We start from the raw sequence: 285768 nt of genomic DNA, 5'->3' as shown, positions 1-285768 counted from the left end.
GGGTCATTTTTATACCATAACTCCTGCCCTTCACATACTTAAGGGAGTAATGTTTAAAACATAATAAGAATAAAATAAAAACATGATAAGACAAGTCAAAAAGACCAATAAGATGAGTAGCCAGAGTAAAAATACGATAAAATATAATTTTAAAATGTTAAAAATCAAAGCCGATGTGAACCACTACACAATTGCTGGTAACTTTTATATCTAAATATATAACAGGTATGTTCACTGCCCAGGATTACTAAACTTCATTCATCTCTTATAAAACAGTTCAAATCTATATTGGCATTAAGTCCATTCGGTGCGAGACTCTGTAATTGGAATATCCACCGGGTTTCCAACTGGGACAGGGCTTTTATTGCACTGCCCCCTCTCAATGTGGACTTATCGTATCTATTCCATAGCATCTGATACCATTTGGATCTTTCCCATGGAATTTTGAGAAATGATCAGGGACACTGTGAGCTTTCTTATCAGGATGGCCTATATTGTATATGTGTTCTGAGCATCTTTTCTTTTACACGTCTACCCGTGCGGCCTACATATTGCAGGCCACACGGGCACTCCAACACATATACCACATTGGTTGAATTGCAGGTTATAAATTTGGTCAATAGAAAATCTTTTCCCAGTGCTGGTGGAGGTGAAGGTGGTCATCCTGCAACCTCCATATTCACAGATTTACATTTTCTTCAGTTTTTTGCAGGGAAAAAAACCTTTTAGGGGTGGGGAACATAGGTGGTCTTATTCTTTTTATACAGTTTTTAATTATCTTGTCTCCCAAATTTTGAGGTCTTCTATAAATTACCTTTGGTTTATCAGGTAATACAGGGCCTATAACGGGATCCTCCTTTAGGATGCCCCAATTGTCATTGAGCATCTTTTTCATCTTTTTATGATCCCGAGAATAAGTAGTGATAAAGGAGAACTCTGAGGTGGTAGTGGCAGATGACATAGCTACGGGGTTCTTTTTCTTTAATCTAACATCTCTGCCCTCTTTTAATACTTTTAACCTCTCACTATGAATCAAGTCTTTGCTGTAACCTTTCTCGATAAATCGATGTGCAAGGATCTCCGATTGCGTCCAATAGTCGGAATCTTTCGTACAATTCCTACGTACTCTGCAAAATTGGCCCCTAGGAATGTTCTGTAACCAGGGGCATGATGGCAGCTCGTTGAGTCAATATAGGAATTCCTATCACTGTCCTTGAAGTAACACTTTGTCTTCAACTGCCCATCTCAATGAAAATGTTCAGATCCAGAAAATTGACTTCCAATTTGCTATAACTGACCGAGAATTCTAGGTTCCAATTGTTGTCATTAATGGAGGTAATGAAAGAGGATAAAGAGGTCTCATCCCCTCGCACAAATAAAGAGGCAGTCATCTATGAAGCGTCTCCAAAATAAAAGGGGCCTTCTTTAAACGTTCCCAGACTGGTAAATTCCCAATCCGACATATACAGGTTTGCTACACTGGGTGCATGCTTGGCCCCATCGCTACCTCTTTTCTGTAGGTAGAAGGATCCCTCAAACCAGAAATAGTTGCAGGACATGGAGAAATCCAACAGTTTCTGAATAAATTCTGCCTGAATAGTGGGGATGTCCACTGCTTCTCTTAAATACCGGGCAATGCTCTCAGCTGCTCCTAAGATTGGGATACACGTATAAAGGGACTTGACATCTGCAGTACAAAGAAACATATTTGACCAATCTGACAAACGTGCATTGAGCTCCTGTAGATTCAATATGACATCTAATGTGTCTTTAATATAGGAAGGAGTGGCTTTCACCAAGGTTGCAGGAAAACTTCGATGTATTCCCCCACCCGATAGGTCACAGAATTAATTCCTGACACTATTGGTCTACCGGGTGGGCCACAGGATCCTTATGCACCTTTGGTAAGGCATAGATCACTGGTTTTCTAGGGTATTAATATTTAGATAGTCAAACTCCTGCTGATCCAATATTCCTATTCGCAAGCCCTCTTTCAGTAGAACTTCTAGATCCTGCCGAAATTGTTCCGTAGGGTCTCGTGGTAGTCTGAGGTAGGTGTCTGTATCCTCCAGCTGTTTCTTTATTTCCAATAGATACAAGTTCGTTCCACACTACAATCCCTCCCCCTTTATCTGCCGGTTTCACAGTCCAAGTTTCCTCCTTCTGCATATTTTTAAGAACTTTGTTCTGTGTAGCTGTGAAATTAGACCGGCAGGGGTGGTTGTTTGTGGGTTTCATTTCTTGTAATTTTTCACACATTGACTTCTTAAAGACATCAATAAATTTATTATTGGAAATGTTTGGATTATACACTGATGGCTTTTTTAGGTCTGTATGTCAGGAATTAATTCTGTGACCTATCGGGTGGGGGAATACATCGAAGTTTTCCTGCAACCTTTGGTGAAAGCCACTCCTTCCTATATTAAAGACACATTAGATGTCATATTGAATCTACAGGAGCTCAATGCACGTTTGTCAGATTGGTCAAATATGTTTCTTTGTACTGCAGATGTCAAGTCCCTTTATACGTGTATCCCAATCTTAGGAGCAGCTGAGAGCATTGCCCAGTATTTAAGAGAAGCAGTGGACATCCCCACTATTCAGGCAGAATTTATTCAGAAACTGTTGGATTTCTCCATGTCCTGCAACTATTTCTGGTTTGAGGGATCCTTCTACCTACAGAAAAGAGGTGTAGCGATGGGGGCCAAGCATGCACCCAGTGTAGCAAACCTGTATATGTCGGATTGGGAATTTACCAGTCTGGGAACGTTTAAAGAAGGCCCCCTTTTATTTTGGAGACGCTTCATAGATGACTGCCTCTTTATTTGGCGAGGGGATGAGACCTCTTTATCCTCTTTCATTACCTCCATTAATGACAACAATTGGAACCTAGAATTCTCGGTCAGTTATAGCAAATTGGAAGTCAATTTTCTGGATCTGAACATTTTCATTGAAGATGGGCAGTTGAAGACAAAGTGTTACTTCAAGGACAGTGATAGGAATTCCTATATTGACTCAACGAGCTGCCATCATGCCCCCTGGTTACAGAACATTCCTAGGGGCCAATTTTGCAGAGTACGTAGGAATTGTACGAAAGATTCCGACTATTGGACGCAATCGGAGATCCTTGCACATCGATTTATCGAGAAAGGTTACAGCAAAGACTTGATTCATAGTGAGAGGTTAAAAGTATTAAAAGAGGGCAGAGATGTTAGATTAAAGAAAAAGAACCCCGTAGCTATGTCATCTGCCACTACCACCTCAGAGTTCTCCTTTATCACTACTTATTCTCGGGATCATAAAAAGATGAAAAAGATGCTCAATGACAATTGGGGCATCCTAAAGGAGGATCCCGTTATAGGCCCTGTATTACCTGATAAACCAAAGGTAATTTATAGAAGACCTCAAAATTTGGGAGACAAGATAATTAAAAACTGTATAAAAAGAATAAGACCACCTATGTTCCCCACCCTAAAAGGTTTTTTTCCCTGCAAAAAACTGAAGAAATGTAAAATCTGTGAATATGGAGGTTGCAGGATGACCACCTTCACCTCCACCAGCACTGGGAAAAGATTTTCTATTGACCAATTTATAACCTGCAATTCAACCAATGTGGTATATGTGTTGGAGTGCCCGTGTGGCCTGCAATATGTAGGCCGCACGGGTAGACGTGTAAAGAAAAGATGCTCAGAACACATATACAATATAGGCCATCCTGATAAGAAAGCTCACAGTGTCCCTGATCATTTCTCAAAATTCCATGGGAAAGATCCAAATGGTATCAGATGCTATGGAATAGATACGATAAGTCCACATTGGAGAGGGGGCAGTGCAATAAAAGCCCTGTCCCAGTTGGAAACCCGGTGGATATTCCAATTACAGAGTCTCGCACCGAATGGACTTAATGCCAATATAGATTTGAACTGTTTTATAAGAGATGAATAAAGTTTAGTAATCCTGGGCAGTGAACATACCTGTTATATATTTAGATATAAAAGTTACCAGCAATTGTGTAGTGGTTCACATCGGCTTTGATTTTTAACATTTTAAAATTTATATTTTATCGTATTTTTACTCTGGCTACTCATCTTATTGGTCTTTTTGACTTGTCTTATCATGTTTTTATTTTATTCTTATTATGTTTTAAACATTACTCCCTTAAGTATGTGAAGGGAGGAGTTATGTATAAAAATGACCTCCTGTTCAGGTAGCCCCACCCCCTGACGAAGGCGAGAGCCGAAACTCGAGTCGGGTAGTGGAGGCTACGTTGCAATACTGCTAATAAATCAAGAAATTTTCCAGTAAGTGGCTCCCCCTGCGTGTGGCTGTTTCACCTCACAGTGTACACTATTTTCCGCTTCCTTCATTTCAGCACAAGCGTACATCAGAGGACGCTCGTAACCAGCGTGAGACGCGGAAGTGTTGAAACCGGAAGTTCGGGTGTCACATGATCGGGAGAGCCCTCCAGCGTTACCAGTGAGCGGAGCTTGTGCGGCGATCGATGCTGTCACTACTGTAACGCCGATTCTTGGATATCGGGATTACATCAAGCTATTTTATACTCCTGGAACAACTGGTGGACTGTTGAGGTGGGAAATCTTCAATACAGGTACTGTCTTAACTTCTGAATCACCGCGAGTGTAGATCATTTTTATCCAGCGCTGAGGTACTTTGTTTCTTTCTGACTTATTTTGGAGCTTTGGAACCAGCTCACCTTTCAGCAGCTTATCCTGTTGCGCCTGCTTATTGTTGTTTTCTGATTACTGTGTGGTTCTTGAAACAGGCAGCATGACGGAGATAGATATTTTTGAGTTTAGGAGATGTCATGTGCTAGATGTGGTAGACATTTTAGAAGAACCAAATATATAGCTAGCAATGATTTAGAGACCACCTTTACAAAGCTGGAAAAACTACTAGTTAAGGAAAATAGTATGAAATGGGATGTCTTGATGTTGGAACAGTATAAAGCAGAAAGGATTATCCCTCCAACCCTCAGGTGGAATTTACAACTCCATGAGGATATTAGAAAGGAGGGAGAGGATACCGAATGGCTCACCTTTCTAGAGACTTGTGCCCTAGGGGCCATGGAGATCATTCTAAGTAGGAGATCTGCTAAATTGAAAGATGTGAGCCATAATATTGACACTATCAAGGATCAATTGATACCTTTTAAATCCATGGATGAGTATACTGGCTTCTCTAAAAACTGCAAAGATGCAGTTATTCAAAATGAGGTTGTGGTAAAAAACATCAAACAGAAGAAGTATTTAAGAGATAGGTTTGATTGTCGGAATAAGAACATGTACAGATGGCAGAAGAAAAAACCACAACCAAAACCACAACCGATGCCACCTGTTAAACCAGCACCACAACCTTACAGACCTCCCAAACCATATCAAAGAACCCCTAGAGGAGGTCAGTTTAAGTCACAGAAATATTCCAAATCTGTACCAACCCACAATCGTTTTGAACCTCTGGAAGTGAGAACCCCAGTGGGTTTTCAGGAACCGAGGTCATACCGCCCACCATGGAGGACACCATATGGGGAACCCCACAAAATGAAACCCCAATACTGGCAGAAGGCACCGATTGGACACAACAACAAAATAAGAGCAAATGCCCAGTGGATGGACGAGGAACCGAGGGAGAGGGTCTGGGAAAAGAAAAGATACAGAGAACAAGAGGAAAGCGAGGAGGAAAGAGATCACACGCCAGGCACAAAGAGATTGAGAGAATAGGCATCCATGACCATCATGGTTTATTTGAAATAGGTAACACTTCTCTTTCAGAGACAAATAAACAGATATTGGATAAAGGACTGAAATTTATTCCCGATGTAGGGATTAATAAGTTCAATACGTATATAGATATTCACAAATTTGTGAGGAAGCTGAATATAAAGAAAAGCTTTATCCAGAATACGGCCCCGGCAAAGAATAAACCAGACACCCCCTTTTTGCATACAGACCTAAAAAAGCCATCAGTGTATAATCCAAACATTTCCAATAATAAATTTATTGATGTCTTTAAGAAGTCAATGTGTGAAAAATTACAAGAAATGAAACCCACAAACAACCACCCCTGCCGGTCTAATTTCACAGCTACACAGAACAAAGTTCTTAAAAATATGCAGAAGGAGGAAACTTGGACTGTGAAACCGGCAGATAAAGGGGGAGGGATTGTAGTGTGGGAAACGAACTTGTATCTATTGGAAATAAAGAAACAGCTGGAGGATACAGACACCTACCTCAGACTACCACGAGACGGAACAATTTCGGCAGGATCTAGAAGTTCTACTGAAAGAGGGCTTGCGAATAGGAATATTGGATCAGCAGGAGTTTGACTATCTAAATATTAAATACCCTAGAAAACCAGTGATCTATGCCTTACCAAAGGTGCATAAGGATCCTGTGGCCCCACCCGGTAGACCAATAGTGTCAGGAATTAATTCTGTGACCTATCGGGTGGGGGAATACATCGAAGTTTTCCTGCAACCTTTGGTGAAAGCCACTCCTTCCTATATTAAAGACACATTAGATGTCATATTGAATCTACAGGAGCTCAATGCACGTTTGTCAGATTGGTCAAATATGTTTCTTTGTACTGCAGATGTCAAGTCCCTTTATACGTGTATCCCAATCTTAGGAGCAGCTGAGAGCATTGCCCGGTATTTAAGAGAAGCAGTGGACATCCCCACTATTCAGGCAGAATTTATTCAGAAACTGTTGGATTTCTCCATGTCCTGCAACTATTTCTGGTTTGAGGGATCCTTCTACCTACAGAAAAGAGGTGTAGCGATGGGGGCCAAGCATGCACCCAGTGTAGCAAACCTGTATATGTCGGATTGGGAATTTACCAGTCTGGGAACGTTTAAAGAAGGCCCCCTTTTATTTTGGAGACGCTTCATAGATGACTGCCTCTTTATTTGGCGAGGGGATGAGACCTCTTTATCCTCTTTCATTACCTCCATTAATGACAACAATTGGAACCTAGAATTCTCGGTCAGTTATAGCAAATTGGAAGTCAATTTTCTGGATCTGAACATTTTCATTGAAGATGGGCAGTTGAAGACAAAGTGTTACTTCAAGGACAGTGATAGGAATTCCTATATTGACTCAACGAGCTGCCATCATGCCCCCTGGTTACAGAACATTCCTAGGGGCCAATTTTGCAGAGTACGTAGGAATTGTACGAAAGATTCCGACTATTGGACGCAATCGGAGATCCTTGCACATCGATTTATCGAGAAAGGTTACAGCAAAGACTTGATTCATAGTGAGAGGTTAAAAGTATTAAAAGAGGGCAGAGATGTTAGATTAAAGAAAAAGAACCCCGTAGCTATGTCATCTGCCACTACCACCTCAGAGTTCTCCTTTATCACTACTTATTCTCGGGATCATAAAAAGATGAAAAAGATGCTCAATGACAATTGGGGCATCCTAAAGGAGGATCCCGTTATAGGCCCTGTATTACCTGATAAACCAAAGGTAATTTATAGAAGACCTCAAAATTTGGGAGACAAGATAATTAAAAACTGTATAAAAAGAATAAGACCACCTATGTTCCCCACCCTAAAAGGTTTTTTTCCCTGCAAAAAACTGAAGAAATGTAAAATCTGTGAATATGGAGGTTGCAGGATGACCACCTTCACCTCCACCAGCACTGGGAAAAGATTTTCTATTGACCAATTTATAACCTGCAATTCAACCAATGTGGTATATGTGTTGGAGTGCCCGTGTGGCCTGCAATATGTAGGCCGCACGGGTAGACGTGTAAAGAAAAGATGCTCAGAACACATATACAATATAGGCCATCCTGATAAGAAAGCTCACAGTGTCCCTGATCATTTCTCAAAATTCCATGGGAAAGATCCAAATGGTATCAGATGCTATGGAATAGATACGATAAGTCCACATTGGAGAGGGGGCAGTGCAATAAAAGCCCTGTCCCAGTTGGAAACCCGGTGGATATTCCAATTACAGAGTCTCGCACCGAATGGACTTAATGCCAATATAGATTTGAACTGTTTTATAAGAGATGAATGAAGTTTAGTAATCCTGGGCAGTGAACATACCTGTTATATATTTAGATATAAAAGTTACCAGCAATTGTGTAGTGGTTCACATCGGCTTTGATTTTTAACATTTTAAAATTTATATTTTATCGTATTTTTACTCTGGATACTCATCTTATTGGTCTTTTTGACTTGTCTTATCATGTTTTTATTTTATTCTTATTATGTTTTAAACATTACTCCCTTAAGTATGTGAAGGGAGGAGTTATGTATAAAAATGACCTCCTGTTCAGGTAGCCCCACCCCCTGACGAAGGCGAGAGCCGAAACTCGAGTCGGGTAGTGGAGGCTACGTTGCAATACTGCTAATAAATCAAGAAATTTTCCAGTAAGTGGCTCCCCCTGCGTGTGGCTGTTTCACCTCACAGTGTACACTATTTTCCGCTTCCTTCATTTCAGCACAAGCGTACATCAGAGGACGCTCGTAACCAGCGTGAGACGCGGAAGTGTTGAAACCGGAAGTTCGGGTGTCACATGATCGGGAGAGCCCTCCAGCGTTACCAGTGAGCGGAGCTTGTGCGGCGATCGATGCTGTCACTACTGTAACGCCGATTCTTGGATATCGGGATTACATCAAGCTATTTTATACTCCTGGAACAACTGGTGGACTGTTGAGGTGGGAAATCTTCAATACAGGTACTGTCTTAACTCCTGAATCACCGCGAGTGTAGATCATTTTTATCCAGCGCTGAGGTACTTTGTTTCTTTCTGACTTATTTTGGAGCTTTGGAACCAGCTCACCTTTCAGCAGCTTATCCTGTTGCGCCTGCTTATTGTTGTTTTCTTGTAGTTTTCAATGCCCACCCAGCAGTATCTTGGCTAATCCCCCCCCCCCCTTAGTATAGGTAGCCTGCTGGTGTCGCCTCCTTTCCTCCTTTAATATAGGTAGCTAGATGCTATCCCCAGCCCTTCCCCTTTAGTATACAGTAGGTAGCCTGATGCCTATACCCTCCTTCCCCCTTTTAACATAGGCAGCCAGATGCCGTCTCTTCTTCCAGCCCCCACCCCCCAGTATAGGTAGCCAGGTGCTGTTCCCTCCTCTGCTTTTAGTATGGGTGGTTGTTCCCCCCTCCCCCCATCCCTAGGTGGCAGTTCCCCCAAACTCCATAAGTGGCTAGGTGAACACCCCCCCCACCCTCACCAGTATAAGTGGCGAGGTGGCTGTCCCCCCCCCCCTCCTTGTATAGGTAGTTAGGTGGCTGTTCACCACCCCTCCTCATGTATAGAAAGCAGTTCCCCCTTCCCCATAAGACCACATAAGCAGCTACAGAGTCACTTACCTCCCCCAGCTCCAGCACCGAAGTTTCACCCTCTCCCCCAGTCAGCCACTGTGCACCTCACATGTGATCTCTCTCACCTGTGATACACCGGTACTTTACCAGCAAGTCACATGATAGGAGTCGCAGGATGGAGAGAGAGGCGCAAAGCAGCTGGCTGAGGGGGAGGATGAAGCTTCGCCACTGGAGCCAGAAGAGGTGAATGGATTCTGCAGCAACCTTTCATTTTCATCCCTCTACAGTGCCCGCACCCAGTCCGTACTCACAATGTGCACAGGAAGTGGACCTCCAGGGTTTGTGAGCCCCTTCTCATCTGCTGCCCTAGGCACGGGCCTTGACACAAATCCGGGCCTGCATGTCTGCATAGGTTTCCTCTTGGCACTGCAGTTTCCCTCCACATCTCAAAAGCATACAGATAAGTTAAATGGTTTCTCCTAAATTGACCCTGGACTACGATGAACATATGACTATTAGAGGAACACTAGACTGTGACTATGGTAGGAATTACCTAGATTGTTAGCCCTCCTCGAGGGACAGTGAAGAGACGATATACTATAGCATTGTGGAAGATGTCAGTACTATATAAAAAATAATAGTAATATGTTTGTGCAAATCCTTCCAATACCTTGTAGTCTTGTTTTCAGGAAGAACACACATAATGAAAACAAGAACACGCTTGTCGAGATCACTAAAGATGTGCACTCTGAGGAATAAAAATGTCCTTTAGGCAAAATTACAAGAAATTTATTTTATTGTAGCCTTAGAGTCCTAGTTCAGCCTGCTATCTTTGTAAGTGCTTATGACAGAAAATTTGCATTAATTAGCAAGGCACTGTGTTTTATGCATTCGGTACTTTATACAATAAATATAACAAAAGTACCTTTAGTTTCATTTCCTGTTAATATGGAAAACCTGGTGATTCAATTTCTGCAACTGTCCAGACTCCCCTCCATTCCATCATCTAACCCTCCCCTGCTAGTGAGAGATTAACTCTTTTTGTCAGCACTGCAGCTGTGGCAAATTCTCATTAGGATAAGAATTGGATTTAGCTGAAGTGCTGTCTACAAACAGTTAATCTCTAAGCAGTATTAGAAGGAGGTGAGTGGGGTGACTGTGTGATCTTGCACTGCATGTGTCAATAAATGTCAGCTCTAAATCCCAGATTTGTAGCCAACTAATACATAGCAACGCACCAGGCTCCTCATACTACAGTGCACACTTTCAGTTGATTAGTCGTTGTAAGTCCAGCTTCATGCATACGTATGTTCTTGTCGCCCAGTCAGCTGGGTGCAGGGCAGGCCGGCTGATGGCTCAACCTGCTACCGCTTTAAATACTGGGTGGTGTTAAATACTATTCCCCCTCCGAGTCGTAGCAACTTGGAGGGAGAAGCCAGCTGCTGAATAGGGTAATGGTTAAGGGCTCTGCCTCTGACACAGGTGACCTGGGTTCGAATCTCGGCTCTGTCTGTTCAGTAAGCCAGCACCTATTCAGTAGGAGATCTTGGGCAAGACTCCCTAACACTGCTACTGCCTATAGAGCGCGTCCTAGTGGCACTTTGAGTCCGCCAGGAGAAAAGTGCAATAGAAATGTTCTGTGTCATTTGGGGTCCAGATCCCTGAACTACCCAAGCGAGGGGTGCGGCCTATAGCATTACTGCTATAGCCACGCCGTGCGCCCAGATGACCGGTCTCATTAATTCACCGCCTGTCAGCTGCTCTCCTGCACCAGCCGGTCTCTTGTTAATGCTTGGTACTGGTGCCAAACAGGCAGGCTCCACGTGGAGTCACATCTGAGCACGGCCACATGTTGCGGTCCTCTGCCGCCAGGTATCGCACCACGTGGTGTACTCAAATCGCACTGGTGGGCAGGACTGGACTGCTCAGCCAGCACACAGTTCAGCCTCGCGTCTGAAAGAGGCCTAAGTCAACCATAACCCCAACCACAGTAGATAATTCAAATACCAAGTAAATCTTGCCACAGATGGGGGACTGCAGAACTCAGCACCAATGAATGCGCAGTCCCCAGCTTACAAGAGGCCCTTACATCAGGTGAGACCTATCCTGCTACAGGCAAGCAGTCACCCATACAGACAGCGTTAGCGCTTCAAATTTGCCCAAAATGATCATCTTCCTCTATTTTCTGGGTTCAGAACCTACCAGTATTAAACAGTGCAGTTGAGCAACACTTGAATCAAACCAAGTGAGGATATCAGAGAGGACAAGACTCCTTTTCCTGACATCAGTAGCCATTTATAGTGGAAATAGTACAAAGAGATGTGGCAGACATTTTCACTTTTAGGCAACCATTTGATGGTTGATGACGTTACCTTACATTAGGCAGGCTCAAGCCTGGTTTGTAGAACTAAAAATAGGTATGTAAGTGTCAGTGCTTTCAGAGTACGATTCAACCATGATTATATGCAGATTCACAGAGGCAAAATGGAATAATTTACATTGCTCACCCAATGTCCTGATGTGATGCCTTATGGGTGTTCCATATCACACAGGGAAAATGATTATGTGCTATGAATTGCTTTCTATTTTAAGAAGGCCAAATTGTACTTAGCAAGGGTTGTTATATAACACACATTTCTTAATATGGAAGATTAATGTTAGTAATCCTTCTGCTCTCTAAAAAATATAATGATTTGTTCAAAATGTCATTTCCCCACAGCAACTGATCAGAATTAATATGTAATAGGCCTGAGACCTCATTGGGGTTATAGAATAAGCCTATTTATCTGCAATATCTGTGTTGCCATTTTTTTCTTCTCATTCTAACCTGAGAGGTCCGAATTTATTGCTTGTTAACCAGTTTATTTTCCAGCAAGGAGTGGTGGCACTAAAGATAAAGTGCAATTTACATTTCCGCCCACAACAGAGATAGCTAAAGCTAGCTGCTTCTGGTAGTAATAGTAAAAACAGATATAATATGAAGATCTGTGTAATGGAGTACTAGTAAGTAGCTTAATCAAAACAATACGTTTTCCAAATTATTTCTGGAAGTTTTCACAAACTAATGAGTGATAAAGTGACTGAGATAAATTTAAAGTTAACCTGAGACATTTCAAATAGAAGGATTTAAGGTACATACACATTATGTACCTTTATACTTACCTAGAGCCTCCTCCACCCCCCTCTGGTCTATTACCCTTTGCCAAGCTGCAGTGGAGTCTGTGATCCAGATGGTTTGCAGGCCACTGCGCAAGTGTGGGCCCGGCCGGATCGCACTGTCATAGCTGGAAGGGTTCTGCACAAGTGCAGTTACAGCTTTAACTGCGCTTGCATAAAATGTTCCTGGCCACAGGTGCTTGATCGGGAGGTGTGCATAGCCAGAACCATGCAGACACAGTAGTTCCTGACTGACTCAGTTGGGGACCTTACTGTGCTGGAAGTCGCACAATGGAGAGGGTCAGGAGAATGGTGATGGGGCAGACAGACTTAAGGGGGCTGGAAGAAGTCCCAGGTAAGTATAAATCACAAAGTTAGCACACCTCTCACATTTTTGTAAATGTTTTATTACATCTTTTCATGGGACAAAACAAAGCAATTTGTATGCGCACACCACACCTCAATACAGAAGGCTAAGTACAGTGTACAAAAGGGGAATGAGGATTAGAGAAGACATATAGCGGAAGATATCAGCGCTATATAAATACTAAATAATAATAATAATCTATCAACTGGTACCACCTCTAAATGTGGTGGTGACACCGGTCCGCAGTCATGCCAAGAAGAGGCAGGCATAGGAGAGGGCATACTATCAACACACAGCCATTAATATCAAAACTTCTGGCAACAAAAGTGAGTACACCGCTAAGTAAAGAATGTTAAAATTAAGCCTAAAATGTCAATATTTTGTGTGCTACCTGTAATGATCAGTGTTAGTAAGCAGAGAGAATCTGATTATTGGCGATCTGCAGTATCACCAATAATGCAGATGTCACTCAATTATTGATGATCTGCAGAATCACCAATAATGCAAGTGTAACTAACCTCTGAATACTGTAGCAGAAAGAATAACAATCAACATATACAATAAACAAGACTGTGGAAATATCCACCACACGGTGATTCCTCAGAAGTGTGGTTTCCTCTGAATGGGAACCCCGTATGTGAGATCCTCGGCCCAAGTGATGATTGGGATCTTAGCACCTGGCAGTAATCGTCTGCTAGGGCAGGCGTCTCGGAGAGGCAAGCCTCAGAGATATCCCACCAGTGGGAGACGTTCCACTGGGGAAAAGAGAAAGGTCAGACAGGCAGAGGTTCGGGACAACAGAGAGACGGCAGCAGTACAAGAACACGGAAGTCCGCCGGCTGAGCAGCGGGACCCGCTGCCATCCTGTCAGCCGCGGCGGCGCCCACCCTGCTCTGTGCCGGCGCCTCCGTGAGCTGATCGGAAACCGCCGGCTGGGATGCGGAGGCCGCCGCCACGCTGCCCTGCGCGGTGGCGGCTCCGCTATTGCTTACAGTACCCCCCTTTGGAGGAGTGGACTCCGGACACTTCCTACACGGTTTCTCAGGATGTAATTGATGAAATTTTTTTCTCAATCTCTCAGCATGCATGCGATCCTCTGGAACCCAGGACCTGTCCTCCACACCATACCCTTTCCAATGGACCAGATACTGCACTGAATTCTGCACCAGGCGAGAATCGTGGAATGATCTCCCACATCTCATGCTGGCTGGAAGATCAATAACATAAGAGACATCATTGATCCTCTTGACCACTGGATAAGGCCCTATGAACCTGGGACCCAATTTGGTGGACGGTTGTCTGAGTGCCAAATGTCTGGTTGACACCCACACCTTGTCTCCTGGAGTAAAGAGCCATTCGACAGAGCATCTTTTGTCGGCCTGTCTTTTTTGTCTCTGAAAGGCCACTCCCAAATTCTTCTTTACTTGTCCCCAAAGTTCCCTTAAAGTCCTTTGCCAATCCTCCAGGGCGGGGAAGGGAGAGGAACACACCGGAAATGGGGAAAACTTAGGGGATTTTCCTGACACAACCTGAAAAGGAGACAACCCCGTTGACGCACTTTTCAGGTTGTTGTGTGCAAACTCCGCGAAGGGTAAAAACCTAACCCAATCGGTTTGTGCATCCGCTACATAGCATCTCAGGAACTGCTCCAGAGCTTGATTAACCCTCTCGGTCTGCCCATTGGTTTGTGGGTGATACCCTGATGAAAAAGACAGGTTCATCCCCAACGTCTGGCAAAAGGCCCTCCAAAATTTCGATACAAATTGGACTCCTCTATCCGAAACCACATCGTCCGGGATACCATGTAACCGGAAGATATGTTGTATGAAGAGGTTGGACAGTTACTGGACTGAGGGAAATCCTTTAATCTGAGGCCAATGAAGGCCATCACACACACCTAGTGAGCAGATTCAGAGTGCGAGCGACCCCAGGGTGACCTGCGTTCTTATGGGTATGGAATAACTGCATGATTTGTAATCGGAAAGGAAGTGGCACGAAGAGGTGTCCACGGCAGCTAACACCACCTTGGAGGGTAGGATACCCTCTGGCAATGTCGACTGAGTTGTCTCAGGCTCAAAACATCTAGAAAGAGCATCTGCCTTGACGTTTTTAGAACCTGGAGTGTACGTGATCACGAATCTGAAGCGAGAAAAGAACAAGGACCAACGGGCCTGTCTGGGGGTAAGTCTCTTTGCCCCCTCAATGTACTCCAGGTTCTTATGGTCAGTATACACAACAATAGTATGCTCTGCCCCCTCCAGCCAATGACGCCACTCCTGAAAGGCCAACTTGATGGCAAGGAGCTCCCTGTTACCCACATCAGAGTTTCTTTCAGCAGGGGAAAATCTATGTAAGAAGTAGGCACAGGGATGGGTCTTGCCCTGTAAACCAGAACGTTGAGACAGGACAGCCCCGACTCCAACTTCTGAGGCATCCACCTCCACTATGAAGGGAAGGGTGACATCGACATGTCTTAATATAGGTGCAGAGAAAAACAATTTCTTTAGGATGTCGAAGGCTGACTGAGCCTCCGGTGACCAATGGTATGGGTCAGCCCCTTTTTTGGTAAGACCAGTCAGAGGTGCTACTACCGAAGAGAATCCCTTGATAAATCTCCGGTAGTAGTTAGCAAAACCAAGGAACCTTTGAAGTACCTTCAAACCTACTGGTTGTGGCCACTCTAAGACAGCCGTAACCTTTTCTGGATCCATAGAGAGACCCGAAGTAGAAATAATATACCCCAGAAAAGGAATCTGAGTGACCTCAAAGAGGCACTTCTCTAGTTTTGCATACAGGGAATTCTGTCTCAACTTCTTCAAGACATACTTAACATGTTTACGATGCTCTTCAAGGTTTGGAGAGAAGATAAGTATGTCGTCAAGGTATACCAAGACAAACCTCCCCAACACCTCCCTGAATACCTCGTTTATTAACTCTTGGAAGACGGCCGGGGCATTACATAACCCGAAGGGCATAACGAGGTACTCGTAATTCCCGTCGGGCGTATTGAAGGCCGTCTTCCACTCGTCGCCATCCCTGATGCGCACCAGGTTGTATTCCCCACGTAAGTCTAATTTTGAAAAAATACTGGCGTTGGTAATCTGGGCAAAGAGATTGTCAATTAAAGGCAACAGATAGCGATTCTTGATGGTGATCTTGTTTAGATCTCGGTAGTCAATGCAAGGCCTAAGACCACCATCTTTTTTTTGGATGAAGAAAAAACCTGCCCTGGCCGGTGACCGGGAAGGACGGATGAATCCTTTTGCCAGGTTGTCCTTAATGTATTCCCGCATTGCCAGCTTTTCTGGTCCTGACAAATTATAAAGATGACCTCTGGGGGGCATACAACCAGATCGTAAATCAATAGGGCAGTCAAAACTCCGATGTGGTGGGAGTTTATCGGCGGACCTGGGACAGAACACATCCGCAAACTCAGCGTATTGCACTGGTACCCCTTTAACCTCTATCTTGGCAGCACAACAGGCAATTTTCCCCAAACAATGATTGTGGCAGTAAGGTGACCAACTGAGTAGCTGACCTGATGCCCAGTCTATCTGTGGGGAATGGAGCTGTAACCAGGGCATACCGAGGATTACGGTGGAGGTTGCCATGTGCAAAACAAAAAACTGTAAACTCTCTTTGTGTAAAACCCCAATCGTGCATGATAAGATGGGTGTCTGAGAGAGAGGTTGTCTGCACTGTAAAGGAGAATCAACCACTGCGGTAACGACTACTTGTCTGTCTAAACGTTGTAAAGGAACACCCAGCCCCTTCACAAACTCGCAGTCTATAAAATTAGTCACAGACCCAGAATCTATGAAAGCCTCAGTGAAAACAGTCAAATTCCCCCAAGAAATGGAACACGGGAGAAGTAACCGATTATTCTGATTGAGAGGTAAGCTCTGTGCGTCTAGGGTATTACCTCTAACTACACCTAGACAGCAGCGTTTCCCGATTTCTTGGGGCAATTTTGAGCAATATGGTCTTCCTCTGCGCAATATAGACAAAGTCTTTCAGCCCTTCTGCGTTCTTTCTCGACCCGAGTCAACCGAGAATGTCCGATTTGCATCGGCTCATCAGTGGGAGGGGTTGGTGACGAAGATGCAAAAGAGAGAGTTCTTACTACATTCTTGCCCCTCGACTGACGCTGATAGAGTAACCTGCGGTCCGCCCGAATTGCCAAGGAAATGGCGTCATCGACGGACTTTGGTTCAGGGTGCCCTAACATTAGTTAAGAGACTGCGTCTGACAGAAAACAGTCTAATAAGGCGTAAGACCCCCACCTGGATGACACAGCCCACTTTCGGAACTCGGCCGCATAAACCTCAACCGTGTCTCGACCCTGCCTGAGAGTCTTGAGCTTCCTCTCGGCAGTGATCGAAGCATCTGGATCATCATAAATTATGGCCATTGCTTTAAAAAATTCCTCAACTGACGTCAGTGCCGTATCCTCGGGTGAAAGACCATATGCCCAGGTTTGTGAGTCCCCGGACAATAAGGTCTTAATAAAGGTTACCCTTTGCGGCTCAGAACCTGACTGAGTAGGCCGTAACTCAAAATAAGATAAAACCCGGTTGCGGACGTTCTGGAAGTCAGATCTTTGCCCTGAAAACTTTTCGGGCACTGGCATACGGAGATCTGTGACCGGAGGGGATTGCACTGTGGCCACAGTCGTCGGCAAGACCCGTACAGACCCAGCCAATTGGTTGATCTGAGTCTGTTGCAAATTAACCACCTCAATGAGGTTATTAAGTGAAGTGGTTAGAGTCTCGATCTGACTGCGTAGTGCTTCCATACTAGTGGTCTGCTGTTCTGTAATGATCGGTGTTAGTAAGCAGAGAGAATCTGATTATTGGCGATCTGCAGTATCACCAATAATGCAGATGTCACTCGATTATTGATGATCTGCAGAATCACCAATAATGCAAGTGTAACTAACCTCTGAATACTGTAGCAGAAAGAATAACAATCAACATATACAATAAACAAGACTGTGGAAATATCCACCACACGGTGATTCCTCAGAAGTGTGGTTACCTCTGAATGGGAACCCCGTGTGTGAGATCCTCGGCCCAAGTGATGATTGGGATCTAAGCACCTGGCAGTAATCGTCTGCTAGGGCAGGCGTCTCGGAGAGGCAAGCCTCAGAGATATCCCACCAGTGGGAGACGTTCCACTGGGGAAAAGAGAAAGGTCAGACAGGCAGAGGTTCGGCAACAGAGAGACGGCAGCAGTACAAGAACAGAAGGCTGATTCAGAGTCCGTTAAACAGGCAGGGTCGGCAACTAAGAATCAGATAGGCAAAGGTACAAAATCGAGAAGAGGAGAGAGTAGTCAGGGATAGCCAAAGTCAAGACACAGACAAATATGCAATACAATCCTAGACTGAGGTGTGATGTCTTTGATATCAACACCAGGGAACTGAGCTAAGGTCTGAGCGTTTACACCTAAGTATTCACGACAGCAGACAGTGAGCAAATGACATCTGTGGGATTAAATGCTGAAGCCCAGTTCCACCAGCCCGCCCAGGGGGCTGGAACTGAAGTCAGCATGTGATTGGCTGGCTAGGGTCAGCTGATCGCCGGATCAGCTGACCTTTCTCCTAAGGAAATAAAGATCCTGCCGCCTCGCACGCGTGCGCATGACCCTCTGCCTCTGGCTCACTGAGAGGCTGGGTCCTTGATACGCGCACGCCCGCACACGGAAGTCCGCCGGCTGAGCAGCGGGACCCGCTGCCATCCTGTCAGCCGCGGCGGCGCCCGCCCTGCTCTGTGCCGGCGGCTCCGTGAGCTGATCGGAAACCGCCGGCTGGAATGCGGAGGCCGCCGCCACGCTGCCCTGCGCGGTGGCGGCTCCGCTATTGCTTACAGTACCCCCCCCCCCTTTGAGGAGTGGACTCCGGACACTTCCTACACAGTTTCTCAGGATGTAATTGATGAAAATTTTTTCTCAATCTCTCAGCATGCATGCGATCCTCTGCGCGGCGGCGGCTCCGCTATTGCTTACACTACCATTATTTTTCAGCACTGCCTTCACTCTTGTGGGCATAGAGTTCACTGGAGCTTGATAGGTTACTATTGGAATCGTCTTCCACTCCTCCATGATGACATTATGTAGCTGGCGGATGTGAGAGACTTTGCAGTCCTCCACCTTCTGTTGTAGAATGCTCCACAGATGCTTAATAGGGGTTAGCTCTGGAGACATGCCTGGTCAGTCTGGCAGCAAGCCCCCATAGAGGCTCCACAGCTCCTACTCTGTTTGGGGAACATCCAGGGCACCCTACTCTGTCTGGGGAACATCCAGGGCACCCCAGAATAGATCCGTGGCACTTGCCACGGATCTTTGGGGCTAGCAACACCCCTGTCTCTGCATACCAAGGGAAAGATTGATCAGATAGGATAGATAGAGTGTCCCCCAGGTCCTCCAAGAAACAGAGAGAGAAATACTGTAACATTTTAAGCAGTTTGGGCCTCATGAGCTTAGAGATTTCTGGATCAAGGATAAAGTCACTAAAGACCATATATTATCTTCCAAAATTAGTTTGCAACCCTTTCATATGCAATCATGTGCCGATCGGCTCTAGACTTTCTGCTGCCTGAAGAAAACTTTGAAGGATGCGCAACCCCCACCCCAGGAAATGCTGACATACAGTATATGACATATCCTTTAGATTGTAAGCTCGCAAGGGCAGGACTCTCTCAACCTTTTGTGTTTTGGATTTTGTTGTACATTTATTCCTATTTATTCTGTCACTGTTATTAGCAATTCTGTACTTGGTACCAGTTCATTATTTTGTATATTGGTGTATACCATTGTATTATTTTGTACCAACTCTGTATTTTGTATATTGGTGTATACCATTGTATTATTTTGTACCAACTCTGTATTTTGTATATTGGTGTATACCATTGTATTATTTTGTACCAACTCTGTATTTTGTATATTGGTGTATACCATTGTATTATTTTGTACCAACTCTGTATTTTGTATATTGGTGTATACATTGTATTATTTTGTACCAACTCCGTATTTTGTATATTGGTGTATACCTTTGTATTATTTTGTACCAACTCTGTATTTTGTATATTGGTGTATACCTTTGTATTATTTTGTACCAACTCTGTATTTTGTATATTGGTGTATACCTTTGTATTATTTTGTACCCCATGTTTGTTTCTTACTTTGTACAGCGCCACGGAATATGTGTTGGTGCTTTATGAATCAAGTAAGGATACCTGGCCGCACTCCCCTTACCACAACTGAGGTGCATTCACGATCAAGCCACCAGAGTACTCGGTGGCAGTACATTCTCTGTATTCCACAAGGATCAGCACACTCAAAAGACATGGTGAAAAAATTATAGCTCTTTTAATGTAAAAGGTTCTGGGCCTTGTTTGACACGTCATTTTTATGGATTCTGCTTTTTCATTAAAAGAGCTATAATTTTTGCAACATATCTTTTGAGTGTGCTGATCCTTGTGGAATACAGAGATGGTGCTCTATAAATCATCTATATATCTATATTTATATATATATATCTATATACATATATCTAATGTATATATATATATATATGTGTGGCGTAGTGGTTAGCTCTCTCGCCTTGCAGCACTGGGTCCCTGGTTCGAGTCCCACCCAGGGCACTATCTGCAAAGAGTTTGTATGTTCTCTCCGTGTCTGCGTGGGTTTCCTCCAGGCACTCCGGTTTCCTCCCACATTCCAAAAACATACGGATAAGTTAATTGGCTCCCCCTAAAATTGGCCCTAGACTACAGTACTTACACTACATAATATAGACATATGGAAATGGCAATGGCAATGCCATATGGCAATGGTAGGGATTAGATTGTGAGCTCCTTTGAGGAACAGTTACTGAGAAGACAATATGTATATATACACTGTACAGCGCTGCGTAATATGTCGGCGCTATATAAATACTAAATAATAATAATAATATATATGTATATACAGTGGTATGAAAAACTATTTGCCCCTTCCTGATTTCTTATTCTTTTGCATGTTTGTCACACTTAAATGTTTCTGCTCATCAAAAACCGTTAACTATTAGTCAAAGATAACATAATTGAACACAAAATGCAGTTTTAAATGATGGTTTTTATTATTTAGTGAGAAAAAAACCTCAAAACCTACATGGCCCTGTGTGAAAAAGAAATTGCCCCCTGAACCTAATAACTGGTTGGGCCACCCTTAGCAGCAATAACTGCAATCAAGCGTTTGCGATAACTTGCAACGAGTCTTTTACAGCGCTCTGGAGGAATTTTGGCCCACTCATCTTTGCAAAATTGTTGTAATTTAGCTTTATTTGAGGGTTTTCTAGCATGAACCACCTTTTTAAGGTCATGCCACAACATCTCAATAGGATTCAGGTCAGGTCTTTGCCTAGGCCACTCCAAAGTCTTCATATTGTTTTTCTTCAGCCATTCAGAGGTGGATTTGCTGGTGTGTTTTGGGTCATTGTCCTGCTGCAGCACCCAACATCTCTTCAGCTTGAGTTGACGAACAGATGGCCGGACATTCTCCTTCAGGATTTTTTGGTAGACAGTAGAATTCATGGTTCCATCTATCATAGCAAGCCTTCCAGGTCCTGAAGCAGCAAAACAACCCCAGACCATCACACTACCACCACCATATTTTACTGTTGGTATGATGTTCTTTTGCTGAAATGCTGTGTTACTTCTACGCCAGATGTAACGGGACACACACCTTTCAAAAAGTTCAACTTTTGTCTTGTCGGTCCACAGGGTATTTTTCCCAAAAGTCTTGGCAATCATTGAGATGTTTTTTTAGCAAAATTGAGACAATCCTTAATGTTCTGTTTGCTTAAAAGTGGTGTGCACCTTGGATATCTGCCATGCAGGCCATTTTTGCCCAGTCTCTTTCTTATGGTGGAGTCGTGAACACTGACCTTAATTGAGGCAAGTGAGGCCTGCAGTTCTTTAGATGTTGTCCTGGGGTCTTTTGTGGCCTCTCGGATGAGTTTTCTCTGCGCTCTTGGGTAATTTTGGTCGGCCGGCAATCTCCTGGGAAGGTTCATCACTGTTCCATGTTTTTGCCATTTGTGGATAATGGCTCTCACTGTGGTTCACTGGAGTCCCAAAGCTTTAGAAATGGCTTTATAACCTTTACCAGACTGATAGATCCCAATTACAGTACTTTTGTTCTCATTTGTTCCTGAATTTCTTTGGATCTTGGCATGATGTCTAGCTTTTGAGGTGCTTTTGGTCTACTTCTCTGTGTCAGATAGCTCCTATTTAAGTGATTTCTTGATTGAAACAGGTGTGGCAGTAATCAGGCCTGGGGGTGACTACAGAAATTGAACTCAGGTGTGATAAACCACAGTTAATTTTTTTTTTTTAACAAGGGGGGGGGGGGCAATCACTTTTTCACACAGGGCCATGTAGATTTGGAGTTTTTTTTCTCACTAAATAATAAAAACCATCATTTAAAACTGCATTTTGTGTTCAATTATGTTATCTTTGACTAATAGTTAATGGTTTTTGATGAGCAGAAACATTTAAGTGTGACAAACATGTAAAAGAATAAGAAATCAGGAAGGGGGCAAATAGTTTTTCACACCACTGTATATATATATATATATATATATATATATATATATATATATATATATATTGTATACCCCCATCATATATACTGTACCTTATATCATATATATCCCCATATACACCCCATCAACAGAGAGAGATCACCATGGCCAATCAGAGGAGCTGCTTTGGCACATGACCAATCAGGCCAGTCACGGCTGCCCTCTGCTTCTTTTGCTAACTAGTGCCGATGGTCTTGCAGGTGGGACCATGGCATCGTCATTGAGCCAATCACTGCACTTGATCAGTAGCAGTGACCTATTAGATGTCACCGCTACTGATCGAGTGCAGTGATTGGCTAAATGACGGTGCTGTGGTCCCACCCGCAAAACCATTGGCACCAGTTAGCAAAAGAAGCAGCGGGTGATTGGTCACATGTCAAAGCTTCCCCTCTGACAGGTCATGGTGATTTCTCACCGATTATGGGGTTTTACTGTAGCATGCCCTGTGGTGTCATAGGGAAGGGTGGCAGTTGCCACTAATAAGGATGGGGATTTGGGGATGCGTGGATGAGTAGGGTAATGTGTGTGCCAGGAAGGCAGGCGGGAGAGCAGAGAGGAGGCAAGCATTAGGCAGCCCAAACTGTGCTGTCCAAATGCCCAGATCGTATCACCCTCACACAGGACTTCTCTTTCTGTTTGTTTGGGTTTTTTTAATTCATCTGTAACAGCTTGTATTTATTAACCTATTTTGGTTCCTGGACGTAGAAACTACGTCCAGGAACCATGCGCGCTACCGCGCGCTCCCACGGCCGATCGCGCGCGTGCACGCGCACTCCTGGCCGCGGATTCGGTAGCCACGGAATCAATGTATCGGGCTATGGTGCCCGATCACTGATTCCTCTCCCCCGCTGAAAAAGCGATGGAAGCTGTGCTTTTTCTGGCTGTTCCCTCCCCGATGCGTCACTCTAAGCGTGTGTTACGCTTAGAGTGACATCATGTAAACAAACTCATGGCCGCCATCTTGTGGCCAAAAAGTAATACTACAACTGAATGTAAAAAAAAAAAAAAATTAACACACATTTACATTATAAATGTATTGTTTACCTCCCACCCTCCCAAAACTACCCAAATAAAATGTTTACTATAAAAAAAAAAAACCATTACAATAAAAAAAAAAAATGTAAATATTTACCTAAGGCCCCGTTCACACTTGCGGTTTTGTCAAAACCGCACCGGATGTCCAGACCGCACCGGAGCCGGACCGGACCTGATCCGTACGGTTCCTATCCGGATCCGGTCCGGATCCGGTCCGTTTGCATCCGGTTTCCGTGCGGTGTGAACACGGTTGCAGTCCGGATCCGGTTTCTTAAGGAGATACCATCCTGTAAATACCTGGGGTCTGGGAGGTCAGCAGAAGGGTCTGGGGTCATTGTTGGAGACAGGTGGACGTGTGGAGACCATCCGTGGATACAGAGACTGCAGTTGGGACCATGGATCCAGGCATTTTTTACTCGTAAACCTGGGAATTCTCTCCTTCCTGTTGTTCGCCTCCTCGTTATCAGACATCAGACATGTTGCTGCCAAAACGAGCTCCAGCATGAAATCGCTGCTGCCCCACTCTTTGAACGCTTGGCCCATGTGGTCCCCATCCAAAATGCATAGGAAGTGGGGTAGAACGTCCGGTTTTTGTAGCCAGTGTGTTGTGCGCTCTCCGGCTCTCATTGCTTTGTATTGGCCGGATGGTGCAGTCCGGCTCCGCTCCGGATACGGCTGCCGGAGGAGCCGGACCAAAAAATAGCGCATGTTGGAACGGACGCCGGAGTCCGGATCCGGTCCGGTCCGGCTCCGGTCCGGCAGAACGGACGCATGTGAACGGACGCATAGGCTTTCATTGCTATTGCCGTGCGTCCGTTCCGTCCGTTCTGCAAGCGGTCCGGCTCCGGCACGGCGATTCCGGACGGCCACCGCTAATGTGAACCGGGCCTAAGGGTCTAAACTTTTTAAAAATCAATGTAAAGATGAAATATTTCTATATATTTTTTTTTTTAAACTTGTTAATAGTGATAGATGCAAAATGGAAAAAATGCACCTTTATTTCCAAATAGAATATTGTCGCCATACATTGTGATAGGGACATAATTTTAATGGTGTAATAACCGGGACATATGGGCAAATACAATACGTGAGTTTTAATTATGGAGGCATGTATTATTTTAAAACTATAATGGCTGAAAACTGAGAAATAATGAATTTTTCTATTTTTTTCTTATTCTTCCTGTTAAAATGCATTTACAGTAAAGTGGCTCTTAGCAAAATGTACCCCCCAAAGAAAGCCTAATTGGTGGCAGAAAAAACAAGATATAGATCAGTTCATTGTGATAAGTAGTGATAAAGTTATAGGCTAATGAATGGGAGGTGAACATTTCTCACGTGAAAACGACAGAACCTGAATGGGTTAAGGTTAGTTTTCAAGTAAAGGTAAGTGCTCCACAAACATTAGGTTGCAGTCAGGCCTGGGACCTACTTGTGATTGCAAAACACTTTGCTTGCGTTTTTAAGATCAATTTTGGCACCTAAAAGCAGAGCAATTTCAGGGAAAGTGATTCTGGGCCCTGCTTTCTTCTATGACATTGGTCTGAAAATGCTGCATGCAGCACTTCTGTGGGATCACTATTCCAGAGCATGGCTGAAAGCGCTCTAGTTAGTCCCAGCCTCATACTCTGCAGTTACAGTATTTTGGGCAGCAATATCACGTCTGACTCCACTGTTCTATTGGTGGTAAACCAAACAAAAACATTGCAAAAAGTTGTTTAATTGCGTCTACTTTGCATACATATGTGGCCCCTCCTCGACTGCACAGACTAATGGCAGGAGCTGGCTGGGTCAATTCCAGGAGGGGGCTGAGTGTGATCTATGATTACAACAAGTTTGAACAAGGAAGCGGCTGGTTCCATGAGCCTGTTATGATTTGCTAATGGCCATGAGCAAGAAGATAGCAGACACATTATCACAAGGTTTTCTGCTACACAGAGATTGATGCTCAGTGAATTTTACAGAGAAGACTTGCTGGGAAACCACAGAAAGTCATAGCTCTAATGCAGATAAAGAGTTTGTTATTATGTGAAAAGTTTCAGGAAGTAAAGAACAAAATAACCAGGAACAAAAACATACCAAATCGGCGTTAAGGGAATACACAGGATGAAGGGAGAACAGCCATATTGATCAAAACTACTGTATACTGTGCATAAAAATGAATTTTATGCCAGTCAATGTAACCTATAAAAGATCAAATTAATAAACCTATACTCACCCCTTTTTGTTCACTTCTGTCAGTGTTATTGCAGTTTTGTTAACTGCCGTGATTATGTCTCCCTCGGGTATAGCATGCAACTTCCTGAGAACATACTAAAGGAAGAGGAAAACCTAAGGTATATATAGCACATAACTGGTACTTGTAATTCTTATTGCAGAAACAGGAGGGAATAGCTACAGCTGCCAAGATGTTCTTGTGGTTTCACTAATGCAGGAAACTCCCAACCACCCCCAAGGAAGATCTGAGAAAATATGCATTTTTATTTTACAGGGTACATGTGGGATATTATTAGCATTATGTTTCACTTACTTTAACACTTTTTACTTCTTTTCATTTCTGAAAATGTATAGTATAGGAAATCAGGTGTAGGTGCCCTCAGTATAGGCAGCCAGCTATAGGCGCCCCCTTGGAAGCCGGCGCCCTGAGCGACCGCTCCAGTCGCTCAGGTCAAAGGCCGGCTATGGCTCTAAGCAAGAAAATAAAAACTTATGAGATGATCCACACTGTACAACCCCTTCTCACCCATTCGGGCTCGTATAGCCAGCATGGCTGAGTCAATCTGCATGGGGTTCCACCTTACTAACCATAACCACATGGTACACAATATGAAATGCATAGGTCCTGAGGGTTTATGTTGGAATCTGGGAGTCCTCTTTAATAAGGAGACACCCATATGTCTGCCCCTTCCAGGTAAATAGTTATGGAGGGTCAATATTGACCCTATATCTATTTAGTGTTAAGAATAGAATAATAAACTTTATTAGGGATTGAAAAAAAACTTCTATGTATTCTCCTAGCTAGCTGCTGTCCCCTGGATATCACCCAACGTCTGTCAACTACATGCCCGGCTTGCCTGGCATCAGCTGTCCTGTTACCACAACATTCTGATATTCAATAAGTGTTTCATTATTTCATGGTATGCTGTTTTTATCTGTTGATCTTATTTATCGCTTTTTCACATGTGTGTTTAAGTGACACTGCAGTGTGAGTCTAAGGGTGAGCTTGTACTATGGGGTTTATTCACTAAAATGCGGTAATCAGTAAAGTGTAATGCAATAAAACATTATCGCACATTACTATTGATAATCAATTATGCACTGTAGTATCTGAATACTATGCATAACAAGTTTACCGCTTATGCATTTCTTTTTACTTCATTGTGGTGAATATACCCTTATCTGCTTCACTGAGCACTTGGTGCACATAAAATTGATGGGCATAGTCACATCTCTTTGTTGTAATAACAGACCATGTTATCCAATGGCATTTCCTATAGTAGTCAACGTGCGGTAACAAGCATATTACATAGCAATTCTTTGTGTTATGAAAATAATTCTAGAACGTGCACAGTGTGTGTTATGTTGTAGTACAGGCATTACATAATGCGCATAGTGTGAACTTAGCCATAGATTAAAATGTACCGGTAAGTGCATGTTAACTTGTGTAAATGCAGGGTGTAGACTCCCATGTACTGAATCTTTTATTTCTTGGCATTTTATCAAGCTGATGGACCCTCATGCTTCCTACTTGTCACCCATTATTTGTACTGAATGCACTACTGACATCAAAAGCCACACAGAGCACAGCAGCTTATCATACATTTCCTGCTCGCTCTGCTTAAACTGGACTAGCCTTATTTCTTCAGGATTCAATCATTGCTAAAATAATGCTGAGCTTTAAAACCGGATTTACTTATTTAAAAAAGATTAAATGCCTGAGTATATGGACCTTTCCAAACAAAACAATGTTCCAACCATCCATGCACACTAACTCCAATGGTAGGGTGTGAACACATAAGCACTGACACAGCCCCTTTCCCTCTCTGTTTCAGAGTAAAAAAGTAGCTAAAGTCAGCCAAATGCTGCTATGAGACCTTACCGGATATGATTTGAATCATTGCACTTAATCTACAGCAATTCAGAAATATAATACAATAATTATGGCACCGCGTTGTAACCACAAAAATACACTGATTCAGCTGGATCTCTAAAGAACACGGACAAATGAGCACAATTGTTTTTGCCTTTACCCCACCTACCTGAAAGACACTTTATTGTGTTCTAGTATAGCTCTTATAATGCAAAATAAAAAAACTGCCACTATTGAATGATTTTATAAAAAGTATGGTGCAAGGAAAGATTTATAGGTCCTTAGGCAACAGCTGACCAAGACCCAGGACTTTGTGAACAAATAAGATATGAACTATCCAAGCAACATGAAGCAATGTTACACTGGCCTCTAACTGTATTTAGATGTTCTATCAGAAGTTCCTGATGAAGATCTAACCCTTGCTGGGTTTTTTTTCTGAATAAAGAGAGAGGTCTTTTCTACCATGTTTTTCATGCTCCTGTTTCTGTGAGCCTAAAAAAGTGGAAGCCTCTATGCACTTAGAGAAGCGAGCACAGAGGTGAGCTGTACAGACACCTGGATTTGGGGTGCACAAGGAAAGTTCTTGGGCTCCTGATAGGCTACATAAGGGAACCTCTGCAGCTCTTCATTCTTTTGCATGTGATGGAGTGATAGGTAGGGATGAGCCAGCCTGAATGTCAAGTTCAATCTCATGGCGAATCGGGCTGATTCCTCTTAACAAACTTTTCCGTGAAATTGCCATCTGATTTTGGACTCAATTTTACATGTTGCATTGAAGTCTATGGTGCCGGATTCTGTGGTTAATAGCTACAGTAATAGTTAATAATAATGATAATAATAATAGTTAATAAGTCCCCATATGTGTTACCATTACCAAATTTAGGGGTTTTAAAGAGAATCTGTATTGTTAAAATCGCTCAAAAGTAAACATACCAGTGCGTTAGGGGACATCTCCTATTACCCTCTGTCACAATTTCGCCGCTCCTCGCCGCAATAAAAGTGGTTAAAAACAGTTTAAAAAAGTTTGTTTGTAAACAAACAAAATGGCCACCAAAACAGGAAGTAGGTTGATGTACAGTATGTCCACACATAGAAAAATACATCCATGCACAAGCAGGCTGTATACAGCATTCCTTTTGAATCTCAAGAGATCATTTGTGTGTTTCTTTCCCCCATGCACTGAAGTTTCAGGCTGCTCTTTTCTTCCTGCAAACAGCTTTGCCCTTGTTTGTAATTCCTCAGTATGTGAAAGCCCAACCAGCTCAGAGGACGATTTATCCAGCTTGTAAAAGATAAGAGAGAAGAGAGAAGCTGCTCTAATCTAAATAACACACAGGCAGTGTGCATAGAGGGGCCTGGAGGGGGGAGTTCATAGCAGAACCACAACACTGAAGAACTTGGCAGCCTTCCAGACACTGGCCGACAAGTCTGACAGGGGAAAGATACATTGATTTAATACAGAGACAGTGATAGTATAAAGTGCTGCAGTAAGCCAGAACACATTAGAATAGCTTTTGGAACTTGTAGGATGATAAAAAACAGGATGCAATTTTTGTTACGGAGTCTCTTTAAGAGAATCCATTGATCAGTGTAATGACCAATAGGAAACCCCAGTGGCACATTCAATGAGAATACTCTAATTAGTTCAATAATGGACCAATGGGGAGCCCCAGTGGCAGATTAAAAAAAAAAAAGTTTTTTGCCAGGGCTTGCTATACTGTAGTGGGTGCCAGGAGGGAGCAAAGTGTTTGGCAGGTGCATGGGAGTGCAGCGGGGATCTTCAAACAAGGGCCAGAGAGGACATTGGTGTGGGACGTTACTCAGGATATTGGTAAGGGAACATTAGTTAAAGGTACAGTAAGCATTTATCATTAGTTTAGGATTTAAAAAAAATGCTTTTTTATTAGATTTAGCCCTTTTGGGAAATCGAAGAGCTACATCATACCCATTTCACCTGGGCAGGGGGCAGACATCTGGGGACCACCTTATCTTAAAGAAGGCTCCCAGATTCCATCATTAGCCACCCCCACGGGGCCTGAGGGTAGTTGCCCCACCTCCTCCTGGGCACCAGAGATGTAGACGAGCCCCTTGTCCTTAAAGTGGACCTGAACTCTTGCACAGGACAGAAAGAAAACATAAAGAAATGCACCCTGTATGTATTTAGAGAGTTTAGCCTGTCTAATTCTCCCTCATCTGTGTCTAATCACAAGTTGTAATTTTATCTCTCCCCATGTCACCTGACTGCCACGGCAGTTAAGCTCATTTGTACGCACAGGATGTTAACAATATGTCTGCTTCCATGAAAGCAAGAAGTAGAAACAGTGCAGATTTATTGTAGGATTTGTATCAGCTGTAACAAAGAAATGTTTTTCTTTATAGGTTGTTATGCTGATGCTTATCATTTAGAGCAGACATGAAGTTCTGAGTTCAGATCTGCTTTAATACCGACAAAGGCTTTGGAGGAGAGGGGTATTCTTCACTGGCCTTCCATTCCAGAGCCCCCATATCATGGACCATGTAGGCTGTTATAGCTCATTGTGCGAAGCCCCATACGGTCCGGGCATGTAGGCTGTTATAGCTCAGTGAGCGGAGCCCAATGTGGTCTGGGCATGTTGGCTGCTATAGCTCAGTGTGCGGAGCCCAATGTGGTCCAGGCATGTTGGCTGCTATAGCTCAGTGTGCGGAATATATGATATTTCATAATTAAACTTCCTGCTGCCATTATATGAATTTCCCTGATTTTCGTAATTGAGTGTTCCTATTGCTGGTATAAAGAATAGTGTGCCATTATTACTGTATGCTGTGATTGCCACAAAAGCCTCTAATAACAATAGGCTAGATTCATCAAATGCTGGTAATACTGCGGGGCACACAGTGCATGACAATATTACCGTTATTTCCGCATGCAGCACTGCGAGTTACGGCAGTAGCACAACTAGCGGTTCTAGAGTAGTGTGACCATGGCTATGGTAAAGCGCATTATTTACGAGCATTATTGTTAGTAACACGTGTTACCGTAGCTACTGATGTAACTTGTGGTCCTGTATGCGGAAGTGACGGTAATACCGCCGTATGCTATGGTGCACAGCATTACCAGCATTTGATGAATCTGGCCCATTGTGCTCTATGCGGCACCCTTTTTAACCGCTTGTGAATGCGCCCTTTTTTCCTTTCTCCATGGTGGCCTTGCTAATCACCTCAAAAGTCAGTTTTACTGACTTCAATGCAATTTTGCATGGTTCACCGAAGATTTGCTGAACCATGGTAAGTTTTCGGAAAGTATTTTGAATTTAGCCGTCATGTTTTCACTCATCACCAGTGACAGGTATTCTTTATCATTCAATTAGCATCACAATATCTTATTATTTTTACTTACAGTTGCATAGTATTTTTTTTCCATTTTCACCTTTTTGGGAGATATCAGCTGTCACATAACAGGCAAATCTCTGGTGTTGGCTGAACGCCGAGATGGCCTGGGTAGTGGGACCACAACTATTAAAATCTATGTCCTGAGAGATAAAGAACAACAAGCAGGACATTGATTTTCATTTGCAAAATCAGTGGTTAAATATTGTATAATCATATATTTATAGTGTATAATGGATCATTAATGCAGACTGAAGTAAATATTAATAAAAATATTTACCGGTATTTTTTTTTCTATTGAGCACTCGTTTGTCACAGTGAAGTTGTGCCCTCTAGTGTTGTGTTGAGTAAACTAAACTAGAACACAGGATATTGTCATAATAAATTGACCCTGACATGACAGAATTTAGGGATGCGATATTGATAGCTCAATTTTTTGGTTTGCTAGTAGCCCAGCCCTCATTCCTTGGGTTTACCATCTGCTGAGTCGCTGATCAGGAACAAGAATGAGCCCTCCACTGACAAAATGTATGTTTCTTCTGTGTTTCATGTTAGGCATTAACCCCTTGCCGACCACGTAACGCCGATTGGCATGAATGCGGCAGCAGCCCCAGGACCACTCCACGCCAATTGGAGTGAAGTCCTGGGGCAGGGTTTTGCTCCGCTCTGTCATCAGTCTCCAAGCAACGATCGCTGCTAGGAGACTGTTAGCCGGCGAAACCGCCATCTATATACATGGTACAGTGCTGCCGTATGACATGTCTGTACCCTCTGGAGGCAGAGAAGCGATCCTCTGTCATAGGCTGAAGCCTAATACAGCTGACCGCTGTAATTGGCTGGTGGGGGGAGGAAGGGAGAGATACAAAATAATAAAAAAAAAAAATAGGAAAACGTATTGTAAAAAATAAATAAATAAATATTTATAAAAAAATAAATAAACATCCTGGGAGCGATCACAGCCCACCAACAGAAAGCTGTAAACAAACAGAAGAAAGCAGGAAAGCTGGCACTGCTGCAAGTGTTCAATTTATTGTAGCGTGGATAAAGTGCAAATGAGCAACATCTTGCAAAAATGGACATAGATATAACACATACCCTTGTGGGAGGAGGCGTGGATGGTGGTGGGTGCTGGGCACAGGATGCCTGACGGCCGTTTCGCGCTAGATAGTGCTTCCAGGGAGGCTGCAACCAACAGAAAGCTGTGTTGGTGGGCAGAAAAGGGGGGGGAATCACTTGTGTGCCGAGTTGTGTGGCCCTGCAGCGAGCCCTTAAAGCTGCAGTGGTCTTAATTGTAAAAAATAGCCTGGTCTCTAGGCGGGTAAAGCCTGTGGTCCTTAAAGAGTCTCAGAAGTGAGTGTAACAGCATTTAATTATTGTAAAGCACTATAGATAGTGCTAAACCGCCACTTTCCCGTGGCAAAACAAGGGGTTTATACCCCCAAAATTCCCCCTGCAAAATCCACGACTTTCTTGGTCGTGGATTTTGCTGCTCATGGAGGCAGAGCTATGAGCTGCAGCTCTGCCTCCATGCGCATCAATCGCCGCTCCGATCTGCGCCTCTCCCCGCCCCTCTCTGTGAAGGCAGATTCAGAGGTGCGGGGGAGAGGCGGTGATCAGCGGGGATTGACGTGCTTAGAGGGAGAGCTACAGCCATTAGCTCTGCCTCAAGCAGGAAGCGCTCTCCAGACAAGGGAGAGGGGATTTGGGGGGTATAAACCCCTCATTTTGCCGCAGGGATGCGGCGGTTTAGCACTATGTAAGGTGCTTTACAATAATCAAATGCTGTTTCACTCGCTTCAGACTTTAATGTGTACTGTACAATATTTTTTAAAGCCTGTGTTTGTGCAACCCTTTTCTAACTGAATTTAATGGAAATGCAACAATTTAAAAAAAATATTCTACAAGCACCTCTGTCATCTGCTGGACTCCGAGTCCGGCAGGCTTCACTGAACTTCCTGTCCCGGCAGGAAGTTTAAACAGTAGAGCGCCCTCTACTGTTTAAACTTCTCTGGACGTGAAGTGAATCCAGCCGGTCCAGAGCCCAGCGGAGAAGACGACAGCGGAGACAAGGGGACTCGCGCCGGCCAGATCAGGTAATGTATGCAGGGGGGGCGGCGGCAGCTGCACAGATTGTGATCGGTTTCATGCTGAAATCGATTCACAATCTGTTTGCAGTAAAGGCAGTCATATGATCCCTCTCTGATCAGATTCGATCAGAGAGGGATCTATCTGTTGGTCGATCTTATGGCAAATCGACCAGTGTATGGCCACCTTAAAAAATTCCCCCAGGGCAGAAGATTTAGGACTAATAAGATTTAGGCAACTCCAGAAAAAGATTTGTGTTTCTTTGGAGGAGTATTGAGGATCACATTTATTAGACTCCTTGCTGCTAATAGTGTGGTTAACACTTAATATATTTCTACACTTAAAGAGAGTCTGAAGCGAGAATAAATCTCGCTTCAGACCTCAGAGTTAGCAGGGGCATGTGTGCCCCTGCTAAACCGCCGCTATCCCGCGGCTTAATGGGGGTCCCTGATCCCCCAAATCCCCTCCGTAATGCAGGGGAGCGCTTCCTGGTTGGGGCAGGGCCAACCGCCGCAGCCCTGCCCCACGTGCGTCTGTCAGCGCGTATCTCCGCCTCTCCCCCGCCCCTCTCAGTCTTCCTTCACTGAGAGGGGCGGGGGAGAGGCGGCGATGCGCCGCTGACAGACGCGACTGAAGGCAGGGCTGCAGCCGTTAGCCCTGCCTCCAGGAGCGACCAAGTCTGCGACCAAGTGTCGCAGTGGGGGGTTTGGGGGTCAAGGGACCCCCTTTTAGCGGCGCTATTGCGGCGGTTTAGCAGGGGCACACGTGCCCCTGCTAACTATAAGCTCTGAAGCGAGATTTATTCTCGCTTCAGAGTCTCTTTAATATATACTGTATATATAAAATTAATAAAAGTTTCCCTCTAAGGGTGGTTACTGTGAAAAATAATAGGCACACTATAACAGAGTTTATAAAAGGTTGGGCCCAAGGTTCTCCATAGGCGTACATGTAATAAAGACGCTTGGAAAAATGGGGGGCCAGATATTACCGCTCGTAGAATATTGGTAAAATTACTGATATTCTACTATTTAATTGTGATAGTAAAACATCAGTAATATATACCGATAATTTACTATGACCTAACCTAACCCTACTCTCACGCAGAACCGTTCCTCTGCTGATGACTAACCCTTAATCCTCCCTCTCCCTAACCTTTAACCCTCCCTCCACCAATGCCTAAGGCTGGGTCCACACTAGGCACGGTTACAGGACGGAGCCTGCGGTCCATGATCCTGGCGGTCCGTGATGTTGCTAAACGTGAACACAAACGGATCCGTGCTGCCCTTTTGCAGCAAATGTTTTTGACCCGTTTGCGTGTATTTTGTTTGTTTTTCCCTCCCCCCAAAAACTGATGGCTGTATCCAGGACCCAATAGGTGTCCCCCCAGGTAGCCTGAGTGGGTAGCAGCCAGGAAGCCCCCCGCCTCACCTGGGTGCCGCGTCCCTGATCCCCCCTCCAGTTATGTGCCGCAAAAGTGTAGCGAACGAGCGAGAGGGGAAGTTTACCTTACTACCTCTGCTCGCCGTGACTTCCTGCATTGCCACCCTCCTGTGGGCGGCATTGCAAAAAGTCACGGCGAGCAGAGGAAGTATAAGGTAATTGCTTCCCCACTCGCTCGTTCACCACACTTTTGCGGCACTTAGCTGGAGGGGGTGTGGGGACAGGAAGACCCAGATGAGGAAGGGGGGGCGTCCCCCCTCCCCGCCGCTGTGCCCGCAGCCCCCCGTCCTGGCTGCTACTTTCTCAGGATACCTGGGGGGACACCTATAGAGGGAAGGAGCAGGCAGTTGGCAGTGCGGATCTCCCTTCGTTTTGTGTGCAAAGTTCTCTGTGTAGAGGGAAATCCATTTTTGCATTGCCTGCCACTACCCCTCCATGCATCAGGGATCGATCCGGGTCCGTGAAGTCCAAACAAATCCAGAAGCTGCGTTCAGTTTTTCAAAACGGATCCCCCGGAATGCACACAGATCTGTTTTGAAAGTGAATGAAGACTGCTATTTTTAACATTAGTATCCATGTGTAAGGATCCCTCCTGTAGCGTATTCTGTCCGTTGCAGTGGAGCTGCAAACGGACAGTTCTGGCTTATCTGCTTGCATTTGGTTGTGCATTTGCAATGAGTCCCATTGTCATTTGCAATCGCTATGCAGTTCTGGGCAGCTCAGGATGCTGTCATCATTCCACCAATTGCTTGTTGCAGCTGAGCTGCGGCCAGATAGCCCTGGATTTCCTGCATGCATGTAGTTACATAATTCTGCATGTATTTCTTATGGGGGTCTTTTGTATTCACAGCCAGCTAGCAAATGGTAATCAAGCCAGTTCAGGATTGAGTGATTACCATTCAGCTGTGTGTAGATTTGCATACCTGCATCCATTGGCTGATGCCGGCATAAAAATCTGCCTCCCATTTCGTACCCCGCCCGTCATAGTGGTCAGTATTCTGATCTACTGGGCACCTTGTTACTCTGTATAGTTCTGTTATTGTAGTTCTATGCAACCTTATTACTTGTGCTTTAGCTAGTTCTTGATAAATATATATGCAGACTTGCTAATATATATTTATCCGTTAGTTGAGGCATTTGTTATTTTTCTTATTATTGTGTTTTGCCTAGTTCCATGCTTGATGGACGTTCGCTGCATCTGTGATGGGTCAGTGAAGTCCATTATCCAGATAGCTTGGATTTTGCCATCACCACGTTGGTGACTGGTAGTATTCCTGCTACTCTAGTTTCTGGGAACGTAACTATAGGCTGCAGTTGCTATTAGTTACGTTCTATCCTGTAGTCTTGCCTGGGTGGATGCTTGCTGGTGACTGTTGTTAGCCTGCTTGCTCTGCTTCTGTGGACGTGACTGTGAGCTGTGTGTGTCACATTGCACACTTGTTACATTGTGTTTACTTAAATGTATCTATCTAAACTTCGGCAGCATTTCTATCCATGGAACTTTAACGCTCTGTGTGTAACCCTTCCAATGCTGGTCTAGTAAAAAAAATGCTGGTTGCATATAATATGCTGTAAATAATGTTTTAGAGCAAAGTTGAAATGCAGGGTTATACTTTAACTTTCAGTATATAATGTGTAGGGCTGGATTTATATCTCAAGAACCTATAGGCACAGAAAACACGATGGCTTAATTTCCACCCCTCAGCAGAAGCCACACTCTAGGACTAGGTCATGCCTCCTGTATGCTGATAAATACAGGAAAATACTGTATACTGAAATAAATTAGCGTTTAAGAAGAAGAGTTTGCCATAAAAAAGGTATTGCATGGACCACTTATTACAAGATATAGCCACAGGATCATGTAATTCTGCTCATATCAGTTACTTGTAATGCTCTGAACTGGGAGTAGAGTGAACAGGCAAACAGCAGGAGGCAGTGGACACAGGGTGGGACTGGTCGCATTCAGCCATATTTTTAGCCCCAGCCTCCAGCCATCTAGTGCCTATTCTGAAGTTAGTAAATCCAGCCCGGGTTGTGTTTTCTTGACTTGCGAAAAATATTTAAACTGGCTTGGCCACGATGAGCGAAATTTGAGAGTGAGCAGCAAAAGGGTTAAAGGAAATGTTGAGTAAAGTCCCTAATTTTTCACGTATATTCTTTTCTTTGAAGGACGTGTATTTAAACATCCTTTGTGTGTTAATTTCCTGTCTTATTTCCTTTTGGTTTCTGTTTATCTGCAACCACATGAGTAGTACATTCCTTTCATTGAGCTTATGGGAATGGCTTCATGTTTGTGTCAGTCATTACACAGGTCTGGTGAACTTGGCCTGGGATGCTGGATATCACATTACATGCTGTCTTTTGCACCTATTCAGCATTTCACATAAGCACCATTTATGCTCATTGTTTGTGAGGAAAGCTTGTCATAGCCCAGTCATTAGGGTGGCTGTTCCATAGCAAGAGTTTGCTAAGCTGTTTACAATTCATGCACAGATAAGCCAAAACATGAAACTCTCTGCCTAATATTGTGTAAGTCCCCCTTATGTTAGCAAAACTCTTCTGACCCATCAAGATATGAGTTACACAAGGCCTCTGAAGGGCATACATGTAAAAAGGGTGCTGGAGATATCTGCTAGTACAATTTCCAATATTCTGATAGTATAACTGATATTTTACTATAACTTAATCTCACCCTCTCAGGTAACTCAAAGTCCTCTCTTGATGCCTAGCAATCTCACCCTCTCAGGTAACTCGAAGTCCTCTCTTGTGCCTAGCAATCTCACCCTCTCAGGTAACTCTAGCCCTCTCTTGATGCCTAGCTGAACACTAGTTTTGCCCCAGGCGCCGCCTAACCCTAAAACCCTTCCTGGAAGAACATAAATTTACCCCAACACACACACACACACACACACACACACACACACACACACACACACACACACACACACACCAGAGCTGGGACAAGGTTCTCCAGCACCCAAGGCTTAAACACCAAAGTGCACCCCTCCACCTCTCTGACTCCAGCCGTCCCACACTGATTGCTGTTAGACTAGTTATCCCCCAACATTTTGATCTCTAGTTATCTGGTTTGCAGCAACTGCCATGTATCCTCTTTTCTTATTTCTCTCTGCTTCAAACACAATAGGGGAATGATAGCTGAGTGAGTTGTGCGCCCCCTCCTGCACTGCGCCCTGAGGCTGGAGCCTCTCATGCCTCTGCCTCGGCCCAGTCCTGCCCACACCCCCACCCCACACACACACCTAACACTAAAGAACCCCCGGGCGACACCTAACCTTAAAGACCTCTGGTGCCCTTTTTACCTCTTCGTTTTACTGTGTCTTGTGATATATGGAATCAACATTGTCTGCAGATACTTTAAAAGACAACTGAAGTGAGAGGAATATGGAGGCCTGACATATTTATTTTCTTTTAAGCAATACAGGTTACCTGGCTATCCTGCTGATCCTTTTGAAATGTATTGTTTTAGAAATGTATCTTTTTTGTATTTACGTTATTTGCAGTGGAGGAAGAGAAGTTTTAAGGTTAGGCGTCAGGAAGGGGGGCAGTGGCGTAGCAATAAGGGGTGAATTAGAGGGGCCCACTAGGGGCCCTCCTTCATCCATCTTAACAGCTTTTCATTGGTGCTATGTTGGTAATGAATATCTCTATAAGTGTGTTGCACAGCGGTAATCCTTAACAAACCTTTTCCTTATTCTAAACACACCTCTCTGACACTGCAGCTGTCTTTGGTAGGTTTTGGGGCTCCATATCAATAGAGTGCTTGGGGCCCCATGTAAAACTCGCACCGGGCCCCAAGCTCCTTAGTTATGCCACTGGGTTAGGTATCAGGAAGGGGGGGTTTAAGGTTAGGCATCTGAGGGGGGAGGATCCTGTGTGAGAGTAGTGTTAGGTTTAGTTATAGTAAAATATCGGTAGCATTTACCAATGTTTTACTATCATCATTTCCACCATAAATATTTTTTCATTTTAATTTGGCACCCAATTCACAACAGCATTTATCGTTTAGACTTATATTGGCAGCTGCTGTTGTAATTATTATTATTTTGTACTTATATAGCGCCGACATCTTACATAGCGCTTTACAGAGTATGTATTGTCTTCAATGGCGTAGGGCCCGCGGTCGCAACGGTCGCCATGGCGATCGGGCCCGGCTCCTGAGGAGGCGGGGGAGGGGCCCGGGGGGCCCATGTCCGTTTGGAGGCACATGCGGCCGTGCACGCTATTGGGAGGGGGGAGCCGCGGGGAGGGCAGCCCGACCTCTCCCTCCCTTCCTCTCCCCGCCCCCCCCCCCCCCTCAGATGCAGAGTGAGCGCGCACGGAAGCGCTGTAGGCAGAACTCACCTCCCTGCGTTCCAATCGCCGCTGATCTCCTCTCTGCATAGAAGCTGATACACACACTGCTTCCGGCTAAACATGAAGCAGTGTGTGTATCAGCATCTATACAGAGCGGGAGGAGATCAGCGGCAATTGGAACGCAGGGAGGTGAGTTCTGCCTACAGCGCTTCCGTGCGCGCTCACTCTGCATCTGAGGGGGGGGGGCCGGGGAGAGGAAGGGAGGGAGAGGTCGGGCTGCCCTCCCCGCGGCTGCGGCTCCCCCCTCCATTATGGGGAGGGCAACTACCTACCGACCCTATCCTGGGGGGGCAACTACCTACCTAACCTATCCTGGGGGGCAGCTACCTACCTAACCTATCCGGGGGGGCAGCTACCTACCTAACCTATCCTGGGGGGGGGGGGCAGCTACCTAATCTAACCTATCCTGGGGGGGCAGCTACCTATCCTGGGGGGCAGCTACCTACTCTAACCTATCCTGGGGGGCAGCTACCTACTCTAACCTATCCTGGGGGGCAGCTACCTACCTAACCTATCCTGGGGGCGGCAGCTACCTACCTAATCTATCCTGGGGGGGCAAATACCTACCTAACCTATCCTGGGGGGGGGGGCAGATACCTAATCTAACCTATCCTGGGGGGCAGCTACCTAACCTATCCTGGGGGGCAGCTACCTACTCTAACCTATCCTGGGGGGCAGCTACCTACTCTATCCTGGGAGGCAGCTACCTAATTTACCCTGGGGGCAGCTACCTAATCTATCCTGGGGGGGCAGCTACCTAATCTATCCTGGGGGGGCAGCTACATAATCTATCCTGGGGGGCAGCTACCTAATCTATCCTGGGGGGCAGCTACCTAATCTATCCTGGGGGGCAGCTACCTAATCTATCCTGGGGGGCAGCTACCTAATCTAACCTATCCTGGGGGGAAGCTACCTAATCTATCCTGGGGGGCAGCTACCTAATTTAACCTATACTGGGGGGCACCTACCTAATCTAACCTATAATGAGGGGCACCTACCTAATCTAACCTATACTGGGGGGCACCTACCTAATCTAACCTATACTGGGGGGGGGGGGGCACCTACCTAATCTAACCTTATACTGGGGTGCACCTACCTAATCTAACCTATACTGGGGGGCACCTACCTAATCTATCCTGGGGCAGCTACCTAATCTATCCTGGGGGGCAGCTACCTAATCTAACCTATACTGGGGGGCATCTACCTAATCTAACCTGTAATGGGGGGCACCTACCTAATCTAACCTATACTGGGGGGCACCTACCTATCTAACCTATACTGGGGGGCAGCTACCTAATCTAACCTATACTGGGGGGCACCTACCTTATCTAACCTTATACTGGGGGGCACCTACCTCTTTTAACCTATACTGGGGGGCAGCTACCTAATCTAACCTATACTGGGGGGCACCTACCTATCTAACCTATACTGGGGGCACTTACTTATCTAACCTGTATTGGGGGCACCTAGCTAGCCTATACAGGTGGCAACTATACTGGCTACCTATATTGGAGGCACCTACCTCACTAACCTATACTGGGGGCACCTACCTATCTAACCTATGCTTGGGGCAACTATTCTGGCTACCTATATTAGAGGCACCCACCTAGCTAACCTGTACTGGGGGCACCTATCTATCTAACTTATACCGGCGGCACCTGCCTATCTCACCTATACTGGGCGCAACTATACTGGCTACCTATGCTGGAGGCACCTACTTGGCTAACCTATACCGGGGGCAACTATACTGGCTTACCTATGCCTGGCTACCTATACTGGGGGGACCTATAGCTGGCTATAGGGATTCGGATATGTGTGTGCGTCGGGTGTTGCCGGGGGAGGGGGGGCTGTTGTTGCCGGGGGGCCCACATCCAGATTCCGCATTGGGGCCCAGAGGTTTGTAGCTACGCCACTGATTGTCTTGTCACTTAACTGTCCTTCAGAGGGGCTCACAATCTAATCCCTACCATAGTCTTATGTCTATGTATGTATTGTGTAGTGTATGCATCTTAGTCTAAGGCCAATTTAGGGGGAGCCAATTAACTTATCTCTATGTTTTTTTGGACGTGGGAGGAAACCAGAGTGTCTGGAGGAAACCCGCATAGATACGGGGGGGGGGGTGTACAATCTCCTTGCAGATGTTGACCTGGCTGGGATTCTAACCGGGGACCAGTGTTGCAAGGTGAGAGCGCTAACCACTACGTCACCGTTTAATCAGATAATCAATATTATTTTAAAGTTGAGGATGATCATGAAGACATACCGAAACAAGTCTTTACAAACTATCAAAGTTTTTCTCACACTAATATTACATTGATGTTGATCTTGCTGAAATGCAACAATTAGATTTTCTGATAAGTTTTACATAATATCAGTTAGCTATACACTGATTACTTTTTACAGCATATTTGATTCATTTTGCCTGGCGATGATCAGAAATATCTCTCTTGTTAAGGTGCCAGTGAATAGATTTCTGGTACCAAAGAATAGATTTCTAGCTCAGAGTGAAAGTATGACCAAGAACAATTGCGGGTGGATCAGTGGCATCATAACTTGGTATTATATGAAACAGTATAAACAGTTGTTCAATTACTTTGTATTTATATACCTGCTGAAATCTGATCAAGATCCAATAGTGCAATGTGGTGCATACATTGTTACTTTTACAAAAATATTGATTTTGGATAGGGAAATAATAGATTATTTGTATAAATAATTGGTTATTTGTATAATGAAGTTGCTTTGACCTGTCTGTGACCCCTGTTATACATATAAAAGATATCAAAGTGAGGGAAGGTATTTGCAAACTTCCTTGTGACCAAAACAGTTACACCACAACTACCAATACAATTTTTAGAACCCATCTTTTGAAAACTTTTCCAGTACAGTGCCATGTTGTCTATACACTATGTTATCTGATTGCACAATGTACCGTCAATCTAAAGGGGCCCATACACTGGTCGATTTTAGCCATCTATCGACGGCCAATTTGACCATTTTGATAGAATCGGCTAGAAATCGATGCAGCACAAAGCATGATTGATCGGCAGATCGATCGATTTCCAGCTGATTTCGATCGATTTTCTCGATCGGTCTGGACGGAAAATCTGGGTCGATCGGCTACTTGCAGCCGATCGATGGCCCATAGGGTTGCATTGGATCAAATGGTGCAACACTACATTTCGATCAAATTTCAATAGATTTCATTCTATTGGAAATCTGTTCCTACTGTGTGGCACACGTCAGATACATTCCTGTCAGATTCGACCTGACAGGCATCTGACAGAAATCTATCTGATGTTCGAATCTGCTGCAAATCTATAAGTGTATGACCACCTTTACCCCATCATTATAGTATAACAGCCTACTTCAACATCCAATCTGTTGATCCGAATATATCATAAATCATTGTAAAATAGTACAGCCTTGTACATTCAGGTTTTATTGTGCATGACCACTGCAGTAGTAAACTGATTGAATATAATTATAACAGAATTCTCATTCATACTATAAAGATGGGATAATGTTGAGAAAGAGTATACAATCCAGATTGCATGGTTTACCAGATGCATCATTTATCGACAGTTGTATATATAATACAGTGTCAAGCGCATGTCCTGGTCCTTGATGAGTTCCAACTGAGGCAAGGCTCATATACTTAAAAAAATAAATAAATATATATATATATATATATATATATATATATTAATCAAGATGAGTGCCCACTAAACCAAAAACGGTGGTGAGTATGGTGATAGTGGCTTAGGGTGGAAAGTTTCATAAAGGGACATAAACTGTCCTATCAGATTGATTTTGCACAGATTACATTGATCTTATTGAATCAAAAGTTCCATGCAACGCAATTGAAATGAGTGTACATTAACATGATCACTTTGATTTACCAATACAATAATGCTCCAGATCAATGTTGCACATTAACGATCATTGCCGATCATTATGACAACACTGCAGAGCATGGGCGCTGCCTGTACAGACATGCTTCTTAGCCGGGAATTGTGTCTGTTCAATGGAGAGGGGTAGAAGAATGACAGGGCAGGATAAGTAAAAACACAAGGATTTTGCTGTTTTACACCAGTGTTTCTCAACATTTTATTGGTATGTACCCCTTTTAAAACCATATACTCACGAAGTACCCCCTAGCATAGTAAACATTATCACAAGTACCCCTTGACAAATATATATTTAATCGTAGTACATTATAATTGGTTTTAAACCATTTCCAAGCTTTTACTATTGCTTATAATTAGCGAAAATACTAACTTGGCTTTGTTTAAATAAGATTTATCATTTTCTAAAACTCTAAATTTGTTATTCTTGGTTAAATATATCAAGCCCGAGTACCCCCTGGAACCCTCAGAAGTACCCCCTGGGGTACGCGTACCACACGTTGAGAAACTATGTTTTACACTTGCTATCCAGGATAGGTGTACAGTTGTCTATTTAAGCCACTAGATGGCAGCACCTGACCACAATACTACTTTCAGGACAGGCTGGCTAGACAAATGTGTACTGTGTACACCTTCACTACACAACATTCTATGCCTCTCAACCTGTCTCACTCTCCATGTATTACCCCCTCCCACCATCATCTACATTCTTTGTCAGGCTATAGATCTCTGTCTCCAGTGTCTGTCTGCTCTACACTTTCCCACTGCCCACTTTAGCTAGTATTTTTAGCAGAGAGAGGGGAAAAAACCTCTGACATTTCCTCAGTTCTTTATAGAGTACATTAGACAATTCTTATCACCACCTGTGCCTCAGAGGAGCTCACAGTACTCCGTACTTCACTATAAGGTCAACTTTTGGAAGAGACCAGTTCCCTAAGTAGCATGTTACATACAAGCAATGACACCCGAGCGATAACAGCCTAAATTCACCTTGGGATGTCCTGGCATATTCCATTTAAATAGAAGCACCATATGCAATGTCAAGATATTGATTGTAGATTTGGAAGAACCTTGTTAAATGCAGCAGATATGTTGCAATTATAAATCATGCTGAATGAATCAATAATTTGTAGCTCCAACCTTGCTTGACCCTCAGACCTTCTTCTGTCCCCTCCAGAGATTAGGTGTTGACATATAAACGAGGTACAAGAAAGATTACGGTGTAGACTACTGAGACAAGATAATTAGACGTGATGTGTTATTACAGTCAGTTGTCTACAAAGAATGAATATAAGTGTAGACGTATGATGAAAACTAAGGAAAAAAATAAATATAGGAATTTAAGTAAAGCAACCTAAAGTTCACCTGTCAATAGTTGAAATCCAGCGGTCTTCCAGCAACTTATCTTGACTGCAAATCAGTTTTTCTGCATTCTTGAAGCCTGCCATGACTCTGCATAGACTATTTCAGGGGGTCAAAACTTTTTAGGACAAGGGGCATATTGTCATTCTTGAGAGTGCTAGGGAACCGAAATAGCAAAATTAAACAACGTTTTTTGCTGATTGCAACTAGGTACACTTTACCTGTGACATTTTGTCAAATAAAAAATTTCCACAGGAAATAACCCATATACTGCGTCCAGTTAGCTCAGTGGCAGCGGCTAATCAGTGGCTGTTACTGGTATGGTGGTGGCTGCTAATCAGTGGCTGCTACTGCTACAGTGGTGGCTAATAACCTACAGGCAAGCAAAGGGGGAGGCAGAGGGCGACACAAGGTGGCCCTTACATTGTGCATCACAACTACAAACTGTGGGCCACATAGCATTAAGAAATGTAGAGAGCTTTGGATGCCACCAGAAAAGGCTCGGCTGGCCGCATTTGGCCAGACTTTGGACATGCTTGCTCTATATGAAAAGTCAAAGTGTATTATAAAGAGTTGCTTTTTCTAGTGTGTACAGTGAACAAGACTGCAATAAAAGATTTGTTTGACATATCTTCAGGATGCATCCATACATCATGTGGCCCATTTATCAAGGCATGTGCAAGGAAAACTGAAGCAAAAGTGAAACAGCTATACAGCTGTCAGAATCCCTGTTTTATTCAACAACTGTCTTAATAAATCTGCCACTAGTTTCCTGAGCTAAAACTACAGAGTTTAAGTGTTCATACTACAGCAATTGTAATTTCATGGTTTTGATAGGTGCTAGAGGGTAAAAGAATCATTCCACCACACAAAAGTTGCATGTAAACTGATAGTGTTACGTCTTCAGAATAATAACTATTTTTATGCCCCACTCAAAACACATTTATGATGGTGTTTTTAGGCCTTTATTTGTTATATGTGTTTAAAATAAATTAAATGGTCCCTTCCTAGCAGATACTGGTGGCATTAGGCAACATTTCTGTAGATGAATATCTATGCCTGGCCTCTGTAGGAGCTCTGACAACTGTCCCTACTGGTGTTTCATTTTATTTTATTATGGAGAGAGTGAAAAGGTGAAAAGCCCATCTTAGAACAACAAAAAAGTTCATCTAAAAGGTAATTAGAAACAGAGTTGGAAAGTATAGTATGCAGATTTTAGCACTAGGAATGTCATTGATAACCTCACCCCCTCTCTTGCCATGAGTCATCCCTCTATCCCTCTGTCTTCTTCCCTGGTCACCTCTTCTCACTCCCTTTTACAAGACTTCTTCTCGATACTCTCCTCTCCTCTGGAACACTCTCCCTAAACACACTGTCCACTTACCCACACTTACTCTTTTTAGGCGCAATCTGAAAACGTACATCTTCAGGCAAGCATACTCTCCTACCTAGGACACTTTGCCCACTGACCACCATTTCTACCACCACATACGGTTTCCCTTTACCTACTGTCCTATACCTTAAACCTTTAGACTGTAAGGCCTTTTGGCCAGGGCTCTCTTCCCCTTTTGTCTCACCATGCTGTGTAATGTGTGTACATACCTCCCAATCTGTGTAAAAATATGTAGTTACTGTAATTTGTTCACTGCATCAGCTGTTATCCACTCTTGTCTTGTATTAACTGTTGATTTGTTTATATTGGGGCAGCACAGTGGCGTAGTGGTTAGCGCTCTCGCCTTGCAGCGCTGGGTCCCCGGTTCGAATCCCAGCCAGGGCACTACCTGCAAGGAGTTTGTATGTTCTCCCCGTGTCTGTGTGGGTTTCCTCCGGGTACTCCGGTTTCCTCCTACATCCCAAAAACATACAGATAAGTTAATTGGCTCACCCCTAAATTGGCCCTAGACTACAGTAATTACACTACATAATACATACATAGACATATGATAATAGTAGGGATTAGATTGTGAGCTTCTTTGAGGGACAGTTAGTGACAAGACAATATATATATATATACTGTACAGCGCTGCGTAATATGTCGGCGCTATATAAATACTAAATAATAATAATAATAATAAGATTGTATTATTATTTTACCCTGTATGTTGTTGTACAGTGCCATGGAAGATGCTGGCGCTATATAAATTAATAATAATAATAATAATAATATGTTTAACAATGAAATATCAGTGCTAGGTGGACAAAACCTTTACTACAGACTTGGATAGTTCATTTTGTAATACCATGAAATGGTGCAAAAAGGTGTTCCAGAGGAGGGGGGTCACTCATGAGAAGTCATGTATTTGTTAATGTAAGTAGGTAACCAGGGTGGAAAACAAAGTGTAGAGCTGAAATCACAGTTGGGACGATGACTGAAAATTAAGAAGAAACTGTATGGAGGGAACAGGTTATGAAGCACTCTGGAAGTGAGGGTTAAGAGTTTGTACTAAATTCCCTGGGTTATAGGCAGTGTTGTGCTAGTGGAAGAAAGGGTAAATTAGAAGAATATCTGGGTTTGGTAGAGAGAAGAGGGGCTAGCTAGTTAAGTTCAATGAAGGATCATCCACCAGGCAACCTAGGCAGATGCTAGGGGCCCAGTGGGTGTCAAGGGGCCCACTTGCCACCTTCTTCGACCTCTCTCTACTTCAGTTTTCCAAAAGGACCCCAAGGGGGATTCAAACCTATTACCTTGCCTAGGGCTCCATTATATTTGAATCTGTCTCTGGTTAAGTTATAAAAAGGATGTTTCAATAGTCAAGACAGTAGATGATAATGGTGCACACAAACATGTTTTTAGCACAATCCTGATAGATAAGCTATATATTTTCAATATGGAAGTGAAAGAGCTAGTTAATAAGCTAATGTGAGGCTTGAGAGAGAGCCATATTTTATTGAGTCATATATTATTGCCACGGAGGAGAATTGGTGGGGTTGAAGTTGTTAGTGTGTGGTATCGGTTGAAAAGGGCGCCTGAGATGCCTGTATGAAAAGGGCGCCGCCATAGACATCAATGTTATTTCTGGAAATATGGGCTAAGGTGTAGAAAAGGGCACCCGAGTTTTGATATAGGCTACAAGCGGGCTCCCCTTTGTAGCCCATATTTTTTCGGCTACAAGGTTTTCGGCTACAGTAGGGCGCCCCTTTGTAGCCCATATTTTTTTCAGCTACAAGGTTTTCGGCTACAGTAGGGTGCACCTTTGTAGCCCATATTATTGCCTTTTTTTTTTTTATATGGGCTACACCAGGCGCCTTTTTTGTAGCCGAAGTTGGTATATATGGGCTCCACCAGGCGCCTTTTTTTACAGGCGCCCTTTTCATATAAACCCTAGTGTGTTTTTATTAGTCTTCATTATTTTTAAGTTAATACTTTTAAAGGAGGCAATACACTATGTGACAGATGAAATAAGGAGGTTGTTAAGGATGACACCAGGGTGGGAGAGCCCAACATGCAAAGCAGGGTTTTGTAGTGAACAAGAATTATACCTATCATGTCAGCGTCAAAAAAACATACCGTATTTGTCGCCGTATAAGACGCAAAAATGGGGAGAAAAAGTCCCTGCGTCTTATACGGCAAAGGCAGGGAATCCCCGACTTAATAACGCCCGCCGATGCGAACCGCGACCCGCCGCCACGTCGGGGATTCCCTGCCTTTCTGTGCCTGCCTTCCCCTGCCTGCCCGAGTCTCCTGGCCCCCCATGGAGTGTTAATAGCGGCGGCAACTTACCTTTGGCAGGCTCCTGCGCTGATCCTATATCATCGCGCTGCCCCCCCCCCCGCTAGCCTCCTCTGCCTCCCCCCTGCTTATCTGGCCCCCCCGGGTGAAGGAATAAGTATCGGTAACTTACCTCCGCAGTGTGCCCGCGATGACTGCAGACGTCCGTCTTCCAGGCACTTCTCGCTCTAGTGACCGACTTGAACTGCGCGTCATCAGTTCAAGCCGGTCACTAGAGCGAGAAGTGCCTGGAAGACGGACGTCTGCAGTCATCGCGGGCGCACTGCGCAGGTAAGTTACCGATACTTATTCCTTCACCCGGGGGGGCCAGATAAGCAGGGGGGAGGCAGACGAGGCTAGTGGGGGGCAGCGCGATGATATAGGATCAGCGCAGGAGCCTGCCAAAGGTAAGTTGCCGCCGATATTAACACTCCATGGGGGGCCAGGAGACTCGGGCAGGAGGGAGGGAGGAAGGCAGGGGGGGGGCAAATGGGGGGCACAAGAGGACATATGGGGGGCACCGGAGCACACATGAGGGGGCACAGTAAGACACATAGGGGCACATAAGCACACACAGGATACATGGGGGGGCACAGGAGGACATATAGGGACACAGGAGGACACATGGTGGGGGCACAGGAGAACACATGAGAACACACAGCAGGACACATGGGGGGCACATGAGGACACATGGGGGGGCACATGAGGACACAGGAGGACACATGGGGGGCACAGAAGGACCCATGGGGGGCACATGAGGACACAGGAGAACTCATGAGGACACATGGGGGGCACAGAAGGACACATGGGGGCACATGAGGACACACAGGAGAACTCATGAGGACACAGGAGGACACATGGGGGGCACAGAAGGACACATGGGAGGCACAGAAGGGCACAGGGGGACACATGGGGGCACATGAGGACACACAGGACACATGGGGGGCACAGGAGCACACATGAGGACACACAGAAGGACATGTACAAGATGCTCCTGGAATATGGACGCACCAGGTTTAGTATTTTTTTTCCCCTGGTTTTTGCCCTCTAAACCTGGGTGCGTCTTAAATTCCGGAGCGTCTTATACGGCGCGAAATACGGTAATTCTTTAATGTTGATGCTTTTTTAATTATTATTATTATTACTGATTTATAAGTGTCAACAACCATTACAAATTAATTTAAAATCTCAGTTGCTTAAGAAAGTCTTGTTTGTGCATCACTCAAGAAACTCCGGATGTACGTTTCATGGCTCACTTCACTGCTTCCTTAGAGGCTCAACATCTCAAGGCTTTGATAATGTTTATTGAATTTTGCTTAATGCCTTTATTAAATAGAAAATCCAGTTGAATAAAAAACAAAAAAGCAAATATGCATAGTCTGTATTATTTAGGTTTGGTTTGGAGAAACTGGGGGAGCAGGAAGACATAACAAAATAACTCAACCTCAAAATAGTAGAGAGATCAAGAGTGAAGAGATAGATTTGGGCGTTGTCTGCACAAAATGACACGGTAAGCCCAAAAAATTAATTGACCAATGCTGTGAATTTAGCAATACAATACAATACAATAACATTTGTAAAGCGCTTTTCTCCCATAGGACTCAAAGCGCAAGATAAGAGGAGGGGACAAAAAAAAAGAACTTTGTGATGTCCAGCATGAGGTAGCTGGCAAAGCAGCAAGGAAGTTTAAAAGAAAACTCTGCTAGGAAGAAATCCAAAAGGATCTACTTTGTTAAAGTCTAAAAAGGGAAAGAAAAAACAAGTATGCAGATATGGCCTTTGCAGTCAAGACATTGTTGTTGAATGTGTCAGTATTGACCGTAGTGGATAGGCACCCAAGTCAGGGTAAACGTGTGCTAAGCTGATATGGTGCTGTAGTCCAGCAGCACCCAAAACATAGAAAGCAGAGATCAGCAGCACCAAATAGAAGTACTTAAAGCTCTTTATGACATAAAAGAGATAAAGCCTAGGGACATCGACACTGTTTCGGAGGTATACTCCTTCCTCCGGCCCTGTATATAATGCCTGTGGTGTTTGTTACTCTTTTGAGTGAGCCTACACAGCTTGAGGAAGGAGTATACCTCTGAAAAAGAATCTGTCTCCGAAACATCGTCAATGAGATCTGTGTCAATGGGATGGTGGGCTGTGGGACCAGATTGAAAGGGATCAAACAAACAGAAGAAAGTCAGGCAGACAGTTTTGAATGGACATGGCATTTAATTAATTTGGAAACCAAAGGGATAATAAAGTTATAAAGAGAGTGGGCACAATTAGCAACATAAACAGCAAAGGAAGAATGTGGAGAAGCATTGGAGTTAGCAACATAAAAGCACTGCCCCATGTTTTGTTGTCAATTATGAAAGTATGCCTGAATTTAATAGTGCCAAATCATACGGTTCATACACACTTACCAACAATCTGTCCAACTATCTTCCAAACTTGTCTGTTGGAAGATAAGTTAGATGTGTGTACAGCTGACAAACAACCAGATGACCAACTGATAACAGGTTGTTTGCTAGATCCAACCTGTGGATCAATCTGACCAACTATCAGGGAGGTTAGAATATGTGTACAAGTCTTTTGAACAACTTTATTGTTTGCTTTTGAATGCAGATATGTTGTGCAGTTTGTAATTTAGCTTGCACGCATAGTATTTAAGTGAGTTGGTTGTTTAGATGGTTGGTGTGTGTGTACGTACTTGTCAGGTAAACAACTTGTGTGTGGTTGGTCGTGTTGTGCGGTTGGTTGTGCATTAAGTTGGACATGTGTATGAGCCTATAGAGTAGCAAGGTATTGAGTATCGGATTGAGTTAGTCATTTCTGAGTAATTAACCTAATGAAAGTGAAATGATTGTGTGTCTTTGTGGCCATTTTATTTTTCTAGGCTCTTTTGAGCAAAGCTTGGTGCCAACGTCTCTCCAAATAGGCAAACAGCAGGGAGGAAGTGTATGGATACATTTTTGTATATAACTGCAATGTACATTTGCAGCCTGCTGTGAAAAAGCAGCCTGAGATCAGGTGCGACAAAAAGAGGCCAACAGTGCAGATAGGAAAGTATAATGTTCAGTTAGCAGGTGAAAGCACTGAAAGTGCATACGATCTGGCTATATTGTTACAGAATAAAGAAATTAACAAGTTATTAGAGTACATGTGTGTGTCTTAAAAAAATTACTGAGAAACCTTGGAAATAATGGAGGTGAAGAATCATCTTGTGAGACCTATAGATCTATAAGGCAATATCTGGAATAGTTATGTTTATTTATGTATAGCGTTTGTAGCTTTTCCATTTCATTCCTTGAAGTACACAATCATCTGTTTCCAGTAGAAGTCTCTGTCAGTGAGTCTATACAACTAGAGGCGTCACAAGAAAGGAAAGTATTTCAAAATTGCTTCTGCACCAATGGTGGTCTGACGTGCAGCGATCAACTCTGGAGTAACAAGTACTTGCAGAAAATGTCTCAAGATCCGCACCATCAATAGTCCATCTTTATTAATAATTTGTTGTTTGTTGTGTGGGTTTGTGATGATTTGACAAAGGACTGTGACGGTCCGAAACGCCTGTGCGTCATCTGTAACTGTAACCCATGCTGTTTTTACCACGATTTATATGATTTAAATTATTAATAAAGATGGACTATTGATGGTTCGGATCACAAGAAAGGAAAGTAGCAAACTTTCTGTTTTTCCATAAACTTTCATCAGTGATAATATATTAACGTAATACACTGTTTTAGTGGCCCCAAAACACCAAATAGAAGTTGATGATTGAAAAAGTATCAAAATTCATAGCAAGATCTTTAAAGCGGAACTGTAGATACATTTTAAAGACACTGTTTCACTTACCTGGGGCCTCTGCAAGCCCCCAGCAGCCGTCCTGTCCCGCGCTGGTCCTCCATGGTTCTGGCCACACGTATCCTGCGCGTTCCCTGCTATTGCAGAGGGGAACGCGAAGAAAGGATATGCTTGGCAAGGCTGCGCTGGCCTCGACTTACTAGTCAAGGTATGGAACAGAGCGGCGACGGGAGAAAGGAGACTTGTGGAGGACCGGCACAGGACAGGACGGCTGCTGGGGGCTTACAGAAGCCCCAGGTAAGTGAAACAGTGTCTTTAAAACGTATCTACAGTTCCGCTTTAAGCTCTGTGCTTCTAATAATACTCATATCATATGCATGTTTCATGCAGCCGTTTGAAGCAGAAGTAATGCAAGCTAAAAGCCTTTACAGGAAACAAAACATAAATGTGGAATTCCCCTATAAAAACAATATTTACCTTGTGCATAGACATTAGGTCCACAGTCATTCTTAAAATGTAAATATACCCAAGATTTAAGTATACTGGATGGTAGAGGTTATGTTATGTGAAGGGATTCCTAGTGTTAAAATATTTAATAAATCTAAAACGTAAAAATGAAGCAGCCCAGAACGTGCTACATCTTTAAAGGGGAGCTTCTATCCATCACAATGAAAGACTAGCTATAACACCCAATGTACCAACAATATAGTGATATAATCCTCCAGTGTATAATGGAGCTATAATGGAGCTACAGGGAGTCCCTTCCCCATCCGGTGTGTGGTGTTTCTCCACGGGAAAAAGGAAAGTCAACCAGTGTCACCAGTATAAACCAGCTCCCTTGGACTGTGCAGTAAGTGACACATGGAAATCCATCCGTGTGCCACATGACCAAGCCCCCTTACATAAACAGCGTAGATGTTTTACAAATACCATTGTGTGTTCCATGACTCCTTGCCAGGCTGAGATCAAGTTGGGGAGCTTGCAGAAGCAAAACCAATGCCTTAGCCTACACAGAAGAGGTGGAATTAGGTAGCCATGCCAACAACTTGGCACTCCTGGACATCGAGCTGGGAAAGGAAATTTAAGTAACATCGCAGTATGCAATCTCAGGCAAAATCGAGCAACCATTAAGGCACCTAGTAATGTCTTTTAAGTGGTTACGCCGTTTAGACTAGGTCTTCATCTGGGGACGCACAGGGCAAAATACAAATTAAAATGAATAAAAATTGAAAATTACATCTAGTTACATCTAGTAATGACATTTAACCTCCTATGATTATTTCAGGATTTTAGCGTCTGAAAGCGGAGCAATTTTTTAACAAGCTTTTAGACCCTAAAAATCACACCGCTAGAGAGATCTGCAGCAGTCCTGCACATTACACACCTCCCATGGATCCAGCTCAGGATTACCGCTCAGATTTCCGCCCTGACTCGGGATTACCACAAAGGGGGTTAAGTGACCACACCATTTAGACTAGAAAGGCATTCATGTTAGGGCCCGTTTACACAATACACTGAGCAGAACAGTGGACACCACTTTGCACCACATTTTACCCACCACTGCCTGTGCTTCCCTCTTCACTGGCATGGCAGGCTGGGCAATTGATATCTGCACAGAATATTATTGTAAAGACATCCAGAAATGGGGACATCCAGGGAATAAGGTAAATGTCCTTCTTGTCCACACCTGCTTCAGCATGTCATGCACCACATCCAATCTACACACTGAAAAAGCATTTTCTTTTGGTGTAGTTTTAATAAAATGTTAGAACTACATAACACAGCCATAAATCATTTGAAAGCTGGTTTCTACATAATGCATTAGGAAGGTGTGCTTGGATTGTAAGTGTGCAGAAATGCAATTATTGTGTGAAGTAGAATGACTAAACTACAAAATCTATACCATACACTGCGGACGGGGAACTGTAATAAGTTAAATGAATAACACTATGCACAGGCTGCAGGTGCCATAGTGAGGGGCTCATGTGTAACTGTTTTTTAATGAACGTGAATAGATGGGAGAAGCGTGGCCACAGACATTAGCTCTATACCCTGTGACAACTGCCAGACCAGCTGTGTTTACTGAAGAGAAAAATAAACTTCTGCTTCTGCCTAGGAACACACACATTAAGAATAGTGTTATGATTAAACATTCATAACACAGTGTGTATGAATCCTGCTATCTTTTCTTTGTGTGCGGATCAAGTAGGTAAAGGAGCAGTTTCAAGGCAATCTGAGCAGAGAAAAATATATTTATAAAATTGGGGATTGATTATGCTTTTTTTCTGAGTTAATTTTCTGGAGATATAGAATGTCCAAATGTAACAGTTAACTGGTATAAGCCCAACTGCAAATGTGGTACTAACCTAACCAAAGTCTGCAGCACTCCCTAATTGGTAATCGGAGCATGAAAGGGACTCAGTCAGCATTTCTGATATTTGATGATCATCATTAACAAGATACAGTATCTCACAAAAGTGAGTGCACCTCTCACATTTTTGTAAATATTTCATTATATGTTTTCATGGGGCAACACTGAAGACACTTTGATCCAATGTTAAGTAGTCAGTTGTATAACTGTAATTTGCTATCCTATCAAAATAAGTCAACACACAGCCATTAATATCTATACCGCTGTCAAAATAAGAACTGTTGCTTTACATAGATGGTCTAGGCTATAAGATTGGCAACACCCTGAAACTGAGCTGCAGCATGGTGGCCAAGTCCATACAGCAGCTTAACACCACAGGTTCCACTTACAACAGGCTTTGCCATGGTCGTCCACAGTAGTTGAGTGCACGTGATCAGTGTCATATCCAGAGGTGTATGAGTGTAGATGTATGAGCAAGGGTATAACTAGGACCTGGCGCATCCCTCTGCAAAACTGTGCCTGCCAGGCCACCTACCCCCTAAGATTAAAATTGTGGTCGCCCCCACCCCAGAGTGAGCAGAGGCGTTTGGGCTCAGCCTGGCAATACTCATACCATATGCTGCACTCTGCATCATATCGGTCTGCATGGCTGTTGTCTCAGAAGGAAGCATCTTTTGAACATATTGCACAAGACAACCATCAAACAGTGTGCTGAAGAAAAGCAGCCTAAGAAAACTGATTTCTGAAACCATGGCCTGTGATCTGAAGAGACCAAAATAAACTTATTTGGTTTAGAATGGTGTCAAACGTGTGTGGTGGCAACTAGGGGAGGAATACAAAGACAAGTCTCTATTGCCCACAGTCAAGCCTGGTGGTGGAAGTGTCATGGTTTGGGACTGCATGAGTGCTAGCGGCACTAGGGAGCTACAGTTCATTGAGGCAACTATGAATGAAAACATGTACTGTGCATACTGAGCAAGCATGTCTGCAGACCTAAACCCTATTGAGAATATTTGAGAGATTTTCATACGGGAAGTGGAGGAGCGCAAGGTCTCTAACATCCACCAGCTTTATGATGTCATGGAGAAGTGGAAGAGGATTCCAGTGGCAACCTCGGAAGCTCTGGGTAATTCCTTGCCCAAAAAAAGTTAAGGCAGTGCTGGAAAATAATGGTGGGCACACAAAATATTGACACTATGAGCACAAATTTGACAATCTTCACTTAGGGGTGTATTCACTTTTGTTGCCAGTGGTTTTAGACATTAGTGGCTGTATGTTAAGTTGTTTTGATGGGACAGCGAATGCATGTGGTTATACAAGTTGTACATTTACTTCTTCACACTGTATCAAAGTGTCATACCTTCCATATTGTCCCATGAAAGAATAAAATATTTACAAAAATGTGGAAGGTGCATTCACCTTTGAGAGATCCTATAGCCATCCATTCAGATTTTCCTGTAGCTTTGTGTGTAACTTACCTGTTAAGTGTTGATAATTCTGCATTATTTTGTATAATTTGTCAAGATGGCAGCATTACTTTCTATTTTATATTGTAGGCTATTAATTAATAAATTGATGAGTAAATAATAGTAATGTAATTGCGCTCTTGCATGCTATGCATGCTACTATTAAAATCTTGCACCTGATAAGGAAGAGCGACAGTGAGTTCGTAAGGTGACGGGGGGGGGGGGGGGCATACACCCCGAAGGCCCATATTGGTCTCATTGAGACCTCAGCATCTGGTGAGTGAGTCCATGAAGGGGGGAGAGGTGGATGCATAAACTGTTATGTCAAGAGCACAAATACATTACTATTATTTACACATCGCTGGCAATAACCCAGAGACTTAATTGCAGCACCTGACAAATCTAATTGCTGGACTTTTTGATTGTCAATTTAATCAGTTAAATTTATTGACAGTTGATTTATATGTGTAGAGCGAGCGCTTTTATTACTATTTTTTAATATATTTTTAATAAATTGATGAGAACTGAACCCAATACTGACCCATGTGGGGCACCATTGATAAGTGTTGCTCATTTTGAGTATTATGCATTCACCACCGCTCTTCATCTTCTGTCCTTTAGCTGAGTCTATATCATCTACACACATTCTCACCTAGTCGTTGCACTTTCAGTTGCTGTTGCAGAGAACATGACTACTGTAAATGTTCTTGCAAAATCAAAGAATATTATATTTATTGCTTTCACAGTTATCCTGATTTGCATGCATGTTGGTGACATACAGTCTATGTTTAGCAAACCTATATTAATTAACTTAAATTAGATGATCCTGTGCTATATAATTTTGTATAGTACTCTTTACAGTACAATATCTTCTGTTTGGACACATACTTACTGGTGTATATTATCCCAGTTAAAATAGTCTCTTCTTAAATAGTGGAAACACATCAACTGTTTTCAGTCATATGGAACTGATCCATTGGAAAGAAAGCCACAGAAAATAAGATAAAGGAGTCTGTCAATAACTGAGCTCAGCTCCTTTAACTACCTGGGATGGATGCTCCCTGGGCCAGTACCTTGTCTGTCATGATTCTATTTAGATGCCCCTCCACTCCTTCCTTTGATAAGCAATTAATACTGAATGTGGAAGACCGTGAACAACCCACAAATGTAATATGAGACAAACGTGTCTCTTTGTGTAGAAAGCTATCAAGCATGCATTAATATCTCTGCTTTAGTTTGGGCTTCTGCACTTTTAAAGGTCCCAGATTTTCATCTTTCCTTTTAGGAGTTTATATATTTGTAAGATTTTTTTTTATTTTTCTTAATATAAATTAGTGACTTTTTCCAGCTTCCAGTTTTGCCTGTCAAATTTCCTTTTCACATTCTATTCTTTATATTTCTGTGATGCGGTTCAGTCTTACAATGCTATCTGCCTTTTATCTGTAGAAGATTTTTTTATTCTTAGAATTTTTGTTCCCATATGGGATGTTTATGCTACAGTACTCATTAAGATGCTCAGGTGTAGCTTCAGGTCTAGTAGTACCTGAATAGCTCAATTTCGTTTACAGATGTTCTGCTTTGCTGAATCTCTGTTTTTACATCTTACTAACTAAATGTGTGCACAGTAATTACATACACAGTTAATATGCACTAAAGTATACACATAATTGCTATGTGCTTATTTTAATAAGGAGGAAATAAAAATAAAGAAGCGGACATTTTGCAATTGAGACCACCTGTACAGGAAACTGAGCCATTCTGGTACTAATGAATCCAAACCTACACGCACGCTTCAACACTAGACTTTGCCCTGTAGCTTGCTAACCTAGTCTACACGACTTAGTCAGTCCCTAAGTTGTTTACACTTGGCTTTTCTAACGCCCATAGTTTTAACCACTTGAGGACAGTGGGCTTTACCCCCCCTTAAGGACCAGACCCTTTTTTTCCATTCAGACCACTGCAGCTTTCACGGTTTATTGCTCGCTCATACAACCTACCACCTAAATGAATTTTGGCTCCTTTTCTTGTCACCAGAGATGTGGCGAACTGTTCGCCCCGCGAACATCTCTGGAGCTCTTACTACTTCCGGGTCGCACTGACCCAGAGTAGTACGCCTGCGCTGCCCGGCTGAGCGCGTCCTAGATCGCGCTCCTGTTCCCGGGCACTCTCTGCGCATGAGCGTGACGTCATTCATGACGTCACGCGCAGAAAGTGCCCGGCAACAGGAGCGCGATCTAGGACGCGCTCAGCCGGGCAGCGCAGGCGTACTACTCCGGGTCAGTGCGACCCGCAAGTAGTAAGAGCCCCAGGGATTTGGAGATGTTCGCCGGCGAACGGTTCGGGAACTGTTCGCCACATCTCTACTTGTCACTAATAAAGCTTTCTTTTGGTGCTATTTGATTGCTGCTGCGATTTTTACTTTTTATTATATTATCAAAAAAGACATGAATTTTGGCAAAAAAAATGATTTTTTTAACTTTTTGTGCTGACATTTTTCAAATAAAGTAAAATTTCTGTATACATGCAGCACAAACAATGTGGACAAACATGTTTTTGATAAAAAAAAAACCCATTCAGCCTATATTTATTGGTTTGGGTAAAAGTTATAGCGTTTACAAACTATGATGCAAAAAGTGAATTTTCCCATTTTAAAACATCTCTGACTTTTCTGACCCCCTGTCATGTTTCATGAGGGGCTAGAATTCCAGGATAGTATAAATACCCCCCAAATGACCCCATTTTGGAAAGAAGTCATCCCAAAGTATTCACTGAGAGGCATGGTGAGTTCATAGATTTTATTTTTTGTCACAAGTTAGTGGAATATGACACTTTGTGACAAAAAAAAAAGTTTCCATTTCTGCTAACTTGCGGCAAAAAAAATAATGAAATCTGCCACGGACTCACTATGCTCCTCTCTGAATACCTTGAAGTGTCTACTTTCCAAAATGGGGTAATTTGTGGGGTGTGTTTACTGTCCTTGCATTTTGGGGGGTGCCTAATTGTAAGCACCCCTGTAAAGCCTAAAGGTGCTCATTGGACTTTGGGCCCCTTAGCGCAGTTAGGCTGCAAAAAAAGTGCCACACATGTGGTATTGCCGTACTCAGGAGAAGTAGTATAATGTGTTTTGGGGTGTATTTTTGGGAGAAATATCTCTGTAAATGACAATTTTTGATTTTTTTTTTACACATAATTGTCCATTTACAGAGATATTTCTCCCACTCAGCATGGGTATGTGTAAAAATACACCCCAAAACACATTATACTACTTCTCCTGAGTACGGCGATACCACATGTGTGGCACTTTTTTGCACCCTAACTGCGCTAAGGGGCCCAAAGTCCAATGAGTACCTTTAGGATTTCACAGGTCATTTTTGTTTCAAGACTACTCCTCACGGTTTAGGGCCCCTAAAATGCCAAGGCAGTATAGGAACCCCACTAATGACCCCATTTTAGAAAGAAGACACCCCAAGGTATTCTGTTAGGAGTATGGTGAGTTCATAGAAGATTTTATTTTTTGTCACAAGTTAGCGGAAATTGATTTGTATTGTTTTTTTTTCACAAAGTGTCATTTTCCGCTAACTAGTGACAAAAAATAAGATCTTCTATGAACTCACCATACTCCTAACGGAATACCCTTGCGTGTCTTCTTTCTAGAATGGGGTCATTTGTGGGGTTCCTATACTGCCCTGGCATTTTAGGGGCCCTAAACCGTGAGGAGTAGTCTTGAAACCAAATGTCGCAAAATTGCCTGTGAAATCCTAAAGGTACTCATTGGACTTTGGGCCCCTTAGCGCACTTAGGGTGTAAAAAAGTGCCACTCATGTGGTACCGCCGTACTCAGGAGAAGTAGTATAATGTGTTTTGGGGTGTATTTTTACACATACCCATGCTGGGTGGGAGAAATATCTCCGTAAATGACAATTGTTTGATTTTTTTTACACACAATTGTCCATTTACAGAGAGATTTCTCCCACTCAGCATGGGTATGTGTAAAAATACACCCCAAAACACATTATACTACTTCTCCTGAGTACGGCGAAGTCCAATGAGTACCTTTAGGATTTCACAGGTCATTTTTGTTTCAAGACTACTCCTCACGGTTTAGGGCCCCTAAAATGCCAGGGCAGTATAGGAACCCCACAAGTGACCCCATTTTAGAATGAAGACACCCCAAGGTATTCCGTTAGGTGTATGGCTAGTTCATAGAAGATTTTATTTTTTGTCACAAGTTAGTGAAATATGACACTTTGTGAAAAAAAACAATAAAAATCAATTTCCGCTAACTTTTGACAAAAAATAAAATCTTCTATGAACTCGTCATACACCTAACAGAATACCTTGGGGTGTCTTTTTTTCTAAAATGGGGTCACTTGTGGGGTTCCTATACCGCCCTGGCATTTTACGGGCCCAAAACCGTGAGTAGTCTGGAAACCAAATGTCTCAAAATGACTGTTCAGGGGTATAAGCATCTGCAAATTTTGATGACAGGTGGTCTATGAGGGGGCGAATTTTGTGGAACCGGTCATAAGCAGGGTGGCCTTTTAGATGACAGGTTGGGCCTGATCTGATGGATAGGAGTGCTAGGGGGGTGACAGGAGGTGATTGATGGGTGTCTCAGGGGGTGGTTAGAGGGGAAAATAGATGCAATTAATGCACTGGGGAGGTGATCGGAAGGGGGTCTGAGGTGGATCTGAGGGTTTGGGCGAGTGATCAGGAGCCCACACGGGGCAAATTAGGGCCTGATCTGATGGGTAGGTGTGCTAGCGGGTGACAGGAGGTGATTGATGGGTGTCTCAAGGTGTGATTAGAGGGGGGAATAGATGCAAGCAATGCACTGGCGAGCTGGGGTTGGAGGGCGTTCTGAGGGTGTGGGCGGGTGATTGAGTGCCCTAGGGGCAGATAGGGGTTTAATCTGATGGGTAGCAGTGACAGGGAGTGATTGATGGGTAATTAGTGGGTGTTTAGGGTAGAGAACAGATGTAAACAATGCACTTGGGAGGTGATCTGACGTCGGATCTGCGGGCGATCTATTGGTGTGGGTGGGTGATCAGATTGCCCGCAAGGGGCAGGTTAGGGGCTGATTGATGGGTGGCAGTGACAGGGGGTGATTGATGGGTGGCAGTGACAGGCTGTGATTGACAGGTGATCAGTAGGTTATTACAGGGAAGACCAGATGTAAATATTGCACTGGCGAATTGATAAGGGGGGGGGGGGGTCTGAGGGCAATCTGAGTGTGTAGGCGGGTGATTGGGTGCCCGCAAGGGGCAGATTAGGGTCTGATCTGATGGGTAACAGTGACAGGTGGTGATAGGGGGTGATTGATGGGTGATTGATGGGTAATTAGTGGGTTTTTAGGGTAGAGAACAGATGTAAACACTGCACTTGGGAGGTGATCTGACGTCGGATCTGCGGGCGATCTATTGGTGTGGGTGGGTGATCAGATTGCCCGCAAGGGGCAGGTTAGGGGCTGATAGATGGGTTGCAGTGACAGGGGGTGATTGATGGGTGGCAGTGACAGGGGGTGATTGATGGGTGATTGACAGATGATTGACAGGTGATCAGTGGGTTATTACAGGGCAGAACAGATGTAAATATTGCACTGGCGAATTGATAAGGGGGGGGGGGGGTGTGAGGGCAATCTGAGCGTGTAGGCAGGTGATTGGGTGCCTGCAAGGGGCAGATTAGGGCCTGATCTGATGGGTAACAGTGACAGGTGGTGATAGGGGGTGATTGATGGGTAATTAGTGGGTGTTTAGGGTAGAGAAGAGATGTAAACACTGCACTTGGGAGGTGATCTGATGTCGGATCTGCAGGTGATCTATTGGTGTGGGTGGGTGATCAGATTGCCCGCAAGGGGCAGATTAGGGGCTGATTGATGGGTGGCAGTGACAGGGGGTGATTGATGGGTGATTGACAGGTGATCAGGGGGGATAGATGCATACAGTACACGGGGGGGGGGGTCTGGGGAGAATCTGAGTGGTGGGGGGGGGATCAGGAGTCCCCAGGGTGCAGTTAGGGACCTAATAAAAAAAGTAGCATTGACAGATAGTGACAGTGAGTGATTGATGGGTGATTAGGGGGGTGATTGGGTGCAAACAGGGATCTGGGGGGGTCTGAGGGGTGCTGTGGGCGATCAGGGGGCAGGGGGGGGGGGGAAATCAGTGTGCTTGGGTGCAGACTAGGGTGGCTGCAGCCTGCCCTGGTGGTCCCTCGGACACTGGGACCACCAGGGCAGGAGGCAGCCTGTATAATACACTTTGTAAACATTACAAAGTGTATTATACACTTTGTATGCGGCGATCCGGGTGCTAGTAACCCGCCGGCGCTTCCAAACGCCCAGCGGGTTACAGCGTGAGGGGGGGGCGGAGCCAGTCCCTGGCGGAGGATCGCGTCACGAATGACGCGATCTCTCTGCCCATGCCCGTACAAGGACCGCCGCCTCTCGTACATGCGGCGGTTCTTGCGGGATCCACTTTCCGGCCGCCCATGTGCAGTGGGCGGTCGTTAAGTGGTTAAGTTGTCCCTTTGCTCAAAATTCTGTTAAATGCCAGATCAAATGTTACCATATTGTGATGACCAAATCTAGCAGAGTGTTTCCCATGGCTGGCTAAAGAGCACACAAGCAGAGTTATTGTCACCTTCTGGGACTGAAACTTGATCCATTGGGTGACAGTTCGGGGCCAGGTGCTGTATAAATGCATCAATAGGCCAGAGGCTAGTGACATTTCCTGTTGCTATGAAGGGGGAAGAAGAGCTCAATGTGCTCATACAAGATGCACTGGGACAGTTGTACACATGCTAGATGAGAACTAGTCTACCTTGAGCAGCAGCCTTTAGTTCGTTTAGCTACCTCTTGATTCATGGAATTAATTTTCAGTGTTGATAAACATCTGACTTTTAATGGAATGAGTAGCTTCAATATCCAAATTAATGCCTGGAGATTTCTAATCCACCCTAAACTACTGTATGACCCCTGTAGTAGTTATGCTACTAGAGTCCAAACAACAGTATGTGACCAGAACATAAAAGCATATATTTAATTTAATATGAAATTTAAATCACCTCATCTAATCGTCAGAAATCATGCAATCATAATTTATTTCATTCTTTCTCAGTTCATAGACAAATTATTATAGGAGTAAAAATAAGTCTTTGCATCCCATTAAAGGTCTTTTAATAGATGTAATCATATTAAAAAAATAATATTTCATTTTAAGATAGCAAATGAAGCATGTTGCGAAAGTGACATCATACTGCATTTTACAACAAAGCAGACTAAGAATCAGTATAAACAATTATTTACATCACAATGTTAGAAGCGGCAATTTTGGAACAAAGTTCAGCAATAAATGTTGCTGAATGTGAATGTTTCTGCAATTAGTTATTATATCTGAGTCACTATATAACAACAAATTTGTAACAGTTTTGTATGATTAATTACTATTAAAACATTATATATGGATTAGAATATTTACAAGGCATAATGTTTATTAGACATCATACTGTACAGTCGTTTCTTACTAATGGGTGATCAGCAAGTGGTTTTACGTCTTGAAAAGTGCAGATTATAACAATTTCATCAACAAGCTCTGCAAGATGCATTTGCAAAATCTTCACTTTCCTTGGATCTTTGCATGGACTGCAGCCTTCCACATTCCAGACTATTTGCAAAAACAACCAATCAGAAACCTTCCAGCTTTAGTAAAGCAATGGTGAAGTGGTCCATTGAAGCTCTCTCTAGTAAGTTATACTGCGCAAAGAATTAACGGAAGGCAGACAAGACAGCCCCCTTCATCTCCTGGATAACCTTACAGCCTAACTAAACCCAAAACTGAAGATGTTAATTTCTGAAATTATTTATGTTTATTGTAAATTATAAGTATTACTTTTGGCACTGTATTGTAGGTGTTAGGTAGCTGTGCTTTTTAGACAGTTCCATGCCTCCTTCCTGTCTATAAAGTGGGTTCCATGCTTCCTGTGACTACAGATCATGCCTGGGTGTACAGTAAGCTGTGCCAGCATAGTGACCTACACAAGCTCCCACCCATCTCTTCAATTCCAAGCACAACCTGCTCATAAAACAGGTATTCTGTCCACCACATTGCTTATATACTGTAGTTATATACACTATCAATCTTATACCTGTTCAAATTTTCCTTGTTCAATTTTGGGTTTAGTAATGATCCAAATCAACTCAGTTCTTTCCACTCAAAAGAAGGTTTGTATATGATCCAGGAAAGGCCTGCGTTTTTTTTTTTTTTAATAATATAGTGCATTGATGGGAGATCTATTAACTGTTTCCACTACTGCTTAACTGAGATTGGTTTTTATTTTGACCTTTCAAATGATCTGATATTTGATGTTGGTTTTCCGTGTGATCTTCTGGTTTCATGTAGAGTCTCTCAGCAGTTGGCAAATGCTGCCTGAAAAACTCAACAATTAATCATTACAATTTAATCAGACAGCTTAACAAGGAGAAAACAGTTCCTTCATCACAACTTCTAACTGCATGGAAGAATAATAATACATGTTGGGTAGTTTGGAGTCCATTGTGCAGCTCTGAGTATTGCATGGGATGTACAGTGCAAAGTGTTCTATGGTTAATATCTCTTTTAGAGTCCAGTAACAGATCCATATTAGGTGGTAAGGCCGTCTTCCCTAGAAAATTTATATGCAGAAGATGCTTCATAAAGACTGTCTCCATCAGTGCTCAGGTCATCATCATCATCATCTAGATCATTCAACATCTTGCTTGGGGAATTTCTGCGTCTGCTATAAAAATACATACATATGCATTTTAAGTTGTATGAATACAAAAAGCAACACATAAAAACAAAGCAAATCTTATGGAGAAGTTTTGTATGCTATTTACTAGGTTCTTAAAAAAAGAAATCTCTGATCACAGGTTCTCAAATACATTCCATCAGAAACTGACTGTAAAGCTGGATTCAAGCTGTATGCATTGCATAATGCACACATTATACTCTGTATGCACTTCAAAGGATACTGTGCACGTTGTGACATACACTTTATTTCAAAGAATGTGCATGTTATCCAGAAACTTACTGCATCCAGGGAGTTAGAATAATGCGATCCAGCACAATGCAGAGATATGAACAGGCCTATAGCATTACATGGGAAGTGAGTTTGCAAGCATGATTATCCCGTAATGCAGCGGATATCGTCTGAATGCATCCTAAATGTTTGTTTTAACTGTTTTTATGTAACTCAGTTTGCATATAAAATGCACTTTTAAACAGACAATTTTGGGTGTTCTAAAACTCTTGATTGGTAGTGTATACATACTAAATAATTAAATTTGGAGAGTTACCTATATTTCCATTAATAAAGAGTGGAATGTTAATCCATTGGTTTCACCTGATTGCTGTATGGAGTTAGAAAGGACTTTTTTTTCCTGTTCAAGGCATATTGGACATTTTTCAATTACCTTTTACTTTCCCCTGGATGAATTAAGGATTGTGAGGGAGCAGGAGATTGCTTGTTTATTTATTTTTGCTAATTGGCCGTACTTGGACAAAGGTTTTACAGGGTCTAGAATGCAATATTTTCAGGTTGGCTGATGATGATCCTGGCCAAAATATTTCCACCAGAACTGAAATAGAAAACTATTCAGTATACTAAAATGAAGCAATTGTAATATATGGAAACAAACTAAAAAAGCATACCTATGAATTGAAATGTGAGAATTTTGGCTAAGCCCATGAGCTGGTTATAGGAGGACCATTGATTTGGTTTCATTAAGGTAAAGCTTGTCCATTAGCAGCAGTGACTTTGAGGAGTGGCCCTACTCTTTCATGAAACGTGACCACTGCATAGACTCTGCCTGGCCAGCAGAGAAGGCCTTGATTCTGCAAGTAGGTATTTCCGCTTTTCACACAAACATGCTATATTGTAATACAGCTAAGCATTTCAGTGCTGTCATCTTTAGGTAACTGAAGAAAAATCTTAAGAATTAGGTAGCAGTATTTTTAGCTACTATTATCCTGCTTGCTCTGTGATCTATAATTCACTAACAATACATTTACAGCAGACATCATAATAAAAAAACATAACTATTGTAGGTGTTTTATTAAGGCATGCAACATTAACCTATATGTATTACTGTCACACTGTGTAATTTAAAAGACAGTCAAAGACACACTAACCTGAGTTCCTTCTTTGTAGCATTTAGCTGCCCTTGTAGCTGCTCATTGAGGTCAAGTTGCTCCTCTAAATCTCTTTGAAGCTTCTTCTTGGCACTTTCCAACCTATCAATTTCTTCCTCGGCTTCTTGTATTTGTCTCTTCATTGATTTAAGTCGTAAACTTAGCTATAGATTGTAAGGGGGGGGGGAAAGCAAACATTTGTCAATGCACAAAACGGTTCTTCTTAGAAAACTTCACTACCTCAGTATGGTGTACAAATATATAGTCATGACCAAACCCTCAAAGTAATTAGAAAGATTCTGAGCAAGTCTGTACAATGCCTATTATTCTGAACACCTCATATTGGCATAATTATGCTTTCCTTGTCCACACATCACTTAATAGTAGCCAAACATATAATACAATACAATAACATTTCTATAGCGCTTTTCTCCCATAGGACTCAAAGCGCTTAGGCTCTCTCAGATTCAGTAATTGGTAGTAGGATGAAGTATATAAGGAGTCTGTTTCTGACTGGTTGGTTCTTGAGCAACAGCCATACATCCCCTTGCTTCAGTTTTAAATGTTAATATTTAACTACTGTATAAGTCAACGGTCTTTATGTCTCTAGGTAGAGAAGCCATTTTGCAGCCATACTGCATTGTGGGTAAAATAGGTTAGATTCTCTTGGAAGTTACAAATAGAGATTTCAACCAAGAATAAAATCATAATGTGATCTGTCTCTTAAATAAGGATAAGCGATCTTGTCCCCTGCTGATACTGATACACTGAAAAAGGCTGAAAAAAACCCCACAACATTCAGCTTCCTACAAACTTACAATATTTTAAAGCATGGCAATCCAACATCAACTTATGTTCGTTTGCTGCCTGCCGCTGACCTCGGCCTGAACCCTCCGTGCTCCTGCCTGTGTATTGCACTACCCGCTGCTGCTGACACTCCAGCCTTCCCGTGCATTAGGGGACTCTGTTCCTACCTTCAGGATGGTACATGAGAATCCATCCTCCACAACCAAGTCTCCACCCAAAGCACGTTTCATTACAAGATTCAGTGAGGCATACTGGAAGTATCAATAAATTAGGCTGAGCACTGAGCATTCCTATTGATCAGTAAAGCCATCCATCACATAAAATTGAGACTTAAGAGGTCAGAGTAAAAGAGGTTCAGATACTTGGGGACTACCTCCTGACAATCTTAGCAAAAAGCAGTAATTTGCATATTATTTTCCTGGCTATAAACCTGGAGCATGCCATTTTGTCATGCAGGTTACGCTGGAGGTAACTTCTGATTATATGCAGTACCATCATATTCTCTTTTATATTATTCTGGTCTTTGGGTTTCTTTAAGGCTAAAAAAACAGGAAGGGCAGTGAATGCTTTACAAAATGTCTAGGCCTTTAGCTTTGCCGATCATGTAAACACAGACAGAACCAAATCAAAACTAATATTTGGTTCTTATAAATAATAAGGAGGGGCAAGTGAAAACATTCCTTGGTCTGAACTTGAAGCAATCCTGATAAAAATGATTTATACTTATTTTGCAGTAATATGCTGTGTTCTTGTCACGATTGTGGAACTTTCCCCGTGATCAGCGCACAACGCGTGCGCTGACACGGCGGAGATCCTCCACAAGCGTATAATTTGCAGGAACCCAGCAAAAGGTGCTACGCACCTGTAGAGGGAAATTCCTGTCGGCAGATGGCGCTGGGAAGTGCAGAGGAACCAATCCTCGTGTACCTCCACAAGTGCCAGACAGGAATTGTACGAAGCGCAGAATGCAATCGCAAGAGAGGCGATAGTAAATGAGATTGAGCAAAAGGGATAGGTTGTATGTGTGTGCGCCAATCCAGTCGCCACTCCGCGACCGCGCACACACAACAGCAGATACGAAATAGGAACGCGATCGCGAGAGGTGCGATCGCGAGACGTGACACAAGGCAGAACAGAATAGAATACAAGGGTAGCAAAGGCACAGCAAATACAATAAGGAGATACGGAAAACAACAACCGCTAGCTAACCGCGAACACCGCACTCATTCGCAACAGTGCAAGCGGTTATGCGCGATCTCCACGTGATAAGCACAATAGAGACAAGCACGCCTAACTAACCATAAACAGACAAACATGAAACAGGGGACGCGAGCGCTTGCTTAACGGTTACCTCACCGAGCCTGTAGCAAGCGCAGTGGACAAGACAGACACACGAAAAACAAGAACTAGGCAGGAAGGATTCACCGCTCTTCCGCCAGAGCAAGTGTGATCCAAGCAGGAACATAGATCAGAAAGATCCACAACCGCTAACGCTAGCGGCTAGTGCGATCTCAGCAAGACAGAACGATTCGCTATCAACCGCCGTTGGTGACAGCGCAATCGCGACCGACAAGACAGAACAGAAGGATCCCCAGCGCTCGCACAAAGTAGCTAGCGCGATCCCAGGAAACAGAACAGAAGGATCCCCAGCGCTAGCACAAAGTAGCTAGCGCGATCCCAGGAAACAGAACAGAAGAGATAGCTGGTAGCAACCGCTGCACCAGCTATACTCCAAGAACATAGATCAGAACCATTTCCTGTCAACCACCATAGGGACAGGACAATGGCAAACAGGCAAGACAAGACAGAACAGGCAATACAGATAATACAACCTGACTGGGCTAGAAGGGGAGCCAAAAGCAACCCCCAGGAATTAACTATACTAGATAGCAATGGCTGACACTCCAGCAGTGTCCATCAGGAACTGAGCAAGGAAGGGAAATGACCAGCAAAGCCTTCTGGGAAACATAAAGCTCTTATAGTGCCAGTCATCAAAGAAGGCAGGTAGAGGATTTGCATAACGAATGTATGCAAATTCCCCAGCAAGAGAACAGAAACTTGCAATGAAAAGACAGGTCTCTGTTCCAGAGACCTGCAGCCCACAGACTAGAGGAATGGACAAACAGCTGTCTGCCTGTGCAGCCAGCTGAGCGGATCATCACAGTACCCCCCCTTCTAGGGATGGATTCCAGACATCCCTCAAGACTGGTAAAATCACAAAACTCTAACTGAAGACTCATGAAGGTCAGGACAGCCCGACAAGGCCCAATTCCAGAGTCAGTCCATCCGAAACCGACCTCATCGGAAGCAGAAGCCACCGAAACATGCCCATCAGCACTACAAGTCTCAGCGTAACACCCATCAGGACTGTGGACACCAGAGAAGAAGCCATCGACACCCTCCAGACAATACCCACCACCTTCCAAGGAGCGTCCAAGAATACCAAACCTGCCGCAATACCTGTTCGAAGTGTCCCTTACAACACCAAAGCCATTGCTGATCGTATTCAGGGCACCAAGCAAAACCTTTCCCGGAATCTCCCAGAACGCCTTGAAGCTCCGCAGAGATCCCAAGAAGCCAGAACGCTCACCAGGCTCACATGGAGAACCACCAAGAACCCCTATGGAACCTATGATCATTCCAGACTCAAAATTAGCAGGACACCCATCAAGATCAGGACTTTCAGGGACCACTTCTGGGCATGCAAGCAGGCAGGCTATATCAGAACATGTCTCCACTGAGGAAGCATCTGAGTACGCTGGTAACCGAGGCACACTTGGGCTTTCTGGGTCACAGAGCACATCGGGGTACACTAGTACAGGAGAAACCTCAGGACATGTCGGGGAACTGCCAACCTCAGAGTCCGACACGACAAGACCAAAACCAGTATCGGGCAGAAAATCATCACGAGTAAAGGTCACAGGTACTGGTCTTTCAAAAGAAGACTCAAATTCAGAATTTTCTGTAACTGTAATATCATCATTGACTACACATGAATGAAGCTCCACAAGAGCTGCAAAAGTAGTCAGCAAGGCAGCAATGCCTACTGAAGTGGGCAACACCTCAGAAGGACCTGGGGGGCAGGAGACATCTCCTTCAAGTTCTGCACCCTTTGGGAGGAACTCAGAGACCTTCAGATCATCAAACAAGACCTCAGGAACATCATTTTTCAAGTTGTCTAAGAAGGATTCTGTACTATCCATGTTACAGGGCAAAACTGGAACTTTACTTTGAGAACAGGGCAGATGTCCCAGGGAAGGTTCCACCATAAACTGAGACTGAATTTCATCATCATGAGTGGAACGTACAGGAATATTCACTGGACCACACACTGACTCCCTAACTTTAATCTCGCTGCACCCAGAACTCTGCGTAGTAATCAAACTAGCTTGCAACTCCAAAACTGCAGAAAGACAGGTAAAAATAGCAGCAATACCTAGACGAGCCTCTAGGGGCAGGGCAGGAGATATTGTACAAGGCAATATTGACTCATCCAGAGTACTGGGTGGAGAGTCAATACTTTCTTCAGAATCAGACTCACAAATGTCAATGCAAGTGGACATCATGCCTTCATTCATGGTACAGGGCAGGTTCAGAGAAAGCTTCTCTGGACAAGGCAAAGAAGCTTCAGCATCAGATTCGCAAAACCGAAGCGCTGTCTCACTCTTAGATTCAGCTAACAAGGTCGAATCCGAGGAGTCAGAACGCAAAATTTGCGGATCCACGATCGCTTTAGGTTGCGAAACTGACGCTTCCATATCGCAAACCTCCGCGATCTGCGGAGCAGACTGCAAGGCATCTAGGACAGAAACACTGGAGCAACTGTCATCAGGCAACAGGCCTGCACAGGTGCAAACAGAATAAGACATAGATTCATTTGCAAAAGAAGTGGCGACAACAACAGGAGAAACTTTATTAGACACATCAATAATTTTCTTAAAGTTGCATAACTTAGGAATTTTCCCCATGGCAGGCTCACAAACGGACGATCTTAGAGATCCTGAGGGAAAAAATCTGTCTTCCTTAGACACAGGACCACACAGACCTTTTGCAGCCATACGTGCGGTGGCGACATCAGACCGCACTGGTTCAACTTCCACACAAGCAACTGCTCTGAACGACTTGCACTCAGACTTCAAACACTCAGTTGCTTTGGGAAAGGGAATGCATTCAAAACTCACTTTCTTTAAATCCAGAGGATTGGAACAATCGTCCGCTGACAATGTGTTTTTAGCAGATTGAAGCGCATGTAGTTCATCCAAAATCATTCTCCACACGTCAAACAGCGGAGTCACAAAGTCAGAGATACATTCACCAGTCTTGATTAAAGTGCACGCAGACTCAATGCACGCATACAAAACTGCTTCGTTTTTAGAACGGTATGGATTGCAAAACGATCTCCAATCACATTCCAATTCATAGACCAGGAGCTCGATCTCCCATTTCTCAAACGGGGGCTCCCATGCACACTTAACAAAGGATGAACAATCATAGTGCGCACAGTCTACAGATGGAACTGGAGCAGGAACAGAACGGGAATCTTTTACCTCTTTATTGGGATCAATTAATTGGTGTGTGTGTAATTCATCCAAAATGATCTGCCACACATACATCACCAGATCCACAACACACTTGTCACATTCATCAGAATCAATCAAAAGGCACACAGAGTCAAGACAATCGTTCAGGACATCCGCGCTTTTTGCGATGTAAAAATCGCAAAAGGCTTTCCAATCCAAATCAAATTCCTCCACCAAGGCCCCGATTTCCCATGAGGCAAATGGCGGTTCAAACAACCCAGTATCTAAATAATCTCCATATGGGTGGGGATCAGGAACGAGTACAGATTTTTTGACTGCTTTAATATAGTGTGCGATCCTACCTATAGCAGGATCCACATAAGCTTTGGATTGGGGCAAAAAACCTGGAAACTGATCAGCAGATGCATTATAAACATCATTATCATCATGCATGGTTTTGCCCATTTCAGACTTGACAGAAATAACCTCTCTATCTGTGGTTGCCATGGGCAACGGATCTTTCCGCTGGGAAGCCTTCCTAGATCTTTTACGTTTAGACTTAGAGGCTTTGGATGGCTGCTTTATGGATGAAAGAGTAGATGGAACAGCTGATTGAGCTGCTGACAACAACTCATTAAGGGGGTATGGTAATTGAGGTAATCTCAGCCAATTGTGAATTAAAAAGGCCAAGAATTCCAGGGGTCTTTGACTCAGGGTGGTATGATCTAACACATCATAACCCCACATTGACATTTCGCCCCCCAACAGAATGTAGACCATTTGGGGGGCCCAGGTAGACACTGGGGTGCATTGGAATTCAGGGTTCGCTAACAGTTTCGTACACTCAGACAAAAATTCGTCTGCTGATTCAGGTTCAAGTTTTTTAAATCTCTTAAAGGTACAAGAGCCATATTCGACAAAATCGTACAAATCGGAAATTCCATCTACACTGGGGTTTTGGGTTAGGCTGGTCATTCTGTCACGATTGTGGAACTTTCCCCGTGATCAGCGCACAACGCGTGCGCTGACACGGCGGAGATCCTCCACAAGCGTATAATTTGCAGGAACCCAGCAAAAGGTGCTACGCACCTGTAGAGGGAAATTCCTGTCGGCAGATGGCGCTGGGGAGTGCAGAGGAACCAATCCTCGTGTACCTCCACAAGTGCCAGACAGGAATTGTACGAAGCGCAGAATGCAATCGCAAGAGAGGCGATAGTAAATGAGATTGAGCAAAAGGGATAGGTTGTATGTGTGTGCGCCAATCCAGTCGCCACTCCGCGACCGCGCACACACAACAGCAGATACGAAATAGGAACGCGATCGCGAGAGGTGCGATCGCGAGACGTGACACAAGGCAGAACAGAATAGAATACAAGGGTAGCAAAGGCACAGCAAATACAATAAGGAGATACGGAAAACAACAACCGCTAGCTAACCGCGAACACCGCACTCATTCGCAACAGTGCAAGCGGTTATGCGCGATCTCCACGTGATAAGCACAATAGAGACAAGCACGCCTAACTAACCATAAACAGACAAACATGAAACAGGGGACGCGAGCGCTTGCTTAACGGTTACCTCACCGAGCCTGTAGCAAGCGCAGCGGACAAGACAGACACACGAAAAACAAGAACTAGGCAGGAAGGATTCACCGCTCTTCCGCCAGAGCAAGTGTGATCCAAGCAGGAACATAGATCAGAAAGATCCACAACCGCTAACGCTAGCGGCTAGTGCGATCTCAGCAAGACAGAACGATTCGCTATCAACCGCCGTTGGTGACAGCGCAATCGCGACCGACAAGACAGAACAGAAGGATCCCCAGCGCTCGCACAAAGTAGCTAGCGCGATCCCAGGAAACAGAACAGAAGGATCCCCAGCGCTAGCACAAAGTAGCTAGCGCGATCCCAGGAAACAGAACAGAAGAGATAGCTGGTAGCAACCGCTGCACCAGCTATACTCCAAGAACATAGATCAGAACCATTTCCTGTCAACCACCATAGGGACAGGACAATGGCAAACAGGCAAGACAAGACAGAACAGGCAATACAGATAATACAACCTGACTGGGCTAGAAGGGGAGCCAAAAGCAACCCCCAGGAATTAACTATACTAGATAGCAATGGCTGACACTCCAGCAGTGTCCATCAGGAACTGAGCAAGGAAGGGAAATGACCAGCAAAGCCTTCTGGGAAACATAAAGCTCTTATAGTGCCAGTCATCAAAGAAGGCAGGTAGAGGATTTGCATAACGAATGTATGCAAATTCCCCAGCAAGAGAACAGAACAGAAACTTGCAATGAAAAGACAGGTCTCTGTTCCAGAGACCTGCAGCCCACAGACTAGAGGAATGGACAAACAGCTGTCTGCCTGTGCAGCCAGCTGAGCGGATCATCACAGTTCTAAGGCTACAAACTGGACTTTCTTACATTTTCTCTGTAAATATACAAATCAAAAGCAAAACAGCTGCCACGCAAGAAAGAAACTGTCATTAAGGTGCAGACATGGAGAGCATACAATCTGCATCTGATATCTTTATATATGACATACATTAATAAATTCATGTCTGATAGTAACACACTCTAGCATGTACTCTACCTGATCCTTCTGATCTGTTAAAGTGAGATGTTCGTCATCCACCTGCATCATTAACTCCTTCACCCTCCTCTCCAGCCTGCGGTTGTTGAGCTGGAGACTTGCCCGATCCCTACAGGAAAGGAAACACACATTGTTTGGAAATTGAAGCTGGAAACTGTGCCAGATGCTATTCAACCTTCACAGAGAATACTGATGAAATGTACGCAGCGTTTAATATTCTTTGGATCTACTGCTTGCAGTTTAGAAACATTTCCTTCCCTTTCTGAACTTTTAGATACGTTGTTTCTGAGGTTTATGCCTACATACATCAACTGAAAGAAAACACTAGCATTGTTTCTCTATAGTAATTCTACACAGCGAGTGCCCAGCAAGCCAGGACTAAGACAGTGAAGCAGAGCATCAACCCAGCCACAGTGAACTGCAGTGAATCATAAGCAAAGCATTGAGTGGAAAGCACAATAGGCATCTGAGTACAATATCAAAGCTGTTTGTGGTGTAAACCCGCACAAGTGGAATACTAATGGGGGTGATTAGGTTGCAGACACACTGTAATAAAAAAACTTCTAAGCAAATAAATGATTTCCTTTAAGCTCCAACAAACGTGTCTTGCTTTTCCCCGGATGGATGCCTTGAATTTTAATTTTCTTGCAAGGGTCATCCTCATCTAATTAGTAAAGTTCACTGTAATACTGATTTGTTGCTAATCCTTATTTTGTTTCTTTAAATATGCCAGTTAACGGGCCATTCAAACTGGCTGTAATGGTCAATAGTCACACAGCCAATTAAAGAGGAACTGTAGTGAAAATAGCGCAGTGAATAAAATTGATTGTTTTTTAAATATTATTTATAAAACATTTACTATGTGTTTGCCCATTGTAAAATATTTCCTAACCCCAATTTACATTCTGAAATGTATCCCCTCTTTAGTTCTGCCAGGTGATCTCTGCAGAATGTTTGTTTACTGAGAGTTCTATGCAAAGAGGGAAATACTGCTTTCTTGGCAGTTGGAAACAGCTGTAATTTCCTACAATAAAGGGGCATTCAAACTGGGTTGTAGAAATGGTCAACAGTCACACATAGCCAATTAAAGAGTAACTGTAGTGAAAATAACGCAGTGAATAAAAGTGATTATTTGTTTTTAAATATTAATGTATAAAACATTTACTCCGTGTTTGCCCATTGTAAAATCTTTCCTAACCTCAATGTACTTTCTGAAATGTATCACCTCTTTAGACCTGCCAGGTGATCTCTGCAGAATGTCTGTTTAGTTGTATGCACAGAGGAAAATACTGCTTTCTTGGCAGTTAGAAACAGCTGTCATTTCCTACAGTGCAATGAGGTTCACAGGCAAGAAACTATCACACTGTGGTAGAGGTTTCACAACAATATCGCCCACACAGCCATGTGTATGTTTGCATGTGCGTGCGTGCGTGCGTGTGTGCGTGCGTGCGTGTGTGTGTGTGTGTGTGCGTGTGAATGTGTGTATGTGCACTCGCCTGTGTATCTGTGTGCATGTGTATGTCTACAAACATACATACTCAGTATTTTCTGACTAAGCATTCCTATATTTTCCTGTATAATAATATTTCATGCCAATTAACAACTTGAATTGTGCATTTCTAAATTAGAAGTGTTACAATACATTTTACTGTGTAAATGTGGAACTACAAAAAGAAAAAAAAACGTTAAAAAATGTGTTTCAACTTCCTACTGGATGATCAAAGCTAAAACTATAAGCAGCAGGAGAAAGACATAGCCGCAATCACACAAGACATGAAGGGGTTAAGAAGCACACACCATGTAGAAGTCCAAACATAACAACAAGTTACATTACCTTTCTTCATTTTCCAGGCGCTCTTCCAGCTCCACTATTCTTCCTTCCATCTGAGCAACAAGCCCTTCTTTATTGGATCGATGTGAAGTTTCAAGATGAGCTATTCTGCTCTTCAGGTCTTTGTTCTGGAGGAAATCGGAAGAGTGCAGCAGGTCAAATAATATTCAAGTTCAAATGTTGCACAAGGCTCTAAAACAAAGCTGGACATTGGAACAATGACTGGGGAATCTTGTAAGAACAATGAGCGCTTTCTGCTCTGTCTACAGCTAAAATATCTTTTGAAATCACAGAGATGCAATTTACATCCCTGCCTGGAATGACTCACAGACACTATACAGTACACAAAGGTGCACATGATTAACTTACCCTGAAAAATAAACACATTTCTTGAAATAAAGCGGGCATATATAGTGATGGGCAAAGGTATTCCGCAGCGTACAGAAATGCCATTCTCATTCTGCATTTATAAACAAAGCTAACGTTACCTGTCTTTCCAGGGACATTTTATCACACTCCAGATCTTGCCTTGCAGCACGTTCTTGAAGCAGTTCTCCCCTCATTTGCTCAATCTGCAAAATGCAAGAGAAAGATCTTTGGGTTATTATTCATGTGTGTCTATTGTTTTGTGCTGTGCCGCCTCCATAAGTATGCAAACACACAAAAAGTACAGACAAATGGATCTCGCCACAGTATGTTTGTATGGCTGCTGGCAGCTGACCAAGCAATTGTTTAAGCTGAACATACCAGGTGAAAACTGTTTCTACATAACATTTGTAGTTGCATTTTTTGTTTCATTTTAGAATAGCTTCACTTCTTTACCGTGTACCAGAGACGAGATTTAAAAAAAAGTTTTATACATACCTGGGGCTTCCTCCAGCCGCCATGTGCACAGATCGCTCCCACGCCGCCATCCTCCACTGCCTGCAGCTCTGGTATCCTGTTAGTTCTGCCAGTCGCGGCTAGTCTGTGCAAGAGGAAGTGCGCTCTCTACGTATCTCTCCAGTAGCCGTGCGCATGAGGTTGGAGGAAGCACCAGATATGTATAAAACTTTGTTTTATTTGGTCTCTGGTTTGCTTTAAGCAACTTGTGATCACAACTGTTAGTTCAGCCTGATGCAAATTTTTTGGGGCCTAATTACTTTTCAAGGGAGCTGTGGCTGCAATTCACTTGAAGTTTGACTGCCTCATTTACATACATAAAGGACTGGTTTATTAGCCCTTGCAATGGAAAAAGTAGACAAAAAGGGAGCTCCAGTAAGTTCTTAGTAGGACTTGTACTAATGTACCCATATTTATCTCATCATGTCACTTCAGGTATGTTTTAAATGACTGCTGATTATTGAACTCAATGATCAGGTATAAAAATAGTATAGGCTCTTTTCTGTTTTTAAAATATATTTATATGTACTTATTATACTTAGTGCTAAAACACATTTTTACGGTTTTTCATTTTTGCAAGTTGCCGGTTTGACTAGTAACATTTTGGGCTTGATTCACTAAGCCAAATAGCATGCCTTATCAGAGTTAACACGGCGTATCAGAGTTACCATGCCTCATCAGTTACCATGCCTTATCAGAGTTAACACACCTTATCAGAGTAGCACAGTGAGCGCTATGAACTTATGCCTGTTAATTGGCAATGACGAGAGCTACACTCATCCTGCCCTGATCACCTGCGGGTCCTATCACTTTAAAGGACATTATCCCTGCACTTTGATTGTCCCAATAGGCTGCCTGTCAAGTTTCCTGTCAAGTGACAGGCAGCCTATTGGGCCAATCAAAGTGCAGGGATAATGTCCTTTAGGGCCCTTTTCCACCAGCGCTGGCTGAATCGCAAAAACGCAAACCGCTAGCGATTTTACAATCGCTATGGTTTGCTTTTTAACATAGGAATCGCGGTAGGTCATTTCCACTACCGTGATTCATTTTTGCCGGGAACGCGAACGCGCGGCGGAGCGATATTTGCCGCGATTTTGCTATGCAGTGCATAGCATAGCAAAATCGCGGCCGCGAACGTCGGGGAATCGCCGGTAATTGCGATTCAGCAATCGCTAGCGTTCAGCGTGAATGCTAGCGATTGCTAGTGGAAAAGGGCCCTTAAAGTGATTGGACCCGCAGGGGCTCAGGGCAGGACGAGTGGAGCTCTCGTCATTGCCAATTAGCAGGCATGTGTTTGTAGCGCTCGCTATGCTACTCTGATAAGGAGTATTAACTCTGATAAGGCATGCTAATTCTGATAAGGCGTATTAACTCTGATAAGGCATGCTATTTGTCTTAGTGAATCAAGCCCTTTATGAGTAGAATAGTATATAACTAGTGCTGTGGCAACTCTAGGTCTGTTGCATTATTATTATTTATATATACATATTACAAAAGTCCCCTGACTTGCAGATTACAAAGTAGGTCCTTCCCTTCACTACTGAGCTATCTTATTGTAACTACATTGCACACACAAGTAAAACAAGAACCTTTATTTACTTACAAAGCTTGTCTGTAAAACCAGTAGGAGGAGCTCTAAGCAAACATCATATATTTGTAATATTTAATATTTTCCTGATGTTGATTTTTTTGTAATAAGACTAATTAAGGAAAAATAAAAACAACTATAATATATCCCATTAACATTCAGCTCTAGAGTTCTGGGCTCAGCTCACACTTAAGACATGATCTCTGCAAGTTGTTATAATCTTCTTATTTTTACACAATATCTGCCCTGATGAGGTCAGTAATTTACAATCAACACAAGTCAGTCATTACTTTTTCACTATTGCTGGGGGAAAAGCTATCAAGGGACAGCATCCTGAACCAGGTTTCCGTTTGTGCACAAGGTCTGACACATTTGTTTCCTGCTGTCACTGCCTGCTGCTTATCACACAATCTACCTAATCTGCACTAGCATCCTAACCTCCTTATTTGCTCCATGGGGACTGTAATGTGCTTGTACCCAAATAGGACAGTGTTGTTCCTGCAGATCTAATAACTGTGCATGGTTTAATGGTTTATTGGCATCACATGCTTTCAGAAATGTATCTGAACTGTCATTCTGATCCTACCCATCCACTGTGTGTGGTAATATTATAGGAGGTTTGTGAATTCTCATTGCGACATACTGGGCAATATCCCAGGTGGGCCTGAATCCAACGTATGCCCTGTATTACTGACATCTCATGTTCTGATGTACTTCTCATAGAATTACATGGCTGCTGCTTACTGTGAAAAAGGATATCAAGCTGTTATTTACTAAATCTCTAGTTACTGACATATACATTTTCTTGGCATATTAATCACATCCCATGTGTGTCAGACCATCAAATACATTTACCATACTTCAATGATTTTGTATTGGAATTGTGCCCAAGGAGCTACTACGAATATTCTCTGTCGTCATTCTGACCAAATTTGAACTTTTGTTTGAAGCAGACTCCTGAAGCTACGATTGCAGCTTTAAGAATAGTGTTATGTGACCTGAAGGGGCAAAGCTGAAGGAAGTGAAGCAGCCTCAAGGTACGTGGTTGGCTTTGCATTATCATGCCAGACTGACTTCTGAGGCTGTAGCTGGCGTCTATGAAAGCCCACACTCTTGGAAATGGCTGAGGCAGGGACGACTGATCAGACACCTGAAGTCATTTATTTGACTTCAGCTTTTCAAGGGGCTTAAACACAAATAAAAAAAAGTATATATTTGTATCGGTCCTACTTACAATTTAGATAACAGTTCCTACCCCATTTAAAGGCAAAGAAACCCCAGTATTGAACAGCAGGGAGAACATGAATAGGAATGGCTTCTACTTTTTATGAATATTATGAAACTGCTTATATTATAAATATAAAAAATTACAACTGACACAAAGTGAAGATCCTTGTGCAAAAATGATGACAACTCTTTCCTTAAAGGACATCTGATGTAAGAGGGATATGGGGGCTGCTGTCTTTATTACCTTTTAAACAATACCAGTTGCCTGGCAGCCCTGCTGATCTCTTTGACTTCAGTAGTATCTGTATCACACACCTGAAAGAAGCATGCAGCTAATCTTGTCAGACTTCAGTCAGAGCACCTGATCTGCATGCTTGTTCAGGGTCTATGGATGAAAGTATTAGAGACACAGGATCAGGGGGACAGCCAGGCAACTGGTATTGTGTAAAAGGAAATAAATATGGCGGCCTGCATATTCCTCTCAGTTATGATGTCCTTTAAAAAAAGGAAGACGGAGACCTGTGCTGAGCCTATACATTAATTTCTCTCTTTACATTTTCACATGGGCGTGTAGTGGTCATAGTCATCGGTATTACTATAGTAAGACAAATTGTTATAATTGCTCTTCCAATGACAGGAAAGCAAGTCATTGCAACACAAGTGTCAGACTATTAGGTTTAGGCCTCTTTCACAGTGGGACGTTAAAGTCGCACGTTAGAAAATGTTCTAATAGAGTTGAAGAAAAAAGGTCAGCACCAGATGTGACAGCCGGCAGCTTTACACTTAATCCTCCCAACCTGGATGTGCTTCAGCAGTAGTTTCATCAAATTGGAAGTAGATTGAAGACGCAGCACCAACTCCATGCAGTTAGGTTTATTGGATTAAGACAAAGGGCATACAGGCATGGGGGGTACAGACATCGGCCTTACAGCCGTTTCGCGGGACTCCCGCTTCCTCAGAGACCAAAAGATGTCACAATGTCCTTACAGTTTAGACCACTTATATACAATAAGCATTTGGCACTTACCGCTCCCCACCATTGCTGAGGACACCCATCGGCCCGCTGAAGACGCGCATCCGTTCGTTTCCGGGAGTAGTCCCGCCCCTTCCGGGGTCACTAACCTCTTAGCCACTCAGCGCCAAGGACGCTCCACACCTCCAGGCTGCAGTTAGCGCATGACGTAACTACGTCCTTGGCGCTGAGTGGCTAAGAGGTTAGTGACCCTGGAAGGGGCAGGACTACTCCCGGAAACGAACGGATGCGCGTCTTCGGCGGGCCGATGGGCGTCCTCAGCAATGGTGGGGAGCGGTAAGTGCCAAATGCTTATTGTATATAAGTGGTCTAAACTGTAAGGACATTGTGACATCTTTTGGTCTCTGAGGAAGCGGGAGTCCCGCGAAACGGCTGTAAGGCCGATGTCTGTACCCCCCATGCCTGTATGCCCTTTGTCTTAACCCTCCTGGCGGTATAAAAAAATCTGCCAGGAGGGAGCGCAGCAGTTTTTAAAAAAAAATTTTTTTCCTATATCATGTAGCGAGCCCAGGGCTCGCTATATGATAGCCGCTGCTCAGCGGTATCCCCCCGCCCTCTTCGATCGCCTTCGGCGATCTCCGATCAGGAAATCCCGTTCAAAGAACGGGATTTCCTGTAGGACTTCCCCCGTCGCCATGGCGACGGGGCGGAATGACGTCACTGACGTCGGGACGTCATTGGGAGTCCCGGGCCACCCCTCGGCGCTGCCTGGCACTGATTGGCCAGGCAGTGCACGGGGTCTGGGGGGGGGGCGTGCGGCGCGACTGATAGCGGCGATCGTGAGCGGGGCGGCGGCGATCAGTGTGCTGGCGCAGCTAGCAAAGTGCTAGCTGCGTCCAGCAAAAAAAAAATTAAACAAATCGGCCCAGCAGGGCCTGAGCGGCACCCTCCGGCGGCTTTACCGCCAAGGAGGTTAATCCAATAAACCTAACTGCATGGAGTTGGTGCTGCGTCTTCAATCTACTTCCAATTTGAGAAAATGTTCTAACGTGGACTAACGTTAGAACATTTTCTAAGTCTGTGCAACATTCACAGTGCACACGTTGCGTTTGTGTGTAACGTGTAGCATTACTAGAAGGTGCTGCATGCTGTGCGTTAAACACGTTATTAACTGCGTTGGACTGTTTGCACACGCTCAGTAATGACCTGGAAGCATACTTTTCATTGCTTGTATGCCTACTGTATGCGAAGGTAGCAAGGCATAGCGTTGCGTTGTGACATTTGTGGAACGTTGCGTTTGTTAGTTTGCGTTGCGACTTTAACGTCACATCAAAACGCAACGTCCCACTGTGAAAGTAGCCTTACTCAGTAAATCAAATTATAGCATTATAACACAAATCATCTAATAACAGCTAATCTTTTACTGATCTGCTTTTTTTGTGGCTTATTGGGATTTTTATGTTTAAGTACACATTTTTCAAAAATAGATCTATGCAAGTCATCAGTAAGCCATAACAATATGAAACAAATGATTAAGGCTTGCAGCAAAAGTGATAAGCTAATTCAGTACTTCAGTAGTGTTTAACAATGAGGAAAATCGCTTTCTTTGCATTCATGTTTTCATGAATATGTGCCAAATTTCATTTGACAATTATGTTTGCAAACAATACTTGTTAGGGTTACGTGTATTGTTTTACATGCAATAAACCAAGTTTGAATATTGCAAAATTCCGAGTCTATTTGCAGGTTCCAACTGTGAGTGCGTTCTGCACTATTTTGTCCGTTCTATCACCTGTACTGTGTATTTTATTACACCAAGTGGGCAGCATTGAGGCTAGTGGACAATCTCTCACTTTCTCATTTGCTACATTTACGGCCTTGTGGACCAGCCCATAGTCCCTGGCTGCTCCACAGCGCTGCAACCAAACTGTACTTTGTTCTCTGTGAGATACTCTGCAATAACATAAATGCTCTCCCATTTCATGGAAAGCAGATGAAAAGTTTGAATTATTTATATTCAGAGATTTGTAATGCTTCTCCTTTATAAACAACAATACTATATTTTAATTTGACCCTAGAGCCTATAATTCACTTTCAAATCATTAAAAAAAATTAACATCATAACAACTAAGCTCTTCTGTGGTAGGAAAAATCACGTTGATGTACAGGCTTACAGTATGTAAACGGACTGCAGCATTTACAATATAACATAAATTGCATGTGAACTTGCATAAACAGACATGCAAGGCTGAATCTGTATAGTAAATGTTGGCAATTAACAGCACTTTCCTAATGCAACAGAAGAAAAAAGGCCCCACATTCCAGAGCAATGAGGTCACACCGGACTACAGAGAATCACATGGGCTCATTTCCACACAAAGTACATGGCCAGTCAAAACTTTTAAATTGCACTGTGCAAAACAGGCCTCAGGTGCTATACTTTAGCTACGTTCATATGACTTCTGCAGTAATAATATGACTGTGGGAACACGATCACCCATTTGCATTTAAAGTGGACCCAAATTACAAATACAAGATTTCAGAAATAAAATCTATTTTCTAAATTATAATAATAAATAGCAGCCTTTTTTCAGCTGCATGATGACAAATATAAAATATTTTACATTTATTGGAGGAACTCCTCCCTTCCTTTCATATTGCTGGAATTTTTACAGCAAACTGGTGGAGTAGATGGTGTCCAGCAATGGAAGAATTGCTAATGGCTGCCCCCAGTATAATCCTAGCTATGAAAATAGAAGGGTGAAAAGTATGCACTGAAATGATCATAGGTTTGAAGGAGTGTTTATTTATCTTTGTATGTGTCAGAGTGGTGCAACTAAATATTTTTATTTAAAAAAATGCTTGGTTTGGGTCCGCTTTAAGGTACAGATTAAAAAGTAAGCATTCAACAAAGTAAGTTAATTCAATTAGCTGATGCAGTGGTGTGACCATGGAAACCCATAGAAAAACGATTACATGATTATCAATCTCTACCTCCAAAATCAGTATACATATCATTTCTGCACCTTTTGTAAGGTGTAAGGCAATAGTGAGAATACAGGTATTGTGCCTTCTGTTGCTGCACTATAATCAGCATTGCAATACTATTACCATTGCTAAATTAAGCACAATTCCCCCAGCTATCCAACCAATTCCAATGCCTAAAGGCCCATACACACGTCGGATTTTAGCGAACGACCCGTCGTTTTAACGTTCCGTCGTTCGGACGTTTTCGCGTCAAATCCGACGTGTGTACAGACTATCGTTCGGGTGATAAGACTGGTTACCAGCGATCCGCCCGGCGGAGAATAACGCCTCCCTTAAGAATAACGCCTTCCTACTGCCCAAGCTTAACCTCCTCCCTTAACATTAACTCGTTCCTGATAACTAATCAGCCTCCCCTCTTTGTGTGAATTCCTTTCCCCATGATACCCCTTTATCATGCCTTAAGCCCCTTACACACGCTCAACAGCGGTCTTTTATGAAGCACAATTTTCAAATAACTTTTGTTGTAAAACAAGTTGAACAACCAAAAAAAGTTGCTTGCTATTGTTCACACAACTGATAAAACTGATAAGAAGTCAGCTGTTTGAACAATAGCAAAATACTTTTTTTCAGGTGTTTCAACTTGTTTCACAACAAAAGTTGTGAAAGCATAAAAGACCGCTGTTGAGTGCGTGTATGGTGCTTTAGTATAGTATTGCCAATGAAAAAGAGGACTGTAATCAATGGCTTTAGGATACAAAATACTTTACTAAAAATGCAGCATCTAGCGCCTGAGACATTTGTTGGTAAAGCATTCAGTACCCCCAAGTCATTGTGTGTCATTCATACATTTCTAATCTAAAAAGGAGGAGGTGCTGCAAGCCTAGGCAGTAAGAGCCATGTTTGTATGTGTAAAGTCCCCATGGAGTATGTGTTTTATGCTTAGTACAAACCATGCAATTTCCCATCAGATACACGGGACGAAACGATAATTTCCGATGTTTGATTTCTGATTGTTTTTCTATTTAATTTTCCGATCAATTTGATACAAAATAGGTTAAAAAAAACTGATCAGGAATCAAACCAGACCTGTCAGAAATTATGGATTTGACCAGGCATAATTCCAGTGCCCGCTCCTTGAATCCCCATATTCAGGGCCGGTTTGCAGATATTTTTCTTCTTTGGTGTTGTTACCAAAGACGTTGGATTGTTAGGGGTGGAGCTTTATACTTGGCAAATTGTTTTTTTTTTCCAGTTTAAACCTGAAAAATATTCATACTTCAAACATAGAGAAGTATCAGCATTCCTGAACATGCACTTCAAAGTGAACAGCTCAGAAACAAACTGATTGAAGGGATGTTGAAATATAAAGGTCACTGATTCTCTCCAATACGAAATCTAAATTTTGATTGGACAATGATTGGCCAAATGTACCACTTGTAAACCATGTAAACCAGGTAGAATGGGAGTTTTACCTACACAATCTTTTGGCTTTTCATAGTATTCAATAGCCCTCATACTAGATGGAGGTGGTAACATTGGCCAGCCATTGGCCTATCAAAATTGTATGTCGTACCGGGCTTAAAGTATCTGAAAGATGCAGCAGAATGCTTTCGCTAGATCTATAATACAGTAAATATGGATAACTACTAAACTACATAACTGACTAAAAGTTTTAAACTGTGCAAAATAAAAGAAATAAAGTAAAAAAAAAAACAAAAAAAACCTTCAAATTCAAGACTTTTCCATCCAACCACAGTTAAAACTGCTTAAAATGATTTTATTTTCTGTAGAGAAGGGAATTTTAACTCCTGAGCTAATTGGTGCTAGCTGAGTAGCAGGTTCCTCTGGCAGTGAATGCAATCGTTTATAATACATTATTTTCACCCTCAGAGGAACAACAAACATTGTAGATTTCAGCAGAAGTTAACACAGCTGGGTTTGGTGAGCACTGAAAACAAAGTATTTTCAATGAGCTATAATACCCCTGTGAGAGACGGCATGGATTTAATAAACAGAGGCCGTGTTTATGCTAGACATGGTATTAAGAACAGCTGGTTATCATCGTCTTGTTAATGAAAGCACACAATTTCATTTCTTCTCAATTATTGATATCGGGAAGCCTGGATCCATCCCTTCATGTCTTTTTTAAAGCAGTTTGTAATCTTACTTCTCATAAATAGAGTGTTTCATGTATGCCCACACTGGGGGAGGAGAGGGGTCCCGCTAATGAGGTACATATTCCATCTCTCCAGACAGTCGACTTAAAAAAACACTGCATGTTATACTGAGAGTCTGCTATTCCGGTCCCTGGAAAAGGCCCTTCAGTTTTGTGTTCTGATTTACTTGCTCTGCACACCTGGTGCACAGAGTGGAACAGGTGTTGGGAAACCAACCGGGAACACTGCTCAGATGAGGGGAAAAGTAAAAAAAAAAGACGACGATGAAGCAAAGCCACTGTAACTCTAGCCTGCCATATTTACACTGTCACCATAGAAACTCTCTGCTCTCCCACGGTTTCAGGAACGAAATCCACAGCCAGAAGGTTCTCCTTTATAGTTCTCTGCCTCCACATTACTAAACATTTTACAATTAACTTTTTCCTGTAAGTGGGATCCCAGCTGCCCAATTTTGCAACTTGTTTCATTCCCCTCAGATTTTTACTCTAAGTGATTCTTAGCTGTACGGCTTATTTTATTAAGTTACTAAATGTTTGTTTTGCTTTTTTTCCCTCTTGAGATCATGCAATGCTCTAACAAAACACCATTGCTTGATTGACATGCATTATAAGGTACACTATGGCACAGTGAACTACAAATGTTACTATCAGATTGAAGAGTCAAAAATGGGGACACAGAGAGCCCAAAATAGTGTACTATGTACTGGTGGTGAGGGGAAAATGTAGAGTAAGTAATACTCACAAACCAGGGTTACCCCTTAGGAAACCACTGTAAAGGGAGGTGGGGAGAACAAGCCTGTCCCCACTCAGGATTAAAAGTCGCTTTCTGTAGATAGGAAGAAATGTGAGAATTTATGTCCTTCCACCAAGGGTGGACTGGTACAGTCGCAAAGTGGACAGAGGCGCCAAAGGATAAAAAGATATAACATTTTTAAAACATGGAAGTGGAGGGAGTGGACTCTTACCCACTCCAAAGGACACGACAAAAGGAACGTGTTAAGAAATAACACTAAGTTTATTTTATACACTCCACAAATGTTTGCAACGCTTTTCACAGGCGTGACCCCGCTACATCAGGCAGTGAGACAGGAGTATACAGCTTAAGCCGTCCACGTCTAAACTGAGCGTCTCTGTCAAGATTATACAGTCTGCATAGTGAGGGTGTTGTAGTTAGGGATGATCAGTGAGATGCAAATAATTTCTCCTAGCATTCAAATTTCACGTAAATGATATGCAGCTTAGAATCCTACCAATCAGAATAACTTCCTGTCAATTTTTGACTGGTCCAAGTTCAAGCTGCATAACATTTACATAAAATTAGAATGCAAGGAGAAATTGTTTGCACCTCATTGATCATCCCTAGTTGTAGCAACACAGAAAGCACCAGTCATTTTATCTATGACATATCGGAAGTTAAAGTATAATCTAACTGACAAAAAATGCCCTGGTCTTCCTGGTCCCTCACCATCATCCCGCGCTGCTCGGTTTACCTGATGTCACCCTCTGTGCACTGCATGTGCGGCCCGGTGCCAAGCGCCTCCTCCAACACGCTTCACCGTTCATTGATCTAAGTCCCCATGTGAATGATTGCCGCCATCAATGAGATGGCGTCCTCATTCACAAAAGCCGATACTTACACGTCCACGCATTGCTTCCTGTTTGCGTAGTGATACTACAAATAAGGAAGTTATGTACGGACATCTTGTGGCCAAATAGTAAAATTACATCTACAAACTTCTTTTTAGACTAACAGACTTTTTTTTCTATTTAAAATTAACTCCTTACCTCTCACACAATAGTTACCCCAAAATTTTTTAGTAAAAATGATATATATATATATATATATATATATATATATATATATATATATATATATATATATATATATATATATATACATATATATATACACACATACATACACAGTTACCTAACTTTGTTAATATGTATGTCATTAGGGTATATTACTGTTACTTTTTAAATTATGGGCTTGTAATAACTGATGGACGCAAAAACTGAAAAAATGCACCTTTATTGCCAAATAAAACATTGCAATAGCTGGGACAAATGGGCAAATAAAATGTGTGGGTTTTAATTATGGTAGCATGTATTATTTTAAAATTATGATGGCCAAAAACTGAGAAATAATGAATTTTTTCAATTTTTTCTTATTTTTCCCATTAACCACCTTAGCGGTATGGACGAGCTCAGCTCGTCCATTACCACCAGAGGGTGCCGCTCAGGCCCTGCTGGGCCGATTTTGATGAAATAAAAAGCAGCACATGCAGCCGGCACTTTGCCAGCCACGTGTGCTGCCTGATCGCCGCCGCGAGCAGCGGCGAAAGAGGGTCCCCCCAGCCGCCCGAGCCCTGCGCAGCCGGAACAAATAGTTCCGGACAGCGCTAAGGGCTGGATCGGAGGCGGCTGACGTCAGGACGTCACTCCGCTCGTCGCCATGGCGACGAGGAAAGTCAAACAAGGAAGGCTGCTCATTGCAGCCTCCCTTGTTACTTCTGCTTGCCGGAGGCGATCGGAAGAACGCCTCCGGAGCGCCCTCTAGTGGGCTTTCATGCAGCCAACTTTCAGTTGGCTGCATGAAATAGTTTTTTTTTAATTAAAAGAAAACCGTCCCGCAGCCGCCCTGGCGATCTCAATAGAATGCCAGGGTGGTTAAAATGCAGTTAGAATAAAATAATTCTTAGCAAAAAGTATCCCCCAAAGAAAGCCTAATTACTTGTGAAAAAACAAGATATAGATTGTTTCGTTGTTTTAAGTAGTAATAAAGTTATGGAAGGAGCGCTGACAGGTGAAAATTGCTCTGTTTTTTTTAAGGGCAAAAACCCTTGGAGGTGAAGTGGTTAAGTGCCCCTTTAAATTTATATCTATAGAGGGCAGCATTAATATATCAGGAGTCGCTCAAGTTTATAAATAACGAATATAAGGTGAAATGTCTAATTGAGAAACTTAATTTAAATTACTAGAGTGACGATCATCACAATTTAAATTATAGTAATATCCATTTTTTAAAATAAATGGCCGTAGTAACCAGCAGCTGAATTTTATAAAATCCATTGAATACTAGAGGCTAAACTAGAAGCAGTGAATCCCTCCTAGGTATGATGTGATTCATGCAACAGCCCAGATCATCAGAACATCTATGGGAATCTGTTTGGTAAAGATGCAGACGTGTCACTTTAGCAGCGGGACAGGAGCCTGACCCAATTTATTTTGGATGTGCAGCAGGGGGCACTAGTCTAGACAATGGTGCATCAGTCTGGGTTAATTTAAATGCCACATTTTTCATGCAACAAATTAATATTTGAAGAACAACAAAACAGAAGCTGTGCCTGGCGCATTACCATTTCATTGTTACAATACAATCTAAATTTAAAACATTAGCTTTGTTTTCAATATAGCACCATAATTAATAATCATAGGATTAACAGTTCATGGAAGTTGTCATTACTGTAAATAGTGTGATCATGAAAAGTGTTAAGCAATGATTTCAAATCTTTTCTACTTCCGTCATGTAAATTTTTGTCTACTGCAGCATGGCTGTAGTTCTGACCATTTAGTCTCTATAAAAAGTGAGATTTAGGGTTTAGGGGGAAGAGAAAATAATAATATCTCCAATTTTGTTTTACAGCCTGAAATGAACAAACATACAAAAAAAATCTAAGGGCATACACTCAATTTAACTGTTAACACCCAATTAAAAACAGTCTCCAGTTTAAAAATAAATAAAAAGAATTACTGACATAGATTATTGACATCCACCCCCCCTCCCAAAAAAAAGCCCCAAAACAAAAACAACATACTGCATACCAGTTTGATTAGTGCTGCATATAGAAATCTATTGCACAGTTTGATAGTGCAACTGAAAGCAAGCAATCAACTAAGGGTGGCAAGGCACTGTCAAAAGATCTCAGGGAAAAGCCACAGACAGGCACAAGGCAGGAGATGAATACCCTTCACTCTAACCCCCCCCCCCCCCCCTCAACAAAATCTAAAGCTTTATCAATAAGTTGATAATTAGAAAGTGGAGACTGGGAATGAACCTACAGCCCCCATCTCGTTTGTTAACCGGGAACTACCTTGATGGACGAGTGAGGTGGAGACTGGTCAAACAGGCCTATGGCAACTTGAAGGCAATTACAGTAATTTATGGCAAAGGGTGGTCATTGTGTGCATGTGACAACAGTATCCCAAGTGCACCATAAATGTGGTGTGTATGGGACTCCTCAAGAAAGGCCACATGAAGTCTTGTTTAAGAATAAACCTACATTCCCTATTTCGTTCATTAACCAGGGACTTGTGTGCTTCTTTCTGTTGGTTGCTTTTGTTAGAAAGTTTTGAAGTGAAACAAGTATATTTAATAGCTATTGGTACATTATGGAAAAAGATGCCCTCAGAAAAAAGTCCTGCCAGGCCGCACTGTTATATTGACTGTTGACACAGTGCCTTTTAAAAAATCTAGGGACATTGTTTATGTCAAAAGTACAGAATTGCCTTCTTAAAACAGAAGGTTATTGCAGGTTAATACTTTCAACAAGTGCTGAAAAAAAATCAAAACTGTAATACCCTTGATGTGACCACCATGGGCAGAGCAATACAGACCATTGCTGGTGGTTCTCCTTGTCCATAACATAACTAAACACTTAAAAGCGTTTGTGTATTCAACACAGAATTTCTTTAGATTTCATTTGTCAGAATCTGTCTTGTGCATCCTATAAAATGACACCTATGCAACACAGTACACAGATAACCAAGGGAAGAATATATATCTTACAGAACCTTTATTTCATTCTTCCTGTATTATACCAGAAATAGTGATGGGCCGAACCTCTGATTTAAGGTTCACGAACCGGGTTCGCGAACTTCCGCGGAAGGTTCGGTTCGCGGAAAAGTTCGCAAACCGCAATAGACTTCAATGGGGAGGCGAACTTTGAAAAATAGAAAAAATTATGCTGGCCCCAAAAGTGATGGAAAAGATGTTTCAAGGGGTCTAACACCTGGAGGGGGGCATGGCGGAGTGGGATACACGCCAAAAGTCCCGGGGAAAAATCTGGATGTGAAGCAAAACAGCGTTTTAAGGGCAGAAATCACATTGAATGCTAAATTGCAGGCCTAACGTGCTTTCAAACATCTTGCATGTGTATACATCAATCAGGTAGTGTAATTAGAGTACTGCTTCACACTGACGCACCAAACTAACTGTGTAACGCACCGCAAGTTACCAGCTGTTTGTGTAGTGACGGCCATGCTGGACTACTGCGCAACATGGCGAGATTGCTCTTCCTCACTCAGTGATGTCAGGTAATGTGTGACTGCCTTCTCAACTTTCCATGGCATTGTTAAAAAGCTTACGTTTTGTTTTTAAATTACATTTTCTACTTGTAGCGGTACTTGTTCAGTACCGCTACAATGAGAATCCTATGGAGGCGGGCAAGTCTGGCATTGTGACCCCGGGTAATGGCCGGGGAATGAGGGATGGAATCCGGTGTGGAGCCTGAGCAACGGCTACCACTACACATCCAAGGAGGGCAGCAGTCAGGCATGCACGCCCGCCCCGAGGTAGTGACCAAAAATAACAATACAGGAGGACTATTGAGGGCTTGCTGTATTTGAAATGAATGTACTTTAAATCCTTTAACGAGAACCAGTTATGGCGGGCAAAGATGACACCACATTCCTTTCACGAGAATCATATGGAGGCGGGCAAATCTGCCATTTGTGACCCCGGGTAATGGCCAGGGAATGAGGGATGGAATCCGGTGTGGAGCCTGAGCAACGGCTACCACTACACAGGCAAGAAGGGCAGCAGGCAGGCAGGCACGCCCGCCCCAAGGTAGTGACCAAAAATAACAATACAGGAGGACTATCGAGGGCTTGCTGTATTTGAAATGAATGTACTTTAAATCCTTTAACGAGAACCAGTTATGGCGGGCAAAGATGACACCACATTCCTTTCACGAGAATCATATGGAGGCGGGCAAGTCTGACATTGTCACCACGGGTAATGGGCGGGGAATGAAGGTTGGATTCCAGCCCGAAGTGGGAGCCTGCTGAGACCCATGCTGTAGCTGCCCTGACCGTGCTTTGCAGACCAGGCATCTGTGATCAGATGGACCTTCGACCCAGCGGAAGACAAACCAAGTCGAAAGCATTTGCCAAGAATGTTTTACGGGAGGGCAGGTTTTTTGCCTTTTTTTTTCAATTGTTTGAAACTGTAGATGGTTGTATTTTTAAATTGTTTGAAAATGTAGATGGTTGTATTTTTAAATTGTTTTAAAATGTAGATGGTTGTATTTTTAAATTGTTTGAAAATGTAGATGGTTGTATTTTTAAATTGTTTAAAACTGTATCCATTCAAGTGCAAGTTATGCACTGACTGCCAAGTATAATGTGCAGTCACAGATGCAGTGAAAGGTATGCAGTGACTGCAAACAGCCGTTTGTGTAGTGACGGGCGTGCTGGACTGGTGCGCACCATGACGAGAGTGCAGGTGATGGTGGCTTTTCAGCCCATATGGTCGCCCGGCAGATGTAGCTGAGTGACAGAACAGTGACTGTCCAGCTGATCAAATTTGGTCTGACCACAATGAAACAACGACCTTATTATCTTTGGTGTGCCACCCCCACCCGAGACACTCATATAGCCGGCGGTCATTGCTTCATTGTGATACACAAGCCCCTTCGCCGCGGCAAGGTAATGATCACAAAGGGGGATGGGCACATGTACATGCCTTTTGTTTTTTTTGTTGCAGCCGCCTGCAGTTCAGCCAGAAAAATTAGGCAGGCATGTGCACGCCCCAGAAAATTAGTATAGCGGCCGCTGCTAGCAGCGGCCTTAAAAATTCTGGAATCCGCCTAGAGTCCTGGACCCTGGTGGTGGTGGCGGAGAAGGCAGTCAAGCGGCCTGCAGGCAGAGATGCTGTGTGTGGGGACTGACTTAGTCTTCGGTCGTGCAATAGCCCTCAGGGATCCATGCCTCGTTCATTTTGATAAAGGTCAGGTACTGAACACTGTCATGACTTAGGCGACTTCTCTTCTCAGTGACAATGCCTCCAGCTGCACTGAAGGTCCTTTCTGACAGGACGCTTGCGGCAGGGCAAGAGAGAAGTTGTATGGCAAATTGGGACAGCTCTGGCCACAGGCCAATCATGCGCAACCAGTAGAGCAAGGGTTCATCGTCGCTGCTCGCAGTCGCAGTGTGTACATCCACACTGAAGGCCAGGTAGTCGGCTACCTGCTGGTCCAGAGGTTGGTGGAGGGTGGATCCCGAAGGGCTACTGCGAGGCGTTGGACTAAAGAATGTCCGCATGTCCGACATCACCCTGAGATCGCTGGAGTGTCCTGTCCTTGCCTGCGTGGACTGGTGAGGAGGAGGAGGAATACTGCCAGTGGTACCTTTATTGCGTTGTACTGTCACATCACCCTTAAATGCATTGTAAAGCATCATTGACAGCTTGTTCTGCAAGTGCTGCATCCTTTCCGCCCTGTGTTGAGTTGCTAACAGGTCTGCCACTTTGTGCCTGTACCGAGGGTCAAGTAGCGTGGCCACCCAGTACAGGTCATTCGCCTTGAGTTTTTTGATACGGGGGTCCCTCAACAGGCTGGACAACATGAAAGAGGCCATCTGCACAAAGTCGGATCCAGACGTACTCTCCATCTCCTCTTGCTCTTCCACAGTGACGTCACGCAACTCCTCTTCCTCCCCCCAGCCACGAACAATACCACGGGAACGTGGAGCAGCAGAAGCCCCCTGTGACGGCTGCTGCGGTTGTTCTTCTGCCGCCTCTTCTTCCTCCACAGAAACACCTTCCTCATAATCATCCGAGTCTGACTCCTCTCCTTCTCCACACGACTCCTCTTCTTCCTCCTCCTCCCCCCTCTGTGGTGCCGCAGGTGTTGAGGAAACCTGTGGTTCGGCTGAAAATTGGTCCCACGACTCCTCCTGCCGTAGCTGTTCCTGTTCCCGCTCCTGCACAGCTTCATCCACCACTCTACGCACGGCACGCTCCAGGAAGTAAGCATAGGGGATCAAGTCGCTGATGGTGCCTTCAGCGCGACTCACCAGGTTGGTCACCTCCTCAAACGGCCGCATGGTCCTGCATGCATTTCGCATCAGTGTCCAGCTGTTGGGCCACAACATCCCCATCTTCCCAGATTGTGTCCTTCTACTGTAGTTGTACAGGTACTGGGTGACGGCTTTCTCCTGGTCTAGCAGGCGAGAGAACATGAGCAGGGTGGAATTCCAGCAAGTCGGGCTATCGCATATCAAGCGTCTCACCGGCAAGTTGTTTTTCCGCTGAATGTCCGCAAAGCGTGCCATGGCCTTATAAGACCGCCTGAAATGCCCACACAACTTCCTGGTCTGCTTCAGGACGTCCTCTAAACCTGGGTACTTTGAGTCAAATCTTTGCACGACCAGATTCAGCACATGTGCCATGCAGGGTACATGTGTCAGCTTTCCCAAATTCAAAGCGGAAAGGAGATTGCTGCCGTTGTCACACACCACGTTGCCGGGTCCAGCTGGTGCGGGGTCAGCCATTGCTCCACCTGTTTGTTAAGAGCAGCCAGGAGAGCTGCTCCAATGTGACTCTCCGCTTTGAGGCAAGACATGTCTAAAATTGCGTGACACCGTCATACCTGGCATGCAGCGTAAGCTCTGGGGAGATGGGGCTGTGTAGCTGGAGAGGAAGAGGAGATGGCAGCACCGCTAGAGTTCAACTGACACTCAGCTAAGGAGGAGGAGGTTGACAGCGAAGAGGCTGTAGCTGGAGGAGAAGGAGAGGAGGTGGCAGGAGGCCTGCCTGCAAGCCGTGGAGGTGTGACAAGTCGGTCTGCTGAACAGCCACGTACTCCCTGCTTGCTGCCATCGGTCATCAGGTTTACCCAATGGGCTGTGTACGTAATGTAGCGGCCCTGCCCGTGCTTGGCAGACCAGGCATCCGTGGTCAGGTGGACCCTTGACCCAACGCTCTTCGCAATAGATGACACCACTTGCCTCTGAACTGCACAGTACAGTTTGGGTATGGCCTTTCGTGAAAAATAAGTGCGGCCTGGTATCTTCCACTGCGGTGTCCCAATGGCCACAAATTTACGGAAAGCCTCTGACTCCACCAGCTTGTATGGTAATAGCTGGCGAGCTAATAGTTCCGCAACACCAGCTGTCAGACGCCGGGCAAAAGGGGGTCTGGCCGAAATTGGCTTCTTCCGCTCAAAGACTTCCTTCACGGACACCTGGCTACCGCTGTGGGCAGAGGAGCAGGAACCGCTCAAGGGCAGAGGCGGTGTGAAGGAGGGTGGCTGTGAAGGTTCAAGGGAGAAAGCGGATGAAGACGATGCACCTGAAGGAGGAAGAGGAGAAGGAGGATGGCTTGTCTTTTGAGGGGTGCTGCTTTTCCTCAGGTGTTCTTCCCATAGCTGTTTGTGCCTTCTCTCCAGGTGCCTTCGTAAGGCACTTGTCCCTACGTGAGAGTTGGCCTTTCCACGGCTCAATTTTTGCTGGCAGAGATAACAGATGGCTTTGCTCCGATCTGAGACACACACGTTAAAAAATTTTCAAACCGCTGAGCCCCCCTGGGGTGATGGCGCTACGGTGGCATCAGCAGCTGACGTTGAAGGGCATGTTCGCTGGCTGGCCATAGCTGGCGATACATGGCGCCAGACACTGCCTCCAGCTGTTTCTGAGGACGAGCTCCCTCTGCTTCTATCATGGAGTCGTCTCCTCCTACTCCTCTCTGGCTCCCTCTCTGAACTTATCCCCCTGGTCATCTCCTCTATTGGGAACATACGTGGCATCCGTATAATCGTCATCATAATCCTCCTGCCCAGCTTCGCTTTCCTTAGACAACTCCACAACTGCACCAACTTCAGGTGGTTCATCATGCCCCTCCTCACACATTACGTCCATACTATCGCCACCTAACTCAGACGTATGAGATGGTGTACCTGCGCCTTCTTCTTGTTGTTGCAGTAGTGGCTGTGAATCAGTGATTTAACCACCACCACCACCAAATAACTCCTGCGAAGTGTCAAATGCAGCGGATGTGGTGCTTGTACTAGCGCTGGTAGCACTGGCTGCGAGAGATGAGGTCTTCTGTGTTAAATACTCAAGCACGTCCTCACAATTTTGGGAAGTGATGGCACGAGCCTTCTTCTGAGCACTGTACTTTGGTCCAGGTCCGCACGAAATCACAGCAACACCACCTCGCACAGACCTGCCAGTGCCAGGTGGCCTTCCTCTGGGTCTTCCTCTACCTCTTCCTCTACCTGGTTTGTCCATTTTGTCCATCTCGGGGGGAAGCTAGGTATATGCAGTGAGGTGAGTTCACTCAACAGAAAAGGTAGATATGCAGTGAGGTAAGTTCACTCAACACAAAAGGTAGTTATGTGCAGCAAGGTGGGTTAACTCAACACAAACGTAGGTGTATGCAGTGATGAGGTGGGTTAACTAAACACAACAGGTACTAGTAGTAGGTAAATGCAGTACTGGGTAGGTAGTACAATGTGCAGCTCCCTGTCACACACACAGGTAGTCACTGAATGTGCTGCTGCTGCTGGGCTGCTGGCAGTGGGACACACACATTATGAATTAGCAATGCTGTCTAAGCAACACAAGTGTCTCACACACACAGGTAGTCACTGAATGTGCTGCTGCTGCTGGCAGTGGGACACACAGTATGAATTAGCAATGCTGTCTAAAAAACACAAGTGTCAGTTTCAAACACAGAAAAAAAAAATTTATCACATGAGCAGGATGAGCTCTAAAAAGAGCTTTTCTGGGGCGCTATTATAGCAATAAGATTCAGCTAAGCAAGCTAAGAAGGCAAGAGCCTGACTAATCTGTCCCTAGGAGAACAAGTCTGCAGCAGCTGTCCCTATTCTGTCTGTAGCAGGCACACGAGTGAGGCTAATGGCCGCCGGAGCCTGCCTTATATAAGGGGGGGTGGGGCTCCAGGGCTTAGTATAGCCGGATTGGCTACAATGCGCCTGCTGACTGTGATGCAGAGGATCAAAGTTGACCCTCATAGAGCATTATGGGGCGAATCGAACTTCCAGGAAAGTTCGCCGGCGAAGGCGAACCACCCGATGTTCGCCTGGAACCGTTCGCCGGCGAACCGTTCGGCCCATCTCTAATCAGAAAATGCAGGAAGAACCTTATAGGTCACGGTCACATGCTAAGGACGACTGAGGAACAAAATAGCTGTAAGAACATTTCTGGTATTTCAGTTTGTATGTGAATAAAAAGTAATAAAGACAAACATACCTGCTCCCTGCATCTGGTTATCCTTTCCAACAGTAGATCTGAATTGTTCTTTTCTTCATCGAGTTCCAATTCTAGCTGAGATATCTTGTCCTGAGGGAGAGTGGAAACAAAGCAGTTCTGTATGTGAGTATTAGCGCATGTATTCAAAGAAGAATTAACTGAATCGTTAACAAAATTTGTTGATAACGTGGTGAGTGATTTGATCATCTATATTGTCATTTGCTATGTCACATTATACAACTTCAGCCTTCAAAGTAAGGGAGGAGGGGGCTGCTTGACCTGCAGGTGAGGCCATGGGAACAATTGTGAGTTTGTGCCTTTATATTATTTTTAAGCCTGGAATAAAATGGTTGGATGAAAGATTGACAGAAACAACCAAAACCAGTTTCTTTTTTCTATGTTCTACATTTAATAGAGAGTAAGTAACTGCAGTCTATTAACTGTCAGGCATAATTAAGGACTTTGTATGCGTGTTAACAAGTAGCATTCAGACACATACTTTTCTATACATATAATTTGAAACCCAGTTCTTCTGTAAAGGATGTATGCTTTTATTGTATGGATATGTTTTGACAAAAACATGTCTAAAATTAATCAGACTGGGACTACAGATAAATGAAATGCTCATTTTCAAATTTAAAAGAAAATGTAGTTATAATTGTATGCAACTTGAAGTGTGGTCAATCAAACACAGTTGCTGCCAGTTTTGATTGCCCCGCTTTTAAATTGCAAACAAATGTGCAATTCACTTATCTCTACATGTGACTTGCCATATTTAGATTTACAGGTCTCTGCTTTGCTTTTTGCTTTTAAGGGAAAAAAATCTACATTAATGCTACAGTAGAAAATAGGAAAGCAGTGCATTAAAAACAGACAAAATGTCATAGTGGAAATCACTGCATGGACTCAGGAACACCTAAAGCACAGCTCCCCAACCTCTCAGGGCCCACCAACAGTACATGCTTTGCAGGAAACCACAAACATGCACAGGTGAGGTAATTAGTGTCTCAGCAGAGCTGATTAACTACCTGTGTGGATTGCCACAAAACATGCACTGTTGGTGGTACTTGAGGACAGGGTTGGGGAACAATGACCTAAAGTGTACCTATCACGAGGTACCGCTATCAGCCCCAATAAAGTTTGCAACTCAGCTCAGTTGAGAACTATTGTGCATGTGTGGCAGGCGCAGAATGTTTTTGAAGGTGTGTGCTGCTGGGGCCATGCAAGCGCAGTAGTCCACAACTACTGGGGCTGATAGCGACAGAACGGAAGGGACTGGACAGACACCAAGGAGGCTGAAGGACTACAGTGGGCTGGAAGAAGGCCTAGGTAAATATAAATCCTCTTGCTTCCTTTTATGGGCATAAGCACCCCTATTCCTGAATTCCCAAATGTGGGCAGATTGTTGTTTTACGAAGAGGTGACAAAGAATTATGTTGATGGCAAAATTCAAAATGAGCACACATTCAGAAACAAAAAGTATTTTCCTGACTCAATTGTTTTCAATAATGAAGCTGTAACTTAAAATATTATGGGAAATGATTATCTATATACACAGCAGAAAGCTGCTATTGCTCTTAAAACTACTGCTGCTGCCACCGACCCTACCCCTTTCCTTGCCCACACCACACACACACTGCTAATCCACTTGGGAGCCTGCTATTATACTTACAGCAGCTGCAAAGTTGTATACAGAACATCTGATAGGTACTCTGCAAGTCACATGGTCAGCCAGAAAGAGACAATTACTGTTCCAAGTCAGTTCTCTCCTCAGCACTTTGTAGTGTGAGCAGAGAATAGACTGCTGGCAACATTTCTAATGTACGGGTAGACTAGTGACAGTGATAATATGTACTCAATATCTATTGCAATCAGAGGTCTGTGCAAATGGAGAATACTTCTATCACCAAGCAGAGTAAATGGTTAGAAATCCTTATTGAACTTCACATCCAGGCCAGGACAATGATGTTAACCACTTCGTATTCAGTCGTTTTCACTTTATGCATCCGAGCAATGTTCACCTCCCATTCATAAGCCTATAACTTTATCATTACTTATCACAATGAACTGATCTATATCTTGTTTTTTCCGTCACCAATTAGGCTTTCTTTGGGGGTTACATTTTGCTAAGAGCCACTTTACTGTAAATGCATTTTAACAGGAAGAATAAGAAAAAAACTGAAAAAATTCAATTTCTCAGTTTTCGGCCATTTTAGTTTTAAAATAATACATGCCTCCATAATTAAAACCCACGTATTGTATTTGCCTATTTGTCCTGGTTATTACACCATTTAAATTATGTCCCTATCACAATGTATGGGGACAATATTTTATTTTGAAATAAAAGTGCATTTTTTCCGTTTTGCATCCATCACTATTTACAAGCTTATAATTTAAAGAGAACCCGAGGTGGGTTTGAAGAATATTATCTGCATACAGAGGCTGGATCTGCCTATACAGCCCAGCCTCTGTTGCTATCCCAAACCCCTCTAAGGTAAACAGCTTGTCAGAGCTGGCTGTGTTTATCTCTATAGTGTCAGTCTGCTGCTCTCCCCGCCTCCTGCAGAACTCCAGTCCCCACCTGCATCCCCTCCCTCCCTGCTGATTGGAGGGAAGGGATGGGGGCAGGGACCGGAGCTATGCAGGAGGCGGGGGAGCAGCTGAGACTGACACTACAGATGTAAACACAGCCTCACAGCACGGCTGTGATTTATGAGGGATTGCAGAGTGCAGGGGGACCTTAGTGGGGTTTGGGATAGCAACAGAGGCTGGGCTGTATAGGCAGATCCAGCCTCTGTATGCAGATAACATTCTTTAAACACACCTCAGGTTCTCTTTAAGAAAAAAATAGAAATATTTCATCTTTACTCTGATATTTAAAAAGTTTATACCCTTAGGTAAATATTTACATGTTTTTTTTTATTGTAATTTTTTTTTGTTTTTTTTAATTAAACATTTTATGTGGGTATTTTTTGGAGGGTGGGATGTAAATTGTCATTTTTACATTTAGGTGTAGTTTTACTTTTTGGCCACAAGATGGCAGCCATGAGTTTGTTTAGTGTACATCACTCTAGGCGTAACATGTACGCTTAGAGGGATGCTAGAGCTAGAAAAAGCGAAGCTTCCGAGAGAAGCTGTCGCTTTTTCTGCGGGGGAGAGGAATCAGTGATCGGGCAATATAGCCAGATTCACTGATTGTCTGGCTAACGAACCGCAGGCCGGGAGCAAGCGTGCATACGCGCGATCGGCCGCGGGGGCGCGCGGGAGCGCACATGGCCTCCTGAACGTAACTTTTACGTCCAGGAAGGTTAATTGGTTAATGAATTAATAACATGAGTAGGTTGAGAGAACAACTAGGTAGAGCCACTAGCAGGAACTAGCAAGTAGGTAGTGGTATAGGTAATTTTTTTTTAAATACAGGCTTGCACCCAGAACATGCTTCATGGTTGAAACCACGTCTTCAGGTGACGTGCTAAATCGAAAAAAAGCCTGCTTGGCACTGAATGAACTTTAGTGAGGCAAATGTCACACATAGCATCATCTTTTACACCTCACCTGAAAAAAGTGTTGTTGTTTTTTACCATATAATGCATTACTGCAGATTTAAGGCTTTATTGAGACTTTATCTACATCACTACCTACCTACTGGTTGTGGATTCTTACTGGTGCCTCTGTCCAGCAATTCTCTCAGGATATTACACCACTTCATCTGATTTAAACCAACCCCCCCTTTGAAAATATTATTTTAATAATCAGTGGAGTCCAACTAGATCATAAAAAAATAAAGGGAACCTGAAATGAGAAGTACGTGGATAGTGCCATGGCTATTTATAATTAAAAAGTCAGGGAATTAGTGTAAAAACAAAAAGCCAAAAATAGCAGCTTGAATTTTCATCTCACTTTAGGTTTGTTTTGAAATTTTTGCAGTCAGAGGAAACTTAGATATAATTATAAGCATTTGTTTTTGAATTTTCAGTACGGTAAAGTGGGTATGACCAAGCATATTACCTCCATTGACTTAACCTGTCTACCACGATCATCCTTCAAATGGTTTCTTGCATCAAGTTCATACTGTAGGTCCTTTATTGTTTGCTGCAAAAGGTGATTCTTGGTCAAGGAATCATCATGGGCTCGCTGGTGGTCTAGCAAATTTTCTTCCAAGTGTCGTATCTATTGTGTTAAAACAACACAGCTTACAAATTCAGCACTACAAGACAAACATGCCTCTAAATAATGATGTATGATGCACTGTAGAGTTAATATTTATATCTTCCATGAAAATGCTAATTACCTCATCTTGCAGCTTCTTGATTGTCTGGTTGTATCTTTCCAGGTCTATTGACTTATCCTTTAGCTGTCTTTGCATTTCAGCACTCTCTTTTCGATGTTTCTCTTTATAATCATCAAACTGCTTCTGAAGGTCCACAGTGGATGACCGGGAGAATTCAACATGTTCTGTAATCTAGTGAAAAACAGCATCTTTTAATAAGTGGTTCATGGTTAGTGATTATCACTGCAGTAATTAGTAATCTACTGTTGGTCTTAACTACTAAAAAGAATCCATAATACAGTAGTAATAATAATAATAATAATAGTTTGAAGGTGCTGTAGAAGGGGGCAAGCCTGACGGGCAGTGGGAGAGTGTTCCACAGGATGAGGGTGACTCTAGTGAAGTCCTGTAGTCACGCATGCGATTGCGATATGCGTGATGTTATTAGGAGGAGGTTTTTGGGAGGAGAGGAGTTGGTGGCCAGGTGTGTATCCGATGACCAGGTCATTCTACTGGCTAAGATGCCTACTGCCAGAAGTCTAGTGTGAGTATAATGGAGATAAAAAGCTAGAATTAATGTTTCTTTAGTCGCTACCATTCCCATGAGTGGTAGTGACTAAATTATGGTAGAGGTGCTATTAAAACCAGAGATGCTCATCGTATAGACAGAACTATTGTTTGTACTGTTTTATGTTTCTATGACCATTAGCTATTTCCCCCTGCATGCGGTGTTTGCTGCTAACTGTGACTGCAGTTCAGTGTTCAACTTATTCAAATCCAATAAATATTAATGGACAAAATACTTTCCTTTTCTGAATGCAGCCACCTATAATGTCTAAATGATTTAAGATATGCTTCCCTGAAGCCATGGCAACATTTTATATAGGGTGTATAAAACAATTCATAATAATTCCTAATGTCTGTGCTTTTGTATCATGTATCATACAAAATTGTTTGGATTCTTGTAGTTAATGTTTCATTTACACACAACTCTGGTTATCACTATCAGTCACCAACTGAATTTAATTGTGTCGGACAACAGCTGTCTGCCCTAATTCTACAACAAATTCATGCAAATGGTTGTTTTATCCCCAATGGTTAAGTTACACTTTAAAGGTCCCCTGTTTAGCTATGTCACCTATGTGCTATGCAGACTGCCACCTTACCTCCTCCTAAAAATGTAGGGTTATAGTTGTAATGTTGATCCCCCTCTATGTTACTGTTAGTGACTTGGAACAAGTTGACAGATTTTCCTGTAATGTTCATAGTTGTTCCAGTGTATTGACTAGATCAGAGGTGCTACTTTCAAAATTATCGAGCCTGAGAGATCTACCAACATATCTCCCCCCCCCCCCCAACGCAGCATAATTGGGCAGCTGCAGAATTCCACCCCCCTCCCCCCAATCCTGATTTCTAAAGCAAGTCACAAGCATCAAGTGTGGATAGGATTGAAACTGTACTTGTATGTCCAATACTACAAATCAAATCAAGTACAGACAAAGGTTCAATGCACATGCTAGCTGGTATGCTGCATTTGGATTCCTTTGAACTGTTTACAATAAGTTATCAGAGATCCTTATCAGATAGGATCCATTAGTATCTCATCACACATCAAAGCAGTCCTACAAACACATTTGTGCAAACATCTCAGCGTGCTGCTGGCTGGTAAACTAATTACAATGTGATCAGCCAGCAGCTGCAGACCCATGTCAACCAGGGTGAGACTTTGGTGTGTGGATTCTTTCACCCTTCTCTGCAGGCAGCTCTCGGCTTCTTCAAAGGACCTGCCTAGTCTCCCTTCATCCCCTACTGGAGCCCCGTGCACACGCCGTCTCCAGCATTCAATCTTCCCCGCTGGTCTCCAGTATTCAATCTTCCCCGCTGATTCCTCTCGCTGTGCATCCTGGAGGGGTGGGGCCTCAGGCTCTCACTGGCTGTTCCTCTCCCTTCTCCTCCTCTGGCTGTCACGTGCTGCTCTGCATAGCAGCACAATTAGATAGTAGCTGGCGCTGCACTGGCAGCGTCCGGCGCACTATTTTAAATACTTGGCCGCGATCTACCCAGCAGCCCTTCGTGATCTACCGGTAGATCGCGATCGACGCATTGGGCACCCCTGGACTAGATGATCAATAGTTAAATCCAAAAGCTATAACTGAACAGGTGGGTTTTGAGAGAATGTTTGAAGACTTCCAGGCTCGGAGCATGACTGACTGGCATTCCAAAGGAGAGGTGATGCTCGTAAGAAGTCCTGGATGCGGGAATGAGATTGTCTCTCGGGAGGAGTGAAGGTTTCGGGTGGGATGCTATCTGAAGATTAGTGAGGAAATGTAAGAAGGTTGCAACTTATGAAAAGCTTTGTATGATAGGATGAGGAGTTTAAACTGAATCCTTTGGGTAATATGTAGCCAATGGAGAGATTGGCAGAGAGGGGCTGCATCAGATGAGCTGGAGGAAAGGTGGATGAGGTGGGCAGCAGACTTTAGTAGGGGCTGGAGAGGTGCCAGTCTTGTTTTTGGTAGAACACAGAGTAGGGTGTTACAGTAGTCAAGATATGATTACAGCATGTACAAGCATTTTAATAGCCTCCTGTGAAAGGAAAGGCCTGACTCTGGAAATGTTTTTGAGATGTAAGTAGCAGGAGGTAGTTAATGTGTTAATATGTGGTCCAAATGAGAGAGCAGAGTCCAGAGTTACCCACAGACAGCAAGTTTTAGGAGTTGAGGTTATTGGAGTATTCTCTACATTTGTGGCCATTATGGGCGAGGAAGCAGCTAGAGAAGGTAGAAAAATCACAATCTCCATTTTGTTCATGTTAAGTTTAAGGAAACGAGATGACATGAATGTAGAGACAGCAGATAGACAGTCAGGGATCAAGTTGGAAGTTCTTCCACAGCTCTCTTATGACAAGTTCACATAAGAAAATGCTGGAGAGGAAGTTGCTTCTGCTCAATGTAGCCTTGACAGGAAAAAGGGAAGTACTACTTTTAGGGAAGAATGCTATGTGTCTGATTTACTAATGTTTCCCTGGCTTGAGAATATTATAGAACATATGTGATCCTAAACAACTGGATTAGATTTACTAAAAGCTTTCCTATTAGGAGACAAATGTTTGCATTTCTCGCCTGGGTAATAGCAAAGCATTGCAAAGTTTAATAGAAGGTTGCAGATTTAGCATTTTGGTCTACTGCATCTGGGTGCATAAATAATCATCAAGAGCCCTTTAAAAAATAAATAAAAATAGAACAACAGGTTGCCCAGCAAGCGCATGGTAAACCAGAACGTCTAGGTGTTATGCTGGGAACACACGTTTCGTTATTCCACTCGATAGATGCGTTCGATTGATAAATTCCGTCGTGTCCGATATTCCTCTCAATCGTTTTACCGCTTGATTTCTCATAGAAGTGAATGGAAAAAAGATTAAAAAAACGAGCGAAAGATAAGGGGATCGAGCGGAAAAAACGTATAATATGTATCCAGCATAAGGGGCTAATGGTGGCCATACATGGTACAATTTTTTTTCATCCAATCTTACCAATTTTATGTAGTATTAGGGAACTACCTAAATTATCTTTTCAGTATATTCTCTTAATTTACCCTTATACTACATAGAAATGGTAAGATTGTATAAAAAAATTGTACCATGTATGGCCACCATAAAAAGGACCAAAAAATTAAATAAATCAAAGACAGACTGGAGTTATATAAACTAAAATGTATACACTTTGGGTACCAGCATATGGTTGCAATCAAATGCTATTCCACTAATCTTTTTCCACTCCTTTCTATGCTCTGATATGATGATATGACCCAGGAAAGATTTCCACGCAACATTGTTTAATCATGGCCATGCCTGATGCAAAGGTTCTCCACTTTGTGATAAAGTGAACCAGAGACGAAGAACCCTCATGTATTTTACCTTATATATGAGTGGGAACATTAGAGAAAACACCTACCCTGCTGTCTGTTTCATTCTTCCCTGCTCAGCCTGCTTGTTATCAACCCTGATAAAATCCCCGACTGAGCATTCAGTCTTGAATTGCTCAGGAATCATTATAGCTCAGTTATTATAGCAGAGCCAGAAGGGGGCAGGCTTGGGCTTGAAAAGACATCAGAGAAGACAGACTCAGCTATAATGATTCCTGAGCAAAGCCAGACTGAATGCTCAGTAAGGGATTTTATCAGGACTGATAACAAGCAAGCTAAGCAGTGAAGAATGAAACAGAAAGCAGGGTAGGTGTTTTCTCTAATGTTCCCACTGATATATGGTAAAATACATTAGGGTGCTTCGTCTCTGGTTCACTTTAAGCTGCTGAAAAGATAAGTACTTGCAAACAGCAAAACCCTTTCTAATGGTGAACATTCAATTTCAAACACACATAAATAAAACAGTGTACTCCCATTCCTGTACATGCAGCCATTTTGACATTGTATTGAATTCTGGCGGCTTTAAACAATTCTAACCAGTTTTGACCTTGATACAAGTCAAACATATTCAGAAACTGGCAGAAATGTGTTGTCCCAATAACAATGAAAACAGCTCATGGCTGAATAGAAAATGTCAAAACAGGCAGCCTCCCAGCACAAGAAACCTAGAAGTAATGATTAACCGCCCCAGGCTGAATGTATTTGCATTATTCCTAGGCACATTTCAAAGCAAATTCCAGTTAAAGGTCTGCAGCTCCCCAGTCCAGTGACCACAGGCCAGTTCACTCTGGTATTACATTGAGTGAGTAAAATTGGAAAAGTGTGCAATAGGCCATATATAAAACACATAAAACCTATTTAACTAAATGAATCATGATGTATTACCAAATAAATGAATAAAGTGTTCATAATGCCCTTATCAGAGTATCATAAGTAACAGTAATGTCAAAAAATTCAGTAAGTATTTTTACTATGACTTGGGGCACACTTGGTAAAGACACATCTCCTAAATATCAAGATAAAATAAATACTAAAATCTCATTGGTTCTGCAGGGGCGTGTCTTAGGAATGTAAGTAGAGACTGCCCAAACAGAGCTGAGGTTACAGGGATATGAACAGGGCTTTGCACTACACCAGTTTATCAGCACTGGAAAGGATGTTGAAAAGAACACGGACATAACAATGGGAGACTAGAAAACCTGCAAATCTTCCAGAAAGGCTCTGGTGTTTTTTCAATAAAATGACCAATTTTTTAACTGAACTAGGCCTCATTTCCCGAGGTAAGTTCCTCTTACATTTTAAACTATTTTCAAATACGTTATATTTTTAGGGCACCTCCTTCGCTCCCAAACTGACATATAAAAAACAGAGATATCCAAAGACTGAGAAAATAGGTAAATCTACCATAGGTGGGGCAGGTTTTTTTAGACAGCATTGATCCTTCTGACTAAAATCTGTGTGAAATTTCTTCACTGCAAAATGTTTTACTTATATTCCAATACCAGTATTAAAATATAGAAAAGTACGCAATTACTTGTGTCATACACTGGTTTCCAGAGATCTGTTTAGGAGTTTGAGCTACACTTTTGTAGACATGGAATAAGGGATGAGTTAGAAATGGGATTGCGGCATCAAACAAGTTAACAGCTATTGCAGATAATAGCATTAACAGAACAAATACACAATCTGGACTTGCAGCCATGAGAAAGTCACGTACTTTGTAACCCCGTGTAATGTGAAACACGCACAGCAAATCATTCCGTTTCTCCTCAGTAGAGAAAGTGCTCAGAGTGGTGACATCCAGTTTGAAGGTTACAGCCGTGTGGCCATGTTATTACGCAGTTAATGTTTTATAGGGGAAGTTGTCTGTAACCGCAAACAAACTACTATTTAACTGACCACATTATCTAAATGCTGTCATTACCCATCTCATTGCATACACCTGATGTTTATTTGAGTGTATTATTCACCCCAGCCCTCCAGAACAACAGCACACTGTAATTAGTTTACAAGTGAGGTAGGACAAGCAGTACAAGAAGCTTCTTTATCTCCTAATTCGAATTCAAAGCAACATTTGCCACACACTGCAGAATAAAAAGCGTTCTGCTCAATTCATTCTCAGTAATTTGGGAACGTCCCAAATTGTTAATGAATAACCAAAAGAAAACTCATCTTCATGAACAGTTCAAAAATAGACCATGGAACCAGCTGCTCAGCCTAATCACAATTAACTTACAGAAAGACTCTTTGAAGCTCTGCTCATAATTGCAAACCTTGAACTACAACAGAAAAAGTATAAAACCAATAAAATGGGGAAGTCCTTACAATTTACTAGAATTCACAATGTTTGTTCTTAGTAAATATTTTAGCCTCAATGCAAACCTTCAGCTCTTTGGCTACTCAGTGCAGTTACCTAAAATCAAGTTCTAAGCCAGATGAAGAGTCCACCTGGTAGTAAGCAAGAGACTGATTTTAATATGGGATAAAGAAAGGTCGACAAATATGCACTGACATTCACAAAGGTTGGGAGACTTGTCTCAGATGGCAAGAAAGCGAAAACGGCAATCTGTGCCCGCACGGCACAGGGAAAATGTGGGTGCCGCCATAGGTGTCCATGGAAATACCAGCCATAGACAGAAATTTGTGCATGGGAGTGTAGCCGAACTCTGCAGGAAAGGTGATGAGCATATTGAAACCAGTAATTCACTGTTTGGCTAAAATACAACCGAACTCCTGTGTAAATAGCAGTGGTTGAGTTCTGCTACAATGAAGCCGCAGGAACAGCGGTGAGCTGAGAACAGTAGTTCACCGAAATTTAGCTGCACTGTAGTCGAACTCCAGAGCTAAATAGTGGCAAGTGCAGAGTGGTTAATTTTAGGAGTAGGTAGGAGATGGAGTGTTAGGAGTAGGTGGGGGTGGTTAGTGTTGTAGATAGGGAAGGGTTCTTGTTAGACATAGGTGGGGGGGTCTTGTTAGACACAGACAGAGGAGAATTCATGTGAGAGTTATGGAGCAGAGCGGCATCATAGAATATCAGTAAAATTAACGATATTCTACTATAGTGGATAGAAAGATATCAGTAAAATTACAGATATTCTACTACCACTATTTTGCACCCATTTTTCCTTGCGCCTTTTTTTGTATAGACGCAAGAAAGCCATCTACCACATATGCCACCCTTTTTCAGACAAGTAATATCGTATTGTGGTGGCAACTGCATTACTCTGTTCCTTGCTAAGAGGAATTGTTTATTCTGTCACACCAAAGCCAACTGCTTTCCCACCCATTAGGATGATTTGTCGAAAAGCAACATTTTGTACAAGAATACTTTTGCCAGAAGCAGTAGTGTGTTTCAGTTTTAAACTGTGCCAAAGTCACCTGTCACCTCCCAACATAGGGAACCCCGAAATCATAGGAGAACCTGCAGATAGAGTGAAGCATACAACTGGTTTCATAGTGGCAAACTCTTATAAAGCCTCAGAGTAATTTGCTAAAGAAGAATGTTGCCCAGTTTTTCAAACATCTCAATTAAATGCAATAAAATTGAAACAAAAAAAAAGAAAAACGTAGAAAGCTTCTGAACAGCTTTCCCTTTCAGCATCCATGGTCAGCAATTCCCCAACTGCTATGAAATGTACTGACATTTTTGAACGCTACAGATCTGCTTTATGAGATTAACCATTAACACGATAAAGATTCTCAAGCTGTCACGACCCTGCAGTTAATATTTTTATGCACATTCCAAAGTTTCCAAATGCATGTCATTTAAAACGTTTAAGAAACTAAATACAAATGACTTTTTCTGATGTAAACATCAGACACCAAAATTATGAAAGCCAAATCACTTGTGCTTAAAGAGGAACTTATAAATCAATACATTGCATAGTGAGAAGTTAAAAAAGTTAAAAGGGAGACTAAGCACTGAACAAGAATAACATTTATAATATGTACCCTTTAAAAAATGAAATGTTTTCCTTCACCTCGGCCACCTCGCTGCCCTGACGATATCCCCCTAATGTTAAATGCCCCCCTGATGCCCAGGTCAAGTGATACATTACCTGTCCGCTGCCTCCGCTGGTTTCGGGTGCACTCCGTTCTCCATACACGGGCGCCCCATGTGGTTACCTAGTAAGGGAATACATGCGGCCATGTTACTAGGCAACTATGTGGCGAGCGTGTATGGAGAACGGAGTGCGCCCGTAGGCAGCAGAGGACAAGCGGAGGTCGTGACAGGTAAGGTATCACTTGCACTGGGCACCGGCGGGACATTTAACAATAGGGGGATAGCGTCGGGACAGCGAGGTTGCCGGATGAGGCGTCACAAGGCTGATTCCTGATCAATTTAACCATGAAATTGATTGGGAATTGGCCTGCGGTATATGAACAGCCAACAGATCTCTCTATAATCAGAAATGGTTAGAGAGAGATTTGTCTCTTTGGTCAAATCTGCCCATCATCGCTAGATGCATGGCCACCTTAAGGCTTTTTCCTGATGATTCTTCTATGTAGATCATTTTTGTTCAAGTATCTCTGCACATGTAATATTGTGCACCTCCAATCCTACAGCCAGACCTTATAGCCTCAGCCTTTCTTGCCACTAACAATCCGTTTTCTCTGAATGTCTTCCTGGTCTTCTAGAAGTTACTTTTGGCTTCCACAGTTTCACTTAAAGTCATTGGGAACTGCTTTATAAAAAAAGAAACCAGATACTTACCTAAGGAGAGAGAAGGCTTTGGGTCCTAATGAGCTTTCCCTCTCCTCTCCCGGTGCCCTTGGTGGCTCCGCCGTTAAAATCCCCCACAGCGGGGAACTTCGGAAGTCTTCGGGAGCCAAGTCCTCCTGAAGACAGGCGGCTCCATACTGCGCATGCGTGATTGCGCGATAGAGGGCGCTCACGTTTGCACAGTATGGAGTCGCCCGTCTTCGAGAGACTTTCCTTGGTCACCTTCGCCATCGGAAGGAGCAGTATTTGACCAATTTAGTCAAATACTGCTCCAGGGGACATCGCTGCACCGAGGGCACCGGGAGAGGAGAGGGAAGGCTCATTAGGACCCAGGGCCTTCCCTCTCCTTAGGTACGTATCTGGCTGGTTTCTTTTTTTATAAAGCGGTTCCCAATGACTTTAACTATATATCTTAGAGCTTTATGTGCCAATGTATTCATCAAGCTTTATAGATCAGCAGTAAATAAACAGGTTCTCTGATTGCTACACACCAAGTTTAGCCGGTCTATCCAAATGTAAGGCTATGTTCACAGTGGTCCGTTGACCGAGTGTGAACTGCAATGAGTACTGGACATAGACTTTAATACAAAGCCTGCATGCAGCTAGCTAGAATAACGCGTTCCGTTACGGTGAAGTATGGGCAGTGAGTAGACCTGCAGAATTATTCTGCAATGCAACTGATGCACTGTGAATGGGGTCTAATGCATCTATGGGTGACTTATTTGATCATAACTCAGAGCAAAATACAGATTTACAAACATACATATATATAAATACCTCTTTCTGCAGTTTGTCTATGGTTTTGTCCAGCTGCCAGCGCTCACTTTCCATTTCATTCTTCAAGTTTTTCAGCTGTTCCTTTTGATTAGATTCCTCTTTTAATCTATCAGTCAGCAGCTGATGCTCGTGACTGATCCTGCTGAGAGTTCTCTGAAATATACAAACATATTAAGATCAGTTATTGTAGGAAAGCAAGAACAGTATATCATACTGCAGTCACAGCTGGTGAGGACGGAATCCACTGAACGTTTGTGTTACATAAGCAAGAGGTTAAGGCAATCTTAACGAACATTTGATATTCTGGACTTTGAGAACAAAATTGCCTCAAATATGCCCAGAAAAGACAGATCAGGAAATTGTAATGCTTCACTCTTGTTTTTGTTTAATAAAATCTGTAATTCCTACTTATGAAAGTCTTACAGAACTTTTGAACCTTATGAATTACCTGTAATAAGTAATACATCCAAAGTCCTGTGGGGGGTGGAGCGCGACGTGATGACGTAGGGGACGCGCGCTCACGCATCTCCCGGTCCATGTACCTCTCCTGAGATTGAGCACGCTGGAGGAGAGAGTCGGCTATAGGAGCACATAGACGGGGTATGACGGGCCGTACTAAACGGAAGGGAGCAGACGGTGGAATCCCAGAAAAACAAAAGACGCCACAGCGCTCCGTAAAGGACCTACTTTTAAGGTCAGGACCCGAGAGCACATCGGGAGACATGGCGGAGAAAGCCGCATGTGCGGCGGCAGAGAAGGCTGCACATACAGCACACGCACACGCAGTCATGCCGGCCACCCCGCCCCAGGCTCCACGGAAGCCGGGAAATCTGGATGATATATGGAGACAATTAAAGAATATGCCAACAAAGCAAGATCTGGCAGACCAAACGGAGGAAATACTGCGGGCGACTAAAGCGGAAGTTGAAATACTCCGCATCAACATTCAGGAGGCAAATGAGAAGATTGGAGTAATGGAGGCCAAAGTGACGGAGATGCAGACTGAAATCCAGGACCTGGCTAAGGAGAAAGAGAGGCAATACGCCATTAATAATGCCTTGCGATATCAGCTGGAGGACACTCAGAATAGAGCAAGGCGGAGGAATATCAGAATAAGAGGCCTACCGGAGACGGTGAAGCCAGAGGAACTGATGCAGACGGTAACAACTCTATTTAATAAAATACTGAACAGGTCGCTGGATCAGCATATTAAGATGGAAAGATGTCACAGAGCCCTTAGAGCCATGCCGAAAACATCAGACCTGCCAAGAGATGTGATATGCTGTATGCATAATTTCCAGGAAAGGGAAGAAATAATGGGAGCAGCAAGGCGACAGGAAAAGATACGCCATGAAGACAGTGAAATTCAACTATATCAGGATTTAACGCCAAGTACACTGCAACAGAGGAGGGCATTGCGGCCTATCCTGCAAGCATTGAGATCGGAAGGAATTCCATACAAGTGGGGATTCCCGTTCAGCCTAGTGATCAGGAAGAATGCTCAGACTTTCGTTTTGAGATTCCCCTCAGATCTCCCAAGTCTATTTTTGTTCCTGGGAATCAACGCGATAGAGACTCCGGATTGGAATCCGATGGCAGACCTGGTGGGCAGTGGACAACAAAATCGCAAGTATCAACGAACGAATATCTGACTGTGGCCTTGTTCTCCATGAATGCTGGGGTTTTTTTTATCTGCTTTTTTCTCTTTTGTTTTTTGAATGCTCCTTACTAAAATTTACGGATTTCTCATGAAACTCTCATCCTTAATAAGAAGATGTGGGACACTCATGGGGGAGAGGGAGCCGGATAGAACCGAGAGGAGTGAGAGGGAAAGTTAATTCAAACATTGTGTTTTTCTTCTTCTTTTTTTTTTTTTTTTTTTTTTTCCTTCCCCTATATATTTTTGTGGAATGTGAATGTGAGTCATGACATTGGGAAGGGTTTTTTTTTTTTTTTTTTTTTTTTTTTTTTCTTTTGAATTTAAGATGAGTAAAGATGAATAGAAATTATAATACACATAAAATACTCACCAAAGGGGATAATGTATTTATTAATTTGGAATATAGCTGTATTGAATAGAGAGTGATATATTAAGGAATGGGCTGGGTTAATGGGGAGAAGATTACATAAATTTCGGACTCAATGTGATGATATATGTGATACACTGTGTTGGTTTATAGTAATTGATAATATAAACATATGTAATGAGTGGGAGGGGAAAGGGGAACTAAGGGGTGAGACAATGATATGAAAAATATAATAATCATATTGTATAGAGTATTAATGGTGACATGGAAGGAAGTAATGTGGTGAAGAAATGCATTTAGTTGAAGGGAGGGGGGAATGTATAATTAGCTATTTAGGTCTTGTAAGGAGCACTGGAGGGGTAAATGAGTAGGCGGAATGACCCCGATTGATGACAGACACTGAAGATGAGAGGATAAAGAGGGAGGTATTGAGTTAAGGGAAAATTAATTGATATAGAACAATAAATAAGGTGTCTGATGTCAGTCGGGTGAAGTCATAAGATGGGGATGGGTTAAATAGACACGGAGAGGGGATAGGAGTTAATACACACTGGGTTATTTATAGTAGTTTTGGAACTCACTTGCCCACCCTTTATGCTACTTATTCTGGCACTTTGCTTTGGCTTTTTTCTTAGATGTAAGATGAGCAAAGATTGGTAGAAGATTGATAGAAATACTTAGTACACATAAAATATTCACATTCTTCTGTGAATGGTGATAATGTATTTATTAAATTTGAAAGAGTGCTGTATTGAACAGAGTGTGATACATTAAAGAATTAGATGGGTTAATGGGAAGAAGAAGATATAAATTTGGGATATAAAGTGAGGATTATGTGACGCACTGAGTTGGTTTATAGTAATTGACAATAGACACATACTTAAAGAGTGGGAGGGGAAAAGGGAATCAAGGGGGGAGACAATGATATGAAAAATGTAATAATACAATCATATTGTATATAGTACTAACGGTGACACGGAAGGAATTATATGTGGTGAAGAAATGCACTGAACTGAAGTGAGCAGGGAATATATAATTAGCTACTTAGGTTTCTGTAAGGAACACTGGAGGGGTAAATGAGTAGGTGGAATGATCCCGATCGACGACAGACACTGACGATCAGAGATTAAAGAGGGAGGTATTGAGTTAAGGGAAAATTGATTGATGTAGAATTGTAAATAAGATGACTGACGTCGGTCGGGTGAAGTCATAGGATGGGGATGGGGCGATAGACACGGAGAGGGGGATGAGAACTAATATACATTGAGTTATTACTGTACTTCTAGAATTTACTTGTCCTATTCCTGTGCCACTTATCTGGCCACCCCTTTCACCCCCCCCCCCCCCCCTTTCCCCCCTTTTTTTTTTTTTTTTCCCTTTCCTCTCCTCTTCATTTAGAATTCAACGAAGGTAGCGAGATGTAATTTCTCGCTGCTGATAAGACCTTACCGGCCCCCACCTGTGTCCCACCGGAAGGAAAATGGGGAGAGGGAGGAGAATGGGCTGGGAGAGGGAGCGGGCCCCTGAGTTAGGACGGAACTTCATCCCTCAAGGTCTGGAGACCAATTTATAGAGACTGCTAAAAAGCGGACTCGGTGGGGGAATTATACCCAATGAACCCAAGAATGGGGTTCTGTGGAATAAATCCACAAAGAGAGATAGAAGTGTGTGTAAATGTGAGGAGCAGTGATTGGTTAGTATTAATGTGTAAATGGGAAGCGGAAGGAGTAGTTGGATGGATGGACCTAAGATATGAGGAACAGTTGAGTATGCACCAAAGGGTGAGATGTGATGAGGAGAGAAAGGGGAATGAGATAATGGAGTGGGATAGAGAGCGAGTGAGGTGGCTGGGTGAATGGATGTGTAGTAAGGAGTGCGTATGGTGGATGGGGCTGGTGGAGATGGGCGGGGGGACGGGGTGGAAGGGGGACTGGGGGGGCCCAGCAGATAGATGAATCGTCTTAAATGTATGTCCCTCAATGTCCGAGGTCTTAATATCCCTGAAAAAAGGACGAACCTGCTGAAGGAATTATACACACAGCAAATTCAGATAGCATTTATTCAGGAGACACATTTCAAAGGGCCAGAACATCCGAAATTAACAAATTGGAGATTTCCACAGGCCTTTTACAGCAGTACGGGGGATTCCAAAACAAAAGGTGTGGCAATAATATTATCTAAAGATGTCGTCACTGATAATCTGAAAATGTATCAAGACCCAAATGGTAGATTTCTATTGATAAAGGGAACCTTTAATGCTAATAAACTCACTCTGGGCGCAATTTATGCACCTAATACAAAGCAGATAAGTTTTTTAGAACAAGTGATGAGAGAATTAGAAGGGTTCGCAGAAGGATCGGTCATTTTGGGAGGGGATTTTAATTTTACACTGGACCCACAGATTGATAATTCTACGGGGAAGACATTTCTCCCTCACAGGATGATTAGAAGGGGAAGATGCCTATTACAGAAAAATCAACTCTTAGACATATGGCGGATACAGTACCCTACTGAGAGGGATTATACGTGCTATTCCCCTCCGCATGGGTCCTATTCACGAATAGATATGTTCCTTGTCTCCCATAACTTATTATCAACGCCATTAGATACAAAAATAGGAATAGCAACAGCATCAGATCATGCCCCAATATATCTAGAGGTAGGCATGGAGGAAACTAGAAGGAAAATACATACCTGGAGGCTAAATACATCTATTATTCAGAGAGAGGAGGTTAAGAAGAAGATCGAGGTAAGTATCCGAGACTATTTTGAAATAAATGATAATGGGGAAACACCACACTTGACGGTTTGGGAGGCGCACAAGTGTGTAATAAGAGGAATATTAATCCAAGAGGGGAGCAGGTTGAAGAAAGACAGGGATAAAACTAGAATAGAATTATTAGGGAATATTGCGCGCCTAGAAAGACAACATAAAAGTTCCCTGGACAGGCAAGTGTTGGGTGAGTTAACGATAGAAAGGGAGAAATTGAAAAACTTGATGTTTACGAAGGCAAAGTACATAGGGCAGAGATGTAGACAAATGTTTTATGAACATGGGAATAAAGGAGGAAGATTAATGGCAAGGGCACTAAGAAATCAGCAGGTCTCAAATTATGTTGCAGCAATTGTGGATTCTACTTCACGTAAGCATATTAGAAATGAATCCCTGGCTCGTGTCTTCAGGGATTTCTACGCCTCTTTGTATGGAATACAGGAAATAGGGACACAGAGGGGAAGAAATCGTAGGGTTGAGAAAATGAAGGAGTACCTGAGATCTTCGGGTATGCCGAGTATTACAGCAGAGGATAGAGAAGAGATGGAAAGACCAATTACCAAAGAGGAAGTTAGACAGGCCATTATGCAAACCCCATTAGGAAAAACGCCAGGCCCGGATGGCTTTGGAATAGAATACTACAAGCAGTTTGAGCAGATATTGACTCCGCGTTTGGCAGGGGCTCTGGGTACTTTGGCGGAGAGAGGGGGCAGCAGGGGAGTATTGGGAAGAGACACCCTGGAATCCCACATTACAGTGATACATAAAAAAAATAAGGACCCAGTAAGCTGCGCAAGCTATAGACCTATATCTTTGTTAAATGTAGATCTCAAATTATTTGCAAGAATACTGGCAAGGCGTATGTCACGTGTTGTCCCAGATCTAGTATACTATGATCAGACAGGCTTTGTACCAGGAAGAGAGGCAAGGGACAACACTATTAGGACTTTAATTCTGACACGCTATGCATACTCCCGGTCCATCCCTGTCATGTGCCTCTCGACTGATGCCGAGAAGGCGTTTGACAGGGTGGACTGGGACTTCATCAAAGTAGTTTTGCAACATATAGGTCTGGGGGAAAAGATGGAAGCAAATATACTGGCGCTGTATTCGGCTCCTACAGCAAGGATTAAAGTTAATGGGGTACTGTCTGAACCTTTGGAAATAAGAAATGGGACAAGGCAGGGCTGCCCCCTCTCTCCGCTAATATTTGCATTGACCTTAGAGCCACTGCTAAGACACATAAGAGATAATCCAGATATAACGGGGATAGAGGTAGAGGGACAGACACATAAAATTGCCGCTTATGCGGATGACTTGCTGTTTTTTTTGACACGACCAAAGATAGCACTGCCCTGTTTACTGGCAGAATTTAAGAAATATGGACTTGTGTCCAATTTCAAAGTAAATTGGGAGAAATGTGAAGCCCTAGGGGTGAAAATGAAACCAGAAGATATTGAGACCATTAAAGAAAATTTCCCGATACGCTGGATGCCCCGAACATTGACATATTTAGGTATTAAAATAGCGATAGACCATGGGGATATAATACAACATAATTATAAGGTTATGAGTAAAGAAATAGCAAGAGACTTAAAGAGGTGGAATAGGCCAGAATTTTCATGGCTGGGAAGGGTGAGTATATTAAAGATGAACATCATGCCGAGACTTTTATATATGTTCCAGACCCTCCCTATAGATGTACCGGTTTCCTTTTTTAAAGAGATTAGGGGAAGTTTCCTGAAGTTCATATGGAACGCTAAACCACCAAGAGTCAGTTTTAAGCTCTTAACACAACCAAGAAATAGAGGAGGATTAGCAGTCCCGGACCCGCGATTATACTATGCAGCAGCTGCTCTTAATAGGATTGTGGATTGGCACAGGTTATCCAAGAGTAAGAGATGGGTTGGACTGGAACAGAGTTTAGAAGAGGTGCCTCTGGAGAATATACCCTGGTTGGGAAGAAGGTATAGACCTATTCACCCGGCTAGTGACTTGATGAGACATACTTTAAAGATATTATATAGATATCAGAAACAGGCAGGACTGACTGTGCACCCCTCCCCACTCCTGTCGCTTCTGGATAACCCTGGATTTGAGATGGGGATGAGGAGAGGTGCATATCCAAATTGGAGGAGATCAGGGGGACTACGAGCCGGTATGTTGGTAGAGGGAGGAAGGTGGAGGACCTTGGAGGAGATGGAGAAGCTTCTGCAGAGAGAAGGCCTAGATTTTTGGAGTCTAGTGCAGTTTAGATCATACCTGAGCTCACAGGGTACGAGAGGGGAACTATCGAGGGGATATACGGGATTTGAGGACCTATGCGGAGGGGAAGAAAGGAAAAGGGGAAACTTGTCACAGATCTATACTATATTGAATTATAAGGACGATCCTACAAAAGAACTTAGAGGTAAATGGCAGAGGGAATTGCAAAGGGAATTTACGGACTCACAATGGGGAAGGATGCTCTTGTGGGCGCATAAATCCTCCATCTCAGTGAGGATACAAGAAAATGGATTCAAAATACTGACAAGATGGTATTATATCCCTGAAAAACTAGGAAAGATATTTCAAGGAGCAGATAGGACCTGTTGGAGGTGTCGGACGGAGGTTGGATCATTGAAGCATATATTTTGGGATTGCCAAGAAATTAAACCCTTTTGGGACGAGGTGGGGGAGATTATGAAGGGGCTAGTAGATATTGAATTAACGGAAGATCCAGCTTTCTATTTGTTACACCATAACAACTGTAGCATAGGAAAATATAAAAGATCCCTCACTCGACATTTGATAGATGCAGCAAGGATATTGATAGGGAGGCACTGGAAATCTACGACTCCCCCCTCTGCCGCGGAGTGGCTTAGGGAAGTCTCACATATATATAGAATGGAGCAATTAACCCACTCAATTCATGGAACAGAAGAGTTAGGAGGAAAAATCTGGGAGAAATGGATAGATTTTATGGAGCATGAAAATTATAGGAAAATCCTGGGGAATGGTAATGAGACGTAATGGGCCCGGTCATGGAGGGATATGCAGGAGAGAGATATATGGAGGAGGGGTCTCCCCCCCCCCCCCTCTTGTACCCCCCTTTTCCCCCTGTCGCCTCTGCCCATCTGTGTGTCTGGCTCCAGAGAGAATGGATGGAGGAGTATGGCTGAGGGAGAAGTGAGTGGGAATAGATGGAATGGAGGGGAGGGATAGGGTCATTTGGGAAAATATGGAAATTTAGGAAAAGTATTACCTATAATAGTAATTTTTCGATATATACTGAGAGGACCCTTCCCCCCCCCCCCCCACTTTTTTTTTCTTCCTCCCCCTCCTCCCCCCCCCCCCCCCCTCTCTCCTCTTTTTCGCTTTGATAAATGCTGAGAGAGATAATTGGTTATGTGGGGGGAGCAGGGATCGGGGGGATCCTGTAATATCGAGGGAGAGAGGAATCTAGATTTAAATCTGGAGATGGATATTGGGGGGATGGGGTGGGGAGGAGGGGGATCAGGAGAATAAGGGGAATGGAATACTTGTAATAATGATGACTTGAAATGATCTTATGTATGTATGAATGGATATATGTTGAGATTGTAAAGTAATTTTAAATTATTGACAAATAAAGTATACTTAAAAAAAAATAAGTAATACATCCGATTTTACCCCTTTATTTTCCAACCCGTACTAAAAACATGAAATCAACATTCCAGTTGGCTACAAGAAATGACAAGACATATTTTTGGTACTTTATGTAAAAGCTCAGGGCTGTGTCTGACCTTAAAGGCTGGGACACACCTTCAGTTTTGATTGGCCAATGATTGGCCCATTTTACCACTTCCATGTAGTAACAAAGCTTAAAAGACAACTGAAGTGAGAGGGATATGGAGGCTGCCATATTTATTTCCTTTTAAGCAATACCAGTTGCCTGGCTATCCTGCTGATAGAGCCATAGACCCTGAACAAGCATGCAGCAGATCAGATGTTTCTGACATTATTGTCAGATCTGACTGGAGTAGCTGCATGCTTGTTTCTGGTGTTATTCAGACACCACTGCAGCCAAATAGGTAATCAGGGCTGCCAGGCAACTGGTATTGTTTAAAAGAGAATAAATATGGCAGCCTTCATATTCTTCTCACTTCAGTTGTCCTTTAAGTACACAAACTGCTCATAGTATTCAAAATGTGTTGCCCCTCATGCTAAATGAACGTGGTAAAATGGTCAGTCATTTGCCAATCAAAATTGAATGTGTGCACCAGGCTTAAAGCCTAGTACAATCTTTAATTATGCTTTGCCAATCACTGACCACTTTACCACCCCCATGTAGTATGAGGTATTAAATAATATGAGCAGATTGTGTAGGTAAACCCTCATACTACACAGAGGTGGTAAAATTGGTTAGTGATTGGAGAATTATAATTGAAGGTGTGCACCAGGCTTAAGTGGTACTGTATAAGCAATCAACCATCAACTGAATTGCCTGATTTCTGCATGGAATCCTTTGTGGTGATTTGGCTGTCATGTACTGTTTTTCCCAGAGCTCCTCAAGTGGCGACACATGAAGAACACCAGGTGGGAGGTAAACATGAGTAGGGAATTGGGTGGGGGTGGGAGGGGTTAACCTGCTATATGACGTTACACTTAACGATTGGAGGACAAAGTATAGAAGTTGCAATAGGTATGAGGTGGAGGGAGCATAATGGTTGCCTTTGTTATGGCAGAACAATATGACTGCTGTTATTATGCGAGGGAGCATGATGGCTGCACATAAGGGAAGGCAATTTGGGGGACATCAGTGGCTGCAGATCAGGTAGATGCACCACTACCACCACTGCAGTGTTTATAACTGGAGTATAACAGTGACATGTAGCACTAGCAGCATGGTGGCTTAGTGGATAGCATTCTCGCCTTGCAGCGTTGAGTCCCCAGTTAGAATTCCAGCCAGGGCACTATCTGCAAGGAGATTGTATGTTCTCCCCGTGCGTCCGTGTGCCCATGGAATCCTCTAGATTGTAAACTCTGAAGGGCAGGGTGCTCCGCCTCGTGTTTTCTGTTTCTGTTGTACTTTATTAAATTAACATGTATAGCTTTGGGTGAAGTTTCAAACCACACATGAACAAAGCTTGTGCTGTATGTAATTGTGTTGGTGGATGTCCTGATTGTACAGTGTATTGAGGGACTCAATGCCCTTCTCCTCACTGCTATTTGTTTAGTACGATATACAGTGCTACAGAAGATGCTGGTGCTATAGAAATTAAAAGTAATAATATTTCATTTTGCATCTCTATATTCATGGCAAAATTAACATTTAATTCTGTCCATTAAGCAGGTAACCGTATTTACCTTTGTGTCTTCAAGTTGATTTTCAAGTCCTCTAGAAATTAGCATTGCTTCTTTTTCTTGTTCTTTTGCATCATCTAAGGCTTCAGCTAGTTGTTGTTTTTCTTTCTGCAATTTTAAATATAATAAACATTATTTAAATAAAGTATGTGCAAAGTAAGTGACCCATTTATACCTGGCACACTTATGTAAGAAGAAAAGGAACTATTCACTTGTCATATTATTGGATGTTGTGTCCCATACCACCATAAGGTGCCCATACAAGCGGTCTTCTCTGGGGTCCCGCCGGCATGCCCATTGCCCACATGTGAACGTGCCCACGTGATCGAGAGCGGTGATGTGGGCGCGTTCTCACATGGGACAGGTGCACACCCAGCGCATGAACAGAAGACGCCCACTCCATAGGGGGTGGCGATTCTGAAAGGCGGACAGCGGGACCCCGGAGAAGACCAGAGCTGTGGCGAGGGACACAAAATGACTTCTAGGGACTGGAAGAAGCCCCAGGTAAGTCAAACTACATTTCTTTTGTTGCATCGCTTATCCTTTAAGGGATAGTAAGTTGGCAGGCTTTGGAGAGTGGCAGACACGGGTAGAGGAAATCATATGAACAACTCAAAGACCTCATAGCACCAACCCCTTTCCCCAAATAGCAGTTCTTTCAGATTATCCACTTGTTCATGATTTCCCCTAGCTAGCCTCAAACTAAAACGTTCTCCTGCACACAACTTATCACTGTTTGATCTCAAATGTAGAGACATGAATGTCAAAAGACACATAGGCTATGAAACAAACATGTCTCACTTGATCTCAAACTTCAAGATAGATGGAACAGGATGTTGGGTAGGGAACTCCATGGATAGGGATTGGAGGGGCACAACTCATCTATTAACTCCTGCGCTCAGGAACAAAGCAACAAATTTCAGACCCTATGATATAAAACCCCTGAACTTATCAACAAGATATTCCCTAAGGTCCCTAATATATGCTGGAGTAGAAAAGGAGTCTTCTACACCTGATCACTGCAGCTAGAGCTCTTTTACCCGCTATGTGGAAATCGTGACATCATGCATATGCACAAAGCGCTCCCGGCCGCAGTAGCGTACTTTAGAATGCATGCACCTGGGCCAGTGCAGGCGCACTGATGCCTGGCCCAGCCGACCGGAAGAGGGTACCGGAGGGCAATTACAGGTAGCACAGGGAGCGGAATGGAGAACAGGGGGAGCTGTGAGCATCAGGAAAGCTCGCAATACATGCCTGCATCCCCCCGTTTATCATATGCATTTGGGCTCTGGTATCCTTTAAACATTAGTGGCTGGAATTCCATTTTAATTTCTAGCTCTCCGTTTAATATGGAAATTCTAATTGTGTTTGCATGGTACTGTCCTAACTGTCCTATACATGTGCTACATGAAGTGCTTGTTTAAGCTTACCATAGGTTTGAAATTACTGTTGCCCAATCCTGCAGGCCATACCAAATGGGAATAAATGATCAGACACACAGGTTAGCCTGTCACTTATGTCTCCTTCCCTTGTCTATCATCATAAGCTGGTCTACTCAGCAAACCAAGTGCACAATTCCCAGGCTAAGGGTGAAAAAATGATGTCTGCATTTTGACCCACCCTCTGAAGTCCATGAGTGGCTTTAAAAAGACCACAGTGAATTCAAAAAATGAATATATTTTTTATCATATCTGTAAGCTTGATTGAAGCATGCATATTTTTGTGTACACTTTACTAACCTCAGTTCTCCTCAGTCTCTCTTTCGTTCTGTCATTATCTTCGTTCAGCTCATTAATTTTCTGATGAAGCTCGCTTATTTTGGCCTCCAGCTGCTGTATTCTTTGTCTCAGTTCTTCATTTTCTTGCAATAAAGTTTTCACTCTGCTTTCATATGCACTCTTTATGCCATCTGCGTCATTCTTCTTGGCAGTGATGTCACTTACATTCTGTGAGCAAATAAAAACAAGTTTTTCTATGCTGGGTAGCACAATTGGTTGTATATGCAAGTTCCCTAAAATATATGCAAATTTTGAGCAAATAAAGGAGAGGCATTTGGTGAGAGTACATACAGATTTTTTATTGATTATTTATACTGATTCATAACATAGGTCCACAATACATGTAGCCCGACTTACAAGCACCTGACTTAGCAGCCAAAAAAAATTGAAATTTGATTCTGTGGGAACAAGTCAAAAATTATTTTCAAAAAGACCTTGTCGTTTTTGAGCAAATAAAATTTAAAAGCATCAAAGAAAACTGTTAAAATGACATTTTGCTGCGCTACACTGAGGGCACAAAGAGACAGAGGTGACACAGTAGAGGCATAGGTGACATAGAGGGGGACACTGAAGGCACAGTGAAACAAACGTGACACAGAGGGGGACACTGTAGCACAAGGGGGCAGATATGGCACAGTGTTTTGACTCATGGACAGATTTAGGTTAAGAACAAACCTACTTTCCCTCTCATTCGTTAACTGGGGACTCCCTGTACATTATGCATTGATTTGGATAATGCTAAGCCTGCTTCTTTTCAGCATTAACATTACGTTCAGCATACTAATATTTTAGTGTACATCTACTGGATCTTGTTGCAGCTGTTTTCTTTCTCCTCCAAATACCCTTTATTTTAGCGATGATAAAATTATGCTTTACAGTGCTTTTCCAGTAGGAGGCTTTAAGGTTCCCTTAGGTACCTTAGAAAAAAAATCCTGGTGGGTCTTTATCATCAGAACTGTACTAGATATCCAAAACAGGTCAACAGAAAATGATTCAGCAGTGCGATAACGATGCTAGCGAGATCTAACTTCTGACTTTAGCTAAGAAATTATAACTTTCATATTGAAGTTCACACATGAGCTGGCTCTGTTTTTAACAAAAGAAAAAGTCACGCAGTATAGGTATTGTGCTTGTTATGAGTCTCAGTAGAACAAATTATATGAGATCCTTTGTTTCTTAGAATTTAATGCTATGTAGTGTTTGAGTAACCCTCACGTAGAAAATCTTCAAGTTCAAGCACACAGAACAAAGCTAATTCGTCTAACATAATGACTCCTCTCCCCTGGCCCTAAGCAGGTCAACAAAAGAAAATTGATGCTTGCTAGGCTGCTTACAGGAGACATGTCAGCAGAAAAAAAATTAAAATGGGCTAGTCAAATAAGGAAACAATGAAAATGTTTCCTTTAATGCTTGACCTGCTCCAGATCTGTGCAGGACGGGCATTAGATAAAGAACAGGAAGAAGGCCAAGGCAAGGCTATTAAGAGATACCAGAGAGTACTTATTCTGAGATCTTGTTAGTCAGCATTGCTAGCTGGTATAGGAATCTCTAGACTGCACTGAAAAAAAGCTATATGGGCCCCAAACAGGTCTTTAGGGTAAAATGCCTACACAGGTTTTTTGTGCAAGGCAAGTCTGTAAACTAAGAAAAAACACATAAAATAACTTTCAAAAGGACTCTCAAGTCACAATAATCCATGAAGAAATAAAAATAAAGGATTTCATGTCTAGTGAGTACATCTGAGCTATCGCGAATGTGCAAAGGTACATTTGTATCAATCAGAAATGCAAGTGTTGCAACACGTTTCCAGTATGAACTTATTGTATAAAGAAACCACAGTAACAGTCAAACTTAAAGTGGATCCGAGATGAACTTTTACTTATTGCATAATTGTGTTCCTTTCCTATTGTTTATAGGGCATTCCTCAAGCCAAATACTTTTTTGTTTTAATACTCGAATTCCCTATAAACTAAACAAGCCTCGCCCACAGCTTTTCAGAGAACCTTGGCATTTTCAGACAGTAGCAAGGGCTCATGGGAGCTCAGTCTTGGCAGGAGGAGTGATAGGTGTTACTAGCCAGAGATTTCAGAGGCAGAGGGGAGGAGGGGGAATTAGGTTTTCACAGGCTGAGGGCTGGAGATGCAGATCAGCTTGCCTGTGTGTAATGTTTTCAAACAGAACATGGCCGCTGTCATTGTATCACAGGAAGAAATAATCATATTCTATTGAAGCTGTTTGCAGCTAGATTTGCTATGTATACTACCTAAACTTTAAATAAGATATACAGGCATAAGATATATAGACAAGTTACTTGTTATAGTTAGTTTTTCATCTCGGATCCGCTTTAACACATTGCTCCAACTATCTTCATATGTATTTGTGCCAGCTGTCACTTGATAAACAGTTCTGTGTCAGCTTAAAGAGAACCCGAGGTGGCCTTGTATTACGTAAGTGGGGCACAGAGGCTGGTTGGGCACACTAACACCAGCCTCTGTTGCCCCATCGTGTGTGTCAAAGACCCCCCTGCTCGCCGCTAAACTCCCCGCAGTGCTGGCGACACGCAGCGCGTCGCCAGCACAATGTTTACTCTATCGCTGTCTGTCAGCGCCGCTCCCACGCCTCCTCCGCATCGCCGCTACCCGCCCTCGTCCCTTCCCTCCAATCAGCGGGAGGGAAGGGACGAGGGCGGGTAGCGGCGATGCGGAGGAGGCGGCGGAGCGGCGCTGACAGACAGCGCTAGAGTAAACATTGTGCTGGCGACACGCTGCGTGTCGCCAGCTCTGCGGGGGTATAGCGGCGAGCAGGGGGGTCTTTGACACACACGATGGGGCAACAGAGGCTGGTGTTAGTGTGCCCAACCAGCCTCTGTGCCCCACTTACGTAATACAAGGCCACCTCGGGTTCTCTTTAATACAACTATTCAGTGGCTGTGTAGATGAAAAGAAAAAGCAAAAAAACACAGGGACACCGGGAGCCCTTGTGGTGCATTATCTCCGGATAACAGATCTAAGAGATAAGAGTAATGTCACTCACAAAAATAGGTTGCTTGGAGAGGCAACCACTCGATCATACATGTGGGGAAGTCCCGTCCCCGCTCGGTCTTTTCCTAGATATGGTCGCTGCTCCTTAAGAAAAAGTTCCTCACTCCCCAAAGGGTCGTGAAGGCCCCACGTAGTGAGGTAGTACACAAGATTACAAAACAGTAGGAGGCGCCCTTTGTCTTCAGAATTGTTTTCCAATAGATTGTATAATGTGTATTAAAAATAATGTAGTTCGCCTACCTTAGTAAAGGAGACTTCAACTTTTGATAAGAGATATAGTTACTTTAATAATAACAAGCACTGTGGACAACGCGTTTCGCGGCCCAAACCGCTTCCTCAGGTCAAATAGGGTGCTTGAAAAACAAACAAATATTGGCATTCAGAAACTCGTACAAATGATAAATACAAAATCAGACATAAAATAATCCGTATAAAAAATTATTAAAAAATAATTGATTAAAAAATCTGATATAAGAACCGGATATGTTCATAATGCAACATCTGTGTGCCTGCTAAACTAGACATCAATTGCCTAATGGCTAAAATACATTTTATTATTATAAAAGATTAAAAATAGCAAAGTAGAACAAACACATATTGGGCAGGAGTATGAGCTGTCTAAAAAGTCTGTATCATCTTATAATAAACTTAATAAATAGGCAGTACCGGCTGCTGCAATAGAGGAGTGGATGAAAGAATGGCTGGGGTGGACGTGAGTGGGTGATGTGATGGGGAGAGCTGCAGGTGATGAGGGAACGATGGAAGCGTTCCACATTGTAAACTCTGGGCAAAGGGATCCCTCTATAGTATATAGAAAATTGCGGGGGACAATGTTACCTGGGGGGTTATAGCATAGACATTATTGTATGAGGAAATTGTATGAGTATCGGCTTGTCCTCAAGTCCGGAGAAAGTCCGCATGGGGTGGTGAGATAATGAGTGAAAAATAGGATAGGCTGGGTTGTCGCGCACCCAGCCTACCCTATTTTTCACTCATTGTCTCACCACCCCATGCGGACTTTCTCCCTTTGCCCAGAGTTTACAATGTGGAATGCTTCCATCGTTCCCTCATCACCTGCAGCTCTCCCCATCACATCACCCACTCACGTCCACCCCAGCCATTCTTTCATCCACTCCTCTATTGCAGCAGCCGGTACTGCCTATTTATTAAGTTTATTATAAGATGATACAGACTTTTTAGACAGCTCATACTCCTGCCCAATATGTGTTTGTTCTACTTTGCTATTTTTAATCTTTTATGGATAAAATGTATTTTAGCCACTAGGCAATTGATGTCTAGTTTAGCAGGCACACAGATGTTGCATTATGAACATATCCGGTTCTTATATCAGATTTTTTAATCAATTATTTTTTAATAATTTTTTATACGGATTATTTTATGTCTGATTTTGTATTTATCATTTGTACGAGTTTCTGAATGCCAATATTTGTTTGTTTTTCAAGCACCCTATTTGACCTGAGGAAGCGGTTTGGCCTGCGAAACTCGTTGTCCACAGTGCTTGTTATTATTAAAGTAACTATATCTCTTATCAAAAGTTGAAGTCTCCTTTACTAAGGTAGGCGAACTATGTTATTTTTAATACACATTATACAATCTATTGGAAAACAATTCTGAAGACAAAGGGCGCCTCCTACTGTTTCGTAATCTAATACAACTATTCTCTGTCTTATTGATTACACTGAAGTGGAAGTGTAGTTTTTTTATATGTGAAGAATTCTTGGCACACAGAATAAGCATAGTAAAAAATGTACAGAGCAATATAACAACGTCAAACACAGGGCACAGGAAAGACAGATAACAAACACAAATTCCTCTGGAATGTATTTGCTTATGCAAAGCCTCAGTAATAAATTCTTGGTTACCCATCGCAGAGCAGCAGGTCTCCTCTGGGATTTGTGTGATGTGTTTTCTATAACAGTATTAACCTCTTATAGATGAAGTATTTGGAGATATATTGTTTGTAGATATTGTATTTGTAAAAAGCATTTGTCAGTAACTGTGAACACTGAGAAGAAAGACCCTGGTGACATCATACTTGTAGGCCTTCACACCTTTGTATTTACGTTTAGCTAAGTGCCACCTAAACCCAAAGTAAAATTGTTCACAAAATATTGCAGTAATAGAAACAATGACTGTGTGCAAAGCTTAGTGATGATTGTCAAACAATCAAAAACCCAGTTTCCTTCAATTGATTAAAGGCGCTTACACGCGCCGTACTTTTTCAAACTACGGGTCCAACCGCTAGACCCTCCCGCGGGGCAGACGTTCTGACGACAGTTGCACGTGAGTACAAGCTGTTGACAGACTGATAAGACTGTTTTTGTTTTGATTGATCCGCTGAGCATCTGCTGTGCTTTTGTATTTGTGCGCCTCATGCTGTCGGCATATAGCACATGACCAGTGTGTGACATCGCGCATTCGCCACATGCTATGCGCAGCAATCATGTGGGGAGCGAATGTGGAAGCACAGTGGACACTCTGCAGCAGCAGACTGGTGAGATATTTTAATGCACAGGCACCGGGTGGGGCGCTGAACATATGACATTTGAGGGAGACAGTGGCACACACAAGGCCAACCATATCTGCCTGAGATTTCCCAGCATGTCTGATCAATACATTTGACTGATTTTGGGCCAAAATCGGTTGAATCGTCAATCAGGTATGCTTGTTTTAATATGATTCATTATTAATTATAGAATCGTGTGGTTGATCGGCGCAAAATCGCCATTGTATGTATGTCCACCTTTATGCCTGGTACACACCATAGAATTTCTCATCAGATCGACGGGTCGAATCGATAATTTTTGACAAGTTCGATCAGATTTCCGATCGATTTTCTGAATGATTTTGTACAGAAGTGATCAGAAAAACAATTGAAGATCTGATTGGACCTGTCACAAATTATCAATTCGACCCATCGAGCTGAAGGGAAATTGCATGGTGTGTACCAGGCATTTTGAGGCAGAGGATCAGCAAGACAGCCAGGCAATTTGCATTTTTTAAAAGGAAATAAATATGGTAACTTCCATATCCCACAGTGTAATATGTTGGTGCTTTAAAAAACAATAATAATAATATCCCTCTCACTTCACTTCAGTTGTTCATTAAATGTGCAAACTGCAACACGCTATATTGCTGAATGGAGGGAGTACATATAGACTGAGAAGAATGGGTGTCAGAATGTCATCTGCTATTGTGGAAACATTTGGCACTGCATTAAGCACTGCATTGTAATGGCAAATCGAATTGAATCGAATCGAATCCCGATCGGACATGTTGGATTTAATCGGATCTTAAATAGAATCGTAATTGAATCGTACAAAGAATCGTATCGTGTAGATGGGGCTTAAAGGTATAATAGAGCAATAAACTTTCTGGGGTACAGAGACCTCCCAAACAAAGCATTTCATTCATCTGCAAACAGTGTAGCTCATCCTGACAAGTGATCAGGGTCATAAATACACTGATCACCTATAGTGCTAAACAAAGATGTATACCAAAGGGTTTATTGCCCAAGGACATAAACAAATACGTGTGGTCAAACATATCAAGCATACCTAGAGTTTTAAAGGTATGTGAGTAATGTAAACCAGTCAGTGCAGTAATCCCTAAAACAGGTTGGTTAAGTTGTTTGAAAAGGAACTGTGTCAGTGGAACTGAGAATGTAGTCAAATATCCTGTTCAAACACTAGTAACCCTTCTAGTGCCAGAAATCACAAGTCCCATATTTGTGCAATAGATCTGCATAGGGCATTCACATTAATTCTAAATTTAAACACCAAATATCCCAACAGCTGTTAAATCTTTATTTAAAAAAAACATACTTTTAGATTGAATAAGCCTTTCTTGCTGATTTATTACAAGAGAAGAAAGAACATTTATATAGCACTTTTCTCCTGGTGGACTTAAGATGCAGCCACTAGGGCACGCTTTATAGGTAGTAGTAGTGTTAGGGAGTCTTGCCCAAGGTCTCCTTACTAAAAAGATGTTGGAGAGAGAGAACATACAAACTCCTTGCAGACAGTGCCCTGGCTGAAATTTGAACCAGGGACCCAGATGAATTTAAATAGAAATGTGCAAATGCTGATTGTAGACTATATGATGAAAGGTTACCATAACAGTATTCACTATCACAAAAGCACTTGACTGGGAAAGCACTTAAATTGGATCTGTATGTTTTTGGCATGTGGGAGGAAACCGGAGTGCCCGGAGGAAACCCACGCAGACACGGGGAGAACATACAAACTCCTTGCAGATGTTGACCTGGCTGGGGTTCGAACCGGGGACCCAGCGATGCAAGGCAAGAGCGCTAACCACTACGCCACCGTGCTGCCCACTCATTGCATAATTGTGTCCCTTACATATAGTTTGTAGGGCATTCCTCAAGCTAAATACTTTTTTTTTAATACCCTAATTCCCTATAAACTAAACAAGCCTCGCCCACAGCTCCTATCCGGTTCCTAGGCATTCTGAGTCCCATGTAGCAAGTGCTCATGGAAGCTCAGCCTGTGGTTGAAGGAAGCCTTTCCCAAAGGAAAGGGTGTTACCAGCCAGATATTTCAGAGGCAAGGGGGAGGAGAGGGGAGGAGTGGCATTTTCACAGGCTGAAGGGTGGAGATGCAGAGCAGCTTGCCTGTGTGATGACAAGCAGAATATGGCTGCTCTCATTGTATCACAGGAAGAAATAATCATATACTTCTGAAGCTGTTTGCAGCTAGATTTGCTGTGTAAACTTTAGATAAGATATATATACAAGTTACTTATTATAGTTAGTTTTTCATCTCAGATTCGCTTTAAATCTAAAAAAAAAGACCATATATGAATAAACATTTAAATATTTGTATTGCATAAAGTTGTTCAAATACTGTATATTATATTAATGCTGTGTTCTAAAAATCCTAGAGTCAAGACCCAACAGCAGAAATCAAAGTTTTGACCTATCAAAAAAATGAACTGGAAAAGAAACTTGCTGCCATGCAGAAACAACTTGATGAGCAGGTGAAGGTAAATGGCATTTCTCTATTTATTGATGTGCAATAACTTTAGGAAGTGCCTTATTGTATAAAATATTTATTGCTAGGTTCACAGTGGTAGTTGCGTTGCGGTCCCTATGACAGCAAGAATCCAACAGAATGGGAAAGCTGCCCATCTAATGTTATCTGTGCGTTGCATCGCATACAGTGAAGGATACAGTAAATTAAAACTTTGCTTCTCTGTACTGTTAAGGCAGTATGCAGTAGATGCACTGCATGCATTCAGTGCATTGTGGCACCTTTCTCAGCCAGACTGCAGCGCAATGGCCGCACTGAACGTCGCTTTGCATTGCAGTGCGACATGCTGTGTTTTTCATCTCTGATCCACTTTAAATGATTAAAAAGATGTAGACCTGTTGTAAATTGCAAGTGTGTGAATGTGTTTACATACTTTCAGCTGTATAAATCTGTATATACCTATAATACATGTATTTTAGCCTTATTTAGTCTGGGTTTATTATAGTCGGGAAGGTATTGTAACATGATGGTATGGCAACATGACCACAAACAGCTCATACAAAGTCACTTTGTTCTCTACTGCATTCCATACTAGAAACCCACCCCTGCTTATCGTCATTGCCCTTTCCTTTATTTATAAGACCACTTATGAAGCGTAAATATAGGTTTGTGCTGTGAGAACTCTCTGTGAAAAATTGTGCTTTTATGAATCGTTAATGCAGCATGACAACCATATTGGAATGAACCAAAACGTTTTTCAAAGGCCTGCCTATTGAGGAGAAACTCCATTGTGGATGGAAAATATATCAGAGACTGGTAACCTACTATGAAGAGTCAATAAATCATTGTTCATCTTCACTGAGCAGAAAGATAAAATGACTTGCATGAAATATGCTAATGAACAGGTCAAAGAAGTTATTCAGTAATTCCAACACTGCTACAGAGTCAGAGCTATCGTAATCTTCACATCCTATCGTTGTAAATTCAAGGCCAATGGGAGATCATTGTTATTGCAACCTTTCTATTATTTATATAGAACGAGAGGGTAGAATTGGCAGTGAGCTGACTGACTCCTGTTTCAGGGGCTAACAATGTAAATGACAAAACAGAGATTTAATGAGCCAATTTTTCTTTTCTGTGAATTAACATTGAAACATCACTAATTGCTAAGCACTCCACTGCAGGCTGCTCCCTATTAGTGGTGCACAAGTGTCTAGGGGACCCAGTCTGAGCTGCATCTCCTCATAAAGAGCCAAAGACACACAAACCACAATGAAATGCTGTATTAATTTCTGGCTGCAGTGTGCACTGAAGGAAACCCCATTCAGTTATGGAAATCTCTACCTTTCTTGTGTTGTCCCAGTTTCTAACAATGATTGAGCTCTGATTTTAGACAATTAGCTATTCTGGTTCTGGTCCTAAAGTTGGGAGAGCTCCTATTATAAAAATATGGCAGTTTCATAACCAGGCAGCCAAAACATTTTCTTTACTGTACTCACACTGCTTTAATGAGGACCTGTCACAAATTATTATCAGCATTATTGTTATTTATGAAGTGATTTCATAAATTATATATTAAATAACGAAGAATTTAGTTTATAAACATGACACAAAATCATAGAATCATGACACAGGATGGAAACAGGACTGCAACCCATCAGAATTATACAAACAACACATGTAACAATGGCACAAACGACCAGCAGCCAGGTTAGAATTACAGACTGACAAGTGGGAGAACTCTGGATATAGTAGATAAAGATACCAACAGCTGGATGTTTTGACTTAGCTGAGTAAAAGGATAGGATAGAGAAGGAGGTAAGTCTTGAGTAACAATTTAACACTCTGCAGATGGAAAGATGGAAAAATGTCTAACTAGAATAGGAAGAGAATTTCAATGAAAGGGAAAGCTCATGAAAAGTCTTGTAGATATTTGCAAGAGAATGATATAACCGAGAAAGGAAATAGCAGATCTTTAGATTAGCATTGGGTGTGCCTATTACCATTTGGGGTCAAACATATAAATAGAACATGAGTTATGATGAAATTAGAAGGAAAAGCATAGAGGAAGGAAAATCATTGAAGCATAATTCAAGTTAAACTGTAGAAGTGAGAGTTTAGGGAGGGGAGCAGCATGAAAGCTGCTTCATAGGGTTTAAAGAGGAACTGTAACCAAGAATTGAACTTCATCCCAATCAGTCGCTGATACCCCCTTTCCCACGAGAAATGTTTAGATTATAGATTATTAGGAGGGTCTGTATAACTGGTATTGTGGTGAAACTCCTTTCACAGTGTGATGTCTTGACCATGGTCCAGATAGTTTGCTGTCTGTGAACCTAGTTGCATTGTGGGAAATAATGGCTGTTTCCAGCTGCCAAGCAAACCGTATCTGTGAATAGAACTCTCAGTAAATGAGCATTCCATACATATCACATGGCAGAACTAAAGATGTCACCACCATTGATACATTTCAGAATGTTATGCTGGGAATACACGGTTAGTTTTTGAGCCATTTAGATGGCTCGATAGATAATTTCCGACATGTTTGATCTCCGGCTCGATCGTTTCGCGCTCGATTCTGCATTGAACACAATGGAAAAAGATAAGAAAAAAAGAGTGGAAGATAAGAGAATCGCCTGCGGAATCGAGCGGCAAAAATAAACCGTGTATTCCCAGCATTAATCAGGGAGAGGAAAAATTTCACAATAGGCAAACACTGTCTAAATAATCTATAACATTAATATTGAAGAAAATAAGCAATTTTATTCATTATGTAATTTTCACTACAGTCCCTCTTTAATACACATGTGGACTCGGGTACTTTCTACACATATCTGCCTATCTCCAGGAAGTGAAAACATGACAATATGCACTTCCATGACCTTTTTGTCTTTCTATATATAACCCTCCTAAAAGACACAAGTATAAAATATTTTCTTTGGCAGAAATCTGTAAATTAGCGTCTCTGCGATCCCCATCATCATGAGTAGCAATGCCATTCATTTATCACCCGCCCCCTTGAATGACAGATACACTGATGTATAGAGATGACTGTAGCTTGTCATGTATGCAGAAACGTCTGCTTCACCATAGAGGGATTGTTCAGCAATCAGCTGTGTCTATAAGATGGTGCCCACTACTTGTGTGAAAGAGCCCTTACATTTTAATTGGAGTCCAACATAATCATCAGCAATCCTTTACTAAACACACAATTGGCCCACAGAGAAGGTCAGGTTGAACAGTGGAGGATGAAATGCAATCAAAAGCCCCTTTCTCAGGCATATAATCAGCAATGAGTCGCTGACATGGCTAGTTTCTTAGAAAGTCTACAAAGCCCCCTCATTCCTGGGAATTATTAGGTCAAATCAGAAACCTTGAGGGGAGAGCTGAAAAGATTAGCTCATTTCATGTTGTTGTAGTAACAACGTGTTCTTTAGAAAATCTGAAGCCAACATTTAGATAAAAGTCGCCACAAATCAAAAGACAAACTAAGAGAGTAACTTGGAAAATTGAAAAGTCATTGAAAATACAAAACAGCTATTCTTTTAACATTTGTCATTGTGAAAATGAATGAATGAGCTCTTGAATTTTACATGGGCAACATTCTTAGCACGGCTTAGAGCCTAGGAGGCAGTTAATGTAGACTTGTCATTTGTTCATAATTACAATATACAAGCCGAGGAAGAACTGACGTCTTGTTTGGTCTACTTTACTGCTGCAAAAGAGCAGACATACATTCTGATACAGTAAGAAGAATTTGTTGATTTGAACAGACAAAATTTCTACAGGGCACAGTCACCTCCGCAAAGAGAACCCCACATTAAAAACTCCTCAAAAATGTTGAAACAGGAAATCATATAAATTATTATTGCGTTATATAGCCACATCATGTATACTTCAGAGTCAGAAAATACATACATCAAAGGAAATGCAGTTAATACACATGTGAGCAGTAACCCTTGTAAAATATGCATAGAGATGTTGCAGCAATAGTCATAGAGCAAAGGTGTCAAACGCCAGTCCTCAAGGGCCATAACCATGTTAGCAATTATGGTGGATTAAAGGATACCCAAGGTGACATGTGACATGATGGGATAGACATGTGTATGTACAGTGCATAGCACACAAATAACTATGCTGTGTTCCTTTTTTTTCTTTCTCTGCCTGAAAGAGTTAAACATCAGGTATGTAAGTGGCAGATCCTGTCTGAGTCAGGACTGGGTCAGACTACAGTGTGACCCTCACTGATAAGAAATTAAAAACTATAAAACACTTTCCTAGCAGAAAATGGCTTCGGAGAGCAGCAAAGAGATAAAAAAGGGTCATTAGTTCATAGATTTTAGCTCTGGCATACTTCAATGAATGTGTCATTGAGCAAAAATAATTAAACAGTAAAAACTTAAAAAGTAGATTTAAATATAAAATAAAACTGTGGAATGGAGAAGGAAGATAGCTACAATTATTTATTTCATTAGTTTATTTTCACCTTGGGTGTCCTTTAAGAAATGTGTTCTACTTGATGAACCACACCTTTCCTGCGTCTTATCGATTCATTTGAGCTGTGCCAAACATGTGTGAGGACCTCTGGCTTAAGCACTGGACTTCAACATCCATGTTATAGAGCAATGGCAAACACACTGAAAAGACAGTACTGCTGAAGCTGGCAAGCATTATAACTGGTACACACCATGCAATTTCCCATCAAATCTACGTGTCTAACTGATCATTTCTGACAGGTTCGATCAGATTTCGAGTCGAGTTGTGCAGAAGTGGTTAGAGAAAAATGATTGGAAACCTGATCAGACCTGTCGGAAATTATGGATTCGGCCCGTCCATCTGATGGAAATTGCATGGCGTGTATCAGGCATTAGAACAAACGATTAGGGCAATCAGTAAGATTTACACAAGAAATAGATCCTACATGTAGGAATTAGAAGAGGGGACTAGAACAGATGAGAGGATAATGTTAGTGGAACAAAGGTTGTGTTTAGGATCTGGTATCTGAAAAGAAACACAATTATGTATGTGGGAGCCAGACTGAAGTGAGCTTTGTACACAAAGACTTTGGTCACCAGACACAATTATTCAACTATTCATGATAGCTTTGGGTCACAGTCTAGTGTTTGTAAGAAATTCCCTAATCATCATTCCCTTCTTCTGCAAACTGCCAAGCTGGAAAACTTCCAGATATATCCCATTATGTTTCCTCACATTAGCAGGATGTCCGTTGATTACCCTCCCCCAACTGGCCTCCATAGGCACAACCTGCTGCTCAGTAGAGACCCAAAGAAGCAATCATTAACATTTTGTCACGTGAAACAATTATGTAACATTGTTCGGGGCAACTAATGTCCAAAGTGGGTATGCAGTTGAAGATCTAAATGCTTAAAATATTCCCTTTGTGTGTCAGCCAGCCATTGCTGGGATTGGCAAAAACTGAAGAGCAAAGGAGGCTCTAGCAGCAGAGCAGATTGATGTGGTACCAGCTAGACGGCTGGTTTATCAAGATGATGCAGTAATAAAGTCAAGCTATGATGACGGCATGCACTAGTGTTTATAAGGCGTGAATTAGGGAGGTGCTTTTAGTTTGGGGTTGACAACAGATCAGAAACCTCATTGATACTTGAAGTTGAACAAGCAAATAAGTTGAACAAGACCATGACAATAGATTGAGAATGGAAAGGATTCAAGCACAGTTTGTTGTGGTACTCCAACAAAGAGGGGATGATATAAGGAGATTGAATGTGAGATAAGGTGTGTCCTGCTAAAGATAACAGGAACACCAAGAGTGTGCAAAAGTCTTTAGAATCTGAAATGGCAGAGGCTGGTCCAGTGTAGAAAGCAAAGGACAGATACAGATGAATACGTATAGAATAGCAGTCTTTACATTTTTCATTTAGTAAATACTGGCCACTCTAACAAGCGTAGTATCAGTGGAGTGATTAAAGCAGTAAGCAGACTTTAGATGGTCAAGCAGGCAAAACAAAAACAAGAGGTAGCAAATCTAGTCAGAGTGAACATTTTGGTAAAAAGGGAGGTAAATAGTAAGGTGCGTGCACATATCCAATCTTGAATGGCCAATTTTACCACCATAAAGTTTGAAGGCCAATATAATTGTATAAGCATTAGTTTTGCTAATTGTTATCATAGTGCCAGCAGCACTGCAATGACTACTCTACTCTGACTAAGCCGAGCTTGCTGTAGGTATTGGCATGAGCAGAGAGGTCTTTCCTGCAGGCAATAAGCATTGAACATGAACCAAGTATCTCTGGAATGTACCTTTCTTGATAACTGAGCTTTCAAGTTTTCAGATGCTGGTTTCCTAAACTATTCTATGCAACAGTGCATCATAATACTAATACATATAATAAGATAAATAATGTGTATTATTTATTTTATGAAGGTATTGGTATAGTGTATAGTGTAATGGTTAAGGGCTCTGCCTCTGACATGGGAGACCAGGGTTTGAATCTAGGCTCTGCCTGTTCAGTAAGCCAGCACCTATTCAGCAGGAGACCTTAGGCAAGTATCCCTAACACTGCTACTGCCTATAGAGCGCGTCCTAGTGGCTGCAGCTCTGGCGCTTTGAGTCTGCCAGGAGAAAAGCGCTATATAAGTGTTTGTCTTTTGTCTTTGTTTGTCTTTAAAACTATATTTTTTAAAATGCATACATTTTATATGATATTTACTAGCATGTACATTTTCAGTGCAAACACATTCCCATGCACCTTCTATTCCAGAGAATAGCCATTCCTACGGTTCCAACACTTTTCCCTAAAACACCCCCCGGTATGGCTTTCATATCCCTCAGTGTTTACAACATGTCGCCTAGTGTCCCCAACATATACTGCAGTGTGACAAACTAACAAAAGATTCCCCCTCTGCATTCATATCTAGGAATGATGCCACCACTATCACATATCCCCTTTCCTCCACCAGCCCCTGACAATGCTCCTGTCACACCCATCCCAGGCAAGTGTATGTGACGTCACGTAACAGCACCTTAGAAAATGCCAGACAAAGATCACGGGAGACGTGTGGCAGAACACATAAGTTATAATCCCTTTTCCTGCACCTTTTGCCTACTGAGGCAGAGAAGGACTCCTGTGGAGGGTTGGCAAGGCAAGGAGATCCATCGTCCATCCAATAAAATTTGTACAGTAATTTTGAATGGACTGTAACAGCAATGCACACCAAATAGCCTTATTAGCATACTTAATCCCTGTTTACAATACACGTAATATTCTTGCAGCAAACTGATGTGATTTCTGCACTAACATTTAAAAAAAAACAGAACACAGGCAGTCTCTCAAATAAATTCATGGCTGATTCAGTTTCAACTACAATTTCACTTTCTCAAGAAAAGCTAGTTGGATACATTCCTTCATTACCACAACAAATTATGCTTTTTCACACTGCATCATATTAAAGAGCAATCACTTTTTATTCCTTATGATATTAATTTGTTTTTGTGACTGGCTTTCTAACAGTCAAAAAAAATATTTAAATATTTGTTTACTCCAGCAGGTATGTTTAAATCACCTATAAGTAAAATTCTCAGAGCTACCAAATTAATACTACCTACTCTAAGGTGCATGTGCAAACACAATTACTGTCACCCACAGGGATCGGGACTTGATGCCTCAGGTGACAGGTCAAGGCTAAATTTTGTAGAGGTGCGTCACTAGCTTACGTTCTGTTGCTATGAAGGGAGAGGAGGGCCGATGGCGTAGCAGCACAGAGTGGGCACAGCAAGGAGGAGAACAAAAGGCTAGCCTGTGTACAAAGCTTAGTGTGTAGCTGAGGTGACATGTAACATGATGAGATAGACATTTGTATGTACAGTGGCAAGCACACAAATAACTAAGCTGTGTTCTGTTTCTTCTTTTTCAGATTTAACATTCAGGTATGCAAGTGGCAGTTTCGCTACAGTCGGAACCTAGTCAGACTACAGTGTAATCCTCACTCTATCAGGAATTACAGCCATAAAACTCTTGCCTGGAAGAGAACAGCTTCTGAGTTCAGGGGATAGATAAAAAAGGTCAACAGTTCATATATTTTAGCTCTGGGACACTTGAAAGACTGTGCCATTGAGCAGAGACAATACAACTTTAAAACTACTTTTTTACATTTTTAAACGTGAAATAAAACTGTGGGAAAACTGACAATTTTTCATCTCTTCAGTTTATTTTCACTTTAGGTTCACTTTAATGTGATGCTATGTGCAGCTGTACCATGAAAACACTTTATATGCTTTATACTGAATTGATATTGTATGAATATTGTACAAGAAAGTGTTTGATGACATGTCCGTTAACTTTGTTTCATTGTCATAAAATACCTATTTTCAAAAAAATTAAAGCTATACAGGGGACAAGACATAAAACAGCTTGGCAGTGATGTAACTGCAATTCATGGACCCCCTCCCCAGCTAAACTTTGATGGAGCCCCTCAATGTTCACACCCCTTCCCTTGCCCCCCCCCCCCCCCTGGTGACCCTCACAGCCTGGGGGCCCATCTCACACGGGTCATAAAACAAGTGTTAAGAAAAAGTGAGGGGAAAGCTGCGCATCCCTAGACACATGCTGCAATTGAATGGTTAATAGCATAGGCATACACCGCCTCTATTAGACTGAAAAATGCATGCCCTGCATCCAAAACAATGCTAACATTTATTACACTAGGAGGAACTTTATACTTTGCATGCAAACCATATTGGAAGCTAAAGTTCCTCCTAGTGTAATAAATGTTAGCATTGTTTTGGATGCAGGGCATGCATTTTTCAGTCTAAGGGCCTGTACACACTGAAAAACGCAGGCAAAAACGCAAGCGCATGCGTTTTTAAAGTGCCTGTAGTTTTAAAAACGCATGCGCTTTTGCCTGCGTTTTTTGTGCGTTTGCGTTTTTCTTGTAATTGCTGATTGGCTAAAGAATCCTTTGTTTTTTTGAATCAGGAGATTGCAGAGTCTTCTGGGATACTGACTTCTGAAAAACGCAGGCAAAAACGCAAGCGCATGCGTTTTTAATGCGTTTTTCATGCGCTGCGCTTAAAAAAGCGCAGCAGGCACTGCGTTTGCGTTTTTTTAAAAACGCATCGCACCAGTGTGTACAAGTCATCACGATTTTCATTCTTTTTCAAAAGACCTTGCGTTTTTAAAAACGCATGCGTTTTTAAAAACGCAACGCAAGCGCAGCAGTGTGTACAGGCCCTAATAGAGGCGGTGTATGCCTATGCGATTAACCATTCAATTGCAGCATGTTTCTAGGGATGCGCAGCCTTCCCCCCACTTTTTCTTAACTTTGTAACTGTATAACTATCGGGTTAGCTGCTCCTAGCCCCTCCTCCTGAGTTTCCGGTTTGCATAATAAGTAGTAGCAGATTTGCATATGATTTGCATCTGAATTGAATGCGAAGTGTGCAGAAAGTGTATTTAGATGCTGCACACTTAGCTGGTGGTCATTTCAGATGCAGCCTTAGCGGTATGCGCTGGCGTTCTCCTCGCTCATAAAACAAGTGTGGCCATCATGATCTTACATAGTTACATAGTTATTTGGGTTGAAAAAAGACATACGTCCATCGAGTTCAACCAGAGAACAAAGTACAACACCAGCCTGCTCTCTCACATATCCCTGTTGATCCAGAGGAAGGCGAAAAACCCTTACAAGGCATGGTCCAATTAGCCCCAAAAGGGAAATTACTTCCCGACTCTGGATGGCAATCAGATAAAATCCCTGGATCAACATCACTGGGCATTACACAGTAACTGTAGCCATGGATGTCTTTCAACGCAAGGAAAGCATCTAAGCTCCCTTTAAATGCAGGTATAGAGTTTACCATAACGACTTCCTGTGGCAATGCATTCCACATCTTAATCATTCTTACTGTGAAGAACCCTTTCCTAAATAAATGGTTAAAATGTTTTTCCTCCATGCGCAGATCATGTCCTCTAGTCCTTTGAGAAGGCCTACGGATAAAAAGCTCATCCGCCAAGCTTTTATATTGCCCTCTAATGTATTTATACATGTTAATTAGATCCCCTATAAGGTGTCTTTTCTCTAGAGTAAATAAACCCAGTTTATATAACCTTTCTTGGTAAGTGAGACCTTCCATCCCACGTATCAATTTTTTTGCTCGTCTCTGCACCTGCTCTAAAACTGCAATATCTTTCCTGTAATGTGGTGCCCAGAACTGAATTCCATATTCCAGATGTGGCTTTACTAGAGAGTTAAACAGGGGCAATATTATGCTAGCATCTCAAGTTTTTATTTCCCTTTTAATGCATCCCAAAATTTTGTTAGCTTTAGCTGCAGCTGCTTGGCATTGAGTGCGATTATTTAACTTGTTGTCGACGAGTACTCCTAAGTTCTTCTCCAAGTTTGATGTCCCCAACTGTATCCCATTTATTTTGTATGGTGCTAGACCATTGGTACGACCAAAATGCATGACTTTACATTTTTCAACATTGAATTTCATCTGCCATGTATGTGCCCATATAGCCATCCTATCCAGATCCTGTTGCAATATGTCCCTATCTTCTTGAGAGTTGATGATTCTGCACAATTTTGTATCATCTGCAAAAATAGCAACATTGCTCACTACTTAATCTACTAGGTCATTAATAAATACATTGAACAGAACTGGACCCAGTACAGACCCCTGTGGGACCCCACTGCTAACAGTCACCCATTTTGAGTATGATCCATTGACCACAACTCTTTGTTTTCTGTCCATTAGCCAGTTCCCTATCCATGCACACAGACTCTTCCCCAGTCCTTGCATCCTCAACTTTTGCACCAGACTTTTGTGGGGAACAGTGTCAAAGGCCTTTGCAAAGTCCAAGTATATCACATCTACAGCATTCCCAATATCCACATTAGCGTTCATTACCTCATAAAAGCTGAGCATGATCTTCACACCCATAACAAGTGTAGCCACTGATCTGATATATAGTCCCCTGTATCGGAGGAAGGGAAGATTAGTTGGGGCCCCACACAGCTTTGGGTCCCCCTGCGATCACAGGGGCTGCTCCCCTCTAGTTACGCACCTGCTTGTGAGTAATCTTGTTCAGAAAAGCTGCAATGGGCCATGGCATTTTTGTTTCTCACAAGAATTTGCCACCCTTGTGGCCATACATGGTACCAGTTTTTCATACAATCTTTCCATTTCTATATAGTAGAAGTGTAAACTGAGTGAATATATTGAATAGATACTATAGGCAGATCCCTTATATTACATAGAAATTGTAAGATTGTATGAAAAAATTGTACCATGTGTGGCCATCCTTACTGTGATGTTAAATGGAAGGAACACAGGGCTTATTAATAAAGTAGTATCAGAATAGCACATACTTTTTCCTGCCTCCAAAGACTGCAGTAATTATGGCTGGTGACACTTACAGTCACATACTTTGCATAAATTCCCACTATACAGCTAAAAGTGGATGTAAAATATGTCTGTGGTCACTAGGGCGTTAATAGTTATAAAGCACTTCTGACTATGTACTTGGCATTTTAGGTACATAAGATAAGGTTTAATAAAGTGTACTTGATATCTGAGAGCAAACACCCACACAAACATTGTCAGTGAGTAGCAGAAAAGGCATGCTAGGGAGGGGAAACCATTTTAGCACGGCAACATCAACCACATTTTATTCTTATTTGAGGAATGTTTTCCCATACACATAAATTAGGTCCACCCAATGCTGTCCTGTTCAGCTGGAAATAAAAGATGTAGACTTTTTTTATCTTTATGGTTAGGTAGCACAGCAGCTAAGTGAAGAGCAATCTCACCTTGAAGCACTACAATCCCAGGTTCGTTTCCTAACCAAGAAATGACCTGCACTGAGTTTGTATAATCACCCCATTTTTAAATGGGTTTTTTCTCTAGGTACTTCGATTTCCTCCCACATCCCAAAAAGTGTACTCGTAGGGTGTTTTCACTGAGAGAAATAACTATGATAGGACCATGATATTTACATTAGACTGTGAGCTGCTTTGAGGGACAGTTAGTGATATGTAGAGTGCTATGGAAAATGTTTATAATCGTAAACTGGCAGCTGTGTAGTAAACAGTCTTGTGCTGAGGCCTGCAGTGAAAACACAGTTTTAACTAAACTCGAGCTGTCATATATTAACTGTAATTACCCAAACCACTAATTCACAAACCTGCTGGCAACTCTATGATCTGATAGGAGCTGGATGAGAGTGATATGTTTTAATGTATAGAGATGTATTAATCAGTTAATTAATAGTGGCTGAAAAGCGTAATGGTTAAGGGCTCAGCCTCTGATATAAGAGACCAAGGTTCGAATATTGGCTCTTTCTATTCAGTAAGCCAGTATCCTATTCATTAAAGAGTCCTTGGGCAAGACTCTCTAACACTGCTACTAATCTACTGAGTGCACCCTAGTGGCTAACTTACAAGTACTTTGAGTCTGACAGGAGAAAATCTCAATACAAAATGGGGTTTATATTATTTAGTTATTTTATAATTTACCTGCATAGCATCCTCTAGGCTCTCTCGCAGCTTCCTCAGTTCTTTCTCGTACTGCTCTTTAAGCTTATCAATCTCTTGATCGTGCGTAGACACCTCTTCTTTCAGTGCTCCCTTTAAGGCAGTAAGTTCTCTTTCTCGCCTTCTTAACAGGTCTTCTTGTTCTTCTTTAGCCATTAATAACTCTTGTACCCCTTGTTTCATGTGCATGAGTTCCTGAGAAATGTAATTACACTAAATCATTTCACACACTAATAATAGAGAAATCAGAAAGTATAAATCGTCTAAAAATGTAGTGACATATAGCAGAATGTACTAAATTATTCAGGATACCCAATTTTACATTAATTATCCTAACCACTTCCTATATTTGCTATTTACAGTATACAGTATATTGCTGTATATTGTTAGGTATCTCTGCCCTCTTAGTGATGTGACAACCTGAGCCTAGGCTGTTTAGCTATGTGTAATACTCCTCTCTGGGAGACCAGGTATTACTTCTACTGGCTTCAGAACACACAGTAAACAAACATTTCGCAGCAATGCACCTGCCAGCAGTAAAGATGTTGTCTCTTGTGATAAATTTCAGAATGTAAATCAGGGTGAGGAAAGATTTCACAGTGGGCAAACACAGACTAAGTAATTTATAAGTAATTTTGTAAAAATTAAGCAATTTTATTTATTATGTTATTTTCAGCAAAGTTCTTTGTTAAGAAGGCAATACAGACAGTCCCCTACTTTTGGAGCCCTGTCCCTCTGCCCCTCTTACCTCCTCATTTGTCCCTCTTTCAGAACTTTGTCCCTCTTTCTATGTAAATATATATATTTCTCTACTAAAAATGTGTTTGCTTGACTCTAAACTTTATTCCCATCCTTTAAATTGATATATTACTAATTTTCAAATGTTAATATGAAGGTAAATGAACCAGGAAAGAAAGGACCAGTGTGGTCTGATTTATAAAACAACATATTTTTCTTATGTAATCTTTATGGTATGCGTGACTAGGGGTGTGACAGGGGCGTGATCAGGGGTCTGGCTTAAGTGTCCCTCTTTCTCATCTCAAAAAGTTGGCAGGTATGAGAAAACTATGTATCTATGAGTAGTTCAGAGTAACCAAGCAGCTCAGGGTGACCCAAACTACTAGGAATGTATAGGGGGATAAAAGGAAACAAAAAGCCCTCCTACTAAAAAAGCAAAGCTTGGTGTAATTTGCCTTCTTAAAACAGAAGGAAATTTGCAATAATTCAGTTATAAGTGAACATATGTGGTTACCCACAATGCTCTACTAAATATGCAAATTATCCCTTTTCGCCCTTGTAAGCCAAGCAAGCATCCAGAACCGCTGGTGTATAGCAAGCTTATAGCTTTAAGTTTTACACAGCCTTATCAAACCCACATGTAGTTGTAACTGGAGTCGTTTATAAGAAGGTAGACTGCCTGTACTGTATTGTGGAGCATGCTGTGTACAGTACAATCCTTTATGGTTCTTTATGATCCTGTTGGGATCTACCATACCCCAAAGTGGTTGTGCACTTAGAGGAAAACTACAATTACTACCATAGCCTGGCAGTCGTTGTAATGTAATGGGGCCCTAGGCAGGGTAGTAGATTTGGTGCCCCCTTGTAGTCCTCCTTGGTAAGCTATAAAAGGAGAGAGGCCAGAGAAGGTGGCAGGTGGGCCCCTTGACAACCACTAGGCCCCAGACACCTGCCAAGGTTGCCTGGTGGATGATCATGCTCTGGTCATTGCCTGAGATTCATATTCCCACCACAGCTGGAGAGTTGCAGGTTTGCATAGACACATCCTAAGATCGGACATGGAAAATATATTACAACCGTAATTTAAAAAAAAAAAAAAACAGCAAGAATGAATTGCTCTTTTTACTTATTATGCTGTATTTTATACAACTGACCTCTATTAAAACTTCCCTTTCTCCTTCATCAACAACCGAGCGCTTTGCATTGTCCAATTCATCATGCATCTCTGACAGCTGCTCCTGCAGGTCTCTGATTTCTGTCTGATACTGCTCCTGCTCCATCTTCAGCTCAAACAATCTGACAAGAAAAGGAGGAATAAAACAGTGACCAGGCAAACAAGGCCATCTGGATTCACACTACTTTTCACAACTTGCTACAAAACAAACTAAATCAGTTTTTTTTTTAAATCAGGTATTCGGTAAATTAGCCCCATTTCTAGTGGCAGGAGAAGCGGGTGTTTGCCCGTGGTGCAGCGAGGGAGGGGAGCGCAATGATGGAAGGGAGAGCAGTGGGCACACTGGGACTCAGCTATGGGGAGGAGGGCCTGACTCCTCCCTCCATCTCCTCGGGACCCACCCCTTGCACTCTCCACTCCAATGCAGAGTTATAGCACAGCAAGAAGCCACGAAGAAAAAACTCACATACCTCTGGGCTCCAAGCGAGGTTCACGTGCATCTGGACTGCTCTATCTTCAGCACTGCTCATTACTTCCTGATTAGCGGTGGTTATGTCCTAGGAGTGTCTAGGAAATAACCACTGTTGCCCTCCTAAAACAATCACTGTACTTTAATTTCAGAAGGAAAACCAAATGCAAAGCATAGAGCAAAAGTCCATAATAACAATGATTATAGTCTTAAGCTGGCAATACACTAGGCCGATTACCCGCCGATCGACAGCAGATTCGATCACTGGGATCGAATCTGCTGTCACATCGTTCACGCTAAATGCTAAATTTAGATCTATTTCATCCCGAAATAGATCGGTCCCGTCGATCGCTCCGTGTGGGAAATTACCGTCGATCGCTCGCGGGTAGGGAGCGCATCGCTAGCGGCGTACGATCGGCGCAGGTATACATTACCTGATGCTGGCTCCCGGCATCTTCTCCGCATCACCTGCCGGCTGGCATCTTCTCCGCATCACGGCTTCCGTGTATAACTTCCTGTGTCACTGCAGTGACAGCGGAAGTAGTACAAATAGAGGGCGCTCTATTTGAACTTCCGCTGTCACTGGAGTGACAGAAAGTTATACGCGGATGCCGTGATGTGGAGAAGATGCCCGGGACCAGGCTTCAGGCAATGTATGGGGGGGGGGGGGGGTTAGACAGGCGACAGCGGCAGCTCAGCAGATGGTGAATCGGTTTCAGGCTGAGATCGATTCACAATCTGTTTGCAGTAAGGGCAGCCATACGATCCCTCTCTGATCAGATTCGATCAGAGAGGGATCTAGCTGTTGGTCGAATCTGATGGCAAATCTAACAGTGTATGGCTACATTTAGCTTTTAAAATTACACTCTTTACAGATACTGTGCATAAAAGTGTTGGTGAACATGGCTATTATACTGACTGTACCCCGATGGCCCCTAAGCCTCTGCCTGGTGAGCCTATGGAAGCCTGGTTCTACATGATCATGATTTCTATCTCTGCCTAGCTATTAAGCTTCATACACACACACTAGATGGTTCTTATTAATCCAATGGGAAGCCATGTTGAGGAATTGAAAGATGCTTATGTTGGTGCTCCATTTCCTGCTGTATGGGGCCTTGAGAGGAGTTCTACAATAAAGAATTTGGGACATTGATAAGAACAATGAATTCTAGTTTGCCTTTTTTCATTATTCAAGGAATGCATGATGCTATTGATGAGGCTCCACCACGTTACAATGACTTGTTTTTACTGATGATGAATAATAAGGTTGATTTGACCCCAAGGATACATTTTCAGGACACATTGCTGTCGTGAACTTTAGCCACGAGATTGGACTAGGCCCTGATAAACAGTGATGTTGATTTGCCTGTATAAAAACTATATGTGGAATACTTGCATTGCTGCTTGGAGTATTTGCGGGTATATGAATTCATGGCATTAGGGGTAAGATTATAGTTTCAAGGCATTTCCATTGACATTGTGATATATTTCTTTGAGGCATTGTTGAACTTTGGTGAGATTGACTGTTACCTGAGCGTAAACAGCTGACCTCTTTTGGTCATACATGTCTTGTCACTTATACATACTAATCCACTCTGGTGGTTTCCACTGCATATGTCCCTTCTATCCCCTCCAAGTCCACTGTCTTCTCCAAACAATGCTTTGTTCTATCCATAAGGCCACTTTTTTACCCTTTTTACCTTGGTTTATACTGGAGTCAATCATTTCTTTACATTTATTTTAAGTAAACGTTGGCTGGTCGGCTTATAATTGGGCTGGCTTATACTCAGGTATATACAGTAACTAAATCAGGCCTCAGGTTTCTAAATCCTTTATGATCTACTACTTTACTAAATCAACTCTATTGCTTTAAATCTAGGCTACTCCATTGCTTGGCAGAACTATGCCACACAACGAGTTTGCTGTAAGGTAAGGTAGCCCTGCAGACATTAATAAGTATGTCTCTTATGAATGCACTCTTGGTTTTCCTGTAGACTTGTCAATCAGTAAAGTGACACAGATGATTACTAACATACTGCTTATGCTATGCATATACCCATGGGAAATGGCCAGAAGAGTGTATTCTTATGTTTACATCTATTTCACAATCATAACTACTCAAACAATATAAAAGACCAGGAATGAATAACAAATGTGTGCATGTTTAGCCTGAACTTACTCTTCTAGATGTTTTCTTAATTCTTTTTCGCTCTCCCCCACTTTCCCACGAAGAACTAAATTCTCTTCCATACTGCGTTCAAGTTGTAGCTGGATGTCTTTCATACCTGCTTTTGTCTTATTCCTCTGCTCTCTGTTGTTGTCTTGAGTCTAGGTTCATGTTGTGAAAAGAAAGTTTTTAGTAGAACTTGGCTTCAAGCAAACATTTAATATAAACATTTTCAGTGAGTTACAAAAGCGATATCCCAACACAGTGTTCAAATATTGCTTTAAGCACAATAGCTGCCCACCTGTCTATCTAGCAGTTTCTGTGTTATTTGTTTAGATCTTTTACCAATGAAAACAGCAATCTGTTCAAACAAATACATGATAAACCACTTCTAAATGTTATAATATAACATTTGCTATATGTCTGTGAAGGTTCCTATTTACCCTGGTCACACCATGTATAATTCCCATACTTCCAAAAAAAGCCAAACAACACTCAATATGCACATGTTAATTGTTTAAGTGCCTGGCTAAAAATTATCTTTCAAATGACTGAATATGAAAAAAAGGAAACAACAAAAACCAAACACCAGACCGAAGAATAGAGGAGAGAAAAATAAATCTTGAAATGTAGTCATCCTGTACTCAGGTAGTGTGTGAAGGTGGCTGTACATCTAATCGATTTTCGTATTCAATTCCTTGCAGATTTAATTCATCTGCTGGGAATCGATTCCCCAAAATGTCAATAGATTTTTGATCCATTTAAAAAAAAAAATTAATTGAAAGAATCAATTGGACAGGATAGAAAATTTAAAACAATCTGGGGCGGGGCAAAAGCACTGGTAGATTGATAGCCTATAGCCATAACTCTGCAGTTCGATCAATTTTCAATAGATTCCCTGCTGAAATCTATTGTAAATTGATGTTCAGTGTATGGTAGGAATTGATTACGTCTAAATGGATTCTTTTCGGAAAGGAATTGATCACTTAGGAAAATTGGGTTGAAATCTATAAGTGTATGGCCAGCTTGACAAACATCATTAACAACTCAGAGAATGAAGGACAAGTTGTCTGCTCATAAAAGTGCTATTAGAAATCAAATGGTTGACATCGCTGTTCCTTCTCACTTTGTTCGGCTAGACATCCAGTTAGCCAGTTGAGGTTACAAAAATTAAAACAGGTGGCCGCCGTAGGAGATGTTGTGTCAGGATTAAAGGTGCCCATACACTCGTCAGATTGGCATCAGATAGATAAGAAATGCATCTGATGATCTATCTGATGCGTTTTTAGAACATTTTTTACCAGGATAGAATTCCAATAGATTTCAGTATGAAATCTATTGAAATTCGATCTGATGGGATTTTTTTGCCATCACATTTCCATTAAGGCCAATGAAAACTGATAAGCAATCTCATCAGATCGACCCAAATTTTCCACCCTGCCAGTTCGACAGAAATCCATCGAAATCGATCGAAATCGGCCATCGATCGGTCGATTGGCCAACCAATTTGCAAACGATCAACCAATTTTCGGGATTGATCGGTCGGCCAGAAAATCGGCTGAGTGTATGGGCCCATTAAGAGACTATTGTACTGAGAAACTATATGGATACGTAGATTAGATATATTAGAAGCTCATGGAATGAACAAAGAATACGATATGACACCACACTTGTCTCTTTTGTGATTTGGAATCCTGAAATTGTGTCTGCCCGCTTTGTCCGCAACTTTGAAGATTGGTGATTGAAGAATAAAAGAGAATTTGTTCATAAAAAAAGTGCTGTGTACTTACTAGTGGAATTTGCATACTGTTACATTGAGGGGTGGAACAGAACTACTAATTTTTTATTTATTTTATTATATGACACCACTTGCCTAAACAATAGATTTCCAATAGATTTTTTTGTATTTATTTTTCCTATTTCCGTTTATCATTTTCATTTATTGCACAAGAACGCTTATTGCACAAGAACGCTTGGCGGAGGGTGAGGTACGATGTGGCTGCTCCTATGGACACTGAAGTCTTGCATCAGGGAGAATTGACCATGACGATGTCACTATCGACCGAGTGTACTACTCGCTGGCATTTGTCAGGGCATGCAGCGGGTGGCCTGGGTCTTGCTCACTCTAGCCCCACTTTGGGTGGTACATCTCTGCTGTAGATAGGTTTTGCATATGTATGAAAAGTTCCCCATGCGGTCCACAGAGCGTGATCATTGTGGATTGGTCACCACAAGTAATATTAATAAGTGATTGGTTAATTTCCAAATGAGTGAGTTGAATATAAACCTGATGCATGCATTTGTTTGTCAGACATTGACACAGCTTGACAAAGGAGGTTGATTCTTCAAACCATTGCTTTTTGCTGCTAGCAATGTGTCGTGATGCCTTAAAATAAAATTAAGAGCATAAATACATTTGATGGTACCATTCCTCTCTCTACGTAATAGTTATGCTAAACAGCAAATAATGATCATATGAGATATATTTTTTAATCAGAAATGTTGTTCAACTACATATGATAGAGATGCCTTTATCCGAGTTCTTGTTCGTCCTTGAGCTATGCCAGCCCCACCGCCATCAGCAGTAGAAATGTGGGGCTGAAATTAAGGGGGGGTGTTACATAACCTCCCACTCCTGCTCTGGTGGGGTAGCAAGTAACTTCATGTTGCTTTTTCCACCTTGCTTATATACCTAATTATTCTGGAACATGCAGAAAGACAGTTGTGCAATGAGATTAAATCCACAACTACCTGGGTTGATTAAAAAATAAATTGTAATTCAGGTGTTGCAAGAATCTATAATTGCATGACTACTATGTCACTAGAATTTGGGCAATCCCAGTTATGATCTGATATGACCCGAGTAAAGGTTGCAACTTCTGGCACCAAATAGTAGACAGTTTTTAAGAATCTAGTCCAAGTTTGCTGACTCAGACAAGCACTTCACTGCTCTTGAGCTTTAGTCAATCAAGGCCACTTGTACATCACCATCAACACGTGCCCACACGTTTTCTAAATTGCTATCTGGTGCTCTTCCTGATAAAGAGCGGTTGTTTCATTAACAAACACTGTGGATACAGTGCAGGAGATTTGGGCACAACCAGGGCCACCATAGACCGTAATAGGAATGACGGCAATAGCGGTGCACAGTGAGTAACTTCGGCGCTGTCAGAAGACGGAGCTGAAGTTACTTTTAAAACACTGTATTTCGGCCGCCAGGATTAGCTGGAAGATGAATTACATCATACCCCACCATCCACGTCAACCTGGAAGGGAAATAGTAATTACCACAGCCGGGACTTGTGCAGGAGCAGGGTAAGCCATATATCGGCTGTATCCTGCGCCTAAGTCTCCGGGCGACTATTTTATACGTAAGCATTCATGAAACTCTTTGATGGTGCGTAATATGTCCTCATTAGTGGCTATTCTTCTGGGATTTAAGTCTTCACTAATGCTTACACTTTAAGGCTAGCTTCACAATGGGCTAATAAAGTGCATCATAACGGTCACATTATAACACAGAATGTCGTACTGCATTGCAAAGTGACGTTCAGTGCGACCATTTCACTGCGGTCTGACAGAGAAAGGTACCACAATGCACTGCATGCATGCAGTGCATTTACTGCATAATGCCCACGTTACCAGTTCAGAGAAGCAAACTTTGAATTTACTGTATGCTTCACTATATGCAATGTAATGCACAGATAACATTCAGAAGGTGGCTTTCCCATTCCGTCGGATTCTTATAGTCACAGGAACCCCAACGCAACTACCACTGTGAATCTAGCATTAAAATATTTTATATAATAAGGCACTTCCTAGAGTTATTGCACATTAACATGTCGGGAAATAGAGAAATGCCACTTACCTTCACCTGCTCATCAAGTTGTTTCTGCATGGCAGCAAGTTTCTTTTCCAGTTCATTTTTCTGATCAGTCAGAACTTTGATTTCTGCTGTTGGGTCTGGACTCTAGGATTTTCAGAACATAGCATAAATAAATGTATATTTCAAAAACTTTATGCAACACAAACATTTCAATATTTATTCAAACATGGTCTTTATTAAGATTTAAAGAGAATCTGTATTGTTAAAATCGCACAAAAGTAAACATACCAGTGCGTTAGGGGACATCTCCTATTACCCTCTGACACAATTTCGCCGCTCCTCGCCGCATTAAAAGTGGTTAAAAACAGTTTTATAAAGTTTGTTTATAAACAAACAAAATGGCCACCAAAACAGGAAGTAGGTTGATGTACAGTATGTTCACACATAGAAAATACATCCATACACAAGCAGGCTGTATACAGCCTTCCTTTTGAATCTCAAGAGATCATTTGTGTGTTTCTTTCCCCCTGTTCTCATGCACTGAAGTTTCAGGCTGCTTGTTTCTTCCTGCCAACAGCTTTGCCCTTGTCTGTAATTCTTCAGTATGTGAAAGCCCAGCCAGCTCAGAGGACGATTTATCCAGCTTGTAAAAGATAAGAGAGAAGAGAGAAGCTGCTCTAATCCTAAATAACACACAGGCAGTGTGCATAGAGGGGCCTGGAAGGGGGAGTTCATAGCAGAACCACAACACTGAAGAACTTAGCAGCCTTCCAGACACAGGCCGACAAGTCTGACAGGGGAAAGATACATTGATTTATTACAGAGACAGTGATAGTATAAAGTGCTGCAGTAAGCCAGAACACATTAGAATAGCTTTTTGAACTTGTAGGATGATAAAAAACAGGATGCAATTTTTGTTACGGAGTCTCTTTAAGGCGCCATCAGCTAAATATGTTTATTGTTGGTTAGTGAAAAAAAGGATAGTACCACTGCCAGGTTGTTATCTGTTTTCAAAACATTGCCTTATTGTTGCAATAGACACATTTTTATAATGGCAAAGTGCCAAATTCTGGACTCGTATATGTTGTTCTCTATGGAGCTATCTTCTGTGCACTGCACCATGAGACCTTTCTTGGACTTAGTTGGAGTTCTAATTAAATATAAAACTTTTATATCTAAAACTTAATACTTTCTGGAAAATGTATTTGAGTGCTAAACCAAAAAAATAAGAAGATAAGGGTAAAAAAAGGTCTATGTCCAGTCTCCATTGCAGTTCATAAACATTATAACGTGTGTGTTATACAACGTGCACAGTATGAATTCAGCCTGAACTATTTAATATGAACCTGATACACTAATGGGAAACGGAAGGGGCATCCAGGCAAAAAACAAATGCCTGGAGAAAGTATTTAAATGTAGTTTCTCTGTTTTGGAGAATGAGGCCATTTTATTTTTTATTTTTATTTCTGCCATGGAGCGAAAGTTTGCATGAAATATATGCAAACATATAACACCGATACAAGAAAGGCGGCAGTGCAGTTCAGTTACAAAGTGTAAAACCCATATGGTAAATTGAAGCTAATATTAGGTGCCCACTGCCTATTGCATGCATTAGCCTGCATGTTCTAAGGAATGCTGTATTTAATCTGCAGAAGGCAGTCATGAGATTTGGATTAATAAAAGGCATGCTTCCATACTTAAAAGCTCTCTGAGCAGTCACATATTTGTGCTCCATTAGATTCACCCTAATGGAATTCCATGCGCCGTTGGTGAGATTTGTGTTGTAGAACCAGCACGCAATATTCTTATCATTGCTAAAAACTGATCTCTTTCACCATTTAAGTCACAGCACAAGTAATAAAATCATATGTCTGCTATTAAAATAGTGAAATCAAGCCATTCAGCAGGGTGTGAGGGCTAATCAATGCTCTTTATTTCATTGTTAGCATTTCATAAAAGCAAAACATCATTTTGTAATAATTAAGTGGATTTCTATTGACCTTGTACTGTAAAGGTAAAGCATCGCAATGATTAAACTACAACAACAGGAAATCATAAAGCAATGAAAAGGTTATTAAGGACAGGAAAACTATGCTGTAAAGAAGTTCTTATCACCAAGTATGTATAGAGTAAATAGAATTTATAGAAACTTTGGCAATTTACCTGCATATTGCTAGATGCTCTGGATTTTAACGTCTGAATCTTTTCAAAAACCAAGTTGACCTTTCTTTTTGTTGCATCATCATTATCTTGACTTCTGAAATACAGAATGAATTATAATTGATAATAAATTAAAAACTATCTGTGAATCCTTAAGCTTTCTCTAGGGATGGGTTCTATGTTTCTCTTCTCATCAAGCCTGCTTGATCAACAAGTTTATTCAGACCTGGTTAACAACCTACCGTATTTTTCGGCATATAAGACGCACTTTTTCTTCCCCTAAACGGGGGAGGGGGGGGGGGGAGTGGGTGCGTCTTATATGCCAAAGATACAAAAAAAATGGGTGCAGAGTGCGCAGGGAAGCTCTTACCCGTCCTGCCGCGGCGCTCCTTTCCCCCTTCTCTCCAGCTGCGATCCTCTTCTCCCTCTGGAAGTCAAGTTCGGTGAAGCTGCTGCCGCCGCTGGGTCCTCTATTCCTCCTGTGATGAAAATAAAGATAGGTACATCAGCGGCATGTTACCGATAGTTTATGCGCATCCGAAATCCCCTTCCATGCACCTCACGGAAAGCCGCCCCCTGCCGCTACACGCTGGGTCCTTCTTGCTGGCCGCCTCCTTCCCGGTCTTCACTGCACGTGCGCCGCGTCATGCGTGACGTCATGCATGACACGGCGCACGTGCAGTGAAGACGGGGAAGGAGGTGGCCAGCGAGAAGGACCCAGCGGGTAGCGGCAGGGGGCGGCTTTCCGTGAGGTGCATGGAAGGGGATTTCGGATGCGCATAAACTATCGGTAACATGCCGCTGATGTACCTATCTTTATTTTCATCACAGGAGGAACAGAGGACCCAGCGGCGGCGGCAGCTTCACTGAACTTGACTTCCAGAGGGAGAAGAGGATCGCAGCTGAAGAGAAGGGGGAAAGGAGCGCCGCGGCAGGATCAGGTGTAGTATTGATGGTGTTGTAGTGTTAGTATAGTGTAGTGAAGTGAATTGAAGTGGCGTGTTATGTTAGTGCAGGATAGTGTTGTGAAGTGTATTGAAGTGGTGTGTTGTGTTAGTGCAGGATAGTGTTGTGAAGTGTATTGAAGTGGTGTGTTGTGTTAGTGCAGGATAGTATAGTGAAGTGTATTGAAGTGGTGTGTTGTGTTAGTGCAGTAATCGTGTAGTGAAGTGTATTGAAGTGGTGTGGTGTGTTAGTGCAGGATAGTGTAGTGAAGTGTATTGAAGTGGTGTGCTAGTGCAGTGTTGTGTAGTGAATTGCTATGTAGCTTAATTGGTAGGGCAGCAGGGGATAGTGTAGTGTAGATAGAGTAGGTTAGAGAAAGTTTTAGGAGGTGAAAGGTTCATAAGATAGATGCCCCTGCATTGCAGACGCACCTAGGTTTAGTTATTTTTTTTCCCTAATTTTTGCCCTCCAAACTTAGGTGCGTCTTATATGCCGGAGCGTCTTATATGCCGAAAAATACGGTACTTACTCTCTCTTTGTTCAAGCTCAGTCTGGTTTTCACCCCAAACACTCTAATGAGACCATTAAAGTAACCGAGCCTCAGGTCCCAGTGAAAATTCCCACTGACACCTCCCCCCCTTCCCAGTGTATTATACTCATTTAACACTTCCAATGAGAACTTCACTACAACAGCTGTGGTAGGCTCAATCCACACGGAGAGATAAAATGAGTACTCTGCAGGCATTTCTGCTCGGTTCACACAGATGCAGTTGACTTGTGCTCCTGCGCTGCATGACAGCTGTGGACCTCCCCAAACATCTTAAGCCATTGTCTCCGCTAGTGTGCCAGCAGTGACCCTCCCACCCATATCTCTGCCATCTCCCAGTCAGCATGCTTATCAGCCAGTAGGGGAATCCACAGGTGATAGACATTTGACTGCACTAATAACTGGTGTGAATGAGTACTTAACATAATCCTGGCAGAACCAAGTAGAAATTTGGAATCATGATGGCCATAAGCCTTGCAATAGACACTGATTGGCAAAAATATCAAGCCAAATTTATTCATTTATTAGTGTGAGCCACATGTGGACTACGAAAGCACAACTGACCCAGCACATGCCATAGATATTTGTTTTTTCAGCACATCCAATGGAGGCTTTGGCATGGGAAATTAGGCCATGTAGCAAGCTGCTGTGTGTTCTGATATCTTTCTCATGTCCCGCTATTAAGTTTTTCCAGCAACTAGTGCTACAGCAGCTCATGTACGATCACATGGGATAGCCTTATACTCCCTATGTGCAGGGTCACTAGTTGGCCTTCTTTGGACCACTTTTAGTAGGTTCTCTGGAAATCATCTGAACCAGTAATTTGGCCATCTCAACTTGATCCTTGTCAAACTCATTTTCCTAGACATCTACTTATACTTACCTGCAAACATTTCTCAGCATTACTACTCCATATTCAGGCTTTAATAATATTTCTCTTACTAAAACACTGGGCTGCAATAAGTGGGGTAAGATGTTCCCCTGAAGACTGTATGTGTGCAAGTAAATATGAACACTTCATCAGAGAGCATTACAATGTACCTTAATTGCTCAAGCACTGAAGAACAATGGATTTAGCAGATGGTTTGCAATGTTAAATTAGGGCATATCTGACCATAGTTAAAGGACAACTGTAACGAGAGGGATATGGAGGCTGCCATATTCATTTCCTGTTAAACAATACCAGTTGCCTGGCAGTCCTGTTGGTATATTTGACTGCAGTACTGTCTGAATCACACCAGAAACAAGCATGCAGCTAATCTTGTCAGATCTGACAGTAGTGTCAAAAACACCTGATCTGCTGCATGCTTGTTCAGGGTCTATGGCTAAAAGTATTAGAGGCAGAGGATCAGCAGCCAGACAACTTGTATTGTTTAAAAGAAAATACATATGGCAGCCTCCGTATCCCTCTCATTACAATTGTCCTTTAAAGGGTACCTGAGATGAAGATAAAGGCTATATATATACTTACCTGGGGCTTCCTCCAGTCCCATGAGGTGCGTGGGCTCCCTTGCATCTCATGGGCCAGTTGAGAAATCACACCCCCTTCATGCTATCGTGCTCAGGAGCGTTCTGCACCTGCACAGTACTATTGAGCAGGTACACAACACTCCCGGCTGTGGGAGTGCGACCAAGGGTGCATGCGTGGCCAAGCCACGCATGTGCAGAAGAGCCCGGTTGGCCACATTACCGGGGCTGATTAGATGACAACGGAGCAGCCAGAGAGGATGGCGAGGGAGCCCATGCACCTCATGAGGCTGGAGCAAGCCCTAGGTAAGTATAAATAACCTTTATCATCATCTCAGGTTCTCTTTAAGAAAGCTTATAGGTTAATGAAACAACAGTCATAGGACTGCAATTTTGTGAGTAACTGCAGAGCAATTTTTTTTGTTTTGTATTAATTCAGATGGTCCTCCTGAATTTATAACAGAAATGAACAGACACGGGGTCCCAACCTTGGCTACTGAGAATCAGTCCATTTTTAATAAATCCAAGTCACAGCTGCACGATTGCATATATTTTTTAGATATGACTTACCATAGTTTATCAGGTCCACAGTGTGCAAACTGGGCTGCTCCTGTTAACTGAAAGCCTGCTATATGCATACATACACCTACCACAAGCTACACTGGCATTATCAAATGAGTCAATTAACTTACCCAGGTGGTGTCTACCAGGCATAGTCTGCCATACTAGTCTATCAAGAACTGACTGCTATTGCTTAAATCACTGAACTGAATGAGTTTATTTCATCTCTATTATAACTGCAGATTGTGCCTCAGCTTATTGTAATCAACCCATTTTTATTCTTACTGTGATTATTTAACAAAAGACAGGGGGTCTGTGTGCACGCTAACCACCTGGCATTGTGTAGACAGAAGATCTGAACAATTAGCAATCTTCATAATCACAGGCAGATTACACTCAATCTGCCCACAGCCTGGAATTGTTCTTTGAGCCAGCCTTCTACTCTTCCCTGCACTGAGTTGTTTGATTTGCTCTACATAAAGAAACATATCCCAGGTGGATGCTGATATCCAGCACATGTATACGTGCACTGCATGGCTATGTGGGCCACTGGTTTTAGCAGGTATACTCTCTCGCTACTGTTCCTTCTTGTTTAGCACTTGACTGCTTCTGCCTGACGGATATAGCTGCATATTTAGCTATACTGTGATTTAAAGCAAAGTCTAATACAAAATGCACCCTAGCAACAAGCACATAACTGCAATACCCGTTTTCATTGTTTTTCCTTCCAAAATGATAGCATTTTACTAAAGTACTGAACATGTTCTGGGCTACTCTTCCTCATTCTCCTGCATCACTATGTGTTAGGAAAATAGGGGGCACTATGTAAACAGGGCTACACTGAGAGATGATGGGTGGGAGCTGAATGACCACTGTAGCTCAAAACATCAAATATAGGTCATTCCACACCAGACAATTACTGTAGTGTGCAATTTTTAAAGAGTAACTGTCGGGCATAAAATAAAAAATCAATTCTTTATTTTTATCTGGTAAACAAGTAATTAGGATGCTAACCAGGCAATCCATAAGTTAACATCACTATTACTTTTCTTGTTGATAAATGGTCATTCCCCAGTTTACCTGACTCTTATTTGGTACACACAAAATTTGGAACACAAAAAGGAAGTTGCAGGACATGCTGGGTTGTCCTTTTTTGCTTCTGTACTTCCCCTCAGACTTGACTAATGCAGCCTGATTGGCTGAAGCCTTTTTTACTCCTTTTTCCCTCCCACACGTCTGTTCCTCTCTGATTGGCCAAAATTTCTCATGCTGAGACAATGCACTTTGTATAGTGAAGGGCGGGAAAATCAGGCAGAGGAGAGTAAGGGAGGAAATTACATCATGATTGGCTTCAAAATAGCCACAGTTAAAATGAGAAATGCTAAGAAGGCTTTTCTGTTTTTTTACTGTAGAAAAATCACTCAAATCAAAACGTGGACAGTGCAATACATCTGTTATGTAAGTAGAGCAAGTATTTATCTACTTATATATTTGGTTTTTTTTCTGAGATAGTATGGCTGACAGCTCTTCTTTAAACCTCTTCTACTCACTATATGTTGAAAATGGCATTCAAAAGTATATCATTTAAAATGTTGCTACCTCTGTGACTTTGCTACATGTAGGACTATTTTCTTTATTTAGCATTAGTATTTAGCTTTTTTTATATATAGTAAAGTCAAATTTTTACTTTGCTTATTTTCACAAATTAAAATTTAAAGCCAATTTTTGTAACTCTGCATCCTTCTGATTTTTTTTATTGAATCTAACTACTAATCAATTAAAAAATATATAATGTGTGGCAGGCCTAACTGAAATGCTGTTTCTGCATGCATATAGCAGGTGTGTAGCGCAGAATCTTTTGAAGACATCAGATCAGCTTGTTAGCCAAGCAACACTTTTTAGAGGTCAGCAATGGCAGTTTTTATAACCTCCTAGTACAAGTCTGCCTTATGCAGAGCCTCTCCTATTACACTATTCACCCCTATCCAAAGTAACTTCACAGTTTTCTAATTATCTACACATGGCCTGTGGTAACACATTTTTTTTCCTATACAGCAATACGACTATATACATTTAGATGAGCATATCAATTTTTTTTTTCCAGTGCAAATCCCCCATTTGATTATTACCATATTCCCCAACATTCAATTAACTCCACCAGATTTGTGTGGGTTCCTGTAAACATTGGTAAGTTGGCTGCACATATACATGTGCAGAACACGTTTAATTGTTTAAAGAGAAACTCCGACCAAGAATTAAACTTTATCCCAATCAGTAGCTGATACCCCCTTTTACATGAGAAATCTATTACTTTTCACAAACAGACCATCAGGGGGAGCTGTATGGCTGATATTGTAGTGAAACCCCTCCCATAAAGAAATTCTGAGTACGTACTCTTGGCAGTTTCCTGTCTGTGAACCCTGTTGCATTGTGGGAAATAGCTGTTTACAGCTGTTTCAAACTGCCAAAACAGCAAGCAGCAGCTACACCACTTGCCAGCAGTAAAAATGTCACCGTGTGATAAATGTCAGAATATAAATCAGGGATTTAAAATATTTTACAATGGGCAAACACTGACTAAATCATTTATACATTATTATTGTAATTTAGTACATTATTTTCACTGGAGTTACACTTTAACAACCGCATTATCAGCCAACTGACCTTTCCAACTGGCCTGCTGAAGAACTCACTGTACAATCCGATCGTTTTAATTATATGGAATGAATAGTATTGAATTGGCTAGTGTTAGTGGTCAGTTTCATGCAGAAGAAATGAGGACATGAGGTACATCAATAACTACGTGAGGCTTTCTAACTTTTCCCCATTCTACAAATATGGTTTTATTTGTGACTCTGTCTATCCCTTTAGTAGAGATCTCTTTACTTCCTATCGGTACTAAAAGTATGCATAATTCTGCTAGATGGTGACAAAGAACGTAACAGATAACAAAAGGAGCTTCTAACCCTATTCAACAATGCACACATACCAACACACACAGTGTAGGGCGAGCTTGGACAGATCAAATTAGTCTAGGTTCAGATTGATTGTTTGACTGCTGTAGCCCGTTGTGAAGAACTGTCTGCCAAAGGACATAATGTAAACCTAGCCTTATTCTACCAATATGTTTTTGGAAAATGGGAGTACACCAGAGCACACGAGGGAAACCCATGGAAGCCAGAACCAACACACTACACCAGGCAGAAAATGTTCTTGGTGGAAGTGGCGTAGCAATAGGGGGTGCAGAGGTTGCGACCACACCATGGCACTTGGGAAAGAGGGGTCCTCCCTCAACCACAGTATTAGCTCTCTATTGGTCCTGTGCTGGTAATAATCACTTCTATAAATGCTTTAAATAGCAATAATCACAAACTGCTCCCGATCATGTCCTTGGCAGGTTTTGGTGCGCCATATCAATTGTTATGTATAGAGTGCTTGCAGAGGTCCAATGTAAAACTTGCAACGGGGGCCATGGCTCCTTAGCTACGCCACTGCTTGGTGGGATTTAGCGCAATGGCTCTTCAGCTTCAAGAACCGATACTTTAAAATACACAACTACTCTAGATAAAATACGGACAGTAGAAGCAAAGAGAAAAGCTAGTTATACATATCACAGTACATCATCCCGTCCATCAGTTCATCTCAAACAAGATATCCACAGTGTTAGCTGTGCCTGTATAAATAATGCATTATTCAAAAATAACTGAAAGACAACCACTGTTATATCAATGGATTATAAATGATATAAAGCCATGCTACTAACCCCTCTTTTAAGTAGTTAAACAGTATCTGTTTTGCAGTCTCTTCATTGGTCTCTTGTGAAAGTTTCTGCTGGCCCTTCAAAAGGTCTGGTGTCACCTAAAATATATTAAAAAAGCAAAACAATGTTACTGAATACATTTCAAATTTACCAGAGGCCATAAATCCTTATAGTTGGTAAGGTGTGGATAAACAATAAAACAGCTGTTTCTATTTTGGATAGTTGCTGATAAACTGAATCTCTTCTGGATCCTTACCCGGTCCACCAGCTTAGTTTGGCCACATCAAAGGGTTGGGAAAACTGTGATGTCTTCAAGAGGTATAAACAACGGAATCCTTGCATCTTTCATTTATTTACCTTAATATATTAATATATGTGCTCTGTGTCATTTCACCCTTTAAAACTGCATTAAATGTCACATTTATTGTGTGTTTTCAGGGACATTTTGAGAACCGTCCAGCATCGTATTTAAGACTAGTCAACACAAAGTCTGATGCTCATCAGAAAAAAAATCTCTTTAATATAAACAATAACCTAGCGTGCTTAAACCAGTGATGCAGTTTTTTATGGTGTAGAGGAGAAGGAGGATCTTGGGTTAAAAATAGTTGTTTATAGTGCATTTTACACTAGATAACCTAGTTTAGACTAGTACAGTGGCATAACAACAGCTCCTGCAGCCCCCAGTAATGGGCCGGCCTCTCTTCCTTCTTCTGCAGAGCTAAATTTTATTTTGCCTACTTAAAACAGAAGGTGTTCGCAACAATTCAGCTTTAAGGGAGCAACTGTGGTTTCCCACAGTGCATCACTCCTGGATATGCAAAACATCTCTTTATGCCCCTGAAAGCAAGGCTGCACATCCAGAACTGTGGTGTACAGTGAGCCTGTAGTTAATAAAGTCACAGAGCCACATCAATCTAACATGTATACAGCCTGTTTCAGAGTAAGTGCAGCAGTGCTTCACACAACATACACTGTGAGCCAGGCATGCAGCATAAAGTGAGTGGCTTTCGGTAAGAAAAGGAGAGCAGACACAAAACTGGACCAGGTAAATATTTCACTGGTGCTTACACTTCAAGGTAGTGAAAGAAGGGTGGGGTGGGGGGAGAAAGGTCACAAGCAGGGGGGAAGGAGTGGTATAAGGTACCCTCATGACAAATTTGCTTGAGGGCCTGAGAGGTTATTGATACACCCCTATCCTGGTATGAGTACACATGCATTTTAAATTGTCATTTTTTTTACAATTTTTCATCACAGAAGTCCATTAAGCACAACTTGCTTTGCAGGATGATGAAGCAGGCCATCAAAATTAGCCATATTTCTGTAACAGCCGGCGGGGATACCGCCGCGGCGGAGAGCGGCGTGGACGCCGTCTCCACGTGTCAGCCGGCGGCGGTCCCCGCCTCGCTGCTACACACAGGTCCTTCGGCTGCAAACAGGGCACGCATTACGCGTGCACGCGCCCGGCAGCAGGACTTTTATGCAGCTAGACGGGGAGTCAGCTGACTTGCCGGTCAGCTGACTCCAACTAGCTATTGGATTGGCTGGGCGGCTGGGTGGCGCTACAGATGTACTCCCAGCATATAAGGAGCCAGGTATCAGTTGCTCCTCGTCTGCTGTCGTGAATACATTCGTGTTAGCGCTCAGACCTTAGTCCAGTTTCCTAGGTGTTGATACCAAGGACGTCACACCTTAGATTATTTACCTGTGTTTTGACTCTGGCTATCCCTGACTACTCTTTACTCTAATCGCTCTTGTACTTCTGCTTATCTGATTCAAGTTGCCGACCCTGCCTGTTTACCGACTCTAAATCAGCCTTCCGTTACTGTACTGCTGCCGCCTTCTCTGTTGCCGAACCTCTGCTTGTCTGACCTTTCTCCCTTCAGTGGAACGTCTCCCACTGTAGGATTATCTCTGAGGCTTGCCACTCCGAGACGCCTGCCCTAGCAGACGATTACTGCCAGGGGCCGAGATTCCTCTCTTTGCCTGGTTTGAGGATCTCACACACGGGGTTCCCAGTGAGAGGTAACCACACCTCTGAGGAATTGCCGTGTGGTGGATATTTCCACGATCTTGTGAATTATTATTGTCGTTATTTGTCATTTACTGTATTAGGTGTCCGGGGGTTAGTTACACTCGTATTATTGGTGATTCTGCAGATCATCAATAATCAGGTGACATCTGTATTATTGGCGATACTGCAGATCACCAATAATCAGATTCTCTCTGTTTGCTGACACCGATCCTTACAGTTGTACTATGTCTGCTGGCAATGGCAGCCGTGGGAGGGGCAGCATGAAAAGCAAGGGCAAGAGGAGAGGGAGCAGCATTTCCGCCACCGTCGGCAGTTCTGCCACGTCAGTGTCCATTCCGTCGCTAGCCACTGGCCGTGAACGCACTGGGCGCCCAGCTGTTAAGGGGAGTCACAGTGCAGAGGTGCAGCAGCATGTAGCGGCCATTTTCCAGCAGGGTCATCAGCACACATTGGAGGAGAAAGACGCCAAGCCTGTAATGGAGCTGATGGTGGATGAGCAGGCCACCACCAGCTCTACAACAGAGATCTCTACCCACCACCAGGGTCCATACAGAACAAATATTCTGCTGCCAGTCTGCCACCAGCTATTACACCATTGCAATAGCTGTATTTTGTTTAAAAAAAAAAAAATTTGAGATGCCTGCGCTGAAAACTGTGATGTCCCAGTTGTGCATTGGACACAATGTGGGCAACAGGGAACTCCTGGCCATCAAGCTAGCCTTCCAGGAATGGCGTCATTGGCTTGAAGGTGCAGAACACACCATTATTGTATATACTGACCATAAGAACTTGGAGTACATTGAGGGGGCCAAGAGGCTTACTCCTCGACAGGCCCGCTGGTCCTTATTCTTCTCGCGCTTCAGATTTGTCATCACGTACACTCCAGGTTCTAAGAACGTCAAAGCAGACACTCTCTCCAGATGTTTAGAGCCTGAGACAGCACAGCCGGCACTTCCCGAGAGCATTTTACCTCACAAGGTGGTGCTAGAGGCCATTGAGACCTGGGAGGATTGGGCAGTCACAATAGCTGCTCACCAGCTAGATACCCCGGAAGGGAAACCAGAAGGGGTTCTCTTTGTTCCACTTCCGTTCCGTTTACAGATCATGCAGCTGTTCCATGCCCATAAGAACGCAGGTCACCCTGGGGTCACCCGCACTCTGGATCTACTCACGAGGTGTGTTTGGTGGCCTTCATTGGCCTCTGATTGCAAGGAAATTGTCAGAGAGTGTGTGGTGTGTGCCAGGAGCAAACCTTCTCGCCAGGCTCCAGTGGGTACCCTACAATTCTTGCCAATGCCAAGTGAACCATGGACCTACCTGTCCATGGACTTTGTCGGCGAGCTCCCCAGGTCCGAGGGTATGACTGTTATATGGGTGATCGTAGACAGGTTCAGCAAGATGGCCCATTTTGTTCCTCTTAAAGGATTTCCTTCAGCTCAAGAGTTAGCAGATCTCTTCGTACAACACATCTTCCGGTTACATGGTATTCCGGATGATGTGGTGTCTGATAGAGGAGTCCAATTTGTATCGAAGTTTTGGAGGGCCTTTTGCCGTAGTTTGGGTATGAACCTGTCCTTTTCATCTGGGTATCACCCACGGACCAACGGGCAGACCGAAAGGGTTAATCAGGCACTGGAACAATTCCTCAGATGCTATGTGGCAGATGCGCAAACTGAATGGGTTAAGTTTTTACCCTTTGCAGAGTTTGCACACAATAACCTGAAAAGCTCTTCAACGGGCTTGTCCCCTTTTTTTATTGAAGCCAGACAGAGTACGAGGTTGGGGAAATTTTGGATTCCCGGCTGGTACAGAATTCTGTGCAGTATCTGGTCCATTGGAAGGGGTATGGTGTGGAGGACAGATCTTGGGTACCAGAGGATTGCATGCATGCTAAGAAATTAAGGAAGAGGTTTCATCAGTTACATCCTGAGAAACCATGTAGGAGGTGTCCGGAGTCCACTCCTCAAGGGGGAGTACTGTAACATCCGGCAGGGATACCGCCGTGGCGGAGAGCTGCGTGGACGCCGTCTCCACGTGTCAGCCGGCGGCGGTCCCCGCCTCGCTGCTACACACAGGTCCTTCGGCTGCAAACAGGGCACGCATTACGCGTGCGCGCGCCCGGCGGCAGGACCTTTATGCAGATAGATGGGGAGTCAGCTGACTTGCCGGTCAGCTGACTCCAACTAGCTATTGGATTGGCTGGGCGGCTGGGTGGTGCTACAGATGCGCTCCCAGCATATAAGGAGCCAGGTATCAGTTGCTCCTCGTCTGCTGTCGTGAATAAATTCATGTTAGCGCTCAGACCTTAGTCCAGTTTCCTAGGTGTTGATACCAAGGATGTCACACCTTAGATTAGGATTGTATTTGTATATTTACCTGTGTTTTGACTCTGGCTATCCCTGACTACTCTTTACTCTGATCGCTCTTGTACTTCTGCCTATCTGATTCAAGTTGCCGACTCTGCCTGTTTACCGACTCTGAATCAACCTTCCGTTACTGTACTGCTGCCGCCTTCTCTGTTGCCGAACCTCTGCTTGTCTGACCTTTCTCCCTTCAGTGGAACGTCTCCCACTGTAGGGTTATCTCTGAGGCTTGCCTCTCCGAGACGCCTGCTGTGAAGAATAGCAGAGCCGCCGCCGCGCAGGGCAGCATGGCGGCGGCCTCCGCTTCCCAGCCGGCGGTTTCCGAGTCCCATACGGAGCCGCCGGCGCAGAGCAGGGCACTCACCGCCGCGCCTGATGGTATGGCGGCGAGTCCCGCTACTCAGCCGGCGGACTTCCGTGTGCAGGCGTGCACTGACCGGGGACCTGGCCTCTCTGAGATTCAGAGGCAGAGGGTCATGCGCACACGTGCGAGGCGGCAGGATAATTATTGTTTGAGAAGACGGGTCAGCTGATCCGGCGATCAGCTGACCTCAGCCAGCCAATCACATGCTGACTTCAGTTCCAGCCCCCTGGGCGGGCTGATGGAAGTGGGCTTCTGCATTTAAGCCCACAGATGTCATTTGCTCACTGTCTGCTGTCGTGATTACTTAGGTGTAAACGCTCAGACCTTAGCTCAGTTCCCGGGTGCTGATATCAAGGACATCACACCTCAGTTTAGGATTGTATTGCATATTTATCTGTGTCTTGACTTTGGCTATCCCTGACTACTCTTTCCTCTTTTCGATTTTGTACCTTTGCCTATCTGATTCTTAGTTGCCGACCCTGCCTGTTAAACGGACTCTGAATCAGCCTTCTGTTCTTGTACTGTTGCGCCTTCTCTGTTGCCGAACCTTTGCTCGTCTGACCTTTCTCCCTTCAGTGGAACGTCTCCCACTGTAGGGCTATCTCTGAGGCTTGCATCTCCGAGACGCCTGCCCTATCAGACGATTACTGCTAGAGGCTGAGATTCCTCTCTTTGCCTGGACTGAGGATCTCACACACGGGGTTCCCATTCAGAGGTAACCACATCTCTGAGGAATCGCCGTGTGGTGGATATTTCCACAGTTTTGTATATTGTACATTGTTGATTGTTATTCTTTCTGCTACGGTATCCAGAGGTTAGTTGCACTTGCATTATTGGTGATTCTGCAGATCATCAATAATCAGGTGACATCTGCATTATTGGTGATACTGCAGATCACTAATGATCAGATTCTCTCTGTTTACTAACACCGATCATTACACCTGCCCTAGCAGACGATTACTGCCAGAGGCCGAGATTCCTCTCTTTGCCTGGTTTGAGGATCTCACACACGGGGTTCCCATTCAGAGGTAACCACACCTCTGAGGAATTGCCGTGTGGTGGATATTTCCACGATCTTGTGAATTATTATTGTCGTTATTTGTCATTTACTGTATTAGGTGTCCGGAGGTTAGTTACACTCGTATTATTGGTGATTCTGCAGATCACCAATAATCAGATTCTCTCTGTTTGCTGACACCGATCCTTACAATTTCATATAGTAAATTATCTGAATTAGCTGGTGTTAGCTCCCTCCATGTTTTAATGCTTTCTATTTATTGTATCCTACTTGGGAGCCTGTTATCTTTTTTTTACAATGCAACAATATGCATGCCACTTCCTCTATTTTTCGGGTGTCTTGATAATAAAGAAAAAAAATCAATCCCACTAACCAGGACTTCCATAAATTCCTGACCTTTCTATTAATATTCCTCATGATGTCAAATTCACCAAGTCAAGCCAAAACATTTTATAACAAGGGATGTCCCATTGCTAAATCACACATTAATTTACTATATTTAGATGTGGAACACACACATTAAGATGTCCATTCACTATACCATAACACATTAATAATAGATTAGACAGATTTCATTAAAAAAAATAGAACCTAATACAAATTTTCCCCAAAAAAGGAGGTAAATTGATACATTTTTCATGGCTCTGCTGATCAAAAATTTTGGGGAAAAGATATTCTGTGGGAGATTGGGCTTTGTATTGCAATGAGAGGTACAAAGCTTGCAGATGTGGTGGGGAGAATGATGAAAGGTTTGACCTCTGCTAAGATCTGATCTAATACGAAGGGATGCATTGTAGAAAGATGGTAAATGATCCATATCAGGTACATATCAATCGGTTACCTCATCTAACAAATGTACTGTAAGCCCAGCTTTATTGTACTTGTACACTGGTTCCATTAGATAAAATAATAGATGTTCTCCAGCCCTAAAAAGAATATTGATAGATATCATAAACCAGAATCCAGAGTGAACAAACTACCCCCGAGATACATTCAGTACAAGACAGCTCAGATACACTATCTGGCAGTCAAGGAAATTAGTAAACAAAAAAAGTAGAAACATTGAAAAACTCAAACTGTGCAGATCACCAAAAAACTTCATCGAAGTTTTAAAAGTTGAAGTTGTATACTTCATGTTACAGCCTGCTTGACCAAGATGACTGCTGACAACAATGGCAAACTTGTTGTCTGGGCACTGCGACTTCAGGCAGCAAATTTGGGGACATGAAAACGTAAACTCTCTCATCTGCTAATGGCAAAATGCATTTTGGTGATAAGTAAGATAACAGGTAAAGCAGGGGGCTACAGTTAAAGAATGGAGGCGTTCCACATAATGGAATGTCTGGATCATGTCATTTTCTGGACGGATACAAATTCATTATACCGTAGAGCTTGAGAAGTTTCCATGTTCAAAGTAAATGGTAAGACATTGTACCGCAGCTCAGTGCTCTGTCCACCTAATGTCTTGACCAAAGAGCAGAACCCCAGAACACATTTATGCCATTAACAGAGAAGGGACTGAGTTCTCGCCCCCATACAGTACTCTGTGACTGGAGCGACAGTGCTGTAAATTCCAATCTCACTGCTGATGTGACCCACAGATTCCCGCCGGTGTTGCTTGTGAATTTTTACCAGTCATTTTTGCATCAAAAATGCTATTTTTGATTTCAAGAACATTTTTGTGAAAATAGTTAGAATTTTCACGTTTTAAGTCGATATTATACCACGAAAAAAATGATATTTTTACCGCAAAAAAAACTTATTTTTGCAGCCATTTTCGCTCAAAAATTTAATTTAACACAATTTTCACTAAATTAATGTGAAAAGTATATTGGCATTGATTCCCGCCCACCTTCTATTCTCAGGCCACTACATATTGACCCTACGCCTTCAGTAAATGCCATGATTATTGGAGGAATGATAAGTTCTGTCAGGTTTTGTGTTCCCTGCTTTGAGTTTTGAGTACACAGATTCCACCTTCATAAGCAAAGCACTGCCACTCCCAGAAAGCATGATTTCAGAAAAAAATTAAATTCTCGAAAATGCATTTATAGCACATTGGTTAGTCATCTGCAATGTTACTGTTTTTTATAGAGTTAGTCATCTGCTTTGTTTTTTGTACAGACAGCAGTAATATACAAACTAAGCATTGGGAATGCAACAGACTAGAACAGAATACATTTACAAACGCAGAATGCAAAATAGTACAAAACTTTACACATACATGCGAGCATAATAATCACAGCTCCATAACTGCAGGGTTTTCATGTAAACCTAAACTATTCAAGAAAAAGTACCCTCTACAAGAGATGGACCTGATAGTATATTCAAAATAAATGATCCAAATGCATATATGATCAAAAAATAAACATATCTTTATTGAACTACAAGATCACATAAAGGCCCCCATATATTACACAATATGTGGATCACCAGTCTTAAGTTATGGTATAATTATAGTAAAATTACATACGGTAAATATCTTAAACAAGTCAACAAGTTCACTATTGTGCACAATTTATGATAGTGAACTTGTTGATAATCAGACACTGAACACTTTTATTGGCAATTTGTTGCCTACACATCATTTATAGCAACTAATGTTCATTGCCTGATTAGGAGTTTAAGATATTTATGTAATTTTACTATAATTATACCATAACTATATATGTGTATATACTAAGTTCATGCGTTTCAAAATAAGTTATTTCCTCTGCAGCTAAAGTAAACTATATATTGCATCTTTTTGCGGTAACAAAGTCAGCAAATGATTATCTATGCATTCAGCCCCTGCTTCTGCACATTGTACTGATTACAAAATCAATCAATGTTTTTTGCAGACGGAAGATTGACTTTCATTAGATAGTTCAATTGCAGAAATACACAGAACCCTGTGGATTATCAGCCATTATGTGCCAGTTTCCATTAGCAGAGCCCTCCTGGCTTCTCCACAGGAATGGAATCAGTCTTTCTATTATAGCTTTATCTTTGCAGTCACATATTGAGAGCAAAGTAATGAAAGATACATTTAACTCATTCAGTGGCTACAGAACTATCACAGGCTCAGCTGAATTGATTCTAAGTGGGTGGAACATGGGCTTTTCCATGTCAAGAAGTGAAGTGCCTTCACACTATGGCTACACTCCACCCATAATGTCTACACATACATTCAACTGAATATTGAATATGACCTGATATGGTAAGCCAATCAAACACTCCTTGATCAGAAAGAGATTGGATAGTGATTAATTCTTTAAAGCGGGATTGTCACCATAAAAGTCAAATTTCAACATCAACTGGCCTGAGTGTATTAAGTGATAAAGATGCTAATCCTGCATTCAAAACTTTCAAAACTTTTTCTGCTGCTATGATTTGGAGTTATCACATAATTTAGAAGCACTGGCCCTTTAGTAGCCAGTGCCAAACAGTTGCATGCTGTGGGTTCTTTTTATCTATAATATATTCCTCCTCTTCTCTTTATTTCCCTGCCTAGCTGCTTATCTCAAACATGATCCTCTGCTCACTTGTGTTTACAAGCAAAGCTGAGGTGACTCAGCAATTGGAGGAGAAAGGAAAAAAAAGTAAAGGGCAGAAATGACATCAGGATTTAGCCTCAACTGAGGGCAAAAGACATGGTTCCCACCAGGAACAGAATTCTCTTCATTTACTATATAAAATTCACTGAAATCAAATGTGGACAGTACAATACATGTGTTATGTAAGTAGATCAAGTATTTATCTACTTACTGTATATATGTGTTTTTTCCCTGGCATAGTATGGCTAATCCTCCTGCTTTAAAGGACCACTATCGTGAAAAAAGTTGCCAGTTAAAATCTGACAGAACCGACAGGTTTTGGGCCAGTCCATCTCTTCATGGTAGATTCTCAGGGTTTTCTTTGTTTTCAACAGCATTTCCTGAACAGCAGTTTAACTGCCAAAATAGTAAGATACCAGCCAGCCTCCCTAATCACTTGCACACTATTTTGTCAGTTAGACTGTTAAAAACAAATAAAACCCTGAGAATCCCCATGAGGAGATGGGCTGTCCTAAAAACTGTCAGTTCTGTCAGATATTAACTGCCTACTTTTTCGCAATAGTAGTCCTTTAACCCCACTGCACACTTGATCTTGTTTAGAATAAAATACAGTCTTAAAAGACTAATTTTGTCTCAACATCTACAACAAAACCTCAATACTTTTCACCTTCTTGTGATAACCGTGAAAGGAACATATGTATTGTGACTACCCTAGTGCATTTGTGCAACTCATATCTCAAGCCAGTTTCTGCATGAAATAGTTTAAAGAGGACCGGAATTCTTGCACAGTACACAATATAGTCGCTGAAGAAATCCACTGCTCTGTGTTCCTGTGCTTGTTTAGCCAGATCAAATTTTCAAATTATTTTTTTCTCAGCAGCTGTGATTAGACTGCAGGAGGCAGCTCTCCCTATATAGTAAACACCAAGGCTTAACTTAACAGTGTCACTACTCCCTGCACACTGCAACCAGTTTGTAAACTTCATTTTCTTTTAAGATTTCCATAAATTGGAACGAATAAATTATTTTTGTCCATAAAGGTTATCACGCTGTGACTAATCTTTTACAGTAGAAAGGAAATTTATTTCCCCAAATCAGTGGCATAGCAAGAGGGGTGCTGAGGTTGCAACCGCACCAGGGCCCCTGGATCTAAGAGGCTCACATGAGACCATCCTCCAGTAGCTGAATTAGCTCTTTATTGGTGAATAGTTGTAATAATCACCTCTATATGTAGTGGGAAGTCTCTAGAGGCTACCTGGGTCTTCCTACAGCCCACTGTTTCAGAGCAAGGTCCCTCTAAATCTTTATGACAAAAGCTTGTTAACAGAACATTTCTAGCCGGATTCCTGGTCTGAGCATGCAGGAGTAAGGTTCAGGCAAGCCCAGTACAACAAATCACTCGTCCATAGAAGAAAAAAAGCCATGCACCCTTACCGTCACATGCCCAGTCCGGATGCCCTCATCCAAGGCCAAAAGCAGGGCCAGAAGATGAAGCGGGACCCTGCACTGGAACAGTATCATTTATGTGCATAATTGGGCATTAAATTAACCTAAAACTTTTTTCAAAGGTGTCATTTTTATTTTGATTGATTTATTCATTTAATGTTTAGTTTTTTATGTATTTATTTATTTTTTTGTTAAAAATGTGTGCTTACCTGAGATTAAAAAAATATATATATTATTGTTTTTTAGCCTCAGGAAGATAAATGAAATTCATGAGCATAGAATGAACACAGAGTTTTTTATTCAACCTGTTGAAAAAGGGCCTGTTGAATCAGTCAATCCTTTTGTAAACACAGAATAGGTTAACTTAAATCTATAGTAAACTTATAAGGCTTATTTCTATTTATAAAAGCCACATGCAATAGTTATTGCATTCTTAGTGTACACAACAGCAAAATGTTGCATCAGCAGAAATAATGCACTCATTTCAAAATCAAGATTCAAGAACATTTTCCCACACTGCATTCAGAGCTAAGGCCACATTTATACTCTCTCCATTCAAAGCCCACTTTATTCCAGTTTCCCTTTCCTATGCCGCAGGTCCCTCCAATTCCATAAGCAGCCCCCACTACTATGTGTAAAATCCATGTACAGCAGCCTCTTTCTTTCATGTACAGCTTCCTTAGGCAGCAGCCCCCTCTTCCATGTGTTGCTCCTATTTTGCAGCCTCCCTTTACCATTTGAAGCCTCCTCTCCCATATGCATCAGATGCTCTTCCATGTGCACTAACCAATTTTCCATGTCAAGCCACCCCCTGGGGCAGAAGCCACCCAAAACCCGGGCCTTTGTGGCCTGTTCAGAAATTTGGCCCTGTTCAGACCACAAGATATGAGGTATGAAATGTAAGCACATGCATCAATAAAGCAATGCCTATGACATCACCTTTAAGGTGCCACGGCGCCCAGGCTTGGACAGTGAAGTGGGTGTTTCCCTGGGAAAGGGCTGCAGTCTTCCATCAGGTCCACGAGTCTGTACAGGTAAACGGATTGGCTACTTGGAATTCAAAATGATTGGATGTGATTGAGGGTGGGCATTATAAATATGATGACACTTGATCTCCAATGTGTGGTTGAAACAGCTTGAAGAAAGGCTGGAGACCTGAAACAGCGGGCTGTCGCTGTATTACCACAGATTTTAAACTTGATGTTTCAATAAAAGAGCTTTTTATTCTTGGATGTGCCAGCCTCCATCCCTGTGAATACTTGATCGGGATCTGAAGGTGTGAGGATCCGTTGAGGCTTGGGCACCCCTGTCCCATGTAATTGAGTGCCACTCTTTTTATCACTTGGGCTGATTACTGGATCGCACCGCAGAGGATGAGCACCAATGGGGACCATGGATCTGGAGGCTTACCAGATACTTTTTGTTTTACGGAGGAACATGCGGCCAGAGTTCTGGCAAAGGCTGGTGAAGCCAACACTTTTTTGCAGACACCTGATGTGAAACCGCTAAAGAGAGATTTGGAGAATACCAAGAAAAAATGGGTTGAGCTAGACATGCATGCTAGGACACTGGCAGAATATTGTCGGAGCAGAAGAATTCCACGAGCAGTACGCTCTCAAGTATCACCAATGCTCTTTGGGAATGATCCCACATTTTGCTCCATTTTTGAAAGGATATGGAACAAAGCTGCATTTGATACAATGATCCTTACCATTGAAAGGATTCACCAGGAGCTTCCGGTTTTGGAAAAGAAAAGCTTAGATATCCTTACTCAACTTACTGCAATTTTACCAGCAGAAGAAATGCAAATATTTGTGGACCAGTTGTCCAAGAAAATAGCTACCCATACTAAAGCTATTGAGGAAACTAAACGTTCCAAATTCCAACGAGACTCCCAGGACTATATAGGGGGCTATGTGTACTCATGGCAAAAGATGATACCTGCCAATTCCCAGAGATTTGTTAAACCCAGGAAACCAAGAGGGAAGTTGCCTCGTCCTCAAGGAGGCAATCCAGGGTCCTCTGCATCAGATTTTTTATCCTCCCGGGAAAATTCCCCAGTGAGAAGAGGAGCAGTAGGAGGGGCGGGAGTAGGGCCACAGCCAAACGTACGAAAAGAGCCGATAAAGAGTCAAATGGAGCTACGGAAGAGGAACTGATAGAACCATCTCAATTAGTGGTTAACATCTCACAACACACTTTGACGCCCATAGAGGAGAAAGTATTAAATTATGGATTGAACTTTAGTCCTACCAACCTACCCAACTTTTTTGAAATTGATCAAGAATTGTATCGTTTTTTTAAAACTATCAAGCTGAAATATTTTTTTGGGACAGTACCTCTCTTTGGTGGGGCACATGGGGAAGTGGATGAATCTATGCTCTCCTTGAGAGATATGGGGTTGAGGAACAAGAGTTCCTTTACTCCATCTGGGAACATGATAATAGATACCTTCTGTACATCGGTTATGGAGGATATCAAAAGATTAGAGTTAGAGCAGCAGAAGAAAAAGGTACAATTTAACCTCACCAAAGAGGAACGTCAGGCACTAGAGAATCTTGGGAGACGAACTGAACTCACTATTCGGCCTGCTGATAAAGGTGGAGCCGTAGTAGTATTGGACACCAGTTATTATGAAGATGAGATTAGGGGGCAGTTAGCACAAGTGGAGGTGTATTGTAAGATAGAACAGGACCCAATAGGTCCCATACAAAGGAAAATTAAAAGCATTGTTGAAAAAGCAAGGGCTAGAGGAATTATTGATGAGGGCCTGACTAAATTTCTCATTCAAGAAAATCCTATGACACCTAGATTCTATACCCTTCCTAAGATACATAAGGACCCGTGCCAGCCACCGGGGAGACCCATAGTGGCCGGTACGGGTTCTGTATTTGTTCCCATTGCACAGTTTTTGGACAAACTATTACAGCCCATGGTGATTGGATTGGATTCATATATAAGGGACACAGATATGTTCCTTCAGAAAGTTAGAGGCCTTGAGATGGGGGATGGAGAGCTCCTTTTGGTGACATTGGACGTGGAGAGCCTCTACACCTCCATCCCACATGATGGGGGTGTAGAGGCTATAGACTGGTTTTTAATGACGCAGTCAGATTTGTCCAACGAACAGCGTTCATTTGCTCTTGAACTTCTCAATGTGGTCCTACGTGATAATTACTTTTCCTTCCAGGGCGAGTTTTTCTTGCAGCTGCGGGGCACGGCGATGGGGTCGAACGTGGCCCCGTCCTATGCTAATTTATACATGGGATTATTTGAGGAGGCTTTTGTTTACACTCATTTTTTGTTCCGACGATATGCCAAATGTTGGTACAGATTTATAGATGATATTTTTTGTGTGTGGGCGGGGCCACGTTCGACCCTTGATCAGTTCTTAACTGCACTATCCCAATGCTGCCAGGAAATTAGATTGACGAGTCATGTGAGTGCCGAACAGGTGTCCTTTTTGGATACCACTATCATGAGAGAGGGTAATTCCTTAACTTCTGACCTATATGTTAAAAGTACAGACTGTAACTCATTGTTACACTACAATAGCTTTCATCCGCCCCATGTTAAAAATGCTATCCCTAAGGGCCAGTTTGTGAGATTGGATAGGATAGTATCCAATCCTGAGAATTTGGATCAACGACAGAGTGACATGACCAAGAAATTTAAACAAAGAGGATATCCCCTGGAGGTAGTTAAACCTGGGGTGAGCTCTAGGAAGAGACCGAACAAACAATTCCGACTCCCCTTTGTGTCAACTTATAATACATGCAGTTCAGAGATCAGCAAAAGTATTAGACGTCATTGGCACCTCCTTAGTAATGCATTTCCTAATATTCCTGAATTCAGGTACCCCCCACTTCAGTCATTTAAACGAGCACCCACAGTTAGGGACAAAATATTTCATCATAAGTATACAGGCCCTACCTCCACTAGGAGAGTGGGTACTTTTCCCTGTATGGGGTGCCATATGTGTGGGCACATCATTAAGGGGTCAGACTTCTGCCATCCCACTAAAGGTACTAAATATCAGATCAGGGACTTTTTTACCTGTGAGTCTAATTTTGTGGTCTATTATTTAAAATGCCCTTGTGGCCTAGGCTATGTGGGCATGACCACGCAAAAAGTGAGGGATAGGATCTGCTCACACAAAAGCACCATTCGTAATGGGGATAGAAAACAGGCAGTTTCAGCACATTTTGTAGAGAAACATCATAGTGTATCCCAACTGAGGGTTCAAATTATTGATGGGGTCCCCAGTACATGGAGGGGTAAACTCAGTAGAATTAATGAACTGCGTAGAAGGGAAGCAAGTTGGATTAAAAGGTTGGGAGTGATGGGTAATGGAGGATTGAACCGAGAATATGAATTGGGTTTTTGTGTATAATGTCTATTGATGAAATCTGGGTTGCATGTTTTAAAGTATATTTTATATTTTCTTTTATTGCAGAGCTCCCCGTTTTCCTGCAGTGGTGGTACCTGGTTGGGGATACCCTTTCCATATGTTTGCTGAGGAGGAATTGGTGAGATATAATATAATGTTTATTATGGGGGTGTTGCCATAGAAGCGCTGCGAACGGCCGTGCTTGTAGCTGTATGGCTGCGCTTTGTTTACAAGTTACGTCAGGTGGTATCTGCCCTGTGGGCGGCATCCGAGTACGTGTTATGTCTATTGCGCACTAGGTTTGCGCAGGATTTTGGAACGGACCCCTCGCGGCGCTTTGATTGGTGACGTCACCTGGTGTTGAGTCACCTGCTCTAGCTTCAGCAAATGAGGAGCCAGGGGTTGTGTCTGTGAGCGGTGTCTGCCACGGCGCCCAGGCTTGGACAGTGAAGTGGGTGTTTCCCTGGGAAAGGGCTGCAGTCTTCCATCAGGTCCACGAGTCTGTACAGGTAAACGGATTGGCTACTTGGAATTCAAAATGATTGGATGTGATTGAGGGTGGGCATTATAAATATGATGACACTTGATCTCCAATGTGTGGTTGAAACAGCTTGAAGAAAGGCTGGAGACCTGAAACAGCGGGCTGTCGCTGTATTACCACAGATTTTAAACTTGATGTTTCAATAAAAGAGCTTTTTATTCTTGGATGTGCCAGCCTCCATCCCTGTGAATACATCACCTTTAAGGTGAACATAATCTATTGCCTTAATTCTTGATTTATCTTTCCTTAAAGCCAATGGGTACCGGATTAAAAAAGAAAAAGTCAGATACTCACCTAAGGAGAGGGAAGGCTTGGTCCTAATGAGCCTTCCCTCTCCTCTCCCGGTGCCCTCGGTGCTGCGCTGGCTCCCCCCTTCGCGTCCGCCGCCGCAGGGACTTCGGAGGTCCTCGGGAACACTCGGGCTTCCGAAGACGGGCCGCTCCATACTACGTACGCGCGAGTGCGTCATAAAGGGCGCTCGCGCATGCGTAGTATGGAGCGGCCGCGTCATCGGGAGCCCGAGTGCTCCCGAAGGCTTCCGAAAGCTCCCGAAGGCATGCGGAAGTGGCAGTATTTGACCGAACTGGTCGAATACTGCCACGGGGGTTCCTGCGCGGGACCGGGCACTGGGAGAGGAGGGGGAAGGCTCATTAGGACTGAGCCTTCCCTCTCCTTAGGTGAATATCTGACTTTTTCTTTTTTAATCTGGTAAACATTCACTTTAATTGTCTTGACTCATAAGTTATCTCTGCTTATCTATTTATTTCATAAAACATATTAACAAAAGAACAGTAAACTTAAAGTGTGTAGACAATGCACATTAATAACTGGGATTTTACTTAATTTACACAGTAAGATATGCAAGCTGGGTAACTTAGGGCCCTTTCACACCAGAGGGCTTTTTCGGCGTTTTAACGCCACGGCCGAAGTTGGCGTTTTCCTAGGTAAAAGAAAGTCCATAGACTTTCATTTTACCATTCACACTAAACGCCGCGTTTTGGAGCGTTGCGTTTCAACGCTCCCAGGCGCTTTTTCTGGACCTACCGCGGCGTTTCTCATTACAATTGATTGTAATGTATAGGCGTTAAAACGCCTTGAAAACGCCTGCAGCCAAAACGCAGCGTTTTAGCCTTTCACCGCTGCCTGTAGTGTGAAAGAGCCCTTTACAATATACATGCATCGCTTACAATGCTTGTGCAGCAGGCAACACAAGTGGTGCACGTATATAGTGAGTTATGAAATTTTGGAAGTCCCAGTAAACTTGACATGCACTGCCAGCACACGTTAAGTTTACCGTTCTTTTATCAATATATCACATGATCTGTTTATCTCATGAGTCAGCTCTCCTTATCAGTTTATCTCATGAGTCAGCTCTCCTTATCAGTTTATCTCATGAGTCAGCTCTCCTGATAAGTGTATCTCATGAATAAGCTCTCCTTACCAGTTTACCTCATGAGTCAGCTCTCCTTATCAAGTTATCTCATGAATAAGCTCTCCTTACCAGTTTATCTCACGAGTCAGCTCTCCTTATCAGGTTATTTCATGAATAAGCTCTCCTTACGAGTTTATCTCATGAGTCAGCTCTCCTTATCAGGTTATCTCATGCATAAGCTCTCCTTACAGTTGAGGTAAAAAAATAAGTAAGAAGGGATAATTCAAGAGGAAGGTTTTGCGAATCCATCCCTATGTACTGCAATGGGTTTTTTTGGACTTCAGAATAAGCTGCCAGAAAAAGTTTATTTCTGCCAGGCTGGCAGATTGCCACACTGCAGTCCATTAGAGGAGGTATGACAGAGTGATTAATGAGACTGACAGGGCATTTATTAAAATGATTGGGGTCAGAGCTCTAGCTCAAGATTTCTATAACAGCCAAGTTTATCAAAGTTCATTGTGAAAAGGGTACTGTGAGGCTCTTGATGTTACTGCCTATTAGGTGCCAAACTTCATCTGCTGGACGACAGCCACCTTGTCCTTGCATTTTGTTTTCACTCCACTGAGCCAGGGAAAACTTTTCCGTGTACAGTGTGTCAAATACAGATGAGATGCACTGTTACATTTCATATAATAAATATGCTGGTGTGGAAAAATATAAGAAAAAATAGCCTTTGTATGTCTGGATGTTACATATTATTATTGAACTGTTTTCTCTTCATCCATAGAAGCACTATTAGATGTGTCTACATAACTTAACCACTTTTGAATGTGACTCTCACATCCAGATTAGTGCTCCTGTAGGTTCCTGGACATGAGACTTGTGCATGCACCCCGTCGCGCTTGCGCACACGCTAGTGCATGCTCATGCACACATTTAACAAGTTACCCAATTACAGTTGAGGGGAAAAAAGTAAAAAAAAAACAACTTTTTTTATCTGTATTGAAGTTTTAACCCCTAGCAAGCAAATTAACCCTTTGTGTCACCTATACTTGGCCTTAAAATCTGACTTCCACCAGTAGCGACCAGATGTGATCACTAGGGCAACAGTTCAGGGACCCAATGCTGTATAGATGCATCACTGTGCTGTTGCTTAGTGACTGGTATGAAGAGGAGTGGAGTCGTGATCTTCAAAGGGTCCCAGGTGCGACAGTGGTCTCCAGGAGGATCCAGAGGTTCCCCTTTTCTTAGGTATCTCATTTTTCTTTTTTTTTTTTGGTTGACCTTGGTTTCTCTTAAAGCTGCCTAAAAGGTTCACAAGTCCAATATCAACCTGTATCAGACAAAATACTACAACTACTAAATTAAAATGTTACTACTACTAAACTAAAGTAACAAACTACTACTAAAATGTTTCCCAGATCATCATACAACAAACTAATCGATGTCAATTTTTTTTAAGGAAATCTGTTTACATTTGGTTATTTTTATGATGTTCCACAGTAGTTAACATATTTTATATTATGGTCAGTGTTCTCCCCAGGGCCAATTAGGTGGGCGGGCCGCCCGGCTGTTTTGAAATCCCGCCCAGGTGCTGGGTCGCCTTTTCCAGGCTCAAATATGTCCTGGGTCAGCAGCCCGATGTCCCGGCTGCCCCTATAAGGTTTCTAGTTCCGCCCCACTGGGCGGGTGTGTTGTGCTAGATCTGCCAATCCTGACGCCCTGTCTTTAGAATGCCCTGCTGGTGAGGGATGCCGGGAGTTGTAGGATCTTTTCTGCTGAATTTCTAACGCAGAGCTGTATCAAAAACTTAATTTCCCAGCATACTCTGCGATGTGAACGCGCAGTTTCCTCCCTAGGCGGCAGCTTCAAGTTGCTCTACGCTGCCGGTGACCCCTTCAAGATTCACTCTACCGTCTACCGCCACCGACCAGGGAGAGAGCCAGAGGATGAGCACAGACAGCAGTCCGGAATTTTATAGTGTCTGGACATCGATGACAGCCTGAGCCGGGAGATGCCCCCTGCCACTGCCACACACTGAGACTCAGGTGCTGCTGCTGATCACTATCAGGGGACGGGATTACTAGCCGATCATCTTACCAGGGATGCCAGACAGTAGAGACTGAACTATCTGGTGAGTGACTGCTGGGCTCCTCATTATGAGCTAAGAGAGGCACAGAGCAGGCAGAGGAGGGACGGAAAAGCTGTCAGAGTGGGAGAACAACTCATACAGTAGGGAGAGAGAATACTTCCCTGAGAGCTGCATTATAGTGCATGAGACTGGCTGTGGGAACATTAGACGCAGCATAAAGGCCTGAGAAAATAATTTGGGAAGTCTGCTGGGCTGCCAGGCAAGCAGTTATAAAAGACAGCCAAGAAATACTTGGAAGGTGGTGACTACAGAGCAGGAAGGTAGCCAGATGTAGCAATATGTGGAAGGGAGTAGGCATGAGAGAGCCTCTCTGTGCAAACATGCAGTGCAGAATTCAATCTATCTGTCCATCTACCTGTTCCTCTTTATATGCTCTACCCCCAATGCAGTATCTATCTATCTATCTATCTATCTATCTATCTATCTATCTATCTATCTATCTATCTATCTATCTATCTATCTAACCACACATGTACTGGGGTGCTATGTGTCACTACTGCTGGTCACTTCACATGCATGTGCAGGGGCTCCGACATTTGGTAATGGTTGTTGCGTTATATGTGTCGGAGGCAACGGTTGGTGTATTTATTATCTGATGGTCATAGTGGCTGCATTTGGTGAATTGGGGCTATTGTTGCAGCATTTAGCATTTTGGGAGCTCAGGATCACATCGTTACATTAGTTAGCTCCACCCATGTGATTTCATGGTTACGCCTAATTTTTTTTTACGCGTAAGGTACCACCCCAGACCCCCCCCCCCCCTTCCCCGCGAAATCAAAATCCCACCCGGCTACTTTTTCATGCCACCCGGCTGGAAAAAAAATTCTGGGGAGAACACTGATGGTATTTCTATGAAAACAGATAACTGAAGATGGTGTATGTAAAGTCTTTTTCCATTACATGCAAATATTTGAACTTACCTGTGCATTTTGACTCGATGAGTGTGTGCTTGCATTAACTCTTCTTTTTCCCTCTTCAGATGGTGTGGAGTTGTTCAGAAACTTCAGTGATGATGTTGTTGTTTCAAAGTCTCCATTTCTTTTGTTTTGGCTTGGCACTGTGGCTGAGTCTGTTTCACTGAATGAAGTTAATTTGCTATTCTCTGTTTCCTTATAGTAAGGTAAAGAACTGCTATTTTGCCTCTGGACACTACCTGGTGGTGAGATTTGGTTGACAGGACTTCCAACAGTGTTTTGTCGTTTTAACGACAGTTTATAGTTTTGTGTATGTTGTTTTGGTTGGCAGATTTGAGAAGGTCTTAATAAGCGTTCATTTGATTTCCCTAAGTTCCTGCTAAATTCGTTTAAGTAAGCTGTATTGTTCTGGAGACCAAATGGCAGAGCACTGTCAACACTTCTTGCCCGTTTTCTATCTTCTGGATTAATCCTATTTCGCTTGGCAGATCTTCCTCTCCTTTGTGTAGGAATATTAACATCAAACTTTTCAATCAATTCATCTACTCCAGGAATACACCCAGTATCAATATCACGACCTGTCCCAGGTACAAAAGGAATATACCTCCGATTTTCATGGCGGTTCACATTATCAGCATAAAGAGCCTCCTCTTGTTCCTCTAGCCATAATTTTTGCAAGGACTGAGATGAGGCTACCGTTGTTGATGAACTGGAAGATGTACGTGAACGAGATCCCTCTAACACTTGGCCTGCTGAATTTTGCCTTTTAAACTGTAGAACATCAGGCCTTATCCTTGTAGACTCAGAAGTAACAGTAGAACTACTATTATGTGGTGATCCATTACTAGATGAAAAAGATTCAAAGGTATTATTATCACTAACACTACTAAGTATACTAGTGTTGGCTGTTGGTGACTTGACTTGGTCTTCTGGCTTTGAAGACAAGTCCTTACTATTCACTTTGACTATATCAATTGATTTAGTACTTGTATTTCTAAAACTAGTATCTTTAGGCAGAGATGTAAAACTATTGTAATCCTTTTGACTTTGTCCTTTTGCTGTAGACAATTCAAAGGTGTTTGTAGCCTTGTAACTATCCATGTTCAATGAGTTTTCTTTTGGATCATACGGTCTCAAAAGTTCAGGATGTCTTTGAAAATTAAACAGGCTAGTTTTTAGGGACCCATCTTTACTTTCTGAAGTGTCAGTTCCAGGACTTAGATGTACAGATTTATTTGAAGACATGTACGACTTGTATGGATTCTCTGGGAAATCATCGTCAGACTTTACAGAATTCCAAGTGTTCTTAAAATGTAATAATGATCTGTCTTGTGAAAAATGATCTGTTTCAGGCTGGGAATCATTATGTGATGAATATGATTCATTATTATTTAACACAATAAACGGATGTCCATCTATTCCCTGGACCCTGATGCTTACGCCATAAGAACCTTCTTTATTCCTTCTTGTCTTCCTTGTATTTTCCTCATTTTGTCGAAGGAGGACACCAGCATCTGGTCTGTATTTCAAATCATCAAAACGTGGTTCCATTGTAGAATAATGATCTTAGCTGCAAAGATAAAATATTGTTAAACCACTATTCCACTGATCCACAACCTCACATACATGTCCCAAAAAACAAACAATATGCATCAGATGCCTTGCCAAGACCATACTGTAAAGATCTACTCATAGGATATAATGTGCAGGGAAACAATTAAGCTGTGGGATTGGATGAAAAAGTTTGTTGATCATATCTTGCTGTCCAAGAACCTTTTCAGTCTGCAACATAAAAAAAAACACGTTCTCACCGTGACTGTTTTTGTGTTACGCTATTATTAAATACTTCAACGTAAAATATTACAGAATTTTACCAAGCTAGCGAAAAAACACTTTAATGGCTGTACCACAGATCGAAACACAGTTAAATTCAGTTGATCAATTAAATAGTTTATTTGGGGACAAAATTAAAAGTATATTTATAATTTCAATTTAAAGAAACCCTGAAGCCACAAAAAAAATATAATATAATAAATTGTATGTGTAGTACAGATAACGAATAGGACATTAGTAGCAAATAAAAGAGTCTCCTATTTTTATTTTCAGTTATATAGCTTTTGTTTATAACATAACACTTCATCATTCTGTCATATTTGCAGTTTAGAAACCACACTCTGGCCCTTATGCAACTAACTTTTTCTCCTGAGTTTTCTCCTGCGAGATAATTTTTTTTATCTTCTAGTTAAAATAACTTTCCAGAACTTTTCAACTGAAAAAGTACCAACAAGTTGGTGAAAAAGTACTAACAACGTTATTTTGAGTATTTTCTTGCTTTCTGGTGGCTTAAAAGGCATTTTAATGAAAAATTTTAAAAATATCACCTTGGAGAAAACACAGGAGAAAAAGTTAATTGCATATGGGCCTCTGTCTTTTAAGCTGTAAGGATAGTTCACACTCAGCCCTGAACCCCAATCGCGTTCACCGTGATTTGCGCTTGTGATTCCCGTTTAATAGAATCAAAATTACAGCGCGATCGTCCCCAAAGCGCTGCATACAGTGCATTTGCGATTGATCGCAAACGCTGCAGTGAGAATATATTCATAGGAATACATTAGCAGCAGCGCTTTGGTGATCGCCGATGATCAGAAAAGCACTGCAAAAGCGCCCAGTGTGAACCAGCCCTAAAATAAAGCAGTAGTAATGACCCTTTGAATTTTTCTGCAGTAAAACCTTATCTCAAGCTGTCTCTCACTGTTTCTTGGCTATTTACGTGCTTCAGAAAACAGGACTGTATTTGACCCAGTGGGTCGAGAAGCTCAATATAGATCTTTTCCACAGATAACAACTGAAGGTTTTTTTTAACTCTTCCTGTACTAGAAAATAACATGAGACTTTGTTCTTTGCTACTAAAGTTCTTAGCTGTACTACACATACAATATATTATCTCATAAGTTTATTTTCGCTTCAGGTTTGCTTTAAAGAAAAGCTTTTTATAGCAATAGCAATTGTTATACTGAAAGAAGGTTTTCAACTACTTGAATACAGATGCAACAATGAACTTACAGTATAATGTAAGCATTACAGCTTAACTGCTAATCCATACTAGTTTAACAATAAAAAGTAAGAAACACACACAGTCACTTACCAGTCTGCTATGCTAATATTGTGTTCAAATGTAGGAAGCATTATCTTCTCTAGCTATGTAACTTCCACTTCCTCCTGTCATTTTAGGCTAGCTTCACAATGGAGAGTTGCGTGTGCTATGCTGGGTACACACTATGAAATTTTCTGGCAGATTTACTGTCAGATCGATTGTCCGATCTGATTGCCAATCGATTTCTGAGCATTTGTCAATCAATTTCCTATTGAAGTGAACAGAAAATAGTCGGAAATCACTCAGAAAATGAACGAAAATCGATCGGAAATCAGATCGGACTTGTTGGAAACAATCGATCTTAAAGTAAATCTGCCAGAAACTCTCATAGTGTGTACCAGGCATTACAATGACTGGGAACTGGACTGTACATAGACTTTAATACAAAACCTGCGTGCAGCAAGTTCGAATAACATGATCCATTACTGTGAACAGGCCCATAGAATTGTATGGCCAGAAAGCTGACATGCAGAATTCTTCTGCAATGCAACTGACCACTGTGAACTAACCCTCAATCTAAGATTTTTAAAACAATCAGAAATAAAATGAACTAATTCTGTTAATTATTTACGGATATATATATGAACCTGCAGATGTAAATTCACCTATCTTTCTACCCTCTTAAAAATTGGTAGAGAAGTAAATGCCGCAACCAACCTAAAGCTCCATACACATGCTAGACCACAGTCATCAAAAAATGAGCAATCCCCGCCCATTAGCGACAAGCAAAAGACGTCGCACATATGTGTTCAGCAAAGGCACAACAATGGTCTTCCAAGTGGATCGTTACAAAAAGTGTGAAAATGAGGATACAGAAGTGCAATATTTGCAACACATGAGTAGTTTGAATCGATCGATTGTGTGTCATCGTTTGGTATGAACAACTGACAGTAATATCACCCAAACTGATCTGCCAGGACAGATCGGTCTACATTTATTTATTTTATTTATTATATTTTTAAAGCACCAACATATTACACAGCGCTGTACATTAGTTAAGGTTACAGACAATATTTAGGGGTGACATACAACAATAAGACAATACATGCAATCCAGATCTCGCAGCACAGTATGAGTACAAGGTAATGATTAGTCAGTCACTGGATGGGAGCATGGGGATTAGGCAAGTCGAGTTCACTCAGATCCATAGGACAGGTGTACGGTAATGGAGGTGTGTGATCAGGTAGAAGACACAAGGAGGAGGACCCTGCCGAAAGCTTACAATCTAGAGGGAGAGGTGGGAACACGAAAGGTAGGGGACCAGAGTTCAGCTGCGGGTTTGGAGCACTTGTGAGGGGTGGTAGGCCCGAGTGGAAAGGTGAGTTTTGAGGGCCTTCTTGAAGATGTCGAAGGAGGGGGGAAACCCTAATGGGTGGAGGTAGTGAGTTCCATAGTGTTGGAGCAGCTCTTGAGAAGTCCTGGAGGCAAGCATGGGATTGGGTGATGCCGGGGTGAAGTTAGGTGAAGTTCACTGGAGGAGTGGAGTGAGCAGCTAGGTGTGTACCTCTGGGTAAGATTGGAAATGTAGGTTGGGCAGGTTTTGTGGACAGATTTGTAGGCCAGACACAGTATCTTGAATCTGATTCTGGACTGGATAGGAAGCCACCGGAGGGATTCTAAGAGGGGAGCCGCCATCTACATGGACAATAATTGCTGTCTTTGATTGTAGTTGGGACACTTTTTTTATACAATTCTTGGCCGAACTGTCATTTATCATTCATTTCTGTCAACCGCAGTCTAACATGTGTATGGAGTTTAAAAGGCTTTTATAATGTTACGTGGTAGTGGCATAGTGCCCTCCTCGGCTAGGCTCTTTGGCAGGTATTTCCTCTAGGCCCTCTATTGGCATACAATAACATCAGATCTGATGTAGATGGGGTAGGGTTTCCAATGTCAACCCTGCAATTCTCTATATAGGGTATTGTTAAAAATCCTGTATTGAAATGTTGAAACGACTTGACCTCGTGTTGAAGAAGAGGAGAGAACCTTATAACATTAATCAGCTACTACAGAGGTTATCTCTGATCTAAGCCATGTGCAGAAGAATGTTATTAATTGCTGTACTTGCAAAGGGCAATGATTTCTTATGGGTGTCATTATAAATATTTCTGGCTATGCAGAATGATATTGTCAGCATGATTAAGCCAGGCAGTTAGTGCAATGTTTGCATAATACGTCTAGTGAATAACCTGGTCTAAAAATTAGTTTGCTCATAAATGCAAATAGAAATTATCTCTGGATTTCAGGCTACAGGCACCTTGAAATTCAAATTCTTGAGGAACAGGCATAAGCTAATGCATTCCATTGACAGAACAAATGTTCTCCCTAACCAGTGTACAGAAACTCACAATACTGGAATGCAGTGGGAGAATGTCCTGTAAAATCTACATTTAATGGAATGTATGGGTGTGTCTGCATAGTTTCATTTAGAGTACAAGCCTATAATAATGCACTAGGAAGCAAAATTAATTCATTTGGAAAATAAACCATAGTTTCCTTTCTACCAAAGAACATTGTCTCACAAGTAACCTAATTTGAATCTAAAAGGTGGCCACACACAGACAATTCACTAAATCCTCCAGTTTATCATTCTGAACTTCTACCAGAAATTAGATTAGGTCAAATAGGTCCAAAAACTTTCATTTGTTTCTTTAACCCGTTTTGGTGCAAATCCATCTAATTTTTTGGGTGTTTTGTGATAAGAAATTCAGTTAAGACTAAAAATTCCAGAACCTTGCCGGCTTCAGATATTGTCATGTTCAGGAACACCTGTACACCTTAGACTTCCTGCCAAAACATGAACAGATATGCCTCCAGCAGACAGGGAGTTCATTAAAACCAAAATAAACATGAGGCCAGATTATGTAAGTTATCTGGTCCTCCTCTCATACTGGTTAATTTCTATATGGACAAGAGTAGTAAAAAAGGTTTTGTACAGTGTTAGCCAAACAAATAATCTAGGTAGAAAAAAACTAAGTCTTGTAAAAGTAATACCTTTTAATGGCTAACTGATAGAGTTAAATTATGCAAGATTTCTGGGATCTAGTCCCCTTCTTCAGGCATATTTCCAGATATTAGCTGAAGTAAAACACTGATGCGGGTAAATAGTAAACACGTAGATGGCAGTTGTGCTGGTTACTGTTTAGCAGTTACATGTCAGGTGATCATCAGGCTGGAGCCAGTGAGCTCATGCAAGCATACATGAAATACAACAGGTTTCTGAAGCTCATGAAGCCAAGTCAATCATGTTACATAAGGTGTCATGAATCCTGTTCCACAATGTAAACCTTCTGTTAATGTCTTAAACATTTTCATAAATTTGTACTCAGAAATCTTTCTTGAGTGTTCATATTTTAAGTTACCCTTAAGAATAAGTACTTTGAGATCTTGCATGCTGTGTCCTGGTTCACAAAAGGGTTGGGCCACTGGTGTGTCCATTTTGCCCACATATATATTTTATCCTTCTATATGGACAAAAAAAATCCATGTAAAAAAAAGACACCCCCCGCAAAAGAAAAAGACAAAATGATTGCATAGTCCAACATATTTGCACATAAACAAAACAGAGCAAGAGGCCAGAGACCTACAAGCACATTTTTTGAGTTGTCCTTCACCACCATGGGACACCTTCCTCTGTACAGTATATTGTAAGAATACCTTCACTTCTACATTACTCCTGGCATGGGCACACTATACATTTTTTATTACCGGTATATTGGTGCAAATCAGGATATCTGCAGTGGAAATGTAGTAGTACATGCCCTCATCTTTCATTCAAGCCAAAGAAAACATTTCTTAGCCATCAGTCCAGCTCATGAGCACTCTCATCTCATTATGTGGCGTGTTACAAGTACTGAGATACAAACAGTAACATTTGTAAAGTGCTTTTCTCCCATGGGGGTAAAAGCGTAACTCAAACCTTAGTGCCCTGTTATCTCCCATCAGTGATTGCCACCTAAAGTGCTACAAGAACCTTGCCTTTCAAGAAGAACATGAACATCATAACGATAGGTCTTGTGCTCCATTCTTTGGGTTCTCTCCATAGTATGCTAGCCTACGATATGCTTCCTCACATATCAAAGACCAGCTCTGGCTGTACCTTGCAACTATGACTAGTAAGTAGCTACTCGTGTTCAAATTACAGAGCTTCCACTGCAAGAAGTAGACATACACAGAGAGCTGCAACTAGTTTTTAAAATTTGTCATTTCAGCTACATTGCCCTTATCATCTTATGCTACAAGTGTATGATCTCTTGCTTGACACAGGAACTCTAGCTAAGCTATTTTTCACTTGGCTGTCCTTTCATGTCTTCCACACCGCATGGCCTCCTATTTTAAATTCAGGATTACCTACAACACCTAAAAATATGGCTTTACTTGATCAGTCATCCATATGCTGCACAACACAGAACATACACTATCAGAAACATCTGAAATGTGGCTGATACCAGTTACAAACGTATTCAATCAGGCAATATTACAGCTTGTGACAAGCTTCACTCATACCGAAGCATGGTAATGTATCTGGGTTACATAAGTCAAAGAGGTTTCATCTGAACTTTTCTACAAAACTGCAAGAATTCTTAGCATAAAAAATTAGCTCTCCTGGTTTGTGAAAATTTTAAGCACACTAAATTATATACACAGAGCCGGGACAAGGTCCTTCAGCACCCAAGGCTGAGACACCAAAGTGCGCCCCTCCATCCCTCCCACCCCAGCCATCACATACTGAGATGCGCCCCAGGGCCTTCAACTGCCCCCCCCCCCCCCCACACACACACACACACGATAATCTCTAGTTATCAGGCTTGCAGTCACTGCCATGTATGCCCCTTATTTCTCTCTGCTTCATACACAATAGGGGAATGATAGTGAATGAAGTGAGCCCTGAGGCTCATTGGAGCCTCTCTTGCCTCTGCCTCGACCCGGCCCTGGATATACAACAGAGCATACAAAGAGTACTTTTCATACACAACAAAATGCAGTGATGTTTGAGAGCTGAAATGTGGAAGAACATAAAGTGAGTGGTACATGCCAAGAAATCCACCAACATTGAAGAGCAGCACTTAATCTGCAGTGAGGTAAAGCAGTCAGTTTTGTATCTCTTACTTTAAGAAATTGTTTGAAAATAAGATGATGTTTTAGGTTACATTCATATAAAAATGTAGACAACGTTAAAGGTTTCACACACAGACTCACACATCACAGTTCTTTACACAGACAATATAAGGGGATACTTAACATTTAAGAATGTGATGGCATATATGGCGTAGTTTCTGCTACAAAAAATACATAAGCCAAATATAAATGGTGAGTAATCGGCATTGCAAAACGAACATAATCTAGACTGGTAAATACAATGGCTGGTTAGATGCCAAGCATCTGATGTATCAGTCCCTAGAGGATTCCTATACATTTTCCGCTCATTGTGATTACAGAATACTGCACAATCTCAAGAGCTTCGTGTAACAGTAAAATGATGTCATTTATTGGAAAAAGCAGACTGACAAGCAGACATTATTTCAGTGTAGTCTCAATGCTGCCATGTTTTTATTGCTGATAGTCATGCATTGATATCACACGGAGGACCTCATGTCTATATAAATTATATATACAGTATATATATATATATATATATATAGAGAGAGAGAGATAGATAGATAGATAGATAGATAGATAGATAGATAGATAGATAGACACAATCTTAATGCTGAAAAAAGGCTATTCAGAACCTAGGGTCTGGTACAATAAGCTACACAAAGTATGTAGCCCTATTGGCTAGTATACATCAACTGAACTCTAGAAAAGGAGCCAATCTAGGTCGAGATAAGTATATCAAATAATTGTGACTTCTCACACATATGATGCAAAAATGAAAAATTATTGTTATTCAACAATCCAATAAAACACAATTAAAACAAATTAAAATCTCTCAATTCAAACCAATAGTCATTGGTATTCCAGGCCCATGTAATAAATAAATGCTATACCATACATGTGTCAATGATATATAAGCATACACAGCAGGCTTATTTTCAGCCTGCTGTGTATGCTTATATATGATTGACACGTGTATGGTATAGCAGTTATTTATTACATGGGCCTAGAATACCAATAACTATTGGTTTGAATTGGGAGATTTTAATTTGTTTTAATTGTGTTTTATTGGACTGTTGAATAACAATTATTTTTCATTTTTGCATCATATGTGTGAGAAGTCACGATTATTTGATATACTTATCTCGACCTAGATTGGCTCTTTTTCTAGAGTTCAGTAGATAGATAGATAAACACACACACACGCACACGCACACACAAACACATACAGTATTTCACCAAAGCCATGTTACCTCTTATATTGTGTTGTCTGTGGAGTTAAACCACCTCATCCTTTCATATATTGTATGTGTTTTTAATGTATTTTATACTTTTCCTTGTGCTTCCTCACCCTCCTCTGGAGAGGCCCTGATCCACAATTGCTTAAAGTGCATTCGAGATAAACTTTTACTCATTGCATAATTGTGTTCCTTACATATAGTTTATAGGGCATTCCTCAAGCCAAATACTTTTTTTTGTTTTGTTTTTTTGTTTTGTTTTAATACTCTAATTCTCTAAAAACTAAACAAGCCTCGCCCACAGCTTTTCACAGTGCTTTGGCACTGTAGCAAGGGCTTATGGGAGCTCAGTCTGGGCAGGAGGAGATTACTAGCCAGAGATTTCAGAGGCAGAGGGGAGGAGGGAGGAGGAGAGGGGACTGAATTTACACACAGGCAAGATGATAGCATTTCCAGCCCTCAGCCTGTAACAATGTGACAAACAGAACATGGCTGCCCCCATTGTATCACAGGACTAAATAATCATAAAATGTTGAAGCTGTTTGCAGCTAGATACGCTGTGTAAACTATCTTACTTTTTATAATTAGTTTTTCATCTTGGATCTGCTTTAATTCAGCTGTTACCCAGCAGTAACTTTCCTAAAGCGTCACCACACCGGATTATCCCAGATCACCCAAAACGAGACAAGGGTCAAAATCTCCACCTGCCTATCTGGTTGGTTGCCCTCGTTGCATCCTGTGTTTTGTGGGTACCCCCCATGCTTTAGATAGTTGAAAGGAAACAATTTAGCAACTCAGTAGTCCTTGTTGCTTTACTATGCAAATTTACTTATGACAAATTTACTGATAATTCAAATAGAAATGGCATTTTCCCTGCCCCGTGTTCAATGCTACAGCGGATTTATTTTTAGCACATCCATATTTTTTACTGAAATGTTTTTTTTACAGAAGTATGAACTTTGTCCACACCCAAGCAATCAGATCTTGGTCAACAAAAGCACTGAAGTGAGATAACAGCTTCCAGCGAGACACACTAACACATTCAGAGAACAAGTGACCTTACTGGCGATTCACATCACAGCATAGAAGCTCAAAATTCATTCATCCTAATCCTGATCATACAAAAAAATCTACCACAAATACTGGTTTAATAGTAAAGAAAAATGACATTTCACTTACAGAATAGGTCACACATATATAATGTTGAAATATTGTGGTCTAGAGGGAAAAATGATAATTACCTGGATGGCCACAATTAAGACTTTTCACAACATGTGCAGTGCAAGGTTATGTTGCTAAGGCTGTTCATCCACAATGCACTTGACCTATTTACAAAAATTCACAAGCAGAGTGCCCAACTGTCCCTCTTTTGGAACTTAGGGTGCCCATACATTACCCAATTTTTGTCATCAATATCTGGCCAGTTCGATCATAATAATCGAATCTGGCAGATATTGATGCTGTAACATGACCACTCGATTGATTGTTTTGATTGATTCCCATCCAAAGTCAGTTGACTGGATCGGTCAGGCATGAAAGAAAATGCTGCTCTTAAGGGCTCGACTGGGTGAGTAACAGTAACGGCATTCAATTTCCTGAGGACCGACAGACTCGACGGACCCCTGGCCTGTCTCTCCCCAGGAGAGTGTGTGTGTGTACCCCCCAGGATAGTGCTGCCTGCTCACCAGTCATACCGGTGCGACTCCTGTTCTCCTCCTGTGTCCGGCATCTTTTCGAATTGTGCCCACATGCACCTGTACCACATGGTTACTGACGTCACTACATGCACGGGTGTCATGTGGTACAGGTGCTCACAGTGGCAATTCAAAAAGACGAGCAGCTGCAACAGCACAACAGGTAAGCGTACAACAATTACCACGGGCCGGGGGGTACATAAAATGGGGTGGGCCCGGCAGGCAGCGGCTTAGGACAATTGCCAATAGATTCGATCCTGAAATCTATTGGAAATCTGTCTGCAGTGTTTGGGAAAGCAATACATCCCTCTTTGATCAAAATTGATCTGAGAGGGATCTACCGGATAGTCAACCTGGTGGCAGATCGAGAGGTGTGTGGGAATTTATAATTTCTTTTAATCTCAATGTCCCTTTTTTAGGCCTGCTGTACACATCTGTTCAAAATAGTGTACATTATTTTCTCTAATTAAAATGTTTAAAACTATCTCTAAAATTATGCATATCTTCTAAATTGCTCATTGCAAATGCTACTACTAAAAAAGTAGTGATGTTGCAAAGGGCCAGAGTGGTATGAATAATTATTGAGCAATGTGATGAATGAAAAATGTTGGTATTGGGCTACATTCTTTGTTAGTTAGTTAGTTAGTTAGTTAGTTAGTTAGTTAGTTAGTTAGTTAGTTAGTTAGTTAAAAACACTGCTTAGCTTGGAGGTGCAATGTTCCCCAAAACAGAATTGCAACCAAACCATTAATTTTAGACTTGGTAGACTATGAATGGGTTAAAAGCTCCTTCCCTTTTTGCTACCTGTGTCTCAACTGGGAAGATTTCCTTTCACTTCCAATGTTGCCATTAGTAAAATCCTATAAAGGTCTTCTGCATGCTACCAAAAAATATTTTATGACTTCCCAGGGCTGGCATTAGTGAGCTTTACTCACTTCCTGTCACTTCACTGGCAACAGGAAATGATGGGAATATCTTCAGCAGAGAAACAAGAATAAAAACAAACCAGGGGTGCTAATCTATCCCTTCTCTATACAAAATGTGAATGACATAAAACCTACAAAGAGAGCTAAGATATGGTTCCAAAGAAGCCTGGAAAGAGAAAGGGGAACACTAGCTTGCACTGTGCATTCTGAGGTTGTTCCGCATTAAAAGTAATTGAGTATTAAATTTACTTTGAAGAACATTGCAAGAATTAAACATCTGATTCCCCCAGATTATCTTCCAACCGTAGTTCACGCCTTCATCACATCACGACTGGACTACTGCAATACTCTTTATGCAGGCCTCCCAAACAAGGACCTGCACCGCCTGCAATTAGTACAGAATGCTGCTACCAGATTGCCAAAAATCCAGCCTCGCTACTGTCACATTACACCAATCCTTCGCTCACTGCACTGGCTACCAGTAAAATGGTGAATACTTTTCAAGATTCGACTGCTGACATTCAAATCACTACCCAATTTGGGTCTTGGATACATGAAGGACTTTTTGAAACTGCACACCTCTCACAACCTCAGATCAGCAGGTTCCATAAACTTGGTCACTCCCAGAGTGCACCTCAAAACCTTTGGAGACAGAGCTTTCTGTCATGCTGCCCCTACTCTTTGGAACTCCCTACCATACCCAGTAAAGACAGCCCCTTCCCTAGAGTTATTCAAGTCCAGAATGAAAAGCCACCTGTTTAGCCTGGCATTTCCGGACTTCTAGAATTCTTCCTCCGTACCACGATTTACCAATCAACCAATTATTGGTCTGAGCCATGGTTATGCGCTTTGAGTCCTACGGAAGAAAAGTGCTTTACAAATGTTATTTGTTGTTGTTGTAAATAAGAACAAGTTGGATTAACCACAAGGCAACAAAGGCAGGTGCCTAGAGACTGGTGGGTGTCAGAGGGCCTAGATGCCATCTCCACTTTGACCATACCCTTCTCTCACTTTGCCAAAAGGGCCAGATAAAAACCACTGGAAGCCAAAACTGATACATTGCCTATAACCTCTTTTCCCCATTCACCGTCTCTGCTACAGAGGCTCTCTATAGCTATAAACTTACACTTATGGCAAAGTAAAAAAAGAAAGAAAAAAACTACATTCTACAAAATACAAACACTAATTCTGTGCACCTTAACAGCACCATAACCTTGAATGTTGTGCTACATATTTCCTTCCTGCACAAAGAAAGTCAGACTGAGTACCTGAGTAAATCACTTTCTGTGAAGCTGGAGTTTCATGTTTCCCCAATCGGCTGTGTGTGCCAGCAGTTTGATGTCATTCACTTTCCTGCCCAGCTGAGGAGGATATGGAAGGCTGGGACATGAGCAATCTGCTTCCTGTTTCTGATTGGCAACACTTGTGAAACTTGTTCTACTTTTAATTCAGCTAACCGAAACCACAGAAAACAATTAATCTCTTCACTGCGGAAGGAATGAATGATTTTAGCGCCAAAGTGTGGACTTTAGGTAGTAGGTTGATGTAGCTGAAAACATACTGCCTAGTGTCCTAAAAGGTGTAAAATAGATTATTAATCTGAAATCCTTACAAAGTAAATAATGCCAATGCCCTACCAGGGGGTGGGCAAGTTTTACAGGTGTTTAAAGCAAACCTTCCTCCACTTCTCCCATCTCTGTTATGACACCCTTATGTACCATTGTTTTAATAGCGCACACACCGCAATGTCATCTCACCATTCTGGACATGACTTTCATCTCACCATTCTGGACATGACTGTAGTATATACCGAATCTGTGTGTTTCACTATCAGGGACAACAGAGATGATTTGCATATTTAACAGTGATGCACTGTGGGACACCTCATTTGCTCACTCCAACCTTAATTGCAAATACCTTCTGTTTTATGAAGGAAGACTTCTGTTTTACTATTTCATAAAGAGAGACTGACACATCTCATTTTGAAACTTTAGAAATTACCTTACCTGCACTGAGTGACCTCTGATAGCTGCAATAGTCACTAAGGGGTCAATTCTACCGCTATCCTGCCAGAAATGTGTCAGGAGCAAAGCATTAGCAATTAGGCATAGTTATCAACTTCACAGAGACTCATTAAGGTCAACAGGAAATTTTCCTGAAAGAAAGTGCTGCTGTTCAAACACAAGGTATAGCTATGTGTGGAGTCATATTTGTAAGGACTATTTTTGAATTTAATAATAATAATAATGGCAGTATTTGTATAGCGCCTTTCTCCTGTCGGACTCAAAGCGCTTGCGAGGCAGCCACTAGAGCGCACTCAGTAGGCAGTAGCAGTGTTAAGGAGACTTGCCCAAGAAACTCCTTACTGAAATAGGTGCTGGCTTACTGAACAGGCAGAGCCGAGATTCGAACCCAGGTCTCCTGTGTCAGAGGCAGAGCCCTTAACCATTACACTATCCTTAGTTCAGGTACACTTTAAATTGTATAATTTTGCAACAACAGAATATACTAGATATACTAGACATGCTTATTGACTCAAAACAGCGTGTTATATAATGACACTGCTTTGTGAGCTAATGTGATGATAGCCTGAAGGTGCTGTCTTCTGTACATCTACAGAGTTGTACTTTAACTGAGATAGAGCACTGCACAATGATTTTGCAGCATTAAAGTTTATGGAGGTCCTTACAGTTCTACATCAAAGCAAACAACAAAAAGTTCAAATAAGACTAGGGAGGTACTCTTGCTTGGCAATATATCTTATACTGTACACAACAGTACACAAATGTTTTCAACTCCTCACTCTTCCTCGGGTTACAATATAAGATATATTGCCAAGCAAGAGTGCCTCCCTCGTTTTATTTGAATAGTTCAAAAGTGTGTGTGTGTGGGGGGGGGGGGGGGGCGAGCACCGGCAGCCAGGCGAGAATACCCCTGGAAGCAGGTTGGAGAAAGGGTCACCTATTGCGTTTGTGGAAACAACAAAAAGTAGCTTAATTCTATTTCTTGTGTAATACTATGTAATAAAACCGCAGGTGTCCCTGCGACCAGGGCTGGATTTCTGGGAAGGTCACAAAGGCCATGGCCTAGGGCGATAAAAAAAATCTAGGACTTGGAAAGATAAGAGGTCTCATGTCAAAGTAAATTTCCTCTCCTGCTTTGCTCTGGTCTGCCTGAATTCCAGAGATCCCTGCTTCTCTCTCACTTGTGCAGAGTGTGTGTGATGACAGTCAGCGTCTGCTGTCACCTGTCCTCTGTATGATGAGAAGGGACAAACAATCTGCTGTGAGAAGAAAAATATATGGGCTCAAATAGCAGAACTCTTGAGTTCAGATTCGTTTTTTTCATGCCACATGCATTCACAGACAGGAATTAGCAGTTCTCCCCTCTCCCTGACTGAAGTTATTTTATTAATAGTAGGTCAGACCTCTGATCTGTTAAATTTATGGCTTGTTTTTTTTTCTCCTAGAGAATGACAGCAACATTCTTTGTGCTACAGTTTAACTCTTTACTGACTTTTTTTGCCAGCAAAGTACTGTGTTAGCCATCAGTGAAAGCAGGATGTTTTTAAACAGAATGACAACTGTGTTACATTTATTTATATTTACAAAACAATCGATGCATCTCCTGCTGACTGTATATATAGCTGTGTGCCCTAACATCTTGTATACAGGAACAAAGTCTGAAGACGGCTCATTAGCCAAAGGCTCAATGTTATTCTTTTGGTTAGCCAATAAAAAGCGTTATTCTGTTACAAAACTGATTTTGAGATCTGTCTTAAAGGGGTTCTTTCGCAAAAGAGGAAAAAAATAAAAAGTGGTTTATGCATAAACTATTAAACATCCTTCTAAAATAGTGTAAAAAGTGTTTTTTAAAAATGAATGGTTTCATCAATACAATCGAATCATGAATCGGACATGTCAGATTGAATCAAATGGAATCAATGAATCGAATCATATTGAATCGAATCTGACAAAGAATCATATGGTGTAGATGGGACTGATTGAACAGAGCTCAGCTGTTATAGCTATAATGGTGATTCCTGCTAGAAGTGGGTTATACCACTGAAAACTACGTAGGCAGCAGTTATGGTTGTGAAATGAAAGTAAAAAAAAAAAAACACCCTTAACAAATGGATTAGCCTCCCAGTCCGTCATCCGTCACTATTTACATTCCATGTTGTATTGATGAAACCATTAATTTTTTTTAACTTTTTACACTATTTTAGAAGCATGTTTAATAGTTTATGCATAAACCACTTTTTTTTTCCTCATTCGCGAAAGAACCCCTTTAAAGGGACACTGAAGTCAAACAAAAAAAAATGAGTTTTACTCACCTAGGGCTTCCAATAGCCCCCTGAAGCTGTCCGGTACCCTCGCCGTCTCCCTACGATCCTCCTGGCCCCGCCAGCAGCCACTTCCTGTTTCGGTGACAGGAGCTGACAGGCTGGGGACGCGAGTGATTCTTCGCGTTCCCAGACACATTAGCACCCTCTATGCTGCTATATGGTATATGATATATGCTATAGCAGCATAGATGGCGCTATTGTGGCCAGGAACGCGAAGAATCACTCGCGTCCCCAGCCTGTCAGCTCCTGTCACCGAAACAGGAAGTGGCTGCCGGCGGGGCCAGGAGGATCGGAGGGAGACGGCGAGGGCACCGGACAGCTGCAGGGGGGCTATTGGAAGCCCCAGGTGAGTAAAACTCATTTTTTTTGTTTGACTTAAGTGTCCCTTTAAGTGCTAAATTGTCACTGTGTAAAGTACACCTGAGCTTATGCTAGGTACACACGATGCAATTTTCTGACAGATTTACTGTCAGATCAACTATTTCCAACATGTCCGATCTTCTTTCCAATCAATTTTCTTTGTTAGTTTTGGATTCTTCTACTTACCTGTTCTCTGTTTTGAATGGGCTTCTCTCCATTGCGCTACACTGTCCCGTTTGTGGCTCTGACGGCAGCAAGTCGCACAGAGGACAAAGAAGCAGCGCTGTCCACTGGGGCTCCTTGTAATTTCGCACTCCTGTATGGATGTGCACAGAGCCGAGGGAGTGTTATGGGTATGCGTACTTGCCAAGTGCTGCTCATACATGAGCATCATTTCTGAAATATGCATACCCAAAACACTACCGGCTGTTGTGCATCCAGGCAGGAGTGCAAAATTACATGGAGTGGACAGAGCATGTACTGCTTCTTTGTTGAACAGGAGCAAAGCAGCAAAACAGAGGGAGCCCGTTCAAACTCAGAGTTGGACAGAATGAGGGGGGGGGGGGGGGGGCGGTTGGTGACAGCCGGCCTAGGGTGCTGGAAAGTACAAATCCGGCCGTGCCTGCGACATCCTGTCCCTACGTCCATGGTTTTTTGCTACTGCTCATGTGCGCAGCACGGACAGCCATTGGGACAGGAGAACGGGGCTAGGGAGCCGGGCGGATGGACGGGTGTGTGCGCGCATGGTGGATGGGGGTGCGCTCGGCAGACGGGTGCGCGTATAGGTACGGGTGCGTGCACGCAGCGGATGGGTGCTCGCATGCGTACTGACTGACTGGGAGCGGTTTGAAGAAACTTAAATGGGCTTAGGTCAACTAGCTGTAAATAAATGTGCAATATATATATATATATATATATATATATATATATATATATATATATACTATATTATATATATATATATATATATATATATATACTAGACCTAAGGCGCTAGGCTGTGGCTGTGCCCCCAGCACTGGCCTCTCTCTTTCTCTCTTTTGCCATGCGCTGCACATGCGCACGCACTAGCCCACGCAAACCCTACTCACAGGCCCTCCCCCTTTTGGGACCCGCCCTCCTCTGCCGCCCAGCTCTCTTGAGTGTCTCTGCGTCCCTCCCTGCACATGCGCAGTGCAAAAAAGCACTGACACAGGGACAAAACAGGATGCAGAAACACAGGGAAATTATATAAAGAGATATATATATATATATATATATACACACATATAAAAAGCAGGGGGTCAGCTCCTCCTTCCCCTCTTGTGCAGAGTAAAAGCACACGGAGCACTGTTATATTTACTTTGTTCACGCTGCATCAGGTTTCCTCTTCCTCCAGGTACCTGCATGCTGTATACTGAGATCCTCCGGCTCCTGATACATGTCATCAGGAGCCTTAGGGGGGCAGCATACAGAGCGTGGGAGGACCTGGGAGGGGGAACCTGGGCTACTGAAGTAATATATATATTTTCTAATTTTCAATTTACATGTAAAGGGAACCTTAACTGAACCTAAAAAAAAAAGCTTCACTTACCTGGATCTTCCACCAGCCCCCTGCAGCCGTCCTGTGCCCACGCTGTCACTCACCGATCATCCGGTCCCCCGCCATTGCTCAGCTTCGTTTTCAGTGACTGATCAGACGCCGAGCAGTGCACCTGCGCGGCCCTGGCTGCGCGAGTTCCTCAATCGTGCTCCCGTCCCTGTGGCTGTCTTGCGCCTGCGCAGTACGCGTCCTGCCACAGAGACGGATGTGCGTTCAATGACGCATGCAGCCAGGGTCGTGCAGTTGTACTGTACGGCGACTGATCACTGAAAACGAAACTGAGTCACGGCAGGGGACTGGATGATTGGTGAGCAACAGCGTGGGCACAAGACAGCTGCAGGCGGCTGGTGGAAGCCCCAGGTAAGCAAAGCTTTTTTTTCAGGTCCAGGTTCCCTTTAGGGGAAGCAGTTAAGGGAAGATGTAAATGTTTACAACAACAAAAACTAGTCACCTGAACTGCTTATCACAGCTCATGGCTGGAGACATCTGTGATCACCACCTACAAACTTTACATTACAAGGATATATAATGAGATGTGCATTTTTCAAGTTGATGCTAATTCTAACATGGAGTGTGGAATTGGGTCGATCAATATCAGCAGCAACTGCATTTAATTTATCCAGTTCCATGCTACATACAATTAATACAAAATTACTCAGAATTAAAACCAGCATCTCATTAACCATCTCTACTGGTCTACAAAGGGCCCTTTTACACTTAATGCGTTGGTATTCGATAGTACACGTTTTTTCCATTGCAGTGCATTGTGAAAAAGCTTTCAGTTAAAGTGGACCTGAACTCAGAAGTCCACTCTGCTCGAAAAGATACACAACAGCATAATAACCTTTAAACAAAAAACATTTCTTGTTCACAGCTGATACAAATCCTACAATAAATCTGCAGTTTCTACTTCCTGATTCATGGAAGCAGACATATTGTTTACAGCCTGTGCTTTCAAATTGGCTTATCTGCCATCTCTGCCATAAGCAGTCAGCTGGCACAGGGGAGGATCAAATTACAACTTGTGATTAGACACAAATGAGGGGAAATTAAACAGGCTAAACTTTGTAAATACATACAGGGTGCATTTCTCTACATTTTCCTTCTGTCCTGTGCTAGAGTTCAGGTCCACCTTAAAATGCATATAGTGGGAACTGTGACATAGGAAAACATGGACATAACTTTGAAAATCAGTTTTCTTTCATTTATAACTGAGAGCAAGTGATTAAGTGTAAAAGTGGCCTTAGAAGAGTTGCAAACGATCTACTGGCAAGCATAGAGTTTTTCCACTTGGCAAACATTCCCCAAGATTTGGTAGTGCATAGAGCTTCACCAAGATTTAATGATCTACTTTAAGTCCAGAGCAGAGGTGGCAGCCCATTTCTGAGCCGCTCATAGGATGTCTCCTGAAATTCAGGCTACTGTTGGCACACACAGCTGAATTCCTCTTTGGGTGCGTACACACGCACTACAAAATGCAACGACGGGTCCACCGGACCCTCCCGCTGGGCGGTCATTTAGCCGACAGTAGCGCGTGTGTACGCGCTGTAGGCGGACTGATAAGGCTGTTTCTGAACAATCCGCTGAGTGCCCAGCGGGAGGGTCCGGCGGACCCGTGTCGTTGCCTTTTGTAGTGCGTGTACGCACCTTAATAGGGTTTCATATCTCAGTGAAATGAAGTTTATTGGATTTACAGAAAGAGCGCAATAATTGTTTAAATAAATTTAGGCAGGTGTATAAATGTGGGCACTGTTGTCATTTTATTGATTCCAAAACCTTTAGAACTAATTATTGGAACTGAAATTGGCTTGGTAAGCTCAGTGACCCGTGACCTACATACTGTGAGAAAACGCGGAAAAGCCGCCGCGTGTGCTCAGAACAAGGCGGCTGATTCCGCGTCCAACGCGGCGGTTTGCAAGCGTGGGCCTACATCTGATAGTGTGGCTAGACGCGGAGAAACCGCCGCATGCTTTGATAGCGGTGCGGCTGGTTCCGCGTCCAGCGCGGCGGGTGGTTGGGACTGATAGTCCACACAGGTTCAGAAGGACGCGCGCGCGCGCTGAGAGGCAGAACTTTTATGACAGCCAGAAGCGTGTCAGCTGACCAAGCAGGTCAGCTGACGTTGCAACCAGTTCTCATTGGTCCAGCACTTAGGGGAGGCACTGGATAGCGCTGTACTATATATACTGGGTGCTGGTCATTCACTGGTTGTCTGCCGTTGTGATCACTACGTGGTAGCACTCAGACCTTTTGTCAAAATCTGTATTACCATTCTGTTATACTTCAGACTAGTTCCAGGGTGTTGATGATCAAGGACCTCACACCCAAGCCTAGGAATCTGTATTACCGTTCTGTTATTATTCAGACTAGTTCCAAGGTGTTGATGATCAAGGACCTCACACCTAAGTCTAGGGACTTGTATTACCATTCTGTTATTATTCAGACTAGTTCCAGGGTGTTGATGATCAAGGACCTCACACCTAAGTCTAGGGACTTGTGTTACCATTCTGTTATATATATAAATCAGACTAGTTCCAGGGTGTTGATTATCACGGAGCTTACACCCAAGACTAGGCATTGTTTATTATCTGTTATGACTTTTTGCTTTCCTGACCACTCTTCTGATCACTGATTCGGTACTTCGCTATATCTGATACTCTGTTGCCAAACCTTGCGTGCCTTAGGATTACCGAATCAGTCTCCTGTCTTTGTACTTTGTCTGTCCGTGTGTTGCCGACCTGGCTAGTCCGAAATTGAGAACTATCTTCTCACTTAGGAGATAGTTCACAGATCAGTCAGTGACATCCTGCCATTGGTGTCACGCACGCTCTGGCCCTTCATACCCCTAGCCTGGCTCCTCCCTGCGGGAGAGTCCCAGGTTACTGGAAGGTACTTGTTCTCCAGGACAGTATTGCCTGCTGCCCTGATACCTGTTCCCCAGGTATTCTCCTCAAAGTATTTCTGTTGCACCAAACACTCATATTACTCAGGTATCCAGAGGTTAGTGATATATCTGATTATCGGTGATACTGCAGATCATCAATAATCAGGTATATATCTGCATTTTTGGTGATACTGCAGATCACCAATAATCAGATTCTCTCTGTGTTACACCGATCGTTACACATACACATGTGAATTCAATTATGAGAAAGAGTATTTAAGGGGGTCAATTGTAATTTTCCCTCCTCTTTTAATTTTCTCTGAAGAGTAGCAACATGGGGGGTAGCAACATGGGGGTCTCAAAGCAACTCTCAAATGACCTGAAGACAAAGATTGCTCACCATCATGGTTTGGGGGAAGGACACAGAAAGCTGTCTCCGAGATTTCAGCTGTCTGTTTCCACAGTTAGGAACAAATTGAGGAAATGGAAGACCACAGGCTCAGTTCAAGTTAAGGTTCGAAGTGGCAGACTAAGAAAAATCTCGTATAAACAGAAGCGACGAATGGTGAGAACAGTCAGAGTCAACCCACAGACCAGCACCAAAGACCTACAACATCATCTAGCTGCAGATGGGGTCATTGTGCATTGTCAACCATTCGACGCACTTTACACAAGGAGATGCTGTTTGCGAGAGTGATTCAGAGGAAGCCTTTTCTTCGCCCACAGCACAACCAGAGCCGCTTGAGGTATGTTAAAGCCCATTTGGACAAGCCAGCTTCATTTTGGAATAAGGTGCTGTGGACTGATGAAACTAAAATTGAGTTATTTGGGCATACCAAGGGGCGTTACACATGGAGGAAAAAGAACACAGCGCTTCAAGAAAAACACCTGCTACCGACAGTAAAATATGGTGGTGGTTCCATCATGCTGTGGGGCTGTGTGACCAGTGCAGGGACTGGGAATCTTGTCAAAGTTGAGGGACGCATGGAATCCACTCAGTATTAGCAGACTCTAGAGACCAATGTCCAGGAATCAGTAATAAAGCTGAAGCTGCACCGGGGCTGGATCTTTCAACAAGACAACGACCCTAAACACTGCTCAAAATCCACTAAGGCATTCATGCAGAGGAACAAGTACAACATTCTGGAATATGGCCATCACAGTACCCAGACCTGAATATAATTGAAAATCTGTGGTGTGAGTTAATGAGCACTGTCCATGCTTGGAAGCCATCATACCTGAATGAACTATCAATGTTTTGTAAAGAAGAATGGTCCAAAATACCTTCAACCAGAATCCAGACTCTCATTGGAACCTACAGGAAGCGTTTAGAGGCTGTAATTTCTGCAAAAGGAGGACCTACTAAATATAGTTTTCATTTATTTTTTGTGGTGCACAAATTTATGCACCTGCCTAATTTTGTTTAAACAATTATTGCACAATTTCTGTAAATCCAATAAACTTCATTTCACTTCTCAAATATCACTGTGTTTGTCTCCTATATGATGTATTTAACTGACATTTTTTATTGTAACAACCAACGATTTATACAGGAAAATCATGACGATTAACAAGGTTGCTCAAATTTTCACATCCCACTGTATATAGTATGAATGCTTTAGTTCGTAAAGAGAGACAACATGGTGCAGCTACAGGCATGTCTTAGCTCTACACCACATGAGGAATCTGGCAATACTCTATGAAACAAATAGGTACCATACTGGATGCACAGAATCTGTTCAGAGACCCATCTTATGAGATTTTCTGGCAGATTTCCTGTCAGATCGATTATTTCCAACATGTCATGTGATTTCCGATCATTTTCTAATTGATTTCCAACTGTTTTCAGTTAACTTCTATCGGAAATCAGATCGTACATGTTGGAAATAATCGATCTGACAGTAAATCTGCTAGAAAATCTCACAGTTCATACCTAGCATTAGTGTATTGCAGGGTTACAAGGACACATTTTATAGTTACGAAAATAATGTGACTAATAAACTGGAGTCTGGAGAACTGAATCCGCTTTTCTACTCGGTGGGTGAACGTCTCTGAGTTTACATTCAATGACTGCAAACAATGACACTGACATTGAACTGAGAGACCTGAACTCAACTGAAGGAATCTGAGGCAAGTGACAATGTTAGGATGCCCCATAAAGTAAGTACAATGAGCACTTAGGAAGAAGACATAAAAATAAAGAAATATGGCACTTTCCCTGGTTTCCAGATATGTTTTATAGCAAAACTACGCGCACTGTGGAAGTACAGATAATGATGGGTTCTCTCTACAGTAAGTTAATTGTAACTATAGAGGCTGTCTGTTCATTCTCATCCGCTCTATTGTGTTGAAAAACACAGGTAAAAGGTCATTTGTTTTAAAACTGCCAATTATCGCAGTGACACCAAGTACTGTGCAGACAATGTGGACAATTGTGTAGCATGCGTTTTTCCAGCTAGATGACAGTAATGAGGACAGGCTACATGTGGCATCTGTATACAGATTCACCTTCTTGCCTCTGCTCTCCTCCCTTCAGTGACACACACAAAGGGCTTGATTCATTAATGTGAGGGAGCGATCGTTAAAAAGAAGGAGCAGCCGCTATGCACACCTTACATAGCAGAGTGCGCTGCTACGCAAGGAGCGTGCCTTCCTTAGTTACGCGCGTTGCTTACATAGCAACACGTGTAACTCTATATGCGGGTGGTCCTGTGAAGTATCATGACTACAATATTTCCACTACTATGTTAATTAACATAGTTACTATACATAGTATACATGGTAACTATGTTTATTAACATAGTACGGCCACTAGTTAAGTATCACAGTCGGAATACTTCACAGGGCCACCCGCATTTAAAGTTACGTGCGTTGCTATGTAAGCAATGCACGTAACTAAGGAAGGCATGCTTCTCACATTAAGCTGTGCAGCTAAAAGGAATACTGTAGGGGGGTCAGGGGAAAATGAGCTGAACTTACCCGGGGCTTCTAATGGTCCCCCGCAGACATCCTGTGCCCGCGCTGCCACTCACTGATGCTCCGGCCCGGCCTCCGGTTCACTTCTAGAATTTCAGACTTTAAAGTCTGAAAACCACTGCGCCTGTGTTGCTGTGTCCTCGCTCCCGCTGATGTCACCAGGAGCATACTGCGCAGACACAGACCATACTGGGCTTGTGCTATACACTCCTGGTGATGTCAGTGGGAGCGAGGACACGGCAACGCAGGTGCAGTGGTTTTCAGACTTTAGTGTCTGAAATTCCAGAAGTGAACCAGAGGTGGGGTTGGAGCATCAGTGAGTGGCTGCACGGGAACAGGATGTCTGCGGTGGACCATTAGAAGCCCCGGGTAAGTTCAACTCATTTTCCCCTGACCCCCCTACAGTATCCCTTTAATGAATCAAGCCCTTTGTGTGGGTCACTAAAGGGAGGAGAGCAGAGGCAAGAAGGAGAATCTGTATACAGATGCCACATAGAGCCTGTCCTTATTACTGTCATCTAATCAAGCCCGAAGGCCGATACATTATTAACTTTTCTCTTGAGTTTTCTTCAAGGAGATATTTTCAAAGTTTACCAATAAAATACCTTTAAAGCTCAAAGCATGCAAAACTACTTTTTAATGCTTTTTCAATTGCTAGGTGCTGAAAAGTTATTTTTAGATAAGATGAAAAATTATCTCCTGGGAGAGAAATCTTGAGAAAAAGTTAAGTTTGGTCCCTGATAAGGGCCAAAGTGCTGTAATATGGGCACTTGCAGAATAACGCGTGTGGTGTACCCTCTAAGGGCCCATTTACAATTGCAAAATGCAAAACGCTAGCGCTTTTGATAGCGTTTTGCTCTGGCGATTTATGGCCATTAACGCAAAAAAAAAATCGCTCTTCACACTTTGGTGATTTTTTCCCTATTGCGATTAGCACTTTTATAGCACTAAACGCGATCGCTGGAAAACCGCCTGAAAATGGTGCAGGCTACAAATTTGCGTTTGGCGATTTGCGTTAATTGCCGAGGATTAACGCAAATCGCCCAAGTGAGAACGGGCCCGTAGGGTTTTATGACACTAGCACTTGAGCGTTTTGCCGAAATCAGCGGCAAAACGCTCAGATGTGAACGGGGCCTTATGAACATAGCTCTGAGCACTAAAAGCCATAAATAAATCCACAAATTCACCATGTTTGTGCCCCTGCTGTGCTCTTCCCCCTATTTACCTCTTCCACACACCCTTCTAACCACCCATATACCATCTCTATTATGCTCCCTGTTGTCTTCTTTCCCTGAAATTGCCTAGTTAGCCCTCACTGCCCTTTTCCTCATTCCATGTAATAGCTTCTATGCATGTCTTCTTCATCTAGCCACTGGCCTCAGCAAAGGTGCATTAATAGCACTGCTCACTGCATATGAATGAAATCGCCGCCGGGAGGCTTGGGCGCAGGATACAGCCGATATACAGCTTACCCTGCTCCTGCACAAGTTCCGGCGGCTTTAATTAATATTCCCCCTCCAGGTCCACGTGGATGGTGGAGACTGATGTAATTCGGTGCCAGCTATTACTGGCGGCCAAATTAGCTTCATTCACATCTAAAATTGAAAACGCAAAGCAAGCGTTTTGTGCGCCCATCACCCCCCCCCCCCCCCCCCCCCCCCCCCGGGCACTCCACTTTCTGGTAAAAGCTCTTTTCTAAGTGCTTTTCCAGAGCGGTTTTGTAATTCACTCCCTGGCGCAGGTCAGGAAGTGAACTCTTTGACCTGGAAAAGAATAAATATAATGTATTTATTCTTATAAACGCTCAAGCAATTGATGCACAAAGCAATTTTGTGACCGTTTGCGTTTTTCCTATACCTTCCATTGAGGCAAAATCGCCTCAAAAATGGTACAGGCACCGCTTTGCTGAGCGATTCAGAAACGAACCGCTCAGCTGTGAACTCTCTCATAGGGAATCATTGCACAAGTGTTTTTAGGGCGCTTTTGAAAATCGCCTGCTCTTGAAAAAAGATAAAAAATGCCCCTAGTGTGAACAAGCCCTTACAGTGTTTTAAAAGTAACTTCAGCTCCGTCTTCCGACGGCGCCGAAGTTACTTACTGTGCACTGCTATAGCTGTAAATCCTTTTACGCCCAAATCTCCTGTGCTGTATTCCATGTGTTCGCTACTCACTGGCACCCTTGTACAGTATGGACAATTCCACTGGCCATTGAAGACAATGGCTTGCTTGGAAATCATACGTTGTTTGTATTTTATTTTTTTTCAGGCAGGGGTCACACTTGAGAAAATCCACAGTGTTTTGCCACATACAGTAAACACATGTGGAATCAAATGTAATGATTGACTAGGGTGAGGCTGTATTTTACAGAGACATATGCAGTTCTGCATAGTGTAAAGAAATAAAAAAGGTAAATCCTGCACTACTTTCCAGCAAAATACGTGCATACTTCAAAAAAGTAAAAAAAATAAGTGCAAAACGCTTGTGGGGAATTGCGTAAATAAACACTCTCCAGCGCTAGAAAAAAGTTTCACTTATAAATAAGCTGTGTGTCACGTGGAGGGGATCCCTTAACCCTCAAATTTGCACAGATAAAAATTATATAATTTAGCTTGTGGGGAATTGTCTACAATTCCTGCAGATTAAATTGTGGTCCCTCCCTCCAAAAAAATTTCCTCAATTTTAAAACACATGGCATTCTACTTATTTCTCTACATTCGTTAATTAAATACATTACGCCACATTAAAAAATCTTAAACATTTGTGGAAACTCACATGTGGGAAATGCAAATGGAAACAGAACACCACAAACCACCAGAAACAACTGTGAAATCGCACCACCAAGTGCGCTCCCAGCCTTACTGATCCAGCAAACCTGGACAGAATTTTTTTTTGAAATTCTGCTTTCAGCAATATTTCAAAGTGCATTATAAACCGGGCAAAGCATATTCCAAGATTCATTGCAACTAAGAGGATACTATTTTATGTATGTGAAGATCTGTAATGCCCAAGCAGTATTACCACAGTAAGGGCCAGTGCACACTAAAAAGCGCTAGTGTTATAGCAAACGCTTAGCACTTTTTGAAGTGGTTTTTTAAAGCGATTCTAGGCATGTGCCTAGCAATTTTCTATTTATACCTAGCATTTTTGGAGTGTTTTTGTGAAGCATTTTTTTTATGTACAGCACACAGTGTAGAGTTGTGCCACCTGCATTCCCCCATCATGCTCCACCCGGCTACTTTTTCATGCCACCCAGCTGGAAAAAGATTTCTGGGGAGAGCACCGAGTACAGCTGCTAGTGTATTTGTTTTGTCACAAAAACGCTTGGAAAATCGTTCTGATGTAGCACTTTTCCGAGCGATTTTCCACTTTCCTACACTATAACATTGAGGCTGAATCACCTCAGAAATCAGCAAAAATGCTGCAGGACCCACGTTTGCGTTTGGGGAAAAATCACATCGCTCTGGTGTGCACCGTCCCACTCTAATACATTAGCCAAGCACTTTTTAAAGCACAAGCGTTTTAAAAAACACTCAGAAGCGCTCTTGGTGTGCACCAGATCAAAGATCTAAGATCTGTTTGCTAGGTTTTTAGAAGAAAGGAGAATGAGCTGCAGCTAGTTTCTGCTGCATGCTGCCTTTATACCAGAAGTCCCACATGGAGATTTCACAGGTTAGTCTGATGATTATGCACATTCTATCTACATACTAGTGTCCTGTGTAATGCAAAGTATGTACTCTGTTATGTAACCAAAAGTTCAATATCAAACACAATCACACCCTGTCTCCTCCCCAGGAGTCAACTAATTCATGACACAGGAGGGGGGAATTCAGAGGTGCCCAAAGTTCAAGAATGCAAAGAATGCTATTGGGAAGTTCTGTGCCATCCCCACCCCCATGGATAATGGGTATTGTCTACGGATGCCACTATTAACTGTGTCACTGCATTGTATGCACTAATTTACTATTTCAATCCCAGTCAAAACAGGATAAAGTGCAGAACCTGTCAGATTCCAGACTAATCTCTCTTGTAATTAGGAGTTAAGATAATTACACCTTTTCAAGATTCCAGGTAGCACTCTGTAGTGAAAAGCTGGAGGTATCACCTTTTATTATGATAGCAACAGAAACACTGTACTTATCTATTGTAATATAAACGTGCAGGTACCACATCACAACAATTTCCAAAGAAAAGAGACAAAACCAACACAAAAAACAATATACCTGTAACACACTGTAAAGATTTTCCAGGGCGGGTGCTAGGGTAAGAGTGGAGTAATTGACCCTAGAAACTGCTCAGAAACCTGCACCTAGAAACTTCTCAGAAACCTGCCCCTAGAAACTGCTCAGAATCCTTGTTGCATGAAACTTCTGTAATCTGATTGGATGTGCTGGGCAGTTTCTCTGATTTGCTTTCCAATTTTCTACAAACCTGTCTAATGCTGGGCATACACGGCGCGATAGTTGTTATCAATGGAGCCGCTGATGGCTCGATTGATAATATTCAACCTGTCCGATCACCGCGGCGGATCGATTCCAACAATGGAAGAAATGAGCGGCTGATAAGGAACTGTCCGCGGGGACGAGCGGGAATCGATCCACGCGCCGACATCGAGCCAGCGGCTCGATTCCGGCGCATAAACGCGCCGTGTATGCCCAGCATAAGCCCCATAGTGTTTTTTAGGGTCAAGCTAACTTGCATGAATACATAGACAGCACTGCGTAATATGTTGGCGCTTAACAAATACAATAAATAAATAGACAGAAATGAAACATACTTAGAAACATTTTTTTTTTTGAAACATGCTTACAGGCAAGTACTCTGTAAGATCTCAAAAGATATAATTCTGGTATATGATGCTAAGAGATTAACAAATGATCCTTTAAAGTGGACCGGAATTCTTGCACAGGACAGAAAGAAAAACATGTAGACATGCACCCTGTATGTATTTAGAGAGTTTAACCTGTCTAATTCCCCCTCATCTGTGTCTAATCACAAGTTGTAATTTGATCTCTCCCCTGTGTTACATGACTGCCACAGCAGAGATGTCAGATAAGTTATTTTTTAAGCACAGGCTGTTAACAATATGTCTGCTTCCATGAATCAGGGAGTAGAAACACTGCAGACTTATTTTAGGATTTGTATCAGCTGTAACAAAAAAAATGTGTTTTGTTCAAAGGTTATCATGCTGTTGCTCTTTTAAAGCAGAGAGGACATTCTGAGCTTAGGTCCATTTTAAAAGAATTCTAAGCTTAGAGGAACCTAAGGTGAGACTGTCATATTTATTTCCTTTTAAACAATATCAGTTGCCTGGCAGTCCTGTTGATCTTCCTGGTCAGTAGAGTCTGAATCACACACCTGAAACAAGCATGCAGCAAATCTTGTTAGATTTTGTCAGAAACATCTGATCTGCATGCTTGTTTGGGGTCTATGGCTAAAGCCGCATCTACACGAGTAGATGCGGCCGCGATGCTGCTTATCAATCGAGCCGCTGATGCGGCTCGATTGATAAGATCCGACAGGACGGATCTCCGTACCGCCGATTCCCTGCTCGATCCCCGCGAGGGGACAATGGCAGGGAACCGTGCGGGAGATAAGCGGCGCCGGCGGGGACGAGCGGGCACGAGCCGGGAATCGAATGCGGGCACGCGGAAGAGGCGATCCGGCGGCTAATCGAGCCGCCGGATCGCTACAATGTCCCTCCGTGTAGATGGGGCTTAAAAGTACCAGGCTAAAATTCACAGTGGTGTGTTGCGGTACGGCACAACGACAGCTTTGTAACGCAACTTGCCGGCTTGCAATATACCGCCTATTCGACGTTCACCATGCGACGGGTGCCTTGCAGTATAACAGCATGCATGCATTAACAGTAACAGTGAAGCATACTTTTCCTTGGCTGTATGTTTCACTGTATGCGTGGCAACATGCGGATAAAGTGCGTCGCCACTTTCCCCAAACCATTGTCTTGCATTTCTGCTTCTACAGGGAATGCAATGAAACAGCTACTGTGAACCTAGCCTTAGATGCGGTGGATCAACAGGATAGCAAGGAAATGTACATTGGATAAATTAAAAATGTAACAAAAAAAAAAAACACAGCCCCTGGGGGTTACTTAACTCATGAAGGGGAAGCCCCTGGATCCTAATGAGACTTCCCCCATCTTCTTCACCATCCTGAAACCAGCACTAGCAGTCCCCGAAAATACAGCCAACAAGCTTATCGGCTGTGGTGCAGTAGCCCTGAGAGACAGTTACGTGACAAGATAATATACTCTGTACAGGAAGATATTGGCACTATATAAATACTAAATAAAAATACCTTCCTGGCTCCAGCGCAGGCACAGTTACGGCTTTCGGATGGGCTCCGGCGATAATAGCTGAGACCCGATCGGATCCGCTCTACTGCCCAGGTGCAAGTTACCGTTGCAGTAAAGCGGACATGATCGGACTTGGCTATTTCCACCGGAGCCAATTGGAAAGTCACTACTGTGCCTGCACTGGAACTGGGAAGGTAAATATTTACATTGCCACTGTTCAGGGCCTGCCAGCTCCGGATCCCAGAGGGTGAAGAGGACAGGGGAAGCCTCATTAGGACCCAGAGGCTTCCCCCTCCCAAGGTAGGTACCCCCAGGGGAAGTTTTTTTGTTTGTTTGTTTGTTTGTTTTTTACAGATTCTCTTTTAAAGGAAATACGTATGTCAGCCTCCTTATGACTCTCACCTCGGGTTCTTTTTTTAACTCTGCCATCAGGAAAGAATTTTTGCCGGGAAGGATAGGTGTATGTGGTCTACAGCTATCGATGGTAGTCGATATGTGTCAAAATGACATCCACATGCTCTAAAATAAAATGTGATTCTTTGGAGTAGGCCACCTTTTGTTGCTCCACAGTCCAGTTCTGAAGCTTACAAGTGCATTGTGCACAGCCACTCAGCAATTACAATTTGATCCCTGTCAGTATTACTCACGCCCTTACATTTGCTCATTTTGCCTATTTCCAACACGGACTGTTCACTTACTGCCAAACAAATTCCACTCCTAGAGAGGTGCTACTGTAACAAGATCGTCAATGTTGTTCAATTCACCTGTCAGTGGTATTAATGTTGAGGATGAGTGATGTATACATTTAGCATGACTGAGTTTACCTGTCTTAAACAAACAAAAACTGTCAACTTCAAAAGCACTCCACAGACAAGTTATTTATAAAGCTAAGTAGGATGTATACATTTTGGTTCACCTCAGAAACTCTGTTCCATCTTCCAGGAAGACTCCATATGTTAGAGAATAGATAAGAAAATCTAGAGTCCCTATTATTAGCATAGCAGACACCAAACAGTCATGTACAAAAAAGACAAAAAAGACTGCTTTCTCTCATGAGAGGACTGTAACCTGTCCCATATGCACAAGGGGCGGGGGCTCCACCCCCACTGGTAGGCACAGTGCACTGGAACCTGTAGTTCTCCTCAGCTGTCCTCATGAGGGGACTGTAAGCTGCCCCATGTGCACAAGGGGCTGGCTCTCCGCCCCCACTGGTAAGCACAGTGCACTGGGACTTGTAGTTCCCCTCAGCTGTCAGACCAAAAACTGCCCACAGCTGCAAGTGTTCCCAACTGTACAAACAATAATTTGGAGAGGGCTGGAGGCCCCACAGTCAGCAGAAATCACCATGTGTTTCCTCTCTAACAAGCCTAATAGGAAATCTTTATGAGGTGTCACACCATACTACAGAGGTATATATTGTTCACAATAATGGCTTCAGAAGACAATAGGAATTCTATACATAAAGATATACTTTGCAGCAGATAGTGTTACCACAGTGCTCAACATCACCTTGTCAAAAAGTGCGCAGGAATACATTTAAAGCCCAAGCTGAGCAAACCTGCCAAAAAAAATCAACCGCAAGGTCAATCATACCTTGCAGGCAATTTCACTGCAAGGAAACCACAAAGGTAGAGATTGCTAAATGTAGCCATGAACAGGTGACAGTGTGCAGCCCGGTACAGGATGAGGCTGCTAAGGAATTACATGATTGCTGCTCCGCTGCCAGCACAATATCATCAGCACTATATAGGGATTACTATAAGTATATCAATGTTACTAATAGCAGCAGTCTGAGCTCCACACACAGATACAGTAATAGCAGTGCCTGGAGAGCAGCACTCCTGAGGTCCACCGGCTGGCACAACTTGCTGGGGGTCTCATTCACCCACCACAGCTGCAGGACTCTCCAGTCTAGGATACAAACTGGTTAAACAGCTTGCCAGCCTTATCAAGCTAAGCCAGCAAGTCAACAGAGAGGCAGCACGGAGAAACAGACTACCAAGGTCATTCCAAACTTTCGGGAAGTTTCCCCAAATAATATTTAACTCACGAAAAGCAAAACTGAATACTAAATAAACTCGTCAGTTCTACAAAGTCGTGCTGTCCAGCATGGGGACGAGGCTGCGAGTACTGGCAAAGTTCACTGTGATTTAACCCATTAGCGTGAATGATGGGCATACAGAACTTCGTACTGGCACGGTGCAGAACGACACAGCAATCTGAGAAAGTTTCCCAGAAGTTTTTTTTTCTTACATGTCACACCAGCCCGCAGCATGAATGCGACACTGCAACAAGTTGTCCTTACCAGGTGAGCAGGAAGACTAGGGAGAGCGTGCCTTACCTTTGTCAGTGTGCCCCTGTGCTCTGACGTTATTACCATATTATCCCCAACACTCGGCTGCCCTCATTTCCCACCCCTACCAAGGTAACCACCCCTTCCTTCTTTTGTTGAGCGCAATGTGTAATCTGGGCGAGACTCCACACTGCCATCTACTGTGCGAATGGCACATCTCCCGCCACAGGATGAGGAGAATGCAGGAAAGATTTATGGCAGCAGACAGGGACTCACCTGAGGCTGGCAGAGGAAGCACACTCTCTGCTGATCAGTAGCGCTCATCTGATGACTTGGACAAGTTTGTTTTCTGTTTTGTTTTGTTGGATTGTTGTGATATAAAATCCTAGTAATATTGTGGATGAGTGCCTAAAAGTGCCAGGAAAACAATACGCAACCTCTCCTAACTTTTTTACTCTCAAGAAACCCTTAAAATAATTTTCATTTTGAAGGAACCCCATATAAAAATTATACATTAGCAGGGTATGGATATTTAATTTGTACAGGAATTTTAACAAGTGGGTTTGGTTAAACACCATTCTGGTATAGTAACATCCTTCTAGTTTAGCTTCTATTCCATGTTCATCCTCCAAAGTGTGCCCATGTCATGCCCTTCATTACAGTGCTCCCTATTATAGTGGTTCATGTTATAGTGTTTCTAATTATAGCTTCACAATTAAATTGGTCCCTGTTGTACTACCCCCAATGGGTGTAGTAGCCCCAGGATTGACTAACGCAGATTGGTGTAAAGTTCTTGGGGCGTGGTTTGCAGGAGATTGAGCGCAGGGAAGGTGTGAAGAAAGCATCTGTGAGTTCTCTAAACATTTTGAAGCATGGTGTCCTATCTACTGGCCCTCCTTCCCGCTGATGAGAGCTTTTGTTTGCTCTCTGTTAATGTATGCAATAAAATAATTATCACAGTCCTTATCTTTTAAATCGTCTGAGCTTTCACCTTTGGGTGCTTAGTACGCGTACGTCAAAAAAGGGCGCCGGGAAAAAAGGGCACAGGGTTTAAACGATAAGCATGAATAACGTTTAAAAAAAATATTGTGTTATATTTCGTTAAAAAATAATGTTTTATAAAGTTTTAAATCATTAAACAATGTGTATGAAATCGGCAATTGTGAAAACGTTAATCTTCCCTGTTTCAAAAGTTAAACGTATAATAACGTTTTGTAAAAAATTAGTAAGTATTACTAAAATTTTACTAAAACTATACCTAACCCTACTCTCACACAGAACCCTCCCTGTACCTACCCCTAACCCCTCCTGGTGGTGTCTAAACCTAAGACCCCCCTGGTGGTGCCTAAACCTAAGACCCCCCCTGCTGGTGCCTAAACCTAAGACCCCCCTGGTGGTGCCTAAACCTAAGACCACCCTTAGTGATCGCTTTATTGTGTGTAGAATAATGTATTACAAACAGTAAGGGATAAAATATATTACAAATTACATTACGTAGGGATCGTTTTATTTTATGAATAATAATGTTTTACAAGCAGTAAGGGATAACATTTTAAATAATGTTTTATTCAAATAGAATAAATATGTTTAGTACTTTTATAAACATTATTCGTCACGGGTGCTTTTTCTAAACGTAAATAATCACAAGCAGTTATAAAACATTAAATATCTTCGGGCGCCGCTTGTAAAACGTTATTACTCTCCGGCGCCCTTTTTTCCTGTTCGGTGAACATTAAACGATATTTATAATGGGAGTGAATGGCGGCGCCCGATTTGTCCACTAGCTGCCTGCGCCCTTTTTTCCTGTTTCCGCTTAGTACAGCCTGCAGTCACCAGTGCTCAACACCCCACCAGGGTATAAACCACAGACAGGCTTTTAGGGCCCGTTTCCACTATCGCGAATCCGCATGCGGGCAACGCATGCGGATCCGCACAGTCAGTAGAAGTGGATGGGACTGTTTCCACTTGTGCGTTTCCCCGCACGTTTTTCTGTGCAGAAAAAATCTGCAGGGTAGGGGCCTCAGAATTCGCCTGCGTGTGGAATGCAGGCGAATCGCACACAATGTATTTAATAGGGAAATCGCATGCGTTTTCCCCATGCGTTTTTTGCCGCGATTTCGCATGCGATTTCGCATAGGTACCCATGTTAATTCACACAGGCAGTGACATGGTTAAAATCGCATACAGCCTTACCTATGCGAAATCGCATGCGAAATCGCGGCAAAAAACGCATGCGGAATCGCACCCGCATGCGATTTGCCTGCGGTGATTCGCCGGCAATTTCGTAACGCTACAGTGGAAACGGGCCCTTAGTCTATGCACACCACTTTTTAGGCTAAAAGCCTGTTTGTGGTTTATGCCCTGGTGGGGACCATGTCACTTTAATGTTGAGCACTAGTGGCTGCATGCTGTACTAACCATCCGAAGGTTTAAAGTGATAGCGCTGAGGATTGAAAAGTTATCTGATCCATTTGTGGATTAGGAACCTCTGGCTGCTTACTTGTATCTGGTCAGCGCTCATATTAACTGCTTCCACAGGCGTCCGAGCCATTAGGCAGCTATAAATTTTCGCCTAAGGCGACAGGAAGAGGCAAGGGCGCTTCTGCACTGAGTAGTGAGAGAAGAAATGCCTCTCAGCTGACTCTCAGGTGTCAGTTTACACAGCAGCAGCGGGGCTGACTGGACTTCAGCTCAATGATTCAAAGAACCACAGTAATGAATGAGTCAGTGAGAGAAGGCACTCATCCTAGTCAGGGATCCGAGGAGTACAGCATCATCAGCTCCTGAGTCCAACTCCTGAGAATTCAGTCCCTCTCTCTCTGCTACTGCTAACTGCATGGATGTAGAGACTGTGTAGCAGCCAGGCATTGACTTCCCCCCAGGCCGCCTTTCATTCAATGATTTAGGGTTGGTCCTGTGTCTGCTGTATTCAGGTTTGTTGATGTAAGGCAATGTAAAATACTAGGCTAGCTGATAAAAGTGCAATTAGAGGGCAGGCTAGCTGGTAAATATACACAGCATGATGTAGAACTCATCTGGAGGGTCAGTGGGAAAAAATCTGTCTGGTCTCTCTCCATTGTTATAATGACTGCATGTGCAGATAAGGTCTTAAACAGGTTGAAAAGTTTTGACAGTCCCTAGACTCCAGGAGGGCTGCTTGCTGACTTGTGTAAGAGATTGGCAGGGACATCAGTCCTATTACCAGCAACTAGTCTCTGTGTAATGTGGGACTGCAATACAGATAAACTGCTCCATCTCAGGCTATTCTCAGTCTCACTCCACTCCTCCTATCTCTGTATGTGTATAGTGTATGTCTACTGTGTGCTGTGTACAGTGTGCTGTGTGTGTGTGTGTGTGTGTGTGTGTGTGTGTGTGTTGTGTGCAGTGTGTGTACTGTGTGTGTGTGTGTGTGTGTGTGTGTGTATGTTGTGTGCAGTGTGTGTGTGTGTGTGTGTGTACTGTGCTGTGCGTGTCTAAAGTGTGTGTGTGTGTGTACTGTGTATAGTGTGTATGTTGTGTGCAGTGTGTGTACTGTGTGTGTGTGTGTGTATGTTGTGTGCAGTGTGTGTACTGTGTGTGTGTGTATAGTGCGTGTACTGTGCCGTGCATGTCTAGTGTGTGTGTGTGTGTGTGTGTGTGTGTACTGTGTATAGTGTGTATGTTGTGTGCAGTGTGTGTACTGTGTGTGTGTGTGTGTGTGTGTATGTTGTGTGCAGTGTGTGTGTGTGTGTGTGTGTGTGTGTGTGTGTGTGTGTGTGTGTGTGTGTGTGTGTGTGTGTGTGTGTGTATAGTGTGTGTACTGTGCTGTGCATGTCTAGTGTGTGTGTGTGTGTACACTGTGTATAGTGTGTATGTTGTGTGCAGTATGTGTACTGTGTGTGTGTGTGTGTGTGTACACTGTGTGTGTGTGTGTATAGTGTGTGTGTGTGTGTACTGTGTGTGGTGTGTGTGAGTGCATGCCGCAATAAGTATATTTTATGGTGAAACGCTGCTGCATTATGATTTTCGGGGGTCTTGGGGGTAGGGTTCACCACAGGAGTGGTGTTCACCATGAGGGGTGCGGGGTATGGGACTGGGGGCAATCACGGGGGGGGGGGGGGGTGCCACAGGATTTCTCGCCTGGAGTGACAAAATGGCTAGAGACGCCCCTGACTGCTTCTACAGGCAGTCCTTATCTGCCTGACATTTCTGGGGGTGGTCAGGCCCTACCGTCTGCAGAAGTAAGGTAATAAAAGACTTATATTATTATTCAAGCGCTCACACCAATTTAAGGGCCCTATAATATCAAACCCACACTTTTAAAAAACAGTATATGGAGGTAATTCATCCTGCGGTTACAGTCTATATAACAAACCAATAAACAGAGTATATACACAACAAAGTCCTGCTAAAATGTACTAAACGTGGATTTGGTGAAAAAGTTGGTTTGCTAATATATTTATGGCTGAGTACCACCACAAGTAATTCACAAAGTCCTTTATATCACATTAAAGATTTAAAGGCATATTGCGCTATGATCATTGTTATTGTTCTGAGGTAAATCACTGGTGTGTCATGACAAGAGGAAGAGAGTACAGCAAGTGATACTGGTCGAGTGGCGAGGGGAGCCCAGTGAATGCCCCACAGGTCTGAGCAGGCTACTGTAGGGGTAGCCCAGCTGACTCGGTGAGTAGTGTACAATACGAGTGTCGGTGGAGGTTTACTCATGTAAAGTTGTTGATGCGCTGATTTGATATAAAGGATTTTGCAAGGTAATAAACGCATCTAATAAACTTTTAATTATAAAAAGAAAAGGTAAAATGGAAGGTTTTTTTTTTAAATTGATGAGCCACATTGTTAACATGCATTTTTAATGTGCTATTAAAAGGTCCTGGGTGCTAAAAATGGTGCTCGATTCCCTCAGTCCTCCTTATTCCCTCTGTCCAGCAGCGGCGACCCCTGTAAAGCTGTAGCAGTAGCGATTTCTGTACACTACTCATGCGCAGAAAGCTCCTGGATGTGGGAGCGCGATCGGTGTGTGTGTGGCTTGGGGCAGCGCATGCGCAGTAGCCGGCGACTGGCAGCGACAGGCCAGCTTTATGGGGGTCGCCGCTGATGGACGGAGGAAATCAGGAGGACATTGTGGGCACAAGAGGACTCCAGGGGGCTGCAAGAAGTTCCAGGTAGGTTCAGGGGTCTAGTCCTGGAAAAAGAAGTGAGTGGACTCACCTGGAGAACCTCTGCGGCGCGCCAAAAATGGGCGTGGTCAAGCACACCGTGGGCGTGGTCATGGGTGGGGCCAAATATACATGACCTTAGCAGTGATGTAAAAGGTCTGCCAAGGAAGTTTAAGCTCTGCCGTAGTGTATCCCCCAAAATTGATGTAATCTGACAGCATTTCACCAAAAAGACACATAATCTGGTAGAAGTTCCTCCAAAATACAGATAATATGGAAGTGGTTCCCCCAAAATAGACAATGTGGCAGCAGCAGTTCCACCAACATACACATAATTTGGAAGCTGTTCCCCGAAATACGCGAAACCTGACAGCGGATCACCCAAAATACACGTAACACCCAAAAGACATAATCTGGCAGTAGTGGTCCACCAAACATACACAATCTGGCAGCAGTTCCCCAAAATACACCTAATCTGGCAGCAGCCGTTCCCCTAACATACACATAATCTGGCAGCTGTTCCCCAAAATACATAACAGCGATTCCACAAAAATGCAGATAATCTGACAGCAGTTCCCCCAAAATAGGTACCCCCAGGTAGCCAGGTCTATAGGTGTCCCCAGCAGGGCCGGCCCGCCCATGAGGCGGGGTGAGGCGGGTTCCTCAGGCGGCAGGAAGTGGAGGGGCAGCACCAGGCATTAAGAGGAAGTGACTGCGTCTGGTTTTTGCCGCCTTTCCGGAGAGACTGGACTGGTCACTGCCGGAGTGTGCTACCTACCGGCTACTGCCGCCGCCCACCTGGACGCCTCAATTTGCCTGCGCTGCAGTGAAGTCTCCCTGCCTGGCAGTGGCAGCACGCAGCACACCGAATCGGTAAGTGACCCTGTGTGCACAGTGACGCCAGCCCTGCCACTTGCGTGACGTGCCGCCTACGCCCACCCACCATGCCGGACTTCCGAGTCCGAGGCGAGCTCTGCCTACTAGGCCTCTGTGAGGCTGTCCTGGCTGCACCACTGCGCTGCCTCCGCTCCGGCTGCAGAATCCGGGACCGGAAGTGACTGGAGGAGTCACGCTGCCTGCCGCCGCTGCCCGCCATGATAGTCACGGTCACTGAGTGCTGCCGGCCGTGATCATGACAATGATGAGCCCGCCGTTGCCCCCCGTCCTTGCCCGCCAGCGAGAGATGGAGGAGCAAGGTCGCTGCCCTCTGCCCGCCGGCGCAAGATGGATGCTGGCTCGTGCCCGACGCCTGGCCTGCCCTCCGCCATCGTCGTCGCCGGACCCCACCATCTCCGGTGAGTCACCTGCCCCAGGCTCTGGCTGGCTGCTCTTCAAGGTCAGGTCGGGTCGGATTCCTTTTTTGTATTTTAATGTTATGTAATGTAGTCAGACTGACTGGTGGAGGTGGTATATTTATTTGGAATGTGGTAGTAGACTGGTCTGGTAGTCAGTGTCTAGACTACTATTGGTATGCAGGCCCAGCCCTGCATATACAGGCTGGGGTATATATATATAGTCCTGTTACTGCCAGCAACAGGAATATATATATATATATGTATATATATATATATATATATATATATATATATATATATATATATATATATATATATATATATATATATATGTATATACATACATACATACAGGGGTCGAGTCCTGCGTGGACGCGGTGTGAACGGCGTCCACCCACTTTATCTTCAGGGTGAACGCCGTTCACCCTGGCTTGTGTGGAGGGAGCAGAGCAGAGAAGGCAAGCTATGGGGACAGCGGGGATGGGCGGACATCTCCCCCACCATCCCTCACCTTTATGCTCACCTTCCTGCCTCTCCCCTCCAGCGTTGTGAAGTGTCGGGCCCGGTGGCGAAAGTGGGCGGAGACTTTCCGCCTTCTTCCGGCCAATAGGGACGCTCCGCTCTGTGTGCGGCTAGAAGACCAGACTAGCCGCACACAGAGCGGAGTGTCCCTTGCGGCTGGAACAAGGTAAGTCTCCGCCCACTTTCGCCGCCGGGCCCGACACTTCACAACGCTGGAGGGGAGAGGCAGGAAGGTGAGCACGAAGGTGAGGGATGGGGGGGGGGGAGATGTCCGCCCATCCCCGCTGTCCCCATAGCTCGCCTTCTCTGCTCTGCTCCCTCCGGGTGGGGGCACACCTGGCTACCTGGGCACATATACCCCTGCCTACATATACTGGGCATATATACCCCTGCCTACATATACTGGGCATATATACTCCTGGCTGCATATACTGGGCATATATACCCCTAGCTGCATATACTGGGCATATATACCCCTGACTACATATACTGGGCATATATACCCCTGACTACATATACTGGGCATATATACCCCTGCCTACATATACTGGGCATATATACCCCTGACTACATATACTGGGCATATATACCCCTGCTTACATATACTGGGCATATATACCCCTGCCTACATATACTGGGGACATATACCCCTGGCTACATATACTGGGCATATATACCCCTGCCTACATATACTGGGCATATATACCCCTGACTACATATACTGGGCATATATACCCCTGCCTACATATACTGGGCATATATACCCCTGCCTACATATACTGGGGACATATACCCCTGCCTACATATACTGGGCATATATACCCCTGACTACATATACTGGGCATATATACCCCTGGCTACATATACTGGGCATATATACCCCTGGGTGAATATACTGGGCATATATACCCCTGACTACATATACTGGGCATATATACCCCTGCCTACATACACTGGGGACATATACCCCTGCCTACATATACTGGGGACATATACCCCTGCCTACATATACTGGGGACATATACCCCTGCCTACATATACTGGGCATATATACCCCTGACTACATATACTGGGCATATATACCCCTGGCTACATATACTGGGCATATATACCCCTGCCTACATATACTGGGCATATATACCCCTGCCTACATATACTGGGGACATATACCCCTGCCTACATATACTGGGCATATATACCCCTGACTACATATACTGGGCATATATACCCCTGCCTACATATACTGGGCATATATACCCCTGCCTACATATACTGGGCATATATACCCCTGCCTACATATACTGGGCATATATACCCCTGGCTACATATACTGGGCACATATACCCCTGGCTTCATATACTGGGCATATATACCCCTGGCTACATATACTGGGCACATATACCCCTGCCTACATATACTGGGCACATATACCCCTGGCTACATATACTAGGCAACTATACCTCTGGCTACATATACTGGGGACTACTATACTCATGGCTACTTATACTGGGGACACCTATAGACCTGGCTACCTGGGGGTACCTATTTTGGGGGAACTGCTGTCAGATTATCTGCATTTTTGTGGAACCGGTGTTATGTATTTTGGGGAACAGCTGCCAGATTATGTGTATGTTAGGGGAACGGCTGCTGCCAGATTACGTGTATTTTGGGGAACTGCTGCCAGATTGTGTATGTTTGGGGGACCACTACTGCCAGATTATATGTCCTTTGGGTGTTACGCGTATTTTGGGGAACTGCTTCCAAATTATGTGTATGTTGGTGGAACTGCTGCTGCCACATTGTCTATTTTGGGGGAACCACTTCCATATTATCTGTATTTTGGAGGAACTTCTACCAGATTATGTGTCTTTTTGGTGAAATGCTGTCAGATTACATCTATTTTTGGGGGATAAACTACGGCAGAGCTCAAACTTCCTCGGCAGACCTTTTACATCACTGCTAAGGTCATGTATATTTGGCCCCACCCATGACCACGCCCACGGTGTGCTTGACCACGCCCATTTTTTGGCGCGCCGCAGGAGTTCTCCAAGTGAGTCCACTCACTTCTTTTCCCAGGACTAGACCCATATATATATATATATATATATATATATATATATATATATATATATATATATATATATATATATACCCCTGCAATGCAGGGCCCCAGCCTGTATATGCAGGGCTGGGCCTGCATACCAATACCACACTACCAGCAACAAGAGTCCCCTTTGCGCCTTCACGATCTTTGCCTCAGGCAGCAGAAAGTCCAGGACCGGCCCTGGTCCCCAGTATAAGTAGCCATGAGTATAGTAGTCCCCAGTATATGTAGCCAGAGGTATAGTTGCCTAGTATATGTAGCCAGGGGTATATGTGCCCAGTATATGTAGCCAGTGGGATATGTCCCCAGTATATGTAGGCAGGGGTATATGTCCCCAGTATATGTAGGCAGGGGTATATGTCCCCAGTATATGTAGGCAGGGGTATATGTCCCCAGTATATGTAGGCAGGTGTATATGTCCCCAGTATATGTAGGCAGGGGTATATATGCCCAGTATATGTAGGCAGGTGTATATGTCCCCAGTATATGTAGGCACGTGTATATGTCCCCAGTATATGTAGGCAGGGGTATATGTCCCCAGTATATGTAGGCAGGGGTATGTCCCCAGTATATGTAGGCAGGGGTATGTCCCCAGTATATGTAGGCAGGTGTATGTCCCCAGTATATATAGGCAGGTGTATATGTCCCCAGTATATGTAGGCAGGTGTATATGTCCCCAGTATATGTAGGCAGGTGTATATGTCCCCAGTATATGTAGGCAGGGGTATATGTCCCCAGTATATGTAGGCAGGTGTATATGTCCCCAGTATATGTAGGCAGGTGTATATGTCCCCAGTATATGTAGGCAGGGGTATGTCCCCAGTATATGTAGGCAGGTGTATATGTCCCCAGTATATGTAGGCAGGTGTACATGTCCCCAGTATATGTAGGCAGGGGTATATGTGCCCAGTATATGTAGGCAGGTGTATATCTCCCCAGTATATGTAGGCAGGGGTATATGTCCCCAGTATATGTAGGCAGGGGTATATGTCCCCAGTATATGTAGGCAGGGGTATATGTCCCCAGTATATGTAGGCAGGGGTATATGTCCCCAGTATATGTAGGCAGGGGTATATGTCCCCAGTATATGTAGGCAGGTGTATATGTCCCCAGTATATGTAGGCAGGGGTATATATGCCCAGTATATGTAGGCAGGTGTATATGTCCCCAGTATATGTAGGCAAGTGTATATGTCCCCAGTATATGTAGGCAGGTGTATATGTCCCCAGTATATGTAGGTAGGTGTATATGTCCCCAGTATATGTAGGCAGGGGTATATATGCCCAGTATATGTAGGCAGGGGGTATATGTCCCCAGTATATGTAGGCAGGTGTATATGTCCCCAGTATATGTAGGCAGGTGTATATGTCCCCAGTATATGGAGGCAGGTGTATATGTCCCAGTATATGTAGGCAGGGGTATATGTCCCCAGTATATGTAGGCAGGGGGTATATGTCCCCAGTATATGTAGGCAGGTGTATATGTCCCCAGTATATGTAGGCAGGTGTATATGTCCCCAGTATATGTAGGCAGGTGTATATGTCCCCAGTATATGTAGGCAGGTGTATATGTCCCCAGTATATGTAGGCAGGTGTATATGTCCCCAGTATATGTAGGCAGGGGTATGTATGCCCAGTATATGTAGGCAGGGGGTATATGTCCTCAGTATATGTAGGCAGGTGTATATGTCCCCAGTATATGTAGGCAGGTGTATATGTCCCCAGTATATGTAGGCAGGTGTATATGTCCCAGTATATGTAGGCAGGGGTATATGTCCCCAGTATATGTAGGCAGGGGGTATATGTCCCCAGTATATGTAGGCAGGTGTATATGTCCCCAGTATATGTAGGCAGGTGTATATGTCCCCAGTATATGTAGGCAGGTGTATATGTCCCCAGTGTATGTAGGCAGGGATATATGTGCCCAGGTAGCCAGGTGTGCTCCCAGCCCCCCACCCGGAGGGAGCAGAGCAGGGAAGGTGAGCTATAGGGACAGCAGGGATGGGCGGACATCTCCCCCCCATCCCTCACCTTTGTGCTGCCCTTCCTGCCTCTCCTCTCCGACGTTTTTAAGTGTCGGCCCGGTGGCGAAAGTGGGCGGAGACTTACCTCGTTCCAGTCGCATGGGACGCTCCGCTCTGTGTGCGGCTAGAAGACCAGACTAGCCGCACACAGAGCGGAGCGTCCCATGCGACTGGAACGCAGGAAGTCTCCGCCCACTTTCGCCGCCGGCCCGACACTTAAAAACGCTGGAGGGGAGAGGCAGGAAGGGGAGCACAAAGGTGAGGGATGGGGGGGAGATGTCCGCCCATCCCCGCTGTCCCTATAACTCGCCTTCCCTGCTCTGCCCCCCTCCACACAAGCCAGGGTGAACGGCGTTCACTTTGAAGAAAAAGTGGGTGGACGCCGTTCACCCGCGTTCACGCAGGACTCGACCCCTGGGTAGGTTCAAATTTTTTTAATTACTTTAGTATTCCTTTAAATGACCCCTGAATGCCAGGCTCTCTGTCCCCTTTTAAGCAAACCTAAAAAAGTTTTAATATTTAACATGGGCCCTACCTGTCATAGGAAGCTTTTAGGGTGTGTTTATATTCTGCCGTGGCAATGAGCGAATGGCCAAGGTAGATATCATTCACGTACAATTTGCTGCGCATGTCCATCCTTTTTATTGATATCTATAACTTTTCTGATTTCCATCCAGTATCCTTAAAAGTTGTGGAGGATGGGACTTTTTGTTCCCTCACTATAATGGACAATAAACACAACATGTCAGATCAGAACATATGCATGATAACATGTCCATTAGCCTGTTGCAGAATACACGCACACAGACACACACACACCCCTACACACACTCTCCCCCACCCCCCAGCTCCATGAGGCAGACTCTTCTAAGGACTCATTCCCACACCTCAATTCACTAAGCAGTTTAGACTAGTCTACTGATGGTTTTTAGTCTACTGATGGTTTGGTCAGTTGTATCAAAAGGGAATTCACTATTACCAAATGTTTTAGACCAGGTGTAAAACATTTGGTAATTAGGTTGGTAAAGCAGGGGAAATTATCAAGAGATGCAATTCACAAACAAGTAGCTATGACTGACCTCCTTCTCCTCTGATGAGCTCTCCTCTGGATACAATTAAACTCCTGCATAATTCATTCAAAAGGTTCCATCCTCACATCTAAAATACCTCACAGAATTACTTTACCAACAGAAATCTGCTAGTCTAATCTCTGTCAGAAAAAAGTGGGCGTGGTTACTCCTTATTTGCCTTTGTGAATTGTGTCATTACAGAACGTTAGACCAGGTCTAAAAACAGGTCTAAAACATTACACCAAACCATCAGTAGACTAAAAACCATCTGTAGACTAGTCTATACTGCTTAGTGAATTGAGGCCATGTGAAGTGCTGTCAGGTCTAATGCTGGGGATCACGGGTCGACCCCAGCCGCGTCTCCGCTCGTCGATTCCCGCTCGTCCCCGCCGGCGGGCCTTATCAGTCGCTCGATTCCCTGCCATTGTCCAGGCGGGGGTCGAGCAGCGTGATCGGACCAGCTGTATATTATCATCTGGCCGGATCAGCTGGTCGATACACGGTACAGAAACGTACCGTGTATCCCCAGCATAATGCACCTGTGCTTGGTGTGCAATTTGCATGGCAACATGAAAGCCCATAGAAAGTCCTGTGCATTGCGATAGATCATCTGGGAACCATATTAAATCAAGCACAAAAAAGATAGGGCTTTCTTGGTCAAGTGTGACCAGATTTGAAGGTCTGGAACCCCTGAGTTAAGTGTTCTTATTTTATAACATCCGATTTAGATATTAAACTGACTACACTGGTTTACCTTTAGGTAGCTTTCTTCATTTGTATGCCTCTGACATCTTTATATTTATTGTTGAATATTTTTCATCTGAAAATGTTCATCTTAAACTAACTAAGCTTCATCATTTGTTGTAATGTAAGTTTTGAGATAATAGTTTGGTATCATCACAATGTTGTATGATCAGTTATTAATTCTTTACAGACTCTGAAGTGTTACTTTATATATGCTGATGTGATGTGCATAGCACTTATATATGCTGATATATATTTATATATACTGATGTATGTACTTAGCACTGTCTATTAGTTGGAGGAAAAACATTTTTGATTTTTGTTTTCCTCTCCAGATATTTTTATTGTATTTTTATGCAAAAATACAATAAAAATATTTGAGGAGGAAAAAAATGTATAGAACGTAGCCAAATGTATAGGCTAAACTTTGCTTGAGAAAAACATTTTCTTTATCTATTAGGAGTAACAGGCATTCAACAGCAGTATATCTTTGTCTATCAAGTGGTACAGACTACCCAGTAAGCTCATGGTGAACCAGAACTCCTAGGAAGTGGTACAAACCCAGCAGTGGCAGTTTTACCGTCGCTATTTCTCTGTTAAATTTCTAGTGAAATCTGATCAAAATCAAATGGTGCAGGGCAGTAAAACAATCAATTACACCCTGATCAAGTTTTAGTTCAATATTGTCAGATCAAGTGTACATATAGCAATAATAATATTTAGCCCATAAACCTTCTCAGGTTAACAATGATCTAAAAAGCAAGGCTGAGAGATCAGGTCACACATGTGTGGACACTGGACTGCATAGCACCTACTTTAGAGCAGATTATGTAACCAGACTATGCAGGTATGTAAAAGCGTACATGCAAATTACATGACAGGGGTTGTAAAACTTATTGTTGGATATAGGGCAGAGACTTAAATGCTTAGAAATGTTAAAACAGATATAATTAAAAAGTGACAATAATTGGTTTTAATTAGTTTTAAGCAAAACCAGGACATACTGTACATTCTGATGACATCTAAGACAATCAGGTGAGTATCTGGCAATTAACCTTCCATCTAAAAAATGAAGTATTTATTGTGGCTTGGTTAACAGTAGGACGTTGCGTTGTAAAGTTGAAACAAAACATTAAAACGCAACGCAACAAAAAAGTGGTAAGGCACATTAGCGCTGCGTTACCTTTGCATAAAGTAGGTACAGTAAAGCATACAGTCAATGAAAAGTATGCTTTCCTGTATATGGTAACTTGTGCATTTAGAGGTAACGTACTGCAGCAGTGCAGCAATGTGATACATTCACATTGGCTGTGGTGCAGTAGATTCCGTCAGAGTAAACGCATGCTGTTCGTTATGCTGATGGACAACATATGTGTTTACAGTGGTACTGAAGCATACTTTCAGAGAGTGCAGGTATCTCCTCTCCCCAACACTGCCCAGGGAATCATTTTATTAAAAGTTTGTTTAGTAACAGATTTCCTTGTTACAGTTACATAGTTTGGTTGGAAAAAGAGAAAAAAAAAACATCTGTCCATCAAGTTCAACCCGAAAAAAAATCCAAACCTTTGTGATCCACCTTGCAGACCATTGAACTTTTGCTTAAAGTGTACCAGAGCTGACTTAAACTAAAAGTTTTATACATACCTGGGGCTTCCTCCAGTCCCATGTTCACGGATTGCTCCCACGCCGCCGTCCTCGGCCTTCTCCTGCTCCAGTACCGGGTCCTGTAACTTCCTCCAGTCGCTGCCAGTCTGCGCAAGAGAAGTGCGCCCTCTACGTATCTCTCCGCACTTCTCTTGTGTCAGACTGGCCGCGACTGGCTGAAGTTACGGGACCCGGTACCGGCACAGGAGAAGGCTGTGGGAGCAATCAATGTGGATGGGGCTGGAGGAAGCCCCAGGTATGTATAAAACTTTTATTTTAAGTCAACTCTGGCTTCCTTTAAAGTGGATCTGAACTCAGAACGTTATGTGGTGGCTGGATAGTGTACTGGTTAAGGGCTCTGCCTTTGACATGGGAGACCAGGGTTCAAATCCTGGCTAGGTCAAGTATCTATTCAGTAAGGAGTTCAAGGCAAGACTCCCTAACACTGCAGGGTGGCCTCTTGAGCGCGTCCCAGTGGCTGCAGCTCTTGAGCGCTTTGAGTCCGACAGGAGAAAAGCGCTATACAAATGTTCTGATTATTATTATTATTATATTATCACAGCTCTAAAAGATACGCAACAGCATAACCTTTTAAAAAACATTTCTTTGTTACAGCTGATACAAATCCTGCAATAAATATGCACTGTTTCTACTTCCTGCTTTAATGGAAGCAGACCTATTGTTAACATCCTGTGCTTCCAAATGAGCTTATCTGCCATGGCAGTCAGATGGCACATGGGGAGAAATCAAATTACAACTTGTGGTTAGACACAAATGAAGGGGAATTAGACAGGCTAAACTCTCTTAATAGATACAGGGTGCATTTCTCTGTTTTCCTTATGTCCTGTGCAAGAGTTCAGGTCCAGTTTAAAGACATCCATTAGCAGTTTAATTCCAAAAGGGACAACATTTATGGAAGTGAGAATGGTGTTTAAGAAAGGAAATTCCATTTCACAAGCTCATTAGGGATCCAGAAGGCCCAGTCATCAGTTCACCTAACAAAAGATGAGCTAAGCCAGCACTGGAATAGAGCAAATAAACTGCAACAAATCCATGTTTTAGGCTCAAATCTCCATTTAAGCAGAGTCATTCACTCATAGCCTGCTATAGAAATCCAACAATAAAAGAAAATAGAAAAGACAAATATCCTTGATGAGATGACCATGTGAAAACAATAACTCAATGCAAAAGGCACTAACAACAGAAGAGACACTGAAGAGCCAAATTTCTCTGTGTGGTTCTCTGAATCCCTTGTTTGAGTTTTGGCAGTTGGAGTGCAGAGACAGTGAGAGTAGAGAAGATAGTAACACACAATGCAGTCCTTTAAGATCACAGGGAGCACTGATGTTCTGTGCCATTAACAGATACATACTTGAAAAATGTCAGTACATGTAAGTGGCTATAGATTAAAGAGCAGTAGTAGCAGCAGACATACACTCCGTACTACAAGCAGTGCCTGAAAAGACCTGCTAGATTCCTTTTAAAATTCTTTAACCATGTCTGTGCAGCCCTCAATTATTTTCATGATAATGTAAATGTCAAAGGCATATTTACTGTGTGTCTATTCATTTTCATTTTTGGTCTGTATAAGAAATGAATGCATAATCTTTTACAATTACGTGGCTCAATCCCAGCCTTCTAGTTTACATCTGGTGAGACAAACACACGACTATCTGTCATCTGTTATGATATGCTGGGAACTGTCATGCCAATATGATATACAGGGAGATCCTGGTGCCAGCTTTTCGTTAGACAGTCTGTGCTGCTTGATTGAATTGCTGTGGCTGATGTTCCCTGCTTGCTATACACACTTTCTGCTGCTAACTGCTTGGTGAAGAGAACCTCCGACCAAGAATTGAACTTTATCCCAATCAGTAGCCGATACCCCCTTTTACATGAGAAATCTATTCCTTTTCACAAACAGACCATCAGGGGGCGCTGTATGGCTGATATTGTGGTGAAACCCTGCCCACAAAGAAATTCTGAGTACGTACTCTTGGCAGTTTCCTGTCTGCGAACCTTGTTGCATTGTGGGAAATAGCTGTTTACACGTGTTTCCAACTGCCAAAACAGCAAGCAGCAGTAACATCACTTGCCAGCAGTAAAAATTTCACCATGTAATAAATGTCAGAATATAAATCAGGGATTTAAAATATTTTACAATGGGCAAACACTGACTAAATCATTTATACATAATTATTGTAAAAATGAAGCACTTTTTTATTACATTATTTTCACAGGAGTTCCTCTTTAAGCTGCTACATGTGCTGTGCTAAGAGTACAAGTCGAGAACTGTTTGTTGCCTCCCAGTGTTGACTTCATTACCAACTGTCATCCACCGTGCTGGACACTGTAATACAAGAATTAAGGAGCCAATTATCCCTAACTATCCCAACAGTCCACTTGTGACAATGCCTGCCCCAATTTACCTAGTTTAGTGTGTGGTTGTGCGGTGCACCCGCATATGGTGTGCAGTGTTGCCAACCTTTCACGTTATTTTTTACTGACAAATACCTAAAAATTTACTGACAAAAGATTTTTTTTACTAACAAAACCCCGTGTCGAAAAAAACGGGCGTGGCCACGCAACAGAATGTGGGCGTGGTCATGGGTGGAGCCAAATATACATGATTTTAATATTGCTGTGAAAGGTCTGCCAGGGAAGTTTGAGCTCTGCCATAGTGTTTCCCCCTCTTCCCCCCAAATACATGTAATCTTACAGCATTTCACCAAAAATCCACGTAATCTGGCAGAGGTTCTTCCAAAATACAGATAATATGGCAGTGGTTCCCAAAAAATAGATGTAATCTGGCAGCAGCGATTCCCCCAACATACACATAATCTGGCAGCAGTTCACCAAAATACATTTAATCTGACAGCAGTGGTTCCCCAAAAATAGGTAGCCCCAGGTCTATAGGTGTCCCCAGAATAGGTGGGCAGGGGTATAGATGTCCCCAGAACAGGTAGCCAGGGGTATATGTGCCCAGTATATGTAGGCAGGAGTACAGGGCCGGTTCTAGACTGGCACATATGAGGGGGCAGTCAAATCGGTAGGGGGCAACATGTTCGAGGAAATTTGCGGCGACTAAAGTGGGCATGGCAAGTAAATACACATAATGAGAGACAGCGTTTCACCAGTAAATGCACGTAATGACAGACAGCTTTTCACCAGTAAATGCACATAAGAGACCGCCTTTCACCAGTAAATGCACGTAATGACAGACAGCTTTTCACCAATAAATGCACATAAGAGACCGCCTTTCACCAGTAAATGCACGTAATGACAGACAGCTTTTCACCAGTGAATGCACGTAATGAGAGACAGCTTTTCACCAGTAAATGCACGTAATGAGAGACAGCCTTTCACCAGTAAATGCACGTAATGAGAGACAGCTTTTCACCAGTAAATGAACATAAGAGACAGCTTTTCACCAGTAAATGCACATAATAAGAGACAGCTTTGCACCAGTAAATGCACATAATGGCAAACAGCCAGTGTCCTCAGTATATGTAGCCAGCAGATATATGAGCCCAGTATATGTAGCCAGAGGTATATGTCCCCAGTATATGTAGGCAGGGGTATATGTGCCCAGTATATGTAGCCAGGTTTATATGTGCCCAGTAGATGTAGCCAGGGTTATATGTGCCCAGTAGATGTAGCCAGGGTTATATGTGCCCAGTAGATGTAGCCAGGGTTATATGTGCCCAGTAGATGTAGCCAGAGGTATATGTGCCCAGTAGATGTAGCCAGAGGTATATGTGCCCAGTAGATGTAGCCAGGGTTATATGTGCCCAGTAGATGTAGCCAGGGTTATATGTGCCCAGTAGATGTAGCCAGGGTTATATGTGCCCAGTAGATGTAGCCAGAGGTATATGTCCCCAGTAGATGTAGCCAGAGGTATATGTGCCCAGTAGATGTAGCCAGAGGTATATGTGCCCAGTAGATGTAGCCAGAGGTATATGTGCCCAGTAGATGTAGCCAGATGTATATGTGCCCAGTAGATGTAGCCAGGGTTATATGTGCCCAGTAGATGTAGCCAGAGGTATATGTGCCCAGTAGATGTATCCAGGGTTATATGTGCCCAGTAGATGTAGCCAGAGGTATATGTGCCCAGTAGATGTAGCCAGAGGTATATGTGCCCAGTAGATGTAGCCAGGGTTATATGTGCCCAGTAGATGTAGCCAGAGGTATATGTGCCCAGTAGATGTATCCAGGGTTATATGCGCCCAGTAGATGTAGCCAGAGGTATATGTGCCCAGTAGATGTAGCCAGAGGTATATGTGCCCAGTAGATGTAGCCAGGGTTATATGTGCCCAGTAGATGTAGCCAGAGGTATATGTGCCCAGTAGATGTAGCCAGGGGGTATATGTGCCCAGTAGATGTAGCCAGATGTATATGTGCCCAGTAGATGTAGCCAGATGTATATGTGCCCAGTAGATGTAGCCAGAGGTATATATGTGCCCAGTAGATGTAGCCTTTTTGTTTAAGGGCCGACCCCCCTTGTCTAGGACAATAGAGGTAGTCATTTGGCTCTCTATGCTACCTATTTTAAAAAAGATTTGGGAGCGGAGGTCAGTGGAGGCCCCGATTTGGACATTGATGAGTTAAGAGAGTTTTTAAGCCCTGGCCACAATCCATCTTAAGAAACGCTTAAATAATATGGTGGATATCTAGTCAGCTGTTTCTAGACCAGCCGTCCTGGCTATTTGTTTTTAAAGGTGTTTTGTTTTAATTATCACATTGCACATTTAATACACTTTTTGGGACATGGGGGGGCGCTGGTGTTCTACATGTGGGAAATGGATGGGCATGTATAATTTAGCATGCCCATTGCGTCCCTTTGGACGCATGTGCGCATAAGTGGATATGGGCATAATTATGTCCCCACCTAGTGGTGGTTTTTCATATCCGTTGGATGCGTCTATTTGTATGCATCACGTGTGCGCATGTGCACCACCCTGCAGGCCGACACCGGAAGTGCTTCCCCCATGCCTCAATTGAACTCCTCATGACGCCGACGATTCCCCCGGAAGGGGCGGGGCTACTCCCCGCGATATCCCGGAGGCTCGTCGAGCGCTCACATTGTGGAACGCAGCGTGACCAAGCGTCCTGTTGGACGCGAAACGGCCGTCGCCGATCCCTTCACACCCTAGGCACCCACCAGACCACTGCTACCAGCACCAGTATGTATATGCAACTATACTAATGTGTACACTGATGTTACCCCGTTTGTATGGATTTGTCCTGGAGGATTAAAAGGCGAGATTCACTTGAGGACATTAGTGCACACTTCTGCTTCTTTATGTGTATTGTTGTTATACCCTTCCTTCTATGGATATTGGCGGAGCACATGTCTTAGCATCCCTCGGATCCTTTTAAAGGGGTATTGGTAGCAAAGAGGTCAGCAGCTTCATTGTTTTCTCCTGCATACTGGTCACATCATTCAGGGAGTGCCACACTGAACTGCTTCTTTCTTTCAAATTATTGATTGTCTACTTCCTTCTTACATAAAGAGTGTAGAGCACCCCATTATGAATTCAAATGGATGTCCAGGTTTGAGCGACCATAATACTGAAAATATCGAGGACGATATTGATGATTTAGATATTGAATCATTGTCTTATGTGGGAGAAAAGGTGGCCATTGGAAGAGAAGACCTTTCTAATTTCTTCTCCAACCTTTCCATCTCTACTGAAGCCAACAAGGAAGTGGGTGCCAGGGTTTTGGAGTTTAAGCTGGGACGGCTGAGTGAACAGGAAACTAAGTTGTTCTGGATGGTTACCACCTTACAAACAAGATGGAATAGTGGCAAGAGGGTTTAAGAGATACTGGGAACCCTCTGAATATAGAGAAGATAAGCATTTTGTAGAGGATTGGGAGGAGGAACACCTGGAGCACGCTAGACGACTTCAGAACATTGTATTGGCCAGAACGGTAGTTGAGTATAATAAAGTTTCCGACGAATTAAGTGAAACCAAGCAGCGGTATAAAGATTCAGTGTCGGAGGAAAAATTTTCAACAGTGGCTAACAAACTTGAGGATAAGATTACCAAAATACAGGATGAGATAAAAGCAAGAAAATTGAAAAAATTCTTCAGAGACAAGGAAGATTTCGATAACGGTAAAATCTTTAACTGGGGTCCAGTACCTTTCCTAAAAACACCAAAAGGAAGGGGTTACTGGACAACCGATTCGGGATCCGACAGTGATAACGATCCAAAGAGACCAAAAGGAGTCCCTAAGAAGAAACCCAAAAGGAAACCAAAGACCCCCAAGAAATTGGACGATAAAAATAAGGAATCAGATACACCATGTGCTGGAGCAGAAGCCTCTTTAGACGTAGAATCCGACGAGGAGGAAGGAATCGATCTAGAAACAAAACAAAGATCGGTCCATTGGGAGGGTATGCAGAATGTGAAACAAAAGAACAAGAAACGAAAAGCAATGAAATAGTTTGTCATACAAACAAGGACGAACTACAGGTTATTAATATATACGGTTTTGATATCCCAGAATCCTGTATTTCACTGCTCAAGAAAGGCCTGAACTTTAGTCCAACTAAGAGATTTGATCTGACTGCCTTTACCATCGATCTTTATAGGTCTGTCCGAAAATTGGTAATTTGCCAGAAGTTTAATACTCCTTTGGACAATGGAAACACGACCATAGGACTAGCTCTAACCAACGAATTGATAAACCCGATGACAGTGAACCCGATACCAGAACAAGGTGGGGGAAACCCCACACTGCCTGGTGGGCGAATTGAGGGTACCTCTAACATCACTATTTCTTCCTCCACTTCTAGGTGTGCTCCTCAAATGATGACGGGGAAACAAACTGAGACCTTGGGTTTCAGCCCATTAATTCAATGGGACCCACAGATGAGGAACTGGCCCAGGTGATTAATGAGTTGTGGCCTGACGATGGCCCTTGGGGGCATTTAGACCCCAATAGTGGAAATGATTTGGAAATAGGGGATGTAAGCACCTTTAGAGCGTGCAGATCGGTACAGCCTTTCCCAGTAAGTCCGGGTTCGAGTATTGATTTGTTTTTCGATTGCGTAATCAAGGACATCAAAGCTGAAATATATGAAGATATTAAATCAAATTTGACAGGGGATGAGAGGGCAGGATTGGAGTGGTTGAGGAAAAATGAGAACTTGATCATCAGAAGTGCGGACAAAGGTGGTAATCTTGTGATCCTGTCTGTGGATCAATATAGACAGGAAGCTGAAAGGCAACTTAATGACAGATCCACCTATTGCCTGCTATCTGCTGATCCAACACCTCGTTTTCAATCCCAGTTGAGATCCCTTCTACTTAAAGGGGTAGAGAAAGAATTTCTCCCCAAGAAATTGGGGTGCGACCTATTACCCCTTTTTCCCAGACGTCCGGTATGGTATTACATACCGAAGATGCACAAATCCATGACCGCTCCACCGGCACGTCCCATAGTATCAGGCTGTGGATCTCTCACTGAGAGGTTGTCCAGGTACCTCGACCATCTCCTGCGCCCCCTTTTGGGGGGGGGTGCCCTCTTATTTGAGGGACACCTTGGAGGTTTTGCGTATGGTGGAGCGCACCACGTGGGTCCCGGGCGACAGACTGGCCACTATTGATGTGGTCAGTCTGTATAGCCGAATCCCACAAGACTTGGGGGTGTCAGCGGTGAAGCATTTTTTGAAGCGTACTAATAAAGATGAGGACTATATTGAATACCTTTGTGAATGTTTCGAGTTTGTGCTCAAACACAACGCCTTTCTGTTTGATGGACGTTGGTATCAACAGACCGCTGGCACCGCCATGGGGACCCCTGTGGCGTGCTCCTTCGCTAACCTCTTCCTGGGGGCGTGGGAGGAGTCTGCCGTGTTTGCGGACAAGAATCCATTCCGTGGACACGTCAGACAATGGTCGAGGTACGTGGACGACGTCCTGGTGGTGTGGTCTGGATCTAATGAGCAATTTGAGCAGTTCCTAGAGTATTTAAATACAAATGAGATAAATATGCAGTTTACGGCAGAAATGAGTGATGAAGAGATTGCATTTTTGGATTTAAAATTGGTTATTCAGGATGGAAAGCTCTGTAGTAAGGGGTACAGGAAACCAACAGCTACAAATGCCATTCTGCACGCGGATAGCTTCCATCCTGAACATGTGAAGAGGGCTATCCCCTATGGCCAATACCTGAGGTTGAGAAGAAATAACAAATTGGATGATGATTTTGAGAGGCAAGCAGATGAGCTTACAGAAAGATTTGTAAAGAGGGGGTATGACCCGGGGCAGCTTGAACAGGCAAGACATCGAGCAAGGGGTTCAAACAGGACTAATTTACTCACCTCGAAACGTAAGAATAAATCTGAACGGGGGAGGATCACGTTTACCTTCGATAACTCACCAATGGCGGGGAGGATTAGAAAATCTATCTTCTCACATTGGGGAGTGATCTCGGGAGACCGGGATCTGGTACAGAAAGTTGATGGACCACCAAGAGTGGCCTTTAGGAGAGCTCCCACATTGAAAAATCTATTAACTAATAGTGAATTTACCTCCCCTAAGGTTACCACTTGGCTTGATAGGACAACCCTAAAAGGAAATTACAAGTGTGGCAATTGTGTATACTGTCCCATGCTCCTCCCCCGAAAAAATGTACAGGTGGGTAAGGAGATCTTTCAGATCAAATCTTTCCTATCGTGTCAGACCGGTTTTGTCGTCTATGTTTTATTTTGCCCTTGCAGACGTTTCTATATTGGCCAAACAACCCGCCCCCTTAAAGTTAGAATCGGTGAACATTTGAGTGTAATGAAGTCTGGGAAAGGCTGTACCAGGCTATACACCCATATGAATGAGATTCATAGGGGCAATTGTAATGATGTGAGGTTTATAGCTTTGGAAAAAGTCGAAATGCCCAGAAGAGGGGGAAATAGGGAGCTGATGCTTTTAAGAAGAGAAACCTGGATTATATTACAAACTGAAGCGATGGGCCCCTTGGGTCTTAATGACAGGATTGAACTTTCATGTATGCTGGATCCATGAATTTTGTATTGGTAATTGATTAGGATTTTTGAATGTCTGCACCAATGTTTGTGACCTGTGCATGTTCTGGTCTTTTCTGAGGCTGGTTCCAGTGGTTGCCCTTTATATGGTCGCATCGGGGTCTCCACTGATATATTGTCCCTTTTTCGTCCCACACCATGAGACACCCATAAATATAGGGAGTCTATGGCTTTTACACGCTGGGTTAACTTTCCTGGTTTATGGGGTGGTCCCTTTTTTGTTTAAGGGCCGACCCCCCTTGTCTAGGACAATAGAGGTAGTCATTTGGCTCTCTATGCTACCTATTTTAAAAAAGATTTGGGAGCGGAGGTCAGTGGAGGCCCCGATTTGGACATTGATGAGTTAAGAGAGTTTTTAAGCCCTGGCCACAATCCATCTTAAGAAACGCTTAAATAATATGGTGGATATCTAGTCAGCTGTTTCTAGACCAGCCGTCCTGGCTATTTGTTTTTAAAGGTGTTTTGTTTTAATTATCACATTGCACATTTAATACACTTTTTGGGACATGGGGGGGTGCTGGTGTTCTACATGTGGGAAATGGATGGGCATGTATAATTTAGCATGCCCATTGCGTCCCTTTGGACGCATGTGCGCATAAGTGGATATGGGCATAATTATGTCCCCACCTAGTGGTGGTTTTTCATATCCGTTGGATGCGTCTATTTGTATGCATCACGTGTGCGCATGTGCACCACCCTGCAGGCCGACACCGGAAGTGCTTCCCCCATGCCTCAATTGAACTCTTCATGACGCCGACGATTCCCCCGGAAGGGGCGGGGCTACTCCCCGCGATATCCCGGAGGCTCTTCGAGCGCTCACATTGTGGAACGCAGCGTGACCAAGCGTCCTGTTGCACGCGAAACGGCCGTCGCCGATCCCTTCACACCCTAGGCACCCACCAGACCACTGCTACCAGCACCAGTATGTATATGCAACTATACTAATGTGTACACTGATGTTACCCCGTTTGTATGGATTTGTCCTGGAGGATTAAAAGGCGAGATTCACTTGAGGACATTAGTGCACGCTTCTGCTTCTTTATGTGTATTGTTGTTATACCCTTCCTTCTATGGATATTGGCGGAGCACATGTCTTAGCATCCCTCGGATCCTTTTAAAGGGGTATTGGTAGCAAAGAGGTCAGCAGCTTCATTGTTTTCTCCTGCATACTGGTCACATCATTCAGGGAGTGCCACACTGAACTGCTTCTTTCTTTCAAAATATATGTCCCCAGTAGATGTAGCCAGAGGTATATGTGCCCAGTAGATGTAGCCAGATGTATACGTGCCCAGTAGATGTAGCCAGGGTTATATGTGCCCAGTAGATGTAGCCAGAGGTATATGTGCCCAGTAGATGTATCTAGGGTTATATGTGCCCAGTAGATGTAGCCAGAGGTATATGTGCCCAGTAGATGTAGCTAGAGGTATATGTGCCCAGTAGATGTAGCCAGAGGTATATGTGCCCAGTAGATGTAGCCAGAGGTATATGTGCCCAGTAGATGTAGCCAGATGTATACGTGCCCAGTAGATGTAGCCAGGGTTATATGTGCCCAGTAGATGTAGCCAGAGGTATATGTGCCCAGTAGATGTATCTAGGGTTATATGTGCCCAGTAGATGTAGCCAGAGGTATATGTGCCCAGTAGATGTAGCTAGAGGTATATGTGCCCAGTAGATGTAGCCAGAGGTATATGTGCCCAGTAGATGTAGCCAGGGTTATATGTGCCCAGTAGATGTAGCCAGAGGTATATGTGCCCAGTAGATGTATCCAGGGTTATATGTGCCCAGTAGATGTAGCCAGAGGTATATGTGCCCAGTAGATGTAGCCAGATGTATATGTGCCCAGTAGATGTAGCCAGAGGTATATGTGCCCAGTAGATGTAGCCAGGGTTATATGTGCCCAGTAGATGTAGCCAGAGGTATATGTGCCCAGTAGATGTAGCCAGGGGGTATATGTGCCCAGTAGATGTAGCCAGATGTATATGTGCCCAGTAGATGTAGCCAGATGTATATGTGCCCAGTAGATGTAGCCAGATGTATATGTGCCCAGTAGATGTAGCCAGAGGTATATGTGCCCAGTAGATGTAGCCAGGGTTATATGTGCCCAGTAGATGTAGCCAGAGGTATATGTGCCCAGTAGATGTAGCCAGGGGGTATATGTGCCCAGTAGATGTAGCCAGATGTATATGTGCCCAGTAGATGTAGCCAGATGTATATGTGCCCAGTAGATGTAGCCAGAGGTATATGTGCCCAGTAGATGTAGCCAGGGTTATGTGCCCAGTAGATGTAGCCAGAGGTATATGTGCCCAGTAGATGTAGCCAGGGGGTATATGTGCCCAGTAGATGTAGCCAGATGTATATGTGCCCAGTAGATGTAGCCAGATGTATATGTGCCCAGTAGATGTAGCCAGAGGTATATATGTGCCCAGTAGATGTAGCCAGAGGTATATGTCCCCAGTAGATGTAGCGCAGTGGCAGGCGGCAGTGAGCGGAACTTACCTGCGTCTTCTCTCGTCGCCGGCGCGGGATGATATGCCGCTACTCCGGTCTGGTCTAGACCAGAGCAGCAGAACTTCCGGCGCAGGAGCGAGACGGAAGGTAAGTCCCGCCCGCTGCCAAGCGCCACTCCGAGTCCGCACAGATCAGGAGGGGACAGTCAGCGAGGGAGGGAGAGCACTAAAGGTGAGAGAAGGGGGGGAGATTGCCCCCCTTCTCCACCGCTGCCAACAGCTCTTCCTCCACTGCGCCGCTGTCCTCCTGAAACAGGGCGGGCGCCCTTTTACGGACGCTGCTGAATTCCTTACGGAATTCACGGGCAGCTTAATTTGCATAAAAAATTACGGACTGCCCGTAAATTTACGGGCGGTTGGCAACACTGATGGTGTGTTCGTGGGGTGGCCATCCCATGCTCTTTTATCGCTATTTTTTTAAAATTAGAGTAACCAATAAACTTAACTTTTGTATTTTCTTAAATATTTGTTTTTTTGTGATGTTTTTGTATATGACACTTATGTCTGCCTTTTTTGTACCACTTTAAGTTGTTGTTACTTCTAGTTTACAGCTGTTGCTCATGAAAATGATTTTATTTACATCATTAAATGTATATCTTAAATGTTAAGGAAATGTGCAGCAATTTTTTTCATGTTTTGTTTTTTATTGTTTATTCATTAGTGCTAGTCAACTGTTATGCCGCGTCAACTGCTGGAACACTCTATGCACTACAGTATCAGGGGCGTTACTAGGACCCTGAAAAATCCGGGGCACACTGGGGCACCTAGGAGAAGGGCCATGGCAAAAAATGGGTGTGACCATGACTAGATGTGGGTGGAACCAACTTTAATGTAATGGTGTAACTCAATGGCAGGGGGCCTGAGTTTCCACCCAAAACACAGTTGGGCAAAGTAACCCTAAAGGTAATTCGACTTTTTCACCCCCAAAAAACATACACATAATAGGGAAGCATTTACCCATAATGTAAAGGAATGGGAGATTTGCATCATGGATGTGCAGCTAATACATTTGCAGAAACTGCATTATGCTATAAGGCATTTCTGAAGGCAAACTCAGTACTGTACTAGAAAGATGTACCTAATAAAGTGGCCAGCAAAATATATCAGTTTTCTTTTTATTGTGTTTATTTTGGTTTATGTATTCATAGGCAAACGCAGGGGAGGATTACAGCTGGCCAGAATCCTCCCTCAGACCAGGGCCGGTGCAGTGTCTGGGGATAGGCACAAGTTGAGACACCACAATATCTCCAGGTATCCTGCAGCTCACAGCACCGCCCCCTTTCTTTCCTTGCTACAGTTGACTTGGAATGGAGCAGTAGTGTGTGTACAGAGAATGGAGCAGCTCTGGGAAACTTAACAGAGTAAGGTATGAGCACAGCACTGTGCCCTGCTGGGTTAATGCCTCACTTTCCCCTTCATTAGCAATGCTGGCTGTCTTCATTATTATCAGTATCCAAACTACTCCTGATTGATCCAGTTGTCGATCGGTGAGCAGATCGGACATTTAGGAAATAATTGTCAGATCCTGTCAGTCGGACGGGAAATTGCATTATGTGTACCTAGCATGAAGTCCTACCATATTATTATACTGTATTGTGCGTGGCTGAGGGAGACCTTTCAGGAATCCCCCCCCCCCTTGAAAATCCTGGGTTTGCCCCTGGTATTAGCATACCATTTAGTAATCATGAGGCCCAAAATGACAGGGCTCAAGATCAGTTTCTCCTAAAACAGGCTGGTGGCTCACATTTCAGCATATGGAGCGGCAAATCAAGCAACAGTGCCCCCCCCCCCCCCCCCCCCGCAATATGAAAAGACTCACTGGATAATATGGCCGAACGGGCCCGACAGTGCCTCAGGGGTATAGGCCACCCCTCAGCCACAACGGCAACCTCAGCTGGGCACTTGTATATCCAGTCCAGTAAGCGTCACCTCACACCTCCTCTCTGGTGGTGATCTCCATCTCCCTGCTCGCTGGCTTCTAGAGTCCTCAGGCTGCTTGCTACCCTCCACAGCCAGCACTATTGTCAGAGAACTTGGAGGCTCCGACTTACAGTCAGTCCTTTTAGTCACTTTCAAGTGATCAGCGCCACACATGCATTCCCGGGCTTTCTGAGATCCTCAAGGAGATGGAGATCACCACCAGAGTGGAGGAGTGAGGTGACGCTTACTGGATTGAATATACAAGTGCCCAGCTGAGGTTGCCGTTGTGGCTGAGGAGTCGCCTATACCCCTGAGGCGCTGTCGGGCCCGTTCGGTCGTATTATCCGGTGAGTCTTTTCATATTGAGGGGACACTGTTGCTTTATTTGCCCCTCCATATGCTGAAGTGTGAGCCACCAGCCTGTTTTAGAAGAGACTGATCTTGAGCACTGAATACTACGTTAACATTATTCTTTAGCGGTGTTTGTTCAGCTCACCTATATGTATTGTACTGTACAGTATTTGTAACCTGTATTTTACTTATGGTCTATGAGCGCTTGTATACATTTCTTTTCAATACCCCATACAAGAAATGTAAGAAATATTACGCCCCATATGAAATACAGGAAACATTACGCCACATATAGGAAATGCAGGAAACATTATGCCACAAAGGAAATAAAGAAAATATTACACCACATGTAGGAAATGCAGGAAAATGCAGGTCACATTATGCCACATATAGGAAATGCAGCATTACCTCACATAAAAAATGCAGCGCAAATTAAAATACATATGAAATACAGGATAACACGCCCCCTCTGTTGCTTTACAGTCTGCATCACCCACCATCACCCCATATTTTAATACTTCTAAGGCCTACACCCTCCATTTGTAAAGGAAACGTGAAGTGACATAAAAAAAAATAATAAATTATATACTTACCTATGGATGGAAAGGTTCTGGATCCCATAAAGCCTTGTCTGTCCTCTCTTGCTCCCTTGTTCCAGGTCTGTGAGCCCTTGGGAGGCTTTGAAAGCACTGGTGTCCCAGAGTGCTACTGAAGATGGGTGGCTTCTTACTGCGAGCTTAAGTTTAAACAGGGGTGACAGCACTGGGACAAGGATAGCAAGACAGGGAAGGCTCTATAGGATCCAGAACCTTCCCTGTCCATAGCCATAGGTATCTGATTTATTTCTTTTTTTTAAATGTCACTTCACATTTACATTATTATTCAAAATGCCACCCTGACCCACAAACATCTACAATCCTTCCCTAATACACACACACACATACACACACACTCCATATACACACTCCAAAAACACACATGGATGCCGGCATAGGGGGAGGAGCTGCCATGGCGAGAGAAAAGGCTCAGCGCCAGGTGAAAGTGCTGCCAGCTCCATGGCAATGGACGCCGGCTCTATGTAATCCCCCGCAAATCACTATATGCACCTACTTTAATTAATAACATTCTCATAGGGCTACTTCACATCAAATATCGATAAGCGTAATCGTCAACTTACTGTTTTTTGTATCGATTTGCAGTAGCGATTCCCAGCATGTGCCTGGTGATTTTCTATTAATGCCTAGCGATTTTGGAGCATTTCCATTTAGTGATTTTGTAGTTCTTGTGGCAAACAGGAAGTACACTTTGACCTGGAAGTGAACAGCTTTTGTCAAAAATGCTTTGAAAATTTTCATCGATTTTTAAAGCGATTTTACAGATTTCCTATACTTTACATTAAAGAGAGTCTGAAGCGAGAATAAATCTCGCTTCAGACCTCATAAATAGCAGGGGCACGTGTGCCCCTGCTAAAACGCCGCTATAGCGCGACTTAACGGGGGTCCCTTCACCCCCAAATCCCCCTCGATACACCCGGGGAGCGCTTCCTGGTTGGGGCAGGGCTAACCGCCGCAGCCCTGCCCCACGCGCGTCTGTCAGCGCGTATCTCCGCCTCTCCCCCGCCCCTCTCAGTCTTCCTCCACTGAGAGGGGCGGGGGAGAGGCGGCGATGCGCCGCTGACAGACGCGACTGGAGGCAGGGCTGCAGCCGTTAGCCCTGCCTCCAGGAAGGGAAATTCTGCGACCTTTTTACAACACACTTTTGCGGGGGGTGGGTTGGGGGTGAAGGGACCCCCGTTTAGCCGCGGGATAGCGGCGTTTTAGCAGGGGCACACGTGCCCCTGCTATTTATGAGCTCTGAAGCGAGATTTATTCTCGCTTCAGAGTCTCTTTAAGGTGTAATCACCTCAAAAATGCTGCAAATGCGTTTGTGTTTGAGAGCAAAAATCACATTGCTCTGATGTGAACTAGCCCATACAAACACATTAGCTAATCACTTTTTTAAATGTTGGCACTTTCAAAAGTGCTAAAAAGCACTCTTGGTGTGAATCAGTCCTTAGGCCCAGTGCACACCGAGCAGTTTTTGATGCGATCCGCTGGCCGCATCCGCCTGTCAAACCGCTCGGTTAATGTATCTCAATGAGATGGTGCACACCGGCGGTTTGAGAATTGTAGCAAACCGCAAACCTGCCTCCTGCTGTACGTTTGCGGTTTGCAGAAGCCTTTCTGTCTCAATGTAAAGGATAGGAAAAACGCAAACCGCTCTAAAAAATGCTACATCAGCCAGGCGTTTTTGTTACAGAAGCTGTTCAGTGCAATAACAGCTTCTACTGTAACAAATTGTGTAATCTGCTACACAAAAACGCAGCCAAAACCCGATAGACATGTTTAGAAATCCGCTCTAAACATGCCTGGAATCGCTCTGAAATCTGCTCCCAAAACCGTTAGCATTTTGCAGATCAGCTAGCGGTTTTGGTGTGCACTGGGCCTTACATAGCAGATCAGATTACCTAACTTATTCCCCTCCTGTGCCTTAAAGAGAAACCGTAACCAGGAATTGAACTTCATCCCAATCAGTAGCTGATACCCCCTTTCCAACGAGAAATCTTTTCCTTTTCACAAACGGATCATCAGGGGGCTCTGTATGGCTGATATCGTGGTGAAACCCCTCCCATAGTGTGTCAGGACCATGGTTCAGACATCTCACTGTGAGAGCCTTGTTGCATTGTGGGAAATAACAACTGTTTCCAACTGCCAAAAAAGCAAGCAGCATCTCCCCTGCACTGACATCACCTGCCAGCAGTAAAAATGTCACCATGTGATAAATGTCAATATGTAAATCAGGGAGAGGAAAGATTTTACAATGGGCAAACACCAACTAAATCTTCTATAAATAATTATTGTAAAAATGAAACTTTTTTTATTACATTATTTTCACTGGAGTCCCTCTTTAAAGGGTGAAGGTGGGCCTCCAGTTAACATATGTCATAACCAAAAAGAAGAAATAAGGTGTACATGCATCAATAAGTCATATCTTTATTCATTCAGTAACTCACCCCATGTCATAAAATAAAAAGAAAAATGAGGCTAAAACGTTAAGGCCTTTATTCATGTTCATACATATTCTTCTATGTTTTCTCCTTGGAGATAATTTTTCATGTTACGTTTAAAATACATTTTCAATTCTCTGCAATTAAACAAGTACCAAATAATAGGTGAAAAAGTACTGTCAACATTATTTTAGGTTTTTTTTTTGCATGCTGGCGGCCTAAAAGGCGTTTTATTGATAAAATGTGAAATAATCACCTAGGAGAAAACAAAGTATAAAAAGGTGAATAGAATAAGGGCCAAAGAGCCTTGTAACATTTAAAGTGGACATAAATTTACATTAGTTCCAACTATTATGTCATGTTGAAACATCTCATTAGGGATTCCTTTTCTACTAGAGGTTATTCACTGTGTCATTGCACTAGCCCAGCCTCTGATGGTGACATCTGGAGGAGTTGTGGCCCTTGTGTCACTCACACCCTCTGTTTGCTGCTGATTGGATGAGAGGCTTTGCTGTTACATCATATGGATCTCACTCACCTACACAAAGTGACACTAGGCATGGCTTCAGTATTATGTTATGGGAGGCGCCGTGAAGTAGGAGGGACTTGGGAGTTCTTGCGACATGAGGGAATTATAGGGGTAGTAGTCAGGACAGACTACTAATTGGAGTTAAGCATTTAGACCTGTTTGTCTCCATGCACTGCCCAGATGTATAGTAGATCATGTGACTACCAAAGATGAAAGCCCTCAGAGGTGAGTATAAAGGGTTTTTGGGAGGTTGGCCAGGTGCAGGGTTAGATTAGGTTTACAAATGTTAGTAAGAAGAAAATAAGTCCTAAAATAAGGTCTACTTTACAGATGGCTTGCACGGTTCGCACACAAACTTATTCACGGAAACTTCGGTGGTTCGCATCCGTGGTGAACCGTTTAACTATATGCGAGTTCGACTCGCCCCCTATACTACATCATTAGCGTCAACTTTGACCCTCTACATCACAGTCACCAGACACAGGGTAGCCATCAGGCTACACTCCCTCCTGGAGCCCCTCCCCCCTTATAAAAGGCAAGTAGCGTCAGCCTTTTCACTCACTTGTGTGGCTGCAGTAATTAGAGAAGGGAGAGGATCCTGCTGTAGACATAGGGAAAGCTTAGTTAGGCTCTTGTTGGGCTTGTTATCTTGCTCCTTTCTGATACTTATTGCTAAAAAGCACCCCTCAACAGCTCTTTTGAGAGCTAATGTTGTTCTTGTGATCTATTTTTTTTTCGTGTGTTTCTGTGTGTGTGTCCCACAGACACTTGTGTTGCATATACAGCCCTGTCAGTCAGTCGCAGCTGGCCCTTGGCCCCTTGGTAATTCCTACTGTGCCACTGCCAGGCCCAGAACATTCAGAGACTACCTGTGTGTGTGACAGCTGCACATTTGTAATACCAATCACTGCATACCTACCTGTTCAGTGCACCTACCTACGTGAGCGCACGCAGTGTTATATACCACCAGTCACTGCACCTGTTCACGTTACCTGTGTGTGTGACCGCTGCACATTCGTAATACCAATCACTGCATACCTACCTGTTCAGTGCACCTACCTACGTGAGCGCATGCAGTGTTATATACCACCAGTCACTGCACCTGTTCACGGTACCTGTGTTTGTGACAGCTGCACATTTGTAATACCAATCAATGCATACCTGTTCAGTGCACCTACCTATGTGACCGCATGCAGTGTTATATTATATACCAGTCACTGCACCTGTTCACGGTACCGGTGTGTGTGACAGCTGCACATTTGTAATATCAATCACTGCATACCTGTTCAGTGCACCTATCTACGTGACCTCACGCAGTGTTATATTATATACCAGTCACTGCATACCTGTTCACGGTACCTGTGTGTGTGACAGCTGCACATTTGTAATACTAGTCATTGCATAATTGTTCACAGTACCTGTGTGACCGCACACTGTTTAATATACCAGTCCGTGTTACCAGTCCATACCTGTTAACTGCACCTGTGTGACAGCTGCACATTGTATTGTAATACCAGTCACTGCATACCTTTTAACTGCACCTGTGTGACTGCACATTGTATTAGTCAAGTCAGTGCATACCTTTCACCTCATCCCCCCCCGATATGGACAAAGCAACAGGCAGAGGCAAAGGCAGACCGAAGGCAGGCCAACCGGCAGGTCTGTTCGAGGTCGTGCTGACGTGATTTAGTGCGACCCTGGACCAAAGGATAGTGCTCAGAAGAAGGCACGTCCCATCAACTCCCAAGATTGTCAGGACGTGGTTGACTATTTAACACAGAACACCTCATCTTCGGCAGCCACCAGCGCTACTACAAGCACCACATCCGCTGCATTTGACACTTCGCAGGAGTTATTTGGTGGGGAATTCACTGATTCATAGCCATTATTGTGACAACAAGATGAAGGCGCTAAGCAAGTTACACCACCTCATATGTCTGAGTTAGGCGACACTATGGACATAAGGTGTGAGGAGGAGGATGATGAAGTACCTGCTATTGGTGCAGCTTATGAGGTGTCTGATGCAAGCGAAGCTGGGGAGGATGATTATGATGATATGGATCTCACGTGTGTTCCCAATAGAGGAGATGAACAGGGGGACAATTCAGAGAGGGAGTCAGAGAGGAGTAGGAGGAGACGAGTTCCTGAAAGAAGCAGGGGGAGCTCGTCATCAGAAACAGCTGGTGGCAGTGTCCGGCGCCATGTATCGCCACCTATGGACAGCCAGCCAACATGCCCTTCAACATCAGCTGCTGATGCCATCATAGTGCCATCACCCCTGGGCTCAGCGGTGTGGAAATTTTTTTGTGTGTCTGCCTCAGATCAGAGCAATGCCATCTGTTCTCTCTGCCGCCAAAAATTGAGCCGTGGAAAGGCCAACACCCGCGTAGGGACAACTGCCTTACGAAGGTACATGGAGAAAAGGCACAAACTGCAATGGGAAGACCACCTAAGGAAAAGCAGCACACAAAAGCAAAGCCACCCTCTTTCTCCTCTTCCTCCTTCAGGTGCATCATCTTCAGCCGCTTTCTCCCTTGCACATTCACAATCACAGCCACCCTCCTCCACTCCGCCTTTGACCTTGAGCGGTTCCTGCTCCTCTGCCCACAGCAGCAGCCAGGCATCCATGAGGGAAATCTTTGAGCGGAAGAAGCCAATGTCTGCCAGTCACCACCTTGCCCGGCGTCTGACAGCTGGCTTGGCGGAACTGTTAGCTCACCAGCTGTTACCATACCAGCTGGTGGACTCTGAGGCCTTCCAAAAATGTGTGGCCATTGGGACACTGCAGTGGAAGATACCAGGCCGCAATTATTTCTCAAAAAAGGCGATACCCAAACTCTACCGTGAAGTTGAAAGGCAAGTGGTGTCATCTCTGGCACAGAGCGTTGGGTCAAGGGTCCATCTGACCACGGATGCCTGGTCTGCCAAGCAATGGTCATGGCAGGTACATTACTTACACAGCCCATTGGGTCAACCTGGTGATTGCTGGCAAGCAGGGAGTACGTGGCTGTGCAGCGGACCAACTTGTGACACCTCCACGGCTTGCAGGCAGGCCTCCTGCCACTTCCTCTCCTTCTCCTCCTACTCCTCCTGCTACATCCTTCACTGTCCTCCTCCTCCTCCTGGCTGAGTGGCAGTACAACCCTACTGGTGCTGCAATCTCCTCTCCAGCTACACAGCCCCAGCTCCCCAGGACCTATGCTGCATGCCAGGTACAACGGTGTCACGCCATCTTAGACATGTCTTGCCTCAAAGCGGAGAGTCACACTGGAGCAGCTCTCTTGGCTGCTCTTAACAAACAGGTGGATCAGTGGCTGACCCCGCACCAACTGGAGATCGGCAATGTGGTGTGTGACAACGGCAGCAATCTCACTTCGGCTTTGAATTTGGGAAAGTTGACACATGTACCCTGCATGGCACATGTGCTGAATCTAATAATTCAGAGATTTGTGTCTAAGTACCCAGGCTTACAGGATGTCCTGAAGCAGTCCAGGAAGTTGCGTGGGCATTTCAGGCAGTCTTACACGGCCATGGCACTCTTGGCCGATATTCAGCGGAGAAAAAAACTTTGCGATAGCCCGACTTGCTGGAATTTAACCCTCCTTATGTTTAACCGCCTGCAACAACAGGAGAAAGCCGTCAACCAGTATCTCTACAACTACAGTAGAAGAACACACTCTGGGGAGATGGGGATGCCTGTAGGCTCATGCAGCCGTTTGAGGAGGTGAAAAACTTGGTGAGTCACAGTGAAGGGGCCATTAGCAACTTGATCCCATATGCTTTCTCCCTGGAGCGTGCCATGCGTAGAGTGGTGGATCAAGCTGTGGAGGTGCGTGAACAGGAACAGTTACAGGAACAGGAGGAAGAGTTGTGGGATCAATTCTCAGAACCAGATGTTTACTCAACACTTGCGGCAGCACAGAGGAGGGGGGAGGAAGAGGAAGAGTTGTGTGGGGAAGAGGAGTCAGATGATGAGGAAGGTGGTTTTTTGGAGGAGGAGGCGGAAGAACAACTGCAGCAGGTGTCGCAGTGGGCTTGTTCTGCTCAACTTTCCCGTGGTATTGTTCGTGGCTGGGGGGAGGAGGAGAACTTACCTGACATCACTGAGGAAGAGCGAGAGGAGATGGATAGTACGTCTGCATCTAAATTTGTTCAGATGGCGTTATTCATGCTGTCCAGCCTGTTGAGGGCCCCCTGTATAAAAAAACTCAAGGGGTATGAGCTGAACTGGGTGGCCACACTACTAGACCCTCGGTATAAGCACAAAGTGGCGGAGATGTTTCCAAACCACCAGAAGGCAGAAAGGATGCAGCACTTGCAGAACAAGCTGGAAAATATGCTTTACAGTGCATTTAAAGGTGATGTCATAGTGCAACGGAATAAAGGTACCACTGCCAGTAATCCTTCTCCCATGTCCACGCAGGCAAGGACAGGACGCTCTAGCGATCTTATGGTGATGTCGGACATGCAGACATTCTTTAGTCCAACGCCTCACCTTAGCCCTTCCGGATCCACCCTCCACCAACACCTCGACCGGCAGGTAACCGACTACCTGGCCTTAAGTCTGGATGTAGACACTGTGAGCAGCGATGAACCCCTGGACTACTGGGTGCACAGGTTTGACCTGTGGCCAGAGCTGTCACAATTTGCCATCCAACTTCTGTTTTGCCCTGCCTCAGGCGTCCTGTCAGAAAGGACCTTCAGCGCAGCTGGAGGCATTGTCACAGAGAAGAGAAGTCGCCTAGGTCACAAAAGTGTTCAGTACCTCACCTTTATCAAAATGAATGAGGCATGGATCCCGGAGGGCTACTGCCCTCCCCGAAGACTAAGTCAGTCCCCACACACAGCATCTCTACCTGCACTCCGTGTGACTGCCTGCCCCAAGACTAAGTCGCTCTACACACAGCATCTCTGCCTGCAGGCCGCTGGACTGCCTTCTCCGCCACCACCAACAGGGTCCAGGACTCTAGGCAGACTCCTGAATTTTTTTGCTAGCAGCGGCCGCTATAATAATTTTTCTGGTGCGTGTACATGCCTGCCTAATTTTTCTGGCTGCACTGCAGCTGCAACAACAAAACAAAAGCAATGTACATGTGTCAATTCCCCTTCGTGATTGTTACCTTGCCGTGGTGAAGGGACTTGCGTATCACAATGAAGCAATGACCGCCGGCTATATGAGTGTCTCGGGGGAGGGGCACACCCAAGATAATAAGGTCGTTGCTTCATTGTAGACAGACCAAATTCGATCAGCTGGACAGTCACTGTTGTTCTGTCATCGAGCTACCTCAGCCCGGCGACCATATGAGCTTGAAAACCGCCATCGCCTGCACTCTGGCCATGGTGCACACCAGTCCAGCATTGCCATCAGTACTCAAACAGCTGTTTGCGGTGCGTTACACACCGAGTTTGGTGTGTCAGTGTGGAGCAGTACACTAATTACACTACCTGGTTGATGTATACACATGCAAGATCTTTTAAAGCACTTTAGGCCTCCAATTTAGCATGCAATGTGATTTCTGCCCTTAAAACGCTGCAGTGCATCAAATCCAGATTTTTCCCCTTTTGGCGTGTATCCCACTCTGCCATACAAAAACTCAGGTGTTAGACCCCTTGAAACATCTTTTCCATCACTTTTGTGGCCAGCATAACTTTTCAAAGTCTATTGCGGTTCATGAAAGTTTACACGAACCCAAACTTTTGCGGAAGTTCGCGTGCGAGGTTCGCGAACCAAAAATCGAAGGTTCGAGCCATCTCTAGTCTACTTCATCATTTCTAGCATGTAAAAGCACTAACTCTCTTTAGCTAATTTATGAACACAGAAGCTAATAGCCTCCCTTCTCATACCAGAACTAATTCATTTCCATAAGAGGCAATTGTAGTAGGGGTGGATGAACACCCTGTAGAAAAAGTCACAGGAGACAAAAAACGGGAGCCCAGTAGTGCAATATGTCAATGACCACAATAAAAGAAAATAAATTAGAAGCACTACTCACAAAGGGAGGTTGCTGGGGGCAACCAACCACAGGAAGCAGGTGGAGACAATAAACCCGACTACACTCGGGGTGGTCCTAGCCAGAACCGGAAGGATGGTCGCTCTCTTAGTGGAAAAAGGGGGACGGAGTCCACTGCGGGGACTCCACTGGTGGTCTGCCACCTCCCCTCGGACAGGATGTGTTCGGGGGTATACTTAGCACGTAAAAGGGAAAGAGGCGCCCTGGTGTAATAAAGGCATCTAAAATCAGTTTAAAATCGAAAAGTGATATGAGGTAGCTTACCTCAATGACGAAACCTCTGTAGTTAATACAAGGGATTTTTATTAGCACATGCAACGCGTTTCGCGGGTCTCGGCCCGCTTCATCAGGCCAGTAAAAGTGCCTACAATAGCAACAAGAACTCCTCAATATACTTGTACATGTATATCAAACATAATAGTAAAAATGTTCTACCAAGATCATAAACATTGCGTCATATCATATTGATCAAATTTTTAGGTGCGTTTTTGTACATACATAATGTTTTTTTTTATAAATTATTACTATTTAAGAAAGAGTAATACTGATGATAATTGTTAGCAATAAAGATACTAATCGCAATTAGTGATGGGCCGAACAGCCCGCCTGGCGAACCCCCCTGGGCCCCTCACCACCGCCGGGCCGCAACGACCATAAGAGATTATCAGACAAAGTCTTTTGTCTATACAATGTGTCTGTACAGTGTATTGTACACTAATTGGTTCATACCTGATAAAAAAAAAAATGAATCAGTAAATGTCATTAGCGCTCTTATGCTGGTTTGGCAATTTTTACAGAACAAGGCTAATCTCTACTACTTCATTTCTACTTTTGTTTTGTTTGCTTTTTAGGACTTTAAACCTGTGGATAGCATATGAACTTTCCCTTATCAGTTAGTAAAGATGACTAAAACTAAATAGTGCCTAGGATTGAATATGCGATTTGTAACCGGAGAGCTACTGCTGTCTCCTCTGTAGTGTGTAGAATGGTTCAATTCCTTTCTGTCAGATTGCGACCAGAGAGGGATCAATTTGTTTGCGACATTCAGTGGCAACCCATTTGTGTCTGGCTACCTTAAATGAACTCGAGGTGACAGTTATATGGAGGCTGCCATATTTATTTATTTGAGAGTTATGTGGAGGCTGCCATATTTATTTATATATGGAGGCTGCCATATTTATTGCCATATTTATTTCCATAAGGAGCTATATGGAGGCTGCCATATTTATCTTGTCAGTTGTCAGAACTGACAAGACTAGCTGCATGCTTGTTTCTGGTGTAATTCAGACACTACAGGCAACTGGTATTGTTTAAAAGGAAACAAATATGGCAGCCTCCATACCACTCTCACCTCAGTTTCACTTTAAACCAGAGCAACCATTTAGATGTGTTTAATGTGATAAATGTAAGTAATAGTTCATTTCTAACTGGATACTGGGATACTAAACATTACATATCGTCATACAGTATAAAAAATAGTTAAAACATTATATTGGCTTATCCTTTTTAGTGACACATGTAAATTGAGAAGAAGGACACGAGGAAATATTGAGTTAGTGAAAAAAAGTTGTGTGAGCACTGTAATATGCAAGATCTTGTGCTTAGTAGATAGACTTGGCGATGTGTACGTACAGCTGTGGCATGGAAAAACTCTAGTAGAAGATTAACCAGGTAATTATGCACATTGCATAGGGCACAGATGAAATTAATTTAAGAAAATCGGCATTCCTTCAGCTTTGATTTGAATGCTATTAAGCACAATTATTTGACTTACAACAATCACATCAAAGATCAGAATAAGAATGGAATTAATCCATGTAATAAGAAGAGCAGCAGGGGGACAAGAAGTCCTTTTTGTCTCAACTGGAAATAATCCTGTTTTGCGCTGTTCCATAAGATTGGCTAGGCTCGTGGCATTCTGACTGCAGTGTACTTCAACAGTGGTGCTTAACATTTCATTTAGCTCAGACCATGGGCGCCGCTAGCCCTATTTTAGGGGGGCCTGTGCCCCCAACATGTCCGAGGGTGCCCCCAATCTACTGGGGTGCCCCGCTGTCTCCCCCAGCTGCCGCTGGTCCCCCCCCCCCCCCCCGCGCGGTAGCCGGTGCTGCCAGCATCAGGCCTCGATCAGCCGGCGACCACTAGTGCAGGTGCTAGGACCTAGCGGACACCGCACTGATTTGCGGAAGTGACATCACTTCCGCATATAGAGCGTGGTGCGTCCATGCGCCCGCTCTAACTGGTCGGGTCGCCGGCTAATACTGAGGTCTGACGCTGGGCTGCTGCTGCTGGGAGGTGAGTGAAGAGCACCTGTCACTACCTAACTGGGGGTCCCAGTTACTACCTAACCTGGAGGGTGCCTGTAACTCACTACCGAACCTGGGGTTCCCTGTCACTCACTACCTAACCTGGGCGTCACCTGTCACTCACTACCTAACCTGGGGGGTTCCTGTCACTCACTACCTAACCTGGGGTGGGCGCCTGTCACTACCCTAACCTGGGGGTCCCTGTCACTCACTACCTAACCTGGGGGGTACCTGTCACTCACTACCTAACCTGGGGGGGCGCCTGTCACTCACTACCTAACCTGGGGGTCCCTGTCACTCACTACCTAAGCTGGGGGTCCCTGTCACTCACTACCTAACCTGGGGGGAGCCTAGTCACTACCTAAACTGGGGGGCTTCTGTCACTACCTAAACTGGGGGACTGGTGCTACCTTAACTAGGGGGCACCTGTTACTACCTACACTATCCAGGCCAGCCAGCCCAGCACCACCACCAGCCAACCAGCCCAGAATCACTGTCAAAAAGGCCACAGCATCACCACCAGTCAGGTCAGCATTTACTTCAACCAGCCAAGCACAGCCCAGCATTACCGCCAGCCAGGTCACAGCATCACCGCCAGCCAACCCAGCCACACTATCACCACAGCCAGGCCACAGCATCACTGCCAGGCCTTTCAGCCCACACATCATCCCCAATCCAGCCAAAAACAGTATTGCTAGGCACAGCAGCCAGTAGAGGAAAATTCAGAAGCCAGGTGAGAGCTATCTATCATATTAAGAGGGCATTCTGCCTATTTATGTGAAATGCTGTCTATTTATGTGCCTCATGATTGCTGAATTTGTCTTGTTGGGGGCCTCATGATTTGTTGGGAGCCTCAAGATTGCTGAATTTGTTTTGTTGGGGGGCTCATGATTTGTTGGGGGCCTCAAGATTGCTGAATTTGTCTTGTTGGGGGCCTCATGATTTGTTGGGGGCCTCATGATTGCTGAATTAGTCTTGTTGGGGCCTCACAATTACTGAATTTGTCATGTTGGAGGGCCTCATGATTGCTAAATTTGTCTTGATGGGGGGGGGGGGGGGGGGGGCTCATGATTGCTGAATTTGTCTTGTTTGGGGTCACATGATTGCTAACTGCCAGACTATGGGAAAAGCTGAATCATCATCATATGAGACAATAGCATTAAACCTAGTTTTTTAGCTTTTTAAAACAGAAAATAAAACTGGGAGGTTCTAAAAAAATGAATACATTTTTCAGGAGTAGGATGGATGAAATTGTTTATCTTCACAGTTTATTTTCAAATTGGATTTTCCATAATGTTCATGTATGAGTTAAAACGTTTGTACAGTATTTAGTTTAACCACTTCAGGACTCAGCCTTTACCCCCCCCCCCCTTAAGGACCAGCGCTGATTTCTAAGATCTGTGCTGGGTGGGCTCTACAGCCCCCAGCACAGATCAAATAACAGGCAGAGCGACCAGATCGCCCCCCTTTTTTCCCCACTAGGGGGATGATGTGCTGGGGGGGGGTCTGATCGTTCCTGCATGCGTGTGGGTGGCGGGGGGGGGCACCTCAAAGCCCCCTCCACGGCAGGATTCCCCATCTCCCTCTTCTCCCTCCCTGCCCCGGAGATCGGAGGCTGCACAGGAATGGATCTGTCCTGTGCAGCCTCTAACAGGCTCCTGCCTGTCATGTGACAGCGATCCCCGGCCGCTGATTGGCCGGGGATCGCTGATCTAGTACAACGCTGCTACTATTAGCAGCGTTGTAAAAATGTAAACAAAGCGGATTATTTCCGCTTGTGTCTACATATAACCTGCGAGCCGCAATCGGCAGTCCGCAGGCTTTTCACGGAGCCCCCCCGCTGTGAATTGACAGGAAGCAGCCGCTCTGGCGAGCGGCTGTTTCCTGATTAATTAGCCTGCAGCCGGCGGCGCAGATGTGCGTCACTGGTCCTGCAGCTACCACTTTGCCGACGCACGTTGTGAGTGGGCGGTCGGCAAGTGGTTAAATTGCTGTTGCCAGTTTGCGATAGATAAGTGACTTTTGGGTTGCAGTTTGGGCACTCTGCCTCCAAAAGGTTCGCCACCACTGTCCTAATGTAACGGGGGGGCGCAATAACAGAGTTCTGATTATTTGGTGATCTGCAGTATCACCAATAATGCAGATACTATATCTGATTATATGGTGATCTGCAGAATCACCAATAATACAAATATAGCAGCACTGAGAAATATCGAGACCTTAGTCACACTTTATTGTACTGAGAGGAATCCACATGCACAGCCGGTTTTAACAAAGAGACAAAAAAAAGATTTTGTACCTCTCATACTAGCAGGCAGTGAAATCACATATGTCACATCATTGATCTTTTTGGAGACGGGGTATGGGCCTACAAATCTGGGGCCCAATTTGGCCGAGGGTTGTTTCAACGCCAGATGCCGGGTTGAAACAAACAAACAAATTCCCATTCTACAGATCGCTTCTTATCAGCATGTCTTTTCTGGGTTAGGAAGGCCTTTTCCAGATTTCTTTTAACTATAGTCCAGATGTCCCTAAAAGATCTCTGCCAATCTTCCATTGCCGGAAGAGAAGAGGACACCACTGGCAACGGGGAAAATTTAGGAGATCTCCCCGAAACCACCTGAAACGGAGAGAAGCCTGAATAGGTACATTTTAGATTGTTATGCGCAAATTCCGCATACGGCAGGAATTTTGCCCATTCCAACTGAGCATCAGCCACATAGCACCTAAGGAACTGTTCAAGTGACTGGTTGACCCTTTCGGTTTGCCCATTGGTCTGTGGGTGGTAGCCGGAGGAGAATGACAGATTCATTCCTAGCTGATGAAAAAACGCTCTCCAGAATCTGGACACGTATTGGACTCCCCTATCTGACACCACATTTTCTGGTATCCCATGCAACCGAAAAATGTGCTGGATGAAGAGATCTGCCAGTTCCTGAGTTGAGGGGAGTCCGTCCAGAGGAATCGAGTGAGCCATTTTGCTGAACCTGTCGACTACCACCCAGATGACAGTTTTACCCTCAGATCTAGGGAGTTCGCCCACAAAGTCCATGGACAGATGGGTCCATGGTTGCTCAGGCACCGGCAATGACTGAAGCATACCTACCGGAGCGTGTCTGGAAAGTTTATTTCTGGCACAGACTGAACAATCTCTGACGAACTCCTTACAATCTGGGACCAGGGACGGCCACCAGACGTATCTAGCCAGTAAATCCTGCGTTCTAGCCACCTCAGGATGCCCTGCATTCTTATGTGCATGAAACAATTGTAAAAGTTGCAAACTATAATGCAGTGGCGCGAACAGAACCCCATCTGGTTTCCCCTCGGGAATGTCCTGTTGATAGGGACCCAAAGTAGACAACCAATTCTCCCATGTGTCGGTGGCTGCTAAGACAACTTTCTCGAGCAGGATGTTCTCAGGGGGTGGTGGCTGTACTGTCTCAGGCTCAAAACATCTAGACAGAGCATCTGCCTTGATGTTTTTACTTCCTGGCTTGTAGGTAATGATGAATCTGAATCTCGAGAAGAATAAAGACCATCGGGCTTGTCAGGGGCTAAGTCTCTTGGCCCCCTCAATATATTCTAAATTCTTGTGGTCAGTATAGACCGTAATTGTATGTTCTGCCCCTTCGAGCCAATGTCGCCACTCCTCAAACGCGAGTTTGATGGCCAACAACTCTCGGTTTCCAATATCATAATTTCTCTCGGCGGGAGAAAACTTCAGAGAGAAAAATGCACACGGATGCATTCTGCCCTGAAGACCGGAGTGTTGAGACAGTACAGCCCCAACCTCTGATGCATCCACCTCCACTATAAAAGGAAAAGTGACATCAACATGCCGCAAAATGGGGGCAGAACAAAACAACTTTTTCAAAGAGGAGAAGGCAGTATGCGCTTCGACTGACCAATTATAAGTGTCTGCCCCCTTTTTGGTAAGTTCCGTGAGAGGTGACACCACAGAAGAAAATCCCTTGATAAATTTTCTATAATAGTTGGCAAAGCCAAGGAACCTCTGGAGTGCCTTCAGCCCTAAAGGTTGTGGCCACTCCAGCACAGCAGATACCTTTTTTGGGGTCCATGGAGAGTCCGGCAGTAGAAAAGATGTAGCCCAAAAAGGGGACCTCGGACACTTCAAAGAGACATTTCTCTAATGTAGCATATAAAGAGTTCTGCCTCAATTTCCTTGAGACAAACTTTACATGCTCCCTGTGTTCAGCCAAATTGGGTGCGAAAATAAGTATGTCGTTCAGGTAAACAAGGACGAACCGCCCTAAGACTTCTCTGAAAACCTCATTGATCAACTCCTGGAAGACGGCGGGAGCGTTACACAACCCGAAGGGCATGACCAGGTACTCGTGGTGCCCGTCGGGTGTGTTGAACGCCGTCTTCCATTCGTCACCCTCCCTTATGCGTACCAGGTTGTATGCTCCCCTTAGGTCGAGTTTGGAAAAGATACATGCATCAGTAACCTAGGAAAACAAGTCATCGATTAAAGGGAGTGGATAACGATTTTTTTATGGTAATCTTATTTAACCCTCTGTAATCAATACATGGCTGGAGCCCACCGTCCTTCTTTTGTACAAAAAAGAATCCTGCTCCGGCCGGAGACTTTGAAGGACGGATGAACCCCTTGGCCAAATTTTCTTTAATGTAATCCTGCATAGCAAGTTTTTCAGGACCGGAAAGGTTATATAAATGGCCTCTAGGGGGCATACAACCTGGTCTCAACTCAATGGGACAGTCAAAACTTCTATGTGGAGGAAGTTTGTCTGCCGCTTTAGGACAACAGACATCAGTAAATTCAGTATATAGTGCGGGTAATCCTTCCATTTGAACCTTGGTAACGCAAACAGCCACTTTCTCCAAACAATGATGATGACAGTAGGAGGACCAGCTTAATAGCTGCCCGGAACTCCAGTCAATCTGAGGGGAATGCTTTTAAAACCATGGCATACCAAGGATCACTGTGGAAGTGGCCATCTTGAGCACAAAAAATTGTATTTGCAGAACCCCCACCTGACATAACAATACAGAAGTCTGAGACAGAGGTTGTTTCCCCTGGAGTGGAGAGTCATCCACTGCAGTAACAAAAATCTGCCTGTCCAAAGAAACAAAAGGAGCTCCCAACCTCATAGCGAAATCATAATCTATGAAATTGGCTGCTGAACCCGAATCTATAAATGCCTGGGTGGACAAAACTCGATCCTTCCAGGTAATCGAACACGGGAGAAGTAAACAATTCTCGTTTAGAGATAACACAGGCTCGCCTAGGGTAGTACCTCTAGCTACACCTAGGCGGCAGAGTTTTCCGTCTTCTTGGGGCAATTCTGTACCACATGGCCCTTCTCTGCACAGTATAAGCACAGCCTCTCTGTTCGTCTCCGATTTTTCTCTACCTCATACAATTTGGAATGCCCGATCTGCATCGGCTCGTCCTGAGGAAGAGAAGGAGATGGAGCAGATGAGGTGATAGGAACGGGTCTCCCTGCCAATCTACCTCGAGTTTGTCTTTGGTAATGAACCCGGCGATCTATTTTAACGGCTAATGAGATTGCATCATCAATAGTCTTGGGTTCCGGATGGCTTAACATAAGATCAGCCATTGCATCAGATAATCTCGTTAAAAAACAATTCAATAAAGCAAACTGTCCCCATCTAGCCAACACAGCCCACCTTCTGAATTCTGCAGCATATGTTTCAATGGTGTTATGCCCCTACCTGAGAGTTTTGAGTTTCCTCTCAGCAGTCACTGCTAAATCGGGGCCGTCATATATAATCGCCATAGTTTTAAAAAATTCCTGAACAGGCGTTAAAGCTTCATGATCAGTAGGGAGACTGTAAGCCCACATCTGCGAATCCCCAGATAATAGAGTTTTAATAAAAGTCACTCTCTGACCCTCAGACCCTGATGACGTAGGTCGTAACTCAAAATACGAAAGGCAGCGATTTCTGAAATTCTGAAAGTCAGACCTGTGTCCTGAAAACTTTTCAGGGAGAGGTATCCTAACAACAGGGGATGGCACTGGTGCATTAGTTGCCTGAAGGGTGCGCACCACCTCAGACAACTGATTGATCTGTGTCTGTTGAGTGTTAACCGTGTTGGTTAGGCCGTTAACGGCCGTGGTTAACAGTTCAACTTGACTGCACAGTATCTCCATAGACATTTTTTGGTCTGCTGTTCTGTAACGATTGGTGTCAGCAATAACAAAGTTCTGATTATTTGGTGATCTGCAGTATCACCAATAATGCAGATACTATATCTGATTATATGGTGATCTGCAGAATCACCAATAATACAAGTATAGCAACACTGAGAAATATCGAGACCTTAGTCACACGTTATTGTACTGAGTGTAGTGATTGGTGCAAACAATAAGTACTGACATATTTGACTATGTCTCACCAGAGGAGCTGGTGGACACTGTCAGCACAGCCAACACCTCACCAGTGACAAGGGCTCACTGGTGAGTAGAAAGGTCAGACTAATCGAGTCTGTAACTGACAGGCAGATACAGTACAAAATCGGAAGGCAGAGCAGAAACGGTTAACAGGCAGAGTCGGTAGCAATATCAGATGTGCTAAAGTACAGAATCACTGAGCAGAGAAAGATAACGATATTCAGGAAGAGTCAGCAACAAGATCAGATGGGCAAAGGTACAGAATAACTAGAGAGTAAGAATAGTCAGAAACGAGCCAGAGTCATAAACAGATAATACAATACAATGCACAAATCCTATCACTGTGTGAAATCCCCGGTTTCCTCCCGGATCAAAGCACACCGGATCTAACTAAGGTCTGAGCGCTAACACAAAGTGATCGCAACAGCAGACAATTTGCGAATGACTCCTCCGGGCTTAAGAGCCCGAGGAGATCCTGAGGCACGCCCCCCTGCTGCCGGCCAATCAGCAGCGGCGGGCGCACGGCGAGACGTCAGCAGACCCGCAGGTCAGCTGACACATCTCCTGGCTAAAGATCATGACAGTGCGCGTGCGCACGCGTCAATGCGGCCTTCTGCGCAACTGAGAGACCCGTCCTCGGTGTGCTAGACGCCCGAGGCATGGGATCGCTGCAGGGTAGGGAGACGGAGGCAGCTGCGGTGGCGTGGTTTGCTGTGGCTGCCTCCTCACTATTTATTACACCTAATCTAATGTCTCACCATTGCTAAGTTCATGTAAATTTGTCTCCACCCGTTACCACACCCACATTCTGGTCCATGGCCCACCCATTTTTCGGCGCTCCCCACAACGTAACCCTCATATTTGTCGGTGCGCTAGCTGCAGTGTGCTGAATTCTGCTGCCTACAGTATGTACAGTATAAGCTGTTCTCTAGTGCCTGCACTGTGTGCTGATCTACCTCCAGTGTGTACAGTATAAGGTGTTATTCTGTGCCTTTACTGATTGTAATGGAGTGGAGAATTCTGTTTAAGATTGGCTTACTGACATTCAAATCCTTGCACAATCTGGGCCCTGGATACCTGAAGGACTTGTTGCAACTACATCACACCCCCCACAATCTTAGATCAAAAGGACGTAACACCTTGGTCACCCCCAGAGTCCACCTCAAAACCTTTGGAGACAGAGCCTTTTGTCATGCTGCCCCTACACTTTGGAACTCTCTGCCACACCCAATCAGGACAGCCCCATCCCTGGAAACATTTAAGTCTAAACTGAAAACCTACCTTTTCAGTCTGGCATTCATGAACATCTGACTATCTCCTCTGTAACACAACCCAGCCTGAAACCCTGTATTAATCTGAGACACAGCTATGCGCTTTGAGTCCTATGGGAGAAAAGCGCTTTACAAATGTTATTGTATTATTGTATTATTGTATTGTAAACCAGCCGTATTGTATGCTGATCCCTGCTACTTTCAGTATGTACAGTACTAGCTGTATGCCGGGTACACACATACAATTTTGATTAGCCAATTTTAGCTCTGTTCATCAAATTCATTGTCTGTTGGCCCACTTACTGCATGCGGGTGGTAAAATTGGTCAGTAATTGACCAATCAAAATTGTATGTGCATATACATCTTTGATCTATGCCTATACTGATTTTAAACTATCTAAATAAAGGACAGGGGGCTCCATCCAATATTTTGATGGGCAGGCCCGTTATCTGTAGCTTACACCGCTGCTAGGTTCATGTACATTTGGCCCCACCCACTCCCCGCATGACCACACCCATTTTGCCAACCCACCCCCCCTCTTCAGGTGCCCCTGACTTCCAAGGACCCTAGGAACGCCTCTGGCTCAGACTACAAAAGACAAGTTCAGTGAGCAGATCAGTTTGCTGGCCTTGTGAGTTACAGATAGCACATTTATCTTGTTATGCTGGGAATACACAGTTCGTTCTTGAACCATTTAGATGGCTCGATAGATCATTTCCGACAGGTCCGATCTCCCGCTCGATCGTTTCGCCTCTCGATTCTGCATTGAACACAATGGAAACAGATAAGAAAAACTAGCGGAAGATAAGAGAATCGCCTGCTGAAACGAGCGGAGAATCGATCTTGCAGGAGAATCGATCGGTAAAATCGAATCGTGTATGTCCAGCATTATGGATAAGCCCAGTCTGCTTCATGGCTGAGTTTATGGAAAGGCCTGTGACATGCAGTTACCAAATACTGTCATTCAGCTGCATGGAATTGCAGCTGAAAAAGCAGAGCAGGATCTTCGACTAGGTGAGCTAGGCAGGTGCTTGGGGCCTAGTGGGTGTCAAGGGGCCCACCTGCCATTTTCTTTGACCTCTCACCACTTCAGCTTACAAAAAGGACCACAAGGGGGGCCGAAATTGGAATCAGTTGAAAAGGGGGTCTGAGCCATCTGTATTAAAATGGTGCCTCCATAGACTTCAATGTTATTTCTGCAAATCTCAGCTACAAGGTGGTGGAAAGGGCGCCTGGTGTAGCCGAGATGCCAAATTCGGCTACAAAGGGCGCCTGGTGTAAGTGAAATGCCAAATTCATCTACAAACGGAGCCTGGTGTAGCCAAAATGCCAAATTCGGCTACAAAGGGCGCCTGGTGTAGCCAAAATGATAAATTTGTCTACAAAGGGTGCCTGGTGTAGGCGAGATGCCAAATTCTGCTACAAAAGGTGCCAGGTGTAAATGAGATGTCAAAATCGACTACAAAAAGTGGCAGGTGTAGCCAAAATTCCAAATTCGTCTACAAAGGGCACCTGGTATAGACGAGAAGCCAAAATCGGCTACAAAAGGCACCTGTTGTAGACGAAAAGCTAGATTTAGTTTATAAAAAGGATGCTGTTATAGGCGAAATTTGTTGGGCTATAAATGGGCGCTGGATATAGCCTAGAAAAGTGAAATATAACCGAGAAAAGTGATTACTATGACCGAACTTCTTCCTTCTTTCACACAGAACCCTCCCCTGATGGTGCCTAACACTAAGACCACCCTGGTCTTGGGGGATAGCAAGAGCTACCATAGCATAGCATTAGCCAGAGCTTTTCAAATCACTAGCACTTAGAAAAGACTGTGAGTGGGTTCCAGGCCTTAGGCCCCATTCACACTTAGAAGCGCAAAACGCCGGCGATTCTTGACAGCATTTTGTGGGAGTGATTTTTCCACGATTTCATGCAAATAAATCACTGGACAGTGCAGCGATTTCTCCACGATCGTGTTCAGCACTTCTATAGCACTGAAACGCGGTCGCCGGGAAATCGCCTGAAAATGGTGCAGGCTACGCGTTTGCGTTTCGCGATTTTGAGAACGGGCCCATAGGGTTTTATTACACGAGCGCTTTAAAAAGCGCTAGCGTTGAAGCGTTTTGCCGAAATGGCCAGCAAATGCTCAAGTGTGAATGGGGCCTTATAGTGTGTCTGAGCCCTAAAGCTGTTTTCCACTAAGGATTGCAATTGTGATTGCACTTTGACGGCAATCATAATTCCTAGCACACCCAATGCATGCGATTATGGTGTGATCCATGTCATCATATCACATCGTGATTGCTCTCAATACAAGCACACATGTATAAACAATGCAGCAGGATTGATATTTTCGATTGGGTAAAACCATGTTACAATTGCATCAAATTTAAGGCTGAGCCACACTGCAGAGTGCTTTTTGAACTGTCAGTGCTGCATTTGCGTTTTTAAAAACACACTTCCATCGACTTGCATTAAACTCACTGTAAAATAGTAGCAAAACTGAAGCAATTACACAGCGATTGCAAGTCAATGGGAGGCGGGAGCGTATTTTTAGGCCTCTTTCAGGTGGGCAGCTGACAGGCAGTGGATTCACCGCCTGTCAACTGCTCTCCTGCACCGGGCAGGCACTTGGCCCCTCCTCCCGTCCACTGTGGGGTCACATCTGAGTGCAGCCACAGTCGTGCTCATACACGATATGTCGTGGTCCTCTGCTCCTGCATAATCCACCACATGACAATTGCTGTTATTCGGCTGCATTCACACAGCACCCAAGTTGCACTCCTGGCTGGCAGACAGGACACTGAACTGCTTGGCAAGCGGGCACTTCAATCCTCCCGCCTGTCTAAGGGCTGGTGCACACCATGAGCGCTTCTGAGCACTTATTAAAATGCCAGTACTTTGAAAAACGCCTGGCTAATGTATTTGAATGGGATGGATCACACCAGAGCAATGTGATTTTGTTCCCAAACGCGGGACCTACAGCCTTTCTGAGGCAATTAAGTCTCAATGCTAAGTATAGGAAAGTGGAAAATTACTCTAAAAAACACTAGATAGAACAGAGCGATTTTCCAAGCCTTTTATTTACAAAACCTGTACACCTCCAGCTCTACTGTACAAAAAAATAAAAAAATTGCTACATCAAAATGCTCCAAAATCACTAGGCATAACTAGAAAATCACTAAGCACATGGCTAGAATAGCTTAGAAAAATCACTTCTAAAAACTTTTAGGTGTGCACCAGCCCTAAAAGAGGCCTAAAAACCTCAAACGCAGCACTGACAGTTCGAAAAACGCTCCAAATGGGACTCAGTCCTAATGGAACCATCCCCACACGATTTCCAATAGTTTTTGCATCATCAGCGTTTTGCAATCCAAGTTATTGGAATAAGATTGCAAAATGCTGCGGGTGAAAAACAGCCCTTCATTAACATACCAGTTGAAGAGACTCTCATACTTGCAAACTGTAATTTTCACAAGAAAAATATATGTCAACAATTCAATTGTAGTTGACAGTCAAAATTTCATTTCAGCGCTTCAGAGCCTGGACACTAGACTTGCAATGCTGAGCTGATAATTTACCCAGATAATTAATGCTCAGGCAGTTCTTATTTGGAATTGTATAACAGCACCACCTAGTGGAATCATTTAAATCTGCAGAAAAAAAACGTAAACAGAGTCTGAGCAATAGGATACATTGTGACTCTACACATGAAACATTAAGAAACTATCTTTCACTTCAAGGAAACTTCCTTGTTCAATGCAAAGCTGTACTGTTAGGGCTCTTTTACATTACATAACGTTTGCAGGAGCTGATTTCCTGCAAGCGTTATGATCTGCTGCGTGGACGTTGGGATGTTGCGGTGTGACGTTGATTAGCGGCGGTAGTTCTAAATCAACCGACAGGAAAATGGTGGCTGTGGGCGATTAAAAGCTCCTGTTTACGTAGTACCGCAACGTGCCAAAACGCAGTGTTAAATGTGAAAGGTAACATTTTACCTTTGTTAACGCAAACTATTGACTTTGCGTCAAAACGCCAGAAATCAGCTCTGGTGTGATAGAGCCCTTAGATATATATAGGAGTACACAGCAACAATCAATTAAACTCTTCAAATGTAATACCCATTAAAAATACATTTTTTATATCCAGTACAAATATGTTACTGGTCAGCATCATAATCAGACTGACTAGTTTATTTTTGAAACAACAACAATAACATTTGTAGAGAAATTTTTCCCATAGGACTCAAAGTGCATAGATATGTCTCAGATCAATACATAGTTGTGGTGCGGAATGTGTTACAAAGGAAAAAGCTATGTATCCCTGAATGCCAGACTCAATGGGTGGCTTTTCAGTGTCAAAGGCAACATGATTCAGTTGTTCATCCACTTTTCTATCTATTGGGTCTGTAGTGCACACAAAAATGCATGCGTGATCTAAACTAGCCCATTAGAAAGCACTAGATACATTATTAGGAGAGCTGTGGATCATTTGCGTGTTGCATAATGATGCTCTGCAGTGCAATCACTATAAACAGGCCCTGAGACTACTTTCATACTACTCAAAACAAAACAAAAACCAGTGGGGCTTTCACACTGGTACGTTTGTGTTGCAACGATTTACAGTGGATGGAAAAATGTGCCGCATGTGTTTTTGGGTGCCGGGTGCAGTGCAAGCATAATGTCTATTTACTGTATGCTGCACTGTATAGGTCGCTTCACAGCAGTAGGCTATGATGCCACTTTATAGGACCGTTGCACTGCAATCCTATTTTTCAGGATGTGCAATGAATATAGTGTGAAAATGGCCATCATAGTGGAGCATTGTGGTGCGTTCTCTGTAAAACAATAGGTTGCATTCAGTGAAGCATGCAATTATTGAAAAGTATGCTTCCCTGCCACTGTTAAAGCATGCCTTGTGAGGTAACACACTGCATGCATAGTGTTGGGATACTGTAGTCCGCTGTATTGCATTGCACCAGATGTATTCTAAATGTCGCATAGACAATACAGATGCCTCCGTAAAGTCCCACTGCAATGTCCCACTGAGAATGGGGCCTTACCCTTTCATTGAAAAGCACTAGCTCCCAATTTGTGCCACACCTAGGGCGTCTTCGGTATTTTTTTAGTGCCTCCGATTTGCAAAATCGCCTTGAAAGCGCTTGTGCAATGTGTCCCTATGAGAGAGTTCACATCTGATTAGTTTGTTTCCGATCCACTCAGCAAATCGCTGCCTGTACCATTTTTAGGGCGATTTTGCTACAATAGAAGGTATAGGAAACGCTTACAAAATCACTTTGTGCGTTGGCGCTTTGGTGAATAAATATTTATCCATTTTCGGGTCAAAGAGTTCTCTTCCTGACTTGCGTCAGGAAGTGAAAAAACAAATCGATCTGCTAAAGAGCTTTGAAAACTGCTTTACACAAAATCGAAGCGGGCAGATAAGCACCGGGAGGAGGAAAAACACATGCAGAATATCGACTGGCGGCAGCGATTTCGATTTTAGATGTGAATAAAGCCTTAAGGTTCACAGTGGGCTTTGCATACCCTGTAACAACAGGGGACACAATGGGACAGCGCATTGCATACAGCAAAGTAGACAGTCAATGAAAAGTATGCTTCACTGCTACTGTTTTGCTGCAACACACAAGTGCTTTGAGATGCCGTACACCATTATGCCGCAATGTACCCATCACACTGTGAACGTTGCATAGGTGATAGGTAGTGCATTACAGTGCAGCAAGCCATGTTACAAAGCGGCCATTATGCATCACTGTGAATGAAGCCCAATACCAAGCTTGTTTTTTCATTTTTTCACATGCATCACATAACACATACTACAGACTAAAAGTCCTTTAAAGATTAAGCTATATATTTTCTGAAAACAGAGTGGCCATCGAATAAAAATATACAGTATATTTATACCTACTGATCATTGCGTCAATATTTAATAAAATGGTATTTTCATTAAAAATACACTGTAGATAATTTGTAGTAGTACACAACCGTTGTGATGTCCATTGACGTGTCCAGCGAGAGGATCACCACTCCAAAAGCAATACAATAAAGCAGCTGGCATACATAAAACACTCTTGTGTATTAGCATATCACAAACCCGTTCGCCGGCACCGGTCACCTCTCACATGCCCAGGCCGCGTCTGGTTTCCGTGTTCAGTTTGCATGCGTACTCCAAGCTCCGCCCTACGCGTTTCGTCACGCCTGTGACTCATCAGGGGCTGGAGTGCGCACGCTCCCCATCATTATGTATGCACGGCCCGTCTCCTCCCACTCCCTCCCGGCCCACCTCTAGGTGCACGATCATGGGCGGGACATCATGAGAGGCTAGACCAATCCCGTTTACATACTTCAAACACATATTAAACATACACATAAACCATAGACCTTTACTCCCTACATTAAAAACAAATGTTCCTATCCATACCAGTTTCTGAATTATAGCTGCTTTGAAATATATACAGGTGCATTGGGCGCATAACCCGATGTTTACCATATATAGTTACCCACCTCATTACCATTATATCCTCCCTCCCTCCATTATACACACTGTCATATCTGCACACCCCGTACTTTTATCAACACTATCCCCATCAAAATGTACATACATATCACAATGTGTATAGTGCATAAACACTTACTTACTATCCATACTATGTCAATCCCTTTCTATATCATCCCCCGCATTAAGCATCCACCTTCACATAGTAGCAAAATGTTATTCATCCCTCTCCCCTCTCCATACGTACGCACATACTCAGTACTTCCTAACTTCCATGCCCTCTAGTGTTCAAATCCCAAATTACATCTTTAATCATTAGAAATGAAACAGTTTAGGTCTATTTCAATGTTCAGACCCTCAGGTGTCAGAGTATGGAGGTTGTATATCCACCGTGTTTCCATCTTAGATAGTTCACGTACTTTGTTACAGCCTCTCCATTGTGTATTCAGTTTCTCCAATGCCATAAACTGCATATGAGTGTGATCACAATTGTGCTGTTTTTTAAAATGTGCAGATACACTGTGATTTTCGTGGCCCTTTTTAATCTTATATATGTGTTCATCTATACGTTCTTTTAACATTCTCGTGGTCCTTCCCACGTATTGAAAACCGCATCCACACCACATCATGTACACTACATATGGGGTTGTGCAAGTTATAAATGACCTAATTTTGTACTGCCTTTTTGTTACATATGAACCAAAGGTTTGTTTTACTTTTTTATTCTCACTATTTAATCTGCATCCCTGGCACATTTTACATGGGTAAAACCCTGGTTTTTGCCACATATTGTCCCTTCCCGTTTTTGGGGGTTCCACGCAGCTTGGTACCAAACTGTCCCTTAAATTAGGGGCCCTTCTATATATGAAGGATGGTCTCATAGGGATTGCTCTTGCCAAATTGTGATCACACAATAGCACCGGCCAGTGTTTCTTAATGATTTTTTCAACCTGTTTATATATGGCAGGCTAAATTCACTAATAAACGCCAAATCATTTTCTCTCTGCTTTGGCTTACTGTTCCCTTTCACCCCTTGGTGGGGTATATTTGTGTACAGGGAGCTTACATCCGCTGTCCCCAACACCAGATTTGCCTCTACCTGTACATCCTGTAGAACTTGTAATGTATGTCTAGTGTCTTTAAGTAAATGTGGTAAATTACCCACCAATGGCTGTAAAAATGTATCCAGGTAAACCCCCACCCTGTGTGTTATTGAGCCTATACTACTTATGATAGGGCGGCCTGGAGGGTCAGTCATATTTTTATGTATCTTTGGGGTTTGGTAAATAATAGGCACTCTTGGTGCTGATGGAATGAGGTACCCGAACTCCTGATCAGATATCAGGTCTTCATCCAATCCTTCTCTTAGTAATGTAATCAATTGTTTCTTATATTCCTGTGTGGGATTCCCCCCCAATTTTTCATATGTGTTTACATCATACACAATGTTATCTAGTTCTTTGAAGTATTGTTCTTTGTTCAGGACTACAACCCCTCCCCCCTTGTCCGCTGGTCTAATGACCAGCCCTTTATTCTCCAGCATGTTCTTTGCTTCTTTCTTATACCCTGATACACTGCGTGTTGGTATTTTGTCTATTTCTTTAATAACTAGCTTCTTGAAGACCTCTATAGTGTTTTGACTTCCATTATATTGTGGGTTGAAAGTAGAGTTATTTTTTAACAGGGTATGTCGAAATTGTGGCACACTATTAACTCTCTGGTTAGGTCCCTCTTTGTCCAAAAAATACCTCCGCAAATTGACTTTCCTAACAAATCTATTTACATCAATGTATGTTGAAAATTTGTCAATATTCCTTGGTGGAGCAAATTTTAGTCCCTTATCTAGTGTCCGCATTTCACCTCTGCTCAACTCAACCCCACTAAGGTTAAATATTCCTTCCCCTACTGGTTCCTTACTCTTTTGTTTTCTCCGTCCTCCTCTACATCCTCTTCTGCTCTCCTTTTTGTTTGGATACCTGGCGTGTAGGGTTGATGAATAAAGTTTGGGTCCCCGTACCCTGGGTTGTGGCCCCTCCCCAAAAAAGACTGTGGCTGTTCCCAATTATTGACATCTGGGTCCAGATGTTGATACCGGTTCTGAACTGGTACTCCATAGTTTTGTATTGGAGTACGTGGTCTCCCCCCCCCCCCCTACCCCGTAATGTGTTATAGCCCCCATATGCTCCTTCCGGGCTTTCATACCCTGTGGGTTTTACATATCGTTGCTGGAACTGGGGGTTGTAATTCCGGGGCCTTATTCCATTTGGGTTCCCCCTTGGTGGATAATATTGTCCCCTATAAATCGGGGCCCCATTCCCTTGTGGGTTGGGCTTAGGTGGTCGAGGGTTGGCCACCTGCACCGGTTGTTTGGGATTCTGGGGCCTAGGTCCCACCCCTTGTGCCTGACCCCCCTCCTCCCCCCCCCCCTGTGCCCCATTAGGATTGGGTTTCTTTTTATTGTTTTGCCATTTATATGCACCATTATTTTTATATGCTTCCAAATCCCGAATATATTGCTTATGTTTATCAGCTATGATGTCTTTCTCAGCTTTAAGCAGTGAATCCTGTATGGATTTAGATCTTTTATTATATTCCTCCACTTCTTTGTATGGTTCTAATCTCAATCTTATTCCTTCTATTTCCTTCCCTAATCTGTCTAGTCTGTCGTTCTTCCTTTTAATAAATAGTTTCACCAAACCTTGTCCACATTGCTCCACATAATCATACAGCTCCTTATCATTTTTCTCCCCCTCTTTCCCATCATTTGGGGTAACCTCCCATCTGTACCTATGTGGAACCATACCCTTTTTATCATACTTTTCAAGTGTTGCTTTATCCCACCACGTTTGCAGCTCTTTGGACATAGCTGTATGCAGTATTTTAAAATCCTGTTCCATATTGGTGACAGGTACTGGTATGGATTCATCAAACAGTTTATCCAGATCAATGTCCCTTTTTCTTCTGTACTCAAAGAGATCCATTCTAACGGTTCTGTTCGCAAACAATCAATTACTGTATTTCAGTCAATAAACAATGTCACCGTGATGTTGCGCTCAGTTCCCACAGAACTTATGTGCTGGCTGCTGACTAGACCACAGAGAAAGTCCCAGTGAAGTAATCCAATCAAAATAGTCGCGCCACCGGTCCAAAAACCTCTGATTCAGACCTAAAATTAAAAATATAGACAAGCGGGTCTCCTCATAGTGAGTATTGCCTCATCACAGTACACCCACGTGTTAAGTCACACACTGCGTGAGGGATATAACTATCACCAGAGGACAGGGGATCACACACCCCCCTCTCAATCCCCGCTCACCAGATGGCTTCTTGCTAGTTAGCACATCAAACATCAAACATTTGATCCGGCTGCATCTAAAACCAATGACACATCATTGCATAAAACCATTTAATAAGGCTCCCAAGCCCCTAGTTAAAAATCTGCGTACATAAAACACTCTTGTGTATTAGCATATCACAAACCCGTTCGCCGGCACCTGTCACCTCTCACATGCCCAGGCCGCGTCTGGTTTCCGTGTTCAGTTTACGTGTGTACTCCAAGCTCCGCCCTACGCGTTTCGTCACGCCTGTGACTCATCAGGGGCTGGAGTGCGCACGCTCCCCACTGCATTATGTATGCACGGCCCGTCTCCTCCCACTCCCTCCCGGCCCACCTCTAGGTGCCGTATTTATAGCTTTCTTGCTTCTTTAATTCAGATCAGTCATGTGTAACAACGACGTTTCGTAGACGCAGCTCCTTTATCAAGTTCATGTCAATCTGATCTGGTCTCTGAAACGTCGTTGTTACACTTGACTGAACTGAAAACGTATAAATACGGCTGTGCCAGCTGTTTTCTTGCATTAAAAATAGACTAAAATACTTACCAAAAAAACTACATTTCTGCAATCTCCAGTAAGGTCTCATTCACACCTAAAATCGCAAATGCAAGCATTTTGGTGCGCTTTTTCCCCCTCCCGGCGCGCTCCACTGCGCACTGCGTTTCTGGTAAAAGAGCTTTTCTAAGCGCTTTTCCAGAGCGGTTTTGTAATTCACTCCCTGATGCAAGTCAGGAAGTGAACTATGTGACCCGGGAAATAATAAATACAATGTATTCTAAAAAAAAAAGTGAACACAATCGCCGCATAAAGCGGTTTTATGAGTGTTTAGCGCTCTTCCTATACCTTCCATTATAGCAAAAACGCCCCAAAAATTATAAGGCACCGCTTTGCTGAACACACAGGGCACGTACCGCGCTGATATAAGCCTTCTCATAGAGATTCATTGAACAAGCGTTTTGTGGGCAATTTTAAAAATCACCTGCGCTCAGTGGCGTAACTAAGAAGCTGTGGGCCCCAGTATAAGGTTTACATTGGGGCCCCCCAAGTACTCTATAGATAACAATTCATACCACACACCAAAACAATCAAGGACAACCACAGTGTCAAAGGTGCAAGAAGGGGATGGGAAACAGTGTGTTAATGATTACTACTATTCATAGCATCTATAGAAATGAATATTATCAGCACAGGACCAATAAAGAGCTAATACTGTTGTTATGGGTGGGCCCCGATGCCGTCGCAACCTCTGCACCCCCTATTACTACGCCACTGCCTACGCTTGAAAAAACGCCCCTAGTGTAAACAAGCCCTAAAAGTCAAGTCTTAGATTGTAATTAGTTAACAGAGAAAAAAAAAATTCACTTAGGCTACATAACCTTAATGGACATAATTTCTTCCTTTACACAATCTACTGAATATAAGACCAGGAAATATTTGCTACACCTTAAAACCTGAAATCTTCAGAAATATTTGCTTGGATGTACACACCTGAGCAGTTGTTAATATATTTGACATTGTCAATAGTCATGTTATCTAGCTGCTTTCTTCTGTCCTCTGTTATCAGTTAGTTTGTGCTTAGATGGGCTGACTGTAATGTCTTTCATTGGTCTTCTTGACATGAAGACTGATGTGCAGAGTGAAACTGCATCCCCCAAATCGTTGCCTCAAATATTATCAGTGAAGGTTATCAGCATTACTCCACCTAGTGAGCAGTGTACTGCAGCTAGGCGAGTTCTATTAAACATTACTGGGCAATGAGCTCAAGAATCAGTATTTAATAACAACAGAGAGGCACAGATACTAAATGCTCACCTCATAACCTTACTACTTCTCTATCATTATTGGGAACATTTTTTAAAAATGAAAGTAAATGTTTGCTATTAATTTTGTATTACTGTTAACGAAGAAGCTTATCTACCCAATGTTAAAATTCTCCACATACGGTAACTAAGTACTGCGGTCCAAGAGATGTTGCTGTTATGTAAAAAAAAAAGAATAATAATAATACTCTATTATAAATGAATGCCATTTATCTACAGCTACAGGCTCTTTCAAAAGTGAGCATACACCTCTCACATTGTTTTTAAATCTGCTCTTACATCTTTCCATGGGACAACACTGAAGATATGACACTCTGATGTTATGCAAAGTAGTATAGCCTTTATAACAGTGTACATTTTCTGTCCCATCAAAATAACTCAACACACAGTCATTAACCACTTCGCATTCAGTCGTTTTCACTTTATGCATCCGAGCAATGTTCACCAATTAGGCTTTCTTTGGGGTGGTACATTTTGCTAAGAGCCACTTTACTGTAAATGCATTTTAACAGGAAGAATACAAAAAAAAACAGAAAAAATTCATTATTTCTCAGTTTTCGGCCATTATAGTTATAAAATAATACATGCCTCCATAATTAATTAAAATAGTCTATTTGTCCCGGTTATTACACCATTTAAATTATGTCCCTATCACAATGTATGGCGACAATATTTTATTTGGAAATAAAAGTGCATTTTTTTCCGTTTTGCATCCATCTATTTACAAGCTTATAATTTAAAAAAAAAATAGAAATATTTCATCTTTACATTGATATTTAAAAAGTTTAGACCCTTAGGTAAATATTTACGTGTTTTTTTTTATTGTAATGTTTTGTTGTGTTTTTCATTAAACATTTTATGTGGGTATTTTTTGGAGGGTGGGATGTCATTTGTCATTTTTATATGTAAATATATGATTATTTTTATATTTTTTTACATTTAGGTGTAGTTTTACTTTTTGGCCACAAGATAGCAGCCATGAGTTTGTTTACGTGACGTCACTCTAAGCGTAACATGTACGCTTAGAGGGACGCTAGAGCCAGAAAAAGCAAAGCTTCCGAGAGAAGCTGTCGTTTTTCTGCAGGGGAGAGGAATCAGTGATTGGGCACCATAGCCCGATTCACTGATTACCTGGCTAACGAACCGCGGGCCGGAAGCACGCGGGAGCGCACATGGCCTCCTGGACATAACTTTTACGTCCAGGAAGGTTAATTGGTTAATGTCTAAACCACTAGCAACAAAAGTGAGGACACTCCTAAGGGAAGAATTGTCAAAATTGTGCGCAAGTGTCAATATTTTGTGTGCCCACCATTATTTTGCAGCACTGCCTTAACTGTGTTAGACAAGCACTAGCGCTTCACAGGTTGCCACTGGAATCTCTTCCATAACACCCTGGAGGATGTTAGAGACTTTGCACTCCTCCACCTTCCTGTTATAATTTGCATGGAGTTTGTGCGCTGCACCTGGTGCAAACAGAAACCAACGCACAGACCCGCAACCAATCAGAGATGTCACTGTTTAGGAAAAGACTGACAAGCCAGGAGTAAATGAATAATAAGGATTTATTATCAAATGAAAATAAGGTAATACTGTGCATTAACTCATGCACGGAAACAATCAGTATCAACTTGCAGGCAACACACATACAATACACTGCATCAAATACAGGCAGAAATTCAATAAGCATACAAGGTATGAAATCAGGGTTTATACAAGGACCTCTCTGCATAAAGTGAGTTATGCAGAGTAGATCCAGTGTATAGAACTGTGTGCACACTGACCCTGGATCCGGAATAATAACACAACATAAGCCTAGAATATATCTACAAAATACAGATTATAATCGAGGAGGAGACACACGGATAGTCAGCAAGCATAGGTCATACACAGGAGATCAAAACAGTACAGTAATCGCTAGGCAAAGAGTAGTCGGTATACAAAGCACAAGGTCAAAACATGGGAGATCAATAGAGCAGGGAAACAAGGAACAATACAACCAGGAACAGGGAACTCAGGACAGGAGGGCTAGAACCGGGAACAAAGAGCTAGCAACTAGCCAGTTCACAGGTGTGGCTTAAATGCCATGCTGAGAGACCATGTGACAGTCCAGGCCTCCTCCCTGTCTGTGGAGAGATCTCTAGACAGTCCGCCCTCTGCTGGTGGGCAGAGGAAAGTTCAGGTTGTAAATTCATGGAGGAGGCTGGTGACATCTGCTGGTGAAGCAAAGTTAGTTCATGCAGGAATTTACCAGCAGATGCAGATCGTAACATTACCCCCCCCTCAAGGAGCAGCCTCCGGATGCTCCACTTGGACTTATGCCCACCTGGGTCCCAGAAAATACTGGCAAAGAGGCAGGCCATAAATTGGTCAGTAAATGAGGCCACAACCCGGGTATTACCAGGCTGACTGGACAAAAGGACCCAGAGGCAATAGGACATGTTGCAAGTCCCTCTGAAGACCTTTGGGTGAAACAGAAAAATGAAGGACACCAGGAAGAGCCATAGATTGGACATCCACAGGAGCAGGGCATCTGAGGTCACCAAATAAAACAGAAAACTGGATGCCATCAGGAAGGGATGCATAATGGCCATAAACAGGAGGAGCAGGATACCACCAGGAGAGGCACTAGACAGGAACTCATCAGGAGAGGCACCAGCAGGAGCAGCAGATGGGAGGGCATCGGCAGAAGCAGCAGATGGGAGGGCATCGGCAGAAGCAGCAGATGGGAGGGCATCGGCAGAAGCAGCAGATGGGAGGGCATCGGCAGCAACTGCAGACTTGGAGGCAACAGGAGCAGCAACTGCAGACTTGGAGGCAACAGGAGCAGCAACTGCAGACTTGGAGGCAACAGGAGCAGCAACTGCAGACTTGGAGGCAACAGGAGCAGCAACTGCAGACTTGGAGGCAACAGGAGCAGGAACTGCAGACTTGGAGGCAACAGGAGCAGGAACTGCAGACTGTAGGTCGTCAGGAGCAGGAACTGCAGACTGTAGGTCGTCAGGAGCAGGAACTGCAGACTGTAGGTCGTCAGGAGCAGGAACTGCAGACTGTAGGTCGTCAGGAGCAGGAACAGCAGACTGTAGGTCGTCAGGAGCAGGAACAGCAGACTGTAGGTCGTCAGGAGCAGGAACAGCAGACTGTAGGTCGTCAGGAGCAGGAACAGCAGACTGTAGGTCATCAGGAGCAGGAACAGCAGACTGTAAGTCATCAGGAGCAGGAACAGCAGACTGTAAGTCATCAGGAGCAGGAACAGCAGACTGTAGGTCGTCAGGAGCAGGAACAGCAGACTGTAAGTCATCAGGAGCAGGAACAGCAGACTGTAAGTCATCAGGAGCAGGAACAGCAGACTGTAAGTCATCAGGAGCAGGAACAGCAGACTGTAAGTCATCAGGAGCAGGAACAGCAGACTGTAAGTCATCAGGAGCAGGAACAGCAGACTGTAGGTCATCGGGAGCAGGAACAGCAGACTGTAGGTTATCAGGAGCAGGAACAGCAGACTGGAGGCCATCAGGATGGATAAACTGAAAGTCATTTTCCAATAAAGCAGGCAAAGCAGCAGACTGGATAACAGTTTGTAAATGCAGGGTATCTGGAGGGATCTGTGGGAACTGAGTACCAGAAAATGTTTTTGAGGACAAGCCATCAGCAGAGATGAGTGTGCATTTAGCCTCAGCAGAAAACTGTGGGAGCCCTCTTTCAGCAGAACATTGAGGGAGCTGGATCTCAGCAGGAGTCTGTGGAAACAGGGCAGTAACAGAGGTCTGTGGTGCCTGAGTGTCAGACATCTGTGCGGGTTGAACTTCAGCATAAGTCTGTGCTCTAGCAGAAGTTGAAGGGCAAAGGGCATCAGCAGAGACTCGAGAAAGCTGGACCTTTGGCTGAGCGACTGGCTGGACCACTGGCTGCATAGCTGACAAGACCCTTGGCAGAGCTATTAGCTGAACCTCAGATCGAGCAACTGGCAGACCAACTGATCGAGCACCTGGCTGGGCCTTTGGCTGAGCTGTGGAGTATGGTTCTGCTGGAACGGCAGACTGAGACTCTGCCGGAGCAGCTGGCAGGAGGCTTGCTGAGACGTCTGGAGGACCCACCGCCAAACCAACTGACAGAGGTTCTGCCAAGCTGTCTGACTGGGTCACTGCCAAACTGACCAACAGGGACACTGCCAAGCCGACCGACAAGGACACTGCCAAATCTTCTGAAAGGGAAAACATTGGGCCGACGGACACTGGTACTGCTGAGCTGACAGACACTGGTACTGCTGAGCTGACAGACACTGGTACTGCTGAGGAGACTGGCACAGGCAGGGCTGAGGAGACTGGCACAGGCAGGGCTGAGGAGACTGGCACAGGCAGGGCTGAGGAGACTGGCACAGGCAGGGCTGAGGAGACTGGCACAGGCAGGGCTGAGGAGACTGGCACAGGCAGGGCTGAGGAGACTGGCACAGGCAGGGCTGAGGAGACTGGCACAGGCAGGGCTGAGGAGACTGGCACAGGCAGGGCTGAGGAGACTGGCACTGCTGAGGAGACTGGCACTGCTGAGGAGACTGGCACTGCTGAGGAGACTGGCACTGCTGAGGAGACTGGCACTGGCATGTCAGGAGTAACTGGCACGACTGAGGTAAGTGGCACAGGCAGAGCTGGCATAATAGGGACAGCAGGCTGGAGTGAAGATGGATTACGTTTCGGTAACGATACAGTTTGTAGATCTGCGGAAACCGGCAACATAACTGTTGGAGTCTTTGCGGTGGTAACTGGAAGGATGGAGGCTGTAGGAAAATATTTCCGTTTGAACTTAGATTTTTGACTCAGTCTGGAAGCAGGGGTGAGTTTAACAAAGTCCTGATGTGCAGCAGAACAGGGCAGGTATGATGTAGGTAGCTGGAACGACCATGGAGTGGATCTAACCGCAGTCTGTAAAGGAGCAGTTCTTTTATGATTTTTGGATACAGGTAATTCCAAGTCCGTGGAACAGGTTACTGAGGACAGAGAGCATGTCTCTCCCTTGATGCCTGGGGCAGAATTAACAGGTGATGTGCTCTGAAAATCATAAGAATGAGACAAAATTCTTTGCCAAGCGATTACTAGACCAGAACCTGATTCATATCTACAAGTCTTGTGATCAACCATGGACTGGACAGCACGCATGCATGCAAAAATATATGAATCACCTTTTTCTAGATAGAACTCAAGAAATCGGTCCCAGTCACTCTTAAGGTAACCAAACATCTGATCAATCTGTTCAGGATGGAATACTGGATCAAAGCTGACAAACTTATTGCTGGAACTGACAGAGTTAACATTGGCTGCTGAATGCTGCACAAACTGACTACCAGAAAACTCAGAAGGATCTTTTTTATGCCAAATCTTTTTCCATTCATCAATCAAGGGAAGTACACAGTCAGACTTGCAAACATTCAGGTTCATCAGAGAAGTTGCAGATTTAATACATGCATCCAAGAATGTCGTATCTTTTGTGGAATAGAATTCATTAAATGACTCCCAATCATACTTTAATTCATCATTCAGTGCATTAATTTCCCATCTACTGAATGGGGGATCCCAATCACTCTTAATGGGAGCTTGCAGATTACCCTGAGCATAATTGCAGGACTGAACTGTCTGTTTGGAAGTGGCAGGAATATGATTCGTTTTAATTGGCTTGGTTTGGTTTATTACTGAGGAGGAGTTATTGCAATAGACAGGCAGGGATCTAACTTGAGTCCAGGAGGTAGAAGGATCTCTTACTGCAATTAGGGTTTGCAGAATCTGCAACAATGCTTGCATCTCGGATTCTGCAGAGTTGCCCTGCTGCATAAAAGATTTAACATGCATAACAATTTGCATTAACTCTTCACGGGAATATGCTGACAATTCCTTATAACACTCATATTGGTCTTCCTCTGCTAGCAAGGAGTAGAAGTTATTATGCTGAATGGTCCAATCAACTTCCATAGCTGAAACAAATGAGATTCCAGTATTAATGGAAGTAGCAGGATCATGAGTGGGCTTAATTGATTGAATCTGGTTAATTATTGGCCAGGATTTGGCTTGATTCAAAGGGGCAGCAGGACTTTTAACGGGGCCTGATAAATTACCCGGAACATGTATTGTGGAATGAGCAACTGAATTTTGTTGGGCTTCAGAACAACATTCCTGCAAAACTGACAAAAAGTCTTTTAAATCATAAGGAAAGGTTCTTTCATTACTCACGGACTGAACCCATGAAATCAGCTGCTGCAGATCCTCATAGGAATCGTCTGCAAATACATGGTAGCAAAGTTTCCTTTTGTTTTTTGCTAGAATAGCATATTCAGACAGGTGCTTTAAATCCATGTCAATCATGGCTGGAGAAAAAACAGGATCCCAGACCTTTTCCTAGTGACAATTTTTTCTGGCTAGCTCTTCTGTTATAATTTGCATGGAGTTTGTGCGCTGCACCTGGTGCAAACAGAAACCAACGCACAGACCCGCAACCAATCAGAGATGTCACTGTTTAGGAAAAGACTGACAAGCCAGGAGTAAATGAATAATAAGGATTTATTATCAAATGAAAATAAGGTAATACTGTGCATTAACTCATGCACGGAAACAATCAGTATCAACTTGCAGGCAACACACATACAATACACTGCATCAAATACAGGCAGAAATTCAATAAGCATACAAGGTATGAAATCAGGGTTTATACAAGGACCTCTCTGCATAAAGTGAGTTATGCAGAGTAGATCCAGTGTATAGAACTGTGTGCACACTGACCCTGGATCCGGAATAATAACACAACATAAGCCTAGAATATATCTACAAAATACAGATTATAATCGAGGAGGAGACACACGGATAGTCAGCAAGCATAGGTCATACACAGGAGATCAAAACAGTACAGTAATCGCTAGGCAAAGAGTAGTCGGTATACAAAGCACAAGGTCAAAACACGGGAGATCAATAGAGCAGGGAAACAAGGAACAATACAACCAGGAACAGGGAACTCAGGACAGGAGGGCTAGAACCGGGAACAAAGAGCTAGCAACTAGCCAGTTCACAGGTGTGGCTTAAATGCCATGCTGAGAGACCATGTGACAGTCCAGGCCTCCTCCCTGTCTGTGGAGAGATCTCTAGACAGTCCGCCCTCTGCTGGTGGGCAGAGGAAAGTTCAGGTTGTAAATTCATGGAGGAGGCTGGTGACATCTGCTGGTGAAGCAAAGTTAGTTCATGCAGGAATTTACCAGCAGATGCAGATCGTAACACTTCCATTTGAGGATACCCCCTTGATAGGGTTTGGGTCTGGAGACATGCTTGCCCAGCACCTTTACCCTCGGTTTCTTTAGTAAGGCACTGGTTGTCTTGGAGGTGTGTTTAGGGTTGTTATCATGTTGGAATGCTGCTTGTGGCCCAGTTTCCGATGAGAGGGGACCGCGCTCTACGTGTGTATGTCACAGTACCTGGAGTATTGTAATGTTTTAATTATCACCTTTAAAAACAAATTGACAAAAAAATGTGTTTTGATTTGTAGTTGTTAACTCTTGTCTACGTAATTACCATCCAGATACGGAGGAGAGTAGTGGCTGTGGTTTCAGCGGGTCTGGGGGTTCAGGTGAAGTTGGCGGGGGGTGATAGTGCCAGGATATAGTGGTGAGTGTTGAGTGAGTAGCAGGGAGCTTTGTGACTCTAGCTGCAGCCATTAGGTGACAGCAATGTGTGTGTCCACATCTTCCATGGGAGCAAGGCAGCAGTGTGGTGGTGCTGAAGGACAGCACCACAGCCCAAATACCTCATTCTCCATTACACAGCACACAGGAGCATTGCTCAGGCAAATAGCTATTATTCACCTGAGTAATGTTCTTTGCGCTCAGACATCACTGAGGGCCTGTTTCCACTAGTGACGCATGCGTCTGTGAGACGTGCGGTGTCACTTCCTGGTGTGCGAATACTGAGACGAATCCCATCAGCCGTGCCATGCACGGCTCTGGGATTTGCAGCCTCCTGCAACATTTTGGATGAAAATGCTGGCCGAATCGCTAGCACAAGCGATTCGGCCGGCGGTGACATTGTTCCCTCATGGCAGAATTTCCCCGCTCAATTTGCTCTACATGTAGAGATTTTGCAAATCTCTACATCTAGAGGAAGTGAAAGCCAAGCTTGCAAATGAAAGCTAATATATTTCCAACAATTACCCAAAAGCTGTGTAAATGAATCAAGTGTCAGTTAACTGATCTTCAGGCAGTAGCTTTCATTAGTTAGCTTCCACTTCCTGGGTCAGTGTAGATTTGCAGGTCAGGAAGATGTTCTACTCATCTCCATTTACTGTTAACATTCTCAGTATAGAACAGTATCCCTTAATATGACAGAAATAAACAACAGGCTAAAGGTTCTATTTACACTTAAAATCCCAGTTTATGCAAGTTCACAATGTCTTTACAGGTGCCATGGGCAATGGTTACTACTCCATCACTGATGCCCATGGGTCTTTCGCTCCATTTGTTCAATTAGTCTACATCAGACTTTTGTGACTAGATTAAAAACAACGCCACTAGCTAATGTCCTTGTGTTATTTTGCAATGCGGTGAAATCTGACAAAGCATTGATATTCACTGAGGATAACAATCTGAGCTTTACATTGTAAAACATTCACAATACAGACAGAGGTAGTCATGTCATGTTACATTTCTTTTCATTAACGGTTTATTATAAAGTGCAGCTGAATTTTAATTTCACTTAGTGAATGCTGCCAAAACAAGTACAAAACAAAAACGAGTAAAATAATCAGAGAATTGCTTTTAATCTTTGGCTATAATTGAGGCAACAGCTTTTAGTAAAGTGCAAATTCCACTATTTAACCACTTCACCACTGAGGGGTTTTTCCCCTCTCGTGGACCAGAGCAATTTTCACATTTCAGCACTCCTCCCATTCATTCACCAATAACTTTATCACTTCTTATCACACACAAGCATCTTTATGATATCCGTAGAATTCCATGAAAATCGGATGTTGAATCTTTTAATGGTACTAGGTATTACAGATGATAGAATTGCCAAATTCTGTGCAATTTTACAATGAATAACAGTCTTAAATCTTTACACTATTTGCCTGCTTATTGTTTCCTTAAATGATATACTGTATAATGGTATATAATTCCCCAACTTAATTATGGAGAGACTCAGCCCCTCTGGGATGATTTGTTTATACCCAATCATGTTTCTGATCTGTTGCCAATAAATCTAATTATTTATGAACTATTCCACCAGGTGTTTTTTTAGCATTTTTTAGCACATCCTTACCAGTCTTTTCTTGTCAAAATCAAGAGTCGCAACACAGAAGTAAAGATTACGCTTCCCCAGCTTTTTTGAAACATATTCCTATCATCAAATTCAAAATAATCCTATATTTTTGGCCTGTTTTGTTGACATATAGGATATATTTGCAAATAAATACATTCTGCTTTATGTACACTTTTTCACAACATCCTAACTGTTTTGGAAACAGGGTTGTACAGTGTATATTTATCGTTCCCGTCAACTGCTAATGATAACGGACTTCCATAGCTAGCTGGTAGCTGACCACTGGAATCACTGCATCTGATGTCTGCAGTGTCGGACTTGGAGGTGGAAAAGATGAGGAAATCTACCTGTTGGCCAAGCAGCAGTAACCCTGTGTTACCACTCCCAATAGAAACCTGTGGAAAGTCTTCACTGAGAGCAGCACCACCTCATTACTGCTACTTGGCCAGCAAGTGGATTTCTGAAAAAGATTAAAAGGTACCCAATAATGATACAATCTTGATTTTTACAATCTATTTAGTGGAGGTGTAAACTGAGTAAATATACTTTGAACAGATACTTTAGGTAGGTGTTATTTAGCAGGTTTGGTAAAAAAAAAAAAAAACAAAGAAAGAAAAGTTGATTAAAATGTTTTGTTAAAGAAAATATTTAGGAGTCCATTTATAAAACAGCAAATAATCAGAATAAATTACTTTATACATCCCCCTGCATTACACTGACTCACATCACAAAACATCAACCTATTTGTAATGCTAGGTACACACCATACAATTTTCTGGTAGATCTACCTGCTAGATCGATTATTTTTAACATTTCCGATCTGAATTTCGACCTATTTTTCCATTTTCCGTTTGTTTAATCATTTTTTTCGATCATATTTTGATCAATTTTCATAGAACTGAATGAAAATTAATAGAAAAAAAGGATAAAAAAATCGGAAAATCGAAAAATCCATCAAAATTCAGATTAGACATGTTGAAAATAATCGATCTGGTAGGTAAATCTGCCAGAAAATTGTATGGTGTGTACCTAGCATAACAGACTGTTGTCTTTTTGTGATAGAAGAGCATAGCAGGGATGTTTCTCCTTGTAGTTGCTGAGTTGCCTGATTGGACTTTAAGACATTGTAAACATCATGTGACCAAGCTGACCAATAATAGGACTAAAGCATATCCCACAGCAAAAATAATGGCCTTCATAAATGGCTGGAGGTTGACTGCCTATTGCTCCAATATTGCAGCATGCAGCATGTGACAGATTTGATAAATCTCCTCACTAATTCTCCATAGTAGCTCTGAACATTGAGGATCACTTTGTGCCGAGTGCCTGTACAGTCTTTAGCATATGATGTCACTGCTGTGAACGGTGCAATTGAATAGTTACAGAAAATAAAAGGATAGAATTGTGCCAGTGATTGAATAAAGATAACACTTTTTACATGAATAGATTTAAAAATATTTATGTAAACTCTTTCATCTTGAAAAAATGTTATACCCCCAACTTAACAAGAAAACACTTACCCATTGAGCGGAAAACATTTGAATAACTCAGACCATATTTACATTTTATTTCCACAGCGTGTACTCCGTATGGCTTATGAATTATACATGATCATCTATGCTATGCAAAAAAAAAGTGATACAAGTTAGTTGAGGCATAGCCATACTTATATTAGTCAAATGTAATTGCTACTAGTTAAAAAAATAAAATAACATTTTACAACCCGTAACTCTCCAGCAACTAACATCCTGGCGACACTCATTTCTAGGCTGATATATCTCTTGCCTGCCCCATCTTTATGCACTTGTGCCTGATGTGCTCTGCAACTGTGCATTGCTAATATTGTCCTTGTCTGTCTATGTATCGTAATTATGGTATATATCTAGATATATACTCTTACTTTAGTAAGGCATTACTGATTGATGGAGGAGATAGCCAGCACAGGGATTAGTTTTTATCTAATAGATTTGAACAGTGAAAGTACACAGTTATTAAATAATTATGTTATGATTGCTAGCAGAATTCAAACTTCCTTGGGCTATTCTGATATTGTAGAAAAGTTCTCAAGGAAAATACAACCTTACGGATCAGACCTGGCCTTCTGCATCTCCTACCCCACCTCAGTCTGGCAGTTGTAAACATCATCATCATCTAATTTCTAACCAAAGAATATTGGTGATAGAGCATGAGGCAGGGTTTCTGGTGCCATAAGATTGGGCAGAGAAAGGTTACATCTGTGAACTTTGGACCACCAGCATCATAACCAGGAGAAGCCATGCCCGTCTTCCAGAAGCCTCCTGGCTGTTTTAGGTAAATAAAAATCAGTGTGGAGTGGCGGTGTGGGCACCGAGCCATAGTGGCTAGATCAGGACATCCTAGTTGTTAGGTCCAGTTAAGTTTTTGATGGACTTTGGAGAACTAACAGATAACTGTACTGATTTGCAGAAGTACATTAATGTTTTAATATTTCTTAACTGATACTAAGTTTCTGTGGGTTGCTATGCTTTGTACATCATTGTTGCTGACTAATCAAACAGACGGTTGTGAGCCTTGGGAGTTGGGAACAATTTATGAGTCATGAAAATTCTTTGACTTGCGGTAAATAGAAACAAAGCTAGGCCTCAGGCCATATGTTAAGTGTTTTTTATTATTATTATTTTTAACTATTTAGACTTTTATTTTATTAACTAAATAAAAGAAAACATTGCTTTCAAGGGAGGGCTAAAACCGAAAAAAAAGAGAGTGCTGTTAGGAAACAGTGCCCTTGCTTCTATCAGCAGCGAGGATACTTATGTCTCCGTGCAGAATGAAAGGATGAATGGAGGGATTATAGGAATCCACTTGAAAGCACTTAGATGGATTCAGTCCTTTTTAAAATATGTATGTATGTGGACAATGTCAAATCTTCAGTTCATTGTATTTGTGACCATCACTTTGTTGAGCATTCAAGAAATGTTGGATGTTGTTCTTTTGTTTTCCTTTTGCGAGGCATTTGTACAAACTATTTTTTCTTTCTTCAATTTGTTTCTTTATAATTTATCTGTCCACATGAATTTCATCAAAAGAAACGATGAGATCTTACCATACACTAACATGAAGTGGCCACTTGTGAGCTAATAGAAAGGTCTGCCAATCTGTACGATATAGCTAAACTATACAGTGTTTCTCATAAAGGATTCAGGTTTCAAAGAAGTTGATGATTTAGGGAGAGAGCTACCAAGACTGAGAGCTGACATAGTCAGTCCTCCAGTATTACAAGATGTCCTGCAAGCTGTGAGAAGTCTATTTCTGTGGTATGAAATCTTTGCTGTCTAACATCAATAGAAAAAAAAAAAGATAACATAACTATGGTAAAATGGGATTATAGCATGCTCATAGTAAGTAGTTAGTAACGACACAAATACCGTAATTTGGGCACCGGGCTGATCGT

General features: G+C 43.2%; 1 protein-coding gene and 1 long non-coding RNA gene across 4 annotated transcripts; one reads left to right on the top strand and one right to left on the bottom strand.

The window, feature by feature from the left end:
• Nucleotides 1-62672: 62672 nt before the first annotated feature.
• Nucleotides 62673-213564, bottom strand: CGNL1 (cingulin like 1). 3 transcript variants are annotated; one of them, XM_068275513.1, is made up of 19 exons: nt 213493-213564; nt 180586-182149; nt 160455-160549; nt 153175-153268; nt 151054-151155; nt 147198-147346; nt 144530-144671; nt 142620-142832; nt 122033-122239; nt 120297-120401; nt 110169-110321; nt 100766-100936; nt 100483-100644; nt 96475-96564; nt 75855-75938; nt 75370-75494; nt 73536-73644; nt 65615-65778; nt 62673-64220 (listed from the first exon to the last, which is right to left on the bottom strand). In XM_068275513.1, the coding sequence occupies exons 2-19, from the start codon at nt 182128-182130 to the stop codon at nt 64085-64087; spliced, it is 3846 nt and encodes a 1281-aa protein (XP_068131614.1). In that variant the 5' UTR covers nt 182131-182149; nt 213493-213564; the 3' UTR covers nt 62673-64084. The 3 variants fall into 3 exon arrangements, with proteins under 3 accessions (XP_068131614.1, XP_068131616.1, XP_068131615.1); XM_068275515.1 differs by lacking the exon at nt 213493-213564 and adding an exon at nt 193957-193978; XM_068275514.1 differs by lacking the exon at nt 213493-213564 and adding an exon at nt 186728-186847.
• Nucleotides 78785-138292, top strand: LOC137563273 (uncharacterized). Its single transcript, XR_011030306.1, has 3 exons — nt 78785-78873; nt 130036-130137; nt 138018-138292. It is a non-coding gene; the product is annotated as an uncharacterized lncRNA (long non-coding RNA).
• Nucleotides 213565-285768: the final 72204 nt, after the last annotated feature.

This window comes from Hyperolius riggenbachi, chromosome 3 (assembly GCF_040937935.1).
Source record: "Hyperolius riggenbachi isolate aHypRig1 chromosome 3, aHypRig1.pri, whole genome shotgun sequence".
Classification (NCBI taxonomy): domain Eukaryota; kingdom Metazoa; phylum Chordata; class Amphibia; order Anura; family Hyperoliidae; genus Hyperolius; species Hyperolius riggenbachi.
Note: the sequence above shows the minus strand (reverse complement) of the source record. Positions and strands in the feature narration are given on the sequence as shown.

Bases quoted from the DNA above. Each gene is read 5' to 3' on its own strand.
- CGNL1 (XM_068275513.1), bottom strand. From the start codon at position 182,130: ATGGAACCACGTTTTGATGATTTGAAATACAGACCAGATGCTGGTGTC. The intron at 153,269-160,454 runs GTTAGTAGCATG...TCTGTATTTCAG, and splicing joins TTTAACTACTTAAAAGAGGG to AAGTCAAGATAATGATGATG. The intron at 151,156-153,174 runs GTAAATTGCCAA...TGAAAATCCTAG, and splicing joins GAGCATCTAGCAATATGCAG to AGTCCAGACCCAACAGCAGA.